Source organism: Ranitomeya variabilis, chromosome 1 (assembly GCF_051348905.1).
Source record: "Ranitomeya variabilis isolate aRanVar5 chromosome 1, aRanVar5.hap1, whole genome shotgun sequence".
Lineage (NCBI taxonomy): Eukaryota > Metazoa > Chordata > Amphibia > Anura > Dendrobatidae > Ranitomeya > Ranitomeya variabilis.
In genome coordinates this window covers 370,071,043-370,359,400 of record NC_135232.1, presented here as the reverse complement: position 1 = coordinate 370,359,400, position 288,358 = coordinate 370,071,043, and positions in this window count along the sequence as shown.

Sequence of the window (288,358 nt, the reverse complement as noted above, 5' to 3'; positions counted from 1 at the left end):
GAAAGTCATTCAACCTACTACACATCTTATTAAAGGATACATGAAAACTTATTATTTTGTGATCACTATTACCCAAGTGACCCCCAACCCTTATATTTGATATGCGGTATGGCCTGTTGGTTAATATTAGGTCTAGCAGTGCCCTCCTTCTTGTTGGGTCCTGAACCAATTGTGAAAGGTAATTATCTCTCATAGTTGTCAAAAACCGATTACCTTTTCTTGAACTGCAGGTTTCTGTTCCCCAATGTATCTCAGGGTAGTTGAAGTCCCCCATAATAATGACTTCTCCTTGAGTTACAGCTTCATCTATTTGCTTTATGAGGATATTCTCCGTGGCTTCCATTATTTTTGGGGACATATAACAAACCCCTATCAGTAACTTATTATTTTTTACCCCTCCCCTTGTCTCCACCCACAGGGACTCTACATTTTCATTAGATTCAGATATATTATCACGCAGGATGGGTTTTAAGGATGATTTTACATATAGACACACACCTCCCCCTCGCTTATCTGTACGGTAATTTCTGAACAGACTATAGCCCTGCAAGTTAACAGCCCAGTCATGGCTCTCGTCCAGCCATGTTTCAGATATCCCCATCATGTCATAATTATGCTCCAACAAAACTAATTCTAATTCCTCCATTTTGTTGGCGAGGCTTCTGGCATTACTATACATGCACTTTATGTATCTCTCTGTACCGCTATTTTCTTAATTTTTTAACTGTTCCAACCCCACCCCCATGCCTTCCCCACCTTTAATTTCTTTATTTGTTCCCAGGTCACTGTCTGCCCTATGTTCCCCTCCTATAAAATGAATACCCCCATTCCCTAGTTTAAACACTCCTCCAACCTTCTAGCCATTTTCTCCCCCAGTGCAGCTGCACCTTCCCCATTGAGGTGCAGCTGTCCCTAGCATAGAACCTGTAGCCAACTGAGAAGTTGGCCCATTTCTCCAGGAACCCAAACCCCTCCTTCTTACACCAACTCTTGAGCCACTTATTAACCTCCCTAATCTCCCGTTGCGCTTCTGGTGTGGCACGTGGTACAGGCACTATTTCAGAAAATACCACCTTGGAGGTCAATGAAATCATTTTTAAGGACCTTCCATCTACCTCTAACTTTGTCATTTGTGCCAATGTGCACCATGACCGCTGGGTCCTCACCAGCACTCCCAGTAATCTGTCAACCTGATCAGTGATGTGTTGCACTCGATCGCCAGGTAGGCACACCGTTCGACGATCCCTGTCTTTGTGACAGATTGCCCTATCTGTTCCCCTAATAATTGAGTCCCCCACTACTAGCACCTGTCTAGCCTGCCCTGCTCTCCTATTTCCCTCCTTACTGAAGCATACACTCCTCTGGCTTTCAGAGGACATGCCTTGGTGCAGCAGTGTTACCCCTGTACTGGCACCCCCCCTCATCCACCAACTTAGCAAACATATTGGGTAGTGCCAGATCAGGACTAGCTTCCCTGGCACGCTCCACTCTACCCCGCTTTCTAACTGTAACCCAGCTTGCTGCATCATTGTCCTGCAGCTCCATCCTACCATCCCTGTTGTGAACTATACTTCTTGGCTCCCTCTTGTGGTCACTAGTGATTTGGCACTTGGATTGTCTTTTACCAGGTTTGTACTCACCTGCTTCGTTAGGCCTGGGGTGTTGCTATTTAAACTTCCTGGATTCTCAGTCCAGTGCCTGGCATCGTTGTAATCAGTTCATTTCTGTTTGCTCCTGTCTTCAGGTCCTGGTTCTTTGCAAGATAAGCTGTCCTGCTTTCTTACGTTTGTTTATTTGCATTGTTCTTATTTTTGTCCAGCTTGTACAAAATGTGATTCCTGATATCGCTGGAAGCTCTAGGGGGCTGATATTCTCCCCCTCACCGTTAGTCGGTTTGGGGGTTCTCGGATATTCAGCGTGGATATTTTGCAGGGTTTTTTGCTGACCGTATAAGTCATCTTACTATTTTCTGCTATTTAGTCAGTGGGCCTCTCTTTGCTAAATTCTAGTTCATTCTTACGTTTGTCTTTTCTTCTTGCCTCACCGTTATTATTTGTTGGGGGCTTGTATTTCTTTGGGGTCTTTTCTCTGGAGGCAAGAGAGGTCTTATTTTCCCTGATAGGGTTAGTTAGTTCTCCGGCTGGCGCGAGACGTCTAGGATCAACGTAGGCACGTTCCCCGGCTACTGTTAGTGTTTGTGCTAGGATCAGCTATATGGTCAGCCTAGTTACCACTTCCCTATGAGCTGGTATTTATGTTTGCAGACTTTGCTTAATCTCTGTGATCCCTTGCCATTGAGATCATAACACATCCCCCCCATCTATCCCATTGGGCGTCTGCTCAGTGAGCAGAGGATTCCTTTTCCATATTGTCTATGGATCTGTGTTGCCAGCTGCACATTTAGATCCAGTATATGAGCTTCCAAATGCACAACGTGCTCACATCTTGTGCAGCAGTATGCACCCTCGGCCGGCTGTTCAAGGATTGCATAAATGTAGCAAGATGTACACTGGATGGCATTAACATTAGTGTAGCACATTTCCTAATGGGGATTGCAGCAGACAAAAGTTAAATAAAAATAAATGCAAAGTATTAATAAAATACAGATAGCAATTAAGTCATTCCTCCCTTGTAAACTCTCTGAATCCAAAGTCACTGAATCACAAGTCACACACTTACCACCATTTGCACTTACGCTCCAGTCACACTCAGCTTGTTCACACTCGCTAAGCAGATGATTTAAATATTGTTTTTTTTCTTTTTTCCCTCAGCAGCAATCCACTCTGCTGTTCAATGCACTTCCAAATGCTGTAAAATACCAGTCTGTATTCACTTCTAGGTTTCTTCTGTGTTTATTCTCTGCCCTTCCATTAGGTGAGACTACATTCTGTAATTTACTGTTTCCCTACTGAAAGAAACCAGTTTCCATTACTGATTCTTATCCTGTGTATATCCACATACCTGATCAGGCCCTAGATGCTGGGATGGTTTCATGAAATTTGCCCAGGCCTTTGAGAGCATACGCCTGCCTCTGTGGTGTGTCTTCTTCACATCTACTCCTTGATTGGGCAAGGAGGAAGCTTGCCCCTGCAGCTAGCATTATATGATGGGAACTTTTACAATATATTTTCAACAATGTCCTTCTGGTATAGTAACATTTTAGAAGACCTCTCCGCCTCAGGAAGGAGAGATGCAAAGTTCTCATTGTAGCATGGGTATAGCAGGGTAAACAACCAGTATTCTTTTTTGGCCAAGATAAATACAACACGAGAGTCAGGGAAAAGGCAGCGGTACATAGTCAGCCATATGTGCCAAGCTCCATACAGCCAACATTGCTCTTTCTCCACTATGATGAAACTTTCCAACTCCTTCTCTTCTTCCTCCTCATTTCCCTTCTCAGTCCATCCCTGTAGAAGAGACGTGACAAAGGTTGTGTGGGAACTAGCCTCAGTCGTACTATCCTAAAGCTCCTGTTCCTCCTCTTTGGCCTCCATTTCCTCATTGTTAGCCAGTCCATGCTGAGCAGATGAGATGAGGCTAAGCAGGGTAGTATTTCCCAGTTTCATGTCTTTATCTCCACCTGGTCCGCATGCATAGTTTCATGAGAGTAAAACCAAACAAAAAGGCATAAATTAAAATTTATTATGATCACTCATTACTCCTTGTCCTCCAACCTTTTCATCATGCATAGCTTCATGTTTAATTGTGAGCAGCAACTGTTTAAGTAGGCACAGAAGCAGCATCATTGTGCTGACTACAGCATCATTGCAGATCACCATCTTTGTGGAGTCCTCAAAGTCTTGGAGAACCACCCATTTGCAAGACATAAAAGCCCACTCTTCAGTTGCTATGTGCAGAGGCTGACCAGAATACTGACGGGTGTGTACTCAACAACTTGTCTCTGCTGCTCACAAAGCCTTGCCTGCATGTGCAGTGTGCCAAGCATGGTACATGTGTTAGCTTGCCAAGTTTCACAGCAGCCACCGAGTTGCGCTCATTATCACACACAACCATACCTGGTTGTAGGTTCAGTGGAAAAAACTACATATCTGTCTGGTGTTAAGTAACTCTGCTGTGGTGTGCAGTTTGTTTCCTAGACAAATCAGCTTCAGCAGAGCATGATGCCACTTTTCTGAGGTAGTGCAGCAGAGCTTCCAGCTTTCGACCGATGTGGATGATGTGTTCTGAAATAACTCATTGGAGATGGAGTATGAGGAGCAGAAGGGGGTGCAAGAACTGATACATGAGGTTGAGGAAACCCTGACAGAAGTAGGTCCAGCAATCCTCAGCATCTGGAGAACATGTGCTGTGCCAAGGTGGGACTCGGCACCAACCTCCACAATGTTCACCTAGTGTGCAGTCAGTGAAATTTAGCGTCCCTAGCCCCAAGCGCTTGTCAACTTGTCAGCCGTTAATTGGGCAATCCCAGTTATCATGTCGGTAAGGGCATGGATGATGTTCCTGGACATGTGCTTCTTCCACTGTCACACCCGTGTCCTCCTGACTTGGTGACTTGACAACAAGCTGACTTATTGGAAACTGTGTCTCATCATCCTCCTCCTTTGACAAAACTTGCTTTTCCCCATCATCATCTTTTTGTGGCCGTGGCTGCTCTAAATTTTGTGCATCACAAAACAGAATCTCCTTTCCCTCTTTGAACATGCAGGGTGATAGGCCACAATCAAGAAGAGATGTAGAAATTTCCTTGGAGTGTCTTGGAACTCAACATGCTGGGAGGAAGGAGGATCAGGGTGAGGATTAAGTGATCCAGACTGTGTGCTGGTGAGACTGGACTGTCTGGAAGTATTGGTGGTGCTGCAAAGCATGCTGGAAGCATCATCTGCTCTTTAATCGACAACCTGTTTGCACTGCTCTGGCTACAGAGTTGGTGTACCGTGCTTCCCTTTAAAGTGGGATAGGAAACTGTTGTGTTGTGGATGGGCGTGATTCTTGTGCTCCTGCAACAGGCATAGTCGCACCTACCCCACGTCCTCGGCCTCTGAGTGCATCATCACCAGCACTTTCACTTCCCCGTCCCTTACCATACGCCTTAAGGTACCTTCACATGAAACGATTTTGTAACGATATCGCTAGCGATCCGTGACGTTGCAGCGTCCTCGCTAGCGATATCGTTTAGTTTGACACGCAGCAGCGATCAGGATCCTGCTGTGATGTCGCTGGTCGCTGAATAAAGTCCAGAACTTTATTTGGTCGTCCGATCGCCGTGTATCGTTGTGTTTGAAAGCACAAGCAACTATACCAGCGATGTTTTACACTGGTAACCAGGGTAAACATCGGGTTACCAAGCGCAGGGCCGCGCTTAGTAACCCGATGTTTACCCTGGTTACCAGCGTAAAAGTAAAAAAAACAAACAGTACATACTCACCTGCGCGTCCCCCAGCGTCTGCTTCCTGACACTTACTGAGCGCCGGCCCTAAAGTGAAAGTGAAAGCACAGCTGTGACGTCACCGCTGTGCTGTTAGGGCCGGAGCTCAGTCAGTGTCAGGAAGCAGACGCTGGGGGACGCGCAGGTGAGCATGTACTGTTTGTTTTTTTTACTTTTACGCTGGTAACCAGGGTAAACATCGGGTTACTAAGCGCGGCCCTGTGCTTAGCAACCCAATGTTTACCCTGGTTACCCGGGGACCTCGGCATCGTTGGTCGCTGGAGGGCGGTCTGTGTGACAGCTCCCCAGCGATCAAACAGCGACGCTGCAGCGATCGGCATCGTTGTCGCTATCGCTGCAGTGTCGCTTCGTGTGAAGGTACCTTTACTCATTTTGTAATTGCTAGGTCTCTGGAAACCAAATTAATTTTTTTTTAAAAAAATTGATCATCTGCAGCAGGCAAAGAGCTTTTTAGTAGTTTAATACCAACATAATGTAACCCAAAGCACGTAAAACTCTATGGATCAGTAATTCAATCAAGAATAATTTTACAACACTTTTTGTGAGTGTTATATACCAATGAAATGTACCACAGACCACATAATACTGTAAGGGTGAGTAATTGAATGCAGAAAAATTTTACAATGCTTTTTCTGTTAGATAGAAATGGAATATAACAGACAGGTGAGTAACAGAATCCATAAAAAATTTTCAAAGCTTTTTGGAAATGTTATATACCACAGAAATGTATCATAGATATCATACTACTATATGAGTGATTAATTGAATGCAGAAAAAAAATCTAAAAGCTTTTTTGGAAGTGTTATATAATCTAGAAATGTACTACAGATCACGTAATACTATATGGGTGAGCAATTGAATCAAGAAAAAAAAAAAAAAATTAAAAGCTTCTTGGAAGTGTTTTATAACACCAAAATGTGACATGTGATACTATATGGTAAGAAAAGGAATGCATAAAAATTTTATAATGCTTTTTGTGAATGTTAGATACAAACAAAATGTACCACAGACCACATAATATGAGTGATCAATGAGTAGAACAGGCTGCCATGAGAGGTGGTGAGTTCTTCTTCAATGGAAGTCTTCAAACAGAGGCTGGACAGACTTCTGTCTGAGACGTAGTACTCTATGGATGAGGAAATGAATCAAGAAAATTTTGTCAACACTTTTTGTGAATGTTAGATACTAACAAAATGTGCCACAGACCATGTAATACTACATGGGTGAGTAAATTAATGCAGAATCTTTTTTCAATGCTTTTCATCAATGTTAGATACCAACGAAATGTACCACAGAGCATGTAATACTATATGGGTGAGTAATTGAATGTAGAAAAATTTTAAAAAGCTTTTTCTGACTGTTAGATACAACCAAAAAATGCCACAGAACACATAATATGAGTTCAATGGAAGTCTTCAAACAGAGGCTGGACAGACATCTGTCTGAGATAGTTAAGTGAATCCTACATTGAGCAGGGGGTTGGAAACTATTACCGTTCAGGTCTCTCACAACTCTAACATTCTATGATTCTATATAATACTATATGGGTGTGTAATTGAATCCAGAAAAATTTCTATACTTTTTGGAATGTGTTACATATAACAGAACTATAGCACAAAGCATGTAATACTCTATTGATCACAATTTAGTACATTTTTGCAGCCAAAAAAAAATCTGGCCAAATGCAGCACCTATATATTTAGCAATGGACTGTGAAGCACTCAGCCCTGCCTTGTGCCTTTATTCTACCACTTTCCCTTCTCCTGCAACTGTCCATAAGCTAAATGCACAATGTATCAGATACAAAGAGCAAAGCACACTATTAGCCCCTAGAAGAGCTGTTAGTATGAGAGTTCAGCATCAGCACCAGTATCAATGCTAGAGGACTCAGACATGTTAAGCTCTGCACACACAGACCTGGATAACTGATTGCTATGTATCACCGAGCATGTTTGCTCATCCCTACTTCTTTAACTTATGGATAAGACAATTTTAGAATTAAAAACAGGCCTCAGTTAAATGTGTTTAGTTATTGATGAGTTAACAACCTACACAAATATTATATAATCTGGTGATAGTTTTCCTTTCTTTAAGTAAAAAAAGATGTTACTATCTATATTTAATAATGGACTTTCCTGTTATAGCATCTCAAAAACATTTGTCCTTAACAATTAAAGTTTGCTTATAGGAAATTCAAATGAGTGAGCAATACAGTTATTCGGTAGCATTTTCAGACAACTGCAATTATGCAAACATTTGACTTGAAAAGGTTTAATTATGGGTTATCCTGTAACATAAAAAAAATCTTATTAACAATCCTGTAATGAAGCAAAATCTGAAATGTAATTTTTGCACAAAAGTTATGCTTTTTTTCTCAAAATAGCTTTACAGAACCTAGCACAAGTACCTTTTATTGTAGTATCTGTAAAGGCGTGATGCTGAAATAATTTTATACTGACATGCTTAGAACCACTCAATATTTTAAGAGCTGTCTGCACACCAGAATCAGTAGCATACAAAAGTCAAACTTATTCTTTAACACCTTTACTCTAATAGCATAATTTGAATTAAATTATAACTATTTGCAATAGAATTTTTCATTGAATGCTTGAATTTTAAAGAATACCCTGAGCTGAACTCTTAAAACGAATAAACGCACTTTATTATTGTGAACAGAGAAGGCATTGAAAATATGAACGTAAAAATAAAACAAATTGCAAAAGGTACAATTATTCTCAATGAACACAAAACAATTAGTTATATATATTGCTAGCTTAAATATTACTAAGCTAGAGAAAAATGTTTGTAAAAATGATTGCCAAATAAAATAGAGAAATAACTTGTGATATTTATGATTTTAAGATCATTTAAAGTACCGTATTTTTTGCTTTGTAAGACGCTCCGGATTATAAGACGCACCCCAAATTTTGAGGAGAAAAATAGGAAAAAACTTTTTTTAATAAATTGAGGGGGCTTCTTATAATCCATGCGTCTTATTGCTTACCAGGGGTTGTGGCTGCGGTGGATCAGGGTCCCAGGGTCGTTGCTGGAGGCAGGAGTGGAGCATTGCTGCAGGCTGGGATGATGGGGTCTGCAGGGGGGCTTCGGTGCTGCATGGGGGCTGCTGTGCTGCAGGCTGGGATGAGGGGTGCTGCAGGGGGCTCTGGTGCTGCAGGGGGCTCTGGTGCTGCAGGGGGCTCTGGTGCTGCAGGGGGCTCTGGTACTACAGGGGGCTGTGGTGCTGCAGGGCTGTCTCCAGGGCTGTCTCCGGTGCTGCGGGGGGCTCTGGCAACATTTTGTGAAAGACCAGAGCCCCCAGCAGTTCGTCCATGCGTTCCTGTATGACTGACTCCGGGAAAATGGCCGCCGGAATCTCGAGAGATGAGATCTCAGTGCTGAAATCTCATCTCCCGAGATTCCGGCGGCCATTTTCCAGGAGTTAGTCATACTAGAACGCATGGACGAACTGCCAGGGGGCTCTGGTCTTTCACAAAATGTCGCCAGAGCCCCCCGCAGCACCGGAGCCTCCAGCATCACCCGGGGCAGCAGCGGACAACCCTGGCAGTGGCGGCGGGTGACAGCGGCGGCGGGCGACAGCGGCGGCGGGCGGTAGCAGCGGCGGACACCCCCTCATCCCAGCCTGTAATGGTAAGCGGTATATCCGCTTTGTTAGACGCACCCACATTTCCCCCCCAAATTTGGGGGAAATAAAGTGCGTCTTACAAAGTGTAAAATACGGTAGTCATACATAAAAAGATAAAAACTTATAAGGCTAAAATACATAATGGACAGTGCATGCAATCAGTGGGACCATTACAACAATCAGAATAGTGCAACCATATGTCAATACAGTTGTTTAGATCCAGAATTAAATGCAATGTTTAAAAAGTTAATTTTTGTATATAGTTGTATTAAAAATATAATGTGATGTTGGCGACAATTATTTAAAATACCGTAGTTGGGGCTACAAGATATCAACTTTTCCTGGCCAAAGGCATGTCAAAATAGTACCTTATAACATTTGTTTACTTATTAAAGCCTGTGGGCATTTCAGCATATATTTAAGTGAAATTGAATGATACATATGCTGACAGTACACCCAAAAAGTGATGTGAATTTAGTGTAAGAAATACAGTACTATTCAAAAGTATTAGTCAGGTGCAATGCTGCAAAGTCAGAATGATTTAAAAAAATAGATATGTTAATAATTTAGTTTTATAAATTAACAAAATACAAAGTAAATGAAGGAGAATCTAAATCACATCAATATTTGGTGGGACCCCCCTTCTCCTTTCCAAAGCATCAATTCTTTTGGGTAGACATGGACACAGTTTTAAAGGAAATCAGTAGAGAGGTTGTCCTAACATCTTGGAGATCTAACCATAGATCTTTTATGAATGAAGGCTTGCACAATTCCTTTTAGACTTTTCATGTAATCCCATACAGAATTCACGATGTTGGGATCAGAGCTCTATGTGGGCAATGCCATTACTTCCTAGACTCCTTGTTCTTTTTTTATTAAGATAGGTTGTGAGGACATTGGCTGTTTATTGGGGTCATTGTCCTGCTGCAGGATACATTCGGACCAAATAGATGCCTTCCGAATGTTGCATGGTGGATAGGCATCTGCCTGTATTTTTCAGCATTGAAATTACCATTAATTCTGAATTAATTCTCACTTCCATTTGTTGAAATGCAGCCCCAAACTTACAGGGAATCTCCAATATGATGCATTGTTGCCTGCAGACACTCATTATGGAACCACTGTCCAGCCCTTTCTCAACAAACTGTCTTTTGTTACAACAAAATATTTCCAATTTTGACTCACCAGTCCAAAACTCATGCTGCCATTTCTCTTCTCCCCATTTTCTATATTTTCGTACATAGTTGAGTTACTTGACCTTGTTCCTATGTTGAAAGTATGGTTTATGGATGCAATTTTTTCACGATGACCACTTCTGGTCAGACTTCTCCGAATAGTAGATGGATGTAGCTGAGTCACACTGGTTAATTCCAGTTCTATGCTGATGGCTCTGCTGGACATCTTCCAGTATACCACGAACGTATGATTTGTCTTTTATCTGCTGCACTAAGTTTACTTGGTTGACCTCTGCATCTATGGTCTTCAATTTTACCCATTTCCTGGTATTCTCAGTTCTGAGATATACACAGAAGATAAGTATCCATCATAAAATACCATCATGGATGCACCTGATCAGCACCAAATGTATTATCAAGCATAAAGCAGAACAAGAACCCCAAACATAAAGCCAATGTCATTGAAGAACCAATACAGTGTTTTTTTTATTTTATTTCTGCTCTGATGTTATGTTATTAATGTAAGATTCCTGCTCCTAATGTTATACTATTTCCCGCTTTAGTCCAATGCCGCCATCTTGTTACCACAACTTCTGACTGACTGGACGTCAGAAGGAATGGTCATAAGCTCGTAATGCAAGTTTATGGAAGCCAGAATGAGGCTCTCATAGACTTGCATTGAAAAGTGGCTTCTGGTCCTCTCCAGCAAACACTATCATCTATTCACTGAGTTGATGGCGTCCATGAGAAACAAATTGAAAAATGCAAACCTGGGTTGGATTGAGGCTGTCAGAGTTTAACAGTTTATAAACTATTTCTTTACTAGAATAAATTAATAAAAACAAATTGAAGAAATTCTGCACTTTTCTAGTGCTACCCAAATTCCAGCACAAAGAAAAATAAATTAAAATGCCAACATATAATTGAACAAAGCAAGCACTCACTAACAGATATAGATTAACAAGAGGAAATTAATCTGTCATCTTGCAGGAGCCAAGACCAATATGAATGTCCTTATGTGATTATCTCAATAAATATCTCTTTTGTTTTCTCTAATTGCCGGTTTGAATGTATGAAACTCATCAATGGGATTAAGGCTAATAGATGTTTGGTCACGCATAACATGCAGAGGAGGAATCTGATACACATACAGGAAAAAAAACTGCACTTAATGAGCTTTGCAAATGTTTGCCATATTTTTAATGAACCCTGCGGCTGTCATTTAGAAATGCTTAGCAACTGGCTTTCCATCCTTGAAAAAAAAAAAAAGGACATTAACACTGTATACACCATAAATGCAGACAGCTGTATGAGAGCATTAGGTGTAATTTTTATTCTGCATCCAAGCAAGGGATACTTAACACAACATATAGTTGCATTTACTGATCTCATGAGTTACAAGCGTGAAGTTTGTTAATGTGTAAGGCTAGGTTCACATTGCGTTAGTGGGTGATCGCTAATGGACAGCGTTGCACGGCGAAAATGTCGCAATTAACGCCGTGCAACGGGTCCGTTAGCGCACCCATTGACAGCAATGTTGTTTCAGCCTGAAGCGCATTGCTAGCGCGTGCCTTTTTCGGCTCGCGCTAGCGATGTGCCGTTCTTTTGTGGCGCGCCTCGGAGGCTGCTTGCAGCGTCCGCGGCACGCCCGAGGTCCGTTCCCCGCTCTCGCAGATTGGGGATCTGCGAGAGCGGGGACGTTAGCGCGACCCCTAAATGTGGCCCCTACAAATACATTGCGTTAGCGCAATCCGCTAGCGCTAAACGGATTGCTCTAACGCAATGTGAACCTAGCCTTACTACATTATACACTCTATAAAACATGTGAACACCAGAAAAACATTTGTACATGTGTTTGTTAATCAAGTTATTTAATCATGGTCATGACTGCTTCATCACACTATTCTAGGAAGGCAATCCTCCAGGTCTAGGATAGGCAACCAGAAATAGGTAGAGATTTACCACTGCAAAGACTCATTTATACATCAGTGAAGTTTCTTGTACACAACAAATGTAATAATTTTCATTAGTGTTTTGGATCAGATTTTTATCAGGATGTCAGTTTTCACCACAGTTATCTAACTATCCCTGTTTTGTCGACACAAAATTTTCTTCAAAATCCTGACCCTCGTGTCACTTGTTCACCCACCTTACATGCACTTAATAGCTCTCTGCGTCTGCACTTGTACACATACTGTCTGGTGACCGATTCATGCAGCATTATGTGAATACCCTAATTATTATAGAAAAATATTTAGAATTGAGAGTCCTCAGTGGTTGATACCTTTTAATGGCTAACTGAAAAGATGGTAACAAATTGCAAGCTTTCGAGACTACATACGTCTCTTCATCAGGCAAAGACTAAAACAAATTCTGAAGAATCACATATTTATGCACAACATAGTATAGGAAAAAAAAAAAAAAAAAAAAGGGTGAGGGGAAAAAAAAAACATGGATAAGCCAGGTGACATGAAGCAGAATTACCATGGGTGATAAACAGTTACGTCCATAAATATTGGGCCAATTCTTAGATAAGGAATGTTTTATTGTCCTGTGATTAGGGTCTGTTGTGATGACCCCCACATGGTCTGATGCAGGAATGAATGTGTCACACGGATTTATGTCTTTTTACATCAACTAACTACAACTAAGGAACTTGCCCATCAGACCATGTGGGGGTCATCACAACAGACCCTAATCACAGGACAATAAAACAATCCTTATCTAAGAATTGGCCCAATATTTATGGACGTAACTGTTTATCACCCATGGTAATTCTGCTTCATGTCACCTGGCTTATCCATGTTTTTTTTTTCCCCTCACCCTTTTTTTTTTTTTTTTTTTCCTATACTATGTTGTGCATAAATATGTGATTCTTCAGAATTTGTTTTAGTCTTTGCCTGATGAAGAGACGTATGTAGTCTCGAAAGCTTGCAATTTGTTACCATCTTTTCAGTTAGCCATTAAAAGGTATCAACCACTGAGGAGTGAGGACTCTCAATTCTAAATATTTTTCTATCTACTGGCTAACACGGTACCAAGATATATTTCTTTCCTGTATCTAATTTTTATAGTGATGGGTGGAACATACAATACAAGCAATTGTTACCATCCACCTTTCGTGTCTTCCCTATTTCCTCATAGATTGTAAGCTTGCAGGCAGGGTCCTCACTCCTCAATTTGCTCAGACACTCATATTTAAATTACATGCTGTCCATTTCCTTGTGATTCTCCTTGAGATGGTTCTACTCCTTCATTGGAGTCCAGCTGTGTTTAATAGTGATGAGTGAGCACTAAAATGCTCGGGTGCTCGTTGCTCAGGTCGAGCAAATTGGAATACTCGGGTACTCGACCCGAGCAATGAGCCCAATGTAAGTCTATGGGAAACCCGAGTATTTTTACAGCCATCCCTTTAAGGTCTCAAAACGTCTGAAAATGATGGAAACACTGCAGAAATGACATGGGAGCATCATGGGGATCTCCCCTGAAAGCTTTTCTGACTTCTAGGTCACAGCTGTTTGCAGTGTTGTCAGAGTTTCACGCCATTTTTACAGGTGCACCCAAAAACATTCAAAAACTAAACCAAAATGGATTTTGCTGGTAAATATGTTAAGGTACATCATTTCCTGGGCAATGACTTGTATATAAAGCAAAATAATGAACCCCAGACCAAAATGTTCCTCCACCACTTCTGCTATGTTCACACGCAGCGTTTTTGATGCGTTTTTCAACTTTAACATTGCTTTCAACCAATACAAATGCATTCACTGGGAAATGTCATTGTAACATTTAACAACACTAGCTGGCCATGTGGTGTGTGACACATAAGGAGACACATCTTGTTTCATTTATAAAGGAGGGACTCTTAAAGTCACAAAGCCTATTTTTAGAGGGGCATCAGGCGGCATTAATTCTTAAAGGGCCATTATTAAACATTGGGTCTCCTATGCTGTTATTGCCTATGCAGTGAGTGTCTCGGCTGCCAAGAATTACAACGCACCCCAATACCCCTTTCACGGGAGGTACAGGAGGGCCTCCTCTAAAAAGGTTGCATTGGATGCAAGGCCTGCCCTTCTATCAAGTCATATGCAAACCAATAAGCCTTTGAACCCAGGTACTGGATGGACACAGGAAAATACACTTCACATTATTCATTTTGTAATCCCATACTGTTTTCTTATGTATTAACTGCAAGGCCTGCCATGCTACTAAGTAATATGCACCCCAATAAGCATTTGAACCCAGGTACTGGCTGGCCACGGGAAAACTCACTTCACATTCTTCAGTTGGTCTTGCCATACTGTTTTCCTAGGCATTGAATGCACGGGCCGCCTTGACCCAAATTTGCATGCAATACAATCCCTCCTTGGAAGAATCATGGAGGAGGGCCTCATAAAGAAAAAATTCCCATTACAAAGGAGCGGGTCTCCTAGACTCGTAATGCCCATACACTAAGTGCATGGGCTGACAAACATGTCCCCATGGGGGGTACATACATTATTAAAAAAATATTTATGGGGATCTTAGATGCCCTTGCCCAAGAACTGAATGGCTGTAGCAGCACAGAACACGTTCACCATGATGTTCTAGTGGCGGAGAATGATATGTGGAGGAAGTCATTATTAAAAACTAGGCCCAATGTTAAGGAGCGTACCTCCTAGACTTGTAATGCCCATACACTAAGTGCATGGGCTAACAAAAATTTCCCCATGGGGGTTACATTTTTAAAATATTGTTTATGGGGATCATAGATGCCCTTGCCCAAAAATTGAATGGCTGTAGCAGCACAGAACACATTCACCATGGTGTTCTAGTGGCGGAGAATGATGATATGTGGAGGAGGGCATTATTAAAAACTTGGCCCAATGTTAAGGAGCATGTCTCCTAGACTTGTAATGCCCATATGCTTAGTGCATGTGCTGACAAACATTTCCCCATGGGGGGTATCTTTAAAAAAAATATTTTATGGGCATCGTAGCCACCCTTTCCAAAAATTGGACTGGCTGTAACAGCACAGAACACGTTAACCCTGGTGATCTAGTGGCAGAGAATGATGAGAAGTTAATGAAGGCCTCATTGAAAAGTAGGACCAATGTAAAGGAGCAGGTCTCCTAGACTTGTAATGCCCATACACTAAGTGCATGGGCTGACAAACATTTCCCCATGGGGGGGGGTCAATTTTAAAAAAAAATTGCTGCTGGGAAGGTGCAGGTTTTTAGTAAAAATATGGCGGACGAATCGTTGGATGAAGTGATCAGGAAAAGGGGCATGGTGATGACAGGAATGGGAACGTACATGATTAATAACAGCAGTGGCTATAGGACGTATGAGATCCAGGATACAGCCTACAATGATTAGTCGTTTAGCCACCACCAATCACAAGTATGTGCTTCATGCCCGTCAGACCAATGTAAAGGAGCGGGTTTCCTAGACTTGTAATGCCTATACACTAAGTGCATGGGCTGACAAACATTTCCCCATGGGGGGGGTCAATTTAAAAAAAAATTGCTGCTGGGAAGGTGCAGGTTTTTAGTAAAAATATGGCGGACGAATCGTTAGATGAGGTGATCAGGAAAAGGGGCATGGTGATGACAGGAATGGGAACGTACATGATTAATAACAGCAGTGGCTATAGGACGTATGAGATCCAGGATACAGCCTACAATGATTAGTCGTTTAGCCACCACCAATCACAAGTATGTGCTTCATGCCCATCAGAAAATCGGTGTAACAGATGCGTGTGTTAGACTCGGCCTAAAAAATGCCTGTCAAAAATATGTTGCCATAGACACACGTGTCTGTATAAAGGGCAAAGTGCAACATGTTTGTGAGATGCTGAATTAGATAAAGCAGATCAGTGTTGGAGGAAAACCAAACCAACTGATGGATGATTGTGAAAAACTAAGTTTAAAGAAAAGTGCACATCTGTAACTTTAAACACACCCGTGGCACAATCTTCTTCATCTTCACCCATACATACTGTATTACCAATAATATCCAAATGTCACAGTCGAAAATTATTTGTTCTAGTGTAACGAATACTGTTAAAGGAATGGCACTAAACGTTGATAACCACGACCCTGGGAAACACCAGATTTCCTCTTTACAAGATATGATGATGTTATTGATGACGACTTTGAAATTTACCACTTCCACACCAAGAAGATGAAGATCACAGCTGCAAAAAATGTACAAAAAAGGCCGTGAATGTCTGGAAAATCATTTTCTCTTGGGCAAACTTTCCCTCTTACTAAAGTGGTACCGAATGATGCATACACAGCTCTCATGTCTATTCAGCATGAGATGGTCGAAAGATGATGTATTCCGTTATGTCCATGTCCACTTTTTGAAAGCGAGCAGAAAAGAAGGATAAAATAGCGGGAAGACTTGTGATTTTGGTCAGTAAGGAGGTGATGTCAGGTACAGATTGGTAGATATGCGTGTCATCGGCGTACTGATGATATTGCAAACCGTGCCATTACATCAGCTGTCTCAGGCCAAAGGTGTAGATGGAGAAGAGTAGGGGTCCTAGAACTGAGTCTTGGAGAACACCGAAAGACCGGGGTTGAGGTGAAGAGGTGGTGTGGGAGAGGGAGACACTGAATGTCCCATAGCAGCCTGGTTGTTTTTTAAAGACTCTACAGATAACCCCAAAAAGGCCACTTGCACCATGCCCGCATCAGCAGGGGTAGCAAAACTCCCATCCTAACCACCACAAGCATGATCAGGCACATGGTTACATAGTTACATAGTTATTAAGGTTGAAGGAAGACTTTAAGTCCATCTAGTTCAACCCATAGCCTAGCATGCCCTAACATGTTGATCCAGGGGAAGGCAAAAAAACCCCATGTGGTAAGAGTAAGCTCCATCATGGGGAAAAAAATTCCTTCCCGACCCCACATACGGCAATCAGACTAGTTCCCTGGATCAACGCCTTATCAAGGAATCTAATATATATACCCTGTAATATTATACTTTTCCAGAAAGGTATCCAGTCCCCTCTTAAATTGAAGCAATGGGTCACTCATTACAACATCATACGGCAGAGAGTTCCATAGTCTCACTGCTCTTACAGTAAAGAATCCGCGTCTGTTATTATGCTTAAACCTTTTTTCCTCCAGACGTAGAGGATGCCCCCTTGTCCCTGTCAGCGGTCTATGATTAAAAAGATCAGCAGAAAGGTCTTTGTACTGTCCCCTCATATATTTATACATTAACATAAGATCACCCCTTAGTCTTCGTTTTTCCAAACTAAATAGCCCCAAGTGTAATAACCTATCTTGGTATTGCAGACCCCCCAGTCCTCTAATAACCTTGGTTGCTCTTCTCTGCACCCGCTCCAGTTCAGCTATGTCTTTCTTATACACCGGAGACCAGAACTGTGCACAGTATTCTAAGTGTGGTTGCACTAGTGACTTGTATAGAGGTAAAATTATGTTCTCCTCATGAGCATCTATGCCTCTTTTAATGCATCCCATTATTTTATTTGCCTTTGTAGCAGCTGCCTGACACTGGCCACTGAATATGAGTTTGTCATCCACCCATACACCCAGGTCTTTTTCATTGACGGTTTTGCCCAGAGTTTTAGAATTAAGCACATAGTTATACATCTTATTACTTCTACCCAAGTGCATGACCTTACATTTATCCCCATTAAAGCTCATTTGCCATTTATCAGCCCAAGCTTCTAGTTTACATAAATCAGCCTGTAATATAAAATTGTCCTCCCCTGTATTGATTACCCTGCAGAGTTTAGTGTCATCTGCAAATATTGAAATTCTACTCTGAATGCCCCCTACAAGGTCATTAATAAATATGTTAAAAAGAAGAGGGACCAATACTGACCCCTGTGGTACCCCACTACTAACCGTGACCCAGTCCGAGTGTGCTCCATTAATAACCCCTTTGTTTCCTATCCCTGAGCCAACTCTCAACCCACTTGCACATATTTTCCCCTATCCCCATTATTCTCATTTTATGTATCAACCTTTTGTGCGGCACTGTATCAAAAGCTTTTGAAAAGTCCATATACACTACATCTACTGGGTTCCCTTGGTCCAGACCGGAACTTACCTCTTCATAGAACCTGATCAAATTAGTCTGACATGATCGGTCCCTAGTAAACCCGTGCTGATACTGGGTCATGAGGTTATTCCTCTTCAGATACTCCAGTATAGCATCCCTTAGAATGCCCTCCAGGATTTTACCCACAGTAGAGGTTAAACTTACTGGCCTATAATTTCCGAGTTCAGTTTTTGTCCCCTTTTTGAATATTGGCACCACATTTGCTATACGCCAGTCCTGTGGTACAGACCCTGTTATTATGGACTCTTTAAAGATTAAAAATAATGGTCTATCAATGACTGTACTTAATTCCTGCAGTACTCGGGGGTGTATCCCATCCGGGCCCGGAGATTTGTCAATTTTTGTGATTTTTAGACGCCGCCGTACTTCCTGCTGGGTTAAGCAGGTAACATTAAATTGGGGATTATTATCACTAGTTATATTGGCTGCCATGGGATTTTCTTTTGTAAATACTGATGAAAAAAAGTCATTTAGCATATTGGCTTTTTCCTCATCCTCATCCACCATTTCACCCAGACTATTTTTAAGGGGGCCAACACTATCATTTTTTAGTTTCTTACTATTTATGTAGTTAAAGAATATTTTAGGATTATTTTTACACTCTCTGGCAATGAGTCTCTGTCTTAATCTTTGCTGCCTTGATTTGCTTTTTACAGAATTTATTTAATTTTTTGTATTTATTTAATGCCTCATCACTACCTACTTCCTTTAATTCTCTAAATGCTTTCTTTTTGTCACTTATTGCGCTCCTTACAGCTTTATTTAGCCATATTGGTTTCCTCCTATTTCTAGTATGTTTATTCCCATACGGTATATACTGTGCACAGGTCCTATCCAGGATGCTAATAAATGTCTCCCATTTTCTTTGTGTATTTTTATGCCTCAGGATATCGTCCCAGTTAATTGCACCAAGATCCTCTCTCATCCGTTGGAAATTTGCCCTCCTGAAGTTTAGTGTCCTTGTCACCCCTCTACTACACATCTTATTAAAGGAGACCTGAAAACTTATTATTTCGTGATCACTATTCCCCAAGTAACCCCCAACCCTTATATTTGATATGCGGTCTGGCCTGTTGGTTAATATTAGGTCTAGCAGTGCCCCCCTCCTTGTTGGGTCCTGAACCAGTTGTGAAAGGTAATTGTCTCTCATAGTTGTCAAAAACCGATTACCTTTACTGGAACTGCAGGTTTCTGTTCCCCAATCTATTTCAGGGTAGTTGAAGTCCCCCATAATAATGACTTCTCCTTGAGTCGCAGCTTCATCTATTTGCTTTACGAGGATATTCTCCATTGCTTCCATTATTTTTGGAGATTTATAACAAACCCCTATCAGTAATTTATTATTTTTTCCCCCTCCCCTTATCTCCACCCACATAGACTCTACATTTTCATTAGATTCACCTATATTATCACGCAGGATGGGTTTTAAGGTCGATTTTACATACAGACACACCCCACCCCCTCGCTTATCTGTACGGTCATTTCTGAACAGACTATAGCCCTGCAAGTTAACAGCCCAGTCATGGCTCTCATCCAGCCATGTTTCAGATATCCCCACCATGTCATAATTATGTTCCAACAACATTAGTTCTAATTCGTCCATTTTGTTGGCAGCAAAGCACCCGACTTTGTTGGTTGAACACAAGGCTCCATGAACAGTGTCTGCGGGTGATACCACTGCTTCTTCCAATGTTGTGCATGCAAGCCAATCCACGTCCATGGTGAATGCAAAGATGCCTCATGCCCTGCATCTGCAGTTCCACACAAACTCAACTAGCACCATCAACAAGCATGTCCACGTTATTGTCCCAGCGCAGAGTTCACTTGTCCATACCCCAGTCCATGGAACGCAAGAGGAAATACAGAGCCAACACCACAGTACTAAATTCACACATTTCTCATCTGCTTGTGCTTGAAATGTCGCATTTTAAGCCCGTGGGAGACATAAGATTTCCGCAACCTGATGGCGGTGATCATCACAAGGTACTCGTTATCCGGCCGCCACAATTTTTCCCGGTCTGCCGTCATGACATTACACAAGCAAGCACGTGTCCCACAACATTACCCGGGCCCTCAACAATGCTGTTGAAGGGAAAGTACACCTAACCATGGACACGTGGACAAGTGTTTGTGGTCAGGGACCGTACATCTCACTGACAGCACGCTGGGTTAGAGGAGAGGAAGCCATGACCCAGTCGTACATTGGCAGACCATGTTACAGATGTATGGAGACAGGTTGTGGAAGGCTGGAGAATAACAGAGGGACGGTTGGATTACTCGGGCATCAGACTTTAGGATAGACTGGAGTGGTGCAGGAGTACTAGAGGGGAAGCCAGAGAGTAGAAGGTTGCAATAGTGGAGGTGGGAGATCATGAGGGCGTGCACAAACATTTTTGCAGTTTCTTGGAATGTACGGATCCTGGAAATGTTTTTGAGTTGTAGTGGGCAGGAGGAGGCAAGGGCATGGATATGTAACTTGAAAGAGAGGGTACAGTCGCAGATTACCCCGAGGCCCTGAACATGCGGGACTATTTGTACCTGTGTGCCTTCCCAGCATTACACATGCACATGTCCCACAACATTAAACGTGCCCTCCACAATGCTGTTATTGGGAAAGTCCACTTAACCACAGACATGTGGACAAGTGCTTGTGGTCAGGGACGGTACATCTCACTAACGGCACACTGGGTTAACATAATGGAAGCTGGGACCCAGTCCGACCTTGGGATGGTGCGTGTCCTCCCAACCCTGAGTATTGCGGGCCCTACTTCAATCTGGGTTGCCCCCACAGTCTACAGCTCCTGCACCTCCTCCTCCTTCGCATCCTCTTCAGCGTCCATCACCGAAAGTAATACATCAGTCACAAGCTGGAAGCACTGCAGCACTGCCTCAGCTAAGCGGCAACAGGCTGTGCTGAAGCTAATATGCTTAGGTGACAAACCGCCCAATGATGAAGAGTTGTGGACAGCTCTGAAAGAGCAGGCAGATCTGTGGCTGACACCACTGAACCTACAGCCAGGCATGGTCGTGTGTGACAATGGCTGGAACCTGGTGGCTGCTCTGTGTTGAGGTGAGCTCACACACGTGCCATGCCTGGCCCATGTGCTTAACCTCATTGTTCAACGTTTTTTGAAAACCAACATGGAGGTGCCAGATCTGCTAGAAAAAGTACGAGGCTCTGCGTACCCATTTTAGAAAGTCAGCTAGAGCTTCATCGGCCCTTGCCATGCGTCTGCAGTGCTTGCAGCTTCTGGCTCACCGACTGGTGTGTGATGTCCTCTCGGGCATTGGAACTCTACACTGCATAATTTGGAAAGGATTTGTGAGCAGAAAAGGGCAGTTGTTGACTACCAGCATCAACAAGGCCGTCGGTATTCAGTTCTGACTTCACACATAAGATCTCAGGAGTGGAAATGGATGTCACACATATGTACCATCCTCCAAAACTTTGAGGAAATCACAAAGATGGTGAGCAGCAATGATGCCATAATTAACATCTCCATCCTGCTTCTCTGTGTTCTAATATTAATATTTATAGTTCTTTATATAGCGTCAACATATTTACAGTTTCAAACACAACAGTCGTAACAACAATAACAACAATACAATAATTAAACAGAAAGAAAACTACCTTGCTCAGGACAGCTTAGGCTTTGTGCAAACGTTGCAGATTTTCCTGCGGATTTTTCTGCATTAAAAACCGCAGCTCTTGGCAGAAAACGCAGGTGCGGTTTTTGGTGCGGTTTTTGATGCTGTTTTTAGTGCGGTTTTTAATGCGGTTTTCTCTGCAGATTGTCTGTGTGTTTGACACAAATAAAGCTTGAACTGCAGTGGGGAAAAAAAAAAAAGAAATGATGTCATTTCCTTGTCCAACCCTTTTCTTCTTCCATCCTCCATTTTGGGAATAACACACCAAAATGAGTGGACGTATTTTGAATAGTGACAGCTAGGGTTGAGCGAAACGGGTCGATCATTTTCAAAAGTCGCCGACTTTTGGCTAAGTCGGCGTCTCATGAAACCCGATCCGACCCCTGTGCTTGTCGGCCATGCGGTACGCGACTTTCGCGCCAAAGTCGCGTTTCAATGATGCGAAAAGCGCCATTTCTCAGCCAATGAAGGTGAACGCAGAGTGTGGGCAGCGTGATGACATAGATCCTGGTCCCCACCATCTTAGAGAAGGGCATTGCAGTGATTGGCTTGCTGTCTGCGGCGTCACAGGGGCTATAAAGGGGCGTTCCCGCCGACCGCCATCTTACTGCTGCTGATCTGAGCTTAGGGACAGGTTGCTGCCGCTTCATCAGAAGCAGGGAGAGCGTTAGGCAGGGTCCACTAACCACCAAACCGCTTGTGCTGCAGCGATTTCCACTGTCCAACACCACCTTCGGTGTGCAGGGACTGTGGAAGCTATTTATTTATTTTTTTCCCCTCAGCGCTGTAGCTCATTGGGCTGCCCTAGAAGGCTCCGTGATAGCTGTATTGCTGTGTGTACGCCACTGTGGAAACCAACTGCTTTTTTCAAAGCACATATCCTCTTGTTCCTTCCTTTCTGCACAGCTATCTTTTTTGTTTGTCCACACTTTTTATTTAATTTGTGCATCAGTCCACTCCTATTGCTGCCTGCCATACCTGGCTTACATTACTGCAGGGAGATAGTAATTGTAGGACAGTTTTTTTTTTTTTTTTGTTTTTTTTTTGTGGGAGATTAAGATTGGCATTTCTGCTACAGTGCCATCCCTGTGTGTGCCATCTCTCACTGAGTGGGCCATAGAAAGCCTATTTATTTTTTCCGTGATTTGTGTTCTAAAATCTACCTCAACACAGAAACACTACATCAATCAGTGGGAGAAAAATATTGGCCTCAGTCAGGGCTTGTGTGCCACTGCTGTGTGTGCGCTATCTCTCATTCAGTGGGCTATAGCAAGCCTATATTTTTTTTTTTTTTTTTTTTTTAATATTATTTGGTTTCAAAAGTCTCCCTGAAAAAAAAAAAAAACCTAAAAAAACAGTGGGAGAGTAATATTGCCCTTTCAGCTTGTGTGCCAGTCTTGACTCCTGGGTGTGCCACCTCTCTCCCTCTCATTCAGTGGGCCATAGAAAGCCTATTTATTTTTTTTTTTAAATATTATTGGGTTTCTAAAGTCTCCCTGAAAAAAACAAAAAATACATAAAAAAACAGTGGGAGAGTAATATTGCCCTTTCAGCTTGTGTGCCAGTCTTGACTCCTGGGTGTGCCACCTCTCTCCCTTTCATTCAGTGGGCCATAGAAAGCCTATTTTTTTTTTTTTTTTAATATTATTTGGTTTCTAATTCTCCCTGAAAAAAAAAAAAAAACCTAAAAAAACAGTGGGAGAGTAATATTGCCCTTTCAGCTTGTGTGCCAGTCTTGACTCCTGGGTGTGCCACCTCTCTCCCTCTCATTCAGTGGGCCATAGAAAGCCTATTTATTTTTTTTTTTAAATATTATTGGGTTTCTAAAGTCTCCCTGAAAAAACAAAAAATACATAAAAAAACAGTGGGAGAGTAATATTGCCCTTTCAGCTTGTGTGCCAGTCTTGACTCCTGGGTGTGCCACCTCTCTCCCTCTCATTCAGTGGGCCATAGAAAGCCTATTTATTTTTTTTTTTAAATATTATTGGGTTTCTAAAGTCTCCCTGAAAAAACAAAAAAAACCTAAAAAAACAGTGGGAGAGTAATATTGCCCTTTCAGCTTGTGTGCCAGTCTTGACTCCTGGGTGTGCCACCTCTCTCCCTCTCATTCAGTGGGCCATAGAAAGCCTATTTATTTTTTTTTTTAAATATTATTGGGTTTCTAAAGTCTCCCTGAAAAAAACAAAAAATACATAAAAAAACAGTGGGAGAGTAATATTGCCCTTTCAGCTTGTGTGCCAGTCTTGACTCCTGGGTGTGCCACCTCTCTCCCTTTCATTCAGTGGGCCATAGAAAGCCTATTTTTTTTTTTTTTTTAATATTATTTGGTTTCTAATTCTCCCTGAAAAAAAAAAAAAAACCTAAAAAAACAGTGGGAGAGTAATATTGCCCTTTCAGCTTGTGTGCCAGTCTTGACTCCTGGGTGTGCCACCTCTCTCCCTCTCATTCAGTGGGCCATAGAAAGCCTATTTATTTTTTTTTTTAAATATTATTGGGTTTCTAAAGTCTCCCTGAAAAAACAAAAAAAACCTAAAAAAACAGTGGGAGAGTAATATTGCCCTTTCAGCTTGTGTGCCAGTCTTGACTCCTGGGTGTGCCACCTCTCTCCCTCTCATTCAGTGGGCCATAGAAAGCCTATTTATTTTTTTTTTTAAATATTATTGGGTTTCTAAAGTCTCCCTGAAAAAACAAAAAATACATAAAAAAACAGTGGGAGAGTAATATTGCCCTTTCAGCTTGTGTGCCAGTCTTGACTCCTGGGTGTGCCACCTCTCTCCCTTTCATTCAGTGGGCCATAGAAAGCCTATTTTTTTTTTTTTTTAATATTATTTGGTTTCTAAATCTCCCTGAAAAAAAAAAAAAAACCTAAAAAAACAGTGGGAGAGTAATATTGCCCTTTCAGCTTGTGTGCCAGTCTTGACTCCTGGGTGTGCCACCTCTCTCCCTTTCATTCAGTGGGCCATAGAAAGCCTATTTTTTTTTTTTTTTTAATATTATTTGGTTTCTAATTCTCCCTGAAAAAAAAAAAAAAACCTAAAAAAACAGTGGGAGAGTAATATTGCCCTTTCAGCTTGTGTGCCAGTCTTGACTCCTGGGTGTGCCACCTCTCTCCCTCTCATTCAGTGGGCCATAGAAAGCCTATTTATTTTTTTTTTAAAATATTATTGGGTTTCTAAAGTCTCCCTGAAAAAACAAAAAATACATAAAAAAACAGTGGGAGAGTAATATTGCCCTTTCAGCTTGTGTGCCAGTCTTGACTCCTGGGTGTGCCACCTCTCTCCCTCTCATTCAGTGGGCCATAGAAAGCCTTTTTTTTTTTTGGTTTTTTTAATATTATTTGGTTTCTAAAGTCTCCCTGAAAAAAACAAAAAAAACATAAAAAACAGTGGGAGAGTAATATTGCCCTTTCAGCTTGTGCGCCAGTCTTGACTCCTGGTTGTGCCACCTCTCTCTCTCTAATTGTGGGCCATAGAAAGCCTTTTTTTTTTTTTTTTTTAATATTATTTGGTTTCTAAAGTCTCCCTGAGAAAAAAAAATAAATAAATTAGGTGGGAGATTAATATTGACATTAGTGCTTGAGTGACAGTCCTGCGTGTGTGTCATCTCTGTGATTTTGTGCCACAGAAAACAGAGTGTGTAACATTGTGCCTGATTTTCCTTGTGGTCTCACCAACCTGTTAAGGGATATTGAAATCATACTGAAGTTATAGCTCACCGTGTAAGTTGTTTGATAGCAACAAATAAAGTTACTTTGGTTAAGATTTTAAAACAATGAGGAAGTCTGGTGCAAGAGGTCGTCGTGGGCGTTCATTGTCAGCTGGTAATGATGGTAGTGGTAGTGGAGCATCAGGTGGTCGTGGGGATAAAAATATTCCACCTAAGTCTGGAGCTGTGGAGCCAGTTTCGTCGTCAGGCTACACAAGGCCTCGAACGCTCTCTTTTCTGGGAGTAGGAAAACCGCTTTTAAAGGCGGAGCAGCAACAGCAAGTTTTGGCTTACATTGCAGACTCAGCCTCTAGCTCTTTTGCCTCCTCTTCCGAAACTGGTAAATGTAAAAGCAGCGCGTCGCTTGTGGATGTTCACGGTCAGGGACAAGTCGCTTCCTTGTCCTCCTCAGCAAAAACTACAACAAGAGAGAAGGATGCAGCAGGCGACACAACGGGTCACTCCATGGAGCTCTTTACACATACCGTCCCTGGCTTAGAAAGTGAAACATTTAACAGGCCATGCCCATTACAAGTATATTCTGACATGGAGTGCACTGATGCACAGCCACAGCCAGAGTACTATGCTGCTCCTTTGACTCAGACCACCACATTGCCCTCTCAGGGTACAGATCCACAATCAGACCCTGATGAGACTATGTTGCCCCGCCACGAACGCTATACCACCGACCGACACAGTGACACAGACGAAGTTGCACACGAGCTCGAAGAGGAGGTAATAGATGACCCAGTTATTGACCCCGATTGGCAGCCATTGGGGGAACAGGGTGCAGGCGGCAGTAGTTCAGAAGCGGAGGTGGAGGAGGGGCCGCAGCAGGCATCAACATCGCAACAGGTTCCATCTGCCGGGCCCGTATCTGGACCAAAACGCGTGTCAAAGCCAAAACCTGTTGGAGCACAGCGTTGCCATCCGGTTAAAGCTCAGTCTGCAATCCCTGAAAAGGGATCAGAGTCTAGGAAGAGTGCAGTCTGGCATTTTTTTAAACAACATCCAACTGATCAGCGCAAAGTCATCTGTCAAAAATGTTCAACTAGCTTAAGCAGAGGTCAGAATCTGAAAAGTCTAAATACTAGTTGCATGCATAGACACTTAACCACCATGCATTCTCAAGCCTGGACTAACTACCAAACGTCCCTCAAGGTTGTAGCACCCTCGGCCAATGAAGCTAGTCAGCAACGCAACATCCCTTCCGTCACTGTAAGGCCACCATTTTCCGCACCACCGGCAGTATCTGTGCAGGTTTCTTTGCCAGCCAAAAGCAGTCAGGGTCAGGGAATCACCAGTTTTGTAGGAGGAAATATTGCATGTAGGGCACCGGCGGAAACAATACCGTCTCCAACCGTCTCTCAGTCTGCCATGTCCACCGGCACACCCGAAAGTTCCACGATCTACAGCTCTCCAGTCCAGCTCACCCTACATGAGACTCTGGTTAGAAAAAGGAAGTACTTATCCTCGCATCCGCGTACACAGGGTTTTAACGCCCACATAGCTAGACTAATCTCGTTAGAGATGATGCCCTACCGGTTAGTTGAAAGCGAAGCTTTCAAAGCCCTGATGGAGTACGCTGAACCACGATACGAGCTACCCAGTCGACACTTTTTTTCCAGAAAAGCCATCCCAGCCCTGCACCAGCATGTTAAACAGCGCATCGTCCATGCACTCAGGCAATCTGTGAGTACAAAGGTGCACCTGACTACAGATGCATGGACCAGTAGGCATGGCCAGGGACGTTATGTGTCCATCACGGCACACTGGGTGAATGTGGTGGATGCAGGGTCCACAGGCGACATCAATTTAGGGACAGTTGTGCCTAGCCCACGGTCTAGGAAACAGTTGGCTGTAGGCGTTCGCACCCCCTCCTCCTCCTCCTCGTCCTCCTGCAGAAGCTACAGCTCTTCCACAGAACGCAGTCGGCCAACCACTCCATCGGCAGATGACACTGTTGCACACCAGTTGTCCCATTATGGGCCAGCTACTGCCAAGCGTCAGCAGGCTGTATTGGCTATGAAGTGTTTGGGCGACAACAGACACACCGCGGAAGTTCTGTCCGAGTTCTTGCAACAAGAAACGCAGTCGTGGCTGGGCACAGTAGATCTTGAGGCAGGCAAGGTAGTGAGTGATAACGGAAGGAATTTCATGGCTGCCATCTCCCTTTCCCAACTGAAACACATTCCTTGCCTGGCTCACACCTTAAACCTGGTGGTGCAGTGCTTATTGAAAACTTATCCTGGGTTCTCCGACCTGCTCCTCAAAGTGCGTGCACTTTGCTCACATATCCGACGTTCGCCTGTACACGCCAGCCGTATGCAGACCTATCAGCGGTCTTTGAACCTTCCCCAGCATCGCCTAATCATAGACGTTGCAACAAGGTGGAACTCAACACTGCACATGCTTCAGAGACTGTGCGAACAGAGGCGTGCTGTTATTTATTTGTGGGAGGATACACGGGCAGGCAGTAGGATGGCAGACATGGAGTTGTCAGGTGTGCAGTGGTCGAAGATACAAGACATGTGTCAAGTCCTTCAGTGTTTTGAGGAATGCACACGGCTGGTTAGTGCAGACAACGCCGTAATAAGCATGAGCATCCCCCTAATGCGCCTGCTGATGCAAAGTTTGACGCACATAAAGGAGCAGGCGTCTGCACCAGAGGAAGAGGGAAGCCTTGATGACAGTCAGCCATTGTCTGGTCAGGGCAGTGTACAGGACGAGGTAGCGGGCGAAGAGGAGGTGGAGGACGAGGAGGATGATGGGGATGAGTATATTTTTAATGCGGAAACTTTCACGGGGGCACAGGAAATTGGTTGCGTGTCACGGCCGGGTTCTGGTTTTTTGAGGGACACAAGTGACGTAGATTTGCCTGCAACTGCCCCTCAACCAATCACAACCGGAGATTTGACAAGTGGAACTTTGGCCCACATGGCGGATTATGCCTTACGTATCCTACAAAGGGACACACGCATTACGAAAATGATGAACGATGACGATTACTGGTTGGCCTGCCTCCTTGATCCACGCTATAAAGGCAAATTGCAAAATATTATGCCACATGAGAACTTGGAACTAATATTAGCAACCAAACAATCAACTCTTGTTGACCGTTTGCTTCAGGCATTCCCAGCACACAGCGCACGTGATCGTTCTCACACGAGCTCCAGGGGGCAGCAGACTAGGAGTGTTAGGGGTGCACACATCAGAAGTGGCGTTGGACAGAGGGGTTTTCTGACCAGGTTGTGGAGTGATTTTGCTATGACCGCAGACAGGACAGGTACTGCTGCATCAATTGAAAGTGACAGGAGACAACATTTGTCCAGTATGGTTACTAACTATTTTTCATCCCTTATCGATGTTCTCCCTCAACCGTCATTCCCATTTGATTACTGGGCCTCCAAATTAGACACCTGGCCAGAATTGGCAGAATATGCATTGCAGGAGCTTGCTTGCCCGGCAGCAAGTGTCCTATCAGAAAGAGTATTCAGTGCTGCAGGGTCAATATTAACCGAAAAAAGGACTCGTCTGGCTACCCAAAATGTTGACGATCTAACATTCATTAAAATGAACCACAACTGGATTTCAAAATCTTTTGCCCCACCTTGCCCGGCCGACACCTAGCTTTCCTATGAAAAGCTCTTGCCTGTGAATTACTTTTCTAATGTCTAATTTGCTGCTGCAGATTGTACAGCATACGACATGTTTACACCTCCCTAAATGGCCAAACTCCCCACACGGGGCCGTGGTATCGCGACTTGGCGCAAGCACCCGTGAGACTGCTGTTTGTCTGAAGAGGTGGGTGTGCTCGCTTTTGGTTGACGGCATTGCTACTGGGTCCCTCATAGTACAATGTAGTGTCTCTGGCGGTGGTGGTGCGCACCCAACGTCAGACACACCGTTGTAACATGAGTGGCCCTGGGGCGGTCCCGCCGGCCTCAAGAGAGTTCCCCCCTACCCCAGCTCAAACTGGGCTCTACTACGTGCAAAATTATGTCGCACAGCTCCACCAATCTTTAGTCTATTCGCTGACATCATTCAATGTCTGGCACTGACAATACAAATTTGTAGACATCTATGATGCAACTTAAAGTAGTCTGTGTCTGTGTCCTATATTGGCACCATTAAATAGTTACTGCCAAATTACTATGTCAGAAACACAGCAGATGAGCCCACCCCTGTACCTAAGTATGCCATCTTTTTTTTTGTTTTGGTTGTTTTGCGAGACATTAACATCTATTTATATTTTGGGAGTACTGGGACAGACACTCCTTGCACTACTCCTCCACTCAGCACCAAGCTGCCTGCCCGTGTATCCATGTAACCGCTGTAAAACTGCCATGAGCCTATTGTTTGTTATTTTAGGCCTTTGATAGCCTGTCTGCGGTCCCTACTCCTCCACTGACCACCAAGCTGCCTGCCCGTGTATCCATGTAACCGCTGTAAAACTGCCATGAGCCTATTGTTTGTTATTTTAGGCCTTTGAAGCCTTTCTGCGCTCCCTCCTTCCACTAGTCCTCCACTGACCAGACCACTGCTGCCCGTGTACCCCTGGAACCAATTTTAAAGTGCCTACAGCCAGCCCATTTTATTGTGTTAGGCCTTCGAAGCCTGTCTGCGGTCCCTCCTTCCACTAGGCCTCCACTGACCAGACCACTGCTGCCCGTGTACCCCTGGAACCAATTTTAAAGTGCCTACAGCCAGCCCATTTTATTGTGTTAGGCCTTCGAAGCCTGTCTGCGGTCCCTCCTTCCACTAGGCCTCCACTGACCAGACCACTGCTGCCCGTGTACCCCTGGAACCAATTTTAAAGTGCCTACAGCCAGCCCATTTTATTGTGTTAGGCCTTCGAAGCCTGTCTGCGGTCCATACTTTAAATACTCCTCCACTCACCACCAAGCTGCCTGCCCGTGTATCCATGTAACCGCTGTAAAACTGCCATGAGCCTATTGTTTGTTATGTTAGGCCTTTGATAGCCTGTCTGCGGTCCCTACTTTAAATACTCCTCCACTCACCACCACCAAGCTGCCTGCCCGTGTATCCATGTAACCGCTGTGAAACTGCCATGAGCCTATTGTTTTTTTATGTTAGGCCTTTGATAGCCTGTCTGCGGTCCCTACTTTAAATACTCCTCCACTCACCACCACCAAGCTGCCTGCCCGTGTATCCATGTAACCGCTGTAAAACTGCCATGAGCCTATTGTTTGTTATGTTAGGCCTTTGAAGCCTTTCTGCGCTCCCTCCTTCCACTAGTCCTCCACTGACCAGACCACTGCTGCCCGTGTACCCCTGGAACCAATTTTAAAGTGCCTACAGCCAGCCCATTTTATTGTGTTAGGCCTTCGAAGCCTGTCTGCGGTCCATACTTCCACTAGTCCTCCACTGACCAGACCACTGCTGCCCGTGTACCCCTGGAACCAATTTTAAAGTGCCTACAGCCAGCCCATTTTATTGTGTTAGGCCTTCGAAGCCTGTCTGCGGTCCATACTTTAAATACTCCTCCACTCACCACCAAGCTGCCTGCCCGTGTATCCATGTAACCGCTGTAAAACTGCCATGAGCCTATTGTTTGTTATGTTAGGCCTTTGATAGCCTGTCTGCGGTCCCTACTTTAAATACTCCTCCACTCACCACCACCAAGCTGCCTGCCCGTGTATCCATGTAACCGCTGTGAAACTGCCATGAGCCTATTGTTTTTTTATGTTAGGCCTTTGATAGCCTGTCTGCGGTCCCTACTTTAAATACTCCTCCACTCACCACCACCAAGCTGCCTGCCCGTGTATCCATGTAACCGCTGTAAAACTGCCATGAGCCTATTGTTTGTTATGTTAGGCCTTTGAAGCCTTTCTGCGCTCCCTCCTTCCACTAGTCCTCCACTGACCAGACCACTGCTGCCCGTGTACCCCTGGAACCAATTTTAAAGTGCCTACAGCCAGCCCATTTTATTGTGTTAGGCCTTCGAAGCCTGTCTGCGGTCCATACTTCCACTAGTCCTCCACTGACCAGACCACTGCTGCCCGTGTACCCCTGGAACCAATTTTAAAGTGCCTACAGCCAGCCCATTTTATTGTGTTAGGCCTTCGAAGCCTGTCTGCGGTCCATACTTTAAATACTCCTCCACTCACCACCAAGCTGCCTGCCCGTGTATCCATGTAACCGCTGTAAAACTGCCATGAGCCTATTGTTTGTTATGTTAGGCCTTTGATAGCCTGTCTGCGGTCCCTACTTTAAATACTCCTCCACTCACCACCACCAAGCTGCCTGCCCGTGTATCCATGTAACCGCTGTGAAACTGCCATGAGCCTATTGTTTTTTTATGTTAGGCCTTTGATAGCCTGTCTGCGGTCCCTACTTTAAATACTCCTCCACTCACCACCACCAAGCTGCCTGCCCGTGTATCCATGTAACCGCTGTAAAACTGCCATGAGCCTATTGTTTGTTATGTTAGGCCTTTGAAGCCTTTCTGCGCTCCCTCCTTCCACTAGTCCTCCACTGACCAGACCACTGCTGCCCGTGTACCCCTGGAACCAATTTTAAAGTGCCTACAGCCAGCCCATTTTATTGTGTTAGGCCTTCGAAGCCTGTCTGCGGTCCATACTTCCACTAGTCCTCCACTGACCAGACCACTGCTGCCCGTGTACCCCTGGAACCAATTTTAAAGTGCCTACAGCCAGCCCATTTTATTGTGTTAGGCCTTCGAAGCCTGTCTGCGGTCCATACTTCCACTAGGCCTCCACTGACCAGACCACTGCTGCCCGTGTACCCCTGGAACCAATTTTAAAGTGCCTACAGCCAGCCCATTTTATTGTGTTAGGCCTTCGAAGCCTGTCTGCGGTCCATACTTCCACTAGTCCTCCACTGACCAGACCACTGCTGCCCGTGTACCCCTGGAACCAATTTTAAAGTGCCTACAGCCAGCCCATTTTATTGTGTTAGGCCTTCGAAGCCTGTCTGCGGTCCCTCCTTCCACTAGGCCTCCACTGACCAGACCACTGCTGCCCGTGTACCCCTGGAACCAATTTTAAAGTGCCTACAGCCAGCCCATTTTATTGTGTTAGGCCTTCGAAGCCTGTCTGCGGTCCATACTTTAAATACTCCTCCACTCACCACCAAGCTGCCTGCCCGTGTATCCATGTAACCGCTGTAAAACTGCCATGAGCCTATTGTTTGTTATGTTAGGCCTTTGATAGCCTGTCTGCGGTCCTTACTTTAAATACTCCTCCACTCACCACCTAGCTGCCTGTGTATCCATGTAACCGATGTAAAACTGCCATGACTGCCTACTGTTTGTTATTTTAGGCCTTTGATAGCCTGTCTGCGGCCCCTACTTGCAATACTCCTCCACTGACCACAATGCTGCCTGGAGTGCCTGCCTGTGTATCCATGTAACCGATGTAAAACTGCCATGACTGCCTACTGTTTGTTATTTTAGGCCTTTGATAGCCTGTCTGCGGCCCCTACTTGCAATACTCCTCCACTGAGCACAATGCTGCCTGGAGTGCCTGCCTGTGTATCCATGTAACCGATGTAAAACTGCCATGACTGCCTACTGTTTGTTATTTTAGGCCTTTGATAGCCTGTCTGCAGCCCCTACTTGCAATACTCCTCCACTGACCACACCAATGCTGCCCGTGTACCCCTGGAACCTATTTAAAAGTTCATAGAGCCTAGTTATATATTTTATTTACTATTAATAAGGCCATGATGGACTACGCTGTACCACGCTACAAGCTAACCAGTCGACACTTCTTTTGCGAGAAAAGCCATCCCAACCCTCCACCAGCATGTAGAAGACCGCATTGTCCATGCACTCTGGCAATCTGTGAGTACAAAGGTGCACCTGACAACAGACGCATGGACCTGTAGGCATGGCCACGGAAGATTACGTGTCCATTACGGCGCAATGGGTTAATGTGGTGGATGCATGGTCCACAGGGGACAGCCTACTAAGTCTGTCTGCAGTCCCTAATTCAAATTGTCCTCCACTGTCTAAATCGGAACTTCCACCTTCTGGCTTTCGGCCTATAGTATCAGAAATTAAACTGCATTTGGCCTTCAACTTTGGTTAGGGCCTACTAACGGCTTCTGCCCCTCCCTGGTGTTGTCCTCAACTAAATAAAGCTGAGCTTCAACCTTCCGGCTCTCATTAAGTGGTTTTAAAAAAAAAAAAAATGGTGGTTAGGGCCTACTAACGGCTTCTGCCCCTCCCTGGTGTTGCCCTCAACTAAATAAAGCTGAGCTTCAACCTTCTGCTCCAAATTACCATTTTAAAAAATGCAATAGGCTTTTCCGGCCTACTAAAGGTGTCTGCCCCTCCCTGGTGTTGTCCTCAACTGAACAAAGCTGAGCTTCCACATTCTGGCTTTCGCCCTATACTATCAGATATTAAACTGCATTTGGCCTACTAGTGTGGTTAGGCCCTTGAAACAGTGTCTGCTGCTCTTGGGTTTGCTACTCCACTGAACAAAGCAATGCCGCCTGTTTAGTCCTGTTACCAATTTTGAACTGCATGTAGCCTACTTTATTCTTTGGCCCTATATCTGTTTCCTCCTCATCCTGCCCATTGCCCAGCCACTGCTAAATGAGTCTGCTGGTACATTGACCTAGACCACTACATTCCCCTTGTACTCTACACAGCCAGAATCTGTCCCTGCTGAAAGTAAGGTTCCCCTTCCCGCATGTTATACCACCTTACACAGGGACAAAGAGGAAGGTGCAGATGAAAGTGCAGGTTCCTTCATCAGGTGGGGGGGCATACTCGTTGGCGACGTCACTGGCACAGGGCCCCTCAGAGTACGCAAAAGTGTCGCTGCTGGTGGGAGGCGCCCCCGCCATGCAAACACACCGCCGTACTTTGAGGGGCCCTGTGCCAGTGGCAATGCGAACGAGTGGGCCCCCCCTGCTTGCTCAGGATCACAGCACTTGCAACTTTTAAATACTTACCTTTCCCTGCAACACCGCCGTGACGTAGTCCGCATTTCCTGGGCCCACGAAAAACTTGAGCCAGCCCTACTCCCCCCACAACTTTCCCCCAATTCCCTATGCCCAACTATTATTATACAGTTAATTAAGATTGGCAAGCTTCAGAAACAAGAATGGATGTTTTTGGCATTAAAATGGGCACTGTAGGTGTTTTCCTGGCCTCCACTCACTGCCGACTATGCTTCCCCATTGACTTGCATTGGGTTTCGTGTTTCGGTCGATCCCCGACTTTTAGCGATAATCGGCCGACTGCACTCGACTCGACTCTGGACAAAATCGGGTTTCCCAAAACCCTACTCGATCTTAAAAAAATGAAAGTCGCTCAACCCTAGTGACAGCGCTCCGCAGAGTGCTGATCGTAGGCCAGATCGCAGCCCGCAGATCCAGCTCCGCACGCCACACCGGATTGCGATCCTGGGGTTGCTGCTGCTAATCCTGAATCGTCATACACGTCAGGTAAGCAGATGTCTTGTTTTTTTTGTTGTTTTTTTTTTTATATTGGGTTAACATATTCCGCATTGCTTTACAGGCATGTTTCAAATATTTTTCACAGTGTTGTGTTTTAAACAATATATATATATATACATATATATATATATATTTTTATTTTAGAGGCAGCGGCGGCAGAGAAGGCGTGCACAGAAAAGAATGTGGGTGCACCCTCTTGTAGCAGAGCGCACACAGAAGGGGCACTTTTATGTCCTTTACAATGACTTGAGGAGGTACGTTGAAATCAATTGAAAGACAAATTTCACTGTTTTTTCAAACAATGTTATATGTGAAGTAACCCTCTTTTTTGTCTTTTACAATTTTCAGATATCCTGACAAATTTCTTTCTTTTTGTCAGCTATCCATTCTGGCGTTCGACAGACTGCTCACCATCCTGGCACCCCATTTGACACTGCAAGACACAGTGATGAGGAAGGCCATCTCTGCTGAGGAAAGGCTGCTCAACACCTTGCGGTAAGTAACTAATTATTTTGTTTGATTGTCGTTAGGGCTCTTTCACACATCTGTGTGTCCAGTATGTGTGATGACATTTTTCATATCTCCTGGAGACACTGACCCACTCATTTATGCACGTCAGCTTGTTTTGGGTGGCTGTGTGTCCGTTGGCAAAACACGCTGACATGCCAGATTGTTAACATTTGCACGTTCCACATAGTGTCCCACGCACGTGCACATGGAGAACACACATTGATGTCCTCTGTGTGACATGCATTGCAGTGGTGAACAAGCATTACAGGAAGCTCTGTTCTCTGGTGGCAGGTGATGAAGATGCTGTCATCATTCTCCCCTGCTCTGCATGATTTCAGCGCCATCAGGGAAGAATGGGATTTGACAGCATCACATGCCACCGTGTAACTGCGCTTACTGTAGTGCTTTTATCCCTGCAAGCCATCCGTGTTGTTATAATTCAGCCCACAGTTGCGTCAGGTGTGTCTCTCTCTCGCTCGCACACATACACACACACACCCCCACACACCCACCCCTCTGGTAGGTGGGGAGCACACACATGCGAGATACGGCCGAGTGTCACATGGTAATCCCCGGCCCTGCCACCTGCACTCTGGAGCGGAGTGTGCACCCGCATAGCAATACATGGAGCTGCATGCTCCACAACGGAGTGCAGGCAGCAGGGCCGGGGATTACCATGCAACACTCGGCCGTATCTCGCATGTGTGTGTGCACAAGTCCCATCTGTTGTCACAGGCTTTTTTTTTTTGTTTACACCCTTTGTGTTGTGCCGGGTGTTAAGGCCAGCATTATAGAATGCTTTATATAAGACATGAAAGGTGCTGGACGCATATTATAGCGACCATAACTAATGACATGTTTACTTAAATTTTTGTGTGACACTTCTAATATTCTTTTTTGTTTCTTTGCAGATTTTTGGCCACAGGAGAGAGCTATACATCCCTGCACCTCCAATTTAGAGTTGGTAAATCTACCATCTCTAAAATTGTGAGGTGTACATGTTCCGTCATCTGGCAGAAGTTGCAGCCCAGGGTGATGCCTTCCCCAACCGAGGAGACTTGGCTGCAGGTTGCAGCAGGCTTTCAGTCTGTGGCCAATTTCCCAAACTGCATAGGTGCAGTCGATGGTAAACATGTAAGGGTTCAGCAGCCACCACGATCAGGATCACGCTTCTTTAATTATAAGAAGTATTTTTCAGTGGTCCTGATGGTGGTGGCTGATGCCCATTACAAATTTGTTGCCATTGATATTGGTGCCTATGGTAGTACTGGGGATTCTCGGGTGTTGCGAACGTCACAGATTGGGATGCAAATTCTTCAAGATGGCGGAACGCTCCCAGCCCCAAGACCTTTGCTGGGTTCCACACATCCAGTACCCTTTGTGATGGTATCGGATGAGGCGTTTCCCTTAACGACAACCCTGCTGCGCCCATACCCACGAAGGGGACTGGATGCCCGGCGGAGGATTTTTAATTATCGGCTGAGTCGTGCACGCAGATATGTGGAATGCACCTTTGGGATCATGACTAGTCAGTGGAGGATCTTTCACACTGCCATCCAATTGGACACAGACACCGTTGACGCTGTGATTAAGGCTTGCTGTGTACTCCACAACTATGCTCATGAGTACAACACTGACGTAGATGTGGAGTACCAGCAGCCAGTATTTAATCCAGTGGTCAACGTGGGTCTGGGCAGGCCGTCCAACTCGGGTGTGCGTGTGAGAGAATCCTTCACTGACTACTTCATGAGTCCAGAAGATGCCGTGCACTGGCAATACTCCTGTGCTGGTGTTGGGCAGCCTGACCAGCAGAGAAGGATGCATCTACACTGACCCTCCAAAAAAAGTTGCCTACATCGCTGAAAACTGTTGTGAAAACAAGTCAAGATCCCAATTAATCAGAATCGACAACAATCAACACAATTGTGTTTAATTATTTTTTTTGTCTTGTACCAAAAAAAACCATTTGGTTGTAATTTAAATAAATAATTTTTTTGGCTTACTTTCTTTTGTTTCTTTTTAGATAAAAAAAGGGGTGTGTTTTAACAAATGTATTATTCTCTATCTCATACTGCAGTGAACACATAACAATAACACAACCCTCATTCCATAATCCAGTGCCCATATACCCAGGACAACGTCAGACATAGAGGCCTTGTCCCCATTGGCTAAAAACCAGAGAATAATTTTTGAAAAACAAGTTTATTTGAACAACAAAGAAATATTGGAAAATTTAATCATACATTTTTCAATTTGAAAGAAAGTAAACAGCCCCTTGTCAAGGCAACTTGCAACTGGAGCATTGCCAAATTTTGATTCTACTGCAGATAAGTATAATCTGGAGAATACCCATAGTTAGTAGGGTCTGTGTGTGAACTTTGGCCCAGATGTTGATTTGTTCCTCTCTCCGCATAACTGCCTTGTTGACTGCTGCCAAAATAATGTGGTCTTGAAGGTGGTTCCGGTGTTCTATGTCAGGGCCTATACAGTCCCAACACCCCCATTAGAACCTCGTTATAAGGAACAATTGGAACAGGGTCCTCCAGAGCGGTGAGGGACATCTGCACCATAGACATAAAAAGAGACTGCCTATCCGGTGGCAGTGAGCGAGTATTCCTTGCTACAGTCAATGCAAATGAATCACAATGATCCTCGCAAGAAGATTTTTTTAGTAAATCCAGGGTGTCCGTTGCAATTTGAACTGTTTGATCATCATTGCTCTTCCTGTTTTTTTTTTCTCTGCTGCCACCGGATAGGCAGTTCTCATCTCCATTACCACAGCTTCTGCGGAACCAGATGCTCCAGCAGCTCCTGAAGCGGATGTGGATGCAGCAGAAGCTGTGGTAATGGATGGAGAGATGGTCCCTCCCGCTCCAAAGGAACTGCCTGCTCCATCCTCTGTGTTGGTGTCATCCACATCAGCCGTTGACATATTTCCTTCCGCCCTGTGAGAAACAAACAGAACAATAATTAATACAGAATTTTAAAAGGCTGCGAAGGAGCAAAGTTTTACATGCAGCAAATAGGCTGCTACGTCAACATGTATGTCCACTATTTTGCTTGTGTAGTGATAACGCCTGTTTTCATGTAAGTCATGCGTTATCACCACATGTTATAAATAAATTATCTTGTAGAGTGGAAGCGCCAACGCAAGATAAATAGAAAAGGAAGTGGTGTCAAGACACACAACGCATGTGTGGTTACGTAGGGTAGGTATGACACCTTTGTCTTTAGAAGCATAGTGCAGACGGGATTTATGAAAATCCTGTCTTCACTATACTATCACATCTTGATGCAGTGTGTTTAACGTGGTGGCAGGTCACAGGGTTGAACACACAGCCAACTGTGCAAGTGCACTTGGAAACAGGCTACATGTATATTTGTGGTTTCTAAATTACCTCCGCAATGTCCGGCTGGTGATAAGGAATTGTAGCTCGTCGTTAAACGGGAACGTTTTCTTACTTGGTGATGAGCCACTTCTAGCGCAGGTATTGATGTACTTGTTAAACCTGTCCCTGACGGAGCGCCACCTTTGCTTCACATCTTTTTCTACAAAAAAAATAAAAAGAAACAAAAAATTTTTTTTAGATATATAATCAAAGTACATTTGTAATACAATCAATTTTTGATTACTAAATAAAATTATAATTACCAATTTGCAGTTGCGTTGCCCCTGGATAGGAGTCCCATTCCGGAAACAGGTCATGGAATATTTTGGTCCATGCAAGCTCACGGAAATACTTGTCTTTATAAGACTCATCTGCAGTGTCCCAAAGGGCTGGATAATCACGAACCTACAATGAATACAATAGTGTCATTTGATACTATATCGAACAGCAAAGTAATGTTAAAGAAATATTTTTCTAAAATTGGAATATATTTAAATATAACCCCTACAGTAACCCAAGGACAAACAAGAAACCCAAACACCTAATTACACCCCGAAAAAACCAAACACAACATAACGGCTGCCCTAACAGAGAACACAGTGTTGTAACTTCAAAGTCATTGGTAACTATCCCAAAGGGCTAATTTCAACTTGCAATAAACACGTCCGTGTGTCGCAGGTTAAAAACAAGCTCTGGCGCCGTCAATCCTGAGCGGGGCGTGCCGCTACATGTGTTGCTGGGTGGGCTCACGATAAGCTCTGGATTGCCGGTGCCACAGCTTGTTTGCAACCTGCAAGACACTCTACACTCAACACTCTTCGCATTTTAAAATGCGCGCGTCTCCTGCCTCCCGTGACGTCACGGCTTGTGATTGGTCGCGTCGCCCATGTGACCGCGACGCAACCAATCACAACGCCGGAACGTAATTTTAAAATCCTGAAGGACCTAAAATTACGTCACGGCTTGCTGTGATTGGTCGCGTCGCGGTCACATGGGCGGCGCGACCAATCACAAGCCGGGACGTCACGGGAGGCAGGACACGCGCGCATTTTAAAATGCGCGCGTCTCCTGCCTCCCGTGACGTCACGGCTTGTGATTGGTCGCGTCGCCCATGTGACCGCGACGCCACCAATCACAACGCCGGAACGTAATTTTAAAATCCTGAAGGACCTAAAATTACGTCACGGCTTGCTGTGATTGGTCGCGTCGCGGTCACATGGGCGGCGCGCGACCAATCACAAGCCGGGACTTCAAGTAAGGAAGTTAAAGCGCGAATTTTAAGCAAACAACGCTGCCGGTTCCCTCGCTGAAGTCCAGGCTGCGTCGGAGAGGTGAGTATAGCAATATTTTTTATTTTAATTCTTTATTTTACACATTAATGTTGTTTCGATACCGATACCCGATACCACAAAAGTATCGGATCTCGGTATCGGAATTCCGATACAGCAAATATCGGCCGATACCCGATACTTGCGGTATCGGAATGCTCAACACTAGGGTTGAGCGAAACGGGTCGATCATTTTCAAAAGTCGCCGACTTTTGGCTAAGTCGGCGTCTCATGAAACCCGATCCGACCCCTGTGCTTGTCGGCCATGCGGTACGCGACTTTCGCGCCAAAGTCGCGTTTCAATGACGCGAAAAGCGCCATTTCTCAGCCAATGAAGGTGAACGCAGAGTGTGGGCAGCGTGATGACATAGATCCTGGTCCCCACCATCTTAGAGAAGGGCATTGCAGTGATTGGCTTGCTGTCTGCGGCGTCACAGGGGCTATAAAGGGGCGTTCCCGCCGACCGCCATCTTACTGCTGCTGATCTGAGCTTAGGGACAGGTTGCTGCCGCTTCGTCAGAAGCAGGGAGAGCGTTAGGCAGGGTCCACTAACCACCAAACCGCTTGTGCTGCAGCGATTTCCACTGTCCAACACCACCTTCGGTGTGCAGGGACTGTGGAAGCTATTTTTTTTTTTTTTTCCCCTCAGCGCTGTAGCTCATTGGGCTGCCCTAGAAGGCTCCGTGATAGCTGTATTGCTGTGTGTACGCCACTGTGGAAACCAACTGCTTTTTTCAAAGCACATATCCTCTTGTTCCTTCCTTTCTGCACAGCTATCTTTTTTGTTTGTCCACACTTTTTATTTAATTTGTGCATCAGTCCACTCCTATTGCTGCCTGCCATACCTGGCTTACATTACTGCAGGGAGATAGTAATTGTAGGACAGTCCCTGTTTTTTTTTTGTTTTTTTTGTGGGAGATTAAGATTGGCATTTCTGCTACAGTGCCATCCCTGTGTGTGCCATCTCTCACTGAGTGGGCCATAGAAAGCCTATTTATTTTTTCCGTGATTTGTGTTCTAAATTCTACCTCAACACAAAAACACTACATCAATCAGTGGGAGAAAAATATTGGCCTCAGTCAGGGCTTGTGTGCCACTGCTGTGTGTGCTATCTCTCATTCAGTGGGCTATAGAAAGCCTATTTTTTTTTTTTTAATATTATTTGGTTTCTAAAGTCTCCCTGAAAAAAAACAAAAAACCTAAAAAAACAGTGGGAGAGTAATATTGCCCTTTCAGCTTGTGTGCCAGTCTTGACTCCTGGGTGTGCCACCTCTCTCCCTCTCATTCAGTGGGCCATAGAAAGCCTATTTATTTATTTTTTAAAATATTATTGGGTTTCTAAAGTCTCCCTTAAAAAACAAAAAATACATAAAAAAACAGTGGGAGAGTAATATTGCCCTTTCAGCTTGTGTGCCAGTCTTGACTCCTGGGTGTGCCACCTCTCTCTCATTCAGTGGGCCATAGAAAGCATTTTTTTTTTTTTCCTTGATTTGTGTTCTAAAATCTACCTCAACACAAAAACACTACATCAATCAGTGGGAGAAAAATATTGGCCTCAGTCAGGGCTTGTGTGCCACTGCTGTGTGTGCTATCTCTCATTCAGTGGGCTATAGAAAGCCTATTTATTTATTTATTTTTTTTCTTATTATTTGGTTTCTAAAGTCTCCCTGAAAAAAAAAAAACACATAAAAAAACAGTGGGAGAGTAATATTGCCCTTTCAGCTTGTGTGCCAGTCTTGACTCCTGGGTGTGCCACCTCTCTCCCTCTCATTCAGTGGGCCATAGAAAGCCTATTTATTTTTTTTTTAAAATATTATTGGGTTTCTAAAGTCTCCCTTAAAAAACCAAAAATACATAAAAAAACAGTGGGAGAGTAATATTGCCTTTCAGCTTGTGTGCCAGTCTTGACTCCTGGGTGTGCCACCTCTCTCTCTCATTCAGTGGGCCATAGAAAGGCTATTTTTTTTTTTGGTTTTTTTAATATTATTTGGTTTCTAAAGTCTCCCTGAAAAAAAAAAAAACATAAAAAAACAGTGGGAGAGTAATATTGCCCTTTCAGCTTGTGTGCCAGTCTTGACTCCTGGGTGTGCCACCTCTCTCCCTCTCATTCAGTGGGCCATAGAAAGCCTATTTATTTTTTTTTTTAAATATTATTGGGTTTCTAAAGTCTCCCTTAAAAAACAAAAAATACATAAAAAAACAGTGGGAGAGTAATATTGCCCTTTCAGCTTGTGTGCCAGGCTTGACTCCTGGGTGTGCCACCTCTCTCCCTCTCATTCAGTGGGCCATAGAAAGCCTATTTATTTTTTAAAAAAAATATTATTGGGTTTCTAAAGTCTCCCTTAAAAAACAAAAAATACATAAAAAAACAGTGGGAGAGTAATATTGCCCTTTCAGCTTGTGTGCCAGTCTTGACTCCTGGGTGTGCCACCTCTCTCTCATTCAGTGGGCCATAGAAAGCATTTTTTTTTTCCTTGATTTGTGTTCTAAAATCTACCTCAACACAAAAACACTACATCAATCAGTGGGAGAAAAATATTGGCCTCAGTCAGGGCTTGTGTGCCACTGCTGTGTGTGCTATCTCTCATTCAGTGGGCTATAGAAAGCCTATTTATTTATTTATTTTTTTTCTTATTATTTGGTTTCTAAAGTCTCCCTGAAAAAAAAAAAAAACATAAAAAAACAGTGGGAGAGTAATATTGCCCTTTCAGCTTGTGTGCCAGTCTTGACTCCTGGGTGTGCCACCTCTCTCCCTCTCATTCAGTGGGCCATAGAAAGCCTATTTATTTATTTTTTTAAATATTATTGGGTTTCTAAAGTCTCCCTTAAAAAACAAAAAATACATAAAAAAACAGTGGGAGAGTAATATTGCCCTTTCAGCTTGTGTGCCAGGCTTGACTCCTGGGTGTGCCACCTCTCTCCCTCTCATTCAGTGGGCCATAGAAAGCCTATTTATTTTTTTTTTTAAATATTATTGGGTTTCTAAAGTCTCCCTGAAAAAAAAAAATACATAAAAAAACAGTGGGAGAGTAATATTGCCCTTTCAGCTTGTGTGCCAGTCTTGACTCCTGGGTGTGCCACCTCTCTCCCTCTCATTCAGTGGGCCATAGAAAGCCTATTTATTTATTTTTTTAAATATTATTGGGTTTCTAAAGTCTCCCTGAAAAAAAAAAAAAAACCTAAAAAAACAGTGGGAGAGTAATATTGCCCTTTCAGCTTGTGTGCCAGTCTTGACTCCTGGGTGTGCCACCTCTCTCCCTCTCATTCAGTGGGCCATAGAAAGCCTATTTATTTATTTTTTTAAATATTATTGGGTTTCTAAAGTCTCCCTTAAAAAACAAAAAATACATAAAAAAACAGTGGGAGAGTAATATTGCCCTTTCAGCTTGTGTGCCAGTCTTGACTCCTGGGTGTGCCACCTCTCTCTCATTCAGTGGGCCATAGAAAGCATTTTTTTTTTCCTTGATTTGTGTTCTAAAATCTACCTCAACACAAAAACACTACATCAATCAGTGGGAGAAAAATATTGGCCTCAGTCAGGGCTTGTGTGCCACTGCTGTGTGTGCTATCTCTCATTCAGTGGGCTATAGAAAGCCTATTTATTTATTTATTTTTTTTCTTATTATTTGGTTTCTAAAGTCTCCCTGAAAAAAAAAAAAAAAACATAAAAAAACAGTGGGAGAGTAATATTGCCCTTTCAGCTTGTGTGCCAGTCTTGACTCCTGGGTGTGCCACCTCTCTCTCTCATTCAGTGGGCTATAGAAAGCCTATTTTTTTATTTTTTTTTTTATTTTTTTTTATATTATTTGGTTTCTAAAGTCTCCCTGAAATAAAAAAAAAACTTAAAAAAACAGTGGGAGAGTAATATTGCCCTTTCAGCTTGTGCGCCAGTCTTGACTCCTGGGTGTGCCACCTCTCTCTCTCTAATTGTGGGCCATAGAAAGCCTTTTTTTTTTTTTTTTTTTTAAATATTATTTGGTTTCTAAAGTCTCCCTGAGAAAAAAAAATAAATAAATTAGGTGGGAGATTAATATTGACATTAGTGCTTGAGTGACAGTCCTGCGTGTGTGTCATCTCTGTGATTTTGTGCCACAGAAAACAGAGTGTGTAACATTGTGCCTGATTTTCCTTGTGGTCTCACCAACCTGTTAAGGGATATTGAAATCATACTGAAGTTATAGCTCACCGTGTAAGTTGTTTGACAGCAACAAATAAAGTTACTTTGGTTAAGATTTTAAAACAATGAGGAAGTCTGGTGCAAGAGGTCGTCGTGGGCGTTCATTGTCAGCTGGTAATGATGGTAGTGGTAGTGGAGCATCAGGTGGTCGTGGGGATAAAAATATTCCACCTAAGTCTGGAGCTGTGGAGCCAGTTTCGTCGTCAGGCTACACAAGGCCTCGAACGCTCTCTTTTCTGGGAGTAGGAAAACCGCTTTTAAAGGCGGAGCAGCAACAGCAAGTTTTGGCTTACATTGCAGACTCAGCCTCTAGCTCTTTTGCCTCCTCTTCCGAAACTGGTAAATGTAAAAGCAGCGCGTCGCTTGTGGATGTTCACGGTCAGGGACAAGTCGCTTCCTTGTCCTCCTCAGCAAAAACTACAACAAGAGAGAAGGATGCAGCAGGCGACACAACGGGTCACTCCATGGAGCTCTTTACACATACCGTCCCTGGCTTAGAAAGTGAAACATTTAACAGGCCATGCCCATTACAAGTATATTCTGACATGGAGTGCACTGATGCACAGCCACAGCCAGAGTACTATGCTGCTCCTTTGACTCAGACCACCACATTGCCCTCTCAGGGTACAGATCCACAATCAGACCCTGATGAGACTATGTTGCCCCGCCACGAACGCTATACCACCGACCGACACAGTGACACAGACGAAGTTGCACACGAGCTCGAAGAGGAGGTAATAGATGACCCAGTTATTGACCCCGATTGGCAGCCATTGGGGGAACAGGGTGCAGGCGGCAGTAGTTCAGAAGCGGAGGTGGAGGAGGGGCCGCAGCAGGCATCAACATCGCAACAGGTTCCATCTGCCGGGCCCGTATCTGGCCCAAAACGCGTGTCAAAGCCAAAACCTGTTGGAGCACAGCGTTGCCATCCGGTTAAAGCTCAGTCTGCAATCCCTGAAAAGGGATCCGAGTCTAGGAAGAGTGCAGTCTGGCATTTTTTTAAACAACATCCAACTGATCAGCGCAAAGTCATCTGTCAAAAATGTTCAACTAGCTTAAGCAGAGGTCAGAATCTGAAAAGTCTAAATACTAGTTGCATGCATAGACACTTAACCACCATGCATTTTCAAGCCTGGACTAACTACCAAACGTCCCTCAAGGTTGTAGCACCCTCGGCCAATGAAGCTAGTCAGCAACGCAACATCCCTTCCGTCACTGTAAGGCCACCATTTTCCGCACCACCGGCAGTATCTGTGCAGGTTTCTTTGCCAGCCAAAAGCAGTCAGGGTCAGGGAATCACCAGTTTTGTAGGAGGAAATATTGCATCTAGGGCACCGGCGGAAACAATACCGTCTCCAACCGTCTCTCAGTCTGCCATGTACACCGGCACACCCGAAAGTTCCACGATCTCCAGCTCTCCAGTCCAGCTCACCCTACATGAGACTCTGGTTAGAAAAAGGAAGTACTTATCCTCGCATCCGCGTACACAGTGTTTTAACGCCCACATAGCTAGACTAATCTCGTTAGAGATGATGCCCTACCGGTTAGTTGAAAGCGAAGCTTTCAAAGCCCTGATGGAGTACGCTGAACCACGATACGAGCTACCCAGTCGACACTTTTTTTCCAGAAAAGCCATCCCAGCCCTGCACCAGCATGTTAAACAGCGCATTGTCCATGCACTCAGGCAATCTGTGAGTACAAAGGTGCACCTGACTACAGATGCATGGACCAGTAGGCATGGCCAGGGACGTTATGTGTCCATCACGGCACACTGGGTGAATGTGGTGGATGCAGGGTCCACAGGCGACATCAATTTAGGGACAGTTGTGCCTAGCCCACGGTCTAGGAAACAGTTGGCTGTAGGCGTTCGCACCCCCTCCTCCTCCTCCTCCTCGTCCTCCTGCAGAAGCTACAGCTCTTCCACAGAACGCAGTCTGCCAACCACTCCATCGGCAGATGACACTGTTGCACACCAGTTGTCCCATTATGGGCCAGCTACTGCCAAGCGTCAGCAGGCTGTATTGGCTATGAAGTGCTTGCGCGACAACAGACACACCGCGGAAGTTCTGTCCGAGTTCTTGCAACAAGAAACGCAGTCGTGGCTGGGCACAGTAGATCTTGAGGCAGGCAAGGTAGTGAGTGATAACGGAAGGAATTTCATGGCTGCCATCTCCCTTTCCCAACTGAAACACATTCCTTGCCTGGCTCACACCTTAAACCTGGTGGTGCAGTGCTTATTGAAAACTTATCCTGGGTTCTCCGACCTGCTCCTCAAAGTGCGTGCACTTTGCTCACATATCCGACGTTCGCCTGTACACGCCAGCCGTATGCAGACCTATCAGCGGTCTTTGAACCTTCCCCAGCATCGCCTAATCATAGACGTTGCAACAAGGTGGAACTCAACACTGCACATGCTTCAGAGACTGTGCGAACAGAGGCGTGTTGTTATTTATTTGTGGGAGGATACACGGGCAGGCAGTAGGATGGCAGACATGGAGTTGTCAGGTGTGCAGTGGTCTAAGATACAAGACATGTGTCAAGTCCTTCAGTGTTTTGAGGAATGCACACGGCTGGTTAGTGCAGACAACGCCGTAATAAGCATGAGCATCCCCCTAATGCGTCTGCTGATGCAAAGTTTGACGCACATAAAGGAGCAGGCGTCTGCACCAGAGGAAGAGGAAAGCCTTGATGACAGTCAGCCATTGTCTGGTCAGGGCAGTGTACAGGACGAGGTAGCGGGCGAAGAGGAGGTGGAGGACGAGGAGGATGATGGGGATGAGTATATTTTTAATGCCGAACCTTTCCCGGGGGCACAGGAAATTGGTTGCGTGTCACGGCCGGGTTCTGGTTTTTTGAGGGACACAAGTGACGTAGATTTGCCTGCAACTGCCCCTCAACCAATCACAACCGGAGATTTTACAACTGGAACTTTGGCCCACATGGCGGATTATGCCTTACGTATCCTAAAAAGGGACACACGCATTACGAAAATGATGAACGATGACGATTACTGGTTGGCCTGCCTCCTTGATCCACGCTATAAAGGCAAATTGCAAAATATTATGCCACATGAGAACTTGGAACTAATATTAGCAACCAAACAATCAACTCTTGTTGACCGTTTGCTTCAGGCATTCCCAGCACACAGCGCACGTGATCGTTCTCACACGAGCTCCAGGGGGCAGCAGACTAGGAGTGTTAGGGGTGCACACATCAGAAGTGGCGTTGGACAGAGGGGTTTTCTGACCAGGTTGTGGAGTGATTTTGCTATGACCGCAGACAGGACAGGTACTGCTGCATCAATTGAAAGTGACAGGAGACAACATTTGTCCAGTATGGTTACTAACTATTTTTCATCCCTTATCGATGTTCTCCCTCAACCGTCATTCCCATTTGAATACTGGGCCTCCAAATTAGACACCTGGCCAGAATTGGCAGAATATGCATTGCAGGAGCTTGCTTGCCCGGCAGCAAGTGTCCTATCAGAAAGAGTATTCAGTGCTGCAGGTTCAATATTAACCGAAAAAAGGACTCGTCTGGCTACCCAAAATGTTGACGATCTAACATTCATTAAAATGAACCACAACTGGATTTCGAAATCTTTTGCCCCACCTTGCCCGGCCGACACCTAGCTTTCCTATGAAAGGCTCTTGCCTGTGAATTACTTTTCTAATGTCTAATTTGCTGCAGCTGATTGTACAGCATACGACATGTTTACACCTCCCTAAATGGCCAAACTCCCACACGGGGCCGTGGTATCGCGACTTGGCGCAAGCACCCGTGAGACTGCTGTTTGTCTGAAGAGGTGGGTGTGCTCGCTTTTGGTTGACGGCATTGCTACTGGGTCCCTCATAGTACAATGTAGTGTCTCTGGCGGTGGTGGTGCGCACCCAACGTCAGACACACCGTTGTAACATGAGGGGCCCTGGGGCGGTCCCGCCGGCCTCTAGAGAGTTCCCCCCTACCCCAGCTCAAAATGTGCTCTACCACATGCAAAATTATGTCGCACAGCTCTACCAATCTTTAGTCTATTCGCTGACATCATTCAATGTCTGGCACTGACAATACAAATTTGTAGACATCTACGATGCAACTTAAAGTAGTCTGTGTCTGTGTCCTATATTGGCACCATTAAATAGTTACTGCCAAATTACTATGTCAGAAACTCAGCAGATGAGCCCACCCCTGTACCTAAGTATGCCACCTTTTTTTTTGTTTTGGTTGTTTTGCGAGACATTAACATCTATTTATATTTTGGGAGTACTGGGACAGACACTCCTTGCACTACTCCTCCACTCACCACCAAGCTGCCCGTGTATCCATGTAACCGCTGTAAAACTGCCATGAGCCTATTGTTTGTTATTTTAGGCCTTTGAAGCCTGTCTGCGGTCCCTCCTTCCATTAGTCCTCCACTGACCAGACCACAGCTGCCCGTGTACCCCTGGAACCAATTATAAAGTGCCTACAGCCAGCCCATTTTTTTATGTTAGGCCTTTGAAGCCTGTCTGCGGTCCCTCCTTCCACTAGTCCTCCACTGGCCAGACCACTGCTGCCCGTGTACCCCTGGAACCAATTATAAAGTGCCTACAGCCAGCCCATTTTTTTATGTTAGGCCTTTGAAGCCTGTCTGCGGTCCCTCCTTCCACTAGTCCTCCACTGACCAGACCACTGCTGCCCGTGTACCCCTGGAACCAATTATAAAGTGCCTACAGCCAGCCCATTTTCTTATGTTAGGCCTTTGAAGCCTGTCTGCGGTCCCTACTTTAAATACTCCTCCACTGACCACCAAGCTGCCTGCCCGTGTATCCATGTAACCGCTGTAAAACTGCCATGAGCCTATTGTTTGTTATTTTAGGCCTTTGAAGCCTGTCTGCGGTCCCTTCTTCCACTAGTCCTCCACTGACCAGACCACTGCTGCCCGTGTACCCCTGGAACCAATTATAAAGTGCCTACAGCCAGCCCATTTTTTTATGTTAGGCCTTTGAAGCCTGTCTGCGGTCCCTCCTTCCACTAGTCCTCCACTGGCCAGACCACTGCTGCCCGTGTACCCCTGGAACCAATTATAAAGTGCCTACAGCCAGCCCATTTTCTTATGTTAGGCCTTTGAAGCCTGTCTGCGGTCCCTCCTTCCACTAGTCCTCCACTGACCAGACCACTGCTGCCCGTGTACCCCTGGAACCAATTATAAAGTGCCTACAGCCAGCCCATTTTTTTATGTTAGGCCTTTGAAGCCTGTCTGCGGTCCCTCCTTCCACTAGTCCTCCACTGACCAGACCACTGCTGCCCGTGTACCCCTGGAACCAATTATAAAGTGCCTACAGCCAGCCCATTTTCTTATGTTAGGCCTTTGAAGCCTGTCTGCGGTCCCTCCTTCCACTAGTCCTCCACTGACCAGACCACTGCTGCCCGTGTACCCCTGGAACCAATTATAAAGTGCCTACAGCCAGCCCATTTTCTTATGTTAGGCCTTTGAAGCCTGTCTGCGGTCCCTACTTTAAATACTCCTCCACTGACCACCAAGCTGCCTGCCCGTGTATCCATGTAACCGCTGTAAAACTGCCATGAGCCTATTGTTTGTTATTTTAGGCCTTTGAAGCCTGTCTGCGGTCCCTCCTTCCACTAGTCCTCCACTGACCAGACCACTGCTGCCCGTGTACCCCTGGAACCAATTATAAAGTGCCTACAGCCAGCCCATTTTTTTATGTTAGGCCTTTGAAGCCTGTCTGCGGTCCCTCCTTCCACTAGTCCTCCACTGGCCAGACCACTGCTGCCCGTGTACCCCTGGAACCAATTATAAAGTGCCTACAGCCAGCCCATTTTTTTATGTTAGGCCTTTGAAGCCTGTCTGCGGTCCCTCCTTCCACTAGTCCTCCACTGACCAGACCACTGCTGCCCGTGTACCCCTGGAACCAATTATAAAGTGCCTACAGCCAGCCCATTTTTTTATGTTAGGCCTTTGAAGCCTGTCTGCGGTCCCTCCTTCCACTAGTCCTCCACTGACCAGACCACTGCTGCCCGTGTACCCCTGGAACCAATTATAAAGTGCCTACAGCCAGCCCATTTTCTTATGTTAGGCCTTTGAAGCCTGTCTGCGGTCCCTCCTTCCACTAGTCCTCCACTGACCAGACCACTGCTGCCCGTGTACCCCTGGAACCAATTATAAAGTGCCTACAGCCAGCCCATTTTCTTATGTTAGGCCTTTGAAGCCTGTCTGCGGTCCCTACTTTAAATACTCCTCCACTGACCACCAAGCTGCCTGCCCGTGTATCCATGTAACCGCTGTAAAACTGCCATGAGCCTATTGTTTGTTATTTTAGGCCTTTGAAGCCTGTCTGCGGTCCCTCCTTCCACTAGTCCTCCACTGACCAGACCACTGCTGCCCGTGTACCCCTGGAACCAATTATAAAGTGCCTACAGCCAGCCCATTTTTTTATGTTAGGCCTTTGAAGCCTGTCTGCGGTCCCTCCTTCCACTAGTCCTCCACTGGCCAGACCACTGCTGCCCGTGTACCCCTGGAACCAATTATAAAGTGCCTACAGCCAGCCCATTTTTTTATGTTAGGCCTTTGAAGCCTGTCTGCGGTCCCTCCTTCCACTAGTCCTCCACTGACCAGACCACTGCTGCCCGTGTACCCCTGGAACCAATTATAAAGTGCCTACAGCCAGCCCATTTTCTTATGTTAGGCCTTTGAAGCCTGTCTGCGGTCCCTACTTTAAATACTCCTCCACTGACCACCAAGCTGCCTGCCCGTGTATCCATGTAACCGCTGTAAAACTGCCATGAGCCTATTGTTTGTTATTTTAGGCCTTTGAAGCCTGTCTGCGGTCCCTCCTTCCACTAGTCCTCCACTGGCCAGACCACTGCTGCCCGTGTACCCCTGGAACCAATTATAAAGTGCCTACAGCCAGCCCATTTTTTTATGTTAGGCCTTTGAAGCCTGTCTGCGGTCCCTCCTTCCACTAGTCCTCCACTGACCAGACCACTGCTGCCCGTGTACCCCTGGAACCAATTATAAAGTGCCTACAGCCAGCCCATTTTCTTATGTTAGGCCTTTGAAGCCTGTCTGCGGTCCCTCCTTCCACTAGTCCTCCACTGACCAGACCACTGCTGCCCGTGTACCCCTGGAACCAATTATAAAGTGCCTACAGCCAGCCCATTTTTTTATGTTAGGCCTTTGAAGCCTGTCTGCGGTCCCTCCTTCCACTAGTCCTCCACTGACCAGACCACTGCTGCCCGTGTACCCCTGGAACCAATTATAAAGTGCCTACAGCCAGCCCATTTTCTTATGTTAGGCCTTTGAAGCCTGTCTGCGGTCCCTACTTTAAATACTCCTCCACTGACCACCAAGCTGCCTGCCCGTGTATCCATGTAACCGCTGTAAAACTGCCATGAGCCTATTGTTTGTTATTTTAGGCCTTTGAAGCCTGTCTGCGGTCCCTCCTTCCACTAGTCCTCCACTGACCAGACCACTGCTGCCCGTGTACCCCTGGAACCAATTATAAAGTGCCTACAGCCAGCCCATTTTTTTATGTTAGGCCTTTGAAGCCTGTCTGCGGTCCCTCCTTCCACTAGTCCTCCACTGGCCAGACCACTGCTGCCCGTGTACCCCTGGAACCAATTATAAAGTGCCTACAGCCAGCCCATTTTCTTATGTTAGGCCTTTGAAGCCTGTCTGCGGTCCCTCCTTCCACTAGTCCTCCACTGACCAGACCACTGCTGCCCGTGTACCCCTGGAACCAATTATAAAGTGCCTACAGCCAGCCCATTTTTTTATGTTAGGCCTTTGAAGCCTGTCTGCGGTCCCTCCTTCCACTAGTCCTCCACTGACCAGACCACTGCTGCCCGTGTACCCCTGGAACCAATTATAAAGTGCCTACAGCCAGCCCATTTTCTTATGTTAGGCCTTTGAAGCCTGTCTGCGGTCCCTCCTTCCACTAGTCCTCCACTGACCAGACCACTGCTGCCCGTGTACCCCTGGAACCAATTATAAAGTGCCTACAGCCAGCCCATTTTCTTATGATAGGCCTTTGAAGCCTGTCTGCGGTCCCTACTTTAAATACTCCTCCACTGACCACCAAGCTGCCTGCCCGTGTATCCATGTAACCGCTGTAAAACTGCCATGAGCCTATTGTTTGTTATTTTAGGCCTTTGAAGCCTGTCTGCGGTCCCTCCTTCCACTAGTCCTCCACTGACCAGACCACTGCTGCCCGTGTACCCCTGGAACCAATTATAAAGTGCCTACAGCCAGCCCATTTTTTTATGTTAGGCCTTTGAAGCCTGTCTGCGGTCCCTCCTTCCACTAGTCCTCCACTGGCCAGACCACTGCTGCCCGTGTACCCCTGGAACCAATTATAAAGTGCCTACAGCCAGCCCATTTTTTTATGTTAGGCCTTTGAAGCCTGTCTGCGGTCCCTCCTTCCACTAGTCCTCCACTGACCAGACCACTGCTGCCCGTGTACCCCTGGAACCAATTATAAAGTGCCTACAGCCAGCCCATTTTTTTATGTTAGGCCTTTGAAGCCTGTCTGCGGTCCCTCCTTCCACTAGTCCTCCACTGACCAGACCACTGCTGCCCGTGTACCCCTGGAACCAATTATAAAGTGCCTACAGCCAGCCCATTTTCTTATGTTAGGCCTTTGAAGCCTGTCTGCGGTCCCTCTTTCCACTAGTCCTCCACTGACCAGACCACTGCTGCCCGTGTACCCCTGGAACCAATTATAAAGTGCCTACAGCCAGCCCATTTTCTTATGTTAGGCCTTTGAAGCCTGTCTGCGGTCCCTACTTTAAATACTCCTCCACTGACCACCAAGCTGCCTGCCCGTGTATCCATGTAACCGCTGTAAAACTGCCATGAGCCTATTGTTTGTTATTTTAGGCCTTTGAAGCCTGTCTGCGGTCCCTCCTTCCACTAGTCCTCCACTGACCAGACCACTGCTGCCCGTGTACCCCTGGAACCAATTATAAAGTGCCTACAGCCAGCCCATTTTTTTATGTTAGGCCTTTGAAGCCTGTCTGCGGTCCCTCCTTCCACTAGTCCTCCACTGGCCAGACCACTGCTGCCCGTGTACCCCTGGAACCAATTATAAAGTGCCTACAGCCAGCCCATTTTTTTATGTTAGGCCTTTGAAGCCTGTCTGCGGTCCCTCCTTCCACTAGTCCTCCACTGACCAGACCACTGCTGCCCGTGTACCCCTGGAACCAATTATAAAGTGCCTACAGCCAGCCCATTTTCTTATGTTAGGCCTTTGAAGCCTGTCTGCGGTCCCTCCTTCCACTAGTCCTCCACTGACCAGACCACTGCTGCCCGTGTACCCCTGGAACCAATTATAAAGTGCCTACAGCCAGCCCATTTTCTTATGTTAGGCCTTTGAAGCCTGTCTGCGGTCCCTACTTTAAATACTCCTCCACTGACCACCAAGCTGCCTGCCCGTGTATCCATGTAACCGCTGTAAAACTGCCATGAGCCTATTGTTTGTTATGTTAGGCCTTTGATAGCCTGTCTGCGGTCCCTACTTTAAATACTCCTCCACTCACCACCAAGCTGCCTGCCCGTCTATCCATGTAACCGCTGTAAAACTGCAATGAGCCTATTGTTTGTTATTTTAGGCCTTTGATAGCCTGTCTGCGGCCCCTACTTGCAATACTCCTCCACTGACCACAATGCTGCCTGGAGTGCCTGCCTGTGTATCCATGTAACCGATGTAAAACTGCCATGACTGCCTACTGTTTGTTATTTTAGGCCTTTGATAGCCTGTCTGCAGCCCCTACTTGCAATACTCCTCCACTGACCACACCAATGCTGCCCGTGTACCCCTGGAACCTATTTAAAAGTTCATAGAGCCTAGTTATATATTTTATTTACTATTAATAAGGCCATGATGGACTACGCTGTACCACGCTACAAGCTAACCAGTCGACACTTCTTTTGCGAGAAAAGCCATCCCAACCCTCCACCAGCATGTAGAAGACCGCATTGTCCATGCACTCTGGCAATCTGTGAGTACAAAGGTGCACCTGACAACAGACGCATGGATCTGTAGGCATGGCCACGGAAGATTACGTGTCCATTACGGCGCAATGGGTTAATGTGGTGGATGCATGGTCCACAGGGGACAGTCTACTAAGTCTGTCTGCAGTCCCTAATTCAAATTGTCCTCCACTGTCTAAATCGGAGCTTCCACCTTCTGGCTTTCGGCCTATAGTATCAGAAATTAAACTGCATTTGGCCTTCAACTTTGGTTAGGGCCTACTAACGGCTTCTGCCCCTCCCTGGTGTTGCCCTCAACTAAATAAAGCCGAGCTTCAACCTTCTGCTCCAAATTACCATTTTAAAAAATGCAATAGGCTTTTCCGGCCTACTAAAGGTGTCTGTCTGTGTGCCCCTGCCTGGTGTTGTCCTCAACTAAATAAAGCTGAGCTTCAACCTTCTGCTCCAAATTACCATTTTAAAAAATGCAATAGGCTTTTCCGGCCTACTAAAGGTGTCTGTCTGTGTGCCCCTGCCTGGTGTTGTCCTCAACTAAATAAAGCTGAGCTTCAACCTTCCGGCTCTCATTAAGTGGTTTTAAAAAAAAAAAATGGTGGTTAGGGCCTACTAACGGCTTCTGCCCCTCCCTGGTGTTGCCCTCAACTAAATAAAGCTGAGCTTCAACCTTCTGCTCCAAATTACCATTTTAAAAAATGCAATAGGCTTTTCCGGCCTACTAAAGGTGTCTGTCTGTGTGCCCCTGCCTGGTGTTGTCCTCAACTAAATAAAGCTGAGTTTCAACCTTCCGGCTCTCATTAAGTGGTTTTAAAAAAAAAAAATGGTGGTTAGGGCCTACTAACGGCTTCTGCCCCTCCCTGGTGTTGCCCTCAACTAAATAAAGCTGAGCTTCAACCTTCTGCTCCAAATTACCATTTTAAAAAATGCAATAGGCTTTTCCGGCCTACTAAAGGTGTCTGTCTGTGTGCCCCTGCCTGGTGTTGTCCTCAACTAAATAAAGCTGAGCTTCAACCTTCTGCTCCAAATTACCATTTTAAAAAATGCAATAGGCTTTTCCAGCCTACTAAAGGTGTCTGTCTGTGTGCCCCTGCCTGGTGTTGTCCTCAACTAAATAAAGCTGAGCTTCAACCTTCCGGCTCTCATTAAGTGGTTTAAAAAAAAAAAAATGGTGGTTAGGGCCTACTAACGGCTTCTGCCCCTCCCTGGTGTTGCCCTCAACTAAATAAAGCTGAGCTTCAACCTTCTGCTCCAAATTACCATTTTAAAAAATGCAATAGGCTTTTCCGGCCTACTAAAGGTGTCTGTCTGTGTGCCCCTGCCTGGTGTTGTCCTCAACTAAATAAAGCTGAGTTTCAACCTTCCGGCTCTCATTAAGTGGTTTTAAAAAAAAAAAATGGTGGTTAGGGCCTACTAACGGCTTCTGCCCCTCCCTGGTGTTGCCCTCAACTAAATAAAGCTGAGCTTCAACCTTCTGCTCCAAATTACCATTTTAAAAAATGCAATAGGCTTTTCCGGCCTACTAAAGGTGTCTGTCTGTGTGCCCCTGCCTGGTGTTGTCCTCAACTAAATAAAGCTGAGCTTCAACCTTCCGGCTCTCATTAAGTGGTTTTAAAAAAAAAAAATGGTGGTTAGGGCCTACTAACGGCTTCTGCCCCTCCCTGGTGTTGCCCTCAACTAAATAAAGCTGAGCTTCAACCTTCTGCTCCAAATTACCATTTTAAAAAATGCAATAGGCTTTTCCGGCCTACTAAAGGTGTCTGTCTGTGTGCCCCTGCCTGGTGTTGTCCTCAACTAAATAAAGCTGAGCTTCAACCTTCTGCTCCAAATTACCATTTTAAAAAATGCAATAGGCTTTTCCGGCCTACTAAAGGTGTCTGTCTGTGTGCCCCTGCCTGGTGTTGTCCTCAACTAAATAAAGCTGAGCTTCAACCTTCTGCTCCAAATTACCATTTTAAAAAATGCAATAGGCTTTTCCGGCCTACTAAAGGTGTCTGTCTGTGTGCCCCTGCCTGGTGTTGTCCTCAACTAAATAAAGCTGAGCTTCAACCTTCTGCTCCAAATTACCATTTTAAAAAATGCAATAGGCTTTTCCGGCCTACTAAAGGTGTCTGTCTGTGTGCCCCTGCCTGGTGTTGTCCTCAACTAAATAAAGCTGAGCTTCAACCTTCTGCTCCAAATTACCATTTTAAAGAATGCAATAGGCTTTTCCGGCCTACTAAAGGTGTCTGCCCCTCCCTGGTGTTGTCCTCAACTGAACAAAGCTGAGCTTCCACATTCTGGCTTTCGCCCTATACTATCAGATATTAAACTGCATTTGGCCTACTAGTGTGGTTAGGCCCTTGAAACAGTGTCTGCTGCTCTTGGGTTTGCTACTCCACTGAACAAAGCAATGCCGCCTGTTTAGTCCTGTTACCAATTTTGAACTGCATGTAGCCTACTTTATTCTTTGGCCCTATATCTGTTTCCTCCTCATCCTGCCCATTGCCCAGCCACTGCTAAATGAGTCTGCTGGTACATTGACCTAGACCACTACATTCCCCTTGTACTCTACACAGTCAGAATCTGACCCTGCTGAAAGTAAGGTTCCCCTTCCCGCATGTTATACCACCTTACACAGGGACAAAGAGGAAGGTGCAGATGAAAGTGCAGGTTCCTTCATCAGGTGGGGGGGCATACTCGTTGGCGACGTCACTGGCACAGGGCCCCTCAGAGTACGCAAAAGTGTCGCTGCTGGTGGGAGGCGCCCCCGCCATGCAAACACACCGCCGTACTTTGAGGGGCCCTGTGCCAGTGGCAATGCGAACGAGTGGGCCCCCCCCCTGCTTGCTCAGGATCACAGCACTTGCAACTTTTAAATACTTACCTTTCCCTGCAACACCGCCGTGACGTAGTCCGCATTTCCTGGGCCCACGAAAAACTTGAGCCAGCCCTACTCCCCCCACAACTTTCCCCCAATTCCCTATGCCCAACTATTATTATACAGTTAATTAAGATTGGCAAGCTTCAGAAACAAGAATGGATGTTTTTGGCATTAAAATGGGCACTGTAGGTGTTTTCCTGGCCTCCACTCACTGCCGACTATGCTTCCCCATTGACTTGCATTGGGTTTCGTGTTTCGGTCGATCCCCGACTTTTAGCGATAATCGGCCGACTGCACTCGACTCGACTCTGGACAAAATCGGGTTTCCCAAAACCCTACTCGATCTTAAAAAAATGAAAGTCGCTCAACCCTACTCAACACTACCAAAAAGTTAACAAATAGGCGATGTGGCCTAAATTAGCGTGGCCTACAGTGGAATTATCAGCAGCAGAGTGGGAAAGCAGACAGCTGTGGGCCAATCTTTGTGGCCTGGGAAGGGGTTAAAATACCCCTGGCTGTTCCCAGGCCATGAATATTAAGCCCACAGCTGTCTGCGTAGCCTTTCTGGCTCTCAAATATAGGAAGAGCACCAAAAAAAAAAGTGTTGGGGTCCTCCTATATTTTGAGGCCAGAAAGGCTACGCAGACAGCCGTGGGCTTATATTCATAGCCTAGTAAAGGGGCCATGGATATTTGCCCCCCCCTGGCTACAAATAGAAGCCCGCAGCCACCCCAGAAAAGGCGCATCTAAAAGATGCGCCGTTTAAGGCACTTAGCCCCTCTCTTCCCACTCCCGAGTAGTGGTGGGATATGGGGTAAGGAGGGGTTAATGCCACCTTGCTATTGTAAGGTGGCATTAAGCTCGGTTAATAATGGAGAGGCGTCAATAAGACGCCAATCCATAATCCTATTAAAAGGTTAAAAAAATATATATGGGGACCCCCCCCCCAAAAAAATGACATAGGATCCCCCTATTTTTTTAGGCCAGAAAGGCTAGGCAGACAGCCGTGGGCCAATATTTGTGGCCCGGGAAGGGGTTAAAATACCCATAGCTGTTCCCAGGCTAGGAATATTAACCCACAGCTGTCTGCGTAGCCTTTCTGGCACTAAAATATAGGGGGCCCCGAAAAAAAAATTGCGTAGGGTCCCCCTATTTTTTTAGGCCAGAAAGGCTAGGCAGACAGCTGTGGGCCAATATTTGTGGCCTGGGAAGGGGGTAAAATACCCCTGGCTGTTCCCTGGCCATGAATATAAGCCCACAGCTGTCTGCATAGCCTTTCTGGCACTTAAATATAGGGGGCCCCGAAAAAAAAATTGCGTAGGGACCCCCTATTTTCTTAGGCCAGAAAGGCTAGGCAGACAGCTGTGGGCCAATATTTGTGGCCTGGGAAGGGGGTAAAATACCCCTGGCTGTTCCCTGGCCATGAATATAAGCCCACAGCTGTCTGCATAGCCTTTCTGGCACTTAAATATAGGGGGCCCCGAAAAAAAAATTGCGTAGGGTCCCCCTATTTTCTTAGGCCAGAAAGGCTAGGCAGACAGCTGTGGGCCAATATTTGTGGCCTGGGAAGGGGTTAAAATACCCCTGGCTGTTCCCAGGCCATGAATATAAGCCCACAGCTGTCTTTTAGGCCAGAAAGGCTACGCAGACAGCTGTGGGCTTATATTCATAGCCTAGGAAAGGGGCCAAGGATATTTGCCCCCCCCCCTGGCTACAAATAGATGCCCGCTGCCGCCTCAGAAAAGTTGCATCAAAAAGATGTGCCAATTCCGGCACTTAGCCCCTCTCTTCCCACTCCCGTGTAGCGGTGGGATATGGGGTAATGAGGGGTTAATGCCACCTTGCTATTGTAAGGTGGCATTAAGCCCGGTTAATAATGGAGAGGCGTCAATAAGATGCCTATCCATTATTAATCCTATAAAAGGGTTAAAAAAAACACAAACACTAGAAAAAAATATTTTAATGAAATAATGACACCCACTTTTTGACCATTATTTTATTTTACTCTCAATCCATCTGAAGACCCTCGACCTGAAAAAGAATTAAAAAAACAAACCAAATTCATACTCCCTGGCCCTGTCCGCAGAAATCCAACGAGGGTCCCACGAAGATCTGCCATGGAGAACAGACACATCCGGAGATGTGTCTACTCTCCACGGCTGAAGCAACACACTGACAGGAGCTATGGCTCCTGTCGGTGTGTTACTGCACATGCGCGAGAGTTTACCGGCGTTCATTGACCCCGGTACTCTCGCTTTACGGCAGTGCTGCATGGGAAAGTTCACACGCAGCTGTACTGCCGTAAATAGAGACGCTGGAGCCGCTGAACTCCGGTAAAGTACGCGATACACTGCTAGGAGGTTTGCTCCTGGCAGTATATCGCCGGAGAGCAGGCGATCGGCGTGGGACACTCGGTATTGGATTCTGCGGACAGGGAGTATGGATTTGGTTTATTTTTTGGGATTTTGTCCTAGGGGTGAGGGCTTTGCGTACCTGTGTGCTGTATGGTGAGTATATACTCTATGTTCTATGTTGTATGTACTGTGTGTCATGTATGTTAAGTTTATTGTATGTGTATTGTATGTGTTTGTGTTTTGTGTTACTTACAATTGTGCTAAGTCGCCGGAAACACAGGGACAACTCTCCCATCCTAATACCGGATGGGAGTAGTAATCCCATATGGCGACTTAGCACAATTGGGTGGCACTATCGTCACATGGGGACACACACACACACAGACACACATACACAGATACACACACATACATACCAAATCGATCAAATGACTGACATCGATCCCCATGCGACGATATGCCTCCATGCTGACAGCCACACTCTGCCCACGCACTTCCGCCCACGCACTTCCTCCCGCTTCCCCGCACTTCCTGCTTCAGCGGTTTCTACACCTAAAACCGCATAAAACCCGCAGATATTTTTTCATCTGCGGGTTTTACGAGGGTTTGACCCTCACAATGGAGGTCTATGGGTGCAGAACCGCTGCAGTTCCGCAGAAAGAAGTGACATGCTGCGGAATGTAAACCGCTGCGTTTCTGTGCGTTTTTTTCTGCAGCATGTGCACAGCGGTTTGCGGTTTCCATAGGTTTACATGTAAATGTAAACGCAATGGAAACTGCAGCGGACCCGCAGCGGCAAAATCGCTGCGGTTCCGCGGTAAAAACCGCAACGTGTGAACATGGCCTTACAATCTACACTAAGTAACAACGATAACAATAATTAAACCCCCAAAAAACAATCCTGCTCGTGACAACTTACAATTTGCAATGAGGTGAGGAGATAAAAACTACAGGGGAATGTATTTACAATGATGTATTTACAATGATATTGCTGAGGATTGTCAAAAGCCGTGAAGACCTGAGGACAAGGAGGAGGAGGAGTCCATGGTCATTTGTCCTCTTGGTGAGGAAACGGAAGTATCAAAAGTTAGCAGTCTTGCATGCATGGTTGAGTTTGTTACGCTGCCTTTCCCATCACCCTCTCTTTCTCAAAATTTTGGGTGACAAGCAATACTGATTGGTGACACTTCTAGACCCACGCTACAAGGAGAACTTTATATATCTTATTCCAGAGGCAGACAGGTGTACTACAATGTTGGAGGACCATAGGGCCCTTCTTGCTGAATTATTAAAAAAGTCCCAACTGAAAACGCTTGCAGAAGAGGTCAGTTTGTTGGCCAAGCCAGGAGTACAGGTGAGAGAGATGCAACTCCAATCCAGCAGAGGCAATGGAACACTGGCAAAGTTCGGGGAGAGTTTTCTCAGAACCTCCCATTGCCCTGTCCCTGAGGCATGGGGGACTCTCACAAGGAGTGCAAAGTTTGGGAAAATGCTGAGGGAGTACTTTGTTGACCATACCTACCTCCTCGGTCATTCCTCTGTGCCCTTTAATTATTGTTTAGCAAAGCTGAACACGGAGCATGAACTGGCTCTCTCTAAAGCGAATGTGCGCTGTACTCAGTCATGGAGATAATGGTGCCTTACTCTCTGGCAGTTACTGGGCAAATGGTTCCTTGCTTTCTGGCAGTACCGCTTTTATTGGTGGGAGCAAACAGGACCAGTCCTTTGCAGTGCCAGTGGGGTAAGAATGGAGCACACTGCTCAGCCTGTTATGCGCTGCTTGTCAGTTCCAAAAATCTCTGCTGTTGTGCCCACTTTTTCTCAAGCTGGCCCTCCTGACTCTAGGTCACCGGGTCTGTCTGTAGCAGTTGGTCGCAGCGCCAGCGCTCTAGGTGCATAGTGCACTGCCCCCCTTGCAGCTCATACGCTGACAGGTGAGGACTCACTCCTGCTTTGCATTTTTTTTCCCTCAACTATCAGCCAGGTTCCCTGTCTAAACACGCCCCCTCTTCCTGGGTAATGGGGCCTGTCATTTCCCCTATTCCTTACCCCAGGAAACAGGGGACGCAGCCTTGACAGTTCCGGACCCGGCACAGCACAGGTGCCTGCAGCCCGGTCATCCTGAGTCCGTACATATCTGACCAATCAGTTCTTTAATGCAAGCATCATAGAAGGCATGTTCTTCTAATTTTCAAGATAAAATTGTACACTACATCCAGAACAGTTTCACTTTTAAGGACTTTCTGGCTCATATGAATCCACAAGATGACACTAGTCTCATACTTCAAAATTTTGGTGGTAAATCATTAACCCACAGATAGGTTGTGTATGTTCTGACTTATGTTACATCATTTGGGTGATAATTATTCATACCTATTTGCTTCACAATGTATTCATCTTTTTCTTCAAGGCTTCGGAATATAATGTTGTAAAAGTGAAAACAAGTTGGTGAAGTGTGTGCTAACTCAAATGTGAAAGTAAATGTCATCTTTACTATTTCTCCATTCCATGTGTGGCTAACCACCTCATTGATCTTATTGAGTTTCTTTGGCAAGAAAACAACTCCATCAATACCACAGGCTTTTACTATTAATTCTTCATGCTGGTAAAGTAGAGGTGAGATTAGGGCTCTAGATAACATCTGTGGACTGTAGTAAACATGACAGTGACAAGACACACTGGGGTCTAGCTACCAATTTGACATAGTTTGTGCACAGCTGAACAGAGTTGTCAAAAAAACAAGATTTTGATTCAATAACATGTTGGATGGATTGTCCAGTGGAAACACCCATATAGTATTATTATTATGATTTATTTATTTATATAGCGCCATTTATTCCATGGTGCTGTACATGAGAAGGGGTTACATACAAAGTAATAGATATCGTTTACAGTAACAAAAATGTACAAAGACAGATTGGTGCAGAGAGGAGAGGACCTTATCCTTGTGGACTTACATTCTATGGGATAATGGGGAAGACACAGAAGGTCGGGGGTGCGGCAGCTTGGGTGGTGGTGAGGTGCCATAACAGATTGTATACATTTTTGGGAGGTTTTGGAGAATAAAAAAAGTGGAACAAGGCTTGTAGACAGAACTATGGAACTTATGCCTGCGAAGCTAAAATTTTTCAAACACAGATACACCAGGCCTTAAACTCTTAAAAGCACAATTCTGACTCTATCTCAGCAGCAGCTCTCCCTACACTCGCTAAATCCGGAGCAGAATGCGGTGAGCAGAGTGGTGTCAGTTGTCTTATAGACCTGATGATGTTGTGCAGCCAGCCAATCACTGTAATACCACAACAAAGATGACTGTGGCATTACAGTGCATGGCTGGCAATCCCTGCATTGTCATTGGCACTCTAAAGAGCACCAGAATTGCAGGGTGGAGACCCAAACTCCCACCGAATAATCCCAGAAATACTCGGTGCTCGCCGAGTACACCGAGCATAGTGATACTCGGGCGAGTAACGAGTAGTAGCGAGCACGTTTGCTCATCACTAGTGTTTAATTAAACTGAAAGGACTTGATTTGGAAAAGCATACACCTGTCTACATAAGACTTCACAGCTCACAGTGCATGTGAGACCAAATGAGAATCATGAGGTTAATGGAATTGGCCAAGGAGCTCAGAGGCAGATTTGTGGCAAGGCACAGATCTGGCCAAGGTTACAAAAGAATTTCTGTAGTACTCAAGTTCAAAAAAGCACAGCGGCCTCCATAATCCTTAAATGGAAGAAGTTTGGGACCACCAGAAATCTTCCTAGACCTGGCGGTCCAGCCAAACTGAGCAATCGTGTAAGAAGAGCCTTGGTGATAGAGGTAAAGAAGAACTCCAAGATCACTGTGGATGAGCTCCAGAGATGCAGTAAGGAGATGGGAGAAAGTTCCACAAAGTCAACTATCACTGCAGCCCTCCACTAGTTGGGCCTTTATGGCAGAGTGGCCCAATGGAAGCCTCTCCTCAGTGCAAGACATATGAAAGCTGGCATAGAGTTTGCTAAAAAATACATGAAGGACTCTCAGACTATGAGAAATAAGATTCTCTGGTCTGATGAGATGAAGATAGACCTTTTTGGTGATAATTAGTGATGAGTAGTCATGAGCGAATATACTCGTTACTCGAGATTTCTCAAGCATGCTCGGGGGTCCTCCAAGTATTTTTTAGTGCTCGGAAATTTAGTTTTTATTGCCGCAGCTAAATGATTTACATCTGTTAGCCAGGTTGATTACATGTGGGGGTTGCCTGGTTGCCACGGAATCCCCACATGTAATCAAGCTGACTAACAGATGTAAATCATTCAGCTGAGGTGATGAAAACTAAATCTCCGAGCACTAAAAAATACTGAGGTCACCCGAACATGCTCGGGAAATCTCGAGTAACGAGTATATTCGCTCATCACTAGTGATAATTCTAAGTGGTATGTGTGGAGAAAACCAGGAACTGCTCACCTACCCAATACAATCCCAACAGTGAAACATGGTGGTGGCAGCATCATGCTATGGGGGTGTTTTTCAGCTGCAGGGACAGGACAACTGGTTGTCATTGAAGGAAACATGAATGCGGCCAAGTACAGAGATATCCTGGATGTAAACCTCTTCCAGAGTGCTCTGGACCTCAGACTTGGCTGAAGGTTAACCTTTCAATAAGACAATGATCCTAAGCACACAGCTAAAATAACAAAGGAGTAGCTTTAGAACAACTCTGTCATTCTTGACTGGCCCAGCCAGAGCCCTGAACTAAACCCAATTGAGCATCTCTGGATAGACCTGAAAATGGCTGTCCACCAACGTTCACCATCCAACCTGACAGAACTGGAGAGGATCTGCAAGGAAGAATGGCAGAGGATCCCCTAATCCAGGTATGAAAAGCATGTTGCATCATTCTCAAGAAGACTCATGGCTGTACTAGCTCAAAAGGGTGCTTCTACTCAATACTGAGCAAAGGGTCTGAATACTTATGACCATGTGTTAATTCAGTTTTTCTTTTTTAATAAATTTGCAAAAAATACTACATTTCTGTTTTTTCAGTCAGAATGGAGTATAGAGTTTACATTAATGAGAAAAACTGAACTTTTTTGAATTTACCAAATGGCTGCAATGAAACAAAGAGCAAACAATTTAAAGGGATATGCATACTTTCCATACCCACTGTATGTTATGACTGTGAAAACAAATCAATCATTATTAGTAAATCAACAAAAGTCATTATAACAACATGATAACAAAGCGCTGTAACTAATCAATTGCTAATACAGGCAAAGGTCAATAAATATACACAATAAAGTAAACACAGAATCTGAAAATGTCTATTATTTGGACAAGTAATGCTGAAATGTGCTCAGCCAAATGCAAATTCTTTAATAGCTTTGGACATTCTGCATCATTGCCTTGGTAATTATAATGGTAAAATACGTTATAAGTCATATAATCCTCACATAAAAGTGGGCACTCCATTAACATGCACCTTTTTTTTAGGACAAGTTGTATTATAAAGCTGTACAAATCAGCAAATCAGTCAGATTAAAGTTATGGTATTGGTCAGCACAAAAATAAGGTGTCAGAGAAAGACGTGATGAAAAGTATATTGCTGTAACTTAAAATTCATTGCACTTTAACACCTGTTTCCATAGCTACTGTGATATCCAGATACTGGAAAGGCTGGTCAACCTCTTTAACATCTGTCATTTAAAAAAAATAAATTACAGAAAGCCAATGACAAGTTCTGGTTATAATATTTTTCTTTATAAATGTATCTCATATATTGTGCCTAATTTTGAGCAAATTCATACAAGATTCTGAAATCTTTATTAAAGTAATTTGCAAACACTAGTATACTTGTCTTTTCTGTGTATTTTATAGTGTTATAGTGGTTTTTTTTCAAAATCTATTTTACTAGCGATGTATAAATAGATATGTGCAGCTCATTATACAGTAGTTTGTCACATATACATTATGAATCTTCAGGGCTACCACCAGGAAATTCAGGTCCCAATACTGGCAAAGTAATTGGGCTCCCTTGAGACTCTACCCAGGCTTCACCCCAAATCCGCCTCCACCCCTCAAACATTCCACAGTTCTACCCACACACCTGGAAAAACTACACTTCTGCACCATGTCTTCCCCAATCACACATTAACAACGCCCATCGAATGTGATATACATAGTCATCAGCTTTTTTTTGTTTTGGCCAAAAGATTTTTTAAGCCGCCACTTGACAATGTAGACTTTTTTAGCAGGGCACTACTTTACTCTAACTTATTAACCGTTTCTTAAAATAGCCAATACTCTTTTTAGGTATATTTCTATTCATTTTTCTTTAAGGAAATGTATCATATACATTTTTTAAAATGATCAATAATACCCATCATACCATGACCGGACTACCTCAAAACATAGTGACCGAATAATACCACATAAAAAAAAATACCGCCACACCACATCCAGACCACATACTACCACCACATACAGTAGTTCCAGAATAATACCACGAAAAGGGAATAAATACCACCACACCATGAGCAGACCACATAGTGAGAGAATAATACCACATGCAAGGAATATTATTGCAACACCATGACCAGACCACATATTACCACCATAGTGACCGAATACTACAAAACTGATAATTAATAAAAAAACAAAATGATAATATTACCATAAGTGCCACTATACAAAGGAGCTCTGTACATAGTATGCAGTGTATAGTATCAATGTACAGGTAATGCTGTGATCACCAGTGATATTAAGCACAGGAGCTCTGTATATATTGTCAGTGTACAGGTAATACAGTGATCATCAGTGACATTATACACAGGAGCTCTTTATATAGTGTCAATGAACAGGTAATACAGTGATCACTGGTGATATTATACACAGGAGTTCTGTGTATAGTGTATAGTGAATAGGTAATACAGTTATCACCAGTGACATTATACACAGATGTATTGTAATTGTACATGTAATACTTCATCTTAGTTTTTTCTTCATCCAGCGCAGACCACCATCTCTTCTTCCAGCCACAACTTATCTCTGCAGAATATAACAGTTATATAGAGCATCGCTTCCAGAGCACATTCCCCACCTTTTCCCTCAACTTCAACATAGTCAGATGAAGAAAAAAGAGTCATAGTGCCACCCTGCACAGTATCCGATCCCCCCTCAATTTATCATTTGTTCTCCCCATCTACAATTCATTATTGTTTGCTATCCCCTACACCCCACCCTCAAGTCATCATATCATTATTTACTGACCCCCACCCACCAATCTCAATTCATCATTTACTCTCCTCATCCCTCAGTCTCAATTCATAATCATTTTGCGTCTCCCTACTCCCAGTCTCAATTCATAATCATTTTCTCTTCCCCACCCCCGTCTCAATTATTCTTCCTTTACCCTCCCTCACCCCAGTCTGAACTCATAATCATTTGCTGTTCTTCACCCATAGTCTCAATTAATATTGATTTGCTGTACCCCACCCCTCAGTCTCAATTGATCATTGTTTACTCTCCCCCACCCCCAGTCTTAATTTATCATCATTTACTCTCCCCACCCTCACCTTCAATTCAACATTTACTGTCCCCATCTTTCAACACAATACACTATCATTTACTTTCCCCATCCCCACCCTCAATTCATTATTTGCTGTCCGCGTTCCCGATCCATCATTATCTGCACTTCCCCATTGCACCCTCAATGCATCATCATTTACTGTCACCATCCCCCACCCTCAATAAAGCATCACTTGCATACTCCACACCAATTTACTTACATTTATTTAAAAAAGATTTATATATTTAACTCTCATACGATTCCCTGCAGCTCTACTTCCGATGTCCAGCACACATACAGCAAGTGCCATTACAATGACATCATTGCATAAGGCACCATCATCAACACATCATGGAAAGGGCAGAGGGAACTCCAATCAGCATGCTCTGCCTTTCTGTTGATGGTGGTGGATCTCCAGGAAAGCTCCATACACTGACTGTGTCTGACCCCCGTGTGCTTCAGCTCACCACTAACGGCAGTAATATCCTGATGGTGGCCCTGTGTATCCAACATATTCAGGGCCACCATCAAGGCATCAATGCCCTTAATGGTGTGTGTGACATGGTGATCAGAGGGTACCTGAACCAAGCCCCAGGGGCAGGATTCTGCCGGCTCAGTAACTGAACATGCATCCATGGACACACATTTAGTTGAAATCTATTATCGTAAAAAAATATCGTAAGAGGTTTCCCACATGATAATAGTTAGCAGACACCAGCCAATCACAGGCTGACAAATGAAGTCAGCGTGCACGTTGCCGGCATATGACGTCACTTTTTTGTAACACCGCACTAAAGGGGCATGATAGAAGATTAAATGGGGCAGAATGCAGATGAAGTGGGGGCCGTATGGAGAGACATGGGGGCCATATGGAGAGACATGGGGCAGTATGGAGAGACATGAGGGCAGTATGGAGGGACATGGGGCAGTATGGAGTAGAATGGAGACATGTGGGCAGTTTGCTGATATATAAGGGCAGAATGGAGATGACGGGGGAATGTAGATTACATGGGGTCAGAATGGAGATGACATGGGGAGAATGTAGATAACATAGGGGCAGAATGGAGATGACATGAGGCAGAATTGAGATGACATGGGGCAGTATGGAGACATGGGCAGTATGGAGACATGGGGGCAGAATGGAGACGATGGGGGCGTAATGGAGATGACATGTGGTATGTGGTATGTATTTCTCAGGATGCGCATAGAAGCATATTGAGACCGCTGGAGTGGATTGCAGTCACATACATAACTGTGGTTGCAGTGCAGAATAAAAGTAAGTTAGGTCTTGGACAAGCTATTTGCTCAAAGCAGATTTAAGAAAACCCAGTATGAGCTTTTATTTTGGAGTGAACTACAGGATGGTAGTGGGGTGGTTCACTCTCTCCAGATGGGCCTTGCAAGTGGCCCATGGCCACAGATCTCATTTAAAAACCATGCAGCAAAGGTTGGATGTGTTAGTGTTGCTTTGCAAGCTGCAGAGCAGCTTTGCGGCATCCAGCTTATGTGTGCAGTCAACACAGAGCCAAGGGAAGTGAATGACTGGAGCCCCACTCAGCGTAATATGGTGCTGCAGTCGCCCACGGCAACTGTTCTCGGGTATGGATTGTTTTGATGCCCCAGCTGCAATCGGAGGGTACCGTTTGCTTCTTATTTGTGAGTTTTTGGACATTAAAGACATTTTGTTTTGAACTTTACTGGGTCACTGTCTCATTACCACACGGTGTGAACACCACTGCACTACAGGGGGCATAATGGATAGACATGGGGGCAAAATGGAGATGACATTGGGGCAGAATGGAAAGACATGGGGTTGAATGGTGGCACATGGGGTGGAATGGTGACAATATGGGGTAAAATGGAGACAACACGGGGCAGAATGGAGACGACATTGGGCAGAATGGAGACAAAATAGGAGCATAATGAAAAAACATGGAGGCAGAATGGAGACAACATGGGGCAGAATGGTGACACATGGCAGCTGAATGATGACACATGGGACAGAATGATGATGAAATGGGGCCAAATGGAGACAACCTGGTGGCAGAATGGAGATGACAGAGGGGCCTAATGGAGATACAAGGGGGAAGGATTGAGTCACATGGGGCAGGATGGAGTCACATGGGGGTAGGATGGAGTCACATAGGGGCAGGATGGGAGAGAATATGGGGCAGGGTGGAGACATATGGGGCTAGGAATGGGAGAACACAAGGGGGCCGAATGGTATTGACATTGAGGCAGAATAGAGATGACCTGAGGGCAGAATGAATATGACATGGGGCAGAATGGAGAGACATGGCTGAAAGATGGAGATGAGATAGGGGCAGGATGGAATCACATAGGGTCAGAATGAAGTCACATGGGGCAGGATGGAGTCACATTGGGGTAAGATAGAGTCACATGGGGGCAGGATGGGAGAACATATGGGGCAGGGTGGAGACACACGGGGCTAGGAATGGGAGACACCACAAGTGGACAGGAAAGAGACACCACAAGGGGCCAAGAATGAGACATGTGGGGACCAGAAGGGAGTGCACTTGGGAGTAGGATGTGGGACATTATAACTGTATGGGACTAATTAAATAATATTATTAACACTGTGATGTATTTTGTTTTTGAGAATACAGTTTTCAATGGGGGGAAAAGGTCCTATTACTGTGCAGGGTGACGACGTTGCTTTTTTTCTTCATCTGGTGTAGTGTGAAAGTTGCAGAGATGAGTCCTGGCTGGAAGAAGTGATGGCAATCTGTGCTGGATGAGAAAACAAGTGAAGATGAAGTACTTCAACTAGAGACGTCACCGGTGATTTATTGTGTTACCTCTCACTTTCAAATTGCTTATAGCGTCTAGTGTGTTATAGAGGCCTTAACCAGTGCCCCCCAAATTCTTCTGTTACTAACGTCATACAGTAGGCAACATCTGACTTGGAAAGTGTTTGTAGCTTCTAGTGTATTTTAGACGCCTGATCCAGAGGCCCCCCAAAAAATTTCTGTCACTAACATCATACAGTAAGAGACATCTCACTTTAAAATTGTTTATAGCTTCTAGTGGGTTATAGAGGCCTTAACCAGTGGCCCCCCAAATTCTTTTGTTAATAACGTCATACAGTATGTGACATCTGACTTGAAAAGTGTTTGTAGCTTCTAGTGTATTAAAGAGGCCTGATCCAAAGGCCACCAAAAATTCTTCTGTTACTAACGACATACAGCAGGGGACATCTGATTTTCAAATTGTTTATAATATCTATTATGTTATAGAGGCCTGTTCCAGAGTCCCCCCAAAAAATTCTTCTGCTACTAATGTCATACAGTATGCAATATCTGTCTTTCAAATTGTTTGAAGTATCTATTATGATACAGTGGCCTGATCCAGAGGCCACCAAAAATATTCTTCTGTTACTAACGTCATACGGAAGAGGACATATGACTTTCAAATTATTTGTAGCATCTAGTGTGTTATAGAGGCCTGATCCAGTGGCCACCATAAAATTCTTCTGTTACTAACGTCATACTGTAGGGAGAAATCTGAATTCAAATTGTTTGTTGCATCTAGCGTTTTATACAGGCCAGATCCAGAGGCCACCAAAAAATTATTTTGTTACTAATGTCATACAGTAGGGGACATCTCACTTTCACATTTTTTGTAGCATCTAGTGTGTTATAGAGGCCTGATCCAGGAGCCACCATAAAATTCTTCTGCTACTAATATTATACAATAGGGTCAACTGAATTCAAATTGTTTGCAGCATCTAGCGTGTTATAGAGGCCGGATCCATAGGCCACTAAAAAATTATTTTGTTAATAATTTCATACAGTAGGGATGTCTAAATTTCATACTGTAGGGGACATATCACTTTCAAATTATGTGTAGCATCTAGTGTGTTATAGAGGCCTGATCCAGGGGCCACCATAAAATTCTTGTTACCAACGTCATACAGTAGGGCACATCTGACTTTCAAATTGTTTGTAGCACCTCGTAGGCTGTAGAGGCCTGATCCAGAGGCAGTCAAAATATTCTTCTGTTACTAACGTCATATAGTAGGGGGAGATCTGACTTACAAATTGTTTGTAGCATCTAGTATGCTATAGAGGCCTGATCCAGAGGCCATAAAAAATTATTTTGGTACTAACGTCATACAGTAGGGGACATCTCACTTTCAAATTGTTTGTACCATCTAATGTGTTATAGATGCCTGCTCCAGAGTCCCCCCAAAAAATTATTCTGTTACTAACATCATACAGTAGGGGACATCTCATTTTCAAACTGTTTGTAGCATCTATCGTGTTATAGAGGCCAGATCCAAAGGCCACCAAAAAATTATTTTGTTACTAATGTCATACAGTAGGGGATGTCTAACTTTCATACAGTAGGGAACATCTCACTTTCAATTTGTTTGTAGAATCTGGTGTGTTATAGCGGCCTGATCCATCATAAAATTCTTCTGTTACTAATGTCATACAGTAAGGGACAGCTGTCTTTCAAATTGTTTGTAGCTTCTAGTGTGTTATAGAGGCCTGATCCGGAGGCCACCATAAAATTCTTCTGTTACTAACATCATACAATGATTGACATCTCACTTTCAAATTGTTTGTAGCCTATTTTCTTTGTCATACAGGCCTCATCCACACTCAAACAATTCTTTCTTCTGTGACTAAAGTGATTCAGCATGCCATATTTCACCTTGTAGTTTACTGTCACTGAAATTCAAATGTTTGCTGATCTGTTGCAGAGTTTAAAATCAAAATTTTTGTTGCTAATACTGTGCTTCTACCATACTATCTGAGCAACATGACTACAATGCAGAGGCACTGCCATGGGAGTGGCGGTTGCGCCTTCGTATGCAACCTATTTTTGGGCTATTGGGAAAATAATATTTTTCCCAAAGGCGCGCACTCGGCTTCCCAGATCCTTGGATGGCATAGATATATAGATGACTTCTTGTTTATTTGGCAGGGATCGGCAGAGGATTTGAGTATTTTTATGTCGGGTTTGAGTTGCAATGACTCCAACATCAGGCTCACATATGCATTTCATCTTGAGGAGATCCCTTTTCTTGACATTTTAATCAAAAAACAACATGATGGATTACTTTATACAAATGTATATAGAAAGGAGACCTCGGTGAATGCTTTGCTACATGCCAAGTCCGCTCATACTAGATTCACTATTATAGCTATTCCAACGGGCCAGTTTCTTCATATTCGGAGGATCTGTTCTACTGATTCATCTTTTGAAAAACAGGCTGTGGACCTTGGGGAATGATTTAGGAATAGGGGTTACAGCAGGAGATGCATTGAAAGGAGTTATTCTAGAGCTAGGGGCACTAATAGAAATGAGTTACTCCAATCTAATAAGACACAAGATAATGATTCTTCAATCCATTTTATATCTACTTTTAACCATCAGTGGGATACAATTCGAACAATACTACAGAAACACTGGTCAGTTTTAAAAACTGATTCTGTTCTGTCTAAATTGATCCCTGACTCGCCACTCGTGACTGCATGTAAGAATAAAAATTTGAGAGATATCCTGGTTAATATCCACTTTTTGGCAAAAATCCCTGATCCATTTAAGGCAGGGAAACAGAGAAGTGGTTGTTATCTGTGCAGGGATTGCCTAGCATGTAGGATGCCTATCAGCACAACTTCTTTCACCTCAGCAGATGGACACCGATATTATAAAATCATGGATTTTATTTCTTGTGGGACAAGACATGTTGTACCAGATGTACATGCAGGTTATTGTATGTGGGACTCACGTCTCGTGAGTTTAGAGTGAGAACACAAGAGACAAGAGCATGTTAGGGACATCCTAGCTGCCAAGAATGTGGAGGATGTGAGCTCTCTTATAACGATCCCCCAACATTTTAGGATGCACTATAATTGTAACCCGGTGGATTTTAAGATGTGGGAGATCGATAGAGTCCGTTTGGGCATCAGAGGTGGTGATGCAAAACGAATTGTGGCACAGCGTGAGTGTCGTTGGATTGCAGTCTTGGGCACTATGGCACCAGCAGGTCTGAATGAACGTTTGAGTTTTGTTCCATTTTTATAAGATAATTCTCTCTGGATTTATTTTAAATTTTGAGTGTTGTTTTGATGTGATGGGTGAGCACTAAAATGCTCGGGTGCTAGTTGCTCGAGTCGAGCAAATTGGAATACTCGGGTACTCGACCCGAGCAACGAGCCCAATGTAAGTCTAGGGGAAACCAGAGTATCTTTACCGTGGTCCCCGGGGGTCCTTTTAAGGTCTTAAAATGTCTGAAAATGATGGAAAAACTGCTCAAATGACACAGGAACATCATGGGGATTGCCCCTGGAAGCATTTCTTATTCCTATGTAACTGCTGTAAGCGATGTTGTCAGAGTTTCACACCATTTTTACAGGTGCACTAAAAAACATGCAAAAACGAAACCAAAATGGATTTTGCTGGGAAATATGTTAAGGTACATCCTTATATACACTTATATATAAGGCAAAATAATTAATCCCACACCAAAATGTTCCTCCACCTCTTGGGCTTTGTTCACACGCAGCGTTTTTGATGCGTTTTTTCAACTTTAACATTGCTTTCAACCAAATCAAATGCATTCACTGGGAAATGTCATTGTAACATTTAACACCCCTAGCTGGCCATGTGTTGTGTGACACATAAGGAGACACATCTTGTTTCATTTATGAAGGATGGACTCTTAAAGTCACAAAGCCTATTTTTAGTGGGGCATCAGGCGGCATTAATATTCTTAAAGGGCCATTATTAAACAGTGGGTCTCCTAAGCTGTTGTAGCCTATGCAGTGAGTGGACGGGCTGCCAAGAATTGCCACGTACGACAATACCCCTTTCATAAGATGTACAGGGGAGACTCCTGAAAAAATGTTGCATTGAATTCAAGGCCTGCCCTGCTAGCAATTCATATGCACCCCATTACGCCTTGGAACCCACATACTGGATGGGCCCATGAAAATCCACTACACAATATGCATATTGTACTCCCGTACTTCTTTGTTTTACACATTGGCAGCAAGGCCAGCCCTACTGCATAGTCAGTCATATGCACCCCATTATGCCTTTAAACCCACATACTGGATGGGCCCAGGAAAATCCACTTCACAATGTGCATTTTGTACTCCCGCACTCCTTTGTTTTACACATTGGCAGCAAGACCAGCCCTGCTGCATAGTCACAGGATCCCGATTACACCTTGAAACCCACATACTGGATGGACCCATGAAAATCCACTTCCCATATGCATACTGTACTCCTGTACTCCTTTGTTTTACACATTGGCAGCAAGGCCAGCCCTGCTGCATAGTCAGTCATATGCACCTAATTACACCTTTGAACCCACATACATGCTGGGCCCAGGAAAATCCAATTCACAATATGCATTTTGTACTCCTGTACTCTTTTATTTTACACATTGTCAGCAAGGCCAGCCCTGCTGCATAGTCAGTCATATGCACCCCATTACGCCTTGGAACCCACATACTAGATGGGCCCATGAAAATCAACTTCACAATATGCATTTTGTACTCTTGCATTCCTTTGTTTTACACATTGGCAGCAAGGCCAGGCCTGCTGCATAGTCAGTCATATGAACCCCATTACGCCATTGAACCCACATACTGGATCGACCCATGAAAATCCACTCATATTTTTTAATGGTATGATGGTTCACTCTTTGCACAATTATTTACAGGAGAATTTGGCAATTTTATTTGCCATGTTTTTAACACTAAGGTTCAGATATGGCTTTAAAAAAGGCTAATACTTGCAATACAACACAAATTTATTGCAAACTACAAAATTCAAGGAATAGTATGATTGAATAGTGTGAGTGTGTACACTTTTGTATATGTTAACATACAAAGGTTAATAAGTACATATAGGGATTATATAAATATAGTGATTACGTATATATGAAGATTAACTACATACAGTATACTTAGATCATCACCAAGAGGCTTTAAAACATCATCCATCTGGAATATCAGAGAAGCAACACCAAGACAGAGAACCCCTGGGAAATTACCTACAGTGCATGGACATCCCCAATTATGCAGGCATCAGCACACTGAACATGTACAGGTACTCCAGTTTTGGCATCTGTCTTAGTCATGTTTCTCTGGTCTTATATAGTGATTTGCACTATGTAGTAAATTTAGTTTCACCCAGACATTCAAGTGGCCACTTTTCAAGGTTGGATGAAACTAAGGGCCCCTTCACACTGTGCAATCAAAGTCTGAACGAGCGTTCGATTTGTGACGTTTATCCGTCCTCGTTCCGAGGTTGCAAAGTGTGACATGGCGTTACGATTTGCGACGCAGCCCAGCATCGTACGATGTGAAAGAAAGAGCAGAACTTTCTTTCGTCGTAAATGTCTCGCTGTGGCGGTCGAAATCGTAGTATGTGACGGCGGTCATACGAGCTCGTAATGCGACTACGTGGGTTGGGCTTCCGCATACCTGTCTCCTGATTGGGCGTGACGTTTTAGCACGCCCATGCTGGTAATACGTCACGCTCGGAGTCGTAGGACTATGGCGGTGTGAAGGGTAGCGTACGATTGCGACGCGTGACGTTCACATCGCAACTACGTCAGAAAAAGCGTTAACATCGTAGAGTGTGACCGCTGGCTACGAGCTCGTACTGCGATGTCGAATATGACGCAAATGCGTCGTAATCGTAGCAGAATCGACCAGTGTGAAGGGGCCCTAAGATAGCATGGAGTCATCAGACAAGGGGCCATAAACCCCTAGAAAATAAAAGCCACAAGGATTTAGATCAAACCACCACAGGCATAGTTTCAGTAAACCTTAATGTTTTACAATGACAAACAGCAAACATATAGAGGCTTAGAACTGTTTGTGAAGTGAATAAACAAACATTTATCAAGATTGTGTCACTATGAGCATTGTCTGTCACATCTCTAAATGTTTTACAAGAAATGCAGCTTTGTGATTGTCTGAATGCATTAGGTATACAGTATTTTAATCTTGTTTACAAATCGCCATTTGCATATTCGCCATTTGTACATTTGAGGCAGCCAAAGTTATGGCTCTCAAGGAGAGATACTAATATAGTGGACAAAGCTATATTTTTAATTCACTACCGAGCCAAACTAACAGCATTGCTTTATCAAATTTATATGAAGTGTATTGTATCCAATGTGAGCAACAAGGCAACACAAAAATGAGCTTTTTTAGGGAGCTCTTTAAGGTACACAAATGTTATGAAGTCTTTGCCAACAAGGATGTGGTTTCACCAATGTGGGGTACCTTTTTTAAAAATATATTATTGCCATCACACCCCCCCTTGCCCAAACTTCAATGGCCTATAACGAGACTTGTAATGCAGTGCATGAGCTACCACACAATTCCCCAATGGGGGTACCATTTTTAAAAATAGACTAGTGCCATCGCAGGCCTCTTGCCCAAAATTCACCAGCATATAACAGTACTGAGCACGTTCACCCTGGTCATCTAGTGGCAGTTAAAGGACACATTGCAGGAGACAGACTTAAGAAGTAGGCCCAATGTAGTGATGTTGGTCACTGAGACTTAAAATGGAGTGCACGAGCTGCCAAACAATTCCTCAAAGGGGGTACCTTTTTTAAATATATACTAGTGCCATTGCAGGCCCCTTTCCCAAATTCACCGGCCTATAACAGTGCAAAGCTTGTTCACTCTGGTGATCTAGTGGCAGGTAAAGGACACACTGCAGGAGACAGAGTTAAGAAGTAGGCCCAAAGTAATGTAATGCCCAATTCCCCAATATAGAGTCCTTTATTTACTAAATAAACTAGTGCCATCACAGCTCCCGTGCCCAAAATTCACCGGCCTATAACAGTACAGAGCATGTACACCCTGGTCATGCCATGGTTGTGGATGATGAGGATGAGAATAAGGAGGAGGATAACAACAAACAGACCAAATGTGGAAGCATATACCCATGTGTGGTTGTGAAGAGGTGCATGAGAATACACCTCCCCAAAAGAGAGAATGTATTTGAGGTTATGTTTCGCTGTTTTCACTTGGTGGTGTACAGAAGTCTTTCCCAATCCAGCCCTTGTTTATTTCTATAAGAGTCAGCCTGTCAGCATTTTCGGTTGACAGGCTCTAGAAGTGTCACCAACCAGTAATGAGTGTCACCCAAAATTTTTATAACTCGAGGATCACGTGAAATGCAGCACAACATAAAGTCAGCCATGCATGCTAGTCTGCTAACAGGCAAGACTTCCGTGTCCACACCAAGAGGACCACTGACCATGCTGTCCTCCTCATCCTCCTCCTCCTCCTCCCTGTCCTCAGGCCATCCTCGCTGAACAGACGGTATGACAGCTGTGTTTGTAGTACCGTCTATAGCGCATGAAAGTAGCTCCTGTTCTTCCTCCTCCTCATTGACTACCAATCCACGATGAGAAGACATGAGGCTGGGCTGAGTGTAATCCCCCTGTATGTTTCCTTGCTCCATGTCCTCATGCTCTGCCTGCAATGCATCCTCTTTAATTGTGAGCAGAGAGGTTTTCAGAATGCTGAGAAGCGGGATGGTGATGCTAATTATGGCGTCATCGCCACTCACCATCTTGGTGCAGTCCTCAAAGTTTTAGAGGATGGTACATATGTCAGACATCCATGTCCACTCCTGAGGTCTTATGTGTGGAGTCTGAACTGAATATTGAGGGCCTTGTTGATGTTGGTAGTCAACAACTGCCTTCTTCTGCTCACAAAGCCTTTCCAACATAAGCAGCGTTGAGTTCCAGAGCATGCGGACATCACACACCAGCCAGTGAGCTGGAAGCTGCAAACACTGCTGAAGCATGGCAAGGCGGCTGAAGCTGTAGCTGACTTTCTAAAATGGGCAGACAGAAGGCATACTTTCACTAGCAGATCCGGCAGCTCCAGGTAGCTTTTCAGAAAACGTTGAACCACGAGGTTAAGCCCATGGGCCAAGCAAGGTACGCGTGTGAGGTCACTTTGCCTCAGAGCCGCCACCAGGTTACGGCCATTGTCACACATTACCATGCCTGGCTGTAGGTTCAGGGGTGTCATCCAAACATCTGACAGATCTTTCAGTGCTGTCCACAACTCTTTTGCATTGTGCGGTTTGTCACCTATGCAGATTAGCTTCAGCACAGCCTGTTGCCACTTGGCTGAGGCAGTGATGCAGTGCTTCCAGCTTCTGACTGATGTGTTGATATCAGAGATGGAGGATGAAGAGGAGGAGGAGATGCAGGAGCTATAGACTGTGGGGGCAACCCTGATTGACGTAGGGCCGGCAATCCTCGGCGTGGGGAGGATGCGTTCCATCCCAATGTCCGACTGGGTCCCGGCTTCCACTATGTTAACCCAGTGTGCCGTCAGTGAGATGTACCATCCCTGCCCACAAGCACTTGTCCACATGTCCGTGGTTAGGTGGACTTTCCCTGTAAAAGCATTGTTGAGAGCACGGTAATGTTGTGGGACACAAGCTGGTGTAATGCCGGTACGGCACACCGGGAGAAATAGTGGTGACTGTGGACTGAGTATCTTGGGATGGCCGCCCCCATCAGGTTGCAGAAAGCTTCTGTCTCAAGCCTAAAAGGCAGTATATCTAGTGCAAACAGAACAGTAATATTAGAATTTAGGACTTTGGCCTGTGGGGCGTTGGTGGAGTATTTTCGCATGCATTACAAAGACTGGGTTATAGACAACTGAAGGCTGAGCTGGGACAAAGATGTGGATGGGCTTGATGATGGTGCTGCTTGACTGTGGGCCTCAACAGGTGCAGGGCTAGAGGTATCTTCACATGCATGGTGGACTGGGTATTTCCTTCTCCGCTAAACAGTGGAAGAAGCAGTGGTATGACCTGCATGCAGTGGTCCTGGAGCCTGGGGTTTGGGCAACAAAGTCGGGTGCTTTGCTGCCATGTGCCTGATCATGCTGGTGGTGGTCAAGCTGGTTGTTTTGCTACCCCTGTGTCAGGACTCTGAACATTTTTTATTATTACCTTTTGTGCATTACTGCCCTTTTCCAAAATGGTGTCTTTGGTCTCATGTGCACTGTGTCTTCCTGCTATAAAACTCCACCCCAGCCTTCAGTCTGTGCTAGAGTATTCTGCCTTTCATCCAGCTACTGACCTCTGGTGACTCCCTGGCTATATACCTGCTCCTGTGAACCTGTGGGGTGATCCTGCTACTCTGGTCTGAGTTCCTGCTGCATACACCAGTTTCCAGTAATCCTCCTTCATCTGCTGCTCGTGTTTACTTCCATCTGCATTTGCTGGACATGTAAGCTGTTGCTGCTCTGCAAAAACCTGAGACTATTACCCAGGCCTCCCTGGTTGTGCTAAGATATTATTTGAACTGCCTTATAAGCATATCTATCTGTGTTTGGACCAAGACAAGGACTTATTTGTGTCAAGTATCCTGAAGAATAACTGTGCTTCATAGACTTTATGCGTGATTGCATTTTCCTCTGAAGTTTCCTATAGACTGCTAAGCTGCGTTTAATATTTACATCAAGTGTTGTGGACTTGAGTTTCTCTCTGCACGTGTTTGAATCACCGTGTGGTAATATAGACTTTACCACTTATAAAACTGTGTCCTGTAGTTGTCTTGTTCCACGCAAAGAGTCTCCTGAGTTATCCCCTATAATTATTACACCCTGCTGATGTGCGCATGGCAGGTGCTACAAATGGCAGAGTCTTTAAAAAATAACCAGACTTAGGAAGATCTAACAGTTGGAATGGCTACTTCCCTCATGTTGGTGTTACGGGGAACGGATGTACGCCTTCTGTCTGTGGCCACCACACTGCTTCTTCCTTCCCCATGTGTGCTGCTGCCCTTGCTTTGCATGTCCTCCTGCAGGTTGGGTCAGTCACTATGTCATCCACCACCTCGTCTTCCGCATCCACACCCTGCTCCTCCTCCTGACTTTCTGGGAATTGCGTCTCATCATCGCTCACCTCTTGTGACACTTTCTCACCATCGCCTTAGTGTGACTGGGGCTGGTCAAAGCTTTCGGCATCTGTACATGCGATCTCATCTGTCCCTACTTCAAGTTGACCTGCCTAGAGTTCAGAATCTTAGAATGGAAAACTGAACGGCTTTTCAGAGTGTCCAAGTGTGGAATCGGTTGTCACAGGGCACTCGGCATGGTGGCAGGCAGGATGATCAGGGTGAGGAATATCCGGGCCACACTCATGGCTACTCAGACTTGACCATGTGGAAGACATGGTGGTGGCTAAGTGACTGGAAGCATTATCCGCTATCCAACAAACAACCGTTTCACACTGCTCTGGCTTCAATAGTGGTGTGCTGTGGTCCCTAGAAACTGGGACAGGAAGGTCGAGCAAGAAGATGTAGGTCTTTGTTGTTGCCCACTTTCACCTTGGACACGGCCTAGTCCTCTGCATGCACCATCATCATTACAACCACTTCCCTGTCCCTTGCCCCTTGCCTTGCCCATTTCAAATGGACTACTGCACTGTTTCAAATGCTCAACACAAATATATTTATCAGTAGCGAAATAATATCTGATCGGTATGCCTGCAAATCTATGATTTTTAAATCCCAAACACCAGGCCCGATATAACTGACTGTATTCAATTTTTGGCGGCTTTTTTGTGAAGTAAATTTATGAAAAATAGTGCTGTATAGAATTAGAGTATCAGACAGGAAAAAAGGGGGTCCAATGGCCTTCAATTACCAAACTGGAAGTACGCACATAAATGAGGGCTGTCACGGAAATACCATACTGGCAAATATGTGGGCTTTTTATAATTTTGGAAAAAAATATATATATATTAGCAAAAAATGTGGCTTTAAACATAACTTTTACTAGTTACTCATCTAAAAAGAGGTCATTACCTCTATAAAAACAATGTTCCCATCACACATCTCCAAATAGATCTCTCAAAACCTCTATCTGGGGGAATATAATACAAATCCCTATTCTCTGTCAGAGATAAGAGTGGAATAGATTTTTTACCTGAGATATATAATGTGAAACAAAGTATGCAACCCAGAACCCCACCTCAGAGAGTTCCACTTGAGTTATTTCCTATATATACTATTCACAAATATCTTAATATCAGAGTAAATCTGCCACAAATTATTTCATACATAATATAGGAAAAAAAGGAACAATCTCACCATATCCAGCTTTTTTCCATTTTCTTTCCTTTTAATGCAGATTCCGGAGTCTGGGTCCAAATAATCACTGTCAGTCCCTAATTCTGGCTGACCCTGGTACCCCAATGACTCCTGCCCTTACAAGGGCAGTCCACAGCTAGCCCTATATCTAGCCAGCCCTGGATTGACCCTGCGTGCCTCCCCCGTTTCTTCAACAAAGTGATTCATCAGGGGATTGGCACCTTATTCCATACCAGGAGCATTTGGGCAGTGTCTCCCTTCAGTCAAGGGAGAAAAAAGGCAGTGGCACCCTTAATCGCCACCACCCTTCTTAAATATATAAGTAATTAGTCAGGACACCTGTCCCACAGACTTCATGGATTTGTAAACACAAACACAAAAATCCCATTGATTAATCCTTTAGAAAGGGGTATAGACATTCAAAATCATCACATCTCTCACCTGTTTCTCATTGCTAAATTCGATCCCCCTAGATGCAGGACTAGCAGTTCACGTGTAGTGAGCTTCACCTGTGTCTTGGCGTTCATTTCCGGGTTTCTGGAATGTAAGTGCGCTCCACCAACCTCACTTCCGGTCTCCGGAGCATAAACCATTTCCGGGTTATTGGAAAGCAAAAGCGCTCCATTTACCTAACTTCTGGTTCCTGGAGTGTACCTCCTCCGGATCACGTGAGGAGTTAGCGCATTTCCGCTCTTTGGAACGCATGTCTCCCACCCAAAACTTCCGGGCTACTAGCTTGCGTTCCACCTGTATCCACGTCACACTCCCCGTATTTCACTCAGATCTTTTTACCTCTCAAATATTACATCCATATTGCTCCCATTCCAGTGGCCCATATAGGACTATAATATAAGAGGCATTTTAATTATTTATCCTAATGTTATATCCTCCTTCTCATTTTAAAGGTACAGTACCGAGTGAAAATATTTTTCATTTATCTCAATATATCAGAATAAATTATTCAATTAACAGCAAAAAATAACAATAAACTCTATGGGAAGGATCGTTTGGTGGAGAAGTCCCTTTCTTTTCTGGAAAAAAAGAAGATTTTTAAATGTCAAATATTTTCTGGTGGAAAAGGTATTTTGGCAAAAAATTCTGATACAGAACGAGCACATTCTATATAAAGCAACCAAAGGTTAGTTGCTCATTAAGTCCATTTGGGGCGACTGTATTCAGATAGTAAATCCATCTTGCCTCTTTCTGTAGGATGAGGTGATCCCAATCACCTACTCTCAGGAGTTTCCCCACTTTTTCAATGCCTATAAATTTTATATCTGTTTTATCACAACCATGGGCCTCATTTATATGTCTGGCAACAGGGGTATCCCTCTTATGTTCAATGTCCCCAAGGTGTTCCCCTATTCTCCGTTGGAATTCTCTTTTTCGTCTTCCTAATAAATATATATTTTTATAATTTTGGAAGCTAAATAGTGCTGCATAGAATTCGAGTATCAGACAGCAAAAAAAGTGGTCCACCGGCCTACAGTGACCAAACTTGGACCATGCAGATATATGCGGGCTGTCATGGAAATACCACACTCGCAAATATGTGGCCTTTTTATATTTTTTTTAACCTAAATAGTGCTGTATAGAATTAGAGTATCATACAGCTAAAAAAGGGGTCCACCGGCCTACAATGACCAAACTTGGATCACCCTGATATATGCGGGCTGTCACGGAAATACCACACTGGCAAATATGTGGCCTTTTTATATTTTTTTAACCTAAATAGCGCTGTATAGAATTAGAGTATCAGACAGAAAAAAATGGGTCCACTGGCCTACAATGACCAAACTTGGACCACGCAGATAAATGCGGGCTGTCATGGAAATTCCACACTGGCAAATACGTGGCCTTTTTGTAAGTTAAATAGTGCTGTATAGAATTAAACACTGGTACACCGGCCTACAATGACCAAACTTGGACCACGCATATATATGAGGGCTGTAATGGAAATAACACACTGGTAAATATGTGGCCTGTTTTTTCTTTAAATGCAAAATAGTGCTGTATAGAATTAGAGCATCAGACAGCAAAAAAAGGGATCCACCGGCCTACAATGACCAAACTTGAAGCACGCAGATATATGAGGTCTGTCACGGAAATACCACACTGGCAAAAATGTGGCCTTTTTACAATTTTGGTAGCTAAATAGTGCTGTATAGAATTAGAGTATCAGACAGCAAAAAAAGGGGTCCACCGGCCTACAATGACCAAACTTGGAGCACACAGATATATGAGGGCTGTCACGGAAATACCACGTTGGCAAATATGTGGGCTTTTAATAATTTTGGAAGCTAAATAGTGCTGTATAGAATTAGAGTATCAGACAGCAAAAAACAGGTCCAACGGCCTACAATGACCAAACTTGGAGCAAACAGATATATGAGGGCTGTTACGGAAATACCCCACCTGCAAATATGTGGTCTTTTTATAATTTTGGAAGCTAAGTAGTGCTGTATAGAATTAGAGCATCAGACAGCAAAAAAAGGGGTCCACCGGCCTACAATGACCAAACTTGGAGCAATTCAGATATATGAGGGCTGTAACGGAAATACCACACTGGCAAATATGTGGCCTTTTTATAATTTTTGGAAGCTAAATAGTGTTGTATATAATGAGAGTATCAGACAGCAAGAAAAGGGATCCATCGGCCTTCAATGCCCAAACTTGGAGCACGCAGATATATGAGAGCTGTCACGGAAATACCACATCGGCAAATATGTGGCCTTTTTATAATTTTGTAAGTCATATAGTGCTGTGTAGAATTAGAGTATCAGACAGCAAAAAAAGGGGTCCACCGGCCTACAATGCCTAAAGTTGGAGCACAAGGCTAGCACACACAACTATGCTACGTATGTCTGACAAACTATGATTTTTCAACAGGCCTCAGTCTGACAGAACAGACTGTATATTTTTGTTTTTTTGTGTGTGAATTTTTGGAAAAAAAATCCAACTAGGTTTATAGTAAAGAAGCTGCAGCAGCAGACAGTTATGGAGCTTTGGGAGGGATGCAGTGGGAGCAATGGACACACATAAAGTGCCTGCAGGCCTTGCACTGATGTGGATATGCTGTGCCCTGCCTACCTACTGCTGCAATATTGGGACCCACGAATTAGCCCTAAAAAGGACTTTTGGGTTCTGAGTAGTGTTGAGCATTCCGATACCGCAAGTATCGGGTATCGGCCGATACTTGCGGTATCGGAATTCCGATACCGAGATCCGATACTTTTGTGGTATCGGGAATCGGAAGTTCCCAGTGTATGGTTCCCAGGGTCTGAAGGAGAGGAATCTCTCCTCCAGGCCCTGGGATCCATATCCATTTAAAAAATAAAGAATTAAAATAAAAAATAGGGATATACTCACCCTCTGACGCGCCCTGGTAGTAACCGGCAGCCTGCTTTGCTTAAAATGAGCGCGTTCAGCACCTTCCATGATGTCACGGCTTCTGATTGGTCGCGTGCCGCTCATGTGACTGCCACGCGATCAATCACAAGCCGCGACGTCATTCTCAGGTCCTAAATTCCTAGAATGAGGAGTTTAGGGCCTGAGAATAACGTCGCGGCTTGTGATTGGTCGCGTGGCGGTCACATGAGCGGCACGCGACCAATCAGAAGCCGTGACGTCATGGAAGGTGCTGAACGCGCTCATTTTAAGCAAAGCAGGCTGCCGGTCAACAGCGGTAAGGTGCAGGGGCCTCCGGACGGGTGAGTATTTCAATATTTTGTATTTTAATTCTTTATTTTACACATTAATATGGATCCCAGGGCCTGAAGGAGAGTTTCCTCTCCTTCAGACCCTGGGAACCATCAGGATACCTTCCGATACTTGGTGTCCCATTGACTTGTATTGGTATCGGGTATCGGTATCAGCGAAATCCGATACTTTTCGGGTATCGGCCGATACTATCCGATACCGATACTTTCAAGTATCGGATGGTATCGCTCAACACTAGTTCTGAGGAGTTGTGGATTTAACAGTTGCAGACCTACACTAACTCTAAAAACCATGATTCTGACCTTATCTCGGCACCAGCTCTCCCTATTCTCTCTGAATCAGGAACAGAATGCGCCAAGCAGGGCGGCGCCAGGTCTCTTATACCCGGGATGATGCTGTGCGGCCAAGCCAATCACTGCACGACCACAACAAAGATGGCTGCGGCGTTCCATGGCCTGGCAGACAATCCCTGCACCGTGATTGGGTCTCTAAACTCCGCCAAAAACACTGGGTGGAGACACCAGTTGCCACCGAATAATCCCAGAAATGGTCGCTGCTCGCCGAGTACACCGAGCATAGTGATACTCAGGTGAGTAACGAGTAGTGGTGAGCACGTTCGCTCATTACTAATTATAATATTTCTGTTTATTTATTTGAATACATGTATTTGATAAAGATGATTTGCAGATGATAAACTTTTATTTTGTTAACCAAGGATTGAAGAACAGTATTTTTTTATAAGGCTAGGTTCACATTGCGTTAGGGCAATCCGTTTAGCGCTATCGCTAGCGGATTGCGCTAACGCAATGTTTATTTAGGGGCCGCGTTAGGGGTCGTGTTAACGTCCCCGCTCTCGCAGATCCCCAATCTGCGAGAGCGGGGAACGGACCTCGGGCGCGCCGCGGACGCTGCAAGCAGTGTCCGAGGCGCGCCACAAAAGAATGGGCGCTAACAGACCCATTGCACGGCATTAATTGCGACATTTTCGCCGTGCAACGCTGTCCGTTAGCGTGCACACATTAACGCAATGTGAACCTAGCCTAAGAATAAAACAGAAAGCAATGAAGCATCATCTGAACAGCATAAGTGGGAACCCAACAGTCAGAAACAGCTGGACTCCCCATAGAGAGGACATATATTGTTTATTACCATCTCCCCCTTCCTGATCACTTTGTACACTGCGCTAGATAAGCACTGTGCATACTGTACAGGAAGAGCTGTCAGGGCTTCCTCTTCCAGACCCATCTATTATGTTATTGCTTGGTGTAGGGAAAGTCCAGAAGCTGCTTAGGAGACCTAGCTTGCTCTGTTATGCAGGAAGAACAGGGAATTTCCCCTGCAACTTGGTCAAATATACCAACCGCAAATACAGAGAAAACCGACATTAAAAATATATTAATAGGTCAAACTGCCCCTAGTAAAGTTCTTCTAAGACCCTAATGGGGGATACAGTGTGTGAGATCAATGAAACAAATAAATGAAAAAGCAAGAAAAAAAGTATTAAAGAAAGCTAAAAAAAATAGACACCACAAACACAACGCTGTTTCTAACCCTGCCCCCCGTAAAAATATATCTATTAAATGTAAAAATATTTTTTTAGCAAGAAAAACGTTATATATATATTAATAAAAGAAATGTAAGCATATATTTTATTACTGAGTCTGTACATTAAAGAAATGTCTATGTTCATCTAACACTAGTTGTCTCATTTGGAGTCTAAGCCTGTCTTTTGATTTCCAGTGTTTTCTGTGCCATAGTTTAGAAATTTAGCTAATAAAGCATGAACCTGATCCTGCATCCCTGTATTTCTTCAGATGACACCTCTGACATCTGGTAAGTGCAGAAAGTGTATTTTGCAATCTCCAAACTATCATTAGGGTCTTGACTTCAGAAGCTATGGGAAATAGTGTATGCTTTTGTACAGAATAATTACTGTTCAGATGATGTTTCAGCACATGTGGGAGGGAAGAAAAGACATTGCTGTCTGTTTAATTCTTAGAAAAAATACTGTTCTTTAACCCTTTATTAACAAAATAAAGTTTATAATTCGTAAATCGTCATTTCCACCTATTTAAATTGTTAAATTGGAGACATATAAAAGCCACACCAATATAACGAGCAGGCTGTTCCATTAGTCCCTTTGGCCTTCACTTGTAGCATGTCTTGCATTGCTGGGTGATTCCATATTTTTCTTGAGTTGCTTAAGTATGGTAACAAATTTCAGCCAAAGAAGAATGATCAATCCTCTGATAACAACACTTTAAGCTTGAATCTATGTTCTATTACGTCCCCTTCCACCAATATAAAGCTCAATGTTGTATATCGCAGAATTATCATTCCATCAATGAAACCTGTTTCTGTTCTACCCCTTAGTACCATAACCACAATATCTCGAGGGCTAAGGAAGATTCAACACCAGAAAGACTTTTGCAGTTGATATATTGGAAGAGACAAAGAGCTTTTGTGCTCAAATGACATTGGGCAGGAGAAGATGGGGGACATGATTCTAACGCCAAGCTGTAATTCTGACTTTGCAAGCCAATGGTGGCAGTGGCACTAGCAATGGTAGTAGAACTTGCAGCCAAAGTAAATCTCGAGGCTGGAATCAGGTGGGGAGGCAAAGAGCTCATGCCAATTCTCACACAGAGTTAACTGTCAGCTTAATCAGGAATTATGATAATTATGATTCTATGGTTGATAAGACCTCGAAACAAGATAAGGGTGCCTAGGAGGTGATGTTGTTAGTGGAGCAAGGTGTTTACCTTGGTGATAGATAGCAGAGGCGATACATAGCTAAAACAACCTCTGGGGCAAAATCATGATCTGCGGTTGGCTCTGAAGCAGGAGATTCCTTATATGCTGTTGGCAGAGGAGGCTTGACAGTACTTGATAGCTCTACTCATGGTAGTGGTGAGATGTGCATGCAGTCAGCTCATGTGAGGTATTTCTTTTGCACATTGTTAATAGGCAATTCTTTGACAGTCTGCAGGTTCTGCAGAAGGAAACTAAACCTTGGATGTCCTGGCTTGTATAGACTAGGAATAACAGCTCTCCATCAGCACATGAAAAATTCCTCAGCTACTCATTTGGGGAAAAGAGCCCAGCCAGCAATAAGATCAAACCCAAAGGTGTGTTCTTTCCTTTTTTTTTCTAATAGTCATCTTTTTTTGTCAGCCATGCACATCCACAAATACTAGCCAGTCGGTCATCATCACCATCATCTTCTATCACTATTACTGATTCTCAAACTCCGAGCATGACTGTGAGCGCCGGAGCTCACAATCAGTGCGGGAAGCAGACGGCCAGGGACCTGACGGACATCAGAAGGTGAGTATGTACTGTTTTTTTTTTACATTTACAATGGTAACCAGGGTAAACATCGGGTTACTAAGCGCGGCCCTGTGCTTAGTAACCCGATGTTTACCCTGGTTACCCGGGGACTTCGGCATTATTGGTCGCTGGAGAGCTGTCTGTGTGACAGCTCTCCAGCGACCACACAGCGACGCTGCAGCGATCGGCATCGTTGTCGATATCGCTGCAGCGTCGCTTAATGTGACGGTACCTTAAGTAATGACTGTTACATTTCCAACTAATATATTTTACCAGTTGCCACTGTTACAAGAAAATCAATTTATTTCAATGATCATTTGGCAACTAATAAATTTAAAGCAAACTGTATACCGTAATTTAATAAAATTGTATTTCAACTTCATACCAAGCCCTTTGAAGATGACATGAAATCTTTATATCTTTGCAGTTATTTTCTGTCATGGGTGTACTTATTCTAAGTATACTACTTAGAGCATAGTATATTATTTCATAACTTTATTCAATCAGCCATGGCTTTCATTGTCAATCATTTATTGCCACATTGTATGTACTTCAAAGTTTGTTAAAACAATTATCACCCAACATTATTAAATGGAGTTCTGGCTTGAAAACTTGTTTTTCTCAAGTACATTTCCTTTTAAACACTGATATCATCATAAACTTGTGTTGTGCCAAAAACATGGATCATTTATCTAATTAGGTCTAAAATATCTTGCAAATTATGCTGCCGTTCCACTCATCGAACAATGACATGTTGTTTCCTTCTGCAACATTTTTAAATTAATGAGCCATAGTTAAAAAGTACTTCAATGTTATTATATCACACAGATATATTTAACTCAGTATATGTGACTAATATATAATTCTCAATGTGGATACTTGAAAAGTGTATGTTCATGTTTACAGAAAAATCAAAGTAATGTATTTTTAAAATGTTTCCTCTAATTCTTCTTGAGGCAAAATCAGGTTGAAGCATTGAAAGTTTACATTTGGTAAGTCACCTCTCCCAGCCCCACTATATTGATAATAAGGTTGAAAAAGAAATAACAGATAAAAATGTGGCCCTTTAAAGATATATTTAATAAAAAAAAGGAAAAAGATCATGAAACGAGTAGAGATATGCATGTCTTCCAAAATTCATTTTGGGCAGATTCAATTGATTTGACTTGCCAATTCAGGCTGATCAAAATCAGTCCTAAACAAAGTACCATGAAAATACATTTCTTATGCTAAGAGGTCTTTCCAGGTGCCGAAGCATAAAAAACGTAAGAGAGGGAAGGGGTTTAAAAATATTAAAACACCTTATACTCATCTGTCCTAGGCTCTCAACTGCCTTATTACGTGTCCATTGATGTAGAAACTCCCTGGTCCTCTGCGCCCGTCTCCAATAAATTTTGGTAGTCGATTCTTGCACTGAGTCCAGTAAATAGTCTCACATGGTAATGTCAGATGGAATTACCATTTTGCTGGATTTATGTGACTCAAAACCACCTCAATTTTTGATTTGTCAAAATCCAAAACTTTTCTGAAATTCGCCACATATTTGATTGGTTTTGGATCGACTTTTTCATCTCTAGAAATGACGTCAAATGTAAAGGTATAAAGTAGAATATTACTTGGAAATATTATGACATGTTATTTACTTGCCAAATATACATATACTGTATATGCATCATTTAGACACACTTTGGCATGTTGCATGTGCAGTGCTTTACATTGCTTGGTATTTGGGTATTTAGGCGTTGTATACTGTGGATTTTGACACTGGAATTTTATATGGGTTCATAACGGTATGTTATTTTGTCACTATGGGTATTCTATGATATATTTTTTGAATACAGTTTATGAAGTATCGTTTCTCCTTGCAGAGATTGACATGCTAAGCTTGCCGAGATGAGGAGACTTAAAGCTGCAATGTTCCTCTTGGAAATATGCTAATTATGAAAATTGTCTCTTCAGAGAGGAAGAGAACTAGAGCTCTAGTGCCACCTATTGGAAGGTAGCAATCCGACAAGTCAATGTTGACCCTTTAACGAGCCTTGTCATATGACTTAGGATAATAGCCAAACTATAATCTTAATTTGCAGACACAGTGTTTCGGGTTACTGCCCCTCATCAGTGCAAAGTGGAGATCTGGTTTGGCTGTGTGAGAGGTGTCCGACCAATATCCAAGAAGTATCGTTTCTCCTTGCGGAGATTGACATGCTAAGCATGCCGAAATGAGGGGACTTAAAGCTGCAATGCTCCTCTGGGAAATATAAAGGGTCGACATTGACTTGTAGGATTGCTGCCTTCCAATAGGTGGCACTAGAGTTCTAGTTCTCTTCCTCTCTGAAGAGACAATCTGCATAATTAGCATATTTCCCACAGGAGCATTGTGGCTTTAAGTCTCATCTCAGCATGCTTAGCATGTCAATCTCTGCAAGAAGAAACGATACTTCTTGGATATCGGTCGGACGCCTCTCACACAGCCAAACCAGATCTCCACTACGAAACACCATGTCTGCAAATTGAGATTCTGGTTTGGCTATTATTCTAAGTCATGTGACAAGGCTCGTTAAAGGGTCAACATTGACTTGTAGGATTGCTACCTTCCAATATGTGGCACTAGAGTTCTAGTTCTCTTCCTCTCTGAAGAGACAATTTGCATAATTTGAATACAGTTTATCATTAGTGCCGCACTTGTAAAGAGAACCTGTCACTAGGATTGTATGACCCTAACGTATAATATGTAAAGGAGCTTTAATGCTCAGTATATCTAAATCAGTATTGCTTTTTTACAGAACTCCTTAGTTGAATTTGTGTGCTAATGAGTTTCAAGTGCAATGAGGCACTTCACTTATAGCTTTCCTGCCTCTTTGCCTGCCTCCAGCCTCAAAGTGATAGGTCATTGAGACATGAGTGGACCTGTAAGTTAGAGAGAGTAGGCAAGCAGCAGGCACATAATAGTGAGAGAGGAAGCACAGTTGTAATTCATTAGCAAACAAATACAACTGTGGATTTTTCTAAAATAGCAAAACAGATTTCTACTATAAAGACTGGACTTACTCAGCATTAACGTGCCTTTACATACATACAAAAGCTATTTTTCAGTGTGTAGGAGTATCAAAACTGAAAAAACATAAATCTGCTCTCACTGTACTTTTACTGACCCAAAGAATAAAGATGTCTTATCATTTATTCTGTATCGCAAACAGCGTTAAAAAAATTCAGTAGGGCAGGATAAGTTCATCTTAAGTTTCTGGATGGCAGGTGGTGCCACAGCCCTTTGGGCCTGAGCAGTCTTGTGAAGCTGGAGATGTACCGTCAAGTCCTGAACTAACTGGGTGAGGAACTGCATCCGCTCCACGACTGCTTGGAGTTGCTCCATGCTGATTCTTTGAGCCAGTTATAATGTAATGCACAGAACTGCTGGATGGCAGGCAAGCGGGACAGGCAGGCAACGGAAGGATATAAAATAAACATCAGAAACCAGGAACTCCAGACTCCAGAAACAAGGGCCGAATCATCAGACAAAAGGGTAGTCAGAGAATCAGTGATGTTAAACAAAAGTAGATACTCAAAAACAGGAGAACAACACAACCAAGAGGAAAGGCTAATGGAAAAGCTGTAACTGGGAGCCATGGACTGACTGCTGAGGGTTTAAATAGCCAGGAACCCTGCCCACGGCCCCACAGAAAATAAATCAATTTTAACTCCTAAAGTATCAAACAAAACAGAGAACAGAAATAGCACAACGTCCAGCAGGATTTAGCTGAGCAGTGCTTATGCTGACCAGCAGCAACTGTGGCCTTAACGCTGCTCCCAATAGTAGACATAGTGGCTGTGGGTGAGGCGAGTTCACACACAGATGATACCCTAGTATGGGGCTCCTTCCCATTTGAACTGAAAACTATACTCTAAGCAATAATTTATATTAGGATGCTCAGGATTAATTACTTAATAAATTATGTGTTTTTTTCTATCAACCCTTTATAAAATGTAAAAATTAGGGCGAAAGCATCATTTCAGCGAAAAGCATATAATTTTTAATTTCCACAGCCCAATATTAACCAACCGTGAGTTTTCAATGCTCAATACACCAATAGATGAATTCCTTGATAAGTGTATTTTCCAATATGACGTCACTTGTGGGGGGTTCTACTGTTTTTGCATCTCAGGAGCTTTCCTAATAAGACATGGCAACTGCAATTTATTCTAGCAATAATTGCACATCAAAAGTCAAATGGCACTTCGTCCCTTTCCAGTCTTTCCATTTACCCAACAGTAATTTCTGACCACATGTAGAGAATTGGTGTTCTCAGAAGAAATTGCATAACAAACTGTGTCATCCACTTTCTTTTTTTTGCTACCCTGGCGAAAATGAAAAATGTTGTGCTAAAGCATAATATTTCCATTTCACAGCCCAATATTATAACATTTTAGAAAGCACCAGTTGATTTAAGATGCACATATCATATCACTAGATAAATTCTTTTAGGGGTACAGTTTCCAAAGTAGGGTCACTTTAGGAGGTTTTTGCTTCATTTTACACACAAGTATGATGTAGTCCACATTTCTTGAATCTGTCTCTGGTTTCTGTTAATAGCAGTAAAGTCAGGCATCAGGTAGTGACTGCGAGGCTCAACAGAGCTGCCGAGTCTCATTGAGCTCAGTGAGACCCCACGACGATGATGAGCATTGACATCACTACCTGGCTCCTGTAAATAGCGGTCACTTTACTGATAATCACACACACCGGAGACATCGGGGAAAGTGGATTATATCGGACCTGCGTGGCAACATTTTGGTAATAAATTGGTGAGCGAGGGAATGTCTATTGTCTCTATCTCTGTCTTTTTATGTGTGGCGCCCCTAGGGGTATTTGCCACAAAAATAGTTATTGACACCAAATACAAATACTAAAATAGCAAGACTGCACTACCATCTCCGGCCAGAAGGGGGAGCTCCAGAGACTCCCCTTGATCTATTCCGGTCTGAGTAAAGGAATGGCAGTTGGGTTGAGGAGCTGAAAGTGAGAGGTCGTATAACTGAACTCCTAACAGCCCTATGGCGGATTATAGGCCCATAGTACCCATAGTAGGAAAAGAGGAATAGAGAAAAGGACATTGTGAGAACTGGGTAGCAATAATCACTATCCAGAATAGGCGCAGAGACGGATACCGGATCCGTGGCTATATTCATTATATATAATACAGCAACCGGAAGGACGTGAGGTGATATCAGCTTCACTAGGGTAAGATGCAGCAACAGACACAGAGTTCAGCGGTACTCCCAGATGGGGTAAACCGACAAAAAGGACTCGGGTTGTCCGTCAAACTAGAGCACAGAAAGGACAGATTGGGTCGGCAGCTAGTTCACATACAGCAGCAGGGCCATACAGAAACTGCGCATAATAAGAGGTGGAAATCCTGACAGGGTCAAAGTAATTCAGAGTTCTTATAAAGACTCCAGTGACAGTATTGGTTGTGAATCCCTTTTTGTTGAAGTAAACTGGTTAAACGTTTCAGCACCTCAGTCTTTCATTTGGACAATAGCCATCTATCCAGGATTGGGATCATCACAGCTGGGAGGACCTGCTGCTGATCAAGTAAGTGTCTGTTCCTTCATGATATCTTTTACACTGTGCATCGCCTGAGGCCACAGCACCGGGTCAAGCCACTAGTGACATCCCCCTCAAGAGACAGACCTCATTGATCTGGTGCTGGGTACCTCGGTCTCCTGGGCGTAACAACTGGCGTCACGAACAGGATTTGGGCCAGCCCGTACACCGGGTATTGTGTGCCGTAATTGGAGTCTGAAACTGTGAAAATTTGGATGAAAAATCTTGGAAATTGACTTTGTTAAAGAAAATCCCATTCCCCATTGAAAACTATTGAAAGTGACTTTTCCCCATCGGTTATAATGGAGTAAAAATGGCCGCCATCCCCTGAGGTAACCACCTCATAACCGTTAGGCACGAGACTTAATCGAACAACGCCATTACCTGAGCCCCAGTCTGACTGAAAAACTTCAGAATCCACCATTACAGAGCACGCGGGGTACAGTATGTCGCAGCACGAAGATGCCGCAGCACCCGGCGATGCTAAAACAGCTGAAAGACAGGATGTCAATAGAGAGCCCGGCAGCGCAGCGGTGCATGGAGTGGCGCCCATCATGCCGGTGTTGATGCCCTATACTCCAGGTGGCCCGTGGCTCCCAATGTATGAAGGTGAGCCTAATACCCTTGACGATTTCAGAGAAAAGATGTTAGCCCATTTCGATATGTTCCCCGTGAGCGAAGTTCAGCGTGTTAGTCTCCTGATGATGCAGTTAAGTGGCCATGCTAAGCGAGAAGTCACAGCATGGGCAACTGATCTTAAAGGTACCGTTGAACTCATATTTGCTGGATTAAAAGCTACATTTGAAACCACTGCTAGCAGCAAAGCTAAAGTACGATTCTTTAATTGCAAGCAAAAAGCTAATGAGGGCGTGAGAGATTTTGCCTTAAACCTGCAAGAAGCCCTTAAATCACTTACACTGGCCGAACCCATTTTTAACACAGGAGCGGATAAACTGCTAAGAGATCAATTTATTGAGGGACTCTACACCCCTTCTCACCGGGGGCATGTTAGCATGCTTGTTTTTAAGAACCCTGAATTGACATTTGCCCAATTAAAGGAGAGCGCTATACGTCTCCAGCTGGCAGAGGCACCTCGGGATCAGGATCTCACACAACCCATGGCAGATGCACTTCAGCAACGGGAAATGCCAGTGACATCAGCTATGTCCGGTGCCAGTGCTAAGTCCCTGGGGCCCATTACTAATGAGGCTCTTCAGCAAAAGCTTGACTCTTTAACTGATGTTGTTGCTTCAATGGCTAAAGCCATACAGGAGATGAGAGAACCCAAGATGGAGTTGGCAAACTGTAGAGAGGATGTTCCATGGATGAGGTCCCGGAGATACCCGACATGAAGAGGACGACTGTTGTGAACTCTGTTCTCGAGCTCCCTCCTGTGGTCAGGAATGGTATTTCTGTGAGTTCTGTCCGTGGGTTCCCTCTGGTGGCTGAAAGTGGAGCTGCTGGTCTGGAGGTGGCTTCCTCAGCTGCATCGTTTAAGACTGGGCTGGTTCCTCTATTTAACTCTGCTCAGATCGTTACCTGATGCCAGTTGTCAATGTATCTGTACTGGTTCAGATCTCACTTGGATCTCCTGATGACCTGTCTACTTCAGCAGAAGCTAAGTCCCTGTTAAGCTCATTTGTTGTTCATTTGTGTGCTGAATATATTTCTGAGTACCTCCTAAGTTTTGTCCAGCTGGCTATCATGATATTGTCTAGCTAGCTGGAAGCTCTGGGTTGCAGAGTGGCACCTACCACGCCGTGAGTCGGCGCGGGGGGTTTCTTGCTCACTCTGCGTGGCTTTTTGTAGTTTTTTGTGCTGACCGCAAAGATCCCTTTATCTATCTTCTGTCTATTTAGTAAGTCGGGCCTCCTTTGCTGAAACCTGTCTCGTTCCTGTGTTTGTGCCTTCCTCTTAACTCACAGTCAATATATGTGGGGGGCTGCTCTTTTCCTTTGGGGAATTTCTCTGAGGCAAGGTGAGGCTATATTTCTCTTTAGGAGTAGTTACCTCTCAGGCTGTGAAGAGTCGTCTAGGCAGAGTCAGGTACGATCCACGGCTAATTCTAGTGTGTGTGATAATAGATTAGGGCTGCGGTCAGCAGAGCTCCCACTTCCCAGAGCTCGCTCTATTTTGCAGTTTTGACTATCAGGTCATTCCCGATGCTCCTAACTACCAGGTCCAGCCATAACAGTACAACTGGCCAAAAAGTGTTAATGCATCTCAATAGAGGGATAAGAGAAGTTCTGAGACCATTTTTTTTCTCTGCAGTGTGTTTAGTCTTTTTTTTCCCCTAAACCTCTGGGTGGTTCAGGACTCTGGTGTAGATATGGACATTCAAGGTCTGTCCTCTTGTGTGGATAATCTCACTGCAAGGGTAAAAGGCATTCAGGATTATATAGTTCAGAATCCTATGTTAGAGCCTAGAATCCCAATTCCTGATTTGTTTTCTGGGGATAGATCAAAGTTTCTGAATTTCAAGAATAATTGTAAACTGTTTCTTATCCTGAAACCTCGCTCCTCTGGTGACCCTAGTCAGCAAGTAAAAATCATTATTTCCTTGTTGCGTGGTGACCCTCAAGACTGGGCATTCTCCCTTGCGCCAGGAGATCCTGCATTGCTTAACATAGATGCGTTTTTTCTGGCGCTTGGATTGCTCTATGACGAACCAAATTCTGTGGATCAGGCAGAGAAAATCTTGCTGGCTCTATGTCAGGGTCAGGATGATGCTGAAATGTATTGTCAGAAGTTTAGAAAGTGGTCTGTGCTTACTCAATGGAATGAGTGTGCTCTGGCAGCGATTTTCAGAAATTCCTGGGCTTTGCGAATTTTTACCGTCGCTTTATCGCTAATTTTTCTAGTGTTGTCAAACCACTGACTGATTTGACCAAGAAAGGTGCGGATGTGGTGAATTGGTCCTCTGCGGCCGTTGAGGCATTTCAGGAGCTCAAACGTCGTTTTTCTTCGGCTCCTGTGTTGTGTCAGCCAGATGTTTCGCTCCCTTTTCAGGTCGAGGTTGATGCTTCTGAGATTGGAGCAGGGGCTGTTTTGTCTCAGAGAAGTTCTGATGGCTCTGTGATGAAGCCATGTGCTTTCTTTTCTAGAAAGTTTTCGCCTGCTGAGCGTAATTATGATGTTGGCAATCGGGAGTTGTTGGCCATGAAGTGGGCATTCGAGGAGTGGCGACATTGGCTTGAGGGCGCCAAGCATCGCGTGGTGGTCTTGACGGATCACAAGAATTTGACTTATCTCGAGTCTGCCAAGCGGTTGAACCCTAGACAGGCTCGATGGTCACTGTTTTTCTCCCGTTTCGATTTCGTGGTTTCATATCTTCTGGGTTCTAAGAATGTGAAGGCTGATGCCCTTTCAAGGAGTTTTGTGCCTGATTCTCCGGAAGTTTCTGAGCCGGCTGGTATTCTCAAAGAGGGGGTGATTTTGTCTGCCATCTTCCCTGATTTGCGGCGGGTTCTGCAGGAGTTTCAGGCGGATAGACCTGACCACTGTCCTGCAGAGAGACTGTTTGTCCCTGATAGATGGACTAGTAGGGTTATCTCGGAGGTACATTGTTCGGTGTTGGCTGGTCATCCTGGAATTTTTGGTACCAGAGATTTGGTGGCTAGGTCCTTTTGGTGGCCTTCCTTGTCCCGGGATGTGCGTGCTTTTGTGCAGTCCTGTGGGACTTGTGCTCGGGCGAAGCCCTGCTGTTCTCGTGCCAGTTGGTTACTTTTGCCCTTGCCGGTCCCGAAGAGGCCCTGGACGCATGTTTCCATGGATTTTATTTCAGATCTCCCTGTCTCTCAAAGGATGTCGGTCATCTGGGTGGTTTGTGATCGCTTCTCTAAGATGGTCCATTTGGTACCCTTGCCTAAGTTGCCTTCATCCTCTGATTTGGCTCCGTTGTTTTTCCAGCATGTGGTTCGTTTGCATGGCATTCCGGAGAACATTGTGTCGGACAAAGGTTCCCAGTTTGTTTCGAGGTTTTGGCGGTCCTTTTGTGCTAAGATGGGCATTGATTTGTCTTTTTCTTCTGCTTTCCATCCTCAGACAAATGGCCAAACTGAGCGAACCAATCAGACTTTGGAGACCTATCTGAGATGCTTTGTTTCTGCTGATCAGGATGATTGGGTGACCTTCTTGCCATTGGCTGAGTTCGCCCTTAATAATCGGGCCAGTTCGGCTACTTTGGTTTCACCTTTTTATTGTAATTCTGGTTTCCATCCTCGTTTCTCTTCGGGGCAGGTTGAGCCTTTGGACTGTCCTGGTGTGGATTCTGTGGTGGACAGGTTGCAGCAAATTTGGACTCATGTAGTGGACAATTTGACATTGTCACAGGAGAAGGCTCAACGTTTCGCTAACCGCCGTCGCCGTGTTGGTCCTCGACTTCGTGTTGGGGATCTGGTTTGGCTGTCATCTCGTTATGTTCCTATGAAGGTTTCTTCTCCTAAGTTTAAGCCTCGTTTTATTGGGCCTATAAGATTTCTGAAATCCTCAATCCTGTGTCATTTCGTTTGGACCTTCCAGCTTCTTTTGCCATCCATAATGTGTTCCATAGGTCGTTGTTGCAGAGATATGTGGCGCCTATGGTTCCTTCCGTTGACCCTCCTGCTCCGGTGTTGGTCGAGGGAGAATTGGAGTATGTGGTGGAGAAGATTTTAGATTCTCGTATTTCGAGACGGAAACTTCAGTATCTGGTCAAATGGAAGGGCTATGGTCAGGAAGATAATTCCTGGGTTCTTGCCTCCGATGTCCATGCTGCCGATTTGGTTCGTGCCTTTCATTTGTCTCATCCTAATCGGCCGGGGGGTTCTGGTGAGGGTTCGGTGACCCCTCCTCAAGGGGGGGTACTGTTGTGAACTCTGTTCTCGAGCTCCCTCCTGTGGTCAGGAATGGTATTTCTGTGAGTTCTGTCTGTGGGTTCCCTCTGGAGGCTGAAAGTGGAGCTGCTGGTCTGGAGGTGGCTTCCTCAGCTGCATCGTTTAAGACTGGGCTGGTTCCTCTATTTATCTCTGCTCAGATCGTTACCTGATGCCAGTTGTCAATGTATCTGTACTGGTTCAGTTCTCACTTGGATCTCCTGATGACCTGTCTACTTCAGCAGATGCTAAGTCCCTGTTAAGCTCATTTGTTGTTCATTTGTGTGCTAAATATATTTCTGAGTACCTGCTAAGTTTTGTCCAGCTGGCTATCATGATATTGTCTCGCTAGCTGGAAGCTCTGGGTTGCAGAGTGGCACCTACCGCGCCGTGAGTCGGCGCGGGGGGTTTCTTGCTCACTCTGCGTGGCTTTTTGTAGTTTTTTGTGCTGACCGCAAAGATCCCTTTATCTATCTTCTGTCTATTTAGTAAATTGGGCCTCCTTTGCTGAAACCTGTCTCGTTCCTGTGTTTGTGCCTTCCTCTTAACTCACCGTCAATATATGTGGGGGGCTGCTCTTTTCCTTTGGGGAATTTCTCTGACGCAAGGTGAGGCTATATTTCTCTTTAGGAGTAGTTACCTCTCAGGCTGTGAAGAGTCGTCTAGGCAGAGTCAAGTACGATCCACGGCTAATTCTAGTGTGTATGATAATAGATTAGGGCTGCGGTCAGCAGAGCTCCCACTTCCCAGAGCTCGCTCTATTTTTCAGTTTTGACTATCAGGTCATTCGCGGTGCTCCTAACCACCAGGTCCAGCCATAACAGATGACCCCGTGACCGCTACCAACCGGATGGACAGCCCATTTGCCGCCGTTGCCAGCAGCCAGGCCACTTTGCACGAAATTGTGATTTAAACGGGAATCCCCTGGGAATGCGGGCCGCTTCGCAGGAATGAATTTTCAAGGCCCAACACCCTGGCACGACAGGTACATCGGGGGACGACCCATTATCCCTATCGTGCTGGACGGAATTCCCCTCAACGCTTTGCTGGACACAGGTTCCCAGATTTCATCTATACCGTATATCCTTTGTAAGAGGTATTGGGCCGATGCAGATATTGATAAAGGGCCCTCTGATGTTGAACTAGATATATGGGCCAGTAATGGTAAGTTGGTACCGAAGCTAGGATTCAAGGAGATGACCATAAAGATTGGTAAAGTAGAATTGGAGAAACAGGGTATAATTGTCGTCAATGTTGACCGGCAGAACTGTGAACCAACTGTATTGATAGGAATGAATGTGTTAGAGAACTGCTTTTCCGAAGTTATTTCTGTCTTACAGCAAATTGCTGAAACTGCCCAATCCTGCCAGCAGAGAGTTCTCCGGAGAGAAATAAAAGTGTTGATGTTAAAGCAACAGATAGAAGTTGCAGGTGGAGAAATTGGTAGTGTGAGTGTAAGTGATCCAACGTCCATTATAATCCCACCAAAAACAGAAATGCTGGTATGGTGTAGGGCGGCCATTGGTACTAAGGGACGAGACTATAAAGCCTTAATAGAACCAGTGTACACTGACAGTAGGCCCACTATACTCACAGCACGAGGGGTAGTTGAGGTACATCGGGGACGAGTGCCGGTACGACTTTTGAACTGTGGAGAGGAAGAGGTCACTTTGCCAAGGTATGCTACAGTGGCAAAGCTATATAATGTTGACAACAATGCCATCATGACCATTGAGCCCTTGGAATCAACCTGCCAGGTGGAAGGTAACGGCTCAGAGGGAGTGTTGGAGGATTGGTGCCAACAGCTAGACGTGGGTGTAGATTCAACACCTACCCATCAAAGACAAGGGGTGTACAGATTAGTGACGGAATATGAACAAGTCTTCAGTAAACACCCATTGGACTTCGGACGGATAGAAGGGGTAGAACATACAATCCCCACCGGTGACCATCCCCCAATAAAACAAAGATATAGACCCATACTACCCGCTCACTATCAATGTGCGAAGGATATGCTGAGGGAGATGAAACAGGCCGGGGTAATAAGAGATAGCTGTAGCCCCTGGGCAGCCCCTCTAGTGATTGTCAAAAAAAGGACGGAACCATGAGAATGTGCGTAGACTACCGGCAGATTAATAACATCACCCATAAAGACGCCTATCCCTTGCCTAGGATAGAAGAGTCCTTGACTGCTTTGAAATCTGCTAATTATTTTTCCACCTTAGACTTAACAAGCGGGTATTGGCAAGTCCCTGTGGCTGAGAGAGATAAGGAAAAGACAGCATTCACCACACCAATGGGTCTATGCGAATTTAATCGCATGCCGTTCGGACTCTGCAACGCATCTGGTACTTTCCAGCGGCTGATGGAATGCTGCCTCGGACATAAGAACTTCGAAACCATCCTCCTGTACCTAGATGATGTGATCGTCTACTCAAAGACTTACGAACAGCACTTACAAGACCTGGCAGAGGTGATCGAAGCCTTATCCAGGTATGGCATGAAAATCAAGCCATCCAAATGTCACCTTCTCAAGCCAAAGGTACAATACCTAGGACACATCGTGAGTTCGGAGGGAGTAGCACCGGATCCCGAGAAAATAACTGCCATAAGGGATTGGCCAAGACCTACCAGCGCAAAAGAAGTGAGGCAATTCTTGAGATTAGTGGGTTACTATCGTAGATTTATAAAAGGATTTACCAAATTGGCAGCGCCCTTGCAAGATGCTTTGATAGGGCAGACGAAGAAACCTTCAAACCGAAACCCTCCTTTTCAGTGGGACGACAAAAGAGAAGACTCCTTTGAACAACTAAAGAAGGCACTAACTGGAGAAGAAGTTCTGGCGTACCCGGATTACCATCAACCTTTCATCCTCTATACCGATGCCAGTAATGTGGGATTGGGAGCGGTGCTGTCACAAAAGCAAGAAGGTCGGGAGAAAGTCATCGCCTTTGCAAGTAGAAAACTCCGGCCTACTGAAAGAAATTCAGAAAATTATAGTTCCTTGAACTGAACGTTTCAAACACTATTTGACCGGTGCAGAATTTATTGTCTGTACTGACAACAATCCGTTGACCCACCTAGACACGGCTAAATTAGGTGCGTTAGAACAGCGATGGATAGCCCGGTTATCTAATTACAACTTTATGATCAAGTATCGAGCAGGTCGCAAGAATGGAAATGCCGATGCCCTATCCCGGATGCCACACTTGAGAGATGTAGAAGAAGAAACGGGGGAGCTTGAAGAAATTGAACTACCAGCTTTCCATCAGCCCAAGGCAAAACATCGTCAGTCAAGTACCTATCAGAAACAACAAGAAGTGAATTTTAATCCGTTAGCACACCATAGATGGTCTGACACCCAAGATAGCAATCCGGCTGTGAAGTTGGTGAAAGAACTGTTGACTGAGCAAAGTGCATATCCCGACAAGGATGCCCCAGAAGAGATGCATCAACTCTGGAAAGAGAGAGGCAAAATGTTCCTGTATCAAGGGAAACTCTGTAGAAGATACACCAATCCGAAAACACATGAATTGGTTTGGCAGATTTTCGTGCCTAAACAAGATGTGAGGATGGTCCTCGAGGCTTACCACAATGGTGCTGGTCACTTTGGTTGGAAAAAGCTAGAAGTACTTCTGAGAGAAAGATTTTATTGGGTCGGGATGAGAAAATCAATCGAACAGTGGTGTAGAAACTGTGGCCCGTGCAACCTCAGAAGGAACGATCAAAAGAACCAAAGAGCACCACTGCAGCCCATAATCACCAAACAACCGCTTGAACATGTAGCCATGGACCACGTGAAGTTGACACCAAGCCGGTCCGGTTATGTTTATGCCTTAACCATCGTGGACCATTATTCACGCTTCTTGGTAGTAGTACCCGTAAAAGATCTGACTGCAAAAACAGCAGCCAAAGCGTTCCAAACGTACTTTTGTAGACCCCATGGATATCCGGAACAGGTTCTCACTGACCAGGGTACAGCCTTTGAATCAGAGATCTTCAGAGAATTCTGTAATATGTATGGTTGCAAAAAGATCCGGACGACGGCCTATCATCCACAAACAAAAGGTTTATGTGAGAAGATGAACCATATTGTGATCGACCTACTAAAGACTTTACCTGAAACGGAAAGGAATCAATGGCCAGAGAAATTGCCTGACTTGGTGGATCTATATAATCATGTTCCGGTGAGCTCTACCAACTGCACCCCAGCTTACCTTATGCGTGCAAGACCCCGGCCAATTACCAATCGATCTAGAAATGGGAATTCTGAAACCGGACGCAGAAGTTCAAGACTCCAATTGGGATGTCGTACGGCAAAAGCAGTATCGCCAAGTGCAAGAGAGTGTGGAAAGAAGCCTTCAGCAAACCAGAGAAAGACAAGAGCGAACTTTCAACCAGAATGCTCTAGCAACTCCATTAAGACCGGGTGACCAAGTACTCAAGAGGAATCGTCGAACCAATAAACTGGATAATCAATGGGAAGCCGTACCCTACACAGTTTTACCAACAAGAATGGATAATCCTAAAATGTGTCTCATTAGCAAAAACGGAGGTTTAACATCTGTACTAGTGTCAAGAGACAATCTTACATTATGTCCGGAAACGTTGAAAGAGCCAGAAGTTGTCCAGCCAGAACCAGAAGTTATTCAGCCCATACAGGTTCAACCAGTAAAGGAAAAAGAGGAGGAAATGTATCACACCTGTATAGGAGACTTTCCCAAAACCCTACTAACATACCATGGTGCGGTAGTGGTTCCCATGGTGGCCTTTTATCCAACACCGAACCCAATATTAGAAGTCCCAAGACAGGAAGAGGCTGACCCTGTACTACAAGAGGTTCCAGGCCAGGAAGAACAGATTCCTGATCAGAGTAATCTCATTCACGGTGGACTTGCCAACCCCATAGTGGTGGAATTATCTTTAGCAGAGAGGGCAGATACTATATCCGCAGTAGAAAGTAGTACACCATATAAAGAGACACCGCTATTACGTAGGTCCCAGCATAGTACCCAGGGTCAATTACTGGCCAGGTATGCGGATTACCAACTATAAGACTATAGTCATTGTTATTGTTCTGTAACGTTTAAGCCCAGTACCTACAGAGACTTACCTGTATGAACTTCTTGCATATTCTTGAACTTTTTATCAGCCCGGAGACACTAAATCAAAGCTCCGGAAAGACTGCTTTGTGAACTTTGCTTCCTAGTACCTTCAAGGATAGAACTGTATTAATGGACGCTATTTGAAGTGACTTTTTACAGAATTCCATTTTTTTTTTGTTTCTTTGAGTGGTTTTTGTAACTTTTCATTTTTAAGACTCTGTACATATCAATTGTTATTTCAAAATGTTATCGTCCCACAGTCCCAGAGTACTGTTCTTAACTAAGGGGGAATGTGGCGCCCCTAGGGGTATTTGCCACAAAAATAGTTATTGACACCAAATACAAATACTAAAATAGCAAGACTGCACTACCATCTCCGGCCAGAAGGGGGAGCTCCAGAGACTCCCCTTGATCTATTCCGGTCTGAGAAAAGGACTGGCAGTTGGGTTGAGGAGCTGAAAGTGAGAGGTCGTATAACTGAACTCCTAACAGCCCTATGGCGGATTATAGGCCCATAGTACCCATAGTAGGAAAAGAGGAATAGAGAAAAGGACATTGTGAGAACTGGGTAGCAATAATCACTATCCAGAATAGGCGCAGAGACGGATACCAGATCCGTGGCTATATTCATTATATATAATACAGCAACCGGAAGGACGTGAGGTGATATCAGCTTCACTAGGGTAAGACGCAGCAACAGACACAGAGTTCAGCGGTACTCCCAGATGGGGTAAACCGGCAAAAAGGACTCAAGTTGTCCGTCGAACCAGAGCACAGAAAGGACAGATTGGGTCGGCAGCTAGTTCACACACAGCAGCAGGGCCATACAGAAACTGCGCATAATAAGAGGTGGAAATCCTGACAGGGTCAAAGTAATTCAGAGTTCTTATACAGACTCCGGTGACAGTATTGGTTGCGAATCCCTTTTTGTTGAAGTAAACTGGTTAAACGTTTCAGCGCCTCAGTCTTTCATTTGGACAATAGCCATCTATCCAGGATCGGGATCATCACAGCTGGGAGGACCTGCTGCTGATCAAGTAAGTGTCTGTTCCTTAATGATATCTTTTACACTGTGCATCGCCTGAGGCCACAGCACCGGGTCAAGCCACTAGTGACATCCCCCTCAAGAGACAGACCTCATTGATCTGGTGCTGGGTACCTCGGTCTCCTGGGCGTCACATATGTCTTTCAGGTATCCATTTCAGGAATAATTTGGATTCACTGGATTACTTGGGCCCTGCATGGGATTTTTGTAAATAAATTGGTGAAATAGGGATAGTGTGGAGGAGTCTTTACTCAAATAAATTGTTTTTTTCTATGCGTGTTTTTATATTTAATTACTGAGTTAGTAATGGGGGTGTCTGACAACTCTCCATCACTCACCCCAGGTGTTAATGACAGCTGTGATTTTTGACAAATCACAGATATCATCAACCCCAGCTACCTTTAGCCTGATTGCCAGTTATGCGCCAATTCTGGAGTGGTTGTGGGTTTGTGTTTTTAGGCTGGGAAGGTTCCAATAATCAGGGACTTTCCCAGTCTGAGAATATAAGCTCGTAGCTGTTTGCTTTACCTTGGCTGGTTATTACAAATAGGGGGTACCAAAGTGTTTTTTTTCATTAATTTATTAGGTTAATCCATGTACAGTAAGCTACATATGCATGGCACTAATTATTAATCTCAATGATATCTATGTAGCTATTTAAAATGGAATAAAGAGGCAGCACTCCAATACTTATTTAGCTATCAATCTACTACATATTTATCTATCTACGCCATATATAGTCATGGCCAAAATTGTTGGCATCCTTGAAATTGCTCCAGAAAATGAAGTATTTCAATTAGAAAATTATTGCAATTACAAATGTTTTGTTATACACAACTTTATTTCCTTTGTATGTATTGGAACAGCAAAAAAAACAAAATGGAAGTTGGCATATTTTCACACAAAATACCAAAAATGGTCCATCAAAAATTGTTGCCAACTTTTCAAATTTGTGGATAAACAACTTTGTTTCAAGCATGTGATGCTTGTTCAAACTCATCTGTAGTAAGTAACATGAAAGTAATATGAAAATAATACCTGAAACCAGATAAAAGGGGGAGGAGTTGACTTAATCTTTGCATTGTGTGTCTGTGTGTGCCACACTAAGCATGGAGAACAGAGCGAGATAAAAAACAACTGACTGAGGACTAGAGAACCAAAATTGTTGAACAATCTCAACAATCTCAAGGTTGCAAGTTCATCTTCAGAGATCTTGATGTTCATTTGTCCACTGTGTGCAACATAATCAAGTTTACAACCCATGGTACTGTAGCTAATCTCCCTGGATATGGATGGCAAAGAAAAATTGATAGTCCAAATGGTGAATAAGCAGCCCCATCAAGTTCCAAAGAAATTCAAGTTGTCCTGCGCGCTCAGGGTGCATCACTGTCAGCACGAACTATCCGGCGACATTTGAATACAATTAAACGCTATGGCAGGAGATCCTGGAGGAACCCACTTCTGACACAGAGACATAAAAAGCAACACTGCAGATGAAGCTTGTTGGTGGCTATAGGAAGCAATTGATTGCAGTTATTTATTCCTAAGGGTTTGCAACCAAATATTAAGTTGAGAGTGCCAACAATTTTGTCCGGCCCATTTTCAAAGTTTTGTGTGAAATTATGTCCAATTTGCTTTTTCTCTCTGCTTTTTTGTGCTGTTCCCATATACACAAAGGAAATTAATGTGTATAACAAAACATGAATGATGACACTAATTTCCTGGAAGAAATACTTTGTTTTCTGGACCACTTTCACGGGTGCCAACACTTTCGGCCATGACTAAATCTATCTATATCTTTGCACATCTAATGATACACCAAAGAGACACAAAGTGCAATGCGAGAAAATGCGTGGATTCATGTGGAATTTCAGCTGCATGAAAGCCTGAACATACCCTTATTATTATTGTTTTTCTAGTTTATTAATATTTAGTATTAATCTCATATTTATGTTATATTAATACTAATTTTATCACTTAAATTAAGAATTAAGCATGTTGACTAGCTGCTACTGTTGATACATGTTACAATAGGGCTCATTATAACATATATTTTTATCAATGGCAGGTCAAAACCATATAATTTACTGCTTGTAAATCATACTGCTGCTAAAACTTATCCTTAAGTATAAGCATAGATGTACCTTGATCAGTTGTGATCCTTACTATGATTTCTCCCATGGTCTATACTGTTGTCTCAGTCTTTGTATTTCTTTTTGTTTCTGTCATAATCCCATTTTATATCTGTTTCTCTCCTCCTTTGCCTTATTCACATGCTCACTCTCTTATGTTCACACGCTTTCTGCTTTTCTATTGGTTCTTCAAGGTAAAGTGCACATCAGACCTACACATCTATGCAGGTCAGGTGCGTACTGCGATCATGTATAGTGTTACATTTTATTTCTAGCTCTTTGACATTCTGGATCTGTGGGCAAGACAAGAACATCCCAAGGAATGAACGTGGCCTCGGACAGCAGTTTGCCCAAGTTTGGTATAGCTACAACTCTGGGAAAAATTAAGAGACCACTGCAAAATGTTCAGTTTCGCTGATTTTTCTCTTTATAGGTATATTTTTGAGTAAAATGTAAATTGTTCATTTATTCTATAAACTTCTGACAACATGCCTCCGAATTTCCAAGCAATAAGTTTAGTATTTTTTTTCTGAAAAGGAGAAATGGTCAAAATAAAAAAACAAAAACCAGTGCCTCCAGACCTTAAATAATGCAAAGAGAACAATTTCATAATCATTTAGAAACAACAATACTAATGTTTTAAACTCAGGAAGAGTTTAGAAATCAATATTTTGTGGAATAATCAGGATTTTTAATCACAGCTTTCATGCGTCTTGGCATGCTTTCCACCAGTGTTTCACACTGCTTCTGGCACAAAAATGTAAGCAGTTCTTCTTTGTTTGATGGCTTGTGACCATCCATCATCCTCTTGATTACATTCCAGAGGTTTTCAATTGGGTTCAGGTCTGGACATTGGGCAACTCATGACAGGGTTTTGATGTGGCGGTCTCTTAATTTTTTCAAGAGCTGTATATCTTTAGCTTAGGTTGCATGTCGAATGTTTTATAATGATGAGCGAAGATGAAAATCATGTGGATATATAACAAGGGGCATATGGGTGGTAGTCTGGACTGAGCTCACCCACTAAACACAGTCTGTAGACACCCCAGCCCCTTGTACATGCAATCTGGGATGGATTCATTCTCCTTGGGCCACAGCAGTCTAGGCAATTAAGAGTCCAGAGATGCAGCTGTATTCCAACAGGGAAAACATAGCTTTTTATTGAGCAGAGTATGAAGGATGGACATAAAAGACAATTTTCAACACTGGAGTCCGTGCTCTCGCACATTTGCTGCAGTCGTATCCACAACAGCCGCAGCAGCCAATGATCACAGTCGTCCAACCGCTGGAATCTGGGAGCCTGAGACCCCTTCAACGAAGGCCCCTCTAAAGTCCAAAGAGCCTGTGTTGTAGTCCTTTTTCAGTCCTTGGTGATCTTTAGCCCGGATCAACAGACCTCTCCCATCTGGGGGGTCTGGCAGTGCCCGATCTGTCTGTACATCTGCCCTGATCAGCAATCACGGCAGTTCTGAGGAAGCAACAGTTTCCTCTCTCCTCGTGGCTGCAAATCCAGCCCCCAACATTAACCATTCATTGTTCCTAACTATAATACAAGCAGCAGTGAATTAGCATTTAAAGGGAACATATACATTACAATGCAAATACAGCATATACATTACATTAAGACCAGACAAACCCAGCTCAACAAAATACATTATATCACAGTACATACAGTGCATGGGGGTCATACGGAAGGAGGAGAGGGCGCAAATGAGGGAACCTGCCACCCCCTTACAGATACAGTAGCTATGCCGTAAGTCAAGTATGTCATAAATATTCAAAACAGATTGTCTAGTTTATTGGTCTACCACAATTACATCAGCAAATTACCTGCAGGCTCTTTAGGGTATGTACACATAACTGAGGTCTATGTATTGGAGCAGAACAATGGATTGTATGAGCTTAGTACAGGTTATAGTGTAATAGACTGTAATAGTGTATCATGAAATAATATACGTACATCTTAGCTTAGATTTGTTCAGTGTTACTGTAAATCATATATTTATATGTCTTAACATTACAGTGTCTGCTATACTAGTCAGTAAAACATGGTTTATAACTTATTTATTTTGACCTTCAGATGCAGTTTTATATGAGCATTCCTTTTGATAATGGCTATGCCTTTTCATCAAAGTATATTCTCTCTGGGATAAAGATATGGCTTCCAGATGGAACTCAAACTACTGATTTAACACACACATATATCATCAAAGTGTGTCATTAATTTAAATAAAACATTTGGTCAATGTCACATTTCTGTTATTGCACATGTTTGGATATCAGCAAGTTTAGCAACTCTATATCTTTTAAGATACAGCAACTTGTTTCCTATGCAGCACACTGTTTGATCTCAGTCACTCCTACTTTCTAAATTTCATTTTTACAGATAAAGAAATACCAGATTACTTACCGGTAATGCTCTTTTATAGAGCCCACGACAGCACCCACTAGAGAGAGGGGATCCGCCCCTAGGAACAGGAAACCTACGGAGAGATAAAAGGGGCGGCCCCCCTTGCTCCTCAATTGTATTACTGAGAAAAGGAGGAACCGCCGCCAGGTTTTAGTTAATAGGCTCAGGTATATGTACATATTTACAACCTTATACTATATTGTTCTATTATTTACACCTCACCACAACGGCACCACGTGCTACTATAAAAAAGGGAGGGATGTGAATAGGTGCTGTCGTGGGCTCTATAAAAGAGCATTACCGGTAAGTAATCCGGTATTTTCTATTCGCCACGACAGCACCCACTAGAGAGATTTACAGAGACTATAGATTGGGTGGGTTTATTGAATCAAGGACCAATATCCCAAAGGTTAGATCAGAGGCGGAACATAGGTCTAATCTATAGTGCTTATAGAAGGTACTAGGCGAAGACCAGGTTGCCTTACATATAAGGTCTATTGGCACGTTCGCCTTCTCTGCCCAGGAAGTCGACAAGGCTCTTGTAGAGTGTGCTCCTACATGCAGGGGTGGATCTCTTCCTTTAGCTTTATATGCCAAGAGTATGGCATCTCTGACCCAGAGTGATAATGTATTCTTTGTGAATCTGGATCCCTTGTTTTTACCCTGGAAAGACACAAAGAGAGCCCTACTCTTCCTCCAGTCCCTAGTCCTCTCTAAATAGGCCAGAACAGTCCTTTTTAACATCTAGGGTATGAAGTCTCACTTCTTCTGGAGTTGAGTGGTCTCTATAAAAAGTAGGTAGGAAGATCTCCTGGATCTATGAAAACTAGTGGCTACTTTAGGAAGGTAGGACGCGTCCGTTTTCAAAATTATTCTGTCAGATGTTACAGATAAAAATGGGAGGATCTATTGATAAGGCCTGGAGATCGCTCACTCTCCGAGCAGATACTAATGCTACCAACAATACCGTCTTTAATGAAACATTTTTCAATGAGGCTGTATGAAGAGGCTCAAAGGGGCTCTGTGTTAATGCATCTAGGGCTAGAGTTAGATCCCACTGAGGGACCTGCGGTATATTGATTGGTTTTGACCGCTCACATGCTGATACAAAACGGGTTATCCACCTATCGCCTGCAACATCATAATTAAAGAGAGCTCCTAGAGCTGAAATTTGAACCTTCAGAGTGCTTACAGAGAGCCCCAACTCCAGACCCTGCTGTAGAAACTCTAGTATTTAGAATATATGAACCTCAGAAGAAAGTTGTGCGGTATGGAATTCAAGAAATTTTCTCCAGATTCTAACATAAATTCTGGTAGTAGAAGGCTTTCTACTCTTCATGAGGGTATCTATTAACCCTCTAGAAAATCATCTAAGATTTAGTAACTGCCTCTCAAATTCCAGATAGTCAAGTTCATGCCCTTTACCTGAGGATGGAGGAATGGTCCCTGAAAGAGCAGGTCCTTGGTCTGAGGCAGAATCCAAGGGTCTGTAATTGACATTGCCCTAAGCCACGAAAACCATGGCCTCTTGGGCCAGAATGGGGCTATCAACAGAACTCTTGCCTCTTCCTCCATTATTTTTCTTATAACTATGGGCAATAGATTCCATGGGGGGAAAGCATAAGCCAGGCTGAATGTCCATGGCACCTGAAGGGCATCGAATATGTCCGGATTCTCCTGTCTGCATAGAGAGGCAAACGCTTTGACCTGACGGTTGGATCTTGTTGAAAACAAGTCTATTTGAGGTACGCCCCATCGGGCTGTTATTAATCTGAAAATCCTCCTGTTGAGCATCCATTCTCCTTGATGAAGGGTGTGACGGCTGAGGAAATCGGCACGAAAATTGTCTATGCCTCTGATGTGTACCGCTGACAAGGACAACAGATGACTTTCGGCTAATTTCATGATGTCTGATGTAACCTCCATGAGAGTGTCCGACCGTGTACCTCCTTGATGGTTTAGATAGGCCACCGCAGTGGTGTTGTTGGAGAGGACCCTTGTGTGAGAGCCTCGCAGCTGAGGAAGAAAGTGGAGTAGGGAATAATATATAGCTCTTAATTCTTTAACATTAGAGGAATTATTAGATTCTGATCTGGACCAAAGACCCTGAACCATCTGATCCTGAAAATGTGCCCCCCAGCCTTCAGGACTAGCATCTGTGGTCACTATATTTGAAGGAGTGATCACCCATAGAAATCCTCTCGAAAGATTTTCCCAATCCAACCACCATGTAAGGGAGTGTACCACCTCTAAAGTTAACACAACTGTCTGATTCAAATGTCCACTTTTATTAATGTCCTCCTCTAACACAAATTTCTGAAGTTGTCTCGTGTGAAATTGTGCCCACTGAACCGCAGGAATACATGAAGTCAGTGAACCTAGCAAGGACATGGCACTTCTTAATGACATACTGCATTTTTCGATTCAGTAAAAATAAATAAATTATGGAGTCCTTCTTATCCTCAGGAAGCCAACATATCTGGTCGACTGAATCTAGAAGGAGCCCAAGGAATTTTTGACATGTTACAGGTTGGAGTCTGGATTTTTCTCAATTGACAATCCAGCCAAGTGTTTGCAAAGAAAACACAACTTCCTCCAACCTTTGCTCACACTGGAGGGGGTCTTACCTACAATCAGCAGGTCATCTAGATACGGAATGACCAGTGTGTCTTTTAACCGTAGAAAGGACATTACTTCTAATAACAATTTAGTAAAAACCCTCAGAGCCATAGATAAGCCAAAGGGCATTGCTCTGTATTGTAGATGACGAACCTGACCATCTATTAAAACTGCTACCTGAAGAAACTGCTGGGGTAACTGGTGTATAGGAAGATGGTAATAAGCATCCTTAAGATCCAGTACTACCATGTAACAGTTTGGAAATACATTTTTTATAGCTGAACAAATGGATTCCATTTTAAATGTTTTGGGTTTTATGAAGGTGTTCAGTTTCCTCAAATTAATGATAGTTCTGAAAGATCCATCAGGCTTAGTAATCAGAAACAAGGGAGAGTAAAATCCTCTCCCTATTTGAGATGACGGGACCTCTATTAAAACCTGTTTGGTTAAGAGGGATTTAATTTCAATTTCAAGTGCCTCTTGCTGTGGCCTGGATTTTAAGATAGTTAGAAGAAAAGAATCCGGAGGTGTCCGGATAAAGTCTAAGGGTACCGTCACACATTGAAATTTTCATCGCTGCGACGGCACGATCCGTGACGTCGCAGCGATCGTATAAATATCGCTCCAGCGTCGTAGACTGCGGTCACACGTTGCAATCACGGCGCTGGAGCGATGCCGAAGTCCCTGGGTAACCAGGGTAAACATCGGGTAACTAAGCGCAGGGCCGCGCTTAGTAACCCGATGTTTACCCTGGTTACCAGCGTAAACGTAAAAAAACAAACAGTACATACTCACCCGTCGGTGTCCTTCAGGTCCCTTGCCGTCTGCTTCCTGCTCTGAGTGCAGCCGTACAGTGAGAGCAGATTGCAGCACCGCTGTGATCTGCTCTCACTTTCCGGCCGGCACTCAGAGCAGGAAGCAGACTGCAAGGGACCTGAAGGACACCGACGGGTGAGTATGTACGGTTTGTTTTTTTACATTTACGCTTGTAACCAGGGTAAACATCGGGTTACTAAGCGCGGCCCTGCGCTTAGTTACCCGATGTTTACCCTGGTTACAAGCGAAGACATCGCTGGATCGCTGTCACACACAACGATCCAGCGATGTCAGCGGGTGATCAAGCGACGAAAGAAAGTTCCAAACGATCTGCTACGACGTACGATTCTCAGCAGGATCCCTGATCGCTGCTGCGTGTCAGACACTGCGATATCGTAACGATATCGCTAGAACGTCACGAATCGTAACGTCGTAGCGATGGAAATTTCAACGTGTGACGGTACCCTAAGGTGAGGCCTGAAGATATCAAATTTATGGCCCATGGATTAACAGTTATCTCCTTCCATTGTTTAATAAATCTTAGTAATCTACCTCCCACCGGTAGAATAGGATTAACAGAATTTATCCGCTGGTTTGAAGGGGCGTTTATTGAACAAATTTCCCTTTTGCCTGAACTTTGTTACTCCAGCGGTTCTTAAAGTCTCTTTTCTTGCCAAATGGTGGCTTCCTGAACGCTCTTCTGTAAGAAGGAATAAAGGGATTAGGGAACCCCTTCTTCCTCTCACCTGCCTTAGTGAGTATATCATCCAGAACAGCTCCAAAGAGGTACTCACCCTGACAGGGTATGTCACACAACTTAGACCTGGACTAGGCATCCCCCTTCCAATTCTTTAACCGCAACGCTCGACGAGCTGTATTAGTAAGGTTAGCTGTTCTGGCTGCCAAGCGGGAGTGAGTCTATTGAGGCATCGGATATAAAAGCCGCAGCACCCTTAACCAAAGAAATAGAGGCACGCAATTTTTCCCTGGATATGCCACTCTTGATGTTTTGATCCAGCTGCTCCAGCCAAACCAGCATAGACCTGAAAGTGCACGTGGCTGAGATTGCCGGTTTAAATGCGGTGACACAAGCTTCCCATGATTTTTTAAGAAGTGCGTCCGATTTTCTGTTCATAGGATCAGACAAAGAGCCCACATCCTCTACAGGTAAAGAGGAACTGCGAGAGGTGGATGCTACAGCCGCATCAACTTTAGGCACCTTAGCCCAGGTGGCCAAGTCTTCATCGTCAAAGGGGTAACGCCTCTTACAAGATATTGGCACAAACCCCTTTTGTCCCTTATTCCATTCCTTCTTGACAAGGTCTTTAATGGCCTGATTTACAGGAACTACATGACCCTTCCGCTGAGAGAGACCTGCGAACATAACCTCCTGCGGCGTCTGAGGTTTCTTAGACTCTGATAACCTCATTGTGCTTCTTACTGACTTTACTAAATTATTCACACCGTCAGTAGGAAAACAGACATAATCCTCCTCATCCGAAGAACCTGAAATCTGAGATATGTCAGAATTAATCTCCCCACTTTCTGCTGACGTGTCCGCTCTAGGTGAGGGTGCTCTCCTGCTTCTCCTCTCAATATTCATAGACAGACCACCTCCTAAGGAGTGAAGCTCTTCTCGGATCATGAGACGTATCTCATTCATTTTGACCGAACCCTCCTGCTGCAAGGTGTTATTTATACAATTCTGATACAATTTCTTTATATAAGAGTCAGGTAGAGGTTCGGTACATATCGCACACTGCTTGTGCTTAGACTTTCCCGTCTGTTTTGCCTACAAAAACACAAGCAGAAGAGACTACCATAAGCTTCTATGAAGCTGTCTATACACTCACCCGGAAATGTAATTATATACCAGCTGCCGGGTTGTTTGATCGGCCTGGGGTGTAGAACGGGACAATTTTTTCACTGATTTGACAGTGGAGTCACTTACTTTCGAGTGTCCACTACTTTTCTTCCTGGCATCACCACTAGGTAGAATTAACTCCTCCAGTGGGCGCTCGATATCCTCCTGAGACGACATGTTTGAGCACAGCCTAGTATACTAATCTGCCTTATATAGTGTAGGCTATCGATCAAAAACACACCCCTCATTTTTTTTTTTTACCTCTCGATTAGGTGGGCCTTGCGGTCAGGATACCACATCTACTGCACAGGAAAACTATGGTATCCATACCGGAAACGCCAGTCTGACACCGTGCCCCCGGAAGTTCAAACATCTAATTCCGGGATGCCGACCATACTGTGCATGTGCGCGCGCGCCTCCATTCCATGAGGCTGAAGTCACCGCTATTGAGGGGGAAGGTGCCTGCAGCCATTCTGCTGGACTCAGTACCCAGCCCCATCCAGGCTGCACCGCTATCCTGGGAGACAATGCTGGAGCTACTGACGACAGGATTATACAGAGGGGTAAGCGCTGCTTTTACAGCCCCCATACAGCGGCCACTTACCGGCTTATTGCCTGCGCCGGAGGGTCATGCGGTGGAGCATTTCAACCGTGTCCCAGCAGGGAGACTGTTGCCAACCAAGCATCCAATCCAATGTGACCAGAAGAGGGGGGAGCCAACAGGAACATTCCCCCATCTCTGATACTCGCTCTGGAGCCTGTTGTGAATTCTGCTTTTGGGCTCCCTCCGGTGGTTGTAGTTGGTAATGCAGTTGCCCCTGTGTTGCAGTCCTGGTCAGGTGTATCTGCTGATTGCAGATCTGACTGGGGTATTTAGGCGTGCAGGATTCATTAGTCCTTGCCAGTTGTCAATTGTTGTTGGGAGGTGTAGGACCTCTGCCTGGTTCCTCCTGCCTTTCTGCCAAATCAGCAAAGTTAAGTGTCTGGTTCTTTTTCCCTGTGGCACACATGTTGTGTGCTTCACAATTCAGTGCTATTCTTTGTGTTTTCTTGTCCAGCTTAGATTGTGTCAGTATTTTCTCAGTCTTGCTGGATTCTCTGGAGTGGCAGATATACATTCCATGTCTTTAGTTAGATTGTGGAACTTTTTGTATTATCTGCTGTGGATATTTTTGGAAGGGTTTTAATACTGACCACCTAGTTATCTGTCCTATCCTTTCCTATTTAGCTAGAGTGGCCTCTTTTGCTAAATCCTGTTTTCTACCTGCGTGTGTCTATTCATCTCCTACTCACAGTCATTATTTGTGGGGGGCTGCCTATCCTTTGGGGGTCTGCTCTGAGGCAAGATAGCATTCCCATTTCCATCTATAGGGGTATTTAGTCCTCCGGCTGTGTCGAGGTGTCTAGGGAGTGTTAGGCACACCCCACGGCTACTTCTAGTTGCGGTATTAGTTCAGGATTGAGGTCAGTATAGGTTCCACCGACTCCAGAGAAAGTTTCATGCGGCTCCAAGGTCACCAGATCATAACAGTACAACTGGCCCATAATGAGTTAAATGCATCTCAGAAGAAGGGAAGAAAAGTGTTGAGCCATTTTTTTTTCTGCAGTCTGTTTTGTCTTTTTTTCCCTCTTTATTTATGGGTGGCTGAGGAGTCTTGTGCCAGCATGGATGTTCAGGAATTAGCTTCTTGTGTAGACCAGCTTGCTGCTAGGGTACAGGGTATTTCTGATTATATTGTTCAGACTCCAGCTTTAGAACCAAAGATTCCTACTCCTGATTTGTTTTTTGGTGATAGGTCCAAATTTTGGGGGTTTAAAAATAATTGTAAATTGTTTTTTGCTCTGAGACCGCAATCCTCCGGTGATTCCATTCAGCAGGTTAAAATTGTCATCTCCCTGCTGCGTGGTGATCCACAGGATTGGGCATTTTCCCTGGAATCTGGGAATCCGGCCTTGCTTAATGTAGATTCCTTTTTTCAGGCTTTAGGTTTATTATATGATGAACCTAATTCTGTGGATCAAGCGGAGAAAACCTTGTTGGCCCTGTCTCAGGGTCAAGAGGTGGCAGAATTGTTTTGTCAGAAATTTAGAAAATGGTCTGTGTTGACTAAATGGAATGATGATGCTTTGGTGGCAATTTTCAGAAAGGGTCTTTCTGAATCCGTTAAAGATGTTATGGTGGGGTTTCCCACGCCTTCCGGTCTGAGTGATTCTATGTCTGTGGCTATTCAGATTGATCGGCGCTTGCGGGAGCGTAGAACTGTGCGCGCTGTGGCGTCGTCCTCAGAGCCAATTACTGAGCCAATGCAGTGTGATAGGATTTTGTCTAGAACGGAACGACAAGGATTCAGACGTCAGAATGGGTTGTGTTATTATTGTGGCGACGCTTCTCATGTCATTTCAGTCTGCCCTAAGCGGACAAAGAGGATCGCTACCATCAGTACTGTACAACCTAAATTTCTGTTATCGGTGTCCTTGATTTGCTCATTGTCATCATTCTCTGTCATGGCATTTGTGGATTCAGGCGCTGCCTTGAACTTAATGGATTTTGAGTTTGCCAGGCGTTGTGGTTTTCCCTTGCAGCCTTTGCAGAACCCTATTCCTTTAAGGGGGATTGATGCTACACCTTTGGCTAAAAAAAAGCCTCAGTTTTGGACACAGGTGACCATGCACATGGCGCCAGCCCATCAGGAAGATTGTCGATTTCTGGTGTTGCATAATTTGCATGATGTTATCGTGCTGGGTTTCCCGTGGTTGCAGGTACATAATCCTGTATTGGATTGGAAATCTATGTCTGTGACTAGTTGAGGTTGTCAGGGGGTTCATAATGATGTTCCTTTGATGTCAATCTCCTCTTCTTCCTCTTCTGAAATTCCAGAGTTTTTGTCTGATTTTCAGGATGTATTCGATGAGCCCAAGTCCAGTTCCCTTCCACCGCACAGGGACTGTGATTGTGCTATTGACTTGATTCCAGGCAGTAAGTTTCCTAAGGGTCGACTTTTCAACCTGTCTGTGCCTGAACATACCGCCATGCGGAGTTATGTTAAGGAGTCTTTGGAGAAAGGGCATATTCGGCCATCTTCTTCACCGTTAGGAGCAGGTTTTTTTTTTTGTTGCTAAGAAGGATGTCTCCTTGAGACCTTGTATTGAGTATCGCCTCTTGAATAAGATCACGGTCAAGTTTCAATACCCTTTACCTTTGCTTTCCGATTTGTTTGCTAGGATTAAGGGGGCTAGTTGGTTTACTAAGATTGACCTTGGGGGGGCATATAATCTTGTTCGTATTAAGCAGGGTGATGAATGGAAAACTGCGTTTAATACGCCCGAAGGCCATTTTGAATACCTTGTGATGCCATTCGGGCTCACTAACGCTCCATCTGTTTTTCAATCCTTCATGCATGATATCTTCCGGACTTATATTGATAAATTCTTGATTGTATATTTGGACGATATTTTGATTTTTTCCGATGATTGGAAGTCTCATGTGGAACAGGTCAGGATGGTATTTCAGATCCTTCGTGACAATGCTCTGTTTGTGAAGGGGTCTAAGTGTCTCTTTGGGGTGCAGAAGGTTTCTTTTTTGGGCTTTATTTTTTCTCCCTCATCTATGGAGATGGATCCGGTTAAGGTTCAGGCCATTCATGATTGGATTCAACCCACATCCGTGAACAGCCTTCAGGAATGTTTGGGTTTTGCAAATTTTTATCGCCGTTTCATTGCTAACTCCTCCAGCGTGGTTAAACCCTTGACTGATTTGACGAAAAAAGGCGCGGATGTGGCGAATTGGTCCTCTGCGGCTGTCTCTGCCTTTCAGGAGCTTAAACGCCAATTTACTTCGGCTCCGGTGTTGCGCCAACCAGATGTTTCTCTTCCGTTTCAGGTTGAGATTGATGCTTCTGAGATTGGGGCAGGGGCCGTTTTGTCTCAGAGAGATTCTGTTGGTTCTTTGATGAAACCGTGTGCCTTCTTCTCCTGCAAGTTTTCGCCTGCTGAACGCAACTATGATGTCGGCAATCGGGAGTTGTTGGCTATGAAGTGGGCGTTTGAGGAGTGGCGACATTGGCTTGAGGGAGCTAAGCACCGTATTGTGGTCCTGACCGATCATAAGAATTTGATTTACCTCGAGTCTGCCAAATGGCTGAGTCCTAGACAGGCTCGATGGTCCTTGTTTTTTTCTCGTTTTGATTTTGTGGTTTCATATCTTCCGGGTTCTAAGAATATTAAGGCTGATGCCCTTTCTAGGAGTTTTTTGCCTGATTCTCCTGAGGCCCTTGAACCGGTCGGCATTCTGAAAGAAGGGGTGGTCCTTTCTGCCATTTCCCCTGATTTATGGCGGGTTCTTCAGGAATTTCAGGCTGATAGACCTGACCGCTGTCCTGTGGGGAAATTGTTTGTTCCTGACAGATGGACTAGTAGAGTGATTTCTAAGGTTCACTGTTCTGTGTTGGCTGGTCATCCTGGTATTTTTGGTACCAGAGATTTGGTTGGTAGGTCCTTTTGGTGGCCTTCGTTGTCACGTGATGTGCATTCTTTTGTGCAGTCCTGTGGGACTTGTGCGCGGGCCAAGCCTTGTTGTTCCCATGCTAGTGGGTTACTTTTGCCATTGCCGGTCCCTGAGAGGCCCTGGACGCATATTTCTATGGATTTTATTTCTGATCTTCTGGTTTCCCAGAGGATGTCTGTTATCTGGGTTGTTTGTGACCGGTTTTCTAAGATGGTTCATTTGGTGCCTTTACCTAAATTGCCTTCCTCTTCAGAGTTGGTTCCGTTGTTTTTTCAGCATGTGGTTCGTTTGCATGGTATTCCGGAGAATATTGTGTCCGACAGAGGTTCCCAGTTTGTTTCTAGGTTTTGGCGGGCCTTTTGTGCTAGGCTGGGCATTGATTTGTCTTTTTCTTCTGCATTCCATCCTCAGACAAATGGCCAGACCGAGCGAACTAATCAGACTTTGGAGACTTATTTGAGATGCTTTGTGTCTGCCGATCATGATGATTGGGTGGCCTTTTTGCCATTGGCCGAGTTTGCCCTTAATAATGGGGCTAGTTCGGATACTTTGTTTTCGCCTTTTTTTTGTAATTTTGGTTTTCAACCTCGTTTTTCTTCTGGGCAGGTTGAGCCTTCTGACTGTCCTGGTGTGGATTCTGTGGTTGACAGGTTGCAGCAGATTTGGGCTCATGTGGTGGACAATTTGGTGTTGTCTCAGGAGGAGGCTCAGCGTTTTGCTAACCGTCGTCGGTGTGTTGGTTCCCGGCTTCGGGTTGGGGATTTGGTTTGGTTGTCTTCCCGTCATGTTCCTATGAATGTCTCTTCCCCTAAGTTTAAGCCTCGGTTTATTGGTCCTTATAGGATTTCTGAGATTATTAATCCGGTGTCTTTTCGATCGGCGCTTCCGGCCTCTTTTGCAATCCATAATGTCTTCCATAGATCTTTATTGCGGAAATATGTGGTGCCCGTTGTTCCCTCTGTTGATCCTTTGGCCCCTGTGTTGGTTGATGGGGAGTTGGAGTATGTGGTTGAGAAGATTTTTGATTCTCGTTTTTCGAGGCGGAGGCTTCAGTACCTTGTCAAATGGAAGGGTTATGGCCAGGAGGATAATTCTTGGGTTTTTGCTTCTGATGTCCATGCTGCTGATTTGGTTCATGCTTTTCATCTGGCTCGTCCTGATTGGCCTGGGGGCTCTGGTGAGGGTTCGGTGACCGCTCCTCAAGGGGGGGTACTGTTGCGAATTCTGCTTTTGGGCTCCCTCCGGTGGTTGTAGGTGGTAATGCAGTTGCCCCTGTGTTGCAGTCCTGGTCAGGTGTATCTGCTGATTGCAGATCTGACTGGGGTATTTAGCTGTGCAGGATTCATTAAATTCATTAGTCCTTGCCAGTTGTCAATTGTTGTTGGGAGGTGTAGGACCTCTGCCTAGTTCCTCCTGCCTTTCTGCCAAATCAGCAAAGATAAGTGTCTGGTTCTTTTTCCCTGTGGCACACATGTTGTGTGCTTCACAATTCAGTGCTATTCTTTGTGTTTTCTTGTCCAGCTTAGATTGTGTCAGTATTTTCTCAGTCTTGCTGGATTCTCTGGAGTGGCAGATATACATTCCATGTCTTTAGTTAGATTGTGGAAATTTTTGTATTATCTGCTGTGGATATTTTTGGAAGGGTTTTATACTGACCGCCTAGTTATCTGTCCTATCCTTTCCTATTTAGCTAGAGTGGCCTCTTTTGCTAAATCCTGTTTTCTACCTGCGTGTGTCTATTCATCTCCTACTCACAGTCATTATTTGTGGGGGGCTGCCTATCCTTTGGGGGTCTGCTCTGAGGCAAGATAGCATTCCCATTTCCATCTATAGGGGTATTTAGTCCTCCAGCTGTGTCGAGGTGTCTAGGGAGTGTTAGGCACACCCCACGGCTACTTCTAGTTGCGGTGTTAATGTACCTTCACACTAAGCGACTTTACAATGATAACGATAGCAATCCGTGACATTGCAGCATCCTGGATAGCGATATCGTTGTGTTTGACACGCAGCAGCGATCAGGATGAGATCGCTGGTCGTTGCTGAAAGTCCAGAACTTTATTTCGTCGCTGGATCTCCCGCTGACATCGCTGAATCGGTGTGTGTGACACCGATCCAGCGATGTCTTCACTGGTAACCAGGGTAAACATCGGGTTACTAAGCGCAGGGCCGCGCTTAATAACCCGATGTTTACCCTGGTTACCATTGTAAAAGTAAAAAAAAACACATACTCACATTCCGGTGCCCGGCGTCCGCTTCCCTGCACTCCTCCTGCATCCTGTGTAAGTGCCGGCCGTAAAGCAGAGCGGTGATGTCACCGCTCTGCTCTGTGGGAGATGCCGGAGATGTTCGGCGCTGACACAGGATGCAGGAGGAGTGCAGGAAAGCGGACGCCAGGCACCGGAATGTGAGTATGTGTTTTTTTTTTTACTTTTACAATGGTAACCAGGGTAAACATCGGGTTACTAAGCGCGGCCCTGCGCTTAGTAACCCGATGTTTACCCTGGTTACCAGGGGACTTCGGCATCGTTGGTCACTGGAGAGCCGTCTGTGTGACAGCTCTCCAGTGACCACACAACGACTGAACAGCGACGCTGCAGCGATCGGCATCATTGTCTGTATCGCTGCAGCGTCGCTTAGTGTGAAGGTACTTTTAGTTCAGGACTGCGGTCAGTACAGGTTCCACCGACTCCAGAGAAAGTTTCATGCGGCTCCAAGGTCACCAGATCATAACAGGAGCCCCTGTCACTCAGCAGAGATGTACAGGCGGCAGTCCAGGCGAGCTTTCCTCTTCATTAAAAACTTGCTCTCTCTGAGGGTTCCCATCTAGGAACAGGAAACCAACTGAGAAGTGAGGGGGGGCCGCCCCTTTTATCTCTCTGTAGGTTTCCTGTTCCTAGGGGTGGATCCCCTCTCTCTAGTGGGTGCTGTCATGGCGAATAGAAAAAATAATACATAGTAAATATAGAAAAACTGACTGAACAGCCATCTAGTCTGAACTGGTGCATAACCAAAAAGTCTTACATAGCAAATAGATAATGGCTGCACTCAATTTTATTGTGCTAAGGCAAGGAAATGTGCAATATATGAAATGTGAACAGCATAATGGCTTGTGAAATTTATGAAAAAACACATGAGATTTTTAGCGCAAGATTTGGCCAAAAGTTGTGAGCCCATCCACCAAACGTCAAGGTAATTTCAAAACGGATGGGTAACTAACCTGTCTGCCTAGTGTGAACACTTACCTATGGCTATCAACATGGTAAAGCCTGCATTTATAGGGGAGGTTAGAACCAACTGTGTTTGGATGTAATTAAAATCACAGCATGGTGAAGGGCGGGGCGTTCAAGTCAGAAAAAGCAATACATAGTATTACAATGCCCCGCCCTTCACCATGCTGTGATTTTAATTACATCCAAACACAGTTGGTTCTAACCTCCCCTATAATAGGTAAGTGTTCACACTAGGCAGACAGGTTAGTTACCCATCCGTTTTGAGATTACCTTGACGTTTGGTGGATGGGCTCACAACTTTTGGCCAAATCTTGTGCTAAAAATCTCATGTGTTTTTTCATAAATTTCACAAGCCATTATGCTGTTCACATTTCATATATTGCACATTTCCTTGCCTTAGAACAATAAAATTGAGTGCAGCCATTATCTATTTGCTATGTAAGACTTTTTGGTTATGCACCAGTTCAGACTAGATGGCTGTTCAGTCAGTTTTTCTATATTTACTATGTATTGCTTTTTCTGACTTGAACGCCCCGCCCTTCACCATGCTGTGATTTTAATTACATCCCAACACAGTTGGTTCTAACCTCCCCTATAAATGCAGGCTTTACCATGTTGTTAGCCATAGGTAAGTGTTCACACTAGGCAGACAGGTTAGTTACCCATCCGTTTTGAGATTACCTTGACGTTTGGTGGATGGGCTCACAACTTTTGGCCAAATCTTGTGCTAAAAATCTCATGTGTTTTTTCATAAATTTCACAAGCCATTATGCTGTTCACATTTCATATATTGCACATTTCCTTGCCTTAGCACAATAAAATTTAATAGAAAAAATAAAATATGAAAAATAAATCTATGTTATCTTTCTCAAATTTGGTGTGTTTGAAAGATCTATCATTAATTCCACTGCAGGAGAAATTAATGGGTGGATTCAATTATCACTGATAACAACACATGATGTTAGAGATTTTCATATTGTGAAAACCAGTGTAAAGTAGACAGTTGCCAACTTTAGTCTTACTACAGACTAATTAATTTGTTATTTTGAGGTCCAAAATAAAGTGTAGCTGTCAGTATTCTTCCATTTAGATGTTTGCCTCTTCCATTATGTTAGCAGTGGATTAATCTCTGTACTGTCCCGCCGCATATAATGAATACATATTTATTCAGGAGCAAAGATAACACAGCTTACAACTGGTATTTCCTATATGACCCAGCCTATTTTGGCCTTAATGACCTTGCCGTTTTTTGCAATTCTGACCAGTGTCCCTTTATGATGTAATAACTCGGGAAAGCTTCAACGGATCCTAGCGATTCTGAGATTGTTTTTTTGTGACATATTGGGCTTCATGTTAGTGGTAAATTTAGGTCGATAATTTCTGCGTTTATTTGTGAAAAAAATGGAAATTTGGCGAAAATTTTGAAAATTTTGCAATTTTCACATTTTGAATTTTTATTCTGTTAAACCAGAGAGTTATGTGACACAAAATAGTTAATAGATAACATTTCCCACATGTCTACTTTACATCAGCACAATTTTGGAAACAACATTTTTTTTTGCTAGGAAGTTATAAGGGTTAAAATTTGACCAGTGATTTCTCATTTTTACAACAAAATTTACAAAACCATTTTTTTTAGGGACCACCTCACATTTGAAGTCAATTTGAGGGTTCTATATGGCTGAAAATACCCAAAAGTGACACCATTCTAAAAACTGCACCCCTCAAGGTGCTCAAAACCACATTCAAGAAGTTTATTAACCCTTCAGGTGTTTCACAGCAACAGAAGCAACATGGAAGGAAAAAATGAACATTTAACTTTTTAGTCACAAAAATGATTTTTAGCAACAATTTTTTTATTTTCCCAATGGTAAAAGGAGAAACTGGACCACGAAAGTTGTTGTCCAATTTGTTCTGAGTACGCTGATACCTCATATGTGGGGGTAAACCACTGTTTGGGTGCACGGCAGAACTCGGAAGGGAAGGAGCGCCATTTGACTTTTTGAATGAAAAATTGGCTCCAATCTTTAGCGGACACCATGTCGCGTTTGGAGAGCCCCCGTGTGCCTAAACATTGGAGCTCCCCCACAAGTGACCCCATTTTGGAAATTAGACGCCCCAAGGAACTTATCTAGATGCATAGTGAGCACTTTAAACCCCCAGGTGCTTCACAAATTGATCCGTAAAAATGAAAAAGTACTTTTTTTTCACAAAAAAATTATTTTAGCCTCAATTTTTTAATTTTCACATGGGCAACAGGATAAAATGGATCCTAAAATTTGTTGGGCGATTTCTCCTGAGTACACTGATACCTCACATGTGGGGGTAAACCACTGTTTGGGCACAAGGTAAGGCTCGGAAGGGAAGGAGTGCCATTTGACTTTTTGAATGAAAAATTATCTCCATCGTTAGCGGACACCATGTCGCGTTTGGAGAGCCCCTGTGTGCCTAAACATTGGAGCTTCCCCACAAGTGACCCCATTTTGGAAACTAGACCCCCCAAGGAACTTATCTAGATGCATAGTGAGCACTTTAAACCAACAAGTGCTTCACAGAAGTTTATAACGCAGAGCCGTGAAAATAAAAAATAATTTTTCTTTCCTCAAAAATGATTTTTAGCCCAGAATTTTTTATTTTCCCAAGGGTAACAGGAGAAATTGGACCCCAAATGTTGTTGTCCAGTTTGTCCTCAGTACGATGATACCCCATATGTGGGGGTAAACCACTGTTTGGGTGCACGGCAGGGCTTGGAAGGGAAGGCACGCCATTTGGCTTTTTGAATGGAAAATTAGCTCCAATCATTAGCGGACACCATGTCGCGTTTGGAGAGCCCCTGTGTGCCTAAACATTGGAGCTTCCCCATAAGTGCCCCATTTTGGAAACTAGACCTCCCAAGGAACTAATCTAGATGTGTGGTGAGCACTTTGAACCCCCAAGTGCTTCACAGAAGTTTATAACGCAGAGCCATGAAAATAAAATAAAAAAATTCTTTTCTCCAAAAAATTTTTTTAGCCCTAAATTTTTTATTTTCCAAAGGGTAACAGGGGAAATTTGACCCCAATAGTTGTTGTCCAGTTTCTCCTGAGTACGCTGATACCCCATATGTGGGGGTAAACCACTGTTTGGGCACACGTCGGGGTTCGGAAGTGAAGTAGTGATGTTTTGAAATGCAGACTTTGATGGAATGCTCTGCGGGCGTCACGTTGCGTTTGCAGAGCCCCTGATGTGCCTAAACAGTAGAAACCCCCCACAAGTGACCCCATTTTGGAAACTAAACCCCCAAGGGAACTTATCTAGATGTGTGGTGAGCACTTTGAACCCCCAAGTGCTTCACAGAAGTTTATAACGCAGAGCCGTGAAAATAGAAAATCATTTTTCTTTCCTCAAAAATAATTTTTTAGCCCGCAATTTTTTATTTTTCCAAGGGTTACAGGAGAAATTGGACCCCAAAAGTTGTTGATCAGTTTCTCCTGAGTACGCTGGTACCCCATATGTGGGGGTAAACCACTGTTTGGGCGCACGTCGGGGCTCGGAAGGGAGAGAGCACCATTTTACTTTTTCAACGCAAGATTGGCTGGAATCAATGGTGGCGCCGTGTCGCGTTTGGAGACCCCCTGATGTGCCTAAAAAGTGGAAACCCCTCAATTCTAACTCCAACACTAACCCCAACACACCCCTAACTCTAATCCCAACCCTAACCACAACCCTAACCCCAACACACCCCTAACCCTAGTCTTACCCCTAATTCCAACCCTAACCCTAAGGCTATGTTCTCACGTTGCGGATTTGTGTGGATTTTTCCACAGTTTTTGAAAAATCTGCAGGTAAAATGCACTGCGCTTTACCTGCTGATTTACTGCGGATTTCCAGTGTTTTTTGTGTGGATTTCACCTGCGGATTCCTATTATGGAGCAGGTGTAAAACACTGCGGAATTGCACAAAGAATTGACATGCTGCGGAAAATACAACGCAGCGTTTCCGCGCTGTATTTTCCGCACCATGGGCACAGCGGATTTGGTTTTCCATAGGTTTACGTGGTACTGTAAACGTGATGGAAAACTGATACGAATCCGCAGCGACCAATCCGCTGCGGATCCGCAGCCAAATCCGCACCGTGTGCACATAGCCTAATTCTAACCCTAATTCCAACCCTAACCCTAATTCTAACCCTAATTCTAACCCTAATTCTAACCCTAGCCCTAAGTGCAACCCTAGCCCTAAGTGCAACCCTAGCCCTAAGTGCAACCCTAGCCCTAAGTGCATCCCTAGCCCTAAGTGCATCCCTAGCCCTAAGTGCATCCCTAGCCCTAAGTGCAACCCTAGCCCTAAGTGCAACCCTAAGTGCAACCCTAGCCCTAAGTGCAACCCTAAGTGCAACCCTAAGTGCAACCCTAAGTGCAACCCTAGCCCTAAGTGCAACCCTAAGTGCAACCCTAAGTGCAACCCTAGCCCTAAGTGCAACCCTAAGTGCAACCCTAAGTGCAACCCTAGCCCTAAGTGCAACCCTAAGTGCAACCCTAAGTGCAACCCTAAGTGCAACCCTAGCCCTAAGTGCAACCCTAAGTGCAACCCTAAGTGCAACCCTAAGTGCAACCCTAGCCCTAAGTGCAACTTTAAGTGCAACCCTAAGTGCAACCCTAGCCCTAAGTGCAACCTTAAGTGCAACCCTAAGTGCAACCCTAAGTGCAACCCTAAGTGCAACCCTAGCCCTAAGTGCAACCCTAAGTGCAACCCTAAGTGCAACCCTAAGTGCAACCCTAGCCCTAAGTGCAACCCTAAGTGCAACCCTAAGTGCAACCCTAGCCCTAAGTGCAACCCTAAGTGCAACCCTAAGTGCAACCCTAGCCCTAAGTGCAACCCTAAGTGCAACCCTAGCCCTAAGTGCAACCCTAAGTGCAACCCTAAGTGCAACCCTAGCCCTAAGTGCAACCCTAAGTGCAACCTTAAGTGCAACCCTACCCCTAACCCTACCCCTAACCCTACCCCTAACCCTAATGGAAAAACAATAAAAATAATTATATTTTCTATATTTTATTATGGGGGTGATAAAGGGGGGGGATTTATTTACTATTTTTTTTATTTTGATCGCTGTGATAGAACTTATCACAGCGACCAAAATGTGCAGGAACGAATCTGCCGGCTGGCAGATTCGGCGGGCGCACTGCGCATGCGCCCGCCATTTTCCAAGATGGCGGCGCCCATGAAGAAGACGGCCGGACACCGGGAGGGACATTGGAGCTAGGTAAGTATGGGGGGGTGGGATTGGAACACGGGGTGGGGATCGGAGGACCTGGGGAGCGGACAGGAGGACCGGGGGAGCCGACAGGAGGGAGGAGGGGAGCGGAACGGAGATCGGGGCAAAAAGGGCGACTGGGGAGGTGATCGGTGGGGTGGGGTGGGGGCAGATCGGGGTCTCCAGCCATGGCAGATGCTATTGCAGCATCGGCCATGGCTGGATTGTAATATTTCACCATTTTCATAGGTGAAATATTACAAATCGCTCTGATTGGCAGTTTCACTTTCAACAGCCAATCAGAGCGATCGTAGCCACGGGGGGGTGAAGCCACACCCCCTGGGCTGAAGTACCACTCCCCCTGTCTCTGCAGATCGGGTAAAATGGGAGTTAACCCTTTCACCCGATCTGCAGGGACGCGATCATTCTGTGACACAGCATATGCGTCACAGGTCGGATTGGCACTGACTTTCATGACGCATACGCTGTGTCACAGGTCAGGAAGGGGTTAAGAAGGATCTTAGCATCTTATCTGTAAGCTTGCAAAGTGAAAGTAATATGTGCTCCAGCTAGCATACACAGTGAACAGGAACTTCCTGCTTTTTTATTTTTTTAACAGTTCTTTACTGGCAATTAGTGTTGAGCGATACCGTCCGATACTTGAAAGTATCGGTATCGGAAAGTATCGGCCGATACCGGCAAAGTATCGGATCCAATCCGATACCGATACCCGATACCAATACAAGTCAATGGGACTCATGTATCGGACGGTATTCCTGATGGTTCCCAGGGTCTGAAGGAGAGGAAACTCTCCTTCAGGCCCTGGGAACCATATTAATGTGTAAAAGAAAGAATTAAAATAAAAAATATTGCTATACTCACCTCTCCGACGCAGCCTGCACCTTACCGAGGGAAGCGGCAGCGTTCTTTGTTTAAAATTCGCGCTTTTCTTTCCTTTACTGAAGTCCCGGCTTGTGATTGGTCGCATGCCGCCCATGTGGCCGGGACGCAACCAATCACAGCAAGCCGTGACGTAATTTCAGGTCCTTCAGGATTTTAAAATTACGTTCCGGCGTTGTGATTGGTTGCGTCTCAGTCACATGGGCAACGCAACCAATCACAGCAAGCCGTGACGTAATTTCAGGTCCTTAAGGATTTTAAAATTACGTCCCGGCTTTGTGATTGGTTGCGTCGCAGTCACATGGGAGACGCAACCAATCACAAGCCGTGACGTCACCGGAGGCTGGACACGCGCGCATTTTAAAATGGGCGCGTGTCCAGCCTCCCGTGACGTCCCGGCTTGTGATTGGTTGCGTCGCGATCAACCAATCACAAGCCGGGAGGCTGGACACGCGCGCATTTTAAAATGAGCGCTTGTCCAACCTCCCGTGACGTCCCGGCTTGTGATTGGTTGCATCGCGGTCAACCAATCACAAGCCGGGAGGCTGGACACGCGCGCATTTTAAAATGGCTTCCCGGCTTGTGATTGGTTGACCGCGCCGCAACCAATCACAAGCCGGGACGTCACGGGAGGCTGGACACGCGCCCATTTTAAAATGCGCGCGTGTCCAGCCTCCCGGCTTGTGATTGGTTGACCGCGCCGCAACCAATCACAAGCCGGGACGTAATTTTAAAATCCTTAAGGACCTGAAATTACGTCACGGCTTGCTGTGATTGGTTGCGTTGCCCATGTGACTGCGACGCAACCAATCACAACGCCGGAACGTAATTTTAAAATCCTGAAGGACCTGAAATTACGTCACGGCTTGCTGTGATTGGTTGCGTCCCGGCCACATGGTCGGCACGCGACCAATCACAAGCCGGGACTTCAGTAAAGGAAAGAAAAGCGCGAATTTTAAACAAAGAACGCTGCCGCTTCCCTCGGTAAGGTGCAGGCTGCGTCGGAGAGGTGAGTATAGCAATATTTTTTATTTTAATTCTTTCTTTTACACATTTTTACATTAATGTTGTTTCGATACCGATACCCGATACCACAAAAATATCGGATCTCGGTATCGGAATTCCGATACAGCAAGTATCGGCCGATACCCGATACTTGCAGTATCGGAATGCTCAACACTACTGGCAATATAACACTATTGCTGGAGACAAAAAGTCATGTACTGTTAAAAACCAGTTAATAATAGTTTATGCAATATACAATAATAGAAAAATAGTTAGATGTGAGAGTCCTCAGTGGTTGATACCTTATTATGGCTAACTATGCCTGTTAAAGCGACCTGAGTAGTGTCGAAAGCTTGCAATTTGTTACCATCTTTTCAGTTAGCCATTAAAAGGTAACAACCACTGAGGACTCTCAATTCTAAATATTTTTCTATCTACTGGCTAACACGGTACCAATATATACATCTTTCCTATGTACAATAATAAGCATTATTCCAACACTCCCACTCAGCAACTACTTGATCTTCAAATCTGGCTCTTAGAAGTGGCTTTGTCATAACATCAGCTATCATTTGTTCAGTCTTGCAATAAGCAACCTCAGTTGTGCCGCATTCTGTCAAATCATGCAGGTGATGATATTTAGCATCATTATGTTTGGTTCTCGGATTGATTTTCTCACTGCATGCAAGTTTAATGCATCCCTGGTTGTCTTCATAAATCACCGTTGGTTGAGTTGATGGCTTACTAAGATAGCCTAATTATTGGCTGAACCAAATGACCTCATGACTTGCATGGGCTGCAGACACATAATCTGCTTCTGCAGATCACAATGCTACACACACCTGTTTTCTACTAGGCCAAGAAATGTAACTTTCTTCAAAGTTCAACAAATAGCCTCTTGACGATTTACGATCACTTAAGTCACCAGCCTATTCTGCATCCACATAGCCTGTGAGTGTTACATTTATTGTTTCAGATATCCTATTCCTTACATGTATGTTTTGAGTCTCTTTCAAATATCAAAGAACTCTCTTAATGGCATTCCAGCCTTTTTGAAGCTGTTTTCTGCATAGCTGCAGAGAATCCCAATTGTTGCTTCCATATCCATTCGAGTCATAGTTGCTATGTAAAGAAGTGCCCCCACTGCCTGTCTGTATTTCTCATTATCAGGTAACAGTTCAGCTATTCCTTTCAACTTTAAGTAGAATGGTTTCATTGGGGTTGATATACTTTTGGCTTCAGACATTTCAAGCTGATTCAGAATGGAGTTGATTTTTGCACATTGGCTTAGAAGAAAGCTTCCATCCTCTACTCCTTGGACTTGATACCTAAATAATATATCACATTTCCAAGGTCTTTAGTTTTAAAATGTTGTTTCAAATTTTTAATTACCTTTGCAATTTCTATTTCATGAACCATAATCTGTCAAGAGTGTCACACTAACCTGGGAGATCTGGGAGTAGAGGACCACTGCATATTGTGAATTGCAGATCTTTCATTTAACCTGTGTATTTGGATCCCATATTAATTTGGTTTCCTTTGGTGCTGAAGAGGTTAACGCCCCTTTTCAATGATGGCCAGGAACATGCAGCTCCATTTCAGCTGCTTCTGATCTGGTACTTAACTCTTCCTACAAACCCTGGCCAGACCCATTTTGTCCTGCTCATGAAACCTCTGCTTCCTTGCTCTTAGGAGACACTGTGCTGAATAGGAGTTCATTTTTGCTTTTGGAGATTTGTCTTCATGTGCTGTTTGCTAAGGCTAAGTAGTTGAAGTTTGGAGTTGGAGTTGTGATGTTCTGCAGGTTTTTGTGTGTTTATCTCCTGTTCCTTTTTCCGATTTAGTTTATTCCTCCCTATCCCTATCCTTCTCCCAATTGTTGGATAGTGCTTTTGTATGATAGAGGTATTCTGTTATCCCTGTTTTGTTTTTCTGTATGGTTTACCTTTCATTTCTGCCTTATGGGGTGTGGGAGGGGACATATTAGTTAGGGTCCCATCTCCAGGGACAGGTTGAGGCCCATCTACCTTACTAAAGACGGTCAAAGCGTGACATTTTCACCTGACCTAAACATTTTGCATCTTGGTATGGATCCCATTGTAGTCCTTGCCAAACAATTGCCTTACCTTACACTGTCATACTTGACTACTATTATAGGTATCCATTATTTAACACCAAGTATGGACACACTGTTGTTTTTGATTATATATCCCTCTATATGCATACAGTGCCAGCACTGCCTTGTTTGGGTGATTTTACTTAATCCTTTTATGTTATTTCAAAACACTCTTTTTCGGTGATTACTTTGTATGTCCGTTCATACTGCACCCACACACACAAATGATACACCATTTGAAAGGTAAACTTACCTCCTTCAGCAAGAAAATAGCCAAACAAACCACACATTCACAATGTTATCACAAAATACATTTTAAACATTAATTTTCATAAAACTGTAGTAAGGAAAAATTACCTGCAGGTGACACAACACTACCCCAAAGCACAATACCACAAGGCTGAAACAAATCCTAACATTTGCCTTGGGGGCTTTCCAGCTTGCCGTACTCCTTGCCAAGCCGATTTCAGGCAGGTACATATAAAATATTTGCTACATATGCGGAACTAGAATAAAAGTAAAACTTTACCTGTTTAAGACTTCAGCTTTAAAACTGAAGATGTAAATGAATGCAGCCTAAAAGGCACCGGACAGGTTCTGAACCATCAGATTTTCCGTATTATTGGACAGTCATTGAAAAGTCTATCTTCCTTCTAAAGTTGCAGCTTATTGGTGACCTGGAGTCACCTCTGGTTCCAAGTAAAAAACTGCAGCGTTGACATAACTCAGACTGTACATTGTTTCCCAATGGGAGAGACTGGTGGAAACAACCTTGCAAAAATTGAAAAAAAATCCAACCAGAGGGGAAAAAAAGGTAAAATAATCTGCAGATATTACTTTTTTTTTGAAGGGATATTCCCAATTATTATACAATGGTGTAAAAACGCTCCGTTATGGGGTCAATTCTCCTTCATTATTTTTACTGTCAAAGTGGCATTGCTGTACAGGGAGCTGCTCCGTTCACATACATAGGGCTATGTTGCACTTCCCTACACTGCAGATATATGGCAGATAAACTTCCCTGTACTGCAGATAAATGCTGTTGCCCCTCTTCTTTTGCAAGGTCCTGACACTCAGACCCCTTCTGATCAGTAAGTAAAATACCATTATTAATTTTGGGGGATCTCCTTTAGGCTGGAGTCACACACAAAGTATAAAAAAAAATAGGTCCGTTTTACATGGACGAGAATCACAGAAATGTTCCCTGAACAGTGATCCTTTTGTCATCCGTGTGCAGTGGGAGGATGTGATTTTCTTGCATGTAAGCATCCGTATGACATCCGTATGGCGAGATTTTCTCGCTGGCTTGCAAAATGAACATATTATGGATCCATGGGCTCAAATATTCATGAAAACATATATACTGTCTATATATATTGTGGTGCAGTGACCCCTGTTACAGGTAGGGGGCTCTGTATGGTCTTCCCGGAATACGCATGGAGGCGTATTGAGGCCATAGGAATGCATGGCAATCACTGCCATAACTGTGGTGATGAGTTAAAATCCGGCATTATTGTGAATGGCCGGAATGTGTGTCTCAGAGGAAGATACTCTGCACTCTCAGCCTGAAGTAAGGATGTTCTGGGACCTGTAGTCCTAAAAGTAAATTGTGTTGCTTAACAAGGAAGGCTTACAGGGCTAGTTATGAGAGATGGGCGGGTCAATCTAGCCACACACACAACTCCCACCTATGGGAATGGTTACAAGTATGTAATGTGACCAGGGTGTGGGTCACATGGTTGAGAGTGTTTGGACCTGAATGGTCTGTGCTGTAGGTCTTGGAAAGGCCTATGTGTTGGGAGTGCCGTCTCCCTGAATAGCACCTGATGGGGAGTAATATCATAACACCTCGGGAGTTAAATTATAAAATTATAAACTAGATCATCCCAGTTATTTTTGAAGATAATAAAATGATTACCCTCAGTGCTATAACAAAAAAGAGTGGAAATCACTCATAACTAGAGAGCAAACCAATCACCAGAGCTATGGATATAACATGGAAGACCAGACAGGATCATATAATTTAACATAAATATCTTTAGTTGCCAATAATAGCGGTAAAAGAAAGAATTAAAAGAATTAAAATATAACAAAAGTGTGCGTGTATCAGGACGATTCATATAGCATTAATTAGTAAACAATAAAAAAAAAATCCATACTAAATGAACCCATATATATAAATAATACCCTAAAATAGGATATAGCCAGTGGACCTGTGCAGGTCGATATTAATCCCAAATAGGTTATCAAAGATCCCCAAGAATTTCATTAAGTGAAACCACGTAAAATATATGTGACAATCAATAATAAAAGATATATAAACGTGCCATATGGGAAATGTAAAAATAATTGACAATCAGTGCAGCAATGCAGAAAGTCACATAAGAGATATGCAACCCTCCCTAAAATTTATAAAGTGCTATGTGCAATAAGCAAAAAGGAAGAAGGTCAAGGGGTCAATGCCTTAAGGTGCCACTCTGTCCTGCAAACGCACACACCCCAGAGCCTGGGATGGCCCTACGCTGAGAAAGACGCCATCGTGTTGAGGACCTTGGACTGACAAGGAGTCAGCCTGTGGACCAGGAGCTCCTGGAAGGTAACCCTGGACAAGGGGATTGTAATATACCTAAGAGAAGGTTATCTGCTACTATCTGTCCCCCAAGACACGTAGTAGGCAAAATAGTACAATATATATATACAGTATGTGTGTGTGTGTGTATATATATATATATATATATATATATATATATATATATATATATATATATAGTACAGACCAAAAGTTTGGACACACCTTCCCATTCAAAGCACATTCTTGGCATTTTCTTGATGTGCTTCAAGAGGTAGTCACTGGGAATGGTATTCACTTCACAGGTGTGCCCTGTTAGGTTTAATAAGTGGGATTTCTTGCCTTATAAATAGTATTGGGACCATCAGTTGTGTTGTGCAGAAGTCTGATGGATACACAGCTGATAGTCCTACTGAATAGACTGTTAGAATTTGTATTCTGGCAAGAAAAAAGCAGCTAAGTAAAGAAAAACGAGTGGCCATCATTACTTTAAGAAATGAAGGTCAGTCAGTCCGAAAAATTGGGAAAACTTTGAAAGTGTCTCCAAGTGCAGTGGCAAAAACCATCAAGAGCTGCAAAGAAAATGGCTCACATGAGGACTGCCCCAGGAAAGGAAGACAAAGAGTCACCTCTGCTTCTGAGGATAAGTTTATCCGAGTCACCAGAAATCGCAGGTTAACAGCAGCTCAGATTAGAGACCAGGTCAATGCCACACAGAGTTCTAGCAGCAGACACATCTCTACAACAACTGTTAAGAGGAAACTTTGTGCAGCAGGCCTTCATGGTAAAATAGCTGCTAGGAAACCACTGCTAAGCACAGGCAACAAGCAGAAGAGACTTGTTTGGGCTAAAGAACACAAGGAATGGACATTAGACCAGTGGAAATCTGTGCTTTGGTCTGATGAGTCCAAATTTGAGATCTTTGATTCCAACCATCGTGTCTTTGTGCGACGCAGAAAAGTTGAATGGATGGACTCTACATTCTGGTTCCCACCGTGAAGCATGGAGGAGGAAGTGTGATGGTGTGGGGGTGCTTTGCTGGTGACACTGTTGGGAATTAATTCAAAATTGAAGTTATACTGAACCAGCATGGCTACCACAGCATCTTGCAGCGGCATGCTATTCCTTCCGGTTTGCATTTAGTTGGACTATCATTTATTTTTCAACAGGACAATGACCCCAAACAAACCTCCAGGCTGTGTAAGGGCTATTTGACCAAGAAGGAGAGTGATGGGGTGCTACGCCAGATAACCTGGCCTCCACAGTCACCAGACCTGAACCCAATCGAGATGGTTTGGGGTGAGCTGGACCACAGAGTGAAGGCAAAAGGGCCAACAAGTGCTAAGCATCTCTGGGAACTCCTTCAAGATTGTTGGAAGACCATTCCCGGTGACTACCTTTCACACTTTTTTGTGAAGTATATAATTCCACATGTGTTAATCCATAGGTTTGATGCCTTCAGTGTGAATGTACAATTTTCATAGTCATGAAAATACAGAAAAATCTTTAAATGAGAAGGTGTGTCCAAACTTTCGGTCTGTATTGTATATATATATATATATATATGTCATTGAGACACATACTGTACCTCTCTGTGTTCATCATCTCACTAAATACATTTACATTTGACCACCTTGATTTTCCTGAAATTGCCTGCGCCTCCAACATCCAATGTGCGAAAATTTTGCACGGGCCAACTGGTATAACTTAATTACTCACCCCATGCTAGTTGGTCTTTTGATACAATTAAGTGAAGTTTTCTTACTGCAGGAGAAATGTGGTCTTTTTATCCTATGGGAAGATGGACCCTTGGTCAGCTGTGGGAGTTACTCTCCCTGACCTAGGCTCTCCCTGCGTCACTTTAGAAGTGACACCTTTGTTTATTTTAATTATTACATTGAAAGTTATATTTGAATGCACTAGTCTCACTTTATGCTATACACTGACTTCTTTTAATATTATTCAATATTTACCTCTTGATGTTGGGCAGCATTCCACCAATTGCTATTTTTTATCAAACAATTGCAGGGCATGTCTCTTTAAGTGTGAGATCTGCAATCTAGGGTCTCTTAGCAGCAGACTCTTCATCTGGTAGGCAGTCAGGCTGAACTGGGAATCTAAGGTGGGCCTTCGGATAGGTTTTCTGGGGGATAAATTTATGGTGTTCCATGGTGTATGGTGTTCCATGAAGCCTGAACCCTTTAGGCTTCATCTTCATTCATCTGGGAGTGAGGAACAACAGGTTGGGATTGTTATTGCTCTCCTTCAAGGAGATCCTCAATCCTGGGCCTTTTTACTTCCAGTGGACTTACTGTATGATGATCCAAACTGTGTCTCCCTTGCTGAATTTAAGCTATGTAAACTCCAGCAGGGATACCGGCCAGCTGAGGGATTGTGCTCTGAGTTCCATAGCTGGGCCACTGAAACCTGGTGGAACGATCCTGCTCTAAGGAGTCAGTTTTTTCAGGGCATGTCTGAAAGACAAAAAGACTCACTAACACTTTATGAGACTCCAGAGTCGCTGGAGGCATCCATGGCTCTGGCCATACGCATTGATAGACGCCTCAGGGGTAGACTTGTGACTCTGCCACCATGGTATTCCCTAAAACCGAGGTTCTCCCTGTGTGCTATGAAGAGCCAATGCAGTTAGGAGGGGCCTCCTCTCGGTATGAGTCTCTTACAATTCACCACAAGATGGTGTTGCGTTTTTTCTGTGGTTAAAAGGGGCATTTCAGTGGGGTCTGTTCTTCTTCTTTACCTAGAGCCCAAAGAGCTGTTGGAAAACTTCATACCCCAGATTATGTAGAGAATAGCAGCATGGGTGTACACATGTCCCATGCATGTGTATCTCAATTTTTCTTACCAACAGGAGTGGTTATTGATCAGAAAACGTTAGCCAATCTCAAATTCAGCACGAACATAGCACATTCAGATTCATGTTCAGTTTCTCTAGCATTTTTCCACACAGCCATCAAAATTTGGTCACAGTTCGGTGAGTGATCGCCTTTCCATTAATGCTTTTCTTATGACCTTGGCTAGGATAGTGGTTCTGTATGTTGAACAGGGAGACGTGTTTTATGAGGGGAGGGGGAGTGTATATGTCAGTGGAACAGTGGAGTGTAATTTTTTTTTTATTAACTTAATGTGTGTACATTCTGGCAACCTAGCAGGGCTCAGAAACCTTCTACAACATCCAAACACAAGAGATTTTGTCATTGGCTTCTGAGGTCACATGTCCCTCTCCATATAAAAAGCGGCAATGTTGTTTTGGTGGCACCATTTTCTCAGTGTAGCAGTGCAGAGAGTCTTCTCTTGCTGCAAGTTGTCAACTAGTTAGATTGGATCCTGCCCTGTGTGAAATCAAACTTCCAACGTCTAACTAGTTTGTGTTAATAGTGTTGTGCAGGCAGGAGTCCACATTTCCTACTCAAAATCATTTGGGCTAATACTGTATTGCAGTCGAGACTCAGGAGGCCCCATTTGCTAATCAAAATCATTAGGTCTAATATTGGGGTGCAGTCCCGAGACCCCATTTGCTAATCAAAATCATTAGAGTTATTATTGGAGTTCAGGCTTCAGGCGCCATTTGCTAATAAAGAGGGTTAGGTCTATTATTGAGGTGCAGCCACGATGTCCAATTTTCAAATCCAAATTTTTAAGGCTAATATCGGGTTCAGCCAGGAGGCCCATTTGCTAATCAAAATCAAAAGGGCAGTAGGAGGAGATGGTTGACTCTGAGTAAGGAGTGGGAGAATAGATAGGATGACAATGAGGTTGCAGAACCCACTTGGTGTGAACCCAGAGGCACTCAGCTGAGGAGTTAAGCAGAGGCGGTGGAGGAGGAGGAAGGTGAGGAGTTTACATTGTGGCTTCGCGCAAAGACATGAAATGATGCAACCATGACAAGCACTGCATCCTCAGCCACAACTGTGGCCCGCACTGGCTGCAAGTTTGCAGTTCACACTAGCGGCAAGGGTTGCCTAGCCTGAGCTTTTTTTGAGACTGCAAATAATGACCCAACTCGCCATATGTGCCAAATTTGCAAAAAAGACTCAGCAATAATTTGACAACTCCATGCATGAACTGGCAAATACGTGATCAACATGCCTTAGTCTGGGAATCACACTGCCCTAAAATGAGGACTAGCGTGCCTCACCATCCACAGGCCATCCCATCAACCACATCTGCTGCTTCTTCATCCTCCATCACCATGGTAAGTGTTCACACAGCTCTCTGGTCACATAACCACCACTTGTCGGTGTGAGTGAGAGCCAGTCAGCAGTTACAGAAGTGGAGATGCCTACTGTTTTTGTTTCACCAGGCAAACCACATGTTTCTCAATCCACCATAACAACTCCGCATGCATCTCACATTCCAGCAGTTTGTCCTGTTCACCCTATTCCACCCTCTCTTCACAGCAGCCAGCCCTCGGTCCTGCAATTGTGGTCACATAAAAGAATGTTTCCTCCTACACATGCCATAGCTAAAAGCTTTAACTTCACCATTTCCAATCTTTTGGCCATGGAAATGCTGCCTTTCAACCTGGTGAATACAGACGGTTTCGGAAACTTGATGGCCGTCGCAGTCCCAAAATCAAGGAACCATTTCCCTACGCGTTTCGTTATATAAACTCATCAGGGGAAAATTGTAAACTGTCCCTCCAACTCCGTGGTGGGCACTCCATGCGGGGGTAATGAAGCAATCATTGGAGAGCAGTATCCACTGCTCTTAAATAACCCGCCTGGTTCTCACCCAGGCTCACAAGCTGATGTCATATCCTACGCATCCAGACTGGAGCGCATAGTTGAACCGCACGCATCACTTCTGGTGACGCGTGTAAGTTAGTTTCCATAGCAATGTGCCGCCAGGCCGTATCCTCCGATTGGAGCATCCCAGTTGCTACGTGACTTCTGGAGTCCAGGTACCACGCCGCCTTGGACTTGCACATTAAACTCCCAAGAGCCGCGCTAGAATGAGAGATGTGTATTAACCCCTACACCATTATCATAACTCTGATTGGAACATGTTATGCTGTTTGTTTCTACGGGGCCACTTCTCAGTTGAACAATATAGATCCTACCAGACTTCCTAAAAGGAAGGAGGATCATTACCACAGGCATATGCCAGCTACAAAAGGCCAGTAACTGCGAATCAGGCGCAATTGCTCCTCGGATGAGGAGTATAAAATACAAGCAGATGACTTACAGGAGCGATTCCTGGCTAGGGGATACCCTGAGGGTATTCTAAGAAAGGCTTACAATGAGGTTAAAGGGGTAAATAGGAACAGCTTACTGGTGCCAGCTCTAAGAAGGGAAGAAGTGCCTACTTGCAGATACATTACTACCTATAACAATGGGGCTCAGAAAATACGGACAATTTTGCAAAAGCATTGGCCCATTTTGAATATGGACGAGGATGTTGGAGAGATGGTGGGGGATTTCCAAAAAATTACTTTTAAAAAAGGCAAATCAGTGGGGGACAGACTTGTACATAGCCACTACTCACCACCGGTAAATGACACATGGCTCCCAAATCCACCGAAGGGGTGCCATAAATGTAGTGGCTGTGTAGCATGCCCTGTAATCGCAGTGGGATCCAAATTTTTGGGTGGAGTGACAGGGAGAGAATATCAATTATACCACTTCATAAATTGTAGATCAAAAGGAGTGATATATAGAGCTGTTTGCTCCTGTGGACTGGAGTATATAGGCAAAACGATACGCGAATTCAGAAGGCGCGTTGGCGAACACTTGAGAGACATTGCTCTGAAAAGGGATACACCCCTGGCTAGACATATAAACAACGAACATAATGGTGACAGTCGGGAGTTAAAATTTATGGGGAATTGACAGGATTGGTGCACCCAAGAGGGGAGGTAATTGGGATCAGATGTTATTACAGTGTGAAGCTAAGTGGATCTTCCGCCTCAAGACACAAACACCAAGAGGCCTAAATGAAATTCTGACATACAGTTGCTTCCTTGGAAGCTAGGCTAAGCAACTGGAGAACATAACATTTCTCTATCCTTCCTTCTCCCCTTTCTCTTCCCTTCATTAGGGCCTAACAGGGCGGTTAATAGGGTTAGCCGCCGTGAAATGGGGGCGCCAATCTTGCGATTTTTCTGTCCTAGGGTGCCAACCTCCATTGTTAGGTAGGTGATAACATCAGGAGCTCATTTAGGGAAAGAAGGGGGTTGTACATATGAGACTATCCCTCTAACTATATTTTTTCATGCACCAATCTCTGTATTTTTAAAATCTAGTATTATCTTTCCCCTCCATCTCTCCTAAAATTCCCTCACATTGGGGTCCTAATATGGACCACCTTAGCAGTCCTGTTCTTTTTGGAAATATCCTTTTTAAGGCTAGATAGCTATGGCTATGACTGCATTTTTGATACTATCGGCCCTCTTACTCAGTGTTTCTTTCTTTTTTTGGGATGTAGCCGGCATATGCCTTTGGTAATGATCCTCCTTCCTTTTAGGAAGTCTGGTAGGATCTATATTGTTCAACTGAGAAGTGGCCCCGTAGAAACAAACAGCATAACATGTTCCAATCAGAGTTATGATAATGGTGTAGGGGTTAATACACATCTCTCATTCTAGCGCGGCTCTTGGGAGTTTAATGTGCAAGTCCAAGGCGGCGTGGTACCTGGACTCCAGAAGTCACGTAGCAACTGGGACGCTCCAATCGGAGGATACGGCCTGGCGGCGCGTTGCTATGGAAACTAACTTACACGCGTCACCGGAAGTGATGCGTGCGGTTCAACTATGCGCTCCAGTCTGGACACGTAGGATATCACATCAGCTTGTGAGCCTGGGTGAGAACCGGGCGGGTTATTTAAGAGCAGTGGATACTGCTCTCCAATGATTGCCTCATTACCCCTGCATGGAGTGCCCACCACGGAGTTGGAGGGACAGTTTACAATTTTCCCCTGATGAGTTTATATAACGAAACGCGTAGGGAAATGGTTCCTTGATTTTGGGGTTAAATAATTATCTTTTTGGCAGCGTGGGTGGATGGATGTGTGGCCGGAATGTGCCCCCCCCTCCCGGATGCAATGCCAAAAGTGAGCGGTCCTATCTATATCAAAGTAAAAGACCTTTGAGGTGAGATCGTTCCAATTATATTTGTCAATCACTGCTATTTCTTTTTCAATTCTATGAGAAGGCATTTGGAATATGAAACATGCGGTTATTGATTGCTTTTGATTCTCATGTGAGGAGAATCACTTTTTCCCCTAAGAGATTGGTAAATTGAATTGTGGCTTATAAAATCTCGGGGATTTTGTGGTTATACATTCCTTTGAATGTGATTTGTCTGTGAGTCCTTCATGTGCGTTTTTCATGTTGGTTATTTATACCATTTTAGAATTATATATTAAAAGTTAAATTTTAGTTATAGTCACACCCTGCTTTGATTTATTATTTTGGATTGGTGGATATATATTTTTTTCTAACCGTCGCAGTCCCTCAGTACAAGTTGCCCAGTCGCCATTAATTCTCTAAGAAAGATGTGCCTGAGCTACAGTGGCATGTCGCAGACATCATCACCCATTCCCTGAAAAAATCAATGTCTGCCAGGGTGCAATTCATCACTGACAGGTGGACAAACAAACATGGCCAGGGGTGTTACATTTCGGTGACAGGAGTGATTTTGGTGGCTGTGAGGGCAGGCGGTCAAGGGGCTGCTTCACAAGTCTTGGAATTCCGAAGGCTTGCAGGACAAACCTCTGTACTAACATTTCCTCCACTGCTTCTGGCTCCGCCAACTTATCTAGAGCTACAAGTTTCAACAGTGCAGATAAAAAACCCCAACCTCTGTACTGCGCAGCAAATGCTCACCTGGATCAGGCAATGTTTAAATTTATATGCCTTGGAGATAACAGTCATACAGCTCAAGAGTTGTGTGACAGCTATGCAGGCTGAGTTTAAGCAATTGCTTTCTCCTCTGAACCTGTAGCCAGGGAAGGCCATATGCAATAACGGTGCAAACCTGGTGGCAGCCCTTGGCAGGGGCAACCTCACACATGTCTTGCATGGCTCAAGCCCTCAACCTGGTGGTACAGAAATTTCTCCACCACTATGCGCTGCTGCCAAAAACATGATCGTTGTGTGCTCACTTTCGCCGATCGCACACCGCAGATCATTGAATTGCATAGCAACAGAGGTCTTTCGGCCTACCAGTTAAATGTTTGATTTCAATTAGATGACATGGTGGAATTCAACTCATGTTGTAGCGACTGTGGCAGCAGCGACGAGACCTAGTGCAGTGTGTCTGTTATTGACTGACCTGGTTTGGAGTAGTGATATTGCAATTACTAGGGGCAGCACTGGCAGGTACCATAGGGATAGCCAAAGAGTCAAAACACAGGAACAGCAATGTCGCTGGATGGAATAAGCAGTAATTTTACTATTTTCGGATCGAGTCGGGTTTCTCGAAACTCGACTTTGTCAAAAGTCGGGTCAGGTGAAATCGGCTGATTATTGCGAAAAGTTGGGGGCCGACTGAAACACAAAACCCAATGCAAGTCAATGGGGAATCAAAGTCGGCAGTGAGTGGAGGACAGGAAAACACATACAGTGCCCATTTTAATGCCAAAAACATCTGTTCAAGCAGGGGGGGCCCACTCGTTCGTAGGAAGGTGCAGATGAAAGTGTAGGTTCCTTCATCAGGTGGGGGGCATACTCGTTGGCGACATCACTGGCACAGGGCCCCTCATAGTACGGCGGTGTGTTTAACGGCGGGTGGCGCCTCCCACTGGCAGAGCCACTTATGCGTACTATGAGGGGCCTTGTGCCAGTGACGTCGCCAACGAGTATGCCCCCCCACCTGATGAAGGAACCTGCACTTTCATCTGCACTTTCCTCTTTGTCCCCGTGTAAGGTGGTATAGTATGCGGGAAGGGGAACCTGACTTTCAGCAGGGTCAGATTCTGGCTGTGTAGAGTGCAAGGGGAATGTAGTGGTCTGGGTCAATGTACCAGCAGACTCATCTAGCAGTGGATGGTAAATGGGCAGGATGAGGAGGAAACACATTTAGTAGGCCCAAATAATAAAGTGGGCTAAATGCAGTTCAAATGTGGTAACAGGACTAAACAGGCGGCATTGCTTTGTTCAGTGAAGGAAAACTGTAATGAGTGGCAGACACAGTTAGTAGGCCCAAATAATAAAGTAGGCTAAATACAGTTCAAATGTGGTAACAGGACTAAACATGCAGCATTGCTTTGTTCAGTGGAGGAAAACTGTAATGAGTGGCAGATAGTTAGTAGGCCCAAATAAAAAAGTAGGCTAAATGCAGTTCAAATGTGGTAACAGGACAAAACAGGTGGCATTGCTTTGTTCAGTGGAGGAAAACTGTAATGAGTGGCAGACACAGTTAGCAGGCCCAAATAATAAAATGGGCTAACTGTCTGCCAATAAATTGTTCATAAATAAACAGGTGGCATAGCTAGGTACAGGGGTGGGCTCCTCTGCTGAGTAGCAGACAGTGGTAGTAGGAGCAAAGTATTAACTGGTCTAAATGGAGGCCAGGGCCCCTGTATATTTTAACTATCATCAATCATTTCAACAAATTTCTATTGGCAGTGCCATTGAAGGATTTAACAGCACAGACTACACAGTGGTGGAGCAGGGAGAGGTTAGTATTGCAAGTGGTAGAGCACTGTTCGAGCTGGGGGGGACACTCTCTCGTGGGCGGTGGTACTGGCACAGGGCCCCTCATATTACGAAGGTGTGTCTGACGTTGGTTGTGCACCACCACCGTCAGAGACACTTCATTGTACTATGAGGGACCCTGTGCCAGTGCTGTCGCCCAAGAGTGGGCACACCCACCTGTGCAGGCAAATGTCACTCGCATGGGTGCTTGTGCCAGGTGGTGACCACGGCCCTGTGGGGGGAGTCAGCCCATTTAGGGAGGTATAAAAATGGCCTATGGTGGACATTCAGCAGCTGCAAATGGAAGAATTGGAGACCAAAGGAGGCCAAAAGCAAGACATTTTTCAGGCAAGCTACGTGTCAGCAGGGGAAGGTGGGGCAAAATAATTTGAAATCCATGATTGGTTCATTTTAATGAAGGTTAGATCATCAACATTTTTGGTAGCCAGACGTGTCCTTTTTTCTGTCAGTATTGAACCAGCAGCACTGAAGACTCTTTCTGATAGCACACTAGCAGCAGGGCAAGCGAGCTCCTGTAATGCATATTCTGCCAATTCAGGCCAGGTGTCTATTTTAGATGCCCAGTAATCAAAGGGGAATGACCTGTGAGGGAGAACATCGATAAGGGAGGAAAAGTAGTTCATAACCTTACTGGACAAATGCTGTCTCCTGTCACTTTGAATCGATGCAGCAGTACCTGTCGTGTCAGCGGTCATTGCGAAATCACTCCACAACCTAGTGATAAAACCCCTCTGTCCAACGCCACTTTGGATTTGTGCACCTCTAACACCTCTGCCATGTTGCCCCCTACGGCTCGTGTGAGAACCATCACCGTTGCTGTGTGCTGGGAATGCCTGAACCTAACGGTCTACAAGAGTTGCTTGTTTGGTAGCCAATATTTGCTCAAGGTTCTCATGTGGCATGACATTTTGTCATTTTCCTTTATATCGTGGATCCAGGAGGCAGGCCAACCAGTAATTGTCATCAGACATCATTTTTATAACGCGGGGGTCCCTTTTTAGGATACGCAAGGCATACTCAGCCATGTGGGCCAATGTTCCAGTTGTTAATTGACAGCTTGTGCTGGGTTGAGGAGCACTTTCTTGCAAATCAACATCACTTGTGTCCCGCAAAAACCCTGTACCTGACCTTGCAACGCCACCAGTTTCTATTGCCCCCTGAGAAGCATCCTCCTCCCATAAATATTCATCCCCATCATCCTCCTCCTCCTCCTGTTCATCTGACACCTCGTCCAGGAGAGTTCCCTGAGCAGACAATGGATGGCTGACTGTCATCAAGGCTTCCCTCCTCCTCAGCTGCAGACGCCTGCTACTTAATGTGCATCAAACTTTGCATCAGCAGACGCATTAGTGGGATGCTCATGCTTATGATGGCGTCGTCTGCACTTACCAGCCATGTGCATTCCTCAAAACACTGAAGGACTTGACAGAGGTCTTGTAGCTTCGACCACTGCACACCAGACAACTCCATGTCTGCCATCCAAGTGCCTGCCCGTGTATGTGTATCCTCCCACAAATTAATTACAGCACGCCTCTGTTCGCACAGCCTCTGAACCATGTGCAGTGTGGAGTTCCACCTCGTTGCAACGTCAATTATTAGGCGGTGGTGGGGAAGATTCAGCGATCGCTGATGGTTCAGCATATGGCTAGAGTGTACGGGCGATCGGCGGATGTGCGAGCAAAGTCTTCGCACCTTCAGGAGCAGGGCTGGTAACTCCGGATAATTTTTGAGGAAGCACTGCACCACCAGGTTCAAGGTGTGAGCCAGGCAAGGTATGTGTTTCAGTTCTGAAAGGGCTATGGCAGCCATAAAATTCCTTCCGTTATCACTGACTACCTTGCCTGCCTCAAGATGTACACTGCCCAGCCATGACTGAGTTTGTTGCTGCAAGTACTCGGCCAGTACTTCCGCGGTGTGTCTGTTGTCGCCCAAACACTTCATTTGTAACAAAGCCTGCTGAAGCATACCACTAGCTGTTCCATAATAGGACACCTCGTGTGCAACACTGGCAGCTGGAGTGGTCGTGCGACAGTGCTCTGTGGACGAGCTTTCACTTCTGGAGGAGGAGGAGGAGGAGGGGTGGCGAACGCCTACAGCCAACTGTTTGTTAGACCATGGGCTAGGCAGAACTGTCCCACTGTGGCTGTCCCCTGTGGACCCTGCATCCACCACATTAACCCAGTGTGCTGTGATGGACACGTAACATCCTTGGCCATGCCTACTGGTCCATGCATCTGCTGTGAGGTGCACCTTTCCACTGACTGATTGCCTCAGTGCATGGACAATGCGGTCTTTGACATGCTGGTGGAGGGCTGGGATGGCTTTTCTCGCAAAGAAGTGCCGACTGGGTAGGTCATAGCGTGTACTGCTTAGGCCATCAGGTCTTTGAAAGCTTTGCTTTCAACTAACCGGTAGGGCATCATCTCTAATGAGATTAGTCTAGCAATGTGGGCGTTCAAACCCTGTGTATGCGAATGAGAGGATGAGTACTTTCTTTTCCTAATGAGAGTCTCTTGTAGGGTGAGCTGGACTGGAGAGCTGCATATGATGGAACTAGCGGTGTTGGTGGTGGACATGGCGGATTGAGAGAGGGTTGGTGATGGTATTCTTGATGTAGGCCTACATACAGTGTTTCCTACCAATAACCTTGTGATTCCCTGACTGCTTTGGCCTTGCGACGATACCTCCACATTTGCTGCTGGTGGTGTCCTAACCGGTGGGCTTACAGTAAGGGAAGCAATGTAGCATTGCTGACTACCTTCATTCTGAGCAGGTGCACCAACGGTACGTAACGTTTGGTAGTTAGTCCAGGCTTGCAAGTGCATGCTGGTTAAATGTCTAGGCGTGCACGTTGTATTTAAATTTTGAAGATTCTTCCCTCTGCTAAAGGTCTTTGAGCATTTCTTACAGATAACTTTTGACTGATCATTCGGATCTTGGTAAAAAATTGCCACACTACACTCTTCCTACTATGAAATACCTTTTCAGGCATTGCACGCTGTGCTACTTTCACCGGAGTGCCACGCTGTCCTAAAACTGTTTTTGTTTTTGACACACGTTTTTGGCCTGATACGGGCATGCCAGATGACAGCTGTTGCGATGTAGATGGCTGCTGCGGATCATCCTCCTCTGCTTCTGAGCTACTGGCAGCAGCACCCTCTTTCCCCAATGGCTGCCAATCTGGGTCAACAACTGGGTCATCTATCACCTCCTCTTCAATGTCATGTGCACCTTCCTCTGTGTCACCGTGTAAGGCGCTATAGCGTTCGGGACGGGGCGCCATAGTCTCATCAGGGTCAGATTCTGGCTCAGTACACTGCGAGGGCAATGTAGTGATCTGAGTCAATGGAACAGCATAAGAATCTAGCTGTGGCTGTGCATCAGTGCACTCCATGTCCGATTCATCTTGTAATGGGCAGTTAACAATTTCCCTTTCTAATCCAGGCATGGTATGTGTAAAAAGCTCCATGGAGTAACATGTAGTGTCACCTAATGCACCCTTCACTTTTTGTTTGAGTGAAGGACACAAGGAAACGTCTTGTTCCTGACCGGGAGCATCCACTGTCGACTCGCTGCTTTTATATTTGGAACTTCCTGAAGAGGAGGCGAAAGAGCTAGAGGCTGAGTCAGCAAGGAAAGCCAACATTTTTTCCTGCTGCTTTGGCTTTAAAAGCTGTTTTCCTGCTCCCAGATAAGGGAGCCTTCGAGGCCTTGTGTAGCCAGACAATGACGCTGGCTCAACACCTCCATCCTTAGGTGCTATTGTGCTTTTGCCACTCCCACCAGAAGCACCACCACCACCACAATCAGTACCAGCTAGCAACCACCGCCCATGGGCTCTTCCAACAGACTTCCTAATTTTTTGGAAAATCTAACCAAAATAACTGTTATATGGTACTGTAAAACAAGGTAGAAGGTGTGTAGAAACTTGTTGAGAATTTAAATCTCCCTTTTTTTGGGAGACTGAACCAAAACTCAGGCCCTGTGCATAAAACAACACAATGTAAGTGGCAGAAAGTGGCTGGCTGATATACGACAAACTAACAGGACTGAAGTATATCCACTTTGTGAGAATTTGAATCTCACTTTTTTGGGGGGAGACTGAACCAAAACTCAGGCCCAATGTATAAAACAACACAATGTACGTGGCAGAAAGTGGTTGGCTGATATACGACAAATTAACAGGACTGAAGTATATCCACTTTGTGAGAATTTGAATCTCACTTTTTTTTTGGAGACTGAACCAAAACTCAGGCCCAGTGTATAAAACAACACAATGTACGTGGCAGAAAGTGGCTGGCTGATATACGACAAACTAACAGGACAGAAGTATATCCACTTTGTGAGAATTTGAATCTCACTTTTTTTTTGGAGACTGAACCAAAACTCAGGCCCAGTGTATAAAACAACACAATGTACGTGGCAGAAAGTGGCTGGCTTATATACGACAAACTAACAGGACTGAAGTATATCCACTTTGTGAGAATTTGAATCTTATTTTTTTTTGAAGACTGAACCAAAACTCATTCCCAATGTGTTAGGGGTCGAGTTCCCACCTCTGCACAGGGGGAATCACGGGTCATCTCCGCTGCGGTCTCCCATTCTTCTCCTGCCGCAGTGGAGGCTGCTCAGTGGAGACGTCAGTCTCAACGTCTCGCTCAATCTGACTCTGTGAGGAGGATTACTGCTGCTCTTCCAGCTTCTGCTATTGTAGTCAGTGCTGGGCAGCGGTGAGCAGATGCTTTTGGGACTGTCTTGCTTTTCTCCTTCTTAGCATGCCCAGGGTAAGATTTCTCATTGGGGATAGAGGGTCACATGCTTGGATACTGCAGCAAAGCCCATTGGTCCTTCTTGGAAGGTCCGGTTCGGGCTGCAGCTATAAAAGGCTTGCATGGCCGCACGGCCGGGTCATGATTCCCCAATGGCATGGGAACATCAGAAACACAAAATAACAGACTAGCCCTCGGGTGATGGAAACTCAAGCTGACCGTGACCTAAATCTACCACACAACTAACAGTAGCCAGGAAGCATTCCTACGGCTGCCTAGATGCCATGCGCCAGCCGGAGAACTAACTACGCCTGGAAGAGGAAGGAACAGACCTGGCTTACCTCTAGTGAAATTCCCCAAAGATGATAGTAGCCCCCACATATATTAACGGTGAGTTCAGAGGAAAAGACATACACAGTATGAAGGTAGATTTAGCAAAGCGAGGTCCACTTACTAGATAGAGGAAGGATACAAAAGAGGACTTCACGGTCAGCTGAAAAACCCTTTCAAAAACCCATCCTGAAATTACTTTAAGACTCCTGTGTCAACTCATGACACAGGAGTGGCAATTTCAGTCCACAAGAGCTTCCAGTAACAGGAAATGACAAACTGTAAACTGGACAAAAAATACAAAACAAAAAGGACAAGAGTCCACTTAGCTGATCAGCAGACTGGTAGCAGGAACATGCAACTGAAAGACTCAGGTTACAATGATGACCGGCAAGGAAGTGACTGGAGAGCAAGGCTAAATAGGGAACTCCCAAAACTGATGGAAGCAGGTGAGCTGAGGCAGAAAAGAACACACAAGTCTCCAGTACCACCAGCCACCACTAGGGGAGCCCAAAAAGCGGATCACAACAGTACCCCCCCCTTAAGGAGGGGGCACCGAACCCTCACAAGAACCGCCAGGGCGACCTGGATGAGCCCTATGAAAGGCACGAACCAAATCCGAGGCATGAACATCAGAGGCAGTTACCCAAGAATTATCTTCCTGACCATAGCCCTTCCATTTAACCAGATACTGGAGTCTCCGCCTGGAAATACGAGAGTCCAAGATCTTCTCTATAACGTACTCCAATTCACCCTCAACCAGCACAGGAGCAGGAGGCTCAGCAGAAGGAACCACCGGCACCTCGTCTCTCCGCAACAACGACCGATGGAACACATTATGGATAGCGAAAGATGCCGGGAGGTCCAAACGAAAGGAAACAGGGTTAATAATCTCCAAAATCCTATAGGGACCGATGAACCGAGGCTTACATTTAGGAGAAGAAACCCTCATTGGGACAAAACGGGAAGACAACCACACCAAGTCCCCAACACGAAGGCGAGGACCAACCCGACGCTGGCGGTTAGCAAACCGCTGAGTCCTCTCCTGGGACAAATTCAAATTGTCCACCACTTGTTCCCAAATCCGATACAACCGATCCACCACAGCATCTACTCCAGGACAATCCGAAGACTCCGCCTGACCAGAAGAAAAACGGGGATGAAACCCCGAATTGCAAAAGAAAGGGGAAACCAAAGTGGCCGAACTAGCCCGATTATTAAGAGCAAACTCCGCCAATGGCAAAAAGGCAACCCAATCATCCTGATCCGCAGACACAAAACACCTCAAATACGTCTCCAAAGTCTGATTAGTTCGCTCCGTCTGGCCATTAGTCTGAGGATGGAAGGCAGACGAAAAAGACAAATCAATGCCCAACCTGGCACAGAATGCCCGCCAAAATCTAGAAACGAACTGGGTACCCCTATCAGAAACGATATTTTCAGGAATACCATGCAAGCGAACCACATTTTGAAAAAACAAAGGAACCAACTCAGACGAGGAAGGCAACTTCGGCAATGGCACCAAATGAACCATCTTAGAAAAACGGTCACACACCACCCAGATAACAGACATCCTCTGAGAGACAGGAAGATCAGAAATAAAGTCCATCGAGATGTGCGTCCAAGGCCTCTTCGGAATAGGCAAGGGCAACAACAACCCACTAGCCCTAGAACAACAAGGCTTGGCCCGAGCACACACATCACAAGACTGCACAAAAACACGCACATCTCGAGACAGAGATGGCCACCAGAAGGATCTAGCCACCAAATCCCTGGTACCAAAAATTCCAGGATGACCCGCCAGCGTAGAAGAATGAACCTCCGAGATGACTCTACTGGTCCAATCATCAGGAACAAACAGTCTACCAGGTGGACAGCGATCAGGTCTATCCGCCTAAAACTCTTGCAAAGCACGTCGCAGATCTGGGGAAATAGCGGATAATATCACCCCATCCTTAAGGATACCTGTAGGTTCCGAATCACCAGGGGAATCAGGCTCAAAACTCCTAGAAAGGGCATCTGCCTTCACATTCTTAGAACCTGGTAGATATGAGACCACAAAATTAAACCGAGAGAAAAACAACGACCAGCGCGCCTGTCTAGGATTCAGGCGCCTGGCAGACTCAAGATAAATCAGATTCTTGTGATCAGTCAAAACCACCACCTGATGTCTAGCACCCTCAAGCCAATGACGCCACTCCTCAAATGTCCACTTCATGGCCAAAAGCTCCCGGTTACCGACATCATAATTTCTTTCGGCGGCAGAAAATTTTCGAGAAAAGAACGCACAAGGTCTCATCACTGAGCAATCGGAACTTTTCTGCGACAAAACCGCCCCCGCTCCGATCTCGGAAGCATCGACCTCAACCTGAAATGGGAGAGAGACATCAGGCTGGCGCAACACAGGGGCAGACGAAAAGCGGCGCTTAAGTTCCCGAAAGGCCTCCACAGCGGCAGAGGACCAATTGGCAACATCAGCACCCTTCTTAACCCCTTCACCCCCGGAGCTTTTTCCGTTTTTCCATTTTCGTTTTTCGCTACCCTCCTTCCCAGAGCCATAACTTTTTTATTTTTCCGTCAATTTGGCCATTTGAGGGCTTATTTTTTGCGGGACGAGTTGTACTTTTGAACGACATCATTGGTTTTAGCATGTCGTGTACTAGAAAACGGGAAAAAAATTCCAAGTGCAGTGAAATTGCAAAAAAAGTGCAATCCCACACTTGTTTTTTGCTTGCCTATTTTGCTAGGTTCACTAAATGCTAAAACTGACCTGCCATTATGATTCTCCAGGTCACTACGAGTTTATAGACACCTAACATGACTAGGTTATTTTTCACCTAAGTGGTGAAAAAAAATTCCAAACTTTGCAAAAAACAAAACAAAACAAAATTGCGCCATTTTCCGATACTCGTAGTGTCTCCATTTTTCGTGATCTGGGGTCAGGTGAGGGCTTATTTTTTGCGTGCCGAGCTGGCGTTTTTAATGATAGCATTTTGGTGTAGATACGTTCTTTTGATCGCCCGTTATTGCATTTTAATGCAATGTCGTGGCGACCAAAAAAACGTAAATCTGGCGTTTCGAATTTTTTTCTCATTACGCCATATAGCGATCAGGTTAATGCTTTTTTTTTATTGATAGATCGGGCGATTCTGAACGCGGCGATACCAAATATGTGTAGGTTGGTTTTTTTTTTTATTGATTTATTTTGATTGGGGCGAAAGGGGGGTGATTTAAACTTTTATATTTTTTTTATTTTTTTCACATTTTTAAAAACTTTTTTTTTTTACTTTTGCCATGCTTCTATAGCCTCCATGGGAGGCTAGAAGCAGGCACAGCCCGATCGGCTCTGCTATGCAGCACCGATCATAAGATCGCTGCTACACAGCAGATTTGCAGATGTGCTGTGAGCGCCGACCACAGGGGGGCGCTCACAGCCACCGGCAATCAGTAACCATAGAGGTCTCAAGGACCTCTATGGTTACCTTCCTGACACATCGCCGACCCCCGATCATGTGACGGGGGTCGGCGATGCGCTCATATCCGGCCGCACGGCCGGATGCGGTAGTTAAATGCCGCTGTCTGAGTTTGACAGCGGCATTTAACTAGTTAATAGCGGCGGGTGATCGCGATTTCACCCGCCGCTATTGCGCGCACATGTCAGCTGTAAAAAACAGCTGACATGTCGCGACTTTGATGTGCGCTCACCGCCGGAGCGCACATCAAAGCGGGGGTCCCGACATGTGACGTACTATACCGTCACATGTCGGGAAGGGTACCGTCACATTAAGCGACGCTGCAGCGATAGCGACAGCGATGCCGATCGCTACAGCGTCGCTGTTTGGTCGCTGGAGAGCTGTCACACAGACCGCTCTCCAGCGACCAACGATGCCGAGGTCCCCGGGTAACCAGGGTAAGCATCGGGTTGCTAAGCGCAGGGCCGCGCTTAGTAACCCGATGTTTACCCTGGTTACCAGCGTAAAAGTTAAAAAAACAAACAGCACATACTCACCAGCGCGTCCCCCAGCCTCTGCTTCCTGACACTGACTGAGCTCCGGCCCTAACAGCACAGCGGTGACGTCACCGCTGTGCTTTCACTTTCAGTTTAGGGCCGGCGCTCAGTCAGTGTCAGGAAGCAGAGGCTGGGGACGCGCTGGTGAGTATGTGCTGTTTGTTTTTTTAACTTTTACGCTGGTAACCAGGGTAAACATCGGGTTACTAAGCGCGGCCCTGCGCTTAGTAACCCGATGTTTACCCTGGTTACCAGTGTAAAATATCGCTGGTATCCTTGCTTTTGCTGTCAAACACGGCGATACACGGCGACCTAGCGACCAAATAAAGTGCAGACCTTCTAGCAGCGACCAGCAATTTCACAGCGGGATCCAGATCGCTGCTGCGTGTCAAATACAGCGATATCGCTATCCAGGTCGCTGCAACGTCACGGATCGCTGGCGATATCGCCTAGTGTGACGGTACCTTTAGTCAAATCCGTAAGAGGCTTAGCAACACCAGAAAAACCAGTTATAAATCGACGATAAAAATTAGCAAAGCCCAAGAACTTCTGAAGACCCTTTAGAGAAGTAGGCTGCGTCCAGTCACAAATAGCCCGAACCTTGACAGGGTCCATCTCAACAGAAGAAGGGGAAAAAATGTACCCCAAAAAGGAAATCTTTTGAACCCCAAAAACACACTTAGAACCCTTTACACACAGAGAATTCTCCCGCAAGACCTGAAAAACCCTCCTGACCTGCTGAACATGAGACTCCCAGTCCTCAGAAAAAATCAAAATATCGTCCAAATACACAATCATAAATTTATCCAGATATTCACGGAAAATATCATGCATAAAGGACTGAAAAACTGAAGGTGCATTAGAAAGGCCGAAAGGCATTACTAAATACTCAAAGTGGCCCTCAGGCGTATTAAATGCGGTTTTCCACTCATCCCCTTGCTTAATTCGCACCAAATTATACGCCCCACGGAGATCAATCTTGGAGAACCACTTAGCCCCCCTTATGCGAGCAAACAAATCAGTAAGCAGCGGCAACGGATACTGATATTTGACAGTAATTTTATTCAGGAGTCGATAATCAATACAAGGCCTCAGCGAGCCATCCTTTTTAGAGACAAAGAAAAACCCAGCTCCTAAAGGTGATGAAGAAGGACGAATATGTCCCTTTTCCAGGGACTCCTTAACATACTCTCGCATGGCAGCATGCTCAGGTACAGATAGGTTAAACAAACGACCCTTTGGAAATTTACTGCCTGGAATCAGATCTATGGCGCAATCACACTCTCTGTGGGGAGGGAGAGAACCAATTTTAGGCTCTTCAAAAATATCCCCAAAATCCGACAAAAATGCCGGAACCTCAGAGGGAATAGATGACGAGATAGAAACCAAAGGTATGTCCCCATGAGCCCCCCGACATCCCCAGCTTAACACAGACATAGTTTTCCAGTCCAGTACTGGGTTATGAGATTGCAACCATGGTAATCCAAGCACTAACACATCATGTAAATTATGCAACACGAGGAAGCGAATCATCTCCTGATGGTCTGGAGTCATACGCATAGTCACTTGCATCCAGAACTGTGGTCTATTACAAGCCAGAGGTGTAGAATCAATACCCTTCAGAGGTATAGGAACTTCCAGAGGCTCCAAATCAAACCCACAGCGCCTGGCGAAGGACCAATCCATGAGACTCAGAGCGGCGCCAGAGTCCACATAGGCATCCACGGTAATAACTGATAATGAACAAATCAGAGTTACAGACAGAAGAAATTTAGACTGTAAAGTGCCAATAGAAACAGACTTGTCAACCTTCCTAGTACGTTTAGAGCATGCTGATATAACATGAGCGGAATCACCACAGTAGAAGCACAAGCCATTTTTGCGCCTATAATTCTGCCGCTCGCTTCTTGACAGAATTCTGTCACATTGCATTTTCTCTGGCGTCCCTTCAGAAGATACCGCCAAATGGTGCACGGGTTTGCGCTCCCGCAAACGCCGATCAATCTGAATCGCCATTGTGATGGACTCATTCAGACCTGTGGGCGTAGGAAACCCCACCATGACATCCTTAACGGCATCAGAAAGGCCTTCTCTGAAAATTGCCGCTAGGGCACACTCATTCCACTGAGTAAGCACAGACCATTTACGAAATTTTTGGCAGTATATCTCAGCTTCATCTTGCCCTTGAGACAGGGCTATTAAAGCTTTTTCAGCTTGAATCTCCAAATTAGGTTCCTCATACAGCAACCCTAAAGCCAGAAAAAACGCATCCACATTGAGCAACGCAGGATCCCCTGGTGTCAATGAAAATGCCCAATTTTGAGGGTCACCTCGCAGCAAAGAAATCACAATCTTAACCTGCTGAACAGGATCTCCAGAGGAGTGAGGTCTGAGAGAAAGGAATAATTTACAATTACATTTGAAATTCAGAAACCGAGATCTATCTCCGGAAAATACCTCTGGTGTAGGAATCTTAGGTTCAGAAATAGGAGTACGTATAACATAATCTTGTAAATTCTGAACCTTCGTAGCAAGATTATTTAAACCTGCAGCCAAACTCTGAGAGTCCATCCTTAAACCGGAGAGATCAGAGCCATTCAAGGATTAGAAGGAGAGAAAGGCAAGGCTGTAAATAGAGCAGAAATACAACTGAGCCAACTAAGTAGCAAACATGTGAGGAAAAAAAAAAAAAAAAATCTACAGACTTCTTTTACTCTCCTTTCTTCTGCCAATTACTTTAACAGTGGCCGGTCATACTGTCATGATTCCCCAATGGCATGGGAACATCAGAAACACAAAATAACAGACTAGCCCTCGGGTGATGGAAACTCAAGCTGACCGTGACCTAAATCTACCACACAACTAACAGTAGCCAGGAAGCATTCCTACGGCTGCCTAGATGCCATGCGCCAGCCGGAGAACTGACTACGCCTGGAAGAGGAAGGAACAGACCTGGCTTACCTCTAGTGAAATTCCCCAAAGATGATAGTAGCCCCCACATATATTAACGGTGAGTTCAGAGGAAAAGACATACACAGTATGAAGGTAGATTTAGCAAAGCGAGGTCCACTTACTAGATAGAGGAAGGATACAAAAGAGGACTTCACGGTCAGCTGAAAAACCCTTTCAAAAACCCATCCTGAAATTACTTTAAGACTCCTGTGTCAACTCTTGACACAGGAGTGGCAATTTCAGTCCACAAGAGCTTCCAGTAGCAGGAAATGACAAACCGTAAACTAGACAAAAAATACAAAACAAAAAGGACAAGAGTCCACTTAGCTGATCAGCAGACTGGTAGCAGGAACATGCAACTGAAAGACTCAGGTTACAATGATGACCGGCAAGGAAGTGACTGGAGAGCAAGGCTAAATAGGGAACTCCCAAAACTGATGGAAGCAGGTGAGCTGAGGCAGAAAAGAACACACAAGTCTCCAGTACCACCAGCCACCACTAGGGGAGCCCAAAAAGCGGATCACAACAACGGCCATGCGCTAGTGTCTTTCTAAATTATGTGCTTTGCGCCAGTGTGGTCATGTGTGATTGTGTTCAGGGACCCGGCTGAAATAAGCCCCTAGAATGCTTGCACCTCTGGCGAGGAGTTTGAGTGTCTGAGTACATTCAGGGACCTGGCTGAAATAAGCCCCTAGAATGCTGGCACCTCCGGCGAGGAATTCTGTGTGCATGCATGACCACTGACTGCTCTCTCTTGGGTAGTTAGCCTGTGCTCTTGTGAAGTTAACAGGGCACAGATCTTTGCTTTCATGGCTGCTCTGTGAGTTAACCGAGCTAGCCAATACCGCCATATAGTGCTGCCATTTGTCTAGCAGCAGGTTCTCTTGCACGGTGGACCCCGGGCTGCGAACGCACCAATAACAATAAAAACTATTTTCCTCGTTGCATTCCGCTAGCCCTAACAGTACACTAGCACCAGAGTCTGGCAAGTAAATGGTGGACGATCAGCGTTTACAGCGGTACGTCCAGCAGCTGGAGGGAAGGTTGGCAGCTCTAGAGCGTACAACCTCAGCTGTGGACGTCACTGCTGTCGCTGTTCAGGCTGCAAGTGCAGCTGCAGCCAGTTTGTCCACAACCACCCCTGCTCCGACAATATCCCATCTCCCGCTTCCTGACAAGTTTTCTGGTGACAGCAAACTATGTTGCGGATTCGTGAGCCAGTGCTCCATACATCTCGAGCTCCTGGCTGCACGTTTTCCTTCGGAATGGGCGAGAGTGGGATTCATTTTGTCTCTTTTGTCGGGCAGGGCATTGGAGTGGGCAATGCCGCTTTGGCAGCACAATGATCGTGTAGTGCAGAGTGCTCCTCTCTTCCTGGATGCTCTGAGGCAGGTCTTTTTAGGACCTCGTGTCACTCACGATACCGCGCTCCAATTGTTGGCAATTTCTCAGGGTTCGTCCATGGTCAGCCAGTTTGCCGTTCAATTCCGGACTCTGAGTTAGAATGGCCGGATAAAGTCCTTATTCCGGTGTACAGGAAAGGACTGGCTGATCATGTAAAGGATGCCTTGGCCACCAGGGAGATTCCCGCCACACTGGAGGAGGTCATTACAATTTCTACCAGCATTGACCTCCGTTTTAACGAGCGGAGGTTGGAGCAGACCCAGTGTAGGCAGAGGTTTCGGCTGGCTCCAACCTTCGCCAAACCTCTAGAATCTCCCATCCTGGCGTCCAACTCCCATGAGGCCATGGAGGTTTCTCGAGTGGGACCTAAGTCTCAGACTGATCGAGTACCTGTGGTGTGTAGAAATTGTCAGCAACTGGGACATTATGCTAACAAGTGTCCACAGCGGTCGGGTAAACGATCGCGTCTAGTGACTATAGGAGGAGGTTCACTGGACACAGCAGCCTTTTCCTCCAAGTTGTCCTTTAAAGGGACAATTCTGTTGGACTCATTCACTCTTGCAGTTGAGCTTTGTGTGGATTCAGGAGCTGAGGGAAATTTCATGTCCTCTACTTTTGCTCTGCGCCACAATGTACCTCTGGTGATGCTCACTAAACCAGAAACTGTTAGAATGGTGAATGGGTCGACACTCCCATTACAGATCACACACCAGACTGTCCCTTTCACATTTGCCATGTCCCCATCCCACCAGGAGATTATTTCCCTTCTTTTTCTTCCCGAGGGAATGGATGAGATTTTGCTGGGAATACCCTGGCTCCGTTTTCACTCTCCACTAGTGTTGAGCGATACCGTCCGATACTTGAAAGTATCGGTATCGGATAGTATCGGCCGATACCCGAAAAGTATCGGATATCGCCGATACCGATACCCGATACCAATACAAGTCAATGGGACACCAAGTATCGGAAGGTATCCTGATGGTTCCCAGGGTCTGAAGGAGAGGAAACTCTCCTTCAGGCCCTGGGATCCATATTAATGTGTAAAATAAAGAATTAAAATAAAAAATATTGATATACTCACCCGTCCGGAGGCCCCTGCACCTTACCGCTGTTAACCGGCAGCCTGCTTTGCTTACAATGAGCGCGTTCAGCACCTTCCATGACGTCACGGCTTCTGATTAATCGCGTGCCGCTCATGTGACCACCACGCGACCAATCACAAGCCGCGACGTCATTCTCAGGTCCTAAATTCCTAGAATGAGGAGTTTAGGGCCTGAGAATGACGTCGCGGCTTGTGATTGGTCGCGTGGCGGTCACATGAGCGGCACGCGACCAATCAGAAGCCGTGATGTCATGGAAGGTGCTGAACGTGCTCATTTTAAGCAAAGCAGGCTGCCGGTTACTACCAGGGCGCGTCAGAGGGTGAGTATATCCCTATTTTTTATTTTAATTCTTTATTTTTTACATGGATATGGATCCCAGGGACTGAAGGAGAGTTTCCTCTCCTTCAGACCCTGGGAACCATACACTGGGAACTTCCGATTCCGATTCCTGATACCACAAAAGTATCGGATCTCGGTATTGGAATTCCGATACCGCAAGTATCGGCCGATACCCGATACTTGCGGTATCGGAATGCTCAACACTACTCTCCACATATTGAGTGGTCCTCTGGGAGGATATTGGGTTGGAGTGAGTCTTGTAAGGGCAGATGTGTGAAAGAGTGCATTCAGGTTTACACCACACCACTGAGATACCCGCAGATCTCTCTTCTCTTCCCGAATGCTATCGGTCCTATGCAGACGTTTTCTCCAAGAGGGCTGTGGAGACCCTTCCGCCTCACCATCCCTATGACTGTCCTATAGATCTCTTGCCTGGAGCAGAACCTCCTAGGGGACGTGTCTATCCCCTCTCTCTCCCGGAGACTGAGGCCATGTCCCTATACATCCAGGAGAACTTGGCAAGAGGGTTCATTAGGAAGTCAGTGTCACCAGCAGGGGCGGGATTCTTTTTCGTCCAGAAGAAGAACGGAGAGTTACGTCCTTGCATAGACTACAGGGGTCTTAACGCCATCACCGTTAAAAATAAATACCCACTGCCCTTGATTTCTGAGCTTTTTGATAGGCTACGGGGAGCAAGGGTATTTACCAAACTGGATCTGTGGGGTGCGTATAACCTGATTCGCATCCGTGAGGGGGACGAATGGAAGACGGCGTTTAACACCAGAGATGGGCACTATGAATATCTAGTGATGCCCTTCGGGCTCTGTAATGCCCCAGCTGTTTTCCAAGACTTTGTCAACGACATTTTCCGGGATATGCTCTCCTCCTCGGTTGTTGTCTATCTGGATGATATTCTCATCTTTTTTCCTGATATTGACTCCCACCGGAGAGATGTTGGCAGAGTCTTCGACCTCTTACGGGCAAATTCCCTGTATGCTAAGTTGGAGAAGTGTATGCTTGAGCAGGAGTCTTTACCTTTCCTGGGCTATATCATCTCAGCCCAGGGATTGGCTATGGATCCTGCCAAACTACATGCTGTGATGGACTGGCAAGAACCTCATTCTCTTAAAGCGGTGCAGCGCTTTATGGGGTTCATTAATTATTACCGCCAGTTCATTCCCCACTTCTCAACTTTAGTAGCTCCCTTGGTAGCCCTCACCAAGAAGGGAGCAAATCCCAAATTGTGGTCAGAAGAGGTCTCCAGGGCCTTCTCTTCTATCAAGTCTCATTTTGCTAGCGCTCCCATCCTACATCGTCCCGATGTTGATAAGCCATTCATAATGGAGGTGGATGCCTCATCCGTTGGTGCAGGAGCAGTCCTTTTCCAAAAGGATGCTCAAGGTCGGAAGCATACTTGCTTCTTTTTCTCCAAGACCTTTACACCTGCGAAGAAAAATTATTCCATCGGGGACAGGGAGTTGCTAGCGGTGAAGTTGGCTTTCTCTGAGTGGAAACATCTCTTGGAGGGGCTCGTTTTCCCTTTCAAGTCTTCACGGACCACAAAAATTTATTATATTTGCAAACAGCTCAGCGGCTAAATTCTCGCCAGGCCAGATGGTCCTTGTTCTTCTCCCGGGTTCCATTTCACCCTCCATTATCTCGCTGGGGAGAAGAACATTCGTGCTGATGTCCTTTCTCGCTCTGTTGTGTCATCTGAGGAGGAGGAAGGAGAGCCTCGGCTTATTGTCCCTTCCAAGAGTCTGAGAACCATAGCTCCGGTTTTACTAGAGTCTGTGCCTCTGGGCAAGACTTTTGTGCCCATTAATTTGCGACCGGAGGTTCTCTCTTGGGCTCATTCGTCCAGGGTGGGTGGACACTTTGGGACAAAGAGGACGTCTGAGCTGTTGGCGAGAACATACTGGTGGCCACATATGGTCCGTGATGTCAGAGATTATATTCAGGCGTGTGTCTCCTGCGCCAAAAATAAGTCTCCTCGACAACGGCCAGCTGGGTTACTCTATCCCTTGCCGGTGGCAGACAGGCCCTGGGAAATGGTCGGGATGGACTTTGTGGTGGGTTTGCCAAAGTCTTGTGGCCGTACCATCATTTGGGTTATCACTGATCATTTCTCGAAAATGGTGCATTTGGTGCCGCTACCATGGTTACCTTCTGCACGGGCTTTGGCAGCATTGTTCATAAAACACATCTTCCGCCTACATGGTATGCCGGACAAAATTGTCAGTGACCGGGGTCCCCAGTTTGCATCTCGGTTTTGGAGAGAGCTTTGTCGTCTTCTCAGCATTGAGTTAAATCTCTCTTCCGCATATCATCCCGAGATGAATGGGTTGGTAGAGAGGGCCAACCAGACCTTGGTCACATATCTGCGACATTTTGTCTCAGCCAGGCAGGATGACTGGGCATCCTTGCTACTGTGGGTGGAGTTTGCGCTGAACAATGCTGTAGCCGACTCCACTGGTCAAACCCCATTCCTCCTCAACTTTGGCCAGCATCCGCGGGTACCTGTGCCTATGCCCGTGTCTTCCGCCGACTCCAGGGTGGCAGACTGGGCTGTGGAGGCACAGGATATTTGGGACCACACTCAGGATGCCATTCGGGCCTCCAAGGAGAGAATGAGGTCTTCCGCCGATGCACATCGGCGCCCCGCTCCGACCTTTGCTTCTGGTGACTTGGTGTGGCTCTCCGCCCGTAACATCAGGCTGCGAGTTGAGTTCACTAAGTTTGCACCTCGCTACTTGGGTCCTTTCAAGGTCCTCGAACAGGTTAACCCTGTGGTCTATCGTTTAGGCCTTCCGCCACGCCTGGGTATCACCAACACCTTTCATGTGTCCCTCTTGAAACCCGTACACATGTCCCGGTTTTCTGAGTCATCTGCTGGGACATTGGGTTTGTCTACGGACGATTACAAGGTGAACGCTATTTTGGGGTGGTACGTGGCAAAAAACTTTATTTGGTGGACTGGAAGGGTTATGGTCCTGAGGACAGGACTTGGGAGCCTGCTGAGCACATTAGGGCTCCGCAGCTCATTGCTGCCTTCGAGCGTAGCGAGGCCCAAGGGGGGGGCCCTAGGAGGGGGGTAATGTTAGGGGTCGAGTTCCCACCTCTGCACAGGGGGAATCTCGGGACATCTCCACTGCGGTCTTTGCGCTACGGAATTTGAATCTCACTTTTTTTTTGGAGACTGAACCAAAACTCAGGCCCAGAGTATAACACAACACAATGTACGTGGCAGAAAGTGGCTGGCTGATATACGACAAACTAACAGGACTGAAGTATATCCACTTTGTGGGAATTTGAATCTCACTTTTTTTTTGGAGACTGAACCAAAACTCAGTCCCAGTGTATAACACAACACAATGTATGTGGCAGAAAGTGGCTGGCTGATATACGACAAACTAACAGGACTGAAGTATATCCACTTTGTGAGAATTTGAATCTCACTTTTTTTTTGGAGACTGAACCAAAACTCAGGCCCAGTGTATAAAACACCACAATGTAAGTGGCAGAAAGTGGCTGGAAGATATATGAAAAAATACAAGGACTGTGGTACAATTTCAATCTCCCTACAATGATCTCAGGACAAGTATGGCAGCAATAAAAAGGACTTCTGCACACAAAAGTGTGGACAAATAAACAAGATAACTGTGCAGAAAGGAGCAACAGGATTTTTGCTTTCAAAAAAGCAGCCTAATAAGCTACAGAGCTGATGCACAAAAATATACCCTCCACTGTCCCTGCAAAAAAAGGTGGTGTTGGACAGTGGAAATCGCTACAGCACAAGCAGTTTGGGGTTTAATCTTCCCTCCTTAACTATATCCCTTCTTCTGACGAAGCTGCAGCAACCTCTCCCTATGCTAAGATCGGCAGAAGTAATATGGCGGTCGGTGTGCACGCCCCTTTATAGCTCCTGTGACACCGCGGAAAGCAAGCCAATCACTGTCATGCCCTTCTCTAAGATGGTGGGGACCGAGACCTATGTCAACACGCTGCCCACACTCTGCATCCTCCTTCATTGGCTGTAAAATGGCGCTGTTTTTTTGCTACGCCGTTTACCTATCAGATTAATCATTTTTATATCTTGATAGATTGGGTGTTTCTGAATGCAGTGATACCCAATATGTGTATTTATATTTTTTTGTAATTGTTTTATTTTAAAAGGGGATGAATGGTGGGGTGATTTGAACTTTTGTATTTTTTTTTATATTTTTAAAAACTGTTTTTTTACTTTTTATTTGCTTCAACAGTCTCCATGGGAGACTAGAAGCTGCGAACTTCTGATCACCTCTGCCACACACAGTCAATGATCAGATCGCCTGTGTGTGCAGAAATGCTCACTAGCTATGAGCACTGACTGCTGGGGGAGGAACAGTTGCCTTTTTCTCTCTGTGCCAATGCACATCAGACAGCATCGGGACATACGTGGACCCTCTATCCAGACACCCGTGGACCCTCTACCTGGCAGATATATCTTGAAAAAGGCCATACAATGCCAAAATGTCTAATTATCTGTACTCACTTGGGTCTGATGAATTGTGAATCACTGTATTCATTTGTGTCCATCACTTGGAACTGTGGATCTTTTTCATAAACAAAGAAAGACTTTAATTTAGAGTGGTGTAGTTCTCTCAATTTTTTGATTAGTTACTTTGGTCAAGGTAAGAGAAGAAGCTTCTGTCATTAGTCATATAACTAGCTGCCCCAGGGTCTATACACCATGCTTGATTTGATGTACTTGCACTCACAGTAAACACAGCATGAATGCTTGTAGTGTCATATTCTTTAGTAATGGCACTTTTAAACCTTCGATCATTGTTTTGCTTTTTCAGCTGATTCATTCTAGCTTTCCAGACTCTGCAGTCAGCCTTTAGATGTCCTGATTTCCTGCAGACAAAACACTCACGTGTTTCCTTCAAATGACTTTTATTTTTGAGTAGATCTTGGGTCTTTTAAAGCGGATTCTGCTTACAATTTCCGTCTTTCACTTATAATAATCTACAAGCTTACCTCTGACATACTCCAATGTAAGCTCATAATCTGGGCACGCGTCTGGTGCAATTATAAGGGTGTCATTGCTTTCTGGTAGACCGCACAATAGTAGTGCAGCAATAAGGAAATCCTTTACATCTCCCCAATGTCCCTCAGGCGCTCCACAATTTTTAGTATATTTATTTTATAATCCTGCATATCTTGTCCTTAATTTTGCATAAACTGATACAATTTTCTCATTTTTACTGGCAATATAACACTATTGCTGGAGACAGAAACTCCTTTACTAAGGTTAGGATGAGGGGCATTATACTTGGAAGGGGCCAAAGATGGGTAGCATATATTTCTGGAAGAGGACAATGTTACAGGAAGGGGCCAAGGATATTGAACATTATTACTGGAAGGGGCCCAGAATGGGGGGATCATTACTGGAAGTACCCAGGATGTTGGACATTATTACTTGAAGGAGCCCAGGATAAGGAACATTGGGTTCCCAGTATATGGGGCATTATTACTGTAAGGGTTCCAGGATAAAGGATATTATACGAGGAAGGGGCACATTATTACATTATGGGAGAGAGAACACATATGTCTTTATAGGATTTAGAACACTACAAGGGCTCATACATCTGACCAACATGCAGATGGGGGAGAAGGTCCAAATTTCTCACCAGGGCCCACTGGACTCTAGTTACAATTAATGACCAATTTGTCACCAGGGTGATTTCTTGAGTTTGGGAAGCCAGGACTGTATCAATTAATTTAGTTTATTATGTTGTTGGGTGAGTCAGGAGCTTGATAACAAGTACTCACACCAGTCACATGTGGGTATGAGTGTTTGCATATACCTGTGTTAATCTATGTGTGTATAGATGATATTAATGTAAACAAACTGCAGGTTAGAGCAGATGATTTTATTAGGGCATACTGCTACCTTCTGGAAAAGTTTTATTGTTGTAACTTTTTTTTCATAAACAAAGCCGAGGATCTGACATGGATGAAAAGGGTCGTAAGTGAAAAGATAATTAGACTCTTTAGAGAGTGTCAAGAGTCAATAGCTCAGCACTGTCAGCACTGCAGAGTTTTACAGGCTATAATTATATGGCTTGGAGGAGTAGAACATTTTTGGCAGTTTGTATTTTGCATCCTCCTAGCAGAGCAAAAAATCATGATGCTTTGCAGACAAAAAGACAGCATGAATTTTAAATTCATCTTTCTGTCATTATGTCCGATTTCTGATTTTTTATTATGTAGACTGAAATTATTTCAACACTGAAAAGTAAAATCTGTTAAAATTATGTCCATGGACGAAACATAAGTGTAATATTATAGATTACGAATAATGTCTCATATTGACTGTTTTGTGTTAGAAAGAATTATATCAAAACAATAGCAAAGCAAAATTAGAACTGGAATTTTTGTCAAATTCTTTCCACCCAGTTGTCTGTATAAGTACTAAATACAGTTTATGAACTAGTGGAGTGTAGTGGAGTGTTGTAGGTCCATAACAGCATAGCAGTAGCTTAAGTATCCATGATTACTACCAGGGCCGGCTTCAGCACCTGGCGCACCCGGGTAAGTGCTGGGGCCCTGAGCAGGTGGGGAAGGCTCAATTACCATCGGGGACACCTACACACTATGGGGTCTCGGTGCCAGTGCAGACGCCCCCGAGTGGCCCCCCCCGCTAACTCAGAGCCCCGGCAATTGCAATACTTACCACTCCCTGTTCCACCCCTGCGACATCTTCCATGTCTTCTGACTGTGACATTTCAGGTCAGAGGGCGTGATGACGTAATTAGTTTGCACCCTAACATTCACAGTGCCGTGAGTCTGAAGACAGCGACCCTGAGGAGTCTGGAGCAGAGCAGCGGCCAGCGAGGAGAGGTGAGTATTTAATTTTTTTATGTTTGAAGAAATATATGGGGCTCATCATATACTGGAGCTTCATATGGGGCCCATTATATATGGAGCATTATGTGGGGCCCATCATATACTGGAGCATTATATGGGCCTATTCTGTGTGGTGCATTAAATTGGGCCCATTCTGTATGGAGCAATATATGGGACCCATCATATACTGGAGCATTATATGAGGCCTATTCTGTATGGAACATTACATGGGGCCCATTCTGTATGGAAGAATATATGGGGCCCCTTATATACTTTATGGAGCATTATATGGGGCTCATTATAAATGGATCAATATATGGGGCTCATTATACTGTATGGAGCAATATATTGGGCTCATTATAATGTATGGGGCTCATTATATACTGTTTGGAGCATTATATATGGCTTATTATATATGGAGCAATATATAGACCCATCATATAATGGAGTATTATATGGTGCTTATCGCATACTGTATCGAGCATTATATGGTGCCTAATCTGTATGGAGCAATATATGGGGTCCATTATTCTGTATGGAACAATATATGGGGCTCGATATTCTGTATGGAGCACTATGTGGTGCTTATAATAATGTATGGAGCAATATATGGGGTTCATTATTCTGTATGGAGGATTATACTCTCTGGGTTCTGAGCTATTGTAGATTCTACAATAGATATCACTCATGTAATGTAAGTAGTGAAATCTTTGGCATTGTACTATACCTATATTTCTCTGCCATATCTGTACATCATGAATTGTGGCATGTGTTAAAGGGGCCCGCTGAGACTCTTTCACCTGGCGCTCACAAAGACCTGAAGCCGGCCCTGGTTACTACCAGTAAAAACTAAATGTCACTATATGAGTGATCATAACCATGGATACTTGATGCCGAGTCACTTCTTACGGACAAGCTGGAAGTTATGAAAGTCAAGGAGTCCAAGGTCAATAGCAAGGAGGGCACATCATAATCAGAGGAAGGAGGCAAAGGCATAGTAGGTAATGGTTCAAAGTCAGAATGCCAGCAGGATGATGGGTCAGAGCATAAGGGAAAATACAAATGGGTAGTCAATAGAATAGTCAAGGGTTTTTCATCAAAGCATCAGAAAGCCAGAATGCTGAGAATGAGGCACAGAGGAACAAACCACACAGAGTTGAAAGCTATGACTCAACCAGACAGCTCAGTTAAGTAGCTTAGTAATCACTGGAACAGGGAACACCTGAAGTGAGCTCAGAACCTCCCTGACTCAGATTGGACTGCTGAGCTCTCAATCTCTGAACAGACAGCTCAGCATGCCCCTGCACCAGACTGGATGACTGAGCTGTTAATCAATGAGTCCTAAACCACACTGAGGGGTGGAATCATTACATTACCCCCTATTCTAGGGAGGCAACCTGAACTCGGGGGACAAACTCCTTCAACAGGGACATATGAAAGGTGCTTGGGATGCGGACGATGGAAGAATTTTTAACCTAAAGGTCAACTGATAGACCACTTCCAGAATTTCATAGAGATCAATGAACTTTGGACCAAACTTTGCCGATGGTATCTTAAGTCTAAAGATTCTGGAAGACAGCCAAACTCTATCCCTAACCTTTCAAACAGAACTCACTGAATGCCTTCTATTGAACTTCCATTTTTGGCAAATCTGAGCAGTCCCTGTATTCTTTTGAACCCCCATCCAGACATTCCCATGTCTGTACACAGCTACTTCCACCTCAGGACATTCACAACTAATCATAGAAAACTCATCAATATGGGGATTAAAACAATAAATACAAAAAAAATGGCAAGGTTCCAGTGGACTCATTTACCTGACTGTTAAAGGCAAACTCAGCAAAAGGTAAAAATGAAGACCAGTCCTCCTGTCATGCTGCCACAATGGAACAAATTTGAAAATGCTAATATTGATTTGTCCTTTCAGTCTGACCGTTGGTTTAAAGGTGACAGGCAGATGAATATTGCAACAAAAAGCTCTCTAGAATTTAAAGACTAATTGCCCTCCCTTATCAGACACAATGTTAAGTGGGATCCCATGTTCCCATGTAGCCTTGCAATATAAGAAATAAAAATCCTAGAAAGTGTCTCTGCATTATGTAATCCTGACAAAATTAGCTTGTTTGCTGATTCGGTCAACTGCCACGCAAATAGCAGTATTTCCACCAGACAAAGGCAAATCCATGATGGAAAGCATGGACAGATGAGTCCACAATCTTTCTTGAATTGGAAATGGAGACAATACCCCGCTGGCCAGTCATGACTGACTTTAGCACGCACGCAGACTTCACAAGCGGATGCAAAATCTTTAATATCATTATGCACGGATTGTCACCAAAAAGATCTAGCGATGACTTTCTATGTAGCAGTGGCCCCAGGTTGATCACTCAAGGCGGAATCAAGAAGATATTCCTGTAACAGATGCAATCTTAGATACACAGAACAAATAATTTGGACCATTGATGACAGAAGGTGCCAAAGACTGGACTTTACAAATATGCTCTTCCAACGCCGATGTTGCCATAGAAACCATAATAGCCTGAATAAAAATGGAGGACAGGGGTTTTGGAGGGGACACTGAATCAAGACAGCAAGATAATGCATCAACTTTCACACTCTTGAACCGTGGCCTAAATGTGATAGAGAAATTAAATGTAGAGAAAAAAAAGGACCATCTGGATAGTCTGGGGGTTAATAATTTAGCTGATTTAAGTAAGTTAGATTCTTGTGTTGAGTGATAACAGTAATTTGAGGAGCCTTCCCCTCAAAAAAATGCCTCCATTCCTCAAAGACCAATTTCATAGCAAGTAACTCAGAATTCCCAACATCATAATTTTCTTCCACAGATGAGAAATTTTTAGAACAAAAAGAATATGGACGCAGGTTAGTCAGAGTTTTTGGCCCCTGTGAAAAAACGGCACCCACCCCGACCTCCAAAATATCCACATCCACAATGAATGATTCTTAGAGTTTGGGATGGATTAGACTGGAAGCAGACATGAAATATTCTTTTAATTTTTCAAAAGCCTTGATAGCATTCAGTGACCAAAGCTTGAGGTTCACCCCCTTACGTGTAAGGTCAGCAAGAGTTTTATCAATTTGACAAAGAAACATTGATAAATTTCCTATAATAGTTGGTGAATTTAAGAAATCGTTCTAAAGATTTAAGGTCACACGGTTGAACCAATCAATTGTACATTCCCAAGGTCCATCTCAAACCCTTCTGCTGACAAGATACATCCCAAGAATGAAAGTTCCTGAACAGAAAAAACACATTTCTCTAATATTGCAAACAAAAAGTTATCTCTCCAACTTTGTAATACTACATGGACATGTTTCTGGTGAGAGTCCAAATCAGGAGAGAAAATTATAATATCATCCAGGTAAATCACAACAAATCTTCCAAAGCAATCAGAAAAAAATATAATTCATAAAATTTAGAAAAACAGCAGCTGCATTGGATAACCCCAATGGCACAGCAAGATTTTCAAACAGACCCTCTGACATTAAGAATGCCATTTTCCACTAAACACCCTTCCAAGTACATATCAAATTATTAGCCCCTCTAAGATCAAGTTTAGAAAACCACTTAGCCCCCATAAGCTAATTGTATAAGTCAGGGATGAGTGGAATTGGATATGTATTTTTACCGCAATCTTGATTAATTCTCAGATATCAAGGAAAGGACAAAGCCTGCCATCTTTCTTTTTCATGAAGAATAAATGCAGAAAAATGTAATGTCATGCACTTGGGCAGAGGAAATAAAATGTATAATTATGTACTAAATTGTAAAACGCTGGGAAAAACTGTCACTGAAAGACTTGGGCATATGGGTAGGCAGGAAACTCAGCAGTGGTGACCACTGCAAGGCAGCTGTCTCCAAGGCAAATAAGATAAAGGGATATATTAAAAGAGGAGAAGAACATAGTTTTGCCTCTATACAAGTCTGTAGACTGGCCACGCTTAGAATACTGTGTACAATTTGGTCTCTTGTGTATAAGAAGGCCATAGCTAGTGTTGAGCGATGCCTTCCGATACTTGAAAGTATCGGTATCGGATAGTATCGGCCGATACCCGAAAAATATCGGATATCGCCGATACCGATACCCGATACCAATACAAGTCAATGGGACACAAGTATCGGAAGCTATCCTGGATGGTTCCCAGGGTCCGAAGGAGAGGAAACTCTCCTTCAGGCCCTGGGATCCATATTCATGTAAAAAATAAAGAATTAAAATAAAAAATATGGATATACTCACCCGTCCGGCGGCCCCTGGACCTTACCGATTGTAACCGGCAGCCTCTGTTCCTAAGAATGAGGAGTTTAGAACCCTCGATGACTTCGCGGCTTGTGATTGGTCGCGTGAGCGGTCACATGAGCGGCACGCGACCAATCACAAGCCACGACGTCATCGAGGGTCCTAAACTCCTCATTCTTAGGAACGGAGGCTGCCGGTTACAATCGGTAAGGTCCAGGGGCCGCCGGACGGGTGAGTATATCCATATTTTTTATTTTAATTCTTTATTTTTTACATGAATATGGTTCCCAGGGCCTGAAGGAGAGTCTCCTCTCCTCCAGACCCTGGGAACCATACACTGGGAACTTCCGATTCCGATTTCCGATACCACACAAATATCGGAACTCGGTATCGGAATTCCGATACCGCAAGTATCGGCCGATACCCGATACTTGCGGTATCGGAATGCTCAACACTAGCCATAGCTGAACTTGATTGGGTGCAGAGAAGAGCAACCGAGGTTGGGAATGGGTGAACTGCAAAACAAAAGACAGGTTAACAAACTTGGAGTTATTCAGTTTGGAAAACTGAAGGCTTAGGGGTAATTTTGTTATAGTGTACAAATATGTGACAAGACGAAACAGAGATCTTTTTAATAATCTTTTAATACCTAGGCCATGATAAGCTGACATCATCTACATATAGAGGAAAGAAGGTTTAATCATAATGCCAGACAGCGATTCTATCCTGTAAGAGCAGTGAGAGTATAGAACTCTCTGCCACATAATATTGTAATGGTTGAATCACTACAAATGTTCAAGAAGGGTCTGAATGCCTTTCTTGAAAAATATAATATTAAAGGTTATAGGTACTAGGTTCTGTGATGGGATGTTGATCCAGGTAACTAGTCTGACTGCTGTATGTGGAGTTGGAAAGGATTTTTTCTTCTAATATAGAGCTACTATTACTGTCTGTCCCATAAGGTTGGATCAACATGATAGCTGTAGCTTGAAATCGATGGACTTAAGACTACCTTCAACCTTGATGCCTATGAAACTATAAGCGTATGTCTGTGAGAGTTTTTAAGTATATGTATATAATGTCTGTGCATATTGTGTCTGTATTGTAAGAGGATCACTGGTAATGTGCTGGAGGGAATATATGTGTCACGCTGCTGCTATGCAAGTAGATGCAGCTCCACTAGATGGCAATAGAATGGAGGGAGGACTGCACACAGCAGGAGCAGACCTGCAGTGCAGCAGCAAGACCACCACCAGGTGGCAGTGGAATAGTTAAACAAGCCAGGTCGATATTAGTTTGCAGCGCAGTTCCAAAGGAATAGCCAAGCACAGAGTCAGAAACAAGCCAAATGGATTAATACCAGTCAGGAGCAGATATGCCAAAGACTTGAAACAAAACAGCAGGTCAGAGTCCAAGCCAGGTCCGCATCAGGGAATCCAAACATGAAAGGGGAAAACAGAGTGAAGATGGGAAGGGAGGAATAAAAAGACATGGGTACAGTCAGTAAAGCAGCAGGATGATGATCAGCCTGGGAAAAGGGCAGACAGGACTCAAAATCCAGACTGGATCATGACAATATGTTTCACTGAGGTAATTAGCTTCAGTGATATGAATCTGTAAGTTTGCTTCAGTATAGGTGCAGAGAGGAGTTAATCGGTCATGACATTTCCAATTTTTTTTTGTTTAACAGCTAAAGAGTTGGTCGGGGTGGCTATTCACCATATCTCCACCCTAGAGTGTGGTCCAAGAGGTAAAGGTGAAGCCTCTGGACTTAATGATTGTTCTATGTGTGCTCTGAAGGTGAAGCTGACCTACAGAGCAGTGCTCTTGCTAAAGAGAACTGAACCGTGTTTTCTTAGCAAGCAGATCCCTGCAGTTATATAGACTGTAAGGGGTGTGTTTGCTTATGCCAAGACTGAATACGGATATTTTTCTTTTGGCCTGGTTAATGATGCATGTAATAAACCAGCTCATTTGTTTAATTTAATGAAAAAGCATTCCTGTGACAACCTCATTATATGGGTTGTCCGGTCAATATCAATAAGTCTGCAGTCACTCTGTTTGACTGCAAACTTACGAATCTCCCCAGCGCACGTACTATGCGCTGTGGGGATTCATCAGTTTGAGACCCGGGACAGGAGGGTGTGTATGAGTTTTAAATTAACTCGGCCAATGGGTGTAGCCTCACTCTCCATGCACTTGTATGGATCAAGGCCCTACCCTCTATACAGACATGCCCACTGGCCAGAGGCATCACTAGATGGGGCATGGCATTGGCTCTATGCAAGTGCATAGAGCGAGGCCGAGCTCACTGGCTGGATGTATGTATAACCTATACATATTCTCTGGTCCCGGGTCTGATACTGGCACATCACCAAAGTGCACAGTACATGCGCTGGGGGGGATTTATAAGTATGCAGTCACACATAATGACTGCAGGCTTATCGGTTTTGACCAGATAACCCCTTTATGCAGCTGAGTGAGCTGATCTGTCACAGTATGTTTATACACACATGGTCTAAATTGTTGGTACCTGTCGTTTAATGACAGAAAAAAACACAATGCTCACAGAAATAACTTGAATCTGACAAATGTAATAAATAAAATATTTATGAAAATGAAAAATGAAAGTCAGACATTGCTTTTCAATCATGCTTCCACAGAATATTTTTTAAAATAAAACCCATGAAATAGGCCTAGGAAAAAATGATGGTACCCTTAACTTAATATTTTGTTGCACAACCTTTTGAGGCAATCAATGCAATCAAACGATTCCTATAACTTTCAATGAGACTTCTGCACCTCTCGACAGGTATTTCGGCCCACTCCCCAAGAGCAAACTGCTTCAGTTGTCTCGTGTTTGAAGGTTGCCTTTTCCAGAGGGCATGTTTCTGTTCTTTCCAAAGATGTTCAACAGGATTTAGGTCAGGGTTCATAGAAGGCCACTTCAGAATAGTCCAATGTTTTCCTCTTAGCCATTCTTGGGTGTTTTTAGCTGTGTGTCTTGGGTCATTATCCAGTTGCAAGACCCATGCCTTCGACTGAAACCAAGCTTTATGACACTGGGCAGCACATTTCTCTATAGAATCCCTTGATAGTCTTGAGATTCCATTGTACCCTGCACAGATTCTAGACACCCTGTGCCAGATGCAGGAGAGCAGCCCCAGAACATAAAGAAGCCTCATCCATGTTTCACAGTAGGGACAGTGCTCTTTTCTTGACATGCTTCATGTTTTCTTCTGTGAACATAGAACTGATGTGCCATGCCAAAAAGTTCCATTTTTGTCTTATCTGTCCATACAACATTCTCCCAGAAGCCTTGTGGCTTGTCAACATGTAGTTTGGCAAATTCCAGTCTGGCTTTTTTATGATTTTTTTTCAACAATGGTGTCCTCCTTGGTCGTCTCCTATGAAGTCCACTTTGGCTCATGCAACGACGGATGGTGCGATCTGACACTGATGTTCCTTGAGCTTGAAGTTCACCTTTAATCTGTTTAGAAGTTTTTCTGGGCTCTTTAGTTACCATTCATATTATCCGTCTCTTTGATTTGTCATCAATTTTCCTCCTGCAGCCACGTCCAGGGAGGTTGGCTACAGTCCCATGGATCTTAAATTTCTGAATAATATGTGCAACTGTAGTCACAGGAAAATCAAGCTGCTTGGAGATGGTCTTATAACTTTTACCTTTAACATGTTTGTCTATAATTTTCTTTCTAATCTCCAGAGACAACTCTTTCCTTTTGCTTCCTCTGGTCCATGTTGAGAGTGATACACACAATGTCATCAAACAGCACAGTGAGAATCTGCAGCCCTATATACAGAGAAATCACCATAGAAAAAACAGGCAAAGGTGCTTACCTGTCCAGGCCTCAAATCAAATGCACTAACATGGTGCAGTGGGCCCAAGTAAAGATGGTGACTGCACACGTGCGGTAATACCCAATGAGACAACCAGCCTACAATCAGGGATTGGCCGCTTGGCACACCAGTGCAAATAAATAAACTGCAGTAGTGTTCACAGAGAGTATTCAAAGGATCTGGATCATAGCCTATTAGTAACTTCCTGTGGCGGGCTGCCCACTGCTATCTGTAATGAGTCCTGTGTGAACAGAGGCCACAACTTACAAAACCATCAGGGTCCAACTGCACCTCAAAAAGCAAAAATAAAAACGTGCACAAGAATATATCAAAATATGTAAGGTATTAGTTAATATTATGGCCACAATATGTAACCTGGCAACTCACGTCACGGGTCCTCATGCTTGCCAGTCCTACTCTAACAGCAAAAACCACAACAGGAGGAAAAAAAGGAGGAAAAAAACTCCACTATTCTAGAGAAAACACCACAGAAAAAACAGGCAAAGGTGCTTAATCTCATAGACGCCTCTCCATTACTAACCTCAGGGCTTGATGTCACCTGACAATACAAAGGTGAAATGAACCCCCCCAACTATCACCCCACTTGTCACCGCTACAGGGCAAGTGGGAAGAGCGAGGCTAATTGCCAGTATTGGTGCATCTTATAGATGCGAGTTTTCTGGGGCGGCTGAGAGCTGATATTTTTAGCTTTGGGGGCAGTATTCATGGCCCCTTCCTAGGCTATTAATATCAGCCCACAGCTGTCTGCCTAGCCTTTGCTTGTTATTAATTATAAACAATAATTATAGAGGGACCCTACATAATTTTTTTGGGAAGTCTCCTATTTTAATAGCCAGTAAAGGCTAATAATATAGCTGTGAGCTGATATTAATTACATGGGAAGTTCCATGGGTATTACCTCCTTCCTAGGCTATGAACATCTGCCCCCAGCTGTCGGCTTTCCCTCTGCTGGATAGGAATACTATACAGGAACCCACGCCATTTTTTTCAGAAAAATAATCATTTAATAATAAAATACATGCACAGTAAGCTGTTGGTGGTGTCCTGACAAACAAATGCATCCACCTGATCCTTGAAAATTGCCTAACTTTCATCAAAATGAATAAGTCATGGATCTCCAATGACTTTTGCACCTCAGTCATAGACTAGGCATACTAGGCGATGGTGTAGTTTTTAGTGTCATGCATTGATCTTGCGTTATTGCAGTGTGTGCCACCTTTGCTGTGGCTTCTAGTGTGTCAGAGGTCTATTAGACTGTTTCTACTCTGTGGAAACTGATGCCACTTTAGTGGTTTGCGACTATATTTTCTGAAATGTGGAGACTCCAAGTTGAACCTGCACTTACTTTCTATCAATTACCTGTCTTACAACCCCTATATTTTTCTCCCAATTGTACTCTATGAAACTGATGTTTATGTCATCTGAATGTGGCTGTGAAAAAATAAAAATTGGAGCTAATGCATGAGGTACCAGGGCTCCCAGCAAAGAGGGCTTACACTGCTCCATATGCCAGCAGGTCTTCATTGAAACTTCAATTTCAAGCTGTAAATTCTGGTCCAGATGCTGATACCTCATGCATGGTCCATGGCTGGCTGTGTCTGTGCCATTATAAAATGTTCTACTGTGGGTTAATTGATCAGTCAACAACCTGTGTTAATTTAATTAAATTTTTACCAATAGTACTCTATAAAATTGATGTTTCTGCCATCTGAGTGTGGCTGGGAAAAAAAATTTGAGTTGTTGCATGAGGTATCAGTGCTCCCAGCAAAGAAGACGTACATCACTTTCTTAACCGCTACTTCTTATTTGAATCTTCAGTTCAGAGCTATAAATGCTGGCCCAGACCTGGCTACTTCATGCATGGTCATGGTTTACTGCTTCTTTGTCATTATAAAATGTTCCATTTTTGATCAATTTATGCCACTTTTCATGGCATCTGTCTCTAATTGTAGCTGTTTGGGAAGCTTTTTTTTATAATCCCTTAAGTTGTGAATGCATTTGGTTTGGCCTACCATTGAATTTAATGGGGTTTGGGTACGTTCAGCCAACTGTTCGGGGAACATGTTCAGTGAACATCGGGACATTTGGGGAACCAAACCAAACCTTGAAAGGTTCGCTCATCTCTACTCCTGATCACCAAACTCCTAAGTTATCACTCCCACCACCTCTCCATTTGTAAAGTAAACCCTTACTTTGATTCCCTTGGTTTATGTTTAGGAGACATCACCCCTTCCACCACATGCACAAATGTCTTGTTGTAACCTCTCTTAAATGTTGTGTTCTTCCCTCAAAAATTAATTTGTTAATATGCCCGAAGAAGGAGCTTCTTTGTTCTGAAAGCTTGCAAATATAATTTTTATGGTTATCCAATAAAGATATCACTCCGAGAATATTTTTGCTATTTCAGGGCATAAAGGTATTTACATAAATTTTTCCGGCTAACACGGTAACACAATATATTTTTTTATTCTACATCTTGTCAAATGTCTGATATTTTTTATAAATAATTTACCATTAACAGTATTATGTGTCATGAAAAAAAACTATCTCAAAATCGGTATGATATGTTGAATCACTCCAGTATTGTTGCCATATAAAGGGACACATGTCAGGTTTGAAAAATTTTGCCTGTTCAAAAAAGCGGTAAAAAAAAAAATGTTACATTTTTTAAAATTCTTATCTGTGTTGAGAGCTTGTTTTTTTTGAGGGATGAGCTGTTTTAATTGGGACACATATAACTTTTAATTTCTTGTTATTGAATTTTTTGGCAAAGGTGAGGTGAGAAATAAACACACAATTCTGACTTTTATTTTTTTTTCCCAAAAAGCACTTACCATAACATGCCCAGGTTTCGACATCCAAGGATCCAAAACACAACAAGTCTGTAAAGAGAAGCCCCATTTGACTAGTCCTACCTCATTTATAAAACTGCAAGGAGCAGATTAAAACTTAATTTTTAAAATATAGCAGTGTCTGTAGCTTAAAAGTGTTTATTAGGATGCAGGTTTTGACATATGTAAGACAATAAATTCTAACAAAAAATTGGAACTATTTTATACATATTTTTGTCCCCCTGAGGACTTGAACCTTTCAGTGCTTGACTGATTGAACAATGTGCTGCAATACTTCAAAAAATGTGCAAAAAGTAAAATATGGCAGTGATGGGGGTCTTCAGTGGGCCCCAGACTGCAGTAGTAGCACATTGCAATAGCGCCTTGGGTAAGGGGTTAATATCTTAATAACTAATTGCTGAAATTGTCCACATGACAATTGATTCACTGATCTTTTTGCCTAATTATTGATTTCCAGCAAACAAATCTTTGGACATGTGATATTGTTATTGATATCTCAAAAGATAGCAAAAAGCAATATTCCTCTTCAAATATATCACTGCCATAGCTCAGTTATTGATGTGTTGTTGCTTTCATTTATTAAACCAAAAATATTCTAGAAGCAACAGCATAAAATATTGTCTGTATTATTTTTTTCTGTACAGTTGTCTGAAATAAAAACAAATGTGAAGACAACACAAATGCTATAATGTTTAGTATAAAAATAACTAAATGATGCAAATGAATTATGACAAATAACAACCTTTATGGAATGTAATGCTAAAACAAACATTAAAGTAATATCTCTAAATACAGTTTCCAAAAGTTGTTTTCACCATCACCTCCCAAAAGGTCATTAAAAGACTTAACTTTTGCAGAAGAAAAGTAAAGTCTAATGGACTGTATGTAAATACGGAAGTAAAATGTAATTTGAATCGCTTTCTGTTTTCAGTATTACAGTAAATGACTCACTTAATGCCATGCTTTGTATCATCTGCAGGAAAGCACAATACCTTACAGCTAATTGTCACATTTTCCAGAATGTAATCTTTGTCCTTTTCATATTCATCCAAGGTGACAGATGATTTTTATTGATAGACAAACATTATGAGAAAACTCAGATTCCTTGACAACCGTTGAGCTCATCAGTTCATAGAAATGAATGAGCAAAAAATGAAAGCACTAACTGCTCAATGAACTAAACAGACGCCAAGAATAAAAGAGACTACAAGAGGAGTAATCTGCATATCCTGGCCAATAGATGTCACTGTTTGCAACATAATATTTTCTCTGCTCAGTTATATTCCCGAATTAGGCACATCTCTCTGTGTGGTTCTCTCTCTCACTCTCTCTATATACGGTACATAATGAACAATTTAGACAGTTTTGCGTTATTCTGAGAAAATCAGATCCAAGTGCTCTAATCATGGAGCCTAAATCCATCAGTTTCTATTTGAATTGGGTTCCACAATTTTTGTTCTGTCTTTAAAGGTATCTGAAAGGAGATTGAATGTTATCCCAGAGTTTGCATGGTTTTCCTGCGGGTACTCCGGTTTCCTCCCACACTCCAAAGTCATACTGATTTGGAATTTAGATTGTCAGCTCCAATGCGAACAGTGATGATGATGTCTGTAAAGAGATGTTAAAGAAATTAATGGCGCTATAAAAGCAAATTAAATTATATATATAAATTAATTAACTAATAAAGATTATTAGACAAAAGAATGGAAGACCTTTTAGTCAATAAATGGCTTTTCCACTATTAGAAAAGGGGATCATGTTTCTTTTACTGAATTAAGAATGACTCGTTCTGGACATTTCCAGTCAAACATTGGGTCTACTACTCTTGCAATGATATTCGAAGAAGAAATGGTGTCACTTTTATTCCCAACCAAAGATTGACCTACATTGTCCTGAAGAACAATGCAGTCAGTGATAGAATCATCTCTATACAACTACAAGGAGCACCAACCCATGTCACAGTTATACAAGCCTACTAACCAACAGCAAGAGGACATTATTCCATGATCAAGTTCAATAGGAAATTGGCAAGATGCCAAAACAAGACTTACTCATCATAAGAGACTTGAATGACAAAGTGGGCAATGGAAGAAATGGAACCAATGTTGGAAACTTTGGACTTGGTGAACGAAACAAGGCTGGAGGAAGATTTTTTGACGTTTGTACAATAAATCAATTGTCTGTCATGAACACCTTCTAAAATCACAAACAATGACTTTACACATGGACATCACCAAATGGGGCCTATAACAATCAGATTGACTACATATGTGTTCACTATAGATGGACGTCTTCTATCAATACTGTGGAAATAAGGCCAGAAACTGACTGTGGAACTGATCATGAACTTTTGACTAGTGATAAGCGAATTTGTTCATAAATCGATTGCCAAACATAAATTTGGCACGAGTATGGCACATTTGGATTTGTGATAGGAAACATGAGCTAAATTTTATAAAATCAGTAACATTCGGTAAATAGTGTGGGAAAATATTTGCGCTGCCAGAAAAGAATTTTCAGCACTTCAGCAACAATAATGGTGTTGTATCATGAGCTTTTGGCACGTGTTTGATGAGGGGAGGGGGTTTGCAGAGCTCAGAGGTGCGGCGTTCTTGTAAACAGTAATTTTTTTCTCAGGAAAGATTCACAATGCCCTGACACAATGGCTTGTGTTACTGGCTGCTGAAATCACATACCCCTGTCCATATAAAGAGCGGATGTCTTGTTTTAATGCTTTTTTTGACACTGTAACAGGGCAGAGAAGATGCTCCAGACTCTGGCACTGTTAGCAGCAATATTTTAGCTAGTTAGCTAGGTGGTGGTTTATCAGTCAGATAGTTTAGCTAGGTAGTATCCTAGTATCCTGTGTGGCTGTTAAATTTACCTTCCAGCATTTTGTTGCCATTACTGAGGTCCCCAGAAAAAGCCAGCAGGGATTATGTCATACAAGTGTACTTTGCACTGCTTCTATTATGCTCCATGCACGAGTAAAGCGTTCTAAACCTTATTTTTTCACTAGCTAAATGTGAAACAGCATGCCACATCCCACTTTGTCATTTAGTGCTGTGGTGACATCATTCTGTGATTTGAGCTGTTGTACATGAAGAAATAATTTTTGAGGGCAGTTACTAGCATGATTTGCAATGCCATAGCAGCGCCATATTCCATTCTAGAGCAGCGACTGGCATACCAGTCTTTACAGACACGTCTACCATATTTTTCACGCAAACATGGACCTTACCAGCAGCAACTGTAAGAAAGAGGGCATTCCACTGCCACGGACAATCTTCTTGATTATATAGAGCTCTTCCACACTAAAAATATTTTTTTCCTTGTGATACTAATGTGATATAGAAGGGGAGATCTCAGTTTGAAATAGTTTTGAGCATCTAGTCTATGTTATACAGGTCTCATCGACAGGCCCTCAAAATTCTTCTGTTACTAGCGTAATACAGTAGGGTACATCTCACTTTGAAATTGTTTGGAACGTGTAGTCATTGTTATACAGGCCTCATCGACATGCCCCCCAAAATGCTTCTGTTACTAACTGTGGTGAAATTGATGTCATTTTGTTGGTGTCTGCCAATAAATGTTTGTAAATGTGGAGATTCCTGGTTGGGTCTCCTTCATGTGTATTGACTGCAGCAGTAGGCCTCCGATACCAGCAGTCTCCGCTCTCTTTGAGTCAACTACCCATGTTAGAAACCTTACATTTTTCTGACAATAGTAATCTACGAAACTGATATGTGTGCCACCTAAGTGTGGATGTGCATCAACTTAATTATTATTTATTTATTTTTTTATCACTTATATAGCGCAAATAATTCAACAATAATATAGACATTACTGGCACTGTCACTATGGGGACTCACAATCTAAATTTACTATCTGTATGTCTTTGTAGTGTGGGTAGAAAAATAATTACTGGAAGTAAACCCTCGCAAACACGGGTGGAACATACAAACTCTTTGCAGATGCCATCCTTAAAGGGGTTGGAACACAGGACTACAGCACTGCAAGGCTGCTAATGCTTTTGCATTGACAACTGAATGTTTCTGTGGTTGGAAGGCTATCACTGCGATGCAAACTGTGTGCCTCATTGCTGTCTTGGGAAAAACCACTGTCAAGATTGTCTTCATGCAGGTTTTGATACTGCAGCATGGGCGCGGCCCTTTCCAGGGTGGAAAGCAACAGGTAAAATTTACTTTTTTTTATTATGGATAGAGCACACTGGCAACTCAGTAGTCAGCACTATTTCGAATCATAGCTATACGGGTAACAATAACAACCATGTTGCAGCTAGTATTGCAAGAAGACGCTCATGGGATTGTCTCTTTCATAAGGTCCCACTCCACAGTGTGTTGTGGTGGGATAACACTCAAGCTTTCTTCCTCCATCCCCTCATGACCATCATGGAAAACATAGAGGAAATCATTATCGTCTTCATCTCCAGACTGTTGCGAGTCCATCACATCTTTCTTCTCGTCCTTTTCATTGTCCTTCTCTATTTGTTCCTCCAATGGCAACCACCTGTGAGATGACAGACCTGAACTTATAGATATTGTCAACCATAAAGGAATCCTCCTTCTCTTCCCCCAGAACCACCACCACCACTTCATCATGTATATTATTTAAAGTGTGTTCCAGCATGTAGATGAAAGTAATATTGATGATTATAACTTGATTGTCACCACTAACCATCATAATAGCCATTAAGAAAACATCCAGAAGGGTGCAGAGGTCCTTCATCTGTGTCCACTATGCAAGTGTAAATTGCACCACATCCGTACTGTGTTGTGCCAGGCTATGAAAAATGTCCTACTGCACCAGGTCTCTGCGCTGCTACCAGAGTCGCTGCAACATGTGCAGAGTTTAATTCCATGGTGTGATCATATCGCTTATCAACCAGTTAACCGGTAGCACAAAATATCTCTATACCAACAGAAGTGGAATGGTGGAAATGAGCACACAATAACAGTGGTTTCTACAGCAGTTCATCCAGGCTGGAACAGTGGCAGACAAATTGCTGTACCATCAGGTTGAGGATGCGAGCCTTGCAAGGCATGTATGTAAGGTTAGCCCAGTGTAAGGCCACCACGAGGTTTGCACTGTTATCACACAAAGCCTTCCCTGGCTCCAGGTTGAATGTAGACAGCCATTGTTCAAACTAAGCATGGATAGCTGTCCACAACTGTTGATCTGTATGACTGCGATCTTTAAGGCATATTAATATAAACACTGCCTGATTGCGATGAGCCTTGGCTGCGCAGTATGGAAGTGAGGGGGATTCTCTCTGCAGTGTTGGAATGTGTGCTTCATTAAAGCAGGGGTTGAGGGTGCAGGTGGAGGCCCTAGAGGAGTTGGAGGATGCAGAAGCACCAGAGAAACTGTTACCTACAGAGGTTTGTTCCGCAAGCCCTGGGGATTCCAAGACTTGGTGTCTATTGACACCTTGATGTCTACTGCTTTAGTTCTCCATGTTGTCTGTTAGTTTTGTTCTCCATGTTTTGGTGTGCATTTCTTTCCTTCTACAATCATAGCTGTTTAGTAGTTTAGTTCTCCAAACCCTGTTGGCTATTAATTTAGTTACTCATCTTATAGTGTATTGTCCATTTTATAGTGTGTAATTAGTTTAGTTCTACAACCCAAGCTGTTTTGTAGTTTAGTTATCCCACCCCTGTTGTCTAATAGTTTAGTTATCCATCTTATGGTCTGTAGTGGTGTATTTCTCCATCCCCAAGCACCCTGCAAGCCTTGGTGATTGCAAGACTTGTGTAGCAGCCCCTTCCCAACTGCCCCCAAATCCACCAGAGTCACTCAGTGCCCAGTCATCAGGATGTAACTCCCCTTTCCATGCTTGCTTGTTCAGGTGTCAATGTTGAAATGCACCCTGGAACACATAGAATTTTTCAGGGAACGAATGATATTGTCTGCGACTTGCTGCTGTAGCGCAGGCACATCTTTCATAGAGAAATAATGGTGACAAGGCAACTGGTAATGGGGGAATGCAACAGCCATCCGCTTTCAGAAAACATCTGTATCCACAAGGCAGAAAGGCTGCATTTCCATAACCAACAGATTAGAGTGGCCATGCAATAATCACAGAGATCACAGGCCATGAGTCATGCAGAAGCAAATGCTGTGATCTTTGTAGTGAATAGCTCTCAGCTACAATGACACGATTGGGCGACGATCATCCAAGGATTAGTCTTCTGAAAAGTAATAGTGAGTGTGCTGCTTGTCTACCTCCAGATTAGAACTCATGGAATATGTGTATATCCCACCGTACGATCATTGCTAACTCCACAATAGCTCTGCACTCCTCACTGCCAACAACAATCCTGTTTTTAACAGAATAAATAAATAAAGGCCGATTGGAGATCATTCTTCTTTTGAGGTTCACACCATCAGGGTGTTCCATCCCCTCTCCCTCAGAGTAGCAGTCATATGCCATCCTCCACACTCACCCAAACACTTCCTTGACCACTTTTATGTGTTGCTGCCACACTTAATCTCTTCAGAATTGCCAACTCTTTTCATGAGAAACTTCAACAGCCTCACCTCCCTAACTGCATCCCAGCTTCTATCTCCTTGAAAGTGCATTGAACTGTAGGTTGGATTGCTGCTGAAGGGAAGAAAAAAAATCTTAAAATCTTTAAACCTTCATTCTTAGCTGAGTGTGTCCCGAGCGTAAGTGTAAACTTAAGTAAGTGTGTGACTTGTGATTCAGTGACTTTGGATTCAGGGAGTTTGCAAGGGAGGAATTACTGAATTGCTGTTTGTAGTTTAATAATACTTTGTATTTTGTTTTACTTAACATTTCTGTCTGGAGCAATCCCCATTAGAAAATGAACTCCATTATTGACAATGCCATCCAGTGTACATCTTGCCACGGGTATGCAATCCTTGAACAGCCGGTCGAGGGTGCATACTGCTGTGCGAGATGTGAGCACGTTGTGAATTTGGAAGCCAGGTACTAGTTCTAAATGAGCAGCTGGCAACACTGAGGTCCATAGACAATATGGAAAGGAATCTTCTGCTCACTGAGCAGATGCCCAATGGGCATCCCAATGTGGGGGAGAAAGTAGTTAAATGCCGCCGTCAAGCGATGACAGCGGCATTTAACTAGCGTGGCCGGAGGTGCTCGCACCGCTGACCCCCGTCACATGATCGGGGGTCAGCGGTGCATTGCCATAACAACCAGAGGTCTCCTTGAGACCTCTATGGTTGTTGATGGCCGATTGCTTTGAGCGCCACCCTGTGGTCGGCGTTCAAAGTACACCTGGATTTCTGCTACATAGAGGTGATCTGTACTTCACCTCTATGTAGCAGAGCCGATCGAGTTGTGCATGCTTCTAGCCTCCTATGGAGGCTATTGAAGCATGCCAAAATTTTAAAAAAAAAGTGTTTAAAAATGTAAAAAAAATAAAAAATATATAAAAGTTTAAATCACCCCCCTTTCGCCCCAATCAAAATAAAACAATTTAAAAAAAAATCAAACATACACATATTTGGTATTGCCGCGTTTAGAATCGCCCGATCTATCAAAAAAATCAAAGGATTAACCTGACCGCTAAATGGCATAGTGAGAAAAAAAATCAAAACGCCAAAATTACGTTTTTTTGGTCACCGCGACATTGCATTAAAATGCAATAACGGGCGATAAAAAGAACGTATCTGCACCAAAATGGTATAATTAAAAACGCCAGCTTGGCATGCAAAAAATAAGCCCTCACCCGACCCCAGATCACGAAAATTGAAGACGCTACGGGTATCGGAAAATGGCGCAATTTGTTTTTTTTCTGCAAACTTTGGAATTTGTTTCCACCACTTAGATAAAAAACATAGAAATGTTAGGTGTCTATGAATTCGTAATGACCTGGAGAATCATAATGGCTGGTCAGTTTTATCAATTAGTGAACCTAGCAAAAAAGCCAAACAAAAAACAAGTGTGAGATTGCACTTTTTTTGCAATTTCATCACACTTGGAATTTTTTTCCCGTTTTCTGTTACATGGCATGGTAAAACCAATGGTATAATTCAAAAGTACAACTCGTCTCGCAAAAAATGAGCCCTCACATGGCCATATTGATGGAAAAATAAAAACGTTATGGCTCTGGGAAGGAGGGGAGCGAAAAACGAAAACGAAAAAACGGAAAAAGCTCCGGGGGAGAAGGGGTTAAAACCCATCCTGCATGATAATGTATGTGAATCCAATGAAAATGTAGAGTCCCTGTGGGTGGAGATAAGGGCAGGGGGAAAAATAGTAATTTACTGATAGGGGTTTGCTATAAGTATCCAAAAATAATGGAAGTAACAGAGAATATTCTCGTAAAGCAAATAGATGAAGCTGCGACTCAAGAAGCCATTATTATGGGGGACTTCAACTACCCTGAAATAGTTTGGGGAACAGAAACCTGCAGTTCCAGCAAAGGTAATCGGTTTTTGACAACTATGAGAGACAATTACTTTTCACAACTGGTTCAGGACACAACAAGAAGGGGGGCACTGCTAGACCTAATATTAACCAACAGGCCAGACCGCATAGCAAATATAAGGGTTGGGGGTCACGTTGGTAATAGTGATCACAAAATAATATGTTTTCATGTATCATTTAACCCCTTAGTGACATTTTTGTACTTAATGACCGAGCTAATTTTTACAATTCTGACCACTGTCACTTTATGAGGTCACAACTTCGGAACTCTTTAACATATCCCTCTGATTCTGATATTGTTTTTTTCATGACATATTGTACTTCATGTTAGTGGTAAAATTTCTTAGCTATGACTTGCGTTTATTTCTGAAAAGAATGGAATTATGGTGAAAATGTTGAAAATTTAGCAATTTTCTAATTTTTATTTTTATGCCCTTAAATCAGAGAGATACTGTATGTCACAAAAAATACTTAATAAATAACATCTCCCACATGTCTACTTTACATCAGCACAATTTTGGAAACAACATTTTTTTCCGTTAGGTAGTTATAAGGGTTAAAAGTAATTTCTCATTTTTACAGCAAAATTTTACAAAACCATTTGAAGTCACTTGAGGGGTGTACATGACAGAAAGTACTCGAAAGCGACACCATTCTAAAAACTGCACCCCTCAATGTGCTCAAAAACCACATTCAAGAAGTTTATTAACCCTTTACATGCTTTACAGGAACTAAAGTAATGTGAAAGAAAAAATGAACATTTAACTTTTTTTTCATAAACATTTTACTTCATAACCATTTTTTTTTATTTTCACAAGTGTAAAAAGAGAAAATGAACCACAAACTGTGTTGTGCAATTTCTCCTAAATATGCAGATACCCCACATGTGTGGGATAAACCACTGTTTGGCGCACGGTAGAGCTCGGAAGGGAAGGAGCGCCGTTTGACTTTTTCAATGCAGAATTGGTTGGAATTGAGATTTGACGCCATGTCGGGTTTGGAGAGCCCCTGATGTGCCTATACAGTGAAAAATACCCACCCCATTTTGGAAACTAGACCTCCAAAGGAACTTATCTAGATGTGTGGTGAGCGCTTTGAACCCCCAAGTGCTTCACAGAAGTTTATAACATAGAGCCATGAAAATAAAAAATCATACTGTCATGATCCGTTCCAGGGTTTATTAGGGTCTGCCCTTTTTTCTAGACGGATCATGTCAAGGGTTAACTTTGCTCTGCCTCATTCTGGGTTCAGGTTTGCTATTTAGCTCCCATGAATCTTGTTGGCAGTGTCAGTTATAGTTCTGCCTTCGGCGTGTTAACCTGACCTTGCTGGTAGCTCTTGACTTGCCCTGCTTTGAACCCTGACTTGTCCTGTGTTTGTTAACTCCCTCTGTCTGCCCTTTTCCCAGTATTTCTCTGTTTGTTTGTCTGCTTGATTCTCCGGTTCTGATCTTCTGGCTTGGTTATTTACTTAGTTGTTGTTTGTCCCTATTGTACCGTATTTGCCCGTTCTGGTTTACTGATCTCTGGCTATGTTCTGACTATCCATCTGTCTAATCCTATTATACTGTCGTGCTATCTATTTTTTTTTTTTGACTTGGCTTGTCTGACCACTCTCTCGCCACTTGGTGGCATCTGTTCTGCTGTCCTGTGAGTGCAGTGTTATTTTCCTCCCAATCCCCCTCTGGTGGAGGTTGCGCTGTACTGCACTGCAGCAGCCTGACATTATAACTGACCCATACATTTAAAGGGATTTCTGCTTTTTTTTTTCCTCTGCTCTGTTTGCTATGGGTCAGCTCCATAACTTGGCGGATCAAAGGGACAGTTTGACAACTATGTTACAAGACCTGTTTGTGGAACAGAGGGCCTTGTTCTCATCTCATAACCACCTGCAAAGGGAGCTTTCTGACACAGTTAAATTGTTGCAGACTGACTGTAAGCACTCTGACACTGTGGATGTTTCTTTGCACTCTCCCGAACCTACTGTCAAGCTCCCAGATACCTTCTCTGGGGAGAGGGAGAGATTTCATACTTTTAAGCAGAATTGCAAGCTTTTTTTTTCTCTTAGACCCAGATCTTCTGGAGATGAGAGTCAGCGGGTGGGGATAATTATTTCCTTACTGCGGGAGGGGCCTCAATCATGGGCTTTCTCTTTACCTGCTTCTGCCCCTGAACGTGTGTCTGTGGATAGATTCTTTGAGACTCTGGGATTTATTTATGACGAACTGGACCGGGTCAGGGTTGCAGAGGACATGATCATGAGTCTCTCCCAGAATGAACTCACTGCTGAACAGTATTGTTTTGAGCTTAGGCGGTGGTCCGTTGAGGTGTCTTGGGGTGACTCTGCTCTGAGGCGCTTGTTTGAGAGAGGACTTTCTGATCATCCCAGTTCCCTGGTGGAGGCCATGACTCAGGCCAGTCGTATGGACCGGAGATTACGGGAGAGATTTATCCAGTTTGAGATTCCTGTTTTGCCTGCCAAGTCTGAGGTGATGTCATTCAAGGAGACTATGGAAGTTGGTACCATCAATTTCAAGGAGAAGGAGAGGAAACGGCGACGTGATGGGAAATTATGTTTTTACTGTGGAGATCCGGGACATTGGAAGAAGGACTGCCCCTCTTGTCCATCGAGTAACAAGCTACTGAGTCTGGGTGATGGTCTAGGAGGTCATCCAGACTCACAGGTACCTTTTTCGTCATTTCAAAAAGTTTTGTTAGAGGTGGAACTGTATTATGGAGGTGTTTTTGCATCCACTTCAGCGTTTGTGGACTGTGGATCTTCCATGAACTTCATTGACTATAGTCTGGTGTCCAAGTTAAAGTTAGGGACAGTTAGGCTAGAGACTCCCATCCATATCGTTGCCATTGATAAGACACCGTTGGCTCAAAATGTCCTTAAATTTGTCTCTGAGGAGTTCCTCCTCAAGGCGGGTGCTCTGCACCAGGAACGAATTTCATGTTATGTTATGAATAATCTTCCTGCGGGACTGGTGTTGGGTTTCCCCTGGTTGCAGAGGCATAATCCTGTTATAGACTGGGGATCTCGTGATATTGTTAAATGGGGTCCTAATTGTTCCAATGGTTGTCTTTCTGCTGTGTTTGTGTCCACCATCAGTCCGGTGGGTATTCCGGAGTACCTAAAGGACTTTGGTGATGTGTTCTCCAAAAAAGAGGCTGAGGTCTTACCACCCCATCATCCTTATGATTGTACCACCAATCTTATTCCGGGTTCTAAATTGCCCAAAGCCCGTTTGTACAATCTTTCTGGCCCGGAACGTACTGCTATGAAAAACTATATCTCTGATAGTCTACGCAAAGGTCACATCCGTCCCTCTGTCTCACCTGTGGCTGCAGGTTTTTGTTTTGTCAAGAAAAAAGATGGTGGTTTACGCCCATGCCTCGATTTCCGAGAACTAAATAAAATTACGGTGAGAAATACCTACCCTCTCCCACTCATTCCTGATCTCTATAACCAATTGTCTGGGGCTAAGTGGTTTTCCAAACTCGATCTTAGGGGAGCATATAACCTTATCCGCATTCAGGAAGGGGATGAGTGGAAAACGGCATTTCTCACCTCCGAGGGCTTGTTTGACAATTTGCCCTTTGGTCTCACAAATGCGCCTGCGGTTTTTCAGAACTTCATGAATGATGTATTTTCTGATTTTATAGGGCGCCTTATGGTTGTATACCTGGATGATATCCTTGTTTTCTCGCCTGACAAGGAATCTCACATTGGTCATTTACGTGCTGTTCTTCACCGGTTATGGGGAAATTCTTTGTTTGCTAAACCAGAGAAATGTTTGTTTTGTGTCCAGGAGCTTTCTTTTCTTGGGATCATCTTTTCTGCGAATGGGTTTCGAATGGATCCCGGAAAGGTACAGGCCATTGCTGATTGGGTGCAACCCAGAGACCTCAAGGGGTTGCAGCGTTTTCTGGGTTTTGCCAATTATTATCGGAAATTCATCAAAGGGTTTTCTCAGATAGTCAAGCCACTCACCGATCTCACTTGCAAGGGGGCTGATCTCAAAGTTTGGTCATCCTTGGCAGTTGAAGCATTTATTACATTAAAAAAATGTTTTATGTCTGCTCCTGTTATTAGTTCAGCCCGATCCATCTTAACCATTCATTGTAGAGGTGGATGCATCAGAGGTGGGAGTAGGGGCAGTGTTGTCTCAGGGACCCGTTACTTTGACCAACTTGAGACCATGTGCCTTTTTCTCCCGTAAGTTTTCTTCTGCTGAGAGGAACTATGATGTTGGGAACCGGGAGTTATTGGCCATAAAATTGGCTTTTGAAGAATGGAGGCATTTTTTGGAGGGGGTGGTTCATCGGATCACGGTGATTACAGACCACAAGAATTTGTCTTATATTGAAACCGCCAAATGGTTAACTCCAAGACAGGCAAGGTGGTTGCTTTTTTTCTCTCGTTTTCATTTTTCAATCACTTTTCGGCCTGGTTCCAAGAATGTCAAGGCTGATGCCTTATCTCGCAGTTTTGAACCGATATCACCCCCGAACCTCCTTCCTCCATTCTTCAGCATGGGGTGGTTGTTGCGGGGGTATCCTCTGAATTGGAGCAGGAGATTCAAAAGGCTCAGTCTCTTGCTCCTCCCTCTCTGCTTGACAATAAGCTTTTTGTCCCAGTTCAGTACCGATTGAGGATTCTCCGGGAGTTCCACAATTCTGCTCTTAGTGGTCACCCGGGGATCTCTGCCACCTGGAAAGCTATTGCTAGGCTGTTTTGGTGGCCCTCCATGAACTCTGATATCATTGAGTTTGTGTCTGCTTGTGGTACCTGTGCCCGTGCTAAGAGCTCCCATAACCGGCCGGCCGGGGAATTGATGCCATTGTCTAGATAGACCTTGGACTCATTTGTCCATAGATTTTATCACTGATCTCCCTCCTTCCAATGGCAAAACTGTAATCTGGGTAGTGGTCGAAAGATTCAGTAAGCAAGCGCATTTTGTACCTCTGGCAGGATTGCCTAATGCTGAGACACTATCTAGATTGTTGAGCACGTTGTACGGCTGCATGGCGTGCCTTTGAGTGTGGTTTCTGATAGAGGGGTACAATTTGTGTCCAAATTTTGGAGGGCATTCTGTAAAAGATTGGGTATTTGTTTGACCTTCTCCTCTGCTTACCATCCTGAGACCAACAAGCAGACGGAGAGGACCAATCAGTCACTTGAACAGATCTTGAGGTGTCTTGCTATGTCTCAGCAGGATGATTGGTGTTCTTCATTGCCCGTGGCTGAATTTGCATTTAATAATTGGATTAACCAGTCCACGGGCACCTCTCCATTCTTCTGTAACTATGGGTTTCACCCCCATTTTGGTGAATTTTCTAGGCTGGATTCATGATGTCCAGGGGCTGATACGGCAGTGCAACGATTGGGGGAGGTGTGGAGGGAGGTCCAGAAAAACATTGGGAAGGCTCAGGGCAAACATAAACTTTTTGCTGATAAGTGACGGTCTGTAGGACCTATATTTCTAGTAGGAGATAAAGTGTGGTTGTCTACCAAGAACATTCGTCTAAAGATTCCTTCTGCTAAGCTTGGTCTCAGGTTTTTTGGTCCTTACGAGATCATTGAGGTGGTCAATCCAGTTGCCTTTCGGTTACGCCTTCTTCAGTCGCTTCGGATCCCCAATGTGTTCCATAAATCCCTTCTTAAGTCCTTTGTACCATCTTCCGCTGGGCCTCCATCCCCTCCGCCTCCTGTCTCTGTGGATGGTCAGACCGAGTTTGAAGTAGAACGGATTGTGGATTCTCGCATGGTCCGTAGTTCTCTTCAGTATTTGGTCCATTGGAGGGGTTATGGTCCTGAGGATCGATCTTGGGTCTCGGAGCGATCTGTCCATGCTGATCGATTGGTCCGGGCATTTCATGCACATTATCCTGGGAAACCTGGGGGTCCGGTGGCCCCCCTTGAGAGGAGGGTACTGTCATGATCCGTTCCAGGGTTTATTAGTGTCTGCCTTTTTTTCTGGACGGATCTGTCATGTTGGACGCTGTTCAGACTAGGTCGTCCGACAGACAGCGGTAATTCCGCTGTTGACCACTATTTGCTCATTGGCGTCTGCTAGATTTTGTCTAGCTGTTCTGGGGTAAGTGTACCTGATCCTCGGATTGGAAGCTGGGCCATTCCCATGGCCTTTAAATAGTTCTCCTGTTCATTGGGCGTCGCCGATTATAGCTTCTCTCTTGTGCGTTGTTATCTCGGTCTGGAGTGGAGAGCTGGTTTGGAGATTCGTTGCTGGTGGTGTATTTTCCTCTGTCTTATTTACTCCTTCCCATATTTGTATTTATTTTGCCCTGCACACTTGTAGTGTATTCCTGAGTGACTGCGGCGTGGTGTATATTTTCCTTTATCCTTGTCTGTTCTATCTGTGGGTATTGGAATATTACCTCTTCACTGGGTGGAGGGTGGAGGTATCAGCCTAGGGTTATTACAGGAGTTAGGGTGAGGTTTGAGGCCTGGACATGCACACCATCAGTGTAAACTCCAGGTAGAGGGTCAGTCAGGATTTCCCTAGTCTGAGGGAAACTGCAGGTGCCTGGGTTTTTAGCTCTCGCTCACCTAGTTCCCCCGTGACATTATAATTGGCCCAACAACAGCAACAAAAAAAAAGGGGTTTCTTTTTTTTTTGTCTTGTCATGGATCCCATGACTTCCATAACCCACCAGTTGGAGGCGCTGTCCCTACAGGTCACTGAGTTGAGGGGGGCAGTGCATCAACAGGGACTAGCAGTAGCTAATGTGCAGGCTGGAGCGACAGGAAGAGTTCCTGAGCCTAAATTTGCCTGAAAGATTTACTGGGGAACGCAGTAAATTTGTTTCTTTTCGTGAAGCTTGCAAACTATATTTCCACATGCGCCCGATCTCCTCGGGTAATGAGGCTCAGCAGGTGGGTCTGGTGTTGTCATTGTTAAGCGGGGATCCCCAAGCATGGGCGTTTTCTTTGCCATCTGATTCTGTTGCATTTGACTCTGTGGAGAGTTTTTTTTCTTCTCTTGGGACAGTCTATGATGAACCTGACAGAATGGCTCTAGCAGAATCTAAGATACGCACTATTCGCCAGGGGGAGCGAGTTGCAGAGGATTACTGTTCTGAATTTCGTCGCTGGGCGATCGATACACAATGGAATGATCCAGCATTGCGGAGTCAGTTTACACATGGGATTTCTGGAAGGGTTAAAAAAGCCCTTCTGATGTACGAGACTCCTGCGTCTCTAGATTCCGCCATGAGTCTGGTTGTCCACATAGATCGTCGTTTGCGTCAGGGGGAGCATGAGACACCGCCTGTGGGAGAAGGTTTAGGTTCACGTGAGGTTGCTGCAGGTGAGCCCACGGAACCTATGCAAATCGCAGGGGTGTCACATGTCAAGCGTCAAGCTCCTGAGCTCAGGAAGCAGGGAGCCTGTTTTTACTGTGGTAAAACTGGTCATTTTATTAACATCTGTCCTCTGCTGTCTAAGAAAAACGCAACAGCGGAAAACTGCTAGGCTCAGAGGGTGTGGAGGAGTCCAATCTGAGCTTATGTATATCCTCCATGGTGGTTTCTCAATGCATGATCCCTGCTAAGGTTTTTATTGCTGGCAGTGTGCTGCCATTTACTGTTTTTGTGGATAGTGGTTCAGCCACAAATCTCATTGATGAGGAGTTTGCGCGCACAGCAGGTTTTAGGATTGAAAAACTGTCTCATCCTATCCGCGTGGTCACCATCAATGCTGCTCCTCTCTCTCAGGGGGAGATAACTGAATTTGTGGCTGAGGTGAAACTCCACATAGGAGTTCTACATTCCGAGCGGGTTACATGTAAGGTGCTCAGGAATCTTCCTGCTCAGGTGGTTTTGGGTTTTCCTTGGTTGTCTATGCACAACCCGGTAATTGACTGGAAAACTCAGGACATAATTCGGTGGAGCGAGTTCTGCCAGGAGAATTGCCTGGCCACATGTGTGGCTGCGGTGACTTCAAGCGTTCCGGAGTCACTTCTGGATTTTGTGGATGTGTTCTCTGAGAAGGGTTGTTCAGAGTTGCCGCCACATCGTCCTTATGACTGTTCTATCAGGTTTAAACCAGGCGCCAAATTGCCTAAAGCAAGGATGTTTAACATCTCCGGTCCGGAGAGACAAGCTGTTATGATCCGGTAACCTTGGAGCCGCATGAGACTTTCTCAGGAGTAGGTGGAACCTGTACTGACCACAAACCCTAAACTGTCACCGCAACTAGAAGTAGCCGTGGGGTGTACCTAACACATCCTAGACACCTCGACACAGCCGGAGGACTAAATACCCCTATAGATGGAAATGGGAATTCTATCTTGCCTCAGAGCAGAACCCCAAAGGATAGGCAGCCCCCCACAAATATTGACTGTGAGTATTAGAGGAAAGACACACGCAGGCAGAAATCAGGATTTAGCAAAAGAGGCCACGCTAGCTAAATAGGAAAGGATAGGACAGAATACTAAGCGGTCAGTATTAAAACCCTAAAAATATCCACTGCAGATAATACAAAAATTCCACCATCTAACTAAAGACATGGAATGTATATCTGCATCTCCTGAGAATCCAACTTGACTGAAATATCCAAACACAGTCTAAGCTGGACAAGAAAAAACATTGAATAGTACTGAATTGTAATGCACACAGCATGTGTGCTGTAGAAACAAAACCAGACACTTATCTTTGCTGATTTGGCAGCAGGGCAGGAGGAACCAGACAGAGATGCAAAACATCCAAGAACAATGGACAACTGGCAAGGGCTAATGAATCCTGCACACCTAAATATCCCAGTCAGAGCTGCAATCAGCAGGGACACCTGCCCAGGATTGCAACCAAGGGACAACTGCATTACTATCTACAACCACCGAAGGGAACCCAAGAGCAGAATTCACAACAGTACCCCTCCCTTGAAGAGGGGTCACCGAACCCTCACCAGAACCCCCAGGCCGATCAGGACGAGCCAGATGAAAGGCACGGACCAAATCAGCAGCATGGACATCAGAGGCAAAAACCCAAGAATTATCCTCCTGGCAATAACCCTTCCATTTAACGAGTTATTGAAGCCTCCGCCTCGAAAAGCGAGAATCCAAAATCTTCTCAACCACATACTCCAACTCCCCATCAACCAACACAGGGGCCGGAGGATCAACAGAGGGAACAACGGGTACTACATATTTCCACAATAAAGATCTATGGAAGACATTATGGATAGCAAAAGAAGCCGGAAGGGCCAATCGAAAAGACACCGGATTAATAATCTCAGAAATCCTATAAGGACCAATAAAGCGAGGCTTAAATTTAGGGGAAGAAACCTTCATAGGATCATGACGGGAAGACAACCAGACCAGATCCCCAACCCGAAGCCGGGAACCAACACACCGACGACGGTTAGCAAAACGTTGAGCCTCCTCCTGAGACAATACCAAATTGTCCACCACATGAGCGCAAATCTGCTGCAACCTGTCAACCACAGAATCCACACCAGGACAGTCAGAAGGCTCAACTTGCCCCGAAGAAAAACAAGGATGAAAACCAAAATTACAAAAGAAGGGCGAAACCAAGGTAGCCGAACTAGCCCGATTATTAAGGGCAAACTCGGCCAATGGCAAGAAAGCCACCCAATCATCCTGATCAGCAGACACAAAGCATCTCAGATAAGTTTCTAAAGTCTGATTAGTTCGCTCGGTCTGGCCATTTGTCTGAGGGTGAAATGCGGAAGAAAAAGATAAATCAATGCCCAGCTTAGCACAAAAGGCCCGCCAAAACCGAGAAACAAACTGGGACCCTCTGTCGGACACAATATTCTCCGGAATACCATGCAAACGAACCACATGCTGAAAAAACAACGGAACCAAATCAGAAGATGAAGGCAATTTAGGCAAAGGCACCAAATGGACCATCTTAGAGAACCGGTCACAAACAACCCAGATGACAGACATCTTCTGGGAAACCGGAAGATCAGAAATAAAATCCATAGAAATATGCGTCCAGGGCCTCTCAGTGACCGGCAAAGGCAAAAGCAACCCACTAGCACGGGAACAACAAGGCTTGGCCTGCGCACAAGTCCCACAGGACTGCACAAAAGAACGCACATCACGTGACAAAGAAGTCCACCAAAAGGACCTACCAACCAAATCTCTGGTACCAAAAATACCAGGATGGCCAGCCAACACAGAACAATGAACCTCAGAAATCACTCTACTAATCCATCTATCAGGAACAAACAGTTTCCCCACTGGACAGCGGTCAGGTTTGTCAGCCTGAAATTCCTGAAGAACCTGTCGTAAATCAGGGGAAATGGCAGAAAGGACCACCCCTTCTTTCAGAATGCCGACCGGTTCAAGGACCTCAGGAGAATCAGGCAAAAAACTCCTAGAGTGGGCATCAGCCTTAATATTCTTAGAACCCGGAAGATACGAGACCACAAAATCAAATCGGGAAAAAAACAAGGACCATCGAGCCTGTCTAGGATTCAGCCGCCTGGCAGACTCGAGGTAAATCAGATTTTTATGATCGGTCAAGACTACAATACGGTGCTTAGCTCTCTCGAGCCAATGTCGCCACTCCTCAAACGCCCACTTCATAGCCAACAACTCCCGATTGCCGACATCATAATTGCGTTCAGCGGGCAAAAACTTATGGGAAAAGAAGGCACGCGGTTTCATCAAGGAACCAACAGGATCCCTCTGAGACAAAACGGCCCCTGCCCCAATCTCAGAAGCGTCAACCTCAACCTGAAACGGAAGAGAAACATCTGGTTGACGCAACACCGGGGCAGAAGTAAATCGGCGTTTAAGCTCCTGAAAGGCAGAGACAGCCGCAGAGGACCAATTCGTCACATCAGCGCCTTTCTTCGTCAAATCGGTCAAGGGTTTAACCACACTGGAGAAGTTAGCAATGAAACGGCGATAAAAATTAGCAAAGCCCAAAAATTTCTGAAGGCTCTTCACAGATGTGGGTTGAATCCAATCATGAATGGCCTGAACCTTAACTGGATCCATCTCTATAGATGAGGGAGAAAAATAATGCCCAAAAAAGAAACCTTCTGCACTCCAAAGAGACACTTAGACCCCTTCACAAACAAAGCATTATCACGAAGGATCTGAAATACCATCCTGACCTGTTTCACATGAGACTCCCAATCATCGGAAAAAATTAAAATGTCATCTAAATATACAATCATGAATTTATCAAGATAAGTCCGGAAGATATCGTGCATGAAGGACTGAAAAACAGATGGAGCATTAGAGAGCCCGAATGGCATCACAAGGTATTCAAAATGGCCTTCGGGCGTATTAAACACAGTTTTCCATTCATCACCCTGCTTAATACGAACAAGATTATATGCCCCCCGAAGGTCAATCTTAGTAAAACAACTAGCCCCCTTAATCCTAGCAAACAAATCGGAAAGCAGAGGGAAAGGGAATTGAAACTTGACTGTGATCTTATTCAAGAGGCGATAATCAATACAGGGTCTCAAGGAGCCATCCTTCTTAGCAACAAAAAAAAAACCTGCTCCCAACGGTGAAGATGACCGAATATGTCCTTTCTCTAAAGACTCCTTAACATAACTCCGCATGGCGGTATGTTCAGGCACAGACAGGTTAAAAAGTCGGCCCTTAGGAAACTTACAGCCTGGAATCAAGTCAATCGCACAATCACAGTCCCTATGCGGTGGAAGGGAACTGGACTTGGGCTCATCGAATACATCCTGAAAATCAGACAAAAACTCTGGAATTTCAGAAGTGGAAGAAGAGGAGATTGACATCAAAGGAACATCATTATGAACCCCCTGACATCCCCAACTAGTCACAGACATAGACTTCCAATCCAACACAGGATTATGTGCCTGCAACCACGGAAAACCCAGCACGATAGCATCATGTAAATTATGCAACACCAGAAATCGACAATCTTCCTGATGGGCTGGCACCATGCACATGGTCACCTGTGTCCAGAACTGGGGCTTATTTTTAGCCAAAGGTGTAGCATCAATGCCCCTTAAAGGAATAGGGTTCTGCAAAGACTGCAAGGGAAAACCACAACACCTGGCAAACTCAAAGTCCATTAAGTTCAAGGCGGCGCCTGAATTCACAAACGCCATGACAGAAAATGATGATAATGAGCAGATCAAGGACACAGATCATAAAAATTTAGGTTGTACAGTACTGATGGTAATTGAACTAGCGATCCTCTTTGTACGCCTAGGACAGACTGAAATGACATGAGAAGCATCGCCACAATAAAAACACAACCTATTCTGACGTCTGAATCCCTGTTGTTCCGTTCTAGACAGAATCCTATCACACTGCATTGACTTAGGCATCTGCTCTGAGGACAATGCCACAGCGCGCACAGTTCTGCCCTCCCGCAAACGCCGATCAATCTGAATGGCCAGAGACATAGAATCACTCAGACCGGAAGGCGTGGGAAACCCCACCATAACATCTTTAACGGATTCAGAAAGACCCTTTCTGAAAATTGCTGCCAAAGCATCATCATTCCATTTAGTCAACACAGACCATTTTCTAAATGTCTGACAATACAATTCTGCCGCTTCTTGACCCTGAGACAGGACCAACAAGGTCTTCTCCACTTGATCCACAAAATTTGGTTCATCATATAATAATCCTAAAGCCTGAAAAAAGGCGTCTACATTAAGCAAGGCCGGATTCCCAGATTCCAGAGAAAATGCCCAATCCTGAGGATCACCATGCAGCAGGGAGATGACAATTTTAACCTGCTGAATGGAATCACCAGAGGATTGAGGTCTCAGAGCAAAAAACAGTTTACAGTTGTTTTTAAAACTCAAAAATTTGGACCTGTCCCCCCAAAAAAAATCAGGAGTAGGAATCTTAGGCTCTAAAACTGGAGTCTGAGCAATATAATCAGAAATACCCTGTACCCTAGCAGCAAGCTTGTCTACACGAGAAGCTAATCCCTGAACATCCATGCTAGCACAAGACTCCTCAGCCACCCAGAGAAAAAGAGGGAAGAAAAGACAAAGCAGGCTACAGAAAAAAATGGCTTTTTCTTCCCTTCTTCTGAGATGCATTTAACTCATTGTAGGCCAGTTGTACTGTTATGATCCGGTGACCTTGGAGCCGCATGAGACTTTCTCAGGAGTAGGTGGAACCTGTACTGATCGCAAACTCTAAACTGTCACCACAACTAGAAGTAGCCGTGGGGTGTACCGAACACATCCTAGACACCTCGACACAGCCAGAGGACTAAATACCCCTATAGATGGAAATGGGAATTCTATCTTGCCTCAGAGCAGAACCCCAAAGGATAGGCAGCCCCCCACATATATTGACTGTGAGTATTAGAGGAAAGACACATACAGGCAGAAATCAGGATTTAGCAAAAGAGGCCATGCTAGCTAAATAGGAAAGGATAGGACAGAATACTAAGCGGTCAGTATTAAAACCCTAAAAATATCCACAGCAGATAATACAAAAATTCCACCATCTAACTAAAGACATGGAATGTATATCTGCATCTCCTGAGAATCCAACTTGACTGAAATATCCAAACACAGTCTAAGCTGGACAAGAAAAAACATTGAATAGTACTAGTACTGAATTGTAAAGCACACAGCATGTGTGCTGTAGAAACAAAACCAGACACTTATCTTTGCTGATTTGGCAGCAGGGCAGGATGAACCAGACAGAGATGCAAAACCTAGAAGAACAATGGACAACTGGCAATGGCTAATGAATCCTGCACACCTAAATATCCCAGGCAGAGCTGCAATCAGCAGGGACACCTGCCCAGGATTGCAACCCAGGGACAACTGCATTACTACCAACAACCACCGGAGGGAACCCAAGAGAAGAATTCACAACAACAAGCGTTAAAAATTACATTGCTGAAAGCTTGAGCAAAGGGCACATCAGGCCATCATCCTTGCCGGTGGCAGCAGGGTTCTTCTTCGTGAAGAAGAAAGATGGCTGATTACGCCCGTGCTTGGATTTCAGGGAGTTGAACCAGATTACGGTTCGTGATCCATACCCTATGCCTCTGATACCAGATTTGTTCAACCAGGTGGCATGTGCTAAGTGGTTTACCAAGCTTGACCTCAGGGGGGCGTACAACCTCATAAGAGTCCGTCAAGGTGATGAGTGGAAGACGGCTTTTAATACGCCTGAGGGTCATTTTGAAAATTTGGTGATGCCGTTTGGGTTGACTAACACACCTGCAGTGTTCCAACATTTCATCAATGATGTGTTCTCGCATGTTTTGGGGAAATTCGTTATCGTGTATCTAGATGACATTCTCATATATTCTTGCGACCGTGATGCTCATTTAGATCATGTCAGGCAGGTGTTACAGCTTCTCAGAGAGAATAAGCTGTATGCTAAACTTGAGAAATGTGTATTTTCTGTTCAAGAGTTGCCTTTCTTGGGTTATATTGTGTCTGCTTCTGGGTTTAAAATGGAGGCCGCTAAGGTGCAGGCGGTGCTGCATTGGGAACTTCCTGATAACCTGAAAGCACTTCAGCGGTTCCTTGGGTTTTCTAATTACTATAGGAAATTTATCAAGGATTTTTCCATCATTGCTAAACCGCTAACTGACATGACTAAAAAGGGTACCAATTTCTCCGTTTGGCCTGAGGCTGCTGTGCGCGCATTTGAATTTCTTAAGAACAGTTTTGTTTCAGCCCCCATTCTTGTGCAGCCAGATGTATCTAAACCCTTTGTTGTGGAAGTCGATGCGTCTGAGGTTGGTGTGGGGGCAGTACTATCTCAAGGCTCATCTTTGAGTGGTTTACGTCCGTGCGCCTATTTCTCCAAGAAACTGTCGTCCGCCGAACGTAACTACGATATCGGCAACAGGGAGTTGTTGACAATTATGTTGGCCTTTGAGTAGGGTTGAGCGATACCGTCCGATACTTGAAAGTATCGGTATCGGAAAGTATCGGCCGATACCGGCAAAGTATCGGATCTAATCCGATACCGATACCCGATACCAATACAAGTGAATGGGACTCAAGTATCGGACGGTAAATCAGCCCTTTCTGTCCTTCTATATGGGGTTCTGGAGGGGGGGGAGAGTGTGGGCTTTGCGTGGGCGGAGACTGCGTGTCTCTGTGCGGGCCTGCCAGGGATCTCATTCTATGCGGCCGGCGCTGTATGCCCAGGCTTGATGCGGCGTGCCGGGGCTTGATGCGGCGTGGGAGGGCTCTGCGGCGTGCTGGGGGGGTCTATGCGGCGTGAGGGGGTCTAAGCGGCGTGCTGGGGGGTCTATGCGGCGTGAGGGGCTCTCTGCGGCGTTCTGGGGCGTCTATGCAGCGTGCTGGGGGATCTATGCGGCGTGAGGGGCTCTCTGCGGCGTTCTGGGGCGTCTATGCGGCGTGCTGGGGGGGTCTATGCGGCGTGCTGGGGGGTCTATGCGGCGTGCTGGGGGGTCTATGTGGCGTGCGGGGGTCTCAGCGGCGTGCGGGGGTCTCTGCGGCGTGCTGGGGGGTCTCTGCGGCGTGGGGGGGGTCTCTGCGGCGTGGGGGGGGGTCTCTGCGGCGTGGGGGGGGGGTCTCTGCGGCGTGCGGGGGTCTCAGTGCGGGCATCGTCCAATGGGACTACAAGTCCCATCGGGCTATGCCTGCTACACTGACAGTGATTGAAGAAGACACCATTCACCTAGAACAAGGATAGCAGTCCCAGAAAAGGAAAACCAGAGCAAGGAATGTGTAATCATATAAATTTTATTAGTAGTAATGATACATACAATTAAAAAGTGCACTTGTTGGATAATAAATTAAAACAAAAATTGTCAGACAGATATATAAGCCACATAGGCTTGCGGTGTGCCACAAGGTTTAAAAATGGTAAAACAATAATTAAGTATGTATGTCTCCCCAATAATTAAAAGAACTAACAAAAGTGAAGATAAAAAAATAATTAATTAAAAGGAAGTAACCCTAAATGGGGTTAGAAAGTGCCAAGTGTGAAAAAAGTGCAACAATGTGCAAAATATGCAAACATGTGCTCAATATAACTTAATAGTCACACAAAAGGTATAAGGTGCATAGCAAACAAAAAAAGAGGGGACAATATGAGAGGAGACAAATACCTTGTAGACCTCACCGAGACCAACAAAACGCACCCCGACGCGCGTTTCGGATGCACGATCCTTCGTCAGGGGACGAAGGATCGTGCATCCGAAACGCGCGTCGGGGTGCGTTTTGTTGGTCTCGGTGAGGTCTACAAGGTATTTGTCTCCTCTCATATTGTCCCCTCTTTTTTTGTTTGCTATGCACCTTATACCTTTTGTGTGACTATTAAGTTATATTGAGCACATGTTTGCATATTTTGCACATTGTTGCACTTTTTTCACACTTGGCACTTTCTAACCCCATTTAGGGTTACTTCCTTTTAATTAATTATTTTTTTATCTTCACTTTTGTTAGTTCTTTTAATTATTGGGGAGACATACATACTTAATTATTGTTTTACCATTTTTAAACCTTGTGGCACACCGCAAGCCTATGTGGCTTATATATCTGTCTGACAATTTTTGTTTTAATTTATTATCCAACAAGTGCACTTTTTAATTGTATGTATCATTACTACTAATAAAATTTATATGATTACACATTCCTTGCTCTGGTTTTCCTTTTCTGGGACTGCTATCCTTGTTCTAGGTGAATGGTGTCTTCTTCTTATGGTCAGAGTGGTCCCCACTCATTTCTATTGTTTCCACTGGGGTTATTATAATTGATATTAATTAAGTTTTATTCTTATTGTCTACCTAATTGTGTGGTTTCAATCTCCTTAACTGACAGTGATTGACACATTAGCCAATGATGGGACAGTAGTAGTCCCATCATCCGGCTAATGTGTTGAATGAAAAAAAATAAAAAATACTCCATACATGCTACATGCATACATACATACATATAGACATACAGTACATTCATACATTACATACATGACATACATTACATTAAACATAGATTACATACTCACCATTACTTGTCATTTTGATCCCCGAAGCCAGTGTCATCTATAAAAAATGTGAAAAAAACAAACAACCAATATACTCCCTGTCCGCAGAAATCCACGAGTGTCCCACGACGATCTCCCGTGGAGAGCAGCAGCATCAAATAATGCGACCGCTCTCTAGGGGCTCAGAAACACAATGACGGGAGGAAGGTATCCTTCCGCCACTGTATTCCTCCGCCGCTGTAAAAAAAAAAGTCCCTAGTCTCACTTTATGGCATTGCTGTATGAGACATTTTCCCATGCAGCAATTATATAAAGTGACACTTTGAACTCAGGTAACCTCAGTGATGCACTGCAGGAGCCATTGTCTCCTGTCAGTGTGTCACTGAGGGTCCTATAGAGCAGTGACGTCACCCGATGTCACTGTTCTATAGGGGAGATCGTCGTGGGACACTCGTTATTAATTGGACTACGGCGGACAGGTAGTATGCGGTTTATTATTTTACGTTTTTTGCAGGCGCTGAAGTATGGTAAGTATGGTGAAATGAAGAATATTAAAATACTTTTTCCTAATGTGTGCGTGTTTTATTAACCCTTTTCTTACTATTGGATTAATAACGGATAGGCGTCTTATTGACGCCTCTCCGTTATTAACCCGGCTTAATGTCACCTTACGATAGCAAGGTGAAATTAACCCCTTATTACCCCATATCCCACCGCTACACGGGAGTGGGAAGAGAGGGGCTAAGTGCCGGAATTGGCGCATCTTACGGATGCGCCATTTTCGGGGCGGCTGCGGACTGGTATTTGTAGCCGGGGGGGGGGGGGCAATATCCATGGCCCCTCTCTAGGCTATGAATATCAGCCCACAGCTGTCTGCGTAGCCTTTCTGGCTATAAAATATAGGGGGACCCCACGTCATTTTTTTGGGGGGTCCCCCTATTTTAATAGCCAGTAAAGGCTACGCAGACAGCTGCGAGCTGATATTCATAGCAGGCTACAAATATTGGCCCCCGGCCGTTGGCTTTCCCCCTCTGGCGCAGAAAATTGCGCGGGAGCCCACGCCGTTTTTTTCCATTTTTTTTTTTAAAATTCAACGCTCATAAAGGCCTCTTTCACCCTTGCGTCAGTACGGGTCCGTCGCTATGCGTCGAGCCGACGTACCGACGCACGTTGTGAAATTTGTACACGACGTGGGCAGCGGATGCAGTTTTTCAATGCATCCACTGCCCATTCTGAAGTGCGGGGAGGAGGGGGCAGAGTTTCTGCTGCGCATGCGCAGTAGAAAATGGCAGACGCGACGGACAAAAAAACGTTCACTTGAACGTTTTTTCGTGCCGACGGTCCGCCAAAACTCGACGGATCCATTGCAGAACGGACGCGACGTGTGGCCATTCGTCGCGATCCGTCGCTAATACAAGTCTATGGGGAAAAAAAATGCATCCTGCGAGCACATTTGCAGGATCCGTTTTTTTCCGCCAGATCCGTTTTTTCAGTCGGATCCGTTGTTTTCCGCCAGATCGTTTTTTTCCCACCAGATCCGTTTTTTTCCGCCAGATCCGTTTTTTTTACATTGGATCCGTTTTTTTCTGCCAGATCTGTTTTTTTCCACCGGATCCGTTTTTTTCCACCAGATCCGTTTTTTTTCCGCCAGATCCGTTTTTTCCTGCCGGATCCATTTTTTTCCACCAGATCCGTTTTTTCTCATAGAGTTGTAATAGTGCCGGATTGCGCCTGATGGCCACACATTTCATCCGTTTTTTGCAGGATTCGTTAAAAAAAACTGTTTCCGCCGGACGGAAAACTCATAGGAACGTTTTTTGTCCGTTATTTTTCATGCATGTTTCCATTCAAATCATGCACATTTTCCGTTTATTTATTTTCCAAAAACCTCATCAAAACCTGCATCAAAACTGCATGAAAAACCACACCAAAAACCTGCATCAAAAACAGCATCAAAAACCGCACCAAAAACCTGCATCAAAAACCGCACCAAAAACTGCATCAAAAACCACACCAAAAACTGCATCAAAAACCGCACCAAAAACCTGCAGCAAAAAAGCACCAAAAACTGCATCAAAAACTGCATCAAAAACCGCACCAAAAAACTGCAGCAAAAAACTGCAGCAAAAAAGCACCAAAAACTGCATCAAAAACCGCATCAAAAAGCTACATCAAAAACAGCACCAAAAACTGCACCAAAAACTGCATCAAAAACAGCACCAAAAAACTGCAGCAAAAAAGCACCAAAAACTGCATCAAAAACCGCATCAAAAAGCTACATCAAAAACAGCACCAAAAACTGCATCAAAAACCGCACCAAAAACCTGCAGCAAAAAAGCACCAAAAACTGCATCAAAAACCGCATCAAAAACTGCACCAAAAACTGCATCAAAAACCGCATCAAAAAGCTGGAGCAAAAAAAGCACCAAAAACTACATCAAATACTGCACCAAAAACTGCATCAAAAACCGCACCAAAAACCTGCAGCAAAAACTGCATCAAAAACCGCATCAAAACTGCACCAGTTTTTTATGCAGGTTTTGATGCAGTTTTTGGTGCAGTTTTTGATGCGGTTTTTGATGCAGGTTTTGGTGCTGTTTTTGATGTAGCTTTTTGAAGCGGTTTTTGATGCAGTTTTTGGTGCTTTTTTTGGTGCTGTTTTTGATGCAGTTTTTGATGCAGTTTTTGGTGCTTTTTTGCTGCAGGTTTTTGGTGCGGTTTTTGATGCAGTTTTTGGTGCAGTTTTTGATGCGTTTTTTGATGCAGGTTTTGGTGCTTTTTTGCTGCATGTTTTTGGTGCGGTTTTTGATGTAGTTTTTGGTTCAGTTTTTGATGCAGTTTTTGGTGCTTTTTTTGCTGCAGGTTTTTGGTGCGGTTTTTGATGCAGTTTTTGGTGCTGTTTTTTATGTAGCTTTTTGTTGAGGTTTTTGATGCAGTTTTTGGTGCTTTTTTTGCTGCAGGTTTTTCATGCCGTTTTTGATGCAGTTTTTGGTGCTTTTTTGCTGCAGGTTTTTGGTGCAGTTTTTGATGCGGTTTTTGATGCAGTTTTTGGTGCTGTTTTTGATGTAGCTTTTTGATGCGGTTTTTGATGCAGTTTTTGGTGCTTTTTTTGCTGCAGGTTTTTGGTGCTTTTTTTGCTGCAGGTTTTTGATGCCGTTTTTGATGCAGTTTTTGGTGCTTTTTTGCTGCAGGTTTTTGATGCAGTTTTTGGTGCAGTATTTGATGCAGTTTTTGGTGTTTTTTGCTGCAGGTTTTTGGTGCGGTTTTTGGTGCAGCAAAAAAGCACCAAAAACTGCATCAAAAACCGCATCAAAAACTGCACCAAAAACTGCATCAAAAACCGCACCAAAAACCTGCAGCAAAAAGCACCAAAAACTGCATCAAAAAACACATCAAAAACCACCAAAAACTGCATCAAAAACCGCACCAAAAACCTGCAGCAAAAAAAGCACCAAAAACTGCATCAAAAACTGAACCAAAAACTACATCAAAAACCGCACCAAAAACCTGCAGCAAAAAGCACCAAAAACTGCATCAAAAACCGCATCAAAAACTGCACCAAAAACTGCATCAAAAACCGCACCAAAAACCTGCATCAAAAAAAGCACCAAAAACTGTATCAAAAACTGAACCAAAAACTACATCAAAAACCGCACCAAAAACATGCAGCAAAAAAGCACCAAAAACTGCATCAAAAACCGCATGTTTCTATGAGAAAAAAAACGGATCTGGCGGAAAAAAATGGATCCGGCAGGAAAAAACGGATCCGGCGGAAAAAAACGGATCTAGCGGAAAAAAACGGATCCGGTGGAAAAAAACCGATCTGGCGGAAAACAACGGATCCGACTGAAAAAACGGATCTGGCGGAAAAAAACGGATCCTGCAAATGTGCTCGCAGGATGCATTTTTTTTCCCCATAGACTTGTATTAGCGACGGATCGCGACGAATGGCCACACGTCGCGTCCGTTCTGCAACGGATCCGTCGAGTTTTGGCGGACCGTCGGCACGAAAAAACGTTCAAGTGAACGTTTTTTTGTCCGTCGCGTCTGCCATTTTCTACTGCGCATGCGCAGCAGAAACTCTGCCCCCTCCTCCCCGCACTTCAGAATGGGCAGTGGATGCGTTGAAAAACTGCATCCGCTGCCCACGTCATGTACAAATTTCACAACGTGCGTCGGTACGTCGGCTCGACGCATAGCGACGGACCCGTACTGACGCAAGGGTGAAAGAGGCCTTTATGAGCGTTGAATTTAAAAAAAAAAAAATGGAAAAAAACGGCGTGGGCTCCCGCGCAATTTTCTGCGCCAGAGGGGGAAAGCCGACGACCGGGGGCCAATATTTGTAGCCTGCTATGAATATCAGCTCGCAGCTGTCTGCGTAGCCTTTACTGGCTATTAAAATAGGGGGACCCCCCCAAAAAATGACGTGGGGTCCCCCTATATTTTATAGCCAGAAAGGCTACGCAGACAGCTGCGGGCTGATATTCATAGCCTAGAGAGGGGCCATGGATATTGGCCCCCCCCCCGGCTACAAATACCAGTCCGCAGCCGCCCCGAAAATGGCGCATCCGTAAGATGCGCCAATTCCGGCACTTAGCCCCTCTCTTCCCACTCCCGTGTAGCGGTGGGATATAGGGTAATAAGGGGTTAATGTCACCTTGCTATCGTAAGGTGACATTAAGCCGGGTTAATAACGGAGAGGCGTCAATAAGACGCCTATCCGTTATTAATCCAATAGTAAGAAAAGGGTTAATAAAACACGCACACATTAGGAAAAAGTATTTTAATATTCTTCATTTCACCATACTTACCATACTTCAGCGCCTGCAAAAAACGTAAAATAATAAACCGCATACTACCTGTCCACCGTAGTCCAATTAATAATGAGTGTCCCACGACGATCTCCCCTATAGAACAGTGACATCGGGTGACGTCACTGCTCTATAGGACCCTCAGTGACACACTGACAGGAGACAATGGCTCCTGCAGTGCATCACTGAGGTTACCTGAGTTCAAAGTGTCACTTTATATAATTGCTGCATGGGAAAATGTCTCATACAGCAATGCCATAAAGTGAGACTAGGGACTTTTTTTTTTACAGCGGCGGAGGAATACAGTGGCGGAAGGATACCTTCCTCCCGTCATTGTGTTTCTGAGCCCCTAGAGAGCGGTCGCATTATTTGATGCTGCTGCTCTCCACGGGAGATCGTCGTGGGACACTCGTGGATTTCTGCCGACAGGGAGTATATTGGTTGTTTGTTTTTTTCACATTTTTTATAGATGACACTGGCTTCGGGGATCAAAATGACAAGTAATGGTGAGTATGTAATCTATGTTTAATGTAATGTATGTCATGTATGTAATGTATGAATGTACTGTATGTCTATATGTATGTATGTATGTAGAATGTATGTATGGAGTATTTTTTTTTTTTTCATTCAACACATTAGCCGGATGATGGGACTACTACTGTCCCATCATTGGCTAATGTGTCAATCACTGTCAGTGTAGCAGGCATAGCCCGATGGGACTTGTAGTCCCATCGGACGATGCTCGCACTGAGACCCCCGCACGCCGCAGAGACCCCCCCCACGCTGCAGAGACCCCCCCCACGCCGCAGAGACCCCCCCCACGCCGCACAGACCCCCCAGCACGCCGCAGAGACCCCCCAGCACGCCGCAGAGACCCCCGCACGCCGCTGAGACCCCCGCACGCCACATAGACCCCCCAGCACGCCGCATAGACCCCCCAGCACGCCGCATAGACCCCCCAGCATGCCGCATAGACGCCCTAGAACGCCGCAGAGAGCCCCTCACGCCGCATAGATCCCCCAGCACGCCGCATAGACGCCCCAGAACGCCGCAGAGAGCCCCTCACGCCGCATAGACCCCCCCTCACGCCGCATAGACCCCCCCAGCACGCCGCAGAGCCCTCCCACGCCGCATCAAGCCCCGGCACGCCGCATCAAGCCTGGGCATACAGCGCCGGCCGCATAGAATGAGATCCCTGGCAGGCCCGCACAGACCCCGCCCGCACAGAGACACGCAGTCTCCGCCCACGCACCGCCCACTTTACATTATAGTGATTTTAGCACTGTGGGGACTTCCGATTCCGATACCCGATACCACAAAAATATCGGATCTCGGTATCGGAATTCCGATACCGCAAGGATCGGCCGATACCCGATACTTGCGGTATCGGAATGCTCAACACTACCTTTGAGGAATGGTGGCACTTCTTGGAGGGGTCAGTACATCAGGTTACTGTTATTACCGATCATAAGAATTTGCTGTATTTGGAGTCAGCCAAGCGTCTGTCCCCCAGGCAGGCTCGCTGGGCATTGTTTTTCACGCGGTTCAATTTTGTGGTCACTTACAGACCGGGGTCTAAAAACACTAAGGTGGATGCTCTGTCCAGGTGTTTTCCGGGGGGAGAACCTCGGGAGGATCCAGTACCCATCCTCCAAAAGGGTGTTGTGGTTTCGGCTCTCACTACCGAGGTTGAGGCTGAGATTGCCGAGGCTCAGGAGGAGGTACCATCTGAGCTTCCCGTCAACAAATCTTTTGTACCGCTTCATCTCCGCCTAAAGGTTTTGGCGGAGCATCATGATGCTGTCCTGGCTGGCCACCCAGGGGTTAGAGGTACCTTGGCGTTGGTGTCACGTCGGTTTTGGTGGCCCAAGATCGGACAGGACGTGGTCTCATACGTGTCATCTTGTACCACGTGCGCTAGGGCTAAGACGCCTCGCTCCCGTCCTGTTGGCACACTACTTCCTCTTGAGGTACCTAGTAAGCCTTGGATGGAAATCTCCATGGATTTCATCACTGATTTGCCCTCATCAGCTTGGAACACGGTCATCTTGGTGATTGTTGATCGGTTTTCTAAAATGTCGCACTTTGTGTCTTTGCCTTCGTTGCCTAACGCTAAGACTCTGGCTCAGGTATTTGTGCAGGAGGTGGTCAGACTTCATGGGGTTCCGTCTGACATCGTGTCTGATAGGGGGTCTCAGTTTGTGGCAAAATTTTGGAGAGCATTTTGCGCACGTCTGGGGATCAAGTTATCTCATTCTTCGGCGTTTCATCCTCAGTCAAATGGTCAGACTGAGCGTATGAACCAAAATTTGGAACAGTACTTACGCTGTTTTGTCTCTGATAACCAGGAGTGGTCTACCTTTCTTCCTTTGGCTGAGTTTGCCATCAATAATCACCGCCAGGAGTCGTCTGGGGAGTCTCCGTTTTTTTGTGTTTACGGGCTACATCCTCAATTTGTACCTTGAGTCAGAGGGCCTCTTCCGGCGTTCCGGAGGAGGACCAGTTGGGGACACAATTGTCATCAGTCTGGAGGAGAGTTAAGCAGCGCCTGTTGAGTGTGGGTGCTAGGTACCAGCGTGTGGCTGACAGTAGGCGTGTGCCAGGTCCGGACCTGAGTGTGGATGACTGGGTGTGGTTGTCCACAAAAAACATAAGACTCAAAATACCATCCCTTAAATTGTGTCCACGGTTTATTGGTCCATTTAGGGTCACCGCCGTCATTAACCCAGTAGCGTACCGAATGGAGCTCCCTACGGTGTATAAGATACACAACGTGTTCCACAGGTCTCTTATAAAGAAGGTGGTGGGTTCTGTGAAAGCAGCGCCTATGCCACCTCCAGTCTTGGTGGATGGTAATTTGGAGTTTGAAGTCTCCAAGGTGGTTGACTCTCGTGTAGTGCGTCGCACTTTACAGTACTTGGTACACTGGCATGGTTATAGGCCTGAGGAGAGGTCCTGGGTACCAGCCTCGGACATTCATGCGGATCAGCTGGTCAGGTTTTTTCATCGTCGGCATCCAGACAAGCCGGGTCCTATAAGCCGTGAGGGCCCTGGGGTCCCTCGTAGAAGGCGGGGTACTGTCATGTCGGACGCTGTTCAGACTAGGTCGTCCGACAGACAGCGGTAATTCCGCTGTTGACCACTATTTGCTCATTGGCGTCTGCTAGATTTTGTCCAGCTGTTCCGGGGTTAATGTACCTGATCCTCGGATTGGAAGCTGGGCCATTCCCATGGCCTTTAAATAGTTCTCCTGTTCATTGAGCGTCGCCGATTATAGCTTCTCTCTTGTGCGTTGTTATCTCAGTCTGCAGTGGAGAGCTGATTTGGAGATTCGTTGCTGGTGATGTATTTTCCTCTGTCTTATTTATTCCTTCCCATATTTGTATTTATTTTGCCCTGCACATTTATAGTGTATTCCTGAGTGACTGCGGCATGGTGTATATTTTCCTTTATCCTTGTCTGTTCTATCTGTGGGTATTGGAATATTACCTCTTCACTGGGTGGAGGGCAGAGGTATCAGCCTAGGGTTATTACAGGAGTTAGGGTGAGGTTCGAGGCCTGGACATGCACACCATCAGTGTAAACTCCAGGTAGAGGGTCAGTCAGGATTTCCCTAGTCTGAGGGAAACTGCAGGGGCCCGGGTTTTTAGCTCTCGCTCACCTAGTTCCCCCGTGACAGGATCATGTCAAGGGTTAACTTTGCTCTGCCTCATTCTGGTTCAGGTTTGCTATTTAGCTCCCATGAATCTTGTTGGCAGTGCCAGTTATAGTTCTGCCTTCGGCATGTTATCCTGACCTTGCTGGTAGCTCTTGATTTGCCCTACTGTGAACCCTGACTTGTCCTGTGCTTGTTAATGCCCTCTGTCTGCCCTTTTCCCAGTATCTCTCTGTTTGTTTGTCTGCTTGATTCTCCGGTTCTGATCTTCTGGCTTGGTTATTTACTTAGTTGCTGTTTGTCCCTTTTGTACCGTATTTGCCCGTTCTGGTTTACTGATCTCTGGCTATGTTCTGACTAGCCATCTGTCTAATCCTATTATACTGTCGTGCTATCTAGTGTTTTTTTGACTCGGCTTGTCTGACCACTCTCTCGCCACTTGGTGGCATCTGTTCTGCTGTCCTGTGAGTGCAGTCTTACTTTCCTCCCAAGCCCCCTCTGGTGGAGGTTGCACTGTACTGCACTGCAGCAGCCTGACACATACTTTTTCCACAAAAATTATCTTTTTGCCCCCAAATTTTTATTTTCCCAAGGGTAACAGGAGAAATTAGACCCTTAAAGTTGTTGTGCAATTTGTTCTGAGTATGCTGACACCCCATATGTGGGGTAAACCACTGTTTCGGTGCATGGCAGGGCTCACAAGGGAGGGAGCACCATTTGACTTTTTAAACGCAAAATTGGCTGGAATCAATGGTGGCACAATGTTGTGTTTGAAGACCACCTGATGTACCTAAACAGTGGAAAACCCCAAATTCTAACTCCAACCCTAACCCCAACACATCCCTAAACCTAATTCAAAACCTAACCAGAACCCTAACCACAACCCTAACCCGAACACACCCCTAACCCTAATCCCAACCCTAACCATAATCTTAACCACAACCCTAACCCCAACACATCACTAACCCTAATCCCAACCCTAACCATAACCCTAACCACAACCCTAACCCAAAAACACCCCTAACCCTAATCCCTACTCTAATCATAACCCAAACCACAAACCTAATACCTCCCCAACCCTAACCCTAGCCCTAGCCCTAATGCTAATGCTAACCCTAGCCCTAAGTTTAGCCCAACTTACTTTAGCCCAACTCTAACCCTAATGGAAAATTGAACTAAATATATTTTTTATTTTATTACTTTTCCCTAATTAAGGGGATGATAAAGGGTGGTTCTATTTACTATTTTTTATATTTTGATCACTTTGATAGGGTCTCGCCATTTTTTCCCAGAAGTAGACGCTGGCCACCCGGAGGACTTCACGGGGGGGGATTCCTGGAAACCACAGGTACCGGTGGGTGATCGGAGTATCGGGCACCCTATTTCTCTCTCCTCTGATGTGCGGTCACATCGGAGGAGAGAAATTAAATGCATTATCTGACTTTTTTTTGCGCTCGCCATTATACCATTAATAAAAACTGACCCGAATCATGTTCTCATGTTCTACATGTTCGAGACCCCGAAGAAAATACATTCTGGGGGGCGCTATAACCTTAAACATCAGCGCCGTTAAAAAGTGGCACTGTGGTTTAAGTACCCTTAACTGCCGCCATGAAAAGATGTATCGGTGGTCATTAAGGGGTTAATAAGATGTGTAGAAGAGGGGTTACAAGGACACAAAACTTCAGGAAGGCAAATTTGCAATGGTTGAGAGATGATCTTAGTGCAATAAACTAAGGCTTTAGGAAAATGGCCGCCGAGATCTCAATCTGCGCATGTGTGGCCTCCGGTGGCCATTTTCCTGAAGCCCACAGCTTCAGGAAGATGGCCGCAGGGAAACCAGTGATGCGCTCTGCTCACTGTGGACACATTTCTACCGCCATTATCCTGAAGAAGGAACCCTGCTCAGGTGCACTCTGCACCGCTGCAGCATCGCGCCACACGTCTGCCGCCGCTGGCATCCTGAGGATGGGACCCTGCTTCAGCTCTGCCTCACTACCGACACCAGACCCACAGCATTGCACCCCTGGACTGCAGCAGTGCCCCACTTCTGCCAAAGCTGGCTTCCTGAGGAAGAGACCCTGCCTTCTGTGACCTCACTGTACCACCGCCGACTCTCAGGTAAGATACCTTAAATTTGGAAAATAAGCTGGACCACCATCTTATAAAAATATTTTTTCTGTTATTTTCCATCTCAAAATTTGGGGTGAGTCTTATGGTCCGGTGCATCTTATAGTCTGAAAAATACAGTACATAAATAGTAAGAAACAAACAAATGATAGTGTTGTACCCTTTGAAAATAGTTTGGGTGAAATGGTGGATGAGGATGAGGAAAAAGCCAATGTGCTAAATGACTTTATTTCAACAGTACTTACACAAGAAGATCCCATAATAGACAACATGATCAACGATAACAAAAATATTCCATTAAATGTCACCTGCTTAACCCAACAGGAAGTACGGTGGCATCTAAAAATCACTAAAGTTGACAAATCCCCAGGCCCGGATGGCATGCACCCCCGAGTACTGCAGGAATTAAGTACAATTATTGATAGACCATGATTTTTAATCTTTAAAGATTCTATAATAGCAGGGTCTGTGCCTCAGGACTGGCGTTTAGCAAATATGGTGTTAATATTAAAAAAAGGGACAAAAACTGAACTTGGAAATTATAGGCCAGTAAGCTTAAGCTCTACTGTGTGTAAAATCCTGGAGGGTATTCTAAGAGATGCTATACTGGAGTACCTGAAGAAGAATAACCTCATGACCCAATATTAATATATGTTTACGAGGGACCGTTCATGTCAGACTAATCTGATAAGCTTCTATGAAGAAGTAAGTTCCGAACTGGACCAAGGAAGCGCAGTGGATGTGGTGTATATGGACTTTTCAAAAGCTTTTGATGCAGTGCCGCAGAAAAGGTTGATACATAAAATGAGAACAATGGGGTTGGGGGAAAATATGTGTAAGTGGGTTAAGAGCTGGCACAGGGATAGGAAACAAACTGTGACTATTAATGGAGCACACTTGGACTGGGTCACGGTTAGCAGTGGGGTACTGCAGGGCTCAGAGTTGGGCCCACTTCTTTTTAACATATTTATTAATGTAGGGGGCATACAGAGGAGAATTTAAATATTTGCAGATGACATTAAACTCTGCAGGGTAATCAATACAGAGGAGGACAATTTAATATTACAGGAAGATTTATGTAAACTAGAAGCTTGGGCTGATAAATGGCAAATGAGCTTTAATGGGGATAAAGAAAATAAGGCAAATGAACTTTAATGGGCATTAGAAATAAGATGTTTAATTATGAGCTTTCTTGTAAAACACTGGGCAAAACTGTCAGTGAAAAGGACCTTGGTGTATGGGTGGACGACAAACTCACATTTAGTAGCCAGTGTCAGGCACTGCTGCAAAGGCAAATAAAATAATGGGATGCATGTGTGACCACACTTAGAGTACTGTGTACAGTTCTGGTCTCCGGTGTATAAGAAAGACATAGCTGAACTGGAGCGGGTGCAGAGAAGAGTGACCAAAGTTATTAGAGTACTGGGGGGTATGCAGTACCAAGACAGGTTATTACACTTAGGGCTTTTAAGTTTGGAAAAACCAAAGCTTAGGGGGATCTTATTACAATGTGTAAATATATGAGGGGACAGTACAAAGACCTTTCTGATGATCTTTTTAATGATAAACCTGAGACAGGGAAAAGGGGGCATCCTCTACGTCTGGAGGAAAGAAGGTTTAATCATAATCACAGACGCGGATTGTATAGTGTAAGAGCAGTGAGACTATGGAACTCTCTGCCGTATGATGTTGTAATGAGTGATTCACTACTAAAATTTAAGAAGGGACTGGATGCCTTTCTTGAAAATTATATTGTAATATGTTATATATACTAGATTCCTTGATAGTGCATTGATCCAGGGAACTAGTCTGATTGCCGTATGTGGAGTCAGGAAGGAATTTTTTTCCCCAATGCAGAGCTTAGTGTTTGCCGCATGGTTTTTTTTGCCTTGCTCTGGATCAACATGTTAGGCTATGGGTTGAACTAGATGAACTTAAAGTCTTCGTTCAACCTTAAATACTATAATATGATGTTACTATGTTACTTCTCATGGCCTTTCACAACTTTCACCCTATGCGACACACGAATACGGTAACACCCCTGATCTTAAGGCCCCGTCTCACTAAGCGATTTACCAACGATCACGACCAGCGATACGACCTGGCCGTGATCGTTGGTAAGTCGCTGTGTGGTCGCTGGGGAGCTGTCACACAGACCGCTCTCCCCAGCGACCAACGATCAGGGGAACGACTTCGGCATCGTTGAAACTGTCTTCAACGATGCCGAAGTCCCCCTGCAGCACCCGGGTAACCAGGGTAAACATCGGGTTACTAAGCGCAGGGCCGCGCTTAGTAACCCGATGTTTACCCTGGTTACCAAAAAAAACAAACAGTACATACTCGCCTTTCGGTGTCCCTTGCCGTCTGCTTCCTGCTCTGACTGAGCCGCCGTACACTGAGAGCAGAGCGCAGCGGTGACGTCACTGCTGTGCTCTCACTTCTCACTGTACGGCCGGGAGTCAGTGAGAGCAGGAAGCAGACGGCAAGGGACACCGAAAGGCGAGTATGTACTGTTTGTTTTTTTTGGTAACCAGGGTAAACATCGGGTTACTAAGCGCGGCCCTGCGCTTAGTAACCCGATGTTTACCCTGGTTACCAGTGAAGACATCGCTGGATCGGTGTCACACACACCGATTCAGCGATGTCAGCGGGGCCTCAACGACCAAAAAAAGGTCCAGGCCATTCTGACACGACCAGCGATCTCGCAGCAGGGGCCTGATCGCTGGTACGTGTCACACATAGCGAGATCGCTATGGAGGTCGCTGTTGCGTCACAAAACTTGTGACTCAGCAGCGATCTCGCTAGCGATCTCGCTATGTGAGACGGGGCCTTTAGTCAGGCTCAGTTCAATCTCCTACCTAGATAATTCACCTCTTACCCTTTGTCCCCCATGAAATTAGGAGTATAATCACAACTTGGGTGTTACCTAAAAAGATATCTGTTTAGGGCATCCTATCACGTTCCCTAATAAGTAGTGTTGAGCGATACTTTCCGATATCGGAAAGTATCGGTATCGGAAAGTATCGGCCGATACCGTCAAAATATCGGATCTAATCCGATACCGATACCCGATCCCAATGCAAGTCAATGGGACGAAAATATTGGAATTAAAATAAACCCTTTATAAACTTGTAGGTTCATTCTACATGAAGGAAAACAACTAAGAATAATGTAGGATGTATTGGGGGACGTGGCGGAGACATTAAAGGCACAGAGGTTTAGCCCAATGTAATAGAATAGCAGGTTTTTGGTTTTTTTTATGACGTTCGGCGGTAGAAAGATTTTGACTATGTTAATTTTTTTTTATTTTGTCAGATATTGATGTTTCACTACTTCCACGCCCTTCACCTTCTTTTTTACTTCTCCCACACTTTCTTCTTCATTATCCTCATCATCAGCTTCTTTGACATCAACTTCTTCACCTTATTCATCTTCTTCTTCATCTTCTACCTATTATTTTTTTTCTTACATTGTTCATATTCTTTTTATTTTACTATTATCTTCATCATATTCTACTTCTTCATCATATTCTTATTTGTGACAGGCATTCCCGTAGTTGTTATCTATAAAAGTTTGAAGATTACACCTTCCGTTCTGCCTGTCACAAAAGAGTTACATTTGTCCGCGTTCAGTTTGGCCTGCAGCATCAGGCTTTATCCAGGGGCACCACGAGGAGGAACGGACTCACCCCCATACACTGCTTAGTCTTCTTCTGCTTATAATTTAGATAATATTTTTTGCTCTGATATTTAGTGTTATGCTTAATGTTCTTCTGCTCTTTGTTCTGCAGCCTCTTGTTCTTCTGCTTCTCGGTCTTCCAGGTCGTCGTCGTCTCCAGGGTCGTCGTCTCCGGGGTCGTCGTCATCGGGGTGGTCTTCAGGGTCGTCGTCTCCGGGGTCGTCGTCATTGGGGTGGTCTTCGGGGTCATCGTCTCCAGGGTCGTCGTCATCACGGTGGTTGTCGTCTCTGGTGTCGTCGTCATCTTAGGGGTGGTCTTCCGGGTCATCGTGTTTAGTCTCTTGAACTTGGAAATGTAGCAGAAGGTACAAGAAGGCTGAGAAAATGCCGAGAACCAGCTGATGGAACTGGAACTCGGATGGCTACCCGAAGGTCCAAGAGCCAATGGAACTACCGAGGACCAGCTGACGTTACTGGAACCCGGTTACTAAGCAGGAGGTACCCGTGCCTGAAAGCACTACCAAGGACCACCTGACGTTGGTGGAACTCGGATACCCAGAGGGAGGCACCTAAGCCAAAGGCTCTGCCTGGAACCAGCTGACGGTACTGGAACCAGGATGGGGAGCAGAAGGTACAAGAGCAAGTGTCTGCGTGGCTTTTGCAGGACACGATGCCGGCTGCACAGCAGGGGAACAGGTGGCGGTGCTGAACCCCACTGACACATTGGCTGGTGTTTTTCTCTGTGCAGCTAGCAATACCGGGCCCCAACTGGCGGTGTTAGAGCCCGGGGTCAGCAGGAGGAGGAGATGGAGCAGAGTGTAGGCCGAAGCCTGCACTGGCGGCAGCTTTGGGTCTGTTGTGCCTGCGTGGCTGTTGCAGGACACGTTGCCGGCTGCACAGCAGGGGAACAGCTGGCAGTGCTGAACCCCACTGACACATTGGCTGGTGTTTTTCTCTGTGCAGCTAGCAGTACCGGGCCCCAACTGGCGGTGTTAGAGCCCGGGGTCAGCAGGAGGAGGAGATGGAGCAGAGTGTAGGCCGAAGCCTGCACTGGCGGCAGCTTTGGGTCTGTTGTGCCTGCGTGGCTGTTGCAGGACACGTTGCCGGCTGCACAGCAGGGGAACAGCTGGCGGTGCTGAACCCCACTGACACATTGGCTGGTGTTTGGCTCTGTGCAGCTAGCAGTACCGGGCCCCAACTGGCGGTGTTGGAGCCCGGGCTCTGCAGGGGGAGCAGAGTGTAGGCCGAAGCCTACTTGAACCAATTTCAAAGGTAACCTTTAACCCCCCCTCAGGGGTTACAAAGTAGAAGAGCCACAGCTTATGCAGCAGTAGTGCTGCACAAGTCAAAGGTTGCTCTTTTAATTTTGCTCCTTGCACACGCTGAATGAAACACGTATAACATTTAGCCCTTTATACAGTCAAACTGTGTTGGAGGCGCGAGTTCCCTTTGTAATGAGACGCAGCACAGATGTCAAGAATCCCACCTTGGTGCTGGGTGCAGCCTCCTGAGCGTTGTTATTTGCTGTACAGGAGTCTGCGCTGTCGTGTTATCCCCTGGCCTAGCGCTGTTAGCGCTGCCCATCTTCTGACCTCATTTAATGTCGGCCGCTGCGGTTCGCGATGACCATGAATCCCAGCCCCGCGGTGTCTTAACATTGTTAAAACACTGCGGGGCTGGGATTCATGGCCTGGCGCAGCACATATGTTCGCCTCTCGCACTCGGGTCCTTACACCCGCTGCAGACTGTGCGGCATCAGCTGATCCCTTATCGCATGCCACGGCCATGAAGCCGCACAGTCTGAAGAAGGCGGAAGGAGATGAGGGACAGGCGAACTGATGCACTGCTCATACCCATCAATCACACCCTCGCAGTCCCAAGAAATAAGACACCGAGGGGCGTTGTGTGGGTCAGGGCGGCCGCAGAGGCGCAGGCAGCCAAACAATGATGCCAGAAGACGGGCAGCGCTACCAAGGGGGTTGCAGCGTGTCATTACAAAGGAAAGTCACACCCCCAGGACGGTTAAATGGTCACACAGAGGACACATTTCAGACGTGTTTTCAGTTCCACATGTGCGAGGAGAATACGTTTATGAGCCACCTTGCACACATGCAGCATTACCGCTGTACAAGGTGGCCTTAAAAACGTACAAATGCCTGGGGGAGGGGGGACAGGTTCCCTTCAATTTCAGTTCTTGTGTCTGCGTGGCTTTTGCAGGACACGATGCCGGCTGCACTGCAGGGGAACAGCTGGCGGTGCTGAACCCCACTGACACATTGGCTGGTGTTTTTCTCTGTGCAGCTAGCAGTACCGGGCCCCAACTGGCGGTGTTAGAGCCCGGGGTCAGCAGGAGGAGGAGATGGAGCAGAGTGTAGGCCGAAGCCTGCACTGGCGGCAGCTTTGGGTCTGTTGTGCCTGCGTGGCTGTTGCAGGACACGTTGCCGGCTGCACAGCAGGGGAACAGCTGGCGGTGCTGAACCCCACTGACACATTGGCTGGTGTTTTTCTCTGTGCAGCTAGCAGTACCGGGCCCCAACTGGCGGTGTTAGAGCCCGGGGTCAGCAGGAGGAGGAGATGGAGCAGAGTGTAGGCCGAAGCCTGCACTGGCGGCAGCTTTGGGTCTGTTGTGCCTGCGTGGCTGTTGCAGGACACGTTGCCGGCTGCACAGCAGGGGAACAGCTGGCGGTGCTGAACCCCACTGACACATTGGCTGGTGTTTGGCTCTGTGCAGCTAGCAGTACCGGGCCCCAACTGGCGGTGTTGGAGCCCGGGCTCTGCAGGGGGAGCAGAGTGTAGGCCGAAGCCTACTTGAACCAATTTCAAAGGTAACCTTTAACCCCCCCTCAGGGGTTACAAAGTAGAAGAGCCACAGCTTATGCAGCAGTAGTGCTGCACAAGTCAAAGGTTGCTCTTTTAATTTTGCTCCTTGCACACGCTGAATGAAACACGTATAACATTTAGCCCTTTATACAGTCAAACTGTGTTGGAGGTGCGAGTTCCCTTTGTAATGAGACGCAGCACAGATGTCAAGAATCCCACCTTGGTGCTGGGTGCAGCCTCCTGAGCGTTGTTATTTGCTGTACAGGAGTCTGCGCTGTCGTGTTATCCCCTGGCCTAGCGCTGTTAGCGCTGCCCATCTTCTGACCTCATTTAATGTCGGCCGCTGCGGTTCGCGATGACCATGAATCCCAGCCCCGCGGTGTCTTAACATTGTTAAAACACTGCGGGGCTGGGATTCATGGCCTGGCGCAGCACATATGTTCGCCTCTCGCACTCGGGTCCTTACACCCGCTGCAGACTGTGTGGCGTCAGCTGATCCCTTATCGCATGCCACGGCCATGAAGCCGCACAGTCTGAAGAAGGCGCAAGGAGATGAGGGACAGGCGAACTGATGCACTGCTCATGCCCATCAATCACACCCTCGCAGTCCCAAGAAATAAGACACCGAGGGGCGTTGTGTGGGTCAGGGCGGCCGCAGAGGCGCAGGCAGCCAAACAATGATGCCAGAAGACGGGCAGCGCTACCAAGGGGGTTGCAGCGTGTCATTACAAAGGAAAGTCACACCCCCGGGACAGTTAAATGGTCACACAGAGGACACATTTCAGACGTGTTTTCAGTTCCACATGTGCGAGGAGAATACGTTTATGAGCCACCTTGCACACATGCAGCATTACCGCTGTACAAGGTGGCCTTAAAAACGTACAAACGCCTGGGGGAGGGGGGACAGGTTCCCTTCAATTTCAGTTCTTGTGTCTGCGTGGCTTTTGCAGGACACGATGCCGGCTGCACAGCAGGGGAACAGCTGGCGGTGCTGAACCCCACTGACACATTGGCTGGTGTTTTTCTCTGTGCAGCTAGCAGTACCGGGCCCCAACTGGCGGTGTTAGAGCCCGGGGTCAGCAGGAGGAGGAGATGGAGCAGAGTGTAGGCCGAAGCCTGCAGTGGCGGCAGCTTTGGGTCTGTTGTGCCTGCGTGGCTGTTGCAGGACACGTTGCCGGCTGCACAGCAGGGGAACAGCTGGCGGTGCTGAACCCCACTGACACATTGGCTGGTGTTTGGCTCTGTGCAGCTAGCAGTACCGGGCCCCAACTGGCGGTGTTGGAGCCCGGGCTCTGCAGGGGGAGCAGAGTGTAGGCCGAAGCCTACTTGAACCAATTTCAAAGGTAACCTTTAACCCCCCCTCAGGGGTTACAAAGTAGAAGAGCCACAGCTTATGCAGCAGTAGTGCTGCACAAGTCAAAGGTTGCTCTTTTAATTTTGCTCCTTGCACACGCTGAATGAAACACGTATAACATTTAGCCCTTTATACAGTCAAACTGTGTTGGAGGCGCGAGTTCCCTTTGTAATGAGACGCAGCACAGATGTCAAGAATCCCACCTTGGTGCTGGGTGCAGCCTCCTGAGCGTTGTTATTTGCTGTACAGGAGTCTGCGCTGTCGTGTTATCCCCTGGCCTAGCGCTGTTAGCGCTGCCCATCTTCTGACCTCATTTAATGTCGGCCGCTGCGGTTCGCGATGACCATGAATCCCAGCCCCGCGGTGTCTTAACATTGTTAAAACACTGCGGGGCTGGGATTCATGGCCTGGCGCAGCACATATGTTCGCCTCTCGCACTCGGGTCCTTACACCCGCTGCAGACTGTGCGGCATCAGCTGATCCCTTATCGCATGCCACGGCCATGAAGCCGCACAGTCTGAAGAAGGCGGAAGGAGATGAGGGACAGGCGAACTGATGCACTGCTCATGCCCATCAATCACACCCTCGCAGTCCCAAGAAATAAGACACCGAGGGGCGTTGTGTGGGTCAGGGCGGCCGCAGAGGCGCAGGCAGCCAAACAATGATGCCAGAAGACGGGCAGCGCTACCAAGGGGGTTGCAGCGTGTCATTACAAAGGAAAGTCACACCCCCAGGATGGTTAAATGGTCACACAGAGGACACATTTCAGACGTGTTTTCAGTTCCACATGTGCGAGGAGAATACGTTTATGAGCCACCTTGCACACATGCAGCATTACCGCTGTACAAGGTGGCCTTAAAAACGTACAAATGCCTGGGGGAGGGGGGACAGGTTCCCTTCAATTTCAGTTCTTGTGTCTGCGTGGCTTTTGCAGGACACGATGCCGGCTGCACTGCAGGGGAACAGCTGGCGGTGCTGAACCCCACTGACACATTGGCTGGTGTTTTTCTCTGTGCAGCTAGCAGTACCGGGCCCCAACTGGCGGTGTTAGAGCCCGGGGTCAGCAGGAGGAGGAGATGGAGCAGAGTGTAGGCCGAAGCCTGCACTGGCGGCAGCTTTGGGTCTGTTGTGCCTGCGTGGCTGTTGCAGGACACGTTGCCGGCTGCACAGCAGGGGAACAGCTGGCGGTGCTGAACCCCACTGACACATTGGCTGGTGTTTTTCTCTGTGCAGCTAGCAGTACCGGGCCCCAACTGGCGGTGTTAGAGCCCGGGGTCAGCAGGAGGAGGAGATGGAGCAGAGTGTAGGCCGAAGCCTGCACTGGCGGCAGCTTTGGGTCTGTTGTGCCTGCGTGGCTGTTGCAGGACACGTTGCCGGCTGCACAGCAGGGGAACAGCTGGCGGTGCTGAACCCCACTGACACATTGGCTGGTGTTTGGCTCTGTGCAGCTAGCAGTACCGGGCCCCAACTGGCGGTGTTGGAGCCCGGGCTCTGCAGGGGGAGCAGAGTGTAGGCCGAAGCCTACTTGAACCAATTTCAAAGGTAACCTTTAACCCCCCCTCAGGGGTTACAAAGTAGAAGAGCCACAGCTTATGCAGCAGTAGTGCTGCACAAGTCAAAGGTTGCTCTTTTAATTTTGCTCCTTGCACACGCTGAATGAAACACGTATAACATTTAGCCCTTTATACAGTCAAACTGTGTTGGAGGTGCGAGTTCCCTTTGTAATGAGACGCAGCACAGATGTCAAGAATCCCACCTTGGTGCTGGGTGCAGCCTCCTGAGCGTTGTTATTTGCTGTACAGGAGTCTGCGCTGTCGTGTTATCCCCTGGCCTAGCGCTGTTAGCGCTGCCCATCTTCTGACCTCATTTAATGTCGGCCGCTGCGGTTCGCGATGACCATGAATCCCAGCCCCGCGGTGTCTTAACATTGTTAAAACACTGCGGGGCTGGGATTCATGGCCTGGCGCAGCACATATGTTCGCCTCTCGCACTCGGGTCCTTACACCCGCTGCAGACTGTGTGGCGTCAGCTGATCCCTTATCGCATGCCACGGCCATGAAGCCGCACAGTCTGAAGAAGGCGCAAGGAGATGAGGGACAGGCGAACTGATGCACTGCTCATGCCCATCAATCACACCCTCGCAGTCCCAAGAAATAAGACACCGAGGGGCGTTGTGTGGGTCAGGGCGGCCGCAGAGGCGCAGGCAGCCAAACAATGATGCCAGAAGACGGGCAGCGCTACCAAGGGGGTTGCAGCGTGTCATTACAAAGGAAAGTCACACCCCCGGGACAGTTAAATGGTCACACAGAGGACACATTTCAGACGTGTTTTCAGTTCCACATGTGCGAGGAGAATACGTTTATGAGCCACCTTGCACACATGCAGCATTACCGCTGTACAAGGTGGCCTTAAAAACGTACAAACGCCTGGGGGAGGGGGGACAGGTTCCCTTCAATTTCAGTTCTTGTGTCTGCGTGGCTTTTGCAGGACACGATGCCGGCTGCACAGCAGGGGAACAGCTGGCGGTGCTGAACCCCACTGACACATTGGCTGGTGTTTTTCTCTGTGCAGCTAGCAGTACCGGGCCCCAACTGGCGGTGTTAGAGCCCGGGGTCAGCAGGAGGAGGAGATGGAGCAGAGTGTAGGCCGAAGCCTGCAGTGGCGGCAGCTTTGGGTCTGTTGTGCCTGCGTGGCTGTTGCAGGACACGTTGCCGGCTGCACAGCAGGGGAACAGCTGGCGGTGCTGAACCCCACTGACACATTGGCTGGTGTTTTTCTCTGTGCAGCTAGCAGTACCGGGCCCCAACTGGCGGTGTTGGAGCCCGGGGTCAGCAGGAGGAGGAGAGGGAGCAGAGTGTAGGCCGAAGCCTGCACTGGCGGCAGCTTTTGGGTCTGTTGTGCCTGCGTGGCAGTTGCAGGACACGTTGCCGGCTGCACAGCAGGGGAACAGCTGGCGGTGCTGAACCCCACTGACACATTGGCTGGTGTTTGGCTCTGTGCAGCTAGCAGTACCGGGCCCCAACTGGCGGTGTTGGAGCCCGGGCTCTGCAGGGGGAGCAGAGTGTAGGCCGAAGCCTACTTGAACCAATTTCAAAGGTAACCTTTAACCCCCCCTCAGGGGTTACAAAGTAGAAGAGCCACACCTTATGCAGCAGTAGTGCTGCACAAGTCAAAGGTTGCTCTTTTAATTTTGCTCCTTGCACACGCTGAATGAAACACGTATAACATTTAGCCCTTTATACAGTCAAACTGTGTTGGAGGCGCGAGTTCCCTTTGTAATGAGACGCAGCACAGATGTCAAGAATCCCACCTTGGTGCTGGGTGCAGCCTCCTGAGCGTTGTTATTTGCTGTACAGGAGTCTGCGCTGTCGTGTTATCCCCTGGCCTAGCGCTGTTAGCGCTGCCCATCTTCTGACCTCATTTAATGTCGGCCGCTGCGGTTCGCGATGACCATGAATCCCAGCCCCGCGGTGTCTTAACATTGTTAAAACACTGCGGGGCTGGGATTCATGGCCTGGCGCAGCACATATGTTCGCCTCTCGCACTCGGGTCCTTACACCTGCTGCAGACTGTGCGGCGTCAGCTGATCCCTTATCGCATGCCACGGCCATGAAGCCGCACAGTCTGAAGAAGGCGGAAGGAGATGAGGGACAGGCGAACTGATGCACTGCTCATGCCCATCAATCACACCCTCGCAGTCCCAAGAAATAAGACACCGAGGGGCGTTGTGTGGGTCAGGGCGGCCGCAGAGGCGCAGGCAGCCAAACAATGATGCCAGAAGACGGGCAGCGCTACCAAGGGGGTTGCAGCGTGTCATTACAAAGGAAAGTCACACCCCCGGGACGGTTAAATGGTCACACAGAGGACACATTTCAGACGTGTTTTCAGTTCCACATGTGCGAGGAGAATACGTTTATGAGCCACCTTGCACACATGCAGCATTACCGCTGTACAAGGTGGCTTAAAAACGTACAAACGCCTGGGGGAGGGGGGACAGGTTCCCTTCAATTTCAGTTCTTGTGTCTGCGTGGCTTTTGCACGACACGATGCCGGCTGCACAGCAGGGGAACAGCTGGCGGTGCTGAACCCCACTGACACATTGGCTGGTGTTTTTCTCTGTGCAGCTAGCAGTACCGGGCCCCAACTGGCGGTGTTAGAGCCCGGGGTCAGCAGGAGGAGGAGATGGAGCAGAGTGTAGGCCGAAGCCTGCAGTGGCGGCAGCTTTGGGTCTGTTGTGCCTGCGTGGCTGTTGCAGGACACGTTGCCGGCTGCACAGCAGGGGAACAGCTGGCGGTGCTGAACCCCACTGACACATTGGCTGGTGTTTTTCTCTGTGCAGCTAGCAGTACCGGGCCCCAACTGGCGGTGTTAGAGCCCGGGGTCAGCAGGAGGAGGAGATGGAGCAGAGTGTAGGCCGAAGCCTGCAGTGGCGGCAGCTTTGGGTCTGTTGTGCCTGCGTGGCTGTTGCAGGACACGTTGCCGGCTGCACAGCAGGGGAACAGCTGGCGGTGCTGAACCCCACTGACACATTGGCTGGTGTTTGGCTCTGTGCAGCTAGCACATCTGGGCCCCAACTGGCGGTGTTAGAGCCCAGGGTCAGCAGGAGGAGGAGAGGGAGCAGAGTGTAGGCCGAAGCCTGCACTGGAGCAAGTTGAAAGGGAAACTTTAACCCCCCCCCAGGCGTTTGTAGCTGAAAGAGCCATCGTGTACAGCACTAATGCTGGAAAAGGTAAACTTAGCTCTTTTAATTATGGTCCTTGCACATGCTGAACCTAACACTTATAAAAAGTGTCCCCTCCTACCGTGATACCATCCGGTAGGTGGAACTTTCCTTTGTGATGTGACGCAGCACAGCCGTCATTCTTACCCCCTTGGCGCCGTGCGCCGCCTCCTCAGCGTTGTTTGAATCAGTCCCAGAGCCTGCGCTGTTAGGTTAGCCCTTGGCCATGCACACATTTTGCGCTGCCCGTCTTCTGACATCATTTGGTGTCAGGCTGGCTGCGCCTGTGCGGCCGCGCTGGCAGAGAGCCCGCCTCGTACTGTCTTCTGATTAAATCCCACTGGGGGCCTGAGATCCATGGACATGCGCAGTGCATATCTGAACCTCCACCTCTCACTCATCTCCCTACGGCTTCTTCTGACTGTGCGGTGTCACGGCCGTGGCATGCTATTAGGGACCAGCTGACACCGCACAGTTTGAATAAGCCGTAGGGAGATGAGTGGGATTTAATCAGAAGACAGTACGAGGCGGGCTCTCTGCCAGCGCGGCCGCACAGGCGCAGCCAGCCTGACACCAATGTGTGCATGGCCAAGGGCTAACCTAACAGCGCAGGCTCCGGGACTGATTCAAACAACGCTGAGGAGGCGGCGCACGGCGCCAAGGGGGTAAGAATGACGGCTGTGCTGCGTCACATCACAAAGGAAAGTTCCACCAACCGGACGGTATCACGGTAGGAGGGGACACTTTTCATAAGTGTTAGGATCAGCATGTGCAAGGAGCACCACGAAAAGAGGCACTTTTTCCCTTTGCATCATTACTGCTGCACAAGGTGGCTCCTTCAGTAACAAACGCCTGGGGGGGGGGGGGGGACAGGTTCCCTTAAATTTAACTTGTTGTGCCTGCATGGCGGTCGCAGTACACATTGCCGGCTGCACAGCAGGGGAATAGCTGGCGGTGCTGAACCCCACTAACACATTGGCGAGGTGTTTTGCTCTGTGCGGACAGCACTTCTGGACGGCAACTAGCGTTGTTGGAGCCCAGGGACAGGTGGAGGAGGAGGAGGTGGAGGAGGTAGGAGGGATTGCCACACACACAGCTGGGGAACAGCTGACGTTACTGAACCCCAATAACAGAGGAGGGACTGTTGGGACTGTGCGGACAGCACTTCTGGACGGCAACTGGCGGTGTTGGAGCCCAGGGAAAGGAGGGGGAGGTGGAGGAGGTAGGAGGGATTGCCACACACACAGCTGGTGAACAGCTGACGTTACTGAACCCCAATAACAGAGGAGGGACTGTTGACTGTGCGTACAGCACTTCTGGATGGCAACTGGCAGTGTTGGAGCCCAGGGACAGGAGGGGGAGGTGGAGGAGGTAGGAGGGATTGCCACACACACAGCTGGGGAACAGCTGATGTTACTGAACCCCAATAACAGAGGAGGGACTGTTGACTGTGCGTACAGCACTTCTGGATGGCAACTGGCGGTGTTGGAGCCCAGGGACAGGAGGGGGAGGTGGAGGAGGTAGGAGGGATTGCCACACACACAGCTGGGGAACAGCTGACGTTACTGAACCCCAATAACAGAGGAGGGACTGTTGACTGTGCGTACAGCACTTCTGGACGGCAACTGGCGGTGTTGGAGCCCAGGGAAAGGAGGGGGAGGTGGAGGAGGTAGGAGGGATTGCCACACACACAGCTGGGGAACAGCTGACGTTACTGAACCCCAATAACAGAGGAGGGACTGTTGACTGTGCGTACAGCACTTCTGGACGGCAACTGGCGGTGTTGGAGCCCAGGGACAGGAGGGGGAGGTGGAGGAGGTAGGAGGGATTGCCACACACACAGCTGGGGAACAGCTGACGTTACTGAACCCCAATAACAGAGGAGGGACTGTTGACTGTGCGTACAGCACTTCTGGACGGCAACTGGCGGTGTTGGAGCCCAGGGACAGGAGGGGGAGGTGGAGGAGGTAGGAGGGATTGCCACACACACAGCTGGGGAACAGCTGACGTTACTGAACCCCAATAACAGAGGAGGGACTGTTGGGACTGTGCGGACAGCACTTCTGGACGGCAACTGGCGGTGTTGGAGCCCAGGGACAGGAGGGGGAGGTGGAGGAGGTAGGAGGGATTGCCACACACACAGCTGGGGAACAGCTGACGTTACTGAACCCCAATAACAGAGGAGGGACTGTTGGGACTGTGCGGACAGCACTTCTGGATGGCAACTGGCGGTGTTGGAGCCCAGGGACAGGTGGAGGAGGAGGAGGTAGGAGGAGGTAGGAGGGATTGCCACACACACAGCTGGGGAACAGCTGACGTTACTGAACCCCAATAACAGAGGAGGGACTGTTGACTGTGCGTACAGCACTTCTGGACGGCAACTGGCGGTGTTGGAGCCCAGGGACAGGAGGGGGAGGTGGAGGAGGTAGGAGGGATTGCCACACACACAGCTGGGGAACAGCTGACGTTACTGAACCCCAATAACAGAGGAGGGACTGTTGACTGTGCGTACAGCACTTCTGGACGGCAACTGGCGGTGTTGGAGCCCAGGGACAGGTGGAGGAGGAGGAGGTAGGAGGAGGTAGGAGGGATTGCCACACACACAGCTGGGGAACAGCTGACGTTACTGAACCCCAATAACAGAGGAGGGACTGTTGACTGTGCGTACAGCACTTCTGGACGGCAACTGGCGGTGTTGGAGCCCAGGGACAGGAGGGGGAGGTGGAGGAGGTAGGAGGGATTGCCACACACACAGCTGGGGAACAGCTGACGTTACTGAACCCCAATAACAGAGGAGGGACTGTTGACTGTGCGTACAGCACTTCTGGACGGCAACTGGCGGTGTTGGAGCCCAGGGACAGGAGGGGGAGGTGGAGGAGGTAGGAGGGATTGCCACACACACAGCTGGGGAACAGCTGACGTTACTGAACCCCAATAACAGAGGAGGGACTGTTGACTGTGCGTGCAGCACTTCTGGACGGCAACTGGTGGTGTTGGAGCCCAGGGACAGGAGGGGGAGGTGGAGGAGGTAGGAGGGATTGCCACACACACAGCTGGGGAACAGCTGACGTTACTGAACCCCAATAACAGAGGAGGGACTGTTGACTGTGCGTACAGCACTTCTGGACGGCAACTGGCGGTGTTGGAGCCCAGGGACAGGAGGGGGAGGTGGAGGAGGTAGGAGGGATTGCCACACACACAGCTGGGGAACAGCTGACGTTACTGAACCCCAATAACAGAGGAGCGACTGTTGGGACTGTGCGGACAGCACTTCTGGACGGTAACTGGCGGTGTTGGAGCCCAGGGACAGGTGGAAAAGCAGAGGAACACAATGTAGGCCGAAGCCTGAGAAAGTCGAAAGGGAACCTTTAACCCCCCCCCAAGGCGTTTGTAGCTGAAAGAGCCAGCTTGTGCAGCACAAAAGATGCAAAAGGAAAAGGTGGCTCTTTTCATCACGCTCCTTGCAAACACAGAACTAAACACTTATAAAATGTGTCCCCTGAAACCGTGAAACCGTCCCGGAGGTGGGACTTTCCTTCGTAATATGACGCAGCACAGCCGTCATTCCTACCCCCCCGGCGCCGCGCCCCGGCTCCTCAGCGTTGTTTGATTCCGTCCCGGAGCCTGCGCTGTTAAGTTATCCCTTGGCCAGGCACACTTAGCGCTGCCCATCTTCTGACATCATTTGGTGTCAGGCTGGCTGCGCCTGTGCGGCCGCGCTGGACGAGAGCCCGCCTCGCAGTGTCTTCTGATTTTATCCCACTGGGGGCCTGGGATCCATGGCCATGCGCAGTGCATATCCTCGCCTCTCACTCCCCTCCCTACGGCTTCTTAAGACTGTGCGGTGTCACGACCGTGGCATGCTATTAGGGACCAGCTGACACCGAACAGTCTGAAGAAGCCATAGGGAGATGAGTGAGAGGTGGAGGTTCAGATATGCAATGCGCATGTCCATGGATCCCAGGCCCCCAGTGGGATTAAATCAGAAGACACTGCGAGGCGGGCTCTCGGCCAGCGCGGCCGCACAGGCGCAGCCATCCTGACACCAAATGATGCCAGAAGACGGGCAGCGCTAAGTGTGCCTGGCCACGGGATAACATAACAGCGCAGGCTCCGGGACGGAATCAAACAACGCTGAGGAGCCGGGGCGCAGCGCCGGGGGGGTAGGAATGACGGCTGTGCTGCGTCATATTACGAAGGAAAGTCCCACCTCCGGGACGGTTTTATGGTATCAGTGGACACATTTTATAAGTGTTAATTTCTGCGTGTGCAAGGAGCTAAACCAAAATAGCTACCTTTTCCTTGTGCAGCATTACTGCTGCACAAGGTGGCTCTTTCAGTAACAAACGCCTTGGGGGGGGGGGGGGTACAGATTCCCTTACATTTCAGTTGTTGTGTCAGCGTGGCGGTCGCATGACACATTGCCGGCTACACAGCTGGGGATCAGCTGACGTTACTGAAACCCAATAACACTGGGTCGTATGTTTTGACTGTGCAGACGGCACTTCTGAGCCTCAACTGGCGGTGTTGGAGCCCAGGAATTTAAGTTCAGGTGGTAGAAAGATGAACACAACAGGAGACCTGGATAACATTTACAGTGACCTAATTATTTAATCAGGAGGAGGAGTGGCAAATTCCTGCGAGATCCAGGCCTTGTTCAATTTCAGGAAAGTAAGCCGGTCAACGTTATCGGAGGATAGTCGCATGCGACGGTCAGTTAGTACACCACCTGCAGCACTAAAGACACGTTCCGATAATACACTGGCCGCAGGGCAAGACAGCACCTCCAATGCATACTGGCTTAGCTCTGGCCATGTATCCAGCTTTGAGACCCAAAACTTGAAAGGGGAAGAGCCGTCTGGGAGTACAGCAAGAGGGCAAGACATGTAGTCTGTCACCATCTGATGGAACCGTTGCCTCCTGCTGACTGGAGCCGTCTGTGATGGTGTAGACTTTTGTGGGGGGCACAGAAAACTGTGCCACAGTTGGGCCACACTGGTCTTGCCTTGGGCAGAGGCACTGCTTCTGCTCCCTCTTTGTGCAGAGCCTCCACCACTGCCTGGACGCACTGAGCTGCTTTGGAATGCACTAGCAGCACTTCTCTCAGTTGGAATGGAGAAGATGATGGAATTGACCAGTGTGTCTTGGTACTCCCGCATTTTTCGCTCCCGGTTCAACGGTGTGATGAGGCTTTCTACGTTGTCCCGGTAGCGAGGATCGAGGAGGGTGAACACCCAATAATCAGACATGTTGAGAATGTGGGCGATGCGGCGGTCGTTTCTCAGGCACTGCTGCATGTAATCCACCATGTGCTGCAGACTGCCAACTGCCCAAGAAACGCTGTCCCCTGCTGGAGGCGTGGTCTCTGCCCGCTCGTCATCACCCCACCCTCGCTGTACACACTGAGTACTGGACAATTCGGTAACTCCCTCCTCTGGACGGATGTCTTCCTCCTCCATTGACTCCTCCTCATCCTCCTCACAAACTGTCCCCTGCCTACGCGTTTGTGAGGAACCACGTGGCGCTGACTGTCCAGAAGATGATGGAAATGGTGAATCCTCATCCTCCACCTCTTCCACAACATCATCCCTTAGCGCTTGCAGTGATTTTTCAAGCAGGCAGATAAGGGGGACAGTCATGCTGACTAGTGCATCATCTGCACTCGCCATCCGCGTGGAATAATCAAAGGGACACAAAACCTTGCAGACGTCATTCATAGTGGCCCACTCTGTGGTTGTGAAGTCTGTACGGCGCTGACTGCGACTTCTTTGCGCCTGAAGCAGCTGGTACTCCATTACAGCTTGCTGCTGCTCACACAACCGCTCCAACATATGTAACGTGGAATTCCACCTGGTAGGTAGGTCACATATGATGCGATGTTCCGGCAGGCGGTGTCGGCGCTGCAGAGCCGCAATGCGCGCTTTTGCCGTGCTGGAACGCCGCAAGTGAGCACACTCTAGGCGGACCTTGTGCAGCAGTGCATCAAGATCCGGATAGTCCCTCAAAAAGCTCTGCACGACCAAATTGAGCACATGTGCCAGACATGGGATGTGAGTGAGGTTGCCGAGGCCCAGAGCTGCCACCAGATTTCGGCCATTATCACACACTACCATGCCTGGCTGGAGATTCGCTGGCACAAACCACACATCGCTCTCCTGCTTGATGGCATTCCAGAGCTCCTGCGCTGTGTGGCTATGATTCCCCAAAAAAATTAATTTCAACACGGCCTGTTGACGTTTGGCCATGGCTGTGCTCATGTCAGTCGTAACAGGTACACGTTCATCACGGGTCCATGTGGAGGTGGACTGTGACGGCTCCTGCAGCGATGATTCTGAGGAACTGGTGTAAGAGGAGGAGTCAATGCGTACAGAATGGATTCCTGCAATCCTTGGAGTGGGCAGGACACGTCCTGCGCCACTCGCACGGTCTGTACCCGGCTCAACGACATTAACCCAATGGGCAGTGAGGGAAAGGTATCGCCCCTGTCCATGTTGACTGGTCCACGCATCGGTGGTGAGGTGGACCTTGCTACTGACGGCGTTCAGTAGCGCGTGTTTTATGTGTCCCTCCACATGCTTGTGCAGGGCAGGGACGGCTAGCCTGCTGAAGTAAAAGCGGCTGGGCACATTGTACTGTGGGACTGCCAATGACATCAAGTCACGGAAGCTGTCAGTCTCCACCAGCCTGAATGACAGCATTTCCAGTGACAGAAGTTTGGCAATGCCTGCAGTCAGAGCCTGTGCTCGTGGGTGGTTTGATGAGAAAGGCCGCCTTTTCTCCCATGCCTGTACTACCGATGGCTGTAGACTGGGCTGGGAGTGTGTGGATGACTGGGAAAGTGGTGCTGCGGGTGGAATTACAGCGGGTCTCTGGACAACAGGGCCAGAGGTTCTTCCACGGCGATCCTGGGAGGAAGCCGAACCAGCTGCGTGTGAGCTGGAGGAAGAGGCAACACGAGCTGAAGAGGTGGTAGCTGCCGCTGTTGGTTGGCCTAGCTCTTCAGTGTGTTTTTCTAACTCCGCCGGGTGCCTGGTGCGCACATGTTTCCACATGTTGGAGGTATTGAGGTTGCTGACATTTTTCCCTCTTTTGACTTTGTAATGACACACCTTGCATTTGACATAGCAAATGTCATCTGCAACTGTGTCAAAAAAGGACCAGGCACTGCAAGTCTTGGGAGCGCCCTTTTTGGCTTTTGGAAGAGACATGCTCCTAACGGGTGCCAAAGCGGAGGCTGCAGGATCCGCAGTCTTCCCCCTCCCTCTCCCTCTTTGGGCCGTACGGGAAATCTCTTCCTCAGAGCTGCTCCCACCACCTTCCTGTCCCTCACGCCAAGATGGGTCAAGGACCTCATCATCTACACTACCCTCTGCCCCCAACTGCTCCTCCTGGGTAGTCTCAGCAGCAGAGCATGCACCAGTAAGTGGCACCTGAGTGTCATCATCAGCTGATGCGGCCTGCGATGTGGTGACCGGAGCCACTGGCCCACCCGCCTCTTCAGAGGAAGAGAGAAAAAGCTGTTGGGCATCACTGCACCCTGCCTCTTCTTCCATTTCTCCAATGCTGCTTGGCTGGCCCCCTGTTTCCAAGCCAAGAGATTCAGAGAACAGAAGTAGAGACGGCTCCTGTCCTGGGCTCTCTGTCTGCCTGGGCAATTTGGCAGGTGGTGAAGAGACAGATGGCTGCTCTCCAGTGCTCTGTGTCTGAGAGGATGTGGCACTAATTGAAGTTGATGCATTAGCTGCCATCCATCCGACAACGGCTTCAATTTGTTCTTCACGCAGCAGCGGTGTACGGCGCTCTGACACAAAGCTGCGCATGAACGACTGTTCCCTGGTGAAAGTGGGTGCTGATGAGTCACCGGTGCCCGCAGCAGGCACAGAATCCCCACGTCCCCTCCCTGCTCCGCGCCCACGCCCACGTGCCTTACTCACTGCCTTCTTCATCTTGGTTGACTGATAAAGATAAGCAGAAAAGTACTAACGGCTTTGTGTGCTTATTCCTGAGCAACTCCTCCTAACAGGTATAAGAAACACTAATTTTCTAAAGTGTGGACTAGACTTTAATATGAGCTAATGTGGCCTACACAAATGTAAAGTGGTGTAACTGGTGTGTTTGGTGAACTTTATTATTTATTTATTTTTTGGGGGCTGAACTGACAACGGATAGAGCTGCAGTCACACGGAGACCGTGCAGACAGACGTAAACGGCGCTGCAAGGCCCAAAAACCCTCCTCTACGTTATCCTATGTAGTGTTTTTCCACAAGTTAGCTGGAGACGGGTGGAAAGACACTAATAGGAATTTTTTGAAAAAATGTGCAGCAGCCTGCACTACTTAAAACAAAATGAAAATTGATTTGGCGGTATGACGCAGTGAACAACCCTGAGCTGGAGACAACCAGGCTACGGCTGCTCACAGACTACAGGGCGAGCTGCAGTCACACGGAGACCGTGCAGACAGCCGTAAACGGCGCTGCAAGGCCCAAAAACCCTCCTCTACGTTATCCTATGTAGTGTTTTTCCACAAATTAGCTGGAGACGGGTGGAAAGACACTAATAGGATTTTTTTGAATAAATTAGCAGCAGACTACACTACTTGAAAAAAAAAAAAAAAGAACAGTATGAGGCAATGAACCACCCTCCCTGAACTGAATACAACCAGCTATGGATGGCCTATGTGGCTGCACTCAGACTAGAGAGTGGGCTGCACTCACACACACACACACACAGACCTTGCAGATCGCTGTGAAAACAGCGCTACAAGGCAAAAGCAAGGTGAATAGTAGGTGAACACAGCGGTTGCTAAATTAGCCTTTGGAAAGCACAAAGAAGCAAATCGCTATCTCTAAACTGTCCCTCAGTCAGCAAACAGCGTCCTGTCACTAACTGAATTCACAGCAGAGTGATCGCAAAATGGCGCCAGCGACTTTTAAACTGCATCATGACATCATTTCAGCAGCCAATCACAGCCATGCCAGTAGTTTCATGCCCTCCATGCTAAACAGGATGTGCCCACACTTGGAATCATTCTCATTGGCTGAATTTCTGCATTTTGAATCTTGGAACTTCCGATTCCGGTATCCGATACGCGGCAAGTATCGGAATCCCGGTATCGGAATTCCGATACCGCAAGTATCGGCCGATACCCGATACTTGCGGTATCGGAATGCTCAACACTACTAATAAGTCTTTTTTATTATTTATTTATATATATAGCCTATTCTCTACTTCTCTGAACATAATTTGCCATCAAATTCAACCGTACCCAAAATCCTCATGCAGCCTTTATTTACCCCCATTTCTTCAAAATGGTTGTACCATTACTGTAAATAAGCACATGTAATTGGAGTCACCCCCACCCCATTGTAGATTGTAAGCTCTGAAGAGCAGGGTCATCATTAAGACTTTTGACTTTTTTGTATGTACTGCTGACTTGTAAAGCTATGCGAAATATGTTTGCAAAGTGAATGAAATGAAATGAATGAAAATAGTGAAGTTCAAGTTGTTAGCTTTGCCATGTGTTAGAGGAAATGATCTTTTACACAAGCACAACTGCACAAAAGAGGGCTCACTGCTGTGCTGACACAGGGTGGAGTAGAGTGAGCACAACAAGCTGCTTGACTCTGAGAGAGGTGCAGGAGGAGATGTTTTGTTGGATTGAGAAAGATGGGTTGTTTTTAGTATGTAAGATTAGTCAAAACAAGCAGGCATGACCACTTCCATATCAGCTGACAGGCTCTCAGTCATCCCATCTGTAGAGGTAAACAAGTGGAGGTTCTGTGGCCAGAGACCTGTGTGATAATACTTACCACAGTGAGAGAGGAGAAAAAAATCAGAAGATGCGGTGGTGGACGGTGGTTGGCGAGGTCCACTAGTCTGCATTTTAGCACAGTGACATTCCTACTTTAATGCATGTTGATTGAACATGTGCCAATTCATGCATGTAGCACCCAAATTATTTAATTTCTTATAATCTCTACTGTGTCGTTTTTTAAAAAGTTGACAGATAACATGATTCTTCAGATTTTTGCAGGTCTGAAGTGAAGATCCAAGCTACGCAACTGCAGAACCGTGAACACTGCTGTCTATTGCCAGAGTTGGGGCTCAGAATGCATTGGTAGTCATGGTTGCATAACTCTATGTCTATGTAATGTCCTTGTCTTCCTCATACTCTTCCTCTGCTGAGCTACTCAGCTGCATGCCTCTGGGTTTACAAGTGTAATCTACAACCTCATCATCATTCTCTCTGTTCTCCCACTCTTAGCACCTCAAATATCTGAGTCTCATCACAAATGGATCACCTTCACCCAACGGGGTTAACGTCTGTTGACGAGCATTTGGATTATGCTTGGACCCAACTTTGTCCAGACATGAGAAAAAATTTGCCCATCGGTGCAGATGATTTCCCACTCTTGACTCAGTTGGGTGGTTGTAGAATTGTGCTGTGGGGGAAAACAAGTGTACTTGGGGTGCCACCACTGAGGACTGTACTGTGTATGATGTTAAGGTGGAGGAAGAGGAGCAGAAGCCACTTGATGCAGTGCTTGCCATCCATTGGAGCATATGTTCTTTTTGTCACTCGTCTACAAAGCGTACTGCTGTATGGCTGCCAAAGAAAGGGAGTGGGTTAGCTCCTCAAGTAACAGAAGTTGTAAAAATGCTGTGCAATTGCTCACTTCAGCAAAACAAACCAACTTCTCATTCCTATCATACCTGTCTCACAATCCTAAACAGTTATTCAGTACTTTCAATTCTCTCCTGTGTCCATCAGCTCCCCCTCCCTCTCCTTTCAGCTGAAGACTTTGCTTCACCATCTGTGAACTTGACACAATAACGTCCCACCTCATTCCAAACATTACTACAGTCTTCATCACAAGCCTAACCCACCTCTTCAGCCTGTCAATAGCAACTGATGTCTTTCCTCCTGATTGAAACATACCTCGATCACACCCATCCTCAAAAACCTGACCCTTGGCCCATCCTCTGTGTCTAGCTAGTGCCCCATATAATTTCTCCCTTATGACTCCAAACTACTGGAACAACATGTCCATTTTGATCTGTCCTCCCACCGCTCCTCTTGTTCCCACTTTGACCGCTTACAATCTGGCTTCAGAACACAGCTTTCCACTGAAACTGCCCTGACTAAAGTCATCTACAATCTATTAACCGCCAATTGTGAGTTTCTCCTCCTCCTTCTCCTGGACCTGGCATCTCCCTTTCACACAGTTGACCATTCCCTCTTACTACAGACTTCTTGATTTGTTGACATCACAGACTTGGCCCTTTGTTGGGAATCTTCATACCTAACAGACAGGACATTCAGTGTCTCCCACTCACACACCACCTTCTCATGTTGCCTCCTATGTATCGGTGTCCACCAAGGTTCAGTTGTAGGACTGGCACTATGCTTAGGGCTTGCGCCCTCCCTCTTAAAGGGATTGCCCACACCAAGCTAAGGTATTCCCAGCTTATAGCTGGGCGACACCTTCTATTTAAGGCTTCTCCAATATGGAGGTGTCTGAGCTATGTTGTTAGTTTGCCTTGCATGTTTGCTAGTTGTTAGATCCCCCAGGTCACCCATCTGCTTTGTCTACCCTGCACCCATCTGTCCTTACCTGTATGTGCCTGTCTGCTCATACCTGTCTGTGCTTTTCTGTCCATCAACCGGTCCATATTGTACCTGTCAGATCCCATCTTTCTAACACTCGGTCCAGCCCGCACCTGCCAGTTGTTTTCTGTTCTTCAGCCAGACCCATCTTCCCCCATGGTTCTAGAGTCCCTACAGTGCCTGTCTGCATTCTTCATCCTTTCTTCTTTCTGGCCATAGCAGCTTACCCAATGTAGGGGGTCAGCTGCCTCCTTCTGCAGGTCAGCCATGGTGTAGCACCTGGTGCCACCTCCTTGTCCCTCCTTGGGTTGCAGTTTTCACCTGCTGCCACTTATCCAAGTTGGGATTTGGTAGGCCACCTAGTTACACCCCTCGAGGCTTTCAGAGGGATACAGCACAGTGGTCCCACCACCTTGCCTGTTACAGTCTCCATCTGCTGGATTAGCTATTGTGGAAGAGGTGTCGATCCCCGCCATGCTAGTTCTGCTGTATTGTAATTGATGCCACTTTATTGGTGTCTGCCACTAATCGTTATAAATGTATAGACTCCTGGTTGGGTCTCCTTCATGCGTGTTGCCTGTAGCAGTAGGCGTTAGAGACCATCAGGCCTCCAATTCCTTGGAGTCAACTACTCGTGATACTATCCTCAGATTTTTCTGACAATAGTAGTCTGTGAAATTTATATTATATTTGTGCCACCTGAGTGTGGCTGAGAATGAAAGCAGGTTGAGCTGTTGCATGTGGTGTCAGGGCTCCCAGCACAGGAGGCCTACACTGATCTCTCACCCACCTCATCTTACTGTGACGTTCAATTGAATGCTGGCCAAGACCCGATACCTCATGGCTGACTGATTGCTGCAGTGCCATGCTACAATTGGTACTGTGGGTGAATTGAGGCCACTTGACTGGTGTCTGTCCCTCATTTGATGTGTTTTGGCAGTTTTTGGGACAGTTGTAAGGTGTTGTGCATGCATTTGTTTATACCACACATTGACTGTAATGACGTTTGTTTATGTTCAGCAAATATTCATCAAATAAATCGGTGAATATTGCAAATTCAGTCATCGTAATCTGAACCAAACATTGAAATATTCACTCATCTCTACTTTTGACAGTAAAGATTAGAGTCAATCTGAGCAAACAGACTATACAACAGGTAGGATTCCAACTTCAATTTGACTACCATACCTAAAGTTTTTTGGAACAGTCTACACACAACTGTTTTACATCACCAGATACAAATGAGAGAAAGCCTGAGGAACTATGGTTACTAGTGTTGAGCGATACCTTCCGATACTCAAAGGTATCGGTATCTGATGGGATCGGCCGATATCCAAAAAATATCGGATATCGCCGATACGATACCCGATACTAGGGTTGAGCGAAACAGATCGGTCATTTTCAGAAATCGCCGACTTTTAGGCAAAGTCGGGTTTCATGAAACCCGAACCGATCCTAGTGTGGGATCGGCCATGCGGTACACGATCAGAGCGCCAAAGTCGCGTTTCGTATGACGCTGTTACCGCCGTTTTTCATCCAATGAAGGAGGACGCAGAGTGTGGGCAGCGTGATGACATAGGTCTCTGTCCCCATCATCTTAGACAAGGGCATGGCAGTGATTGGCTTGCTGTCTGTGGCGTCACAGGGGCTATAAAGGGGCGTGCACGCCGACCGCCATCTTACTTCTGCCGATCTGAGCATAGGGAGAGTTTGCTGCAGTTAGTCAGAAGCAGGGACAGAGTTAGGGAGGAAATATAAACCCCCAAACCGCTTGTGCTGGAGCGATTTTCACTGTCCCACACCACCTTTTTGTGCAGGGACAGTGGAGGTCGTATTTTAGTGCAGCAGCTGCATAGCTGTGTGCACGGTGCTGTGCAAACCAACTGCTTTTTTCAAAGCAAAAATCCTGTTGCTCCTTTCTGCACAGTTACCTGTCTTGTTTATTTGTCCACACTTTTTTGTTCTGAAGTCCTATTTATTGCTGCCATACTTGTCCTGAGATCATTGTAGGGACTAGGGAGCGTGTTATTGCAGTAATTTTTTTTAATTTTTTTATAATAATTACAGCCACTTTCTGCCACGTTCATAGTGTTGTGTTATACCACTGGGCCAGAGCTGTTGTTCAGTGTCTCCCCCCAAAAGTGAGATAGTATTTCTCACACAGTTTATATTCTGCAGTACTGCTAGTGTGTCATATATCAGGCAGCCACTTTCTGCCACGTTCATAGTGTTGTGTTATACCACTGGGCCAGAGTTAGGGTTCAGTGTCTCCCCCCAAAAAATGGAGATTCAAATTCTCACACAGTGTATATTCAGCTGTACTGCTAGTGCATCGTATATCAGGCAGCCACTTTCTGCCACGTTCATAGTGTTGTGTTATACCACTGGGCCAGAGATAGGGTTCAGTGTCTCCCCCCAAAAAATGGAGATTTAAATTCTCACACAGTGTATATTCAGCTGTACTGCTAGTGCGTCGTATATCAGGCAGCCACTTTCTGCCACGTTCATAGTGTTTTGTTATACCACAGGGCCAGAGTTAGGGTTCAGTGTCTCCCCCCAAAAAATGGAGATTCAAATTCTCACACAGTGTATATTCAGCTGTACTGCTAGTGCGTCGTATATCCGGCAGCCACTTTCTGCCACGTTCATAGTGTTGTGATATACCACAGGGCCAGAGTTGGGGTTCAGTGTCTCCCCCCCCAAAGCAAGCCATCTTTCAGGCAAGCTACGTGTCAGCAGGGGAAGGTGGGGCAAAAGAATGTGAAATCCATGATTGGTTAATTTAAATGAAGGTTAGCTAATCAACATTTTTGGTAGCCAGACGTGTCCTTTTTTGATCAGTATTGAACCAGCAGCACTGAACACTCTTTCTGAAAGCACACTGACAGCAGGGCAATCAAGGTCCTGTAATCCATATTCTGGCAATTTAGGCCAAGTGTCTAGGTTAGATGCCCAGTAATCAAAGGGGAATGACCTGTGAGGGAGAACATCGATAAGGGCGGAAAAGTAGTTTGTAACCATACTGGACAAATGCTGTCTCCTGTAACTTTGAATCGATGCAGCTGTCCCTGTCGTATCAGCGGTCATTGCGAAATCATTCCACAACCTTGTCATAAAACCCCTCTGTCCAACGCTACTTCGGATTTCTGCACCTCTAGCATCTCTGCCATGTTGTCCCCTGCAGCTCGTGTGAGAACCATCACCGCCGCTGTGTGCTGGGAATGCCTGAACCAAACGTTCTACAAGAGTTGCTTGTTTGGTAGCCAATATTTGACCTCGGTTCTCATGTGGCATGATATTTTGCAGTTTTCCTTTATATCTTGTATCCATGAGGCAGGCCAACCAGTTGTCGTCATCGGTCATCAATTTAACAATGCGGGGGTCCCTTTTTAGGATACGCAAGGCATACTTAGCCATGTGGGCCAATGTTCCAGGTGTCAATTAACTGTTTCTGCTGGGTTGAGGACCACTTTCTTGCAAATCAACATCACAAGTGTCCCGAAATAAACCTGTACCAGACCTTGCAATGCCACCAGTTTCTATTGCCACCTGAGAATCATCCTCCTCCCATACATATTCATCCCCATCATCCTCCTCCTCATCCTCTTCGTCCACCAATTCGTCCTGGACAGTTCCCTGAGCAGACAATGGCTGACTGTCATCAAGGCTTCCCTCCTCCTCGGCTGCAGACGCCTGCTCCTTAATGTGCGTCAAACTTTGCATCAGCAGATACATAAGTGGGATGTTAATGCTTATGATGGCGTCGACCACTGCACACCAGACAACTCCATGTCTGCCATCCAAGTGCCTGCCCGTGTATCCTCCCACAAATTAATTACAGCACGCCTCTGTTCGCACAGCCTCTGAACCATGTGCAGTGTGGAGTTCCACCTTGTTGCAACGTCAATTATTAGGCGGTGCTGGGGAAGATTCAGCGATCGCTGATGGTTCAGCATATGGCTGGAGTGTACGGGTGACCGGCGGATGTGCGAGCAAAGTCTTCGCACCTTCAGGAGCAGGGCTGGTAACTCCGGATAATTTTTGAGGAAGCACTGCATTACCAGGTTCAAGGTGTGAGCCAGGCAAGGTATGTGTTTCAGTTCTGAAAGGGCTATGGCAGCCATAAAATTCCTTCCGTTATCACTGAATACCTAGCCTGCCTCAAGATGTACACTGCCCAGCCATGACTGAGTTTGTTGCTGCAAGTACTCCACCAGTACTTCCGCGGTGTGTCTGTTGTCGCCCAAACACTTCATTTGAAACACAGCCTGCTGACGCTTACCACTAGCTGTTCGATAATGGGACACCCTGTGTGCAACACTGGCAGCTGCGGATGGAGTGGTAGGGCGACTGCGCTCTGTGCACGAGCTTTCGCATCTGGAGGAGGAGGAGTGGCGAACGCCTTATGCCAACTGTTTCCTTAGACTGTGGGATAGGCTGAACTGTCCCACTATGGCTGACCCCTGTGGACCCTGCATCCTACACATTAACCCAGTGCGCCGTGATGGACACGTAACATCCCTGGCCATGCCTACTGGTCCATGCATCTGTTGTGAGGTGCACCTTTCCACTGACAGATTGCCGCAAGGCATTTACAATGCGGTCTTTGACATGCTGGTGGAGGGCTGGAATGGCCTTTCTCGCAAAGAAGTGGCAACTAGTTAGGTCATAGCGTGGTACTGCATGGGCCATCAGGTCTTTGAAAGCTTCGCTTTCAACCAAACGGTAGGGCATCATCTGTAATGAGATTAGTATAGCAATGTGGGCGTTCAAATCCTGTGTACGCGGATGAGAGGATGAGTACTTTCTTTTCCTAACGAGAGTCTCTTGTAGGGTGAGCTGGACTGGAGAGCTGCATATGGTGGAACTAGCGGTGGTCGTGGTGGACATGGCGGATTGAGAGAGTTTGTTATGGTATTCTTGTTATTGGCCTACATACAGTCTTTCCTACCAATAACCTTGTGATTCCCTGACTGCTTTGGCCTTACGACGATACCTCCACATTTGCTGCTGGTGGTGTCCTAACCGGTGGGCTTACAGTGAGGGAAGCAATGTAGCATTGCTGACTACCTTCATTCCGAGCAGGTGCACCAGCGGTTCGGGACGTTTGGTAGTTAGTCCAGGCTTGCAAGTGCATGCTGGTTAAATGTCTAAGCATGCACGTTGTATTTAAATTTTGAAGATTCTTCTCTCTGCTAAAGGTCTTTGAGCATTTCTTACAGATAACTTTTGACTGATCATTCTGATCTTTGTTAAAAAATTGCTACACTACACTCTTCCTACTATCGTAAACCTATTCAGGCATTGTGCGCTGTGCTACTTTCACCAAATGGCCATGCTCTCCTAAAACTGTTTTTGTTTTTCGCAAACATTTTTGGCCTGATACGGGCCTGCCAGATTACAGCTGTTGCAATGTAGATGGCTGCTGCGGATCATCCTCCTCCGCTTCTGAGCTAGTGGCAGCGGCACCCTCTTCCCCCAATGGCTGCCAATCTGGGTCAACAACTGGGTCATCTATCACCTCCTCCTCAATGTCATGTGCACCTTCCTCAGTGTCACCGTGTAAGGTGCTATAGCGTTCGGGACAGGGCACCATAGTCTCATCAGGGTCACATTCTGGCTCAGTAAACTGCGAGGGCAATGTAGTGATCAGAGTCAATGGAACAGCATCACAATCTAGCTGTGGCTGTGCATCAGTGCACTCCATGTCCGATAATTCTTGTCATTGGCAGTGTACAATTTCCCTTTCTAACCCAGGCACGGTATGTGTAAAGAGCTCCATGGAGTAACCTGTAGTGTCGCCTGATGCATCCTTCACTTTTGGTTTGGGAGAAGGAAACAAGGAAACGTCTTTTTCCTGACCGGGAGCATCCACTGACGACTGGCTGCTCTTACATTTAGAACTTTGGGAAGAGGAGGCGAAAGAGCTAGAGGGTGAGTCAGCAAGGAAAGACAACACTTTTTCCTGCTTCTCCGGCTTTAAAAGCTGTTTTCCTACTCCCAGGTAAGGGAGCCTTTGAGGCCTTGTGTAGCCAGACGATGATGCAGGCTGAACACCTCCAGCCTTAGGTGCTACTGTGCTTTTGCCACTACCACGAGATGCAGCACCACCAGCACCATCAGTACCAGCTGGCAACCCCCGCCCACAGCCTCTTTCACCAGACTTCCTCATTTTTTTGGGGGAGACACTGAACCACAACTCATATTACACCGTCGTAATATGAGGGGCCCTGTGCCAGTACCGCCGCCCACGAGAGTGTTCCCCCCCAGCTTGAACAGTGCTCTACCACTTGCAATATTACCTCTCCCAGCTCCACCACTGCGTAGTCTGTGCGGTTAAAACCTTAAATGGCACTGCCAATACGAATTATTTGAAATGATAGATGATAGTTAAAATATACAGGGGCCCTGGCCTCCATTTAATACTTTGCGCCTACTACCACTGTCTTTATTATTTGGGCGTAATAACGGTGTCTGCCACTGCTTCTTTTTTTCCTTCACTGAACAAAGCTGAACTTCAACTGTTGTCCCGTTTCAAATATTAAACTGTATTTGGCCTACTTGTTGGGTTGGGGCCTACTAACGGTGTCTGCCGCTCCTTGGTGTTCTCCTGGTTGATTTTTCTTGCGCTTCAATCTTCAGGCTTTCGTTTAAATATTTTTTATATTAAACTGCATTTGGCCTACTTGTTGGGTTGGGCCTAGTAACATTGTCTGCTGCCGCCTCTTGTTTTCCTCTACTAAACAAAGCTGAGCTTGAAGCTTCAGGCTTTCGGCCTGTAACAACAATATGAAACTACATTTGGCCTAGTTCTTGGTTTGGGCCTAGTAACGTTGTCTGCTGCTTCCTCTTATTTTCCTCTACTACACAAAGCTGAGCTTCAATCTTCAGGCTTTTGGCCTATATTTAGAATATGAAACTGCATTTGGCCTACTTGTTTGGTTGGGCCTACTAACGGTGTCTGCTGCTGATTGTTGTTCTCCTCCACTAAACAAAGCAGTGCTGCCTGTTTACTCCTGTTACCAATTTTGAACTGCATTTAGCCTACTTTATTCTTTGGGCCTATACCTGTGTTTCCTCCTCATCCTGCCCATTGCCCAGCCACTGCTAGATGAGTCTGCTGGTACATTGACCCAGACCACTACATTCCCCTTGCACTCTACATAGCCAGTATCTGACCCTGCAGAAAGTCTGGTTCCCCTTCCCGCATACTATACCACCTTACACGGGGACAAAGAGGAAGGTGCAGGTGAAAGTGCAGGTTCCTTCAACAGGTGGGGGGCATACTCTTTGGCGACGTCACTGGCACAGGGCCCCTCATAGTACGCAAAAGTGTCTCTGCCGGTGGGAGGCGCCCCCGCCGTCAATCACAACGCCGTACTTTGAGGGGCCCTGTGCCAGTGGCAATGCGAATGTGTGTGCCCCCCCCTGCTTGCTCAGGATCACAGCACTTGCAAAGTTGAAATACTTACCTCTCCCTGCTCCACCGCCGTGACGTAGTCTGCGTTTCCTGGGCCCACGAAAAACTTGAGCCAGCCCTACTCCCCCCACAACTGTTGCCAAATGACCCCCAAATTTTCAATGGCTAACTATTATTATAAGGTAAATTAAGATTGACAAGCTTAAGTAACAAGAATTGATGTTTTTGGCATTAAAATGAGCTCTGTTGGTGTTTTCCTGTCCTCCACTCACTGCCGACTTTGATTCTCCATTGACTTGCATTGGGTTTCGTGTTTTGGTCGGATCCCCGACTTTTCACAATAATCGGCCCGCGAAACCCGACTCGATCCTGAAAAAGTAAGTCGCTCAACCCTACCCAATACCAATGCAAGTCAATGGGACACAAGTATCGGAAGCTATCCTGGATGGTTCCCAGGGTCTGAAGGAGAGGAAACTCTCCTTCAGGCCCTGGGATCCATATTCATGTAAAAAATAAAGAATAAAAATAAAAAATATGGATATACTCACCCCTCCGAAAACCCTGGCTGTCACAGCTGCAAGCGTCTGCCTCTGTTCCTAAGAATGCAGAGCGTAAAGGACCTTCGATGACGTCGCGGTCAGGTGACCGGTCACATGAGTGGTCAGGGACCAATCACAAGACCGCGACGTCATCGAAGGTCCTTCACCCTCTGCATTCTTAGGAACGGAGGCAGACGCTTGCAGCGGTGACAGCCAGGGTTCTCGGATGGGTGAGTATATCCATATTTTTTATTTTTATTCTTTATTTTTTACATGATTATGGATCCCAGGGCCTGAAGGAGAGTTTCCTCTCCTTCAGACCCTGGGAACCATACGCACCGCATACGCCGAAGATGACTGGGAACCCTTCCGATTCCGATTTCCGATATCGCAAAAATATCGGAACTCGGTATCGGAATTCCGATACAGCAAATATCGGCCAATACCCAATATTTGCAGTATCAGAATATTCAACACTAATGGTTACACATAAACACTAACATTATTGAAGAAGCCAGTAAGAAAACAAACAAGAGGCAGAAAACATCTCCACAGCCATGGTTTACAGAATTGACACAAAAGATCACAGAAGAAATAAGAATGGCAAAAGCAAAAGGTAACAACAAGCATTACCAGACAAGATCTGTCGAAGACTAATGAGAGTCATTGAAGCAGACAAAGAACTTTATTTACCAAAAGATATCTATATATATATATGAGGCATCGTGATTACTCGCTAATCCACCCCTGCACAGTAGCTCCGCCTCCCACCACATCACCACACACAATCCCACTGCCCACCTCATTACCGCACACAATCTCGCCCCCCACCACATCACCGCACACAATCCCGCCCCCAACACATCACCGCACACAATCTCGCCCCCAACCCATCACTGCACACAATCACACCCCCCAACCCATCACCGCACACAATCCCGCCCCCCACCCCATCACCGCACACAATCCTGCCCCCCAGCACATCACCACACACAATCCCGCCCCGCAACCCATCACCGCACACAATCCCGCCCCCCAACCCATCACCACACACAATCCTGCCCCCCACTTCATCACCGCACACAATCCCGCCCTCCCACCCCATCACCACACACAATCCCGCCCTCCCACCCCATCACCACACACAATCCCGCCCTCCCACCCCATCACCACACACAATCCCGCCCTCCCACCCCATCACCACACACAATACCGCCCTCCCACCCCATCACCGCACACAATCCCGCCCCCCAACCCATCACCGCACACAATCTCGCCCCCCAACCCATCACCACACACAATCACGCCCCCAACCCATCACCGCACACAATCACGCCCCCCACCCCATCACCACACATAATCCCACCCCCCACCACATTACCAAACATAATCCCCCCACCACATTACCACACATAATCTCGCCCCTCACCACATTACCACACATAATCCCGCCCCACCACATTACCACACATAATCCCGCCCCCCACCATATTACCACACACAATCCCGTCACCACACCACATTACCACACATGATCCTGCCCCCACCTCATTACCGCACATAATCCCGCCCCACCACATTACCACACATAATGCCGCCCCCCCACCACATTACTACACATAATGCCGCCCCCCACCACATTACCACACATAATCCCGTCCCCCCACCACATTATGACACACAATCCCGTCCCCACACATTAAATTGTACCTGGTAGAAGTCAAGGAAAGATCTTTAAAAATGACAAAAATGACTATACATTTAATTGTGTTTACAGAGAAATTTTTACTTAATTTATGTTTCGTTATGAAATTTGTTTAGATGATGGAATGAATAAAAAATGCACATCTTACTGAATCCAGTTTGTTTTTGATTTTACACTGTGAATAAAATGTATTTTTAGTATTATTCAGATTTTTAATGATTATTTTTGTTATTAACTTCATTTTAAGTAAAATTACCACCTGCGTAAGTGCTATTGAATGTTGTCATTATTTACTTTAGTTTAATCACCAGCAGCGTTAATTAGATAGCAATGAGCGTGCCGAGCATTAGCTGTCTGGAAACATCTAGTCTACAAAAATAAAAAGACCATATCTGAAAGGTAAGACCAGTAAGACTTACTTAAATATCAAAGAGATATTACAAAAGTTTGAAGAAAGAATGGGCATGTTAAAAGATGCCAAGGGGAACAAACTAACTGAGCCAGAACAGATCAAGGAAAGATGGGAAGAGTACATGAAGAACTTCCACAAGTATATGATTTGGGAAGAAACTGAGACTGGAAATGATAAAGAGTCAAACATCCTGAAAGATGAGGTCGTTGCTGCGATAATACTTCTGAGAGAATATGTATCAAAATTAACTAGTAAGGTCAAAAGATCAAGAAAAACTAACAAAATTAACCTTATGTAACTAGAAGATATGTAAGATAAAATTTAACTTTTATTGAGTTACTCTAAAAGAGAGCCAGAACAAACAATAAAAATTACCATACAAGCAACCGTGCTGGCTATCTTCACCCTGCACTAAATTATCCTGCATCCAAAGCCTACCTACCTATTTAAAAATAATATCTATTAATACGGAAAAAAGGAATTCATTATGAATTTGGTAAAATTGAGCAATTAAAAAAAGCATAGATTTTTTTTATATATATATATATATATATATATATATATATATATATATATATATATATATATATATATATATCTATCGTATGGACAACCTATATTCAGTCTGACTCATTTCTGTCTGGCTTCTCTCTTTAATCCATCTTTCATTTTTTTTCATAGTTAGTATAGTGTGAAAATAACATTTTTGGGACTTCTAAGCAGCAAATTGCTAATTAGCAATATTCCCTAGAGTAGCACGATAATTAGTTATGAAAATGATACTGCCAACAAAGCAAAAATGCTTCATAGATTAACAATCTTTACCCTATTTTCTGAAACCAAAATATTGTTTTTACCTATCACAAATTATTTTACCTTCTGATAATTTATTTTAGTAAAATAATAACTAAACTAATGAAAACTTAAGTATTAAAAACACATCCAAAAGAGAAAAAGACATAATAGAAATGTTACCATTCTAATGTGAGACTGAGACCGGTGTCACAATATCAGTATTTGGTCAGTATTTTACATCAGTATTTGTAGCCAAAACCAGGAGTGGAAAAATCAGAGGAAAAGCATAATAGAAACACATCATCACTTCTGGATTTATCACCCACTCGTTTTTTTGGCTACAAATACTACTGACCAAATACTGACCAAATACTGATAGTGTGACCCCGGCCTGAATGTCTAAATGTCAATGTCAATGTGTGGATGAATGTCTAAGTTTAGACTAATTCATTTAATACTGCATTGTAGGGTGTAAAGGTTACACACCTGAGTAAAATAATTCCAAATACACTGGATGTCTCTCTTAGCAGAACAGTGCACCCTGTAAAAATTGTTCAAGAATCCTTGAAGAAACATGAAAAATAGTTGAAGTTGTTTATTTGAACTCCAAATTCCCCATTTATAAGCCTGATCGAGTATCTGTGGTAAGTGCTGGAAAAAGTGCTCTCCATATCATGTCTTATAGAACATAAAGAGGCTCTTTCACTATTTTTAGCATGTTGAACAGGCCCCATTATGATAAAATGGCCACATGGATGAAAGAAACATCTTTTTTAATTTTTTAATTTTTCATTTCAGAAATATTAAAAGATTGTAAAGATTAGATAATAATTTAGAAGTTCAACAGGGTTTTAGCAGGAATTCTTCTCTGTGGACATCTACATTTTACTGTATAAGGCTGTCCAATCATAACAAGGAGGAGTCATGCAGGGGGATAAAGAAAACGGCCCCAGAAATTCAGAAAACATGTATTTTGTAAGAGGTAATGATTAGTGATAGGTAAGCCCGTGGATGTTCTAAAAGCAAGTTTGGCTTGAGTACCAAAATAGTACCTCCATTCACATGAATAGGGGGCTTGAACATCCATTGTTTGACCCACAGTAAGATCAATACCACTGGTCAGAGAGCTGCAGTTCCCATGCTGTCATCAGCTGTGACCAGTGGTAAAAAGAATATCTCCAGTCACAGGTATCGGCTGATGAGAGAGTACAACTCCAATCAGCCTACGCCTGCTGTCACTGATAACAGTGAGAGCAGGCACCACTGATTTGAGTATTCATCAGCCGGCCCTTGTGCTATAAAAAAATAAATAATAAAAAAAATGATGTGGGGTCTCTTCTATTTTATATAGCCAGCGCAGGCAAAACTGACAACTGTAGGCTGCAACCCTCAACTGTCAGCATTATCATGGCTCGTTATCAAGAAATGAGGTGTTTGATGCCTTTTTTTAAATTCTAAAAATGTATAATTTTAAAAAGCATGGGGTCCCCCCATTTTTGACATCCAGCCAAGTTAAAGCAAAAGGCTGTGGGCTGGTATTCTTAGACAGACTGGTAATGTGCCATGTATATTGCCCCCCAACAAAAAAAAGCAGCCCACAGCCACCCCAGTAGAGGTGAATTACCTGGCTCTTCCCACTTTCAATGGTGCGGTGGAAAGTAGGGTAATGGTTATTGAATTGATGTCAGCTGTTTTATAGCAGCTTTCATCAAGACCACAGGTTAGTAATGGAGAGGTGGCTATAAGATGCCCCATTACTAACCCCATAGTTAGATTGTAAGAAAGACACAGCAAAAAAACAACTTTATTTGAAAGAAAGACACAAACTCCTTTATTTGAAATAAAAATAGAAAACAGTTATAATCACCATTATGCCAAATCCATTGAAGCTCATGCCATCTGTAAAAAACAGAAAATAATAATCAACCATAATACTCACCTAACGAATAATCCACCAATCACCTTACGTTTTATTACTCTGCTTGCTGTCAGTCATCTATTGCTTTGTCATCCTGCAACAATTTTTAATGGTATATCAACACTGCTTGCTGAATCTTTGCTGTAATTCATCTGTTGCTTTGTATCTAATACTCACTGCTGTATACCCATCTTTGGGTCACTGTAGATGTTATGTGGTGAAATGTGTTATAGCATATACAGTGGGGGAAATAAGTATTTGATCCCTTGTTGATTTTGTAAGTTTGCCCACTAACAAAGACATGAACAGTCTATAATTTTAAGGGTAGGTTAATTTTAACATTGAGAGATAGAATTTCAAAAATACAATCCAGAAAATCACATTGTATAAATTATATAAATGTATTTGCATTTTGAAGTGAGAAATAAGTATTTGATCCCTCTGGCAAACAAGACTTAATATTTGGTGGCAAAACCCTTGTTGGCAAGCACAGCAGTCAGACTTTTTTTGTAGTTGATGAGGTTTGTGCACATGTCAGGAAGAATTTTGATCCACCCCTCTTTGCAAATCATCTCTAAATCATTAAGATTTTGAGGCTGTTGCTTGGCAACTTGGAGCTTCAACGCCCTCCATAAGTTTTCTATGGGATTAAGGTCTGGGGCCTTGTCAGGCCACTGCATGACTTTAATGTGCTTCTTTTTGAGCAACTCCTTTATTGCCTTGGCTGCATGTTTTAGGTCATTTTCTTGCTGAAAGAACCAGCCACGACCCATTTTCTAATGTCCTGGCGGAGGGAAGAAGGTTGTCACTCAGCAGGATTTTACAGTACATGGCTCCATCCATTCTCCCATTGATGTGGTGAAGTAGTCCTGTGCCCTTAGCAGAGAAACAACCCCAAGGCATAATGTTTCCACCTCCATGCTTGACAGTGGGGATGGTGTTCTTTAGGTCATAGGAAGCATTTCTCTCTCTCCAAACACGGCGAGTTGAGTTAATGCCAAAGACATCAATTTTTCTCTCATCTGAATACAGCACCTTCTCCCAATCACTCACAGAATCATCCAGGTGTTCATTGGCAAACTTCAGATGGGCCTGCATGTGTGCCTTTGTGAGCAGGGGATCTTGTAGGCAATGCAGGGTTTTAAACCTTTATGGCATAATGTGTTACAAATGGTTTTCTTGGTGCTGTGGTCCCAGCTACCTTGAGATCATTATCAAGTTCCCCCATGTAGTTTTAAGCTGATCTCTCACCTTCCCCATCATCAAGGATACCCCACAAGGTGAGATTTTGCATGGTGCCCAGATCGATGTCGATTGACAGACATTTTGTATTTCCTACATTGTCTTACTATTGCACCAACAGTTGTCTCTTTCTCACCCAGCGTCTTACTTATGGTTTTGTAGCCCATTCCAGCTTTGTGCAGGTCTATGATCTTGTCCCTGACATCGTTATAAAACTCTTGGGTCTTACCCATATTGTAGAGGTTAGAGTTTGACTGATTAATAGAGTCTGTGGACAGTAGTCTTTTATAAAGGTGACAGGAGCGTAATCACTCCTGCAGTGTCTAGATTATCGTCACATAGTACAGGTGACATCTTAGCTCAGCCTCAGTGACTAGCGGTGACATCATTGAGGTAACCGTCGGTCACTGAAGGCTCTTCATGTCAGTGTGTCCGGTTCGTGTGGTGATAGTTTTCACATGTACCACAGACACGCTTTGAAAAAAATTGTAGGCCTCCTTTTCTCAGACATACAGTGTTACTTTGTCTGTGAATATTTTTATGAGGTCTAAATGTGAAGAAAAACTTTTAAATTGTTTTTTAGGTGTCCATCTATCAAAAATAGTGTTGCTTTGTGAATATTGCTGTGAGGTCAAAAAGGGATCAAAAGCTCTTAAAAATGTTGTAGTCTTCCATTTCTCAGATATACAGTGTTACGTGGTATGTGAGCATTTTTGTAATCTCTAACACTGAGCACTGAAACATTTTTCTGGATTAAAAGGGTCCTGTCAGCAGGCTTGTGCAGAGTAACCTACAGACAGTGTCAGATTGGTGCTGTTATACCGATTAACCCCTTTCTGACATCAGACGTACTCTCCCGTCGAGGTGACCTGGGCACGTATGACCATCGACAGGATCGTACGTCATACGCGATCAGCCGCGCTCACTGGGGGAGCGCAGCCAATCGCAGCTGGGTGTCAGCTGATTATCACAGCTGACACCCGGCACTATGTGCACTATGCCAGGAGCAGTCATGGACTGCTGCCTGTTCTTTATCCCCTGGAACACTGCAATCAAACAAGACTGCAGCGTTCCGTTGGCATAGAGAAGCATAGCGTAGGTAGGGGGCTCCTTGCATGTTTCCCTGAGACCCTCAGAACTACACGATATGATTGAGTTTTTCTGAGGGTCTTCTCCAGTCTCCTCCCTGCAGGCCCCCATATCCAAGATGGCCGTGGGGTCCTTCTGGGTCCTGCAGGGAGGTGGCTTTCTCAGTGCCTGCTGTGAGCAGGACCTGAGAAGCCTCCTTGACTGCCTGTCAGATCGCTGATCTGACACAGTGCTGTGCAAAGTGTCAGATCAGCAATGTGACTTTATACAGTGATGTCCCACTCTGGGACAATGTAAAAATGTAAAAAAAAAATATTATACTGCGTAAAAATTATTTTGAAAAATCCTAAATAAAAAAATAGTGAATCAAACCCTTCTTTATCACCCCCTTAGTTAGGGAAAAATAATAAAATAAAAAAAAGTATTTATTTCCATTTTCCCATTAGGGTTGGGGTTAGAGTTCGGGCTAATATTAGGGTTAGGGATACAAGTTAGGGTTAGGGTTGGGGCTAAAGCTAGGGATAGGGCTGGGGCTAAAGTTAGGGTTGGGGTTAGGGTTTGGATTATGTTTATGGCTGTAATTAGGGTTAGGGTTGGGATTAGGGTTAGGGGTGTGGTTAGGGTTATGGTTAGGGTTGGGATTAGGGTTAGGGGTGTGTTTGGGTTAGGGGTGTGTTGGGGTTAGGGTTGAGATTAGGGTAAGGGGTGTGTTGGGGTTAGGGGTGTATTGAGGTTAGGGCTGTGGTTAGAGTTGGGATTAGGGTTAGGGGTGTGTTCAGGTTAGGGGTGTGGTTATGGTTAGGGTTGAGATTAGGTCTAGGGATGTGTTGGGGTTAGGGTTGGAGTTAGAATTGGGGGGTTTCCACTGGTTAGGCACATCATGGGCTCTCCAAACGCGACATGGTGTCCGATCTCAATTCCAGCCAATTCCGCTTTGAAAAAGTAAAACAGTGCTCCTTCCCTTCTGAGCTGTGCCGTGCGCCCAAACAGTAGTTTTCTCCCACATATGGGGTATCAGCGTACTCCTGATAAATTGGACAACAACTTCTGTGGTCCATTATCCCCTGTTACTCTTGGAAAAATACAAAATTAGGGGCTAAAAATCATTTTTGTGGAAAAAAATGATTTTTTTTTTCACGACTCTGCTTTATAAACTTTAGTGAAATACTTGGGGGTTCAAATTTCTCACAACACATCTAGATAAGTTCCTTGAAGGTTTACTTTCCAAAATGGGGTCACTCGTGGGGGGTTTCCACTGTTTAGGTACATCAGGGGCTCTGCAAACACAGCAGAACGCCCGCAGAACATTCCATCAAAGTCTGTATTCTAAAACGGCGCTCCTTCACTTCTGAGCTCTGCCATGCACATAAACGGTGGTTGCACCCCCCACTCAGGACAAATTGCACAACAACTTTTGGGGACAAATTTCTTCTGTTACTCTTGGGAAAATAAAAAATTGGGGGCGAAAAAATCATTTTTGGGAAAAAAATATAACTTTTTATCTTTACTGCTCTACATTATAAACTTCTGTGAAGCACTTGAGGGTTCCAAGTTGTCACCACACATCTAGATAAGTTCCTTAGGGGGTCTACTTTCCAAAATGGAAAGTGGGGGTTTTCCACTGTTTAGGCACATCAGGGGCTCTCCAAACGCGACATGGCATCGGATCTCAATTCTAGCCAATTTTGCACTGAAAAGTCAAACGGCGCTCCTTCCCTTCCAAGCTCTGCCATGCACACAAACTGTGGTTTACCTCTACATATAGGGTATCGGCGTACTCAGGACAAATTTTACAACAACTTTTGGGGTTCAATTTCTCCTGTTACCCTTGGAAAAATAAAACAAATTGGATCTGAAAATTTTTTTTGTGAAAAAAAGTTAAATGTTCATTTTTTTTTAAACATTCCAAAAACTCCTGTGAAGCATCTGAAGGGTTAATAAACTTCTTAAATGTGGTTTTGAGTACCATGAGGGGTGCAGTTTTTAGAATGGTCTCACTTTTGGGTATTTTCTCACATATAGACCCCTCAACGGGACTTCAAATGTAATGTGGTCCTTAAAAAATGGTGTAAAAATGAGAAGTCGCTGGTCAATTTTAAACCCTTATAACTCCCTAACTAAAAAAAAATGTTGGTTCCAAAATTGTGCTGATGTAAAGTAGACATGTGGGAAATGTTACTAATTATATATTTTGCTTGACATACAGTACAGAGCAAAAGTTTGGACACACCTCATTTAAAGATTTTTCTGTATTTTCATGACATGACGTTACCGCTCATTACAGTAATGAATATGCAGCCCCACCCCTATGGGAGGTGGAGCCGCATATTCATCACTGTAATGAGCGGTACCATGTGACCGCTCAGTACAGGAAGAAGCTGCGGCACCGGGGAAGCAGAGACCTGCAGGGACCGCGCCAGGAGTAGGTGAGTATAATTAGACAGCCCCTGCTCCCCCTCCCCTGCCGACCCCTGGGTATGACTCGAGTATAAGCCGAGAGGGGGACTTTCAACCCAAAAAAATGGGCTGAAAATCTCGGCTTATACTCGAGTATATACGGTATATCTTGGGGAAAAAAATTCCCCTTCTGCAGGCAGGTGCCAGTGGCGGCGCCTGCAGTGCACCCTGATCGCATGTAATGTGTAGATAATTCATTTGTTAGAGGTTATCCTGAAATTCATAAAAAAAATCTGTTTGAAAATGGTGCCAGCCACGACTGCGCAGTAGCAGCTATCGGTGATCTTTGTAGAGAAAAAAAAATTCCTACATCAAGATGGCGCCAATGGCGCCGGCGCAGTGGCAGCTATCGGCGGTTGGTGCTATTTTCAAATGAATTTTTTTTAAATGAATTTCAGGATAACCTCAAACAAATGAATTATATACACATTACACATTCGATTTTGCTGCACCGGTGACGCTGCCTGCAGAAGGGGATTTTTTTTCTCCAAGATATATATGTATATTATGTAAACTAGGGGTCAGGCCACTGAGGGATCAGTGACCTGTGAAAAGCCACATCCATGAATAAATAAGAAGAGCACCACATGAAGCCCCCCACAGACCTGCCCCAGAGCACAAGCATATCATTAACTCAAAAAATGAAAATGCAGATTAAACAACAACCACAAGATGGATTCCATCAACCAAGGTATCATTTTAATCAGCATAACGGTGCCAACTTGACACTGCCTGTAGGCTACTGTGCACAATCCTGCTGAAAGGTTCCTCTTTAAATTTGATTGTCATCCATAAACTTTTGCTTTCTTTCTGTTACAGATTTGATTGCTGCAGGTGACCACTTTTTTTTTTTATTAAAAAACTAGAAATAGGCCCGATGCTATTACATTGGGAGTGCAGTGATATGAACATTAGCTGCCAGCAGTATTCAAATCTGGCACCAATACCGCTAGCAGCTGATTGGTTGCCAGCCTTGGTGGGGCATTCAAATTCCGCGTTGCACGCTCATTGCCTCAACTGGTGGGCGGCTCTGCCAATGAGCCATACCGCTTGGGATTGAATTCCCCCTCCAAAGCCACGCGGCACCGCTCATTGGCTGAGCCAATGAGTGGCGTGAGATTTAAATCTCCTGCCAAAGCCACGTGGCACCGTTCAGTCAATGAAAGGTGCCATGCGCCTGTTAGGGGTTGAGTTCCCATCTCTGCACAGGGGGAATCTCGGGCCATCTCCGCTGCGGTCTCCCATTCTTCTCCTGCCGCAGTGGAGCCTGCTCAGCGGAGACGTCAGTCCCAGCATCTCGCTCAGTCCGACTCTGTGCAAAGAGTTACTGCTGCTTTTCCTGCTTCTGCCATGGAAGTCTGTGCTGGGCAGTGGCGAGCAGACGCTTCTGGGACTAAGTCCTGCTTTTCTCATTCTGAGCATGCCCAGAGTAAGATCTTTCAGTGGAGATCGAGGGTCACATGATCAGACACTGCAGCTAAGGTCCTGTAGGTGCTCACGCTCTGTGGCAATCTCTCATTGGTCCTTCTGGGAAGGTCCTGTACGTGCTGCAACTAGGGTTGAGCGAAACGGGTCGATCATTTTCAAAAGTCGCCGACTTTTGGCTAAGTCGGCGTCTCATGAAACCCGATCCGACCCCTGTGCTTGTCGGCCATGCGGTACGCGACTTTCGCGCCAAAGTCGCGTTTCAATGACGCGAAAAGCGCCATTTCTCAGCCAATGAAGGTGAACGCAGAGTGTGGGCAGCATGATGACATAGATCCTGGTCCCCACCATCTTAGAGAAGGGCATTGCAGTGATTGGCTTGCTGTCTGCGGCGTCACAGGGGCTATAAAGGGGCGTTCCCGCCGACCGCCATCTTACTGCTGCTGATCTGAGCTTAGGGACAGGTTGCTGCCGCTTCGTCAGAAGCAGGGAGAGCGTTAGGCAGGGTCCACTAACCACCAAACCGCTTGTGCTGCAGCGATTTCCACTGTCCAACACCACCTTCGGTGTGCAGGGACTGTGGAAACTATTTTTATTTTTTTTTCCCCTCAGCGCTGTAGCTCATTGGGCTGCCCTAGAAGGCTCCGTGATAGCTGTATTGCTGTGTGTACGCCACTGTGGAAACCAACTGCTTTTTTCAAAGCACATATCCTCTTGTTCCTTCCTTTCTGCACAGCTATCTTTTTTGTTTGTCCACACTTTTTATTTAATTTGTGCATCAGTCCACTCCTATTGCTGCCTGCCATACCTGGCTTACATTACTGCAGGGAGATAGTAATTGTAGGACAGTTTTTGTTTTTTTTTTGTTTTTTTTTTGTGGGAGATTAAGATTGGCATTTCTGCTACAGTGCCATCCCTGTGTGTGCCATCTCTCACTGAGTGGGCCATAGAAAGCCTATTTATTTTTTCCGTGATTTGTGTTCTAAAATCTACCTCAACACAAAAACACTACATCAATCAGTGGGAGAAAAATATTGGCCTCAGTCAGGGCTTGTGTGCCACTGCTGTGTGTGCTATCTCTCATTCAGTGGGCTATAGCAAGCCTATTTTTTTTTATTTTTTTTTTTAATATTATTTGGTTTCTAAAGTCTCCCTGAAAAAAAAAAAAAACCTAAAAAAACAGTGGGAGAGTAATATTGCCCTTTCAGCTTGTGTGCCAGTCTTGACTCCTGGGTGTGCCACCTCTCTCCCTCTCATTCAGTGGGCCATAGAAAGCCTATTTATTTTTTTTTTTTAATATTATTTGGTTTCTAATTCTCCCTGAAAAAAAAAAAAAAACCTAAAAAAACAGTGGGAGAATAATATTGCCCTTTCAGCTTGTGTGCCAGTCTTGACTCCTGGGTGTGCCACCTCTCTCCCTTTCATTCAGTGGGCCATAGAAAGCCTATTTATTTTTTCCGTGATTTGTGTTCTAAATTCTACCTCAACACAAAAACACTACATCAATCAGTGGGAGAAAAATATTGGCCTCAGTCAGGGCTTGTGTGCCACTGCTGTGTGTGCTATCTCTCATTCAGTGGGCTATAGCAAGCCTATTTTTTTTTTTTTTTTTTTTTAATATTATTTGGTTTCTAAAGTCTCCCTGAAAAAAAAAAAAAAACCTAAAAAAACAGTGGGAGAGTAATATTGCCCTTTCAGCTTGTGTGCCAGTCTTGACTCCTGGGTGTGCCACCTCTCTCCCTCTCATTCAGTGGGCCATAGAAAGCCTATTTATTTTTTTTTTTAATATTATTTGGTTTCTAATTCTCCCTGAAAAAAAAAAAAAAAACCTAAAAAAACAGTGGGAGAAAAATATTGCCCTTTCAGCTTGTGTGCCAGTCTTGACTCCTGGGTGTGCCACCTCTCTCCCTCTCATTCAGTGGGCCATAGAAAGCCTATTTATTTTTTTTTTAAATATTATTGGGTTTCTAAAGTCTCCCTGAAAAAACAAAAAATACATAAAAAAACAGTGGGAGAGTAATATTGCCCTTTCAGCTTGTGTGCCAGTCTTGACTCCTGGGTGTGCCACCTCTCTCCCTTTCATTCAGTGGGCCATAGAAAGCCTATTTATTTTTTCCGTGATTTGTGTTCTAAATTCTACCTCAACACAAAAACACTACATCAATCAGTGGGAGAAAAATATTGGCCTCAGTCAGGGCTTGTGTGCCACTGCTGTGTGTGCTATCTCTCATTCAGTGGGCTATAGCAAGCCTACTTTTTTTTTTTTTTTTTTTTTTTTTTTTTTATATTATTTGGTTTCTAAAGTCTCCCTGAAAAAAAAAAAAAAACCTAAAAAAACAGTGGGAGAGTAATATTGCCCTTTCAGCTTGTGTGCCAGTCTTGAATCCTGGGTGTGCCACCTCTCTCCCTCTCATTCAGTGGGCCATAGAAAGCCTATTTATTTATTTTTTTTAATATTATTTGGTTTCTAATTCTCCCTGAAAAAAAAAAAAAAAACCTAAAAAAACAGTGGGAGAATAATATTGCCCTTTCAGCTTGTGTGCCAGTCTTGACTCCTGGGTGTGCCACCTCTCTCCCTCTCATTCAGTGGGCCATAGAAAGCCTATTTATTTTTTTTTTTAAATATTATTGGGTTTCTAAAGTCTCCCTGAAAAAACAAAAAATACATAAAAAAACAGTGGGAGAGTAATATTGCCCTTTCAGCTTGTGTGCCAGTCTTGACTCCTGGGTGTGCCACCTCTCTCCCTTTCATTCAGTGGGCCATAGAAAGCCTATTTATTTTTTCCGTGATTTGTGTTCTAAATTCTACCTCAACACAAAAACACTACATCAATCAGTGGGAGAAAAATATTGGCCTCAGTCAGGGCTTGTGTGCCACTGCTGTGTGTGCTATCTCTCATTCAGTGGGCTATAGCAAGCCTATTTTTTTTTTTTTTTTTTTTTTTTAATATTATTTGGTTTCTAAAGTCTCCCTGAAAAAAAAAAAAAACCTAAAAAAACAGTGGGAGAGTAATATTGCCCTTTCAGCTTGTGTGCCAGTCTTGACTCCTGGGTGTGCCACCTCTCTCCCTCTCATTCAGTGGGCCATAGAAAGCCTATTTATTTTTATTTTTTTAATATTATTTGGTTTCTAATTCTCCCTGAAAAAAAAAAAAAAAACCTAAAAAAACAGTGGGAGAATAATATTGCCCTTTCAGCTTGTGTGCCAGTCTTGACTCCTGGGTGTGCCACCTCTCTCCCTCTCATTCAGTGGGCCATAGAAAGCCTATTTATTTTTTTTTTTAAATAGTATTGGGTTTCTAAAGTCTCCCTGAAAAAACTAAAAATACATAAAAAAACAGTGGGAGAGTAATATTGCCCTTTCAGCTTGTGTGCCAGTCTTGACTCCTGGGTGTGCCACCTCTCTCCCTTTCATTCAGTGGGCCATAGAAAGCCTATTTATTTTTTCCGTGATTTGTGTTCTAAATTCTACCTCAACACAAAAACACTACATCAATCAGTGGGAGAAAAATATTGGCCTCAGTCAGGGCTTGTGTGCCACTGCTGTGTGTGCTATCTCTCATTCAGTGGGCTATAGCAAGCCTATTTTTTTTTTTTTTTTTTTTTTTTAATATTATTTGGTTTCTAAAGTCTCCCTGAAAAAAAAAAAAAACCTAAAAAAACAGTGGGAGAGTAATATTGCCCTTTCAGCTTGTGTGCCAGTCTTGACTCCTGGGTGTGCCACCTCTCTCCCTCTCATTCAGTGGGCCATAGAAAGCCTATTTATTTATTTTTTTTAATATTATTTGGTTTCTAATTCTCCCTGAAAAAAAAAAAAAAAACCTAAAAAAACAGTGGGAGAATAATATTGCCCTTTCAGCTTGTGTGCCAGTCTTGACTCCTGGGTGTGCCACCTCTCTCCCTTTCATTCAGTGGGCCATAGAAAGCCTATTTATTTTTTCCGTGATTTGTGTTCTAAATTGTACCTCAACACAAAAACACTACATCAATCAGTGGGAGAAAAATATTGGCCTCAGTCAGGGCTTGTGTGCCACTGCTGTGTGTGCTATCTCTCATTCAGTGGGCTATAGCAAGCCTATTTTTTTTTTTTTTTTTTTTTTTTTTAATATTATTTGGTTTCTAAAGTCTCCCTGAAAAAAAAAAAAAAACCTAAAAAAACAGTGGGAGAGTAATATTGCCCTTTCAGCTTGTGTGCCAGTCTTGACTCCTGGGTGTGCCACCTCTCTCCCTCTCATTCAGTGGGCCATAGAAAGCCTTTTTTTTTTTTTGGTTTTTTTAATATTATTTGGTTTCTAAAGTCTCCCTGAAAAAAACAAAAAAAACATAAAAAACAGTGGGAGAGTAATATTGCCCTTTCAGCTTGTGCGCCAGTCTTGACTCCTGGTTGTGCCACCTCTCTCTCTCTAATTGTGGGCCATAGAAAGCCTTTTTTTTTTTTTTTTTTTAATATTATTTGGTTTCTAAAGTCTCCCTGAGAAAAAAAAATAAATAAATTAGGTGGGAGATTAATATTGACATTAGTGCTTGAGTGACAGTCCTGCGTGTGTGTCATCTCTGTGATTTTGTGCCACAGAAAACAGAGTGTGTAACATTGTGCCTGATTTTCCTTGTGGTCTCACCAACCTGTTAAGGGATATTGAAATCATACTGAAGTTATAGCTCACCGTGTAAGTTGTTTGACAGCAACAAATAAAGTTACTTTGGTTAAGATTTTAAAACAATGAGGAAGTCTGGTGCAAGAGGTCGTCGTGGGCGTTCATTGTCAGCTGGTAATGATGGTAGTGGTAGTGGAGCATCAGGTGGTCGTGGGGATAAAAATATTCCACCTAAGTCTGGAGCTGTGGAGCCAGTTTCGTCGTCAGGCTACACAAGGCCTCGAACGCTCTCTTTTCTGGGAGTAGGAAAACCGCTTTTAAAGGCGGAGCAGCAACAGCAAGTTTTGGCTTACATTGCAGACTCAGCCTCTAGCTCTTTTGCCTCCTCTTCCGAAACTGGTAAATGTAAAAGCAGCGCGTCGCTTGTGGATGTTCACGGTCAGGGACAAGTCGCTTCCTTGTCCTCCTCAGCAAAAACTACAACAAGAGAGAAGGATGCAGCAGGCGACACAACGGGTCACTCCATGGAGCTCTTTACACATACCGTCCCTGGCTTAGAAAGTGAAACATTTAACAGGCCATGCCCATTACAAGTATATTCTGACATGGAGTGCACTGATGCACAGCCACAGCCAGAGTACTATGCTGCTCCTTTGACTCAGACCACCACATTGCCCTCTCAGGGTACAGATCCACAATCAGACCCTGATGAGACTATGTTGCCCCGCCACGAACGCTATACCACCGACCGACACAGTGACACAGACGAAGTTGCACACGAGCTCGAAGAGGAGGTAATAGATGACCCAGTTATTGACCCCGATTGGCAGCCATTGGGGGAACAGGGTGCAGGCGGCAGTAGTTCAGAAGCGGAGGTGGAGGAGGGGCCGCAGCAGGCATCAACATCGCAACAGGTTCCATCTGCCGGGCCCGTATCTGGACCAAAACGCGTGTCAAAGCCAAAACCTGTTGGAGCACAGCGTTGCCATCCGGTTAAAGCTCAGTCTGCAATCCCTGAAAAGGGATCCGAGTCTAGGAAGAGTGCAGTCTGGCATTTTTTTAAACAACATCCAACTGATCAGCGCAAAGTCATCTGTCAAAAATGTTCAACTAGCTTAAGCAGAGGTCAGAATCTGAAAAGTCTAAATACTAGTTGCATGCATAGACACTTAACCACCATGCATTTTCAAGCCTGGACTAACTACCAAACGTCCCTCAAGGTTGTAGCACCCTCGGCCAATGAAGCTAGTCAGCAACGCAACATCCCTTCCGTCACTGTAAGGCCACCATTTTCCGCACCACCGGCAGTATCTGTGCAGGTTTCTTTGCCAGCCAAAAGCAGTCAGGGTCAGGGAATCACCAGTTTTGTAGGAGGAAATATTGCATCTAGGGCACCGGCGGAAACAATACCGTCTCCAACCGTCTCTCAGTCTGCCATGTACACCGGCACACCCGAAAGTTCCACGATCTCCAGCTCTCCAGTCCAGCTCACCCTACATGAGACTCTGGTTAGAAAAAGGAAGTACTTATCCTCGCATCCGCGTACACAGGGTTTTAACGCCCACATAGCTAGACTAATCTCGTTAGAGATGATGCCCTACCGGTTAGTTGAAAGCGAAGCTTTCAAAGCCCTGATGGAGTACGCTGAACCACGATACGAGCTACCCAGTCGACACTTTTTTTCCAGAAAAGCCATCCCAGCCCTGCACCAGCATGTTAAACAGCGCATCGTCCATGCACTCAGGCAATCTGTGAGTACAAAGGTGCACCTGACTACAGATGCATGGACCAGTAGGCATGGCCAGGGACGTTATGTGTCCATCACGGCACACTGGGTGAATGTGGTGGATGCAGGGTCCACAGGCGACATCAATTTAGGGACAGTTGTGCCTAGCCCACGGTCTAGGAAACAGTTGGCTGTAGGCGTTCGCACCCCCTCCTCCTCCTCCTCGTCCTCCTGCAGAAGCTACAGCTCTTCCACAGAACGCAGTCGGCCAACCACTCCATCGGCAGATGACACTGTTGCACACCAGTTGTCCCATTATGGGCCAGCTACTGCCAAGCGTCAGCAGGCTGTATTGGCTATGAAGTGTTTGGGCGACAACAGACACACCGCGGAAGTTCTGTCCGAGTTCTTGCAACAAGAAACGCAGTCGTGGCTGGGCACAGTAGATCTTGAGGCAGGCAAGGTAGTGAGTGATAACGGAAGGAATTTCATGGCTGCCATCTCCCTTTCCCAACTGAAACACATTCCTTGCCTGGCTCACACCTTAAACCTGGTGGTGCAGTGCTTATTGAAAACTTATCCTGGGTTCTCCGACCTGCTCCTCAAAGTGCGTGCACTTTGCTCACATATCCGACGTTCGCCTGTACACGCCAGCCGTATGCAGACCTATCAGCGGTCTTTGAACCTTCCCCAGCATCGCCTAATCATAGACGTTGCAACAAGGTGGAACTCAACACTGCACATGCTTCAGAGACTGTGCGAACAGAGGCGTGCTGTTATTTATTTGTGGGAGGATACACGGGCAGGCAGTAGGATGGCAGACATGGAGTTGTCAGGTGTGCAGTGGTCGAAGATACAAGACATGTGTCAAGTCCTTCAGTGTTTTGAGGAATGCACACGGCTGGTTAGTGCAGACAACGCCGTAATAAGCATGAGCATCCCCCTAATGCGTCTGCTGATGCAAAGTTTGACGCACATAAAGGAGCAGGCGTCTGCACCAGAGGAAGAGGGAAGCCTTGATGACAGTCAGCCATTGTCTGGTCAGGGCAGTGTACAGGACGAGGTAGCGGGCGAAGAGGAGGTGGAGGATGAGGAGGATGATGGGGATGAGTATATTTTTAATGCGGAAACTTTCACGGGGGCACAGGAAATTGGTTGCGTGTCACGGCCGGGTTCTGGTTTTTTGAGGGACACAAGTGACGTAGATTTGCCTGCAACTGCCCCTCAACCAATCACAACCGGAGATTTGACAAGTGGAACTTTGGCCCACATGGCGGATTATGCCTTACGTATCCTAAAAAGGGACACACGCATTACGAAAATGATGAACGATGACGATTACTGGTTGGCCTGCCTCCTTGATCCACGCTATAAAGGCAAATTGCAAAATATTATGCCACATGAGAACTTGGAACTAATATTAGCAACCAAACAATCAACTCTTGTTGACCGTTTGCTTCAGGCATTCCCAGCACACAGCGCACGTGATCGTTCTCACACGAGCTCCAGGGGGCAGCAGACTAGGAGTGTTAGGGGTGCACACATCAGAAGTGGCGTTGGACAGAGGGGTTTTCTGACCAGGTTGTGGAGTGATTTTGCTATGACCGCAGACAGGACAGGTACTGCTGCATCAATTGAAAGTGACAGGAGACAACATTTGTCCAGTATGGTTACTAACTATTTTTCATCCCTTATCGATGTTCTCCCTCAACCGTCATTCCCATTTGATTACTGGGCCTCCAAATTAGACACCTGGCCAGAATTGGCAGAATATGCATTGCAGGAGCTTGCTTGCCCGGCAGCAAGTGTCCTATCAGAAAGAGTATTCAGTGCTGCAGGTTCAATATTAACCGAAAAAAGGACTCGTCTGGCTACCCAAAATGTTGACGATCTAACATTCATTAAAATGAACCACAACTGGATTTCGAAATCTTTTGCCCCACCTTGCCCGGCCGACACCTAGCTTTCCTATGAAAAGCTCTTGCCTGTGAATTACTTTTCTAATGTCTAATTTGCTGCAGCTGATTGTACAGCATACGACATGTTTACACCTCCCTAAATGGCAAAACTCCCCACACGGGGCCGTGGTATCGCGACTTGGCGCAAGCACCCGTGAGACTGCTGTTTGTCTGAAGAGGTGGGTGTGCTCGCTTTTGGTTGACGGCATTGCTACTGGGTCCCTCATAGTACAATGTAGTGTCTCTGGCGGTGGTGGTGCGCACCCAACGTCAGACACACCGTTGTAACATGAGGGGCCCTGGGGCGGTCCCGCCGGCCTCAAGAGAGTTCCCCCCTACCCCAGCTCAAAATGTGCTCTACCACGTGCAAAATTATGTCGCACAGCTCCACCAATCTTTAGTCTATTCGCTGACATCATTCAATGTCTGGCACTGACAATACAAATTTGTAGACATCTATGATGCAACTTAAAGTAGTCTGTGTCTGTGTCCTATATTGGCACCATTAAATAGTTACTGCCAAATTAGTATGTCAGAAACTCAGTAGATGAGCCCACCCCTGTACCTAAGTATGCCACCTTTTTTTTTTGTTTTGGTTGTTTTGCGAGACATTAACATCTATTTATATTTTGGGAGTACTGGGACAGACACTCCTTGCACTACTCCTCCACTCACCACCAAGCTGCCTGTGTATCCATGTAACCGCTGTGAAACTGCCATGAGCCTATTGTTTGTTATGTTAGGCCTTTGATAGCCTGTCTGCGGTCCCTACTTTAAATACTCCTCCACTGACCAGACCACTGCTGCCCGTGTACCCCTGGAACCAATTATAAAGTGCCTACAGCCAGCCCATTTTCTTATGTTAGGCCTTTGAAGCCTGTCTGCGGTCCCTACTTTAAATACTCCTCCACTCACCACCACCAAGCTGCCTGTGTATCCATGTAACCGCTGTGAAACTGCCATGAGCCTATTGTTTGTTATGTTAGGCCTTTGATAGCCTGTCTGCGGTCCCTACTTTAAATACTCCTCCACTGACCAGACCACTGCTGCCCGTGTACCCCTGGAACCAATTATAAAGTGCCTACAGCCAGCCCATTTTCTTATGTTAGGCCTTTGAAGCCTGTCTGCGGTCCCTACTTTAAATACTCCTCCACTCACCACCACCAAGCTGCCTGCCCGTGTATCCATGTAACCGCTGTGAAACTGCCATGAGCCTATTGTTTGTTATGTTAGGCCTTTGATAGCCTGTCTGCGGTCCCTACTTTAAATACTCCTCCACTGACCAGACCACTGCTGCCCGTGTACCCCTGGAACCAATTATAAAGTGCCTACAGCCAGCCCATTTTCTTATGTTAGGCCTTTGAAGCCTGTCTGCGGTCCCTACTTTAAATACTCCTCCACTCACCACCACCAAGCTGCCTGCCCGTGTATCCATGTAACCGCTGTGAAACTGCCATGAGCCTATTGTTTGTTATTTTAGGCCTTTGATAGCCTGTCTGCGGTCCCTACTTTAAATACTCCTCCACTGACCACCAAGCTGCCTGCCCGTGTATCCATGTAACCGCTGTAAAACTGCCATGAGCCTATTGTTTGTTATTTTAGGCCTTTGATAGCCTGTCTGCGGCCCCTACTTGCAATACTCCTCCACTGACCACAATGCTGCCTGGAGTGCCTGCCTGTGTATCCATGTAACCGATGTAAAACTGCCATGACTGCCTACTGTTTGTTATTTTAGGCCTTTGATAGCCTGTCTGCAGCCCCTACTTGCAATACTCCTCCACTGACCACACCAATGCTGCCCGTGTACCCCTGGAACCTATTTAAAAGTTCATAGAGCCTAGTTATATATTTTATTTACTATTAATAAGGCCATGATGGACTACGCTGTACCACGCTACAAGCTAACCAGTCGACACTTCTTTTGCGAGAAAAGCCATCCCAACCCTCCACCAGCATGTAAAAGACCGCATTGTCCATGCACTCTGGCAATCTGTGAGTACAAAGGTGCACCCGACAACAGACGCATGGACCTGTAGGCATGGCCACGGAAGATTACGTGTCCATTACGGCGCAATGGGTTAATGTGGTGGATGCATGGTCCACAGGGGACAGCCTACTAAGTCTGTCTGCAGTCCCTAATTCACATTGTCCTCCACTGTCTAAATCGGAACTTCCACCTTCTGGCTTTCGGCCTATAGTATCAGAAATTAAACTGCATTTGGCCTTCAACTTTGGTTAGGGCCTACTAACGGCTTCTGCCCCTCCCTGGTGTTGCCCTCAACTAAATAAAGCTGAGCTTCAACCTTCTGCTCCAAATTACCATTTTGAAAAATGCAATAGGCTTTTCAGGCCTACTAAAGGTGTCTGTCTGTGTGCCCCTGCCTGGTGTTGTCCTCAACTAAATAAAGCTGAGCTTCAACCTTCCGGCTCTCATTATGTGGTTTTAAAAAAAAAAATGGTGGTTAGGGCCTACTAACGGCTTCTGCCCCTCCCTGGTGTTGTCCTCAACTAAATAAAGCTGAGCTTCAACCTTCCGGCTCTCATTATGTGGTTTAAAAAAAAAAAATGGTGGTTAGGGCCTACTAACGGCTTCTGCCCCTCCCTGGTGTTGCCCTCAACTAAATAAAGCTGAGCTTCAACCTTCTGCTCCAAATTACCATTTTGAAAAATGCAATAGGCTTTTCAGGCCTACTAAAGGTGTCTGTCTGTGTGCCCCTGCCTGGTGTTGTCCTCAACTAAATAAAGCTGAGCTTCAACCTTCCGGCTCTCATTATGTGGTTTTAAAAAAAAAAATGGTGGTTAGGGCCTACTAACGGCTTCTGCCCCTCCCTGGTGTTGCCCTCAACTAAATAAAGCTGAGCTTCAACCTTCTGCTCCAAATTACCATTTTGAAAAATGCAATAGGCTTTTCAGGCCTACTAAAGGTGTCTGTCTGTGTGCCCCTGCCTGGTGTTGTCCTCAACTAAATAAAGCTGAGCTTCAACCTTCCGGCTCTCATTATGTGGTTTTAAAAAAAAAAATGGTGGTTAGGGCCTACTAACGGCTTCTGCCCCTCCCTGGTGTTGCCCTCAACTAAATAAAGCTGAGCTTCAACCTTCTGCTCCAAATTACCATTTTGAAAAATGCAATAGGCTTTTCCGGCCTACTAAAGGTGTCTGTCTGTGTGCCCCTCCCTGGTGTTGTCCTCAACTAAATAAAGCTGAGCTTCAACCTTCCGGCTCTCATTATGTGGTTTTAAAAAAAAAAATGGTGGTTAGGGCCTACTAACGGCTTCTGCCCCTCCCTGGTGTTGTCCTCAACTAAATAAAGCTGAGCTTCAACCTTCCGGCTCTCATTATGTGGTTTTAAAAAAAAAAATGGTGGTTAGGGCCTACTAACGGCTTCTGCCCCTCCCTGGTGTTGCCCTCAACTAAATAAAGCTGAGCTTCAACCTTCTGCTCCAAATTACCATTTTGAAAAATGCAATAGGCTTTTCCGGCCTACTAAAGGTGTCTGTCTGTGTGCCCCTCCCTGGTGTTGTCCTCAACTAAATAAAGCTGAGCTTCAACCTTCCGGCTCTCATTATGTGGTTTTAAAAAAAAAAATGGTGGTTAGGGCCTACTAACGGCTTCTGCCCCTCCCTGGTGTTGTCCTCAACTAAATAAAGCTGAGCTTCAACCTTCCGGCTCTCATTAAGTGGTTTTAAAAAAAAAAAAATGGTGGTTAGGGCCTACTAACGGCTTCTGCCCCTCCCTGGTGTTGTCCTCAACTAAATAAAGCTGAGCTTCAACCTTCCGGCTCTCATTATGTGGTTTTAAAAAAAAAAATGGTGGTTAGGGCCTACTAACGGCTTCTGCCCCTCCCTGGTGTTGCCCTCAACTAAATAAAGCTGAGCTTCAACCTTCTGCTCCAAATTACCATTTTGAAAAATGCAATAGGCTTTTCAGGCCTACAAAAGGTGTCTGTCTGTGTGCCCCTCCCTGGTGTTGTCCTCAACTAAATAAAGCTGAGCTTCAACCTTCCGGCTCTCATTATGTGGTTTTAAAAAAAAAAATGGTGGTTAGGGCCTACTAACGGCTTCTGCCCCTCCCTGGTGTTGTCCTCAACTAAATAAAGCTGAGCTTCAACCTTCCGGCTCTCATTATGTGGTTTTAAAAAAAAAAATGGTGGTTAGGGCCTACTAACGGCTTCTGCCCCTCCCTGGTGTTGTCCTCAACTAAATAAAGCTGAGCTTCAACCTTCCGGCTCTCATTAAGTGGTTTTAAAAAAAAAAAAATGGTGGTTAGGGCCTACTAACGGCTTCTGCCCCTCCCTGGTGTTGTCCTCAACTAAATAAAGCTGAGCTTCAACCTTCCGGCTCTCATTAAGTGGTTTTAAAAAAAAAATGGTGGTTAGGGCCTACTAACGGCTTCTGCCCCTCCCTGGTGTTGCCCTCAACTAAATAAAGCTGAGCTTCAACCTTCTGCTCCAAATTACCATTTTGAAAAATGCAATAGGCTTTTCAGGCCTACTAAAGGTGTCTGTCTGTGTGCCCCTGCCTGGTGTTGTCCTCAACTAAATAAAGCTGAGCTTCAACCTTCCGGCTCTCATTATGTGGTTTTAAAAAAAAAAATGGTGGTTAGGGCCTACTAACGGCTTCTGCCCCTCCCTGGTGTTGCCCTCAACTAAATAAAGCTGAGCTTCAACCTTCTGCTCCAAATTACCATTTTGAAAAATGCAATAGGCTTTTCCGGCCTACTAAAGGTGTCTGTCTGTGTGCCCCTCCCTGGTGTTGTCCTCAACTAAATAAAGCTGAGCTTCAACCTTCCGGCTCTCATTATGTGGTTTTAAAAAAAAAAATGGTGGTTAGGGCCTACTAACGGCTTCTGCCCCTCCCTGGTGTTGTCCTCAACTAAATAAAGCTGAGCTTCAACCTTCTGCTCCAAATTACCATTTTGAAAAATGCAATAGGCTTTTCCGGCCTACTAAAGGTGTCTGTCTGTGTGCCCCTGCCTGGTGTTGCCCTCAACTAAATAAAGCTGAGCTTCAACCTTCTGCTCCAAATTACCATTTTAAAAAATGCAATAGGCTTTTCCGGCCTACTAAAGGTGTCTGCCCCTCCCTGGTGTTGTCCTCAACTGAACAAAGCTGAGCTTCCACATTCTGGCTTTCGCCCTATACTATCAGATATTAAACTGCATTTGGCCTACTAGTGTGGTTAGGCCCTTGAAACAGTGTCTGCTGCTCTTGGGTTTGCTACTCCACTGAACAAAGCAATGCCGCCTGTTTAGTCCTGTTACCAATTTTGAACTGCATGTAGCCTACTTTATTCTTTGGCCCTATATCTGTTTCCTCCTCATCCTGCCCATTGCCCAGCCACTGCTAAATGAGTCTGCTGGTACATTGATCTAGACCACTACATTCCCCTTGTACTCTACACAGCCAGAATCTGTCCCTGCTGAAAGTAAGGTTCCCCTTCCCGCATGTTATACCACCTTACACAGGGACAAAGAGGAAGGTGCAGATGAAAGTGCAGGTTCCTTCATCAGGTGGGGGGGCATACTCGTTGGCGACGTCACTGGCACAGGGCCCCTCAGAGTACGCAAAAGTGTCGCTGCTGGTGGGAGGCGCCCCCGCCATGCAAACACACCGCCGTACTTTGAGGGGCCCTGTGCCAGTGGCAATGCGAACGAGTGGGCCCCCCCCCTGCTTGCTCAGGATCACAGCACTTGCAACTTTTAAATACTTACCTTTCCCTGCAACACCGCCGTGACGTAGTCCGCATTTCCTGGGCCCACGAAAAACTTGAGCCAGCCCTACTCCCCCCACAACTTTCCCCCAATTCCCTATGCCCAACTACTATTATACAGTTAATTAAGATTGGCAAGCTTCAGAAACAAGAATGGATGTTTTTGGCATTAAAATGGGCACTGTAGGTGTTTTCCTGGCCTCCACTCACTGCCGACTATGCTTCCCCATTGACTTGCATTGGGTTTCGTGTTTCGGTCGATCCCCGACTTTTAGCGATAATCGGCCGACTGCACTCGACTCGACTCTGGACAAAATCGGGTTTCCCAAAACCCTACTCGATCTTAAAAAAATGAAAGTCGCTCAACCCTAGCTGCAACTATTTAAGGCCCGCATGGCCGCACGGCCATGCGCTAGTATTGCTTTTATTTATGTACTTTGCGCCAGTGTGGTCTTGTATGAATGTGTTCAGGGACCCGGCTGAAATAAGCCCCTAGAATGCTGGCACCTCCGGCGAGGAGTTTGTATGCTTGTGTGTTCAGGGACCTGACCAAAATAAGCCCCTAGAATGCTGGCACCCCTGGCGAGGAGTTTCGCGTGCATGCAAGACCACTGACTGTTCTTGTTTAGACAGTTAGCCTGTGCCTCTGTGGAGTCTAACAGGGCGCAGTGCTTTGAGTTCACGGCTGCTCTGTGAAGTAAGAGAGTTAGCTAACACCGCCATTTAGTTCCGCTGTTTGCTAGCAGCAGGTTCTCCTGCACGGTGGACCACGGGCTGCGAACGCATCTATCCTAATAAAATATATACATTCATTAGGTGCGTTCCGCTAGCCCTAACAGCGCCTTGGCAGAGCATTTGAATCCCACACCACTCTTTGGCTGAGCCGCCCCTAGCCGCACAGCTTTGGAGGGGGATTCAAATCCCGCGTGGCACCACTCATTGGCTCAGCCGGAGGGGAGGGGATTTGAATCCCGTGCCGCTCATTGGCTCAGCCTGTGGAAGCTCAGCAAATGAGTGGTGCCACATGGCTTTGAGCGGTGCGTGATTCAAATCCCCCGCCAAAGTGGCACAGCACTGCTTATTGGCTGAGCGCCCCTAGCACTCAGCCAATGAGCGGCGAGGGATTAAAATCCCCCGCCCCACAGGCTGAGCCAATAAGTGGTGCCGCTCGGGATTTGAATCCCCCGCCAAAGCCGCGTGGCCAGGAGCGGCTCAGCCAATGGGCGGGGGATATGAATCCCGGCTGCCATATCGGAATACCCATAACTTGGGTGTTTTAATATGGCGGTCGGCATAGTTCCAATGCTAGTGCCGCTGATCTCCCGACGGAATAGCGGTTTCATTTCATTTGTGGAGGCCCAGTACGTGGCCTTCTGGCCACAGTGGATTGTGAGATAGCGACACAATCGCCGGAAGCTGTAACAGAGCCAATTGGCAATAATATATTAGATAAACTTGATTTCAAGAGACTTAAGCAAATACAAAATGAGTAAGGAGTGCATTAAGAGATGGAGAAGTGAAAGTGCTGATGATGGTGCATGCAAATGCTGAGGACATAGCGCAGGTATGACTACGTCTCTTGCTGGAGCACAAGAAACACACCCATCCATAACAGATAAGTTCCTGTTCCACTTTGCAGGGACATGTAGAGTAGCTGCAGAGACACCATCACGTGTTTCTCAACGCAAGCAGTGAATAGCCAGGCCTTTCCCCGGGAAGGAACAACCACGGGAAGAGCAGCATCCGATAAAGAAAAACATCCAATAAAGGAAAACCACCTATGCCAAGCATGGTATCCATCTATAGACCGCTGTTTCTGGGGTTTTGCCCCTCATCAGTGTGGAGTAGGAAACTGGCTATTAGGAGCAGTGCCTAGTAAAAAGGCTATGAAGGTACAGATGATTGACCTCGTGGAGACCAAAACATCCATCTGTGGATGGATACCATGCTTGGCATAGGTGGTTTTCCTTTATTGGATGTTTTCCTTTGTCTGATGCTGCCCTTCCCGTGGTTGTTCCTTCCCGGGGAAAGGCCTGGCTATTCACTGCTTGTGTTGAGAAACACGTGATGGTGTCTCTGCAGCTACTCTACATGCATTTGCATATTGGGGAAGTGTTCTGGATCACTGCATTGAGAAACACGTGATGGTGTTTCCGCGGTGTTTGATGTTTTGGTCTCCACTTTTCAGGGAGGCATGGTACACCACTTCTGAAGCCAGAGCAGTGCGAACAAGAGGTCAGTTGGAAAGCAGATAATGTTTACAACAGGCTTAGCAGCACCACACAGTCTTCCACATTGTCCAGTCTCACCAGCCTAAAGTCTGGATCACTTAATCCTCACCCTGATCCTCCTTTCTCACATTTTGTTGAGTCCCAGGAGATTAGTGATTCCACACCAAGACACTTTGAGGAGCTTTTTAACACTACATTTGTTGATTGTGGCCTCTCAACCTGCATGCTTTAAGAGAGACAAAACAACAAACTATTTAGTGATATCCAAAACTTAGAGCAGCCACAAAAACATGACAGTGGGGAATGGCAAATCTGGGACAAGGAGGAGGATGTTGGTGATGAGACACAGTTGCCGCTAAGTCTTGTTGTTAAGTCAGGAAGTCAGAAGTAACAGATATCGGCTGTCCCAGCCCAGCGTTCAGCTGTCCCTACTCTAGGCCTTGGAATGAAAAAGAAAGTTCCCAGCCACCCACCAACAGTCCCAAATACTTAACTGACACATTTCCAAGCTTGTTGCTCTGGAAATGCTGCCATTTAGTCTGGTAGACATGGAGGATTTCCATTGACTGGAGGCGGTAGCCGTTCCTCAGTACTCGGTGTCCAGCCGCCACTTTTTGTCCCAAGGCATCCCTGCCTTGTACAAGCACGTGTCCAGGAACATTACCCATGCCCTTACCAACGCACTTACCCTCATTGTCCACTTAATGACTGACAGGTGGACAACCTCTTATGGTCAGGGACACTACATTTCCCGGGTGGCACACTGGGTGAACATCGTGGCGGCTAAAGCTGAGTAACAGCCTGGCATGGTGCATGGGCATGATGCTGAGAATTTCTGACCATACTTCTATCAGGGTTTCCTGCATCTCCTATGGCAGGCCCTGCACACCCTCCTACTCCATCTTATCCTCCATCCCTGATGTGGCCTCTTGTCTTACACATCAGCTGGAAGCTCTGCAGCATGCCTCAGCGAAGCAATAACAGGCACTGCTGAAGCTCATTTGTCTAGCAGTGAAATCGCACACCGAGGCAGAGTTACTTAAATGAATAACAGACCAGACAGACAGATATTTGATATTTGGCGCTGATCCTCCAAACAGGCATTGTCATGGGCATAAACTTGTGGCGGCTGTGAAGCTTGGCAAGCTCACACATGTATCATGCTTGGCACATGTTCTCAACCTGCTAGTTCAGCGGTCTCTGAAAACATACAAAGATATGCCAGAGTTTCTGGTATTCTGGTCAAGGTACATTGCGTCAGCACCCAATTCCACAATTCGACTACAGCTGCTGCCGACCTGGCAGTGCAGCAGCAGCAGCACATGCAAGTGCCAGCTCACCGACTGGTGTGCAAAGTCAACATGCGATGGAACTCCACACTGCGCATAGAGGAAAGGCTTTGTGAGCAGAATAGACCAATGGTTAAGTACCAGTTCCAAAACAGCTCACCCGTCAGTATTCTGGTCAGCCTCCACACATAACAAAAGAGGAGTGGGCACGGATATTTGACATTTGTGCGGTTCTCCAAGACTTTGAGGACTCCACAAAGATGGTAACGCTATAGTCATTGCAACTATTCTATTTATGTGCCTACTTGAACAGTCACATAAAGTAAAAATAACTTGGCACTCAACTTGCTTCTGGTGATGATTTTAGAATTTGCTTTTTTATTTCAATGGCAGTCCCAATTTTATAATAAACGTTTCGGTCTGCACTAGACCTTCTTCAGTAAACTATGTTGGAAATACATAACAGAAATATCCATAGTTGTACAGATGAATATTACAATAATAGGTAAAGTACAACAAAAGAAGCTAATAAGATAAATCTAACAACAATTGAGTGAATTGTGATGGATTAGAGGGTAGGAGAGGTAAGGAGAGGATAAAAGGAAAATCTTTTAACATACCCGACTGCTCAAAAGGTAAGTATGCGATGTCTCTGGATATAAAGATGTAAAGTAGGTCCTGGTTCATGGGAGCACTTATGGACCTTAGAGGTAGGATGGTCGCCCTATGATGTTGAGACATATATCCTATAGTTAGGTGTACAGTGCAGGTGACATAAGCGGTATGACCTGTACGTATACTGACCGTATGGGGTTTGAAGGGTAGTGTCGCTTATGGGCCGTGGGCTCCAAATTATCGATATATCGTGGCTGCAACATAATATATGAAAATATATATATCCATAAAGCACACGAGATTGCTTTACACCAGGTGAGCTACGGCATAGCACACCACTTACTTGTATGGTCTTTGCAGTGACATGTCCATTAGTATACGCAGGACTATTCCCAAATTGTCCTCTTACTAAATGATTATTCCTGTTGTCTTTTACAGACGTTTATATCCTTTCCTAGTGGTATTTCTGTTGCCTTAATATATGTGACTCAGCCTCCACCCACATGGTGAGATCCATATTATTGTACTTTATATACCCCTCTGAATAGGGACGGCACTCATATATGGTTCCCCTATATATCTTACAGTGCAGCGATTACACTGATTATCCATTCCTGTTCACCATAGTGGATGTATAGCCCCGACGCATACTGGTCACAGTGTGCAAACAGCATTAGGTGAGAATTCTTCTATACATCTCCCATTAAATCAGCACTTGTTCCTTACTTCCCTTATGCTAGGAGCAGGTTACTATTTTCATATATTATGTTGCAGCCATGTTATATCGATAATTTGGAGCCCACGGCCCATAAGCGACACTACCCTTCAAACCCCATACGGTCAGTATACGTACAGGTCATACCGCTTATGTCACCTGCACTGTACACCTAACTATAGGATATATGTCTCAACATCATAGAGCGACCATCCTACCTCTAAGGTCCATAAGTGCTCCCATGAACCAGGACCTACTTTATATCTTTATATCCAGAGACATCGCATACTTACCTTTTGAGCAGTCGGGTATGTTAAAAGATTTTCCTTTTATCCTCTCCTTACCTCTCCTACCCTGTAATCCATCACAATTCACTCAATTGTTGTTAGATTTATCTTGTTAGCTTCTTTTGTTGTACTTTACCTATTATTGTAATATTCATCTGTACAACTATGGATATTTCTGTTATGTATTTCCAACATAGTTTACTGAAGAAGGTCTAGTGCAGACCGAAACGTTTATTATAAAATTGGGACTGCCATTGAAATAAAAAAGCAAATTCTAAAATCATCACCAGAAGCAAGTTGAGTGCCAAGTTATTTTTACTTTATGTTCACTGGTTTGGGGAACCTATCTTGTGCACCAACACAGTAGTGCCACAATATACTTCACTATTTGTCTTCCCTTACGTGAGCACACTGTCTAGCATGTCATCTTTGACATTTTCGTATAATCTTGATGAAACTAATAATATACTGTCCAAGTTAAATCTCTCTAGTGATTTTCTCAAAATTCCCCCGAGAGAAACAAGAGGGAGGGATCTGGAGCGCGAACAGCGACGCCAGATCAATCTGGAACTCCATTGTGCCACTCTTTTTGAATACCTACATGTGAAAAGAATACCAAGAGGACTTAGGGTCCCTCTTCGCCCTACTCTATTCAGTGACTGTCAAGAATTCTGCTTAAAATACGAGCAAATATTGAATAAATGCTCATTTGACTTAATGACTCTAACAGTTGAACATCTTCAGGGAGCTATTGCCTCCAGTAAAGAAACTATTAAAAATATTGAGACACAATTGACCTCCTCTAGTATAGCCGAGGAGTTGGACACCCTGAAAACTAGAATCAAAACAGTCACTGACCAACATAGACGGGACACAGAAAATAGAAAGAGGATCAAATTCCAGAGAGACTTAGACGACTACGACAATAATCGGGTCTATCACTGGCAGGATCGATCCTCTTTCCGTCCCAATACTATTCGGTCAGACTACCATTCCTCTAACGATCCTTCTACTTCAGGTTCCGAATCTGACAGACGTGACAACCTCAGCGGACCCGGCAATTTTTTAGGCCAGAGAAGACGTCGACAGCAAAGAAGAAGAGGACCCGCAGGAGCCAACGGAAAAAGAGATACAAATTTCTACAGAGTGACTCGGTCTCAGGTAAATCACCACTAGTCATCAATATATCATCCAGGACTCTGAGTATTGCCGAACACACTGTATTACAGAAGGGACTCTCTGTCTGTCCCTCATATAAGTTCAACACCTTTGATATGGATATGGACTTACACCGATTTTATCGCCGTTTAAGGCTGCTTGTACATTTTGAAAACTCTGATACACCAGTTACCTCTTCTTCATGTCCTACGGACCCTATAATTTCTTCTCTAAGTTTGGGCCTATGTAATAAAAGCACATATAGGCCCCCTAAGGGCTCTCATGACGTAGAGACATTTATCGGTTTTGTTGATCAGGCTTTTGCTAGACTTCGCCAGGACATTGAGGCACAGAAGCTACACACCTCCCCCAATCTCAGTGCCCTAGACTTCCAAGCCTTACAGTCACTACGTAATGACAAGGACATAATAATCAAACCAGCAGACAAAGACGGGGCGATTGCAGTCATGAACAAGACCGACTACATTAAGGAAGTGTATCGACAACTTAACGATAGTACAGTCTACCAACCACTGTCAGCGGACCCCTCCACCACGATCAGAGACCTTATTAAAGATACTCTTATCCCCTACATAGACAGAGGTGTAATTGACGAGAAAACACAGGAATACCTGACCAAGACCTATCCTATCACACCGGTATTCTACATACTGCCCAAAGTTCACAAAAATCTTGAACATCCTCCAGGCCGCCCGATCGTGGCCTCCACGGAATCAATCCTTTCTCCACTAGCTATCTTTCTTGAGAAGATACTTACTCCCTTGATACGTAAACTACCATCCTTTTTGCTTGACACAGGTGACTTCTTACATCAACTACAAGAACTAACTTCCCTTCCAGGGGAGCTGCTATTAGTCTCCCTTGATGTCAAGGATCTCTATACTTCGATCCCGCACTCTAAGGGGATCCTTAGTGTAAAACATTTACTTACCTCTTCACAGTTGAATCCAGACATCATCAATCTTTGTCTTGACCTCCTGACCTTGGTTCTAACCAAGAACTTCTTTATGTTTGAGGACCTCTTTTTCCTACAGACCAAGGGCACCGCGATGGGCTCGAATGTAGCCCCGCCGTACGCTAATAGCTATATGGCCCTGTTTGAGGAATAAATTGTATACCCTGACCCACTGTTCCAGGCCCACTGCCCCTTTTGGAAACGCTACATCGATGATGTGTTTTGTTTATGGACAGGCACACCACAAACGTTAGATCTGTTCTTCCACACCCTCAACACAGCATGGCCTGGTCTATCCTTTACCATTACCAGCAGCACACAACAGGTAAACTTTTTAGATACCCTGGTCATGAGGGATGAATGGGGAACCCTCAAAAGGGATTTGTACACAAAACCAACTGATAAGAATAGTCTCTTACATTATCAGAGTCTACATCCCAGTGCTACGAAGAAGTCTATCCCCGCTCCCAGTTCAAAAGAGTACAAAGAATAGTTACGGAACCCAGTCTCCTAAAGATCAGAACGGATGAAATGTACTCCAAATTTAGAGAACGGGGCTACCCCCCTAATTTACTGACTGATGCCATTAACCCCCCTACCACATTGCGCTCACCTGTCAACAAAAGAATCCCTTTCGTCCATGTGTACCACCCGTACGTACACATTTTACATCACACAATAAGACGTCACTGGAGTATATTACGCACAGCCCACCCGGGCATTCCTGAATTTCAGGAACATTTTTTACCATGCTATAAACATCCAGCCAATATTCGGGATTCCTTAGACAGAGCAGATTTTGGGGGTAATAAAGAGGACTCCACTCAACGTTTCCTTAGTAGACCGCAGAGAGGCACCTTTCCGTTTTTGCATTGCAATCAATGCAACAACGTCATTAGGGGGGACCATTTCTATCACCCCAATTCTGGTAAAAGGTACAAGATCAAATGTTTCTCAATGTGCGACACGTCCTTTGTAATCTATGCCATCAAATGCCCCTGCGGCCTCCTTTACATCGGGGAGACCACCCAGGCCATTAAATCCCGCATTTCTAAACATAAGTCGACCATCCGTTGCCGAAACATGCTACTACCGCTCCCATTCCATTTCATCTCCAAAGGACATAATATATCCCAGCTAAAATTCCAGGTCCTGGAACATATTCCGATATCTAGACGGGGGGGCATTAGGGTTCATCTCCTGAAGAAAAGGGAAGCTTTTTGGATCCACGAGCTGCAGACCTTAGCACCAAAAGGTCTCAACAGGGACTATGATCCACTAGCCTATACCTGAAGCTGTATGTCCCTTAGACAGTGAATTGATTCAATTTTTATTACATCCTGCTAATGTATAATGCAACTTACATGACCTGCCAATTATGAATGTATGCCAATGTTCATACCTGTATAGAATTTTGCTGCCCTTATGATGTTGCTAATTTGTTTATCTCTCTCTGCAGAGTCGCCTATATTGACCACTTCATGCAAGTCACCTCCTGATCCCTCCCTAACTTTGGACTCTCCCTTCCTCTTTCCCCTACCCGACTGCGATTTACTGTCTCCTTAGGTACACAGTGTTTCCTGTTGTGAATTTGGATTCTGGGCTCCCCCGGTGGCCGCTTGTGGAATTGGACTTGTCATCCTCTTTCCTGTTTCACCTGGTTCCATCAGTAGTGGGTGTCGCTATTTAAGCTCATTTCTCTGGTGGTTTCTTGCCGGTCAACAATGTTATCTGATGCCTCTCAGTGCTTGTTCCTGCTTCTAGACAGCTACTAGATAAGTTGGACTTTTGTCCATGTTTTGTTTTGCCTATTTGTTCCAGTTCACAGCTGAAGTTTTGTTACTGTGTCTGGAAAGCTCTCGTTGATCAGGGATTGCTACTCTGGCGTTATGAGTTAATGCCAGAGTTTAAGGTAATCTCTGGATGGTGTTTTGTTAGTGTTTTTCTGCTGACCATGAAAGTATACTATCTGTCTTCTGCTATCTAGTAAGCGGACCTCAAATTTGCTAAGACTATTTTCCTGCTGCGTTTGTTGTTTCATCTGAACTCACCGTCATTATATGTGGGGGGCTACTGTCTTCTTTGGAATATTTCTCTAGAGGTGAGCCAGGTCTTATATTTCCCTTTGCTAGCTATTTAGGTCTTAGGCCAGAGCTGGGCATCTAGCGATAAATAGGAAATGCTACCTGGCTATTTCTAGTTGCGCGGCAGGCTTAGTTCATGGTCAGTATAGTTCCATCTTCCGAGAGCTTGTCCCTCTATAGGCTTGCTATGATCTCTGCCTGCAGAGATCATGACAGTTTGACCGGCCCATGAAGTGTTAAAGACCCAGGTTGAGAAAGGAGAGTTATAAGAAGTCTGCTGGAATTTTTTTTTTTTTTTTTTTTTTTTTTTTTTTCCTCCAGTCTGCCTTGCTGCAGTCTTTTTTCTCTCTCTCCTCCTAATCTCTGTATGCTCTGTGTGCACCTGACAATAATGGATCTCCAGAGTGTAACTGCGGGTTTGAATAATCTCATCACGAAAGTACAAAATTTACAAGATTTTGTGGTACATGCTCCGGTATCTGAGCCGAGAATTCCTTTGCCGGAGTTCTTCACAGGGAATAGAGCTAGCTTCCAGAATTTCCGAAATAATTGTAAGCTTTATTTGTCCCTGAAGTCTCGTTCAGCTGGAGACCCTGCTCAGCAGGTTAGGATTGTGATTTCCTTGCTCAGGGGTGACCCTCAAGATTGGGCCTTCTCATTGCCAGCAGGGGATCCTGCGTTACGCGATGTGGATGCGTTTTTTCTGGCCTTGGGCTTGCTTTATGAGGAACCTCATTTGGAACTTCAGGCAGAAAAAACTTTGATGGCACTATCTCAGGGGCAAGACGAAGCTGAAGTTTTCTGCCAAAAATTCCGTAAATGGTCTGTGCTTACTCAGTGGAATGAGTGCGCCTTGGCGGCAACTTTCAGAGAAGGTCTCTCTGATGCCGTTAAGGATGTTATGGTGGGGTTCCCTTTGCCTGCAGGTCTGAATGAGTCCATGACAATGGCTATTCAGATTGATAGGCGTCTGCGGGAGCGCAAACCGGTGCACCATCTGGCGGTGTCTATGGAAAAGACGCCAGAAAGTATGCAGTGTGATAGAATTCTGTCCAGGAGCGAGCGACAGAATTTTAGACGGAAGAATGGATTGTGTTTCTATTGTGGGGATTCTACTCATGTTATATCAGCATGCTCTAGGCGTACAAAGAAGCTTGATAAGTCTGTTTCCATTGGCACCATTCAGTCTAAGTTTATTTTGTCTGTAACCCTGATTTGCTCTTTGTCATCCATTGCCACGGACGCCTATGTTGACTCTGGCGCCGCTCTGAGTCTTATGGATTGGTCCTTTGCCAATCGTTGTGGTTTTGATTTAGAGCCTTTGGAGACTCTTATTCCTCTGAAGGGGATTGACTCCACCCCATTGGCTAATAATAAACCACAATACTGGACACAAGTAACCATGCGTATCAATCCGGATCACCAGGAGATTATTCGTTTCCTGGTGCTGTATAATTTACATGACGATCTGGTACTGGGATTGCCATGGTTGCAGTCTCACAACCCAGTCTTGGACTGGAGAGCAATGTCTGTGTTGAGCTGGGGATGTAAGGGTATTCATGGGGACGTACCTTTGGTTTCTATTTCGTCGTCCATTCCCTCTGAAGTCCCTGAGTTCCTCTCTGATTATCAAGACGTCTTTGACGAACCCAAGCTTGGGTCGTTACCTCCGCACCGTGAGTGCGATTGTGCCATAGATTTGATACCGGGTTGTAAATATCCAAAGGGTCGTTTGTTTAATTTGTCTGTGCCGGAACATGCTGCTATGCGGGAATATATAAAGGAGTCTTTGGAAAAGGGACATATTCGTCCATCTTCTTCTCCCTTGGGAGCTGGGTTTTTCTTTGTCTCAAAAAAAGACGGCTCTTTGAGACCATGTATTGATTATCGGCTTCTGAATAAGATCACTGTTAAGTATCAATACCCATTGCCATTGCTTACTGATTTGTTTGCTCGTATAGAGGGTGCTAAGTGGTTCTCTAAAATTGATCTTCGTGGGGCGTATAATTTGGTGCGGATCAGGCAGGGGGATGAGTGGAAGACCGCATTTAATACGCCCGAGGGCCACTTTGAGTATTTGGTCATGCCTTTTGGTCTTTCTAATGCCCCTTCAGTTTTCCAGTCTTTTATGCATGATGTTTTCCGCGATTTTCTGGATAAATTTATGATAATATATCTGGATGATATTCTGATTTTTTCTGATGACTGGGACTCTCATGTCCAGCAGGTCAGGAGAGTTTTTCAGGTTCTGCGGTCTAATTCTTTATGTGTGAAGGGGTCTAAGTGCGTTTTTGGGGTCCAGAAAATTTCCTTTTTGGGGTATATTTTTTCTCCCTCTTCCATTGAGATGGATCCCGTCAAGGTGCAAGCTATTTGTGACTGGACTCAGCCCTCCTCTCTTAAGGGTCTTCAGAGATTTTTGGGCTTTGCCAACTTTTACCGCCGATTTATTGCTGGTTTTTCGGATGTCGTTAAACCACTGACTGATTTGACCAGACAAGGCGCTGATGTTGCTAATTGGTCCCCTCATGCTGTAGAGGCCTTTCAGGAGCTTAAGCGCCGTTTTGCCTCTGCCCCTGTGTTGCGTCAGCCTGATGTGAATCTGCCTTTTCAGGTTGAGGTTGACGCTTCGGAGATCGGAGCTGGGGCAGTGTTGTCGCAGAAAGGTTCCGACTGCTCCGTCATTAGGCCTTGTGCCTTCTTTTCTCGCAAATTTTCGCCCGCAGAGCGGAATTATGATGTTGGGAATCGGGAGCTTTTGGCCATGAAGTGGGCGTTTGAGGAGTGGCGCCATTGGCTCGAGGGGGCTAGGCATCAGGTGGTGGTATTGACTGACCACAAAAATTTGATTTATCTTGAGACTGCCAGACGCCTGAATCCTAGACAGGCGCGCTGGTCTTTATTTTTTTTCTCGCTTTAATTTTGTGGTGTCATACCTACCGGGTTCTAAGAATGTTAAGGCAGATGCCCTTTCTAGGAGTTTTGACCCGGACTCTCCTGGTAATTCTGAACCCACAGGTATCCTTAGGCAGGGAGTAATTTTGTCGGCCGTTTCTCCTGATCTGCGGCGGTCCTTGCAAGAGTTTCAGGCGGATAGACCGGATCGTTGTCCGCCTGATAGACTGTTTGTTCCGGATGATTGGACCAGCAGAGTCATCTCTGAGGTACATTCTTCTGCATTGGCAGGTCATCCCGGAATTTTTGGTACCAGGGATTTGGTGGCAAGATCCTTCTGGTGGCCTTCCCTGTCACGAGATGTGCGAGTCTTTGTGCAGTCATGTGACGTTTGTGCTCGGGCCAAGTCTTGTAGTTCTCGGGCTAGCGGACTGCTGTTGCCCTTGCCTATTCCTAAGAGGCCTTGGACACACATCTCGATGGATTTTATTTCAGATCTGCCTGTTTCCCAGAAGATGTCTGTCATCTGGGTGGTCTGTGACCGTTTCTCTAAAATGGTCCATTTGGTTCCTCTGCCCAAGTTGCCTTCTTCTTCTGAGTTGGTTCCTCTGTTTTTTCAGAATGTTGTCCGATTGCACGGTATTCCTGAGAATATTGTTTCTGACAGAGGTACCCAATTTGTGTCTAGATTTTGGCGGGCATTCTGTGCTAGGATGGGCATAGATTTGTCTTTTTCATCTGCTTTTCACCCTCAGACTAATGGCCAGACCGAGCGGACTAATCAGACCCTTGAGACATATCTGAGGTGTTTTGTCTCTGCTGACCAGGATGATTGGGTTGCTTTTTTGCCATTGGCAGAGTTCGCCCTCAATAATCGGGCCAGTTCTTCCACCTTGGTGTCCCCGTTTTTCTGTAATTCGGGGTTTCACCCTCGATTTTCCTCCGGTCAGGTGGAATCCTCGGATTGTCCTGGAGTGGATGCGGTGGTGGAGAGATTGCATCACATCTGGGGGCAGGTTATGGACAATTTGAAGTTGTCCCAGGAGAAGACTCAGCGTTTTGCCAACCGTCGTCGTCGTGTTGGTTCTCGGCTTTGTGTTGGAGATTTAGTGTGGTTGTCTTCTCGTTTTGTCCCTATGAGGGTCTCTTCTCCTAAGTTTAAACCTCAGTTCATCGGCCCTTATAGAATATTGGAGATTCTTAATCCTGTTTCTTTCCGTTTGGACCTCCCTGCGTCCTTTTCCATTCATAACGTTTTTCATCGGTCGTTATTGCGCAGGTATGAGGTACCTGTTGTACCTTCAGTTGAGCCTCCTGCTCCGGTGTTGGTTGAGGGTGAGTTGGAGTACGTTGTGGAGAAAATTTTGGACTCTCGTGTTTCCAGACGGAAACTCCAGTATCTGGTCAACTGGAAGGGTTACGGCCAGGAGGATAATTCTTGGGTCAATGCATCTGATGTTCATGCTTCTGATCTTGTTCGTGCCTTCCATAGGGCTCATCCTGGTCGCCCTGGTGGATCTGGTGAGGGTTCGGTGCCCCCTCCTTGAGGGGGGGGTACTGTTGTGAATTTGGATTCTGGGCTCCCCCGGTGGCCGCTTGTGGAATTGGACTTGTCATCCTCTTTCCTGTTTCACCTGGTTCCATCAGTAGTGGGTGTCGCTATTTAAGCTCATTTCTCTGGTGGTTTCTTGCCGGTCAACAATGTTATCTGATGCCTCTCAGTGCTTGTTCCTGCTTCTAGACAGCTACTAGATAAGTTGGACTTTTGTCCATGTTTTGTTTTGCCTATTTGTTCCAGTTCACAGCTGAAGTTTTGTTACTGTGTCTGGAAAGCTCTCGTTGATCAGGGATTGCTACTCTGGCGTTATGAGTTAATGCCAGAGTTTAAGGTAATCTCTGGATGGTGTTTTGTTAGTGTTTTTCTGCTGACCATGAAAGTATACTATCTGTCTTCTGCTATCTAGTAAGCGGACCTCAAATTTGCTAAGACTATTTTCCTGCTGCGTTTGTTGTTTCATCTGAACTCACCGTCATTATATGTGGGGGGCTACTGTCTTCTTTGGAATATTTCTCTAGAGGTGAGCCAGGTCTTATATTTCCCTTTGCTAGCTATTTAGGTCTTAGGCCAGAGCTGGGCATCTAGCGATAAATAGGAAATGCTACCTGGCTATTTCTAGTTGCGCGGCAGGCTTAGTTCATGGTCAGTATAGTTCCATCTTCCGAGAGCTTGTCCCTCTATAGGCTTGCTATGATCTCTGCCTGCAGAGATCATGACAGTTTCCATAATTTGTCCGGCTATACCAATTATTTTTGCTCCCTTTTTCTACTTTATGCGTTCTCAGATACAAATTCTCTGCGTACCAGCCTTCTATATTAGCGATCATGTGACCACTTTTGTTTACCGTTACCATGATCACACTGCCTGTTTTACTACACAGTATATACGCAGCACATCCCGGGACATACTTCCAGTATCGGCAATCCGGCCCCATTACATTTACCTCCCTCTCCTGCATGTCTCACATGCAGCTATCGGGTGATCGCTCCAGTTGTCAGCTACCATGACAACTGGACGCACCCGATATCACCGGAAGTGCGCGTCACAATCTCTGACGCACTTCCGGTTACGGCCATTCGCCGAGTCCCACCCTCTCTCTATTTAAGTATATCCCGGGTACACTATGCCAGCAACTAGTGGCGGACACCGCGTTGTGAGGCGCAGCATTCCTAACATATGGGTAAGCCACTAGCCACACTTGATAACATAGACATTATGGACACTTACCTTTCTGTTCTGTTATATACATTACAGGCACGCTTCCTGTAATGGTACGCCCTCCTTTATCTCCATAAAGCACACGAGATTGCTTTACACCAGGTGAGCTACGGCATAGCACACCACTTACTTGTATGGTCTTTGCAGTGACATGTCCATTAGTATATGCAGGACTATTCCCAAATTGTCCTCTTACTAAATGATTATTCCTGTTGTCTTTTACAGACGTTTATATCCTTTCCTAGTGGTATTTCTGTTGCCTTAATATATGTGACTCAGCCTCTGCCCACATGGTGAGATCCATATTATTGTACCTTATATACCCCTCTGAATAGGGACAGCACTCATATATGGTTCCCCTATATATCTTACAGTGCAGCGATTACACTGATTATCCATTCCTGTTCACCATAGTGGATGTATAGCCCCGACGCATACTGGTCACAGTGTGCAAACAGCATTAGGTGAGAATTCTTCTATACATCTCCCATTAAATCAGCACTTGTTCCTTACTTCCCTTATGCTAGGAGCAGGTTACTATTTTCATATATTATGTTGCAGCCACGTTATATCGATAATTTGGAGCCCATGGCCCATAAGCGACACTACCCTTCAAACCCCATACGGTCAGTATACGTACAGGTCATACCGCTTATGTCACCTGCACTGTACACCTAACTATAGGATATATGTCTCAACATCAAAAGGCGACCATCCTACCTCTAAGGTCCATAAGTGCTCCCATGAACCAGGACCTACTTTATATCTTTATATCCAGAGACATCGCATACTTACCTTTTGAGCAGTCGGGTATGTTAAAAGATTTTCCTTTTATCCTCTCCTTACCTCTCCTACCCTGTAATCCATCACAATTCACTCAATTGTTGTTAGATTTATCTTGTTAGCTTCTTTTGTTGTACTTTACCTATTATTGTAATATTCATCTGTACAACTATGGATATTTCTGTTATGTATTTCCAACATAGTTTACTGAAGAAGGTCTAGTGCAGACCGAAACGTTTATTATAAAATTGGGACTGCCATTGAAATAAAAAAGCAAATTCTAAAATCATCACCAGAAGCAAGTTGAGTGCCAAGTTATTTTTACTTTATGTTCACTGGTTTGGGGAACCTATCTTGTGCACCAACACAGTAGTGCCACAATATACTTCACTATTTGTCTTCCCTTACGTGAGCACACTGTCTAGCATGTCATCTTTGACATTTTCGTATAATCTTGATGAAACTAATAATATACTGTCCAAGTTAAATCTCTCTAGTGATTTTCTCAAAATTCCCCCGAGAGAAACAAGAGGGAGGGATCTGGAGCGCGAACAGCGACGCCAGATCAATCTGGAACTCCATTGTGCCACTCTTTTTGAATACCTACATGTGAAAAGAATACCAAGAGGACTTAGGGTCCCTCTTCGCCCTACTCTATTCAGTGACTGTCAAGAATTCTGCTTAAAATACGAGCAAATATTGAATAAATGCTCATTTGACTTAATGACTCTAACAGTTGAACATCTTCAGGGAGCTATTGCCTCCAGTAAAGAAACTATTAAAAATATTGAGACACAATTGACCTCCTCTAGTATAGCCGAGGAGTTGGACACCCTGAAAACTAGAATCAAAACAGTCACTGACCAACATAGACGGGACACAGAAAATAGAAAGAGGATCAAATTCCAGAGAGACTTAGACGACTACGACAATAATCGGGTCTATCACTGGCAGGATCGATCCTCTTTCCGTCCCAATACTATTCGGTCAGACTACCATTCCTCTAACGATCCTTCTACTTCAGGTTCCGAATCTGACAGACGTGACAACCTCAGCGGACCCGGCAATTTTTTAGGCCAGAGAAGACGTCGACAGCAAAGAAGAAGAGGACCCGCAGGAGCCAACGGAAAAAGAGATACAAATTTCTACAGAGTGACTCGGTCTCAGGTAAATCACCACTAGTCATCAATATATCATCCAGGACTCTGAGTATTGCCGAACACACTGTATTACAGAAGGGACTCTCTGTCTGTCCCTCATATAAGTTCAACACCTTTGATATGGATATGGACTTACACCGATTTTATCGCCGTTTAAGGCTGCTTGTACATTTTGAAAACTCTGATACACCAGTTACCTCTTCTTCATGTCCTACGGACCCTATAATTTCTTCTCTAAGTTTGGGCCTATGTAATAAAAGCACATATAGGCCCCCTAAGGGCTCTCATGACGTAGAGACATTTATCGGTTTTGTTGATCAGGCTTTTGCTAGACTTCGCCAGGACATTGAGGCACAGAAGCTACACACCTCCCCCAATCTCAGTGCCCTAGACTTCCAAGCCTTACAGTCACTACGTAATGACAAGGACATAATAATCAAACCAGCAGACAAAGACGGGGCGATTGCAGTCATGAACAAGACCGACTACATTAAGGAAGTGTATCGACAACTTAACGATAGTACAGTCTACCAACCACTGTCAGCGGACCCCTCCACCACGATCAGAGACCTTATTAAAGATACTCTTATCCCCTACATAGACAGAGGTGTAATTGACGAGAAAACACAGGAATACCTGACCAAGACCTATCCTATCACACCGGTATTCTACATACTGCCCAAAGTTCACAAAAATCTTGAACATCCTCCAGGCCGCCCGATCGTGGCCTCCACGGAATCAATCCTTTCTCCACTAGCTATCTTTCTTGAGAAGATACTTACTCCCTTGATACGTAAACTACCATCCTTTTTGCTTGACACAGGTGACTTCTTACATCAACTACAAGAACTAACTTCCCTTCCAGGGGAGCTGCTATTAGTCTCCCTTGATGTCAAGGATCTCTATACTTCGATCCCGCACTCTAAGGGGATCCTTAGTGTAAAACATTTACTTACCTCTTCACAGTTGAATCCAGACATCATCAATCTTTGTCTTGACCTCCTGACCTTGGTTCTAACCAAGAACTTCTTTATGTTTGAGGACCTCTTTTTCCTACAGACCAAGGGCACCGCGATGGGCTCGAATGTAGCCCCGCCGTACGCTAATAGCTATATGGCCCTGTTTGAGGAATAAATTGTATACCCTGACCCACTGTTCCAGGCCCACTGCCCCTTTTGGAAACGCTACATCGATGATGTGTTTTGTTTATGGACAGGCACACCACAAACGTTAGATCTGTTCTTCCACACCCTCAACACAGCATGGCCTGGTCTATCCTTTACCATTACCAGCAGCACACAACAGGTAAACTTTTTA